The sequence below is a fragment of the Corvus cornix genome, chromosome 1 (assembly GCF_000738735.6).
Source record: "Corvus cornix cornix isolate S_Up_H32 chromosome 1, ASM73873v5, whole genome shotgun sequence".
NCBI lineage: Eukaryota > Metazoa > Chordata > Aves > Passeriformes > Corvidae > Corvus > Corvus cornix.
In genome coordinates, this window is record NC_046332.1 from 28,610,298 (window position 1) to 28,880,500 (window position 270,203).

A 270,203-nucleotide genomic window follows, 5' to 3' on the forward strand; every position below is an offset into this window, starting at 1 on the left:
TTTACCCTACAGCACCCCGTAGCTTCTATTAAATAATTCCTTCTTTTCATCTGCTGCAAGGCTTTCCAAATGAAGAGGTGTATTACTGGTGGGGTAGAAAAGTGAATGTCTTGTCTTAGGATAAACAAGAACAAGTCAAACAGGCAGTGTGTCTACAAGTACCAAAAGAACAAAAAAAGTAATTACAAAAAAGTAGTATTAGACTGCTGAGAAGGAGAAAGCATTTTCTAACTGGATTGTGCATCCAAAAGCAGCTAAATTCAGTGATAGCTAGCAAACACTCAATTAACTGAAGTGAATTTGTGGATTTCTTATTTTCTAGGAGAATAATTTTGCATCACAAACATTCTCTGATGTAGTCAGCTTGAAGACATTTTTAGCAGAGAGGACCAAGGAACATCTAGGAAATACAGATCTACTTCTAATGATCAAAACTTATTAATGATGCCTCTAAGACAGTGAATTTGTTATTATTCCAGCACAGAGAATCTGCAGCTTGTGCCTTTCTTCCCCTTCTCCCTGTAGATTGCTTGTTGCACAGGTAAAATGAATAATTGCTCATTAGATCTGTCAATCATGCCATGACAAAGAGCCTGACCAACACCATGAGGGTGGAAAGAAAGTGCAGTGATGAGCTGTGCAGAGCTGGCCTGCCACAGGCTCCTGGGCTTGAACTGTATTTGGCTAATTTCAAGTGGAGAATGATGATTCTTACATGAAACGTGGCCAACTGTGAAGATGTGTGGTCATAGTTGAAAGGTTTAGGAGGAGGAACTGGCTTGCAAATGAAATTATTTGGGAAAGTTTCGAGGACATGTTTATGGTGTGCTTGAGCTGGAGTTGGTCAAGAAGAAGGAACCATGACTATGGACAGAGTATCTCCAGGAGGCCATGACTAGGATTAGATGTATGCAAGAAAAATTATTTTATTTTCCTGATATATGGTCAACTTTCAAATGCCTGGAAAGTAATTTCTCTAAAGCCCTATGATCTATAGATCTCTATGAAAGAGTGATCACATTACCTAATTTAGGGCACTTGAGGAGCAAACTGGTTGAAAAGGACAGTCCTAATTTTTTGTGTACTGGAACTAGTGATCAAGAAGCTTGATGCAAGGAAAAAAAGTAATTTTCAGCCAGCTCAGGTCTCCATTCCTGCTGATGGATGACCATGTGAATGTCAGTAAAGAAGGGATCAGGAACACACCTAGAAATGAGGAAAGGGACTGTGTTTTCTGATTGCAGCAGAGATATAATCCACCATAAACCTTTTCTCAGCAACACTAGGGTCTTGTTTACATTTCAGACTTTTGTCATGATTAGAGCAAATGCTATGACCTGCTTGCATGAACCATGGTTGCTAAGTACTAGTTGTTGGCAGTGCTGGTTTGTCCCATCCTGTCTCAGATAACTGAGATACAGGATGTCAATAGAAGGGTTGTAGCATAGATGTGTTACCACTACCACTGAAGATTTTTTACATACCTTATTTACCAGGACAGTTATACTAGTAAATCCTGAAAAGTTTTGACTAAGCTTCCTCTTTTCCTTCTCCTTTCCCCATCTAAATGCAAATACCCATACAAAACCACGTAACCCTCCAGCATAGCTGGGGTCTTGCCTGTTTTCCATAAAACAATCCCTGGTGGTAATATGAGATAAAGACTAAGGTAAACAGAGGGAAGATAGTGTTTCTCTTGGCAGCCTGAATAATAAATCCATCACAAATGAGGGCAAAGAAATTCCCCTGCAGCAATAACCTTTGCTGTTATCACTGGCTCCTGATACAGGGATGATAGTGAGAATCAGCATGACATTCACTGGACTCCCTCCCTCTTCTATCAGCCCCTTGCTTTGACTTAGGAAAGTGTTGGGGGAAGGGAAGAAAAATTGCATCAAGCACATGCATCCAGGCTGAAGTACTGGGCCACTCTTTGGCATGAAGACTGCAAAAAGTCTTTTCTCTGTCAAACTTTTTAAACTGCTACACACCTACTAGCAAGAGCCAATTTTGATTGTCACAAGGGAAAAAAGGTGCAAGAAGTACCCCATACCATGAGGGGAAACAATCTCCAGATGCCAAAGAGACAGGTAGCTTAGTATATTAATCCTAGGACAAGATAAAGCAGCAGAAGAAACTGCAGGAAGTTCCCCACGAACGGCATTGTGTCCCAGGGCTGGCATTTAATGTCTGTGCCATCTAAAAATATTAAACCTGGAACAGGAGTCCAGGAAGGGACTGTAGGTCGACGCTGGAAACTATTGACCAAGGACAGGAATGGTGGAGAGAGAATAGGTCAGTGAAAAAGAAGGTGCTGAGAAGAAATGGTAGAAACTATTCTGACTTTCACTTAAGTTGGGAACTGAAATTAGTTATATGAGCTGCTAAACTCAGTCTGTTTATGAGAAATTACAGATTTTTGGATGCTGTGATTGTTCAAGAGCATTGCTCACAGTCCTGCTCTTCCATTATTAGGTGTTCAGAATCAGCAATAATGCCTAGGAGCACTTGTGGTATCTGGTTCAAGCACTGCCCTTGGTCTGGGGTGTATATCAACTTTTTCCTGTCTATAGCAGAGCGAGATTCTATTCCACATTATATCTATAGCATATTTTCACAGGAATGAGTCAGAAAAGAAAAAAAAAAAAAGCAGAGATAGCCTTTGTGAAATATTTCAAATTCCACTCACTCTGATGCTTTTTCTTGCATCAGGAAGAGTGCTGCTCTCTTGCAGGTGCACTGGCTGGGCTGGGGACCTTTACTTAGGAGGAGAAGGACAGAAATGCCCCAGACCACTGGTTTTTGGGCACCATGAGGACCACGAGCTCACACAAGTCTGCAGGCTCCTCAGACCCATCATGCTGAGGGACAAGTTATGCTGCTTGCTGAAGACTCATTGCTCCAAGAAGATGCAGCTGACACTTGCCATGGCAGCTTTCAACCTCATCTTCATCAAGGAGGAAAAGCATGCAAAGGGTGTTGCTTTGGTGCTTCCCTGTACCACAGGGACCACAGCTCTGGCTACAGAACTTGCTGGTAGAAAGCACAGCTGGTACAAGTGCCACTGCCACTGCCACTGCCAGCCAACAGGTTCCTTACCCCCCTTTCTTCTCCCTCTAAATAAAACTGCTCCAAATGCCATAATTAAATCCCATGGGATAGAGTTGAGGTCTCTGTAGGGGCAGAGTATTCTCCTTGCTTTGAGCAGGAGGGTTCTCCGTTGTCTTCCTGCAGGAGATCTTCACCAATCTAACTGTACTTTGTGGTAGGACCACTTGGACAGACGTGTCTATCTGTACAATTTCATATTGAGTTTTGCCACACTGATCTTTACAGTCCTGTCCTCTCTTGACCTATAGTCTTGTATGCTGGGGAACATGATCATTGCCCTGAATCAGCAGCTGAGTATTCAGATCTGCTTAGGAGTACATTAATGTCTTTAATATCTGTGTTCTGATACCAGGTCTGAAATGCCATTTTTATCAAGATGTCTTCCTCTGCAGTCCGCAGTCCACAGGAGGGTCTGGACCCAGCTTTGAATTTTTCTTACAGAGCTGCATTGGAAATAAGAGGCAGATATCATTGAGAAGACAGGAGGTCAGCACTCCTTAAAGGATTCCTGGTACACCCTCCAACCAGATAATAAGTATATCACCTGCATCCTGGCAGAGGACAGCACTCACGTCAAGGATCTGAAGCAGACTAAAGAAGGGCTGAGGCCTTTTTGTGTGGACCTGTTCTCTTTAGATACCAATATGGTGTCCTTCAGTAACCTCCATGTCTTCTGGAAATGTTTCACTTTTTTGGTCACATCTCTTAACAGATTAAAAAGCTTCTTTTTTTTAATGTGGTTTTCCATTTGATCCATTCTAGCGGATGTTTTGACCCTTGTTGCTTCCACGGGAGTATTGACTCCAAGCACATTGTGATCACCATGAAGGAGTGGTTTTAGATAAGATGTTGAATTGTTTAGCATGGTATATCAGGTTCAGCTGATGTATGGTTATGGAATCAGTTGCGTCAGTCTTCCATATCCAGTAGCAAAATGTCATCAGCTGATGATTGTTCATCAGCTTCAGAGATGATCCATTTACTACAGAACCAAACATACTGATCTGGGAAAGTGGAAAGAAGAAGAGAGAAGCCTCCACATATAAAAAAAGAGTTGGGCTGGAAGTGAAAACCACTAAAGGTTCTGAGAGTGAAAAATCTTTGTGGAAGGATTTGGAAAGGGTGTTCCAGAGTCTCTTAGCATGTTCTGTTAATCCACTACATTATTATTACACTACCTATTTGCCACGTAGCATTCAAGCGGTTTCCCACAGTGATGGAACAGTAAAAGTAGAGAATAAAGGTGACATACAGCAACTCAGGGCTAGAACTAATCAGGAGTGAGAAGTCCCATGGGGAAGGACTACTTCTTGTAGATATTCTGACTCTTTCTGAGGGCTTGCATTGAGGGGCTACTAGTCAGGATGGAACAAGATGCTGTACCTGAGCTCTGCATGGAAAAGGCTGCCTGTCACACTGTGCACCCGCCTAATCAAAAGCCAGTGATGCATCAGACCCTGACCTTCTTAGTCTCCCTTGTTCCACATTTCCAGACAAATTGTCAAGTCTGGTCTTTTATCTTTTGGTATAAGGCAATTATAAGAAAAAAAAAAAAGCACTTTCCTGGGGTCATGGCGTAAGAGTACTTGATACTGCTTTTGAAATATAGCTGGGTTAAAGAAGAGAGAACACACAGAAATTCAAGATTTTTCAGCGTTGGTCTGAACCGTCACAGCTGTCCCAAAACTGTGAGTGGCATAATGAAAGGATGGTCATATTCCCTTCCTTGCACCAGCTCTGATATGTCTGTCCTGAGCACTGTGAAAGGTAAACCGATGGAAAACAATCACGTCGTCACGCAGTTAACTGCTCGGAGTCGTGCTTTGAGCGAGTCCACCGCAGGTCAGGGAAGCAGCATTTAAGTACAAAGCTGTTCGTGTGGCTGTCAATAGATCATGTCAGCCACAATGTACATGCTCACATGCAGCACTAAAACACATGTGTAGGCAAGAGATCTTTGCTTAGCCCTTGCTTCATTTTCCCAAGAGTAAGACTTCCATGTGTCTGTGGAATAAAGTTCCTACACCACACTGACTGTTTCTTCTTCACTACCCTGGTGCACAGCTGCCATATGTTTAATCCTGCTTTTGCCTTTACCATTCCTGGAAAGCTTAGGTGAACCTGCAGCTCTTTTGCCCTTTGAGCCTGGAGCATTATGGACTTCAAACTAATGGAAATCAGGTTTCCAACATGCCCTATTTCTATATGGAATTGGAACTAAAAGCAGCCTGCCCTCAGTACCATGTCCTCTATGGCTGATAACAAACTTGGTGCCAAGCAGAATTAATATCAAATACCTCTCTGGTCTGTATAAGGGCTCACAGGCTGTTAGTAAGTTATTCAGAGGAATAAAAACAGACTGACTGAAGAATTCTACAGGGCTTTAACAGGATGATTGAGCAACAAAATTACAGATGAAACAGTCACAATAAATCTGAAGTGATTAAGGAGGAACACGCATTCTAGCTTTGCATACACAAGAACTGTTTAACTATTTAAGCTCCTGGTACATAAGAATAAGATATTGGGGTTACACAGAATGATCATAATGACCTCTTTAGCATTTATTTAGAACTATGATTAAGAAGTAGGAAAATAATACCTAATTAAATAAAAAGTACAAGTACATCTGAGTAATGTTTGCCTTTCTGTTTCCCTAGTCTCAAAAAGAATATAGTAGAACTGGAAGAGTTTCAGAGGATGGTCAAATTATGGAGTAGCTGCTGTATGAGGAACAGTTAAGTGGACTGGAACCTCCCAGGCTGGAAAGGACAATGAGGTCTGGACACAATATTGAGCGATATGAGGAAAATTAACTGAGAAGGTTAACTTGGCTGTATCTCAGCCAGGGTCTTGTTCTATTGAAGTCACAACTCCTTGGAATATAGATGCAGGCAAACAGTTTTAACTTGCTTTTCTGTAATAGAAGCAAATGACAGGTTTGTGTGAGTCATTTAACAACAAGCGTAGATAAGAGAGTTCATTACAGGCAAGTAATTAAAAATACATTCTGTGTCATATTTAGAAGACAATCTTGTAGACTAGTAGGTAATTTGCACTGCTGTTCCTCTGTGTACTTCAGCTAATTACAAAATTTGAGCTTTGGTTGGGACACCTGCTGTCTTGTCCAATACCATGTTCAAGCAGTGTCAGCAGGAGAAAGTTGCCTTAGGCTGTGTCCAGACAGCTTTTGGGTGTCTCCAAGGATGCAACAACCACTCCAGGTAAACCTGTGACAGTGCTCAGTCATGCAAAAGACTCCTTCTTTATGTTCAGACAGAAATTCCTGTATTTCAATTTGTGCCCTTTCAGTCTTGTCCTGTGACTAGGCTCTACTGAGAAGAGAATGGCTCCATCATCTTCAGTCTCTTATCAGATAACAAGACCTCCCCTGAGCCTTTGCTGAACAATCCCAGCTCTTTCAGCCTTTCCTCAGATGTGAGATGCTCCTATTCTGTCATCATCTTTCTGGCCTTTTGCAGAACCCTCTCTGATAGCTCTGTAAATTTTATGAACTGTGGAGCTCAGACCTGGGCATGGGATTCCAGGTATAGCCTTATCAGAGTTAAGCAGAAGGATGTGCTGCTGATCACAACCTTTGGAGCCCTGCAGTTCAGCCAGTTTTCAATCCACTCTGAGGTCCACTTGTCCAGCCTGTACTTAATCAGCTTACTATGAGGATGTGGTAGGAGACAAAAGCATTGCTAAAGTAAAGATAAACGTATTGCACTGTTCTTCCTTCATCCACCAGGCTCTCTCACCTGATCACTGAACTATAGGTTGGTTAAGTGTGATTTTCCCTTAACAATTCCATTCTGGCTACTCCCAATTGTCTTTCTGTCCTTCGTGTGTCTGGAAATGATTGCCAAGATGAGTTGCTCTATCACCTTTATGGGGATTGAGCTGAAGTGGATCAGCCTGCAGTTTGCTGGACTTCTTGCTCCTTTTGAAGATAGGAGTGACATTTGTTTTCTTCCTGTCCTCAGTTACCACTCCAAATCCCAATGACCTTTGAAAGATAATAAAGAGTGGCCTTGCAATGACATTGATGAACTCCCTCACACTGGGGGGTGCATCCCATCAGCTTCCATGGATTTGTGCATGCCCAGTTTGTTTAAATGTTCTCTGACCTCATCCTCCTCTAATGACGGTCCCTGCTCTTCATCATTTTCTTTAGAATCAATGTGCCTTGATTCTTTAGAAGAGGGCCCACATTTTCTATTGCTTTAATTTTGATGCTGATACACCTGTGAAAGCCTTTTTTGTTGCCGTTCCTGTCCCTCACCAGATTAAACTCCAGATGAGCTTTGGCTTTCTTAACCTCATCCTTGCACACGTGGCTGGTGTCCCTAGATTCCTCCCAGGTCACCTGTCTGAGTTTAGTCAGCAGCTCCTTCCTAATTCATGCAGGACTCCTTCTGCCTTTGCTTGATTTCCTGCTCATCAGGATGGATCATTCCTGAGCTTGGAGGAGATGATTCCTGTACCACAACCAGCTCTCTCAGACCCCTCTTCCCTTCAGGGCCATTTCCCGTGGGATTCTTCCAAGAAGATCTCTGAAGAGTCAAGGACTTCTCTCCTGAATTCAAGGATTGAGATCTTATTTTGAGCCCTTCTCCCTCCTCAGATCCAGAGGCTGTCCAGGATGTTCACACCCCTAACCAGTCCTTCCTCTGTAAGTATCAGGTCCAGCAGAGCACCTCCTCCTGCTATCTCCTTGATTATCTTGTTATGAACTTGTTGGCAATGCACTCCAGAAATCTCCTGGATTGTTTGTGCCCTGCTCTAACTGCTGCAGCAGGCTGCTTCCAGGGACTGTGAAATGACCTCTTCCAACTGTCTGAAGAAAGCAACATCTAATTCTGAAATCTGTTTGCAGGACGTGGTCAGTCCTGCAAAGCCTTCCTAGGCTGACCACATACTCAAAAATAGATTCTGTAGCTGTTAAAAGCCATATGTTCCTCCTCACAGTTAAATACTTTGTCAGCTTCTGTGACTGGTCTTCAGGCAAATTCTCTTCTCTTCAGTGTCCCAGTAGAGATTTGGGTAACTCCAGGTCTCAGGATATAGACATCCATAGACACTCCAGCAGTTTACACACAATCAAAGGATGTGTATGCTTGACTATGCACAGATAAGACTAGTTGGACAGCCTTTAATCTGAAAAAAACTTGGAGGTGTCCAAGGTAATGTTTCTTCACAGCACCAAACCAGAAAACAACATACTGCATGTAATTTGTCAGAGTTTTTAGAGATACAGGTATCTGACCTCCTTTGAAAAAGTGTAGGTGCCACTCACTTGCAATAGCACTGTGCAATAGATGAAGGTGCTTTGTATTTTTATGTGCTTTTAGAATCCACTCTCAATGCTGATAGATGATAGGCAAACATTCCTGATGCATGACCATTTACAAATATGTTGTGGAAATGGATGACTGTCAATACCAACAGCCACTTGGTTCCTTTAAGAACAAATAAGAATCAATATCTTCACCAAGAGGCAGGAATTTTTTGTAGACAGAAATGGCTGAGTTTTAAAAACATGAGCAAATCCTTCAACCCTGCCTATGTCCTTATCAAGGTCCAAAAACTGAAGTGTTTGTTGCAGTCACAGCTTGTGGAGGATCTCTTTGCTGCCTCTATGTTCAGTGCTGAGAATTGTATGATTAACAAATACAAAAATATTATATGCCTTCCCATGCAAAGAAACAGCAATGAAATCTGGTCCTCCCAAGAAGTTCTTTGCCACTTCACAGTAAATATGAACACTTAAAATAAGCAGGTTCCAATGAGGTAATGTCCAGCATTATAAAACTAACGTCTGTCCTGCCTCTGCATCAACAACAGTGATCATTGTATCATACAGGTATGTGGAAGCTGTTCCATCAATACTGAGAGCAGCAACTTCCTGCTACTTTGCTAAAGTAAACATTGACAAAATAACTTTTTTTAATGTGGTGTTTACTGCCAGCTTCTCTTCTGCATGCCCAGGTTCTCTGCTGTGATTTTGGGGAGATTCACAACAGTAGTTGACTTTACCTTGAGGATTATTATTTGCTGTACATTTCTGTATTGGTGAATTATTTCTCATCTATCAGACTTTGTATGCCACCTGCTGTACAGCTGGGGCAGTAATCGCTGTACTCCAGTTGCACCTCTACTACCATTGTTGAGAATTATACTAGCAACAGGTCTATCTTTTTTTAATGTCAGGAATTCTGGTCTTTCCACACATATATCCCCTGCCCCAAACTTGCCTGAAATAATTTAATCTGCTATGTTTCCAAAGTAGTACACACCAGATGTCAAAACAATCATGTATTTTCTTTGTGCATGTAAAAAAGCTTATAGCATGCAGCTACCCTATTAGTTTTCACACAAATGTGGGATATCCCCATATGCCATTTACACATGAACAAGTTTTTTTTACTTTTTACAGCACAAGATCAATGGCAAGGTTTAGACTGATTGGCATGCTGCCAACCCTTGGAATTTATTTCTTTGGGCAGGAGGCCTGTACAATTCATGGAAAAGATTAAAACATGTAATTCTGGATACCTTCACAACAGAACCCAATACCTGAATGATGTTGGAAATGGGTGAAGAAAAATACTTTCCTGCAAGTAGCAGAAAAGGTCCCCTTGCATCCTCTATCCAGGGCACGGTGTCTGCAGGCAACCTGCTCCCGTGGGGCTGTAACTGCTCCCATAGTCCAGTACAAGGACAACATGGGCAGCAGCCAGGCAAGGTAAAATCTTTGGTACCGCTTCTGTTGCATGTGCAAAAGTTAAATTAAACCAAACATTCTCCATGAGAAAAGTATTTAAGTCAGGAATGTGCAGCACTTGTGTGCAGCTGTAGGTGCCACCTCAGGAAGTCTTGCCTGGATGATTGATTGGAGAGGCTGAAGGAGCAGGGTTTATTCACCCCAGAGAAGAGGCTGATTTGCAAACAGCAAATGGAAATACTCTCAGAGGGAGGGTGTAGACAAGACAGCGCCAGGCTCTCCTCAGAGCGGCACAAGGAAGATGCAAGAGGCAACAGCCATGACTTAAAACAAGGGAAATTCAGGACCAAGCAGGGGGCTGGACTGGATACTGTCAGTGTTCCCTTCCATTCTAGATACTTTTGTGATTCTTGGATTTTTTGCTTTGATGGCAACAAACCAGAATACTGTCAGGAAAACTTCAATTATTAATAGAACTATGGAGAGCAGGCCTGCTAACAATACAAACTGGAAATGACAAAATTTCCTCAAGAAGCTGCTAGGTCTCACAGCAGAGCTTATGACCACAGCATACTATAGCAAAAATTCCTATCCCCATCTTTTAAACAGGTAAGGCAGCCCTGAACATCTCTCCCATGCAGAGATGGACTGAGGAAAGAATTCCTTTTTTTCTTTTCCATTGTCATTGTCAGCAGCCTACATCTTGCCATGTACAACTTGGCCCCGTGTTCATCTTCATCTTTTGTCCTCTCCAGCTTTGGAAGTGGCAATACAAATCTGCACAAGTGATCTTTCTCATGACCTCAGCTCCCCAGGTCTCTTCTGCCTTCTAACATTACTTTCTGTATGATTGACAACACCTTCAAAAATAAAAAGAGGAGAGGGGAGCTGTGGAGAATCCCCCCTCTGCCTTGGGACAGCGTAGGGAAAGGGTCACATGGGATATTTTTAGAACAGAATCCAATGGCAGTGATGTGAGGAAGGCGCAGAGAAAAACACAGCTGTGAAACCTAACACTTGGCCTCATCTATACTGAGAGCAAGAGCAGCAGAGAAACAAATTGAGGAGACGCAGCAGAACACAAGAGTGAGGAGAAGGTATGTGAGGATAACAAGGGAATGGTAAGAGAGTAAGTGACAAAGAGGCAAGGAACACCTGGGAAAGAAATAGCTAAAAGACATTATTGGAAATGGCAAAAAAAAAAGAAGAGCCAGGAGCAGAAAAAAAATTAATAAAGTGGCCATAGTATATAAACAGAGATACTTCAATCATAGAAGGGATTTAAGGACAAGAAATGGTCAGCTGACTCCTCAGCACTCTCATGTAGATGACCTGTGACCTTGAAGGCTGACCAGCAGCTACCTTATCTACCATCTCTCCTCATCCCAAGGTGTAAGGGTTTCATAAGTGACTTGGCCTGTGGATTGTGACACTGCAATAGATTTTCTAAATCAGAGGAAAATAGCAGTCATTCCTACAGTCTTTGGAGCCAGGCAATGACCTGCTGTCTCTCTTTTTTGACTGACCAGCATTCCCGGAGAGCAGTGGTTGTTTTATGTCTGAAAACTGATGTATGCAGCATTAGTTCAGAAGCGCTCTCTGCTTCTGTTCACTCACTAAACAAGAAAGAGCTAACATGACTGAGTACATGGAGTGAACAGATGTAATGGTGATACTTGAGAGGAGCCTGCTCCTAAAGATAGCATTTTAAGGTGTAAATTGCTAAGATACTCAAGTCCTGAAAGTGTCTGGCAAAAACACTTCAGGCAACAACATCCAGAACTACAGTCCCTTTTTCATTTTCTACATAATCGTCATAAATGTTCTTCATTTTGCTTCTTTGGAGAAATAATTTATCTTCAGTTGAGATGAGTGATTCAGTGCCTTCTTAGCACTAATGCCTGGATTAGATCCAGCAACTAGCTGCTCCAGTAACTAGCTGCTACTCTGCCTATGATCCCCAAGGACTCGAGTATACATGGTCATTTTGTAAGAATTCCTAACTTAAGAGCCATCTCTAATGAAACAGGTCATAGCATGGCTGCCCCCTTATCATAAATCTTATCAGGGATGAGGGTGACTTGAATTCAACAAAGAACTAGTCCTTTGGGGTTTACCTATACAGGTACTTGAAGAATCAAACAGATACCACTTATTACACAATCCTGTCCTGTCCAGAAGCCTAGAAGAGCTCTCAAGAGCAAGTATTTGAGATAAATTTATGAATAAATTAATATAATGCAATACAGTGTATTTCTTTCTCTCACAGATAGCTATTTAGTAATGGACAAATATTTTGTCAAAGATTTCCCTTAGCTCAAGTTATATAAATGACACTCTTTGAACTCAAGAAATATGATACTAGTTGTGTCTTCCCACAAGCATTCAACAAAACTCTCATTAGTCTATTTACTCTGACTAGCCTAGTTCTACACTAAGAACCTAAAAGTGAAAACTGAACATGAGTTTGTCGTAGCTGCAGAAGAAATACAGCCATTTTATCCAAGTAGCACACTTGCTATTTCTGCATCTTGTGCTGTCTCATGCTCTCTTCCCTACCGCTGCTTTTGTTTGGGTTTGTAGTATTTCCTTACAGTTCAGTACCTCATGCAATCATTACTTGTTTGTTTATAGTACAAACAGGTCATGGCAATCCCTTTACATCCCACATAAGGCTCAGTCTCGATGTTTTACTGTTGATGCTACTCACTGCTGACACTGAGGATGCTTCTTTTTTATATTTGATGGCAGAAAGTCAGGCCAAGAGAGATGAAATACATCCTGATCCAGCCCTTCCACTGCAGTGATTGGCTTCTTCAGCAATGTTAATACTTGATACGTGATAGTGTTCTTAATAAAACACTGTCATCTTAAGGACATGTGCTTGTGATGTGCCTACATGGAACACTAAGAAATTTACATTCATTATGTAAGTCTGGATTTGAAACCAAGATTTCAGTCAGAAAGAGCTACATGGTCATTCTAAAGATCATCCAGTCTTCATTCATCTGTAAGGTACTCTGTCATACACATGAGCAGAGTCCAGCAGCAGAAAACTTTGGACTGAAAACCACTCTCCAGTTCTTCACCTCAGCTTACTGCTCCCAAAGACAACCACACCTCCTCCTTACTAAACTGGGTGCTCTAGAAACAGAAACCAGAAAGTGTGGCAAGAGCCTGTACCCAAATACCTATAAAACAATGCAGTGCAAGACCCTACTCAGATGTGCTCAAGAGATGCCAGAGAGCAACATGTAAAAAAGTCTCCATCTTTCTTTGCAGTAGCTCAAAGAAGATGAGATTTCATTTTTTCCTCAGCCCCAACAGTCTTATTTCTCTCTAAACACTGCTACCAAAACTTTGCATGCTCATGTACGAACAGGCCACTATTCATTTTTAAAGGCTGGGATTTCATTCATGCTGTTCCTTAGGGAGTCTGGACTGTATGATGCTAATTCTCACTTCAAAAGTGAAACCAAAGCAAGAGGCTTTTTAGGCACAGGACAAACTGCTACCTCCACTTGTCCAGTAAAGTGTGAGGATTCATGAGATGCAATGAATCTTAGCTCTCCTAGTTGGCAATAACCCTTTAAAATAGTTAAAGCAGAAAGAGGCTCAGCAGTCTGCATCCAAATACCTATAAAACAAAGCAGTGCAAGACCCCACTGGGATGTTCCCAAAGGATGCCATAGAGAAATATGCTGCATGTTCTCACAGCACCTGTGAACACCACTGTGGCAGAATCCTAACCACATCTGGGAGCTGTAACAAGGGGCAGGGAATGGTTTCAGTGCCTTATCTGTGGCTGTCTGGAAAGGAGAAACCCATTCACAACCAGCAGTTGCATTTCTATGCAGCTCTGCAGACTCAGCTCTGACTCAGTCCCACATTTTTTCTAACCTGCCTGGTGATGTAGATTTTTCACCCATGGGGATTAGGAATTCAAGGAGAATATGGTCACATTCTCTCTTGGAGGAAGCCACTATTGGAGCATGTGCTCGGGCAGATCCCTCACAGACTTTGTCTAACACAAACAGGGAAGGATATTTGTTGGCAAAGAAAACATTCAGCCCCTTAAGCAGAGAGGGAAGCCAGCTCCCACGCAGGAAACATTCTGAGCTGCTGCAGGTATCGTACTCACCAGAGTTTCTTGGTATCGGAATGCTTTCGTTGGAGAGGCATCCCCAGTCATATCCCCAGAGACAATGTCCTGTGGAGTAGGGGTTGTTCAGGGCAGTGTCTTCCTGTCTGCCCTCCCCAGCAAAATCATGGAGTGAAACAGGCGCAAGGCTTCAGCTAAAATCCCTGAGCACCCTGAGAGAGAAGGTTGCTGGTGAGGGAAAAACAGAGAGGGAGAGTGTAACCAGAGACTCCCTGCCCCCTCCTGTTCTGTCTGCTTCCCTGCTTTAATCTCTCTCTGCTGTCCTGGCAATGGGACAGCTCAGTAAATTAACAGGAGGAACGTTTCCTCCTCCTCTCTCAGGCAGTGTCATTCTTCACTCCATTTGGAAAGGGTGGGGAACCACAGAAAGCAATGGGTACTGGTGGCAGAGAGAGACTAAGGAAGAAAAGGGTGGAAATGACAAATTACCAAAATTAGAGACAAGAGAACCATCCTGCAACTTGAGGAGGATTATTCCCACAACCTGTTTCAGGGACAATTTTGTGAAGTGTCAGCATCTGAGAGGGGAAGTTCTCTAGTAGGCCTTGGAAGACTATTCCTCATATGAGTTACTGTTATGCTGTCCTCACATTTCACATGGTTTTTCTTCAAGCATACCCATTATTGCTGGTTACCTCACCACAAATAAACAGCCTTCCTTGCAGTCTTCGTACCTTCGTGAACCTTCATTCACTGGCATAACTCTCAGTATCTTGTCCATCCAGAATCACAGAATGGCTGATGTTGGAAGGGAGCTCTGGAAGTCATCGGGCCCATTTTCCCTGCTCAACCAGGGCCTTCTAGAGCCAGTTGCTCAGGACCATATTCAGATGGCTTTTGAGTATCTCCAACCATGGAGACTCTGCAACCTCTCTGGGCAACTGCCTCCAGTTCTCAGGCACCCTCATGGTGAAAAAGTGTTTCCTGATGTTCAGATGGAGCCTCCTGGGTTTCAGTTTGTGCCTTAACCAAATTTCTTATAGCTAAAACGAATTAAAGCTGCTCGACAGCATAGTCAGGAAGGGTTTGTGGGTTGTTGGAGGATCCTGGAACATCTGTAGGGGTGCAAAGTAGGGAGGTGCTGCCTCCTGTCCTGGGTGTCCTGGGCCTTTGCCACAAGAAAAGCAAGGAGCAACTAAGTGTAGAAAGGACAAAATCAGGGTGCTGCTGTGGGTTGCTGCTTTGAGAAACAGAGCACTGAGCAGCTGTGGTAACAGCTACATTCTCAGCTGAGTCACAGCTACTGTCTGCTGTACCCTGAGGCAGCAGCAAGAACAGAAGTTTGTGGGGAATGGAGCAGATAATATAGGCCACAGTCCCTTTCACAGACAACTGCTTTTTTTTTTTTTTTTTAATCATCTGCTATCTGTAAGGATTTTCATTGAGGGATAAAGAAAAATTCTGTATCTAGGAAAGCAGTTACTTAGAGCAATATCATGACTTCCTGAGCTGTTTCTCCCGCTAAATAAAAATTACTTACGTGAGAGCATGTGAAAGGTGAACGTGTCACCTTTATTAAGGCTATCCAGTCAAGGAGCTTTTCAATGCAGAAGATAGGAAGCCAAAAATAAAACTACCCAGAACTTAAAGACAATGGGGAGCAGAGATCATGCAAAAGACCAAATGTCTACAGTCACTATTTGACAGGCCACTAAGAAGGTACATGCACAGCTTTGGAGAGGGCCAGCCTGGAGTTTGTAATTATTACAAAGGGGGAAACAAGGAACGTAAGAATTTGAACTAGGTCTGTGGGACTATGCAAAACTTGTTAAGGAAGATGGTTGGGCAGGAATAAAGAGGGGAATAGATGGAAAAGGACAGCTTTCACGAAAACCAAGGCTGGTCAGTGTCTATCCTATATTCATATTAAATGCTTTCTTAACTATCTTTCCATGAAATCTCATTACCCCACATACACAAGTGCTGTAAGTTTGAAGTGCCAGCAGCTGGTAAGACTGGCATGAGTGAATTTGGGTCAGCAACTGCAGTCAGATCGGGTTTCTGGGGACAGGAGCTGAAGCAAGTGGGGTCTCAGCAACAGTAGCTGGAGCAGCCACGGCACTCTGGTCCAACTCAATGGGAGCCTGGAGTGCTACAGTTCAGACCTGTGTGAGGGGGCTTGGCAGTAGGAACTGGTCACACCATGGGTGCTGGCAGCCCAGGTTTGTGGTCTTAGCAACAGGAGTGGAGGAGTGTCAGCTCCAGCCTCTAGGATGGGACCTGCACACGTCCTGGGTGCAGCTGCTAAGGCACGGAGCCCAGGGTTTCTGGGCTGGGCAGGAGGAATAACCAAGCCAGGCTTGCAAGAGGCAGTGGCAGTTTATAAAATTCCTTAACTGGTTATTTCTGAGTGAATCCATTTAGAAAATTTAAGCCTATGCTCAGTGTGACCTTTTCCTCTCATCCTTTAAGTCACTTTTCAAGTGACTGAATACCAACAGCTAGCAGTTTGTGTTTTTCTTTACCACCTGTACCTAACAAATCCAAATATTTTATCAATACAGCATCAACCTTACCTTTGTCAAAGCACGGTTTCTATGGCAGGTGTTACTGTTGCTCCTTATTTTGCAGCTGCAAATAAAAACTTTTAGGAGTGCCAAAGGAAAATAAAATTTAAAAAAAAAAAATCAGCCTAAACCACAGCAATTCCAGCTACTTTTCTAAGTCAGAGAAATCTGAGTGCGACTCCGAGCTCTTTGAAAGATCTAGTAAATTACACAGATGTCATCTAAAGAATTTCTGCATGCAGGCAAAACAGTTTATGCAAAAATACAGTCTAAAGACCAAGTTATACATAGCAGTTCCCATAAACAAGTAACAAATGCAGATGAATAGAAACAAAAGAATATCAAACTTTAACAGAAAAGAATTCTATGAGAAGCGGCAAAATCAGCAACAGCAGGCCAAATTGCACTGAGCAGGACATAGCACTCATTCCTAGTGAAACAGACCCACCAAGGCTGCTGATCCTGTGACAACAGTTGATTGTAACTTCTCTGGAGATTTCCATTTCATTCCCTTCCTTTTAAAGAAACTGTTCTCTGTATGCATACACTGATGACATAATCTATTACATAACAGTATCTTCCTGCATTTCCTTCTCCTAACTTAATAATTTAGTGTTGTGATGTAGTGAAGAATTCTCATACCCTGAAGGGAAGGGTGAGAGCAAATTATACAACACAGGTACAGTGCATGTTAAGAGTCTCAGCTTGGCATAAATTTTTAAAGATGTTTTATAGATGTTTAGCCAAACTTTTTGATGTTTTGGAGGCATATACTCTCTTTCAGTACCATTCTGTACATCCTAATTTTTAAGGGGACCAATGACTATTTTTACAGAATCAAACCCTTTGACTATGTATTAATTTTAATAATTATAAATAGGGGAAAAAAATCACTTTAGAATTAAAATTGTATTAATTTACTGAATCGTTTTGTTAACGATTCTCATGCAACTCGAGATTTTTAAAATATCTCGTCTACATTGGGTTCACTGTTTTCACTCCCCATCTCAAACAAAACCTTTGATCTTATTCTTCTGGTTTCAAGACAAAATGACAAAATGTGAACTAGTTAACATTGCCCTGCTATCCCAGCTATTAAAAGTAATTCTTTAAACTATGCTAGTAGCTCAAAACTTACCTAGGAAAATACAAACATCTTGTTGACTTCATCTTCTGGACTACTAGAATCATTTTCTGCACAGGTAGATGTTGGTAATTCCAGTGCTAATATCAGTACTAAATTTCCTGTATCAGAATTTGGCATTTTTAATAAACCAATATACTCTTTCACTAAAAAGAGATCTCAGAAGACAGGAAACAACTCTTCAAGGTGTCACGGATGAAACAGGGTAAAGGGCAACCTCTAGTGGATCTGGATACTGGGGATTATTTTGACAACTAACAAGAACACAGCTTTTACCTTCTTATTTCACACTAACTCACTTTCTCCCAGGTGCATTGCTTTGATCTCAGCTTCCCTGCCCAGCAGTAAAATCATGGCTCATTTGTGAAGGTGGAACAGAAAGTTCTGTTGGTTCTATGGTGTACAGCTGCTCCCAGTTACAAGTCTTGGGCATTATGCATCAAGCCTCCAAGCATTCCCTGGCATTTTTTCCCATGCAGCTCTCTGAGCCCCTGGACCTTCCTCCACTTCCAGAATCTTTCTGACAGCTGGTATTTTCACTTTCTTCTTCCTTCCAAGACTCCTTTTTTCCAGAAACCCTTCATTTTGACATCCACTTTTCTATCAAAAACACCAAGCCCAAAATTTTCCTAATGTAAATATTTCATGTGCTGAAGCACAACATCAGCCTCCCACTTGATGGTTCTGTCTCTTATCTCTTTATTAATTTATCAGTCTTTGTTTGGCCCAGGTGTTATCAAAATTTACAAGCAGCTCATAGTGGTTGCAGCTATAAGTAGCAGGCTTCTGCCTGAGAGTTCAAAAGCCCCTCTGGGATGTGCTACCTCAAGAAATTACACAAAATTCTCTTTATATAGAACCTCCATTTCTGCAAAGGTCTAACTCTCCAAATGGAAGACACTTCACCTATTAATCAAACAAAAATTCTTTATTTTGACACCTCAAGGCAGTCAAATACAAGTATACAAAAAGATATACAAAAGTGGCAGTGATCATGCAACTTGATGCAATCCTACAGAAATTTAATCCATCACAATGGACTGCTTCATCAATAAACCTATCTGTAAACTATTGCACCATTTCATAGAGGGAGCACTCAGGAAGACAGTGTTTATACTCCAGGGAGGTACAGGAGCCCCCAGACTGGTATATTAGACTTCAGAGTAAGGCACCAATTGGCAAGTATGATTCTTGTTCTGCTCATCACATTGTGTGTAGGATAAATGCAAGATACATGTTAATGCTGCACCTTTGTCAGCTGGAAGAAACACAGCCTTCATTTTCTAGGCAGAATAATATAAAGAGCACATGCCTAGTTTTCCAGCCTCCCTCCATATCCCTTTGTGCTTCCTATACATAATTCTGTCCTGAAAAATGTATTTTAAGAGCCTACTTACATTAAAAAAAAGCCAGGAACTATGCTAACTTAATGCTACAAAATGGAGAAGATGGAGACTGAAGTGAGCAGCCTGTAGTCCATATGTAATCCAGTATCTCAGGATTTAGGCTCTACCACAAAAAGAGAACAATGCCCATCTCCCATGTCACATCAAGTGGGAGTAACTGCAGTTGGGACACAGCAAGACACAAATTACAGCACGAAGAGACTGTGCAGGAAATTTCCAAAAGAAGTGATTGATTATGCTTTTAAATTATCATGGCTAAGGAAAGAAAACTCACAGAACAAGTTAATAATGTAAAACTCTTCCCTCTCATTTAAAAGGGAAAAACACTGCAGTGATAAATAATCCAAGCACCATGCTTAGACTGTAAAGAGCTGCCTTGAATATTTTTGTTAATTAAAAAGACAGAAGATTCTTTTGTACAAGGCCATAGAGTTTCAGGGCTTCAGTTGTACAGTGCAATTTATAAACTCCTGAGAAGTTGGTGGACTGAATAGACTGAATGTCTATTGTGACATATAAGTACTACAGCAAACGAATTCCTCAAAAGGAATATTCCATGCAGTTGCTCGCTCTTGGGACTAAGGGGAGTTAATCTAGAGTTTCTAGATTCAAAACTATTTCTGGGGCAGTTTATGCAGGCATATTTGTCTGGGTCTCTATATGTTTTGCTGATAATCTGGGATGTCTTGTAGTTCTCTTGGTAACTTGGCTATAGAAGCAATGTAGAAAAATAGACTTTTAAGTGATCAAAATGGAAGGTGTTGAGTACTGAGAACAATAACATTCCATTTTAGAGAAGAGGGGATTCTCCTTCACAAGGGAGCCCTTTTCTAATGTGCACAGGAGTCGACTGTCCTGTATGAAGAGCCATGCAGAAAGTATTTAAAATTTTAAAAGTACAAGCATAAGATAAGTAGCATCTTTTGAATGATTTTCCTTTCAGAAAGGCTTAACTTAGAAATTGTACAAGTAGTCCATTTCCATTTTCACATTCACTTTGTTTACAAATGTCCTTATGTCTCCTTCCAAAGGATGTTCCCATGTCTTTCCAGTTCCGATGCTGATCCTCTTTCCATCAATTTCTATACATACAGAGTTAATTGGGATATTAGAATTTTAAACCCTGAACTGAGTCAGATTACAAGGAGAGTTGCCAGTTTATTTTAGAAAAAGACATAAAGAATTAGACTGGCATTCCTTGCTTGCACATCTGATGTCACAGCTCATGAGAGTGAAAACAGATATCCACAGTCAAAGTTCAGCTTTGGCAGTATCTCTCTTCAAACAGAGCTGGCAAGGTTATTTTCCTGGTAGATAGCCAGGAAACAGGTAAAGGTCCCGACAGAGCGTGCTACAATATTCTGACATTTCCTTGCAGCGGTGAAATTCTGTGCCTGGGGCATAACCTTCTCGTTGCTTGATTTGCCTATTCACCTAGATGTGAGATTAAAAAAAACAATTAAAATAACTGGAAGGATTAGAAGGACAGAAGGAAGAAAAATGTAATTTCTTTCTGTACTCACAGATTATTCTATTTAATGCATTAAGTAGTCCCCTAACTATAAGAAGGATCAAGAACTAGGCTGCAGTTCCACAGCAGCTCAAGCTGCCGTGGTCACACCACGTTTTTCACTCCTTCCTCCATTTTCTCAATCTTTACCTTATATGACTACTGGTGCTTTTGCAGCTGTGTGGTGTGAATGTTCAGGGAATGAATTCACCTGAAAAAAAAGCTATTTCTATAGAAGAAAAGTGATTCTTAGCGAGCAATATTAACTCTTCTTGCAAGTTCACCATGTGACTGCACAAATGAAACAGAAGGAGTCAAAGAAACAGCATCTTTACTTGGGTTAAACTGCTATGCAACTGTATATAAATAAATAAGAATGGGGAAAATTATAATTTTGCTACAAACAAGGCAAGAACAAGTGCTTTAATAGGACTAGATTAATCCTAGTACTTTGAAGCAATGGAAGGCCCTTCAAAAACCAAGTAGAAGTGGGAGAGTAAATGCACTTGTGCTTTACCTTCACCAGCATGTCAGCCACGTGAGTGTGTCGGGAGTCCTCGGCAAACACCGAGGTGAGAGCCTCGATGTACCAGGACCCGCGCTTAGTGTTTCGCATGGCCGCAGTGCCTGGAGAGAGAGACTACCATGAACACTTTTGGGGGACACAGACACATAAAACCTCCTTATGCCCAAACAATTAGGGCCCAGTACCTTTCAGACAAGCGTATCCACAGATCATATCCGAGCATGTTGGCAGACGCAGCTTCAGACTTTCTTCCTTGTTCGCATCACTCTCCTCACAGCCAGGGGAATCTGACCATCCTTTGCCATCTCTTTGGTCCACTCCTCGGTCCAACTCATCTGGGGTGGCAATAAACAAGGAGAGGGAGAAGAGGAGAAGAAATTATCCTGAATTACTGGATTTAGCTTTCCTGTACTTCCTTAGTTGACACTTTACTGTGCCATAAATCAAGTCTCTCCTGATGGGAGAGAATTTGCTGAAAGTCCTTGCAAGGAGTTTGAGAGATAAACTGAGACGTCTCTTTTAGTTTCAATGCTTCCAGAGTCTTATCAGAGGAACAGAGCCACTAGCATGACCCAGGTACAGAATAGAAGGAGGAAAAGTAGGAGTGAGACCAATTACCAAGATTTACATGGCCTTTTAAAGAGATTTTAACCAACAGTTACTAAAAACGTACATTATTTTCACTTTCCTACCAATTATTCAGAAACACAACTAGGAATTGCGGAATTCTCTATCCAATCATCCCAAACCACTTTTACTGCAGAATATGGAGCAGTAGAAGAAGGAGAAGAAGGTCCAGAGAACAACAACAATCCTCCATGTTGATATTTTTTACTCTTATCTATTTACTACAAAGAGAAACCTAAAACTGCTAAATTTTTCACCCTGTGACAATCTTACATAGTAGTCTATCACCTAATTCACACCACTGTATTTTCTAGTTCTTGTCTGACTGTTGGTAATTTTTTCCAAGGTTGGAGGTTAAAACAGTGTTGTTCAGGGGGGTAAGAACCCTTAAAAACAGGCAGAGAAATATTCTAGCACTCTGGGTTCCTACACTTAGTTTTGGGCTCTGGTCAGTGACGCCACAACTACCATCAAGCAGAAAGTTTTTGCACTAACTTTACACTTTTTCAGCTGTTTTAAACTCATCTGAAAGTTCTTCTGCACAAACTAACGCAGATACCAACAACTGCTCCACCTGCTTAACCTAACTTGACTTGGTTTGCATGCTGATTTCTGCTCCCACCCCTTCCTGTGCAGACCGTGGGATAACCACGAAAGCAGGGAAGTTTCTGGTAGTTCTCCACCATTCATGGAAGGATTTGATGCCTAGCCATGAAGTTTTTATTTTCCACTCATAACTACCTTAGAAATATCCAGAAATGTCTAGAGCACTTTGCAATGATAACTATCTATTTACCACAGAACTCAAACAAGGGCTGTAATTTTGGTTGCTAAGGTCTATGTCCAAGACAACTAGAAAACATGGACCAACTATCTCATCTAGTTCTAAAACCTGATTACAATACTGCTTGTTTCAATTAAAAGCATAAATTGTACAGCAGAAAAATGCAAAATAATCTGACCCCAAACATGAGAGAGAACTTTAGTCCATGGAGATTAGTTTAAAACCTGAAGAGCATTTAATGCCCTCTCCAGGATTCATTAGTATGTATTACGCAAGTGTTAATATTCTCAATTGGTTTTCTACATGATGCAGAGTTTCCATTATAATCTCGACTAATTGCTTAGTGGTGGTAACTTTGATAGTCCAGCTGTGTTGCAAGAAAATTCAAATTACATTTTATAGATTTTTTTCATATAATTTTGCCTTTTTGTTTTCTTTTGCTCTAAGATGAGAATCTATTTTTCTCCTTACTTCCTAACAGCACAATCAGAGTCTAGTGTTAGGATGCTTAAGTGTCCACTTCAGAGACCTTCCTCTTAAGATGTTTCTCAATTTTTGTTGCTAGCTCATGCCCTAATAATACATTTGGATTTCTAACCCTTTAACAGGCAGTGGCACAGATGGCATCTCATAATTATGCTCAGAAAGTGGTCAGTTCATAAGTCAGCAACATTGCTCTTTTCCTCCAAAAAGACAACAGCACTTGGAGGGGTGTGATTGTCTGAAACAGCCTAGAATTAAAGTCTCCATAGCTCAAAATTTCCTGATAGCTTCCATTAAGTTCCTTTCTCATCTCTTTAAGGTAGCAATGCAAATTTTTTTCATTTTTAACCACACTTTTTTCACGTCTTTTATCCTTTAATCCTTCCAGTTCTCTATGTTTTAAAAAATTTAGTGTACTGTTCACTGTGCACTTTATTTCAGAAAAGACTCAGGTAATTTTACTGTCAAGCTCTATTATTCACACTGTCATCACCCCATTATGTATAAAGTCAAAACTATTTTGATTAAAGCTTCAGAATTACACATCTTCCTCATACATTTGTCTTCAAACACCACTCCAATCCACTTAACTAAAATGTGTAAAGCACTAACCCTTTGCATACTTAACTACTAACATACTCCTAATTTATAGAAACACTGCCAGCGATTGAGCTAGTCTGTTTCAATTGTATTGAAGCTCCCCGATAGCTGTTTTGCCAATTGATTTAAACAACTGCTAACTAGCCATTTGTCATTACTTAGCCCAGTTTTTCACTCTTTTGGATCTACTACATTGAAGCTGCTTAATATCTGTGTTTAAAGTATCATTTCATGCCACGCTGAAACTTTTCTCATTGTTTTCTGTTGCCACAGGTTTTTGATCCATGACTGTAGGTGGACTACTTCACTTCCTTAGTAGACTCCTGCCAAAAGTTCTCTGGAAATTAAGACTGTACCAACATTTCTTTATCTACATTTTTAAAATGTGTCATTAATAGAAGATAGAGCATGCCTACTATGTAAGGTTAGGAAAGAAGAATAATTTATGCATTTCTCATCTTGTTTCAACTAGTTCCAGCTAATTTGCATGGCACAGATAGATTGACTACTATTTCAATGGTGACAATACAGTCTTTTGAATACTGTTTAAAGAATACACATTTTTGTTGACAGTTCAATTACTCTGTAACTGGCTCTCCCCTCCAACTATTAATCAAGGTTAAAAGAGGTTAGACAACGCAGAGTTTTGCCTTGTTTGATTTTTTTTTTTAACTGAGATTTTCCTTTCAGTTTTTAAAGTACCTCAATCCTTTGTCTATTGCAATATCCTAGTTCTAAAGCATCATGCATAGCAAGCTTTACCACTCTTCCTTAACTGCAACTTTTTGGGGAATACAAAGGCCAAGCTTGATTCTTTAGTCTTAACACACTCATTATGGTAACACTACAGTCAAATAAACCTAATTACCTAATGAGGTCAGCTGACAATTCTGGCTTATTACACTTATTTCTGCACTGAGTTTGCACGCTCATGTTTGTTCAAGAGTGTCTAAATGTTCATTCACATAAGGAAAGCAATCAGATTCAATTCATATTGTAAGCATGCATGTTACAGTGTTCCCAAATGCTTAGAAGGACCAAGTATTTCTGATCGCCGAAATACTTCATGTAGACTTTGGGCTTTTCCCTGAACTGGGATTAAACAAGAGCCTCTAGAGGACAAACTATAAAGCTTGCTAAAACTGAGAAAGAAGGGAGACAACTGCGAGGAACAAGGGAAAAGCAGGGGGGAAAGCATACACACTAGAAAAACTTCTCCATCACAAGGGAAAAATGAAACTATAAGACAGCTTCACTTTGGAATATCAGCAATTTCACAGAGTCCAAACACTTGAGGGAAAAATGTGGTCATTAGCACATCTGAAAGGTAGTTAGTTACAAATGTGTTTGTTTAGTTACAAAAGGAAGGAAAAGGAATAGCAGAGTTGAAAAAAAAAAAGTACATAAAGCACAGAAAAAGAACAAGGCTGTAAGAATCATGAAAAGAGTTCTGTACAACAGCATGTAAGAATTCAACAACAGCATGTGGAAAAGGGTGCAAGGAAAGGTCATTTTGAGGTTGAAAACAGGCTAAGGTAAAGGAAAAAGACAAAACCCGAAAAATAATTGGAACCAACTCAGAGAGCTCAAGAGACAACCACAAGAGACACAACACATCGAGGACCAAGAGAAAGACAGGACCTCAGCAAGACTCCAGTGCTAGTGCACTGCTCCATGCTGTGCTGCAATTTGTGCACCATGTGCCCCACTCCCCCTACTGCAGGCACAGCACGAGGAAGCCCCCAGGTATGAGTGGGATATGACGGAGCTTGATGTCACTAAGGTGCTCTGGGGTCTGCAAGTCAATGCACACACCTCATGCAGAGCTAAAGACACTTACAGAGCAACAGATGCAGTGGCAGCAGCAGGGCAGAGGGAGGTGAATATGGGTCCCACTTACACCTGAGAGAAGCAAAGAGGAGAGTTGACAGCAAGTTGAATGTGAGGGTGTGCATGTGTGCAAAATGAGCCTTAATGGCATGCCAAGTACATGGCTTTTAGAGTTCGGGCACTCACCTCCCCGGCAGGCCTGAATAAAGAACATTTTGGGCTTATTCTGGAGATTTGGGCAGTTTGCATTATCAAAGAGCCGGAAAGCCTCCTGCAACTGAGAGAAGAAAGAAGAGAAATTTCTTTATTGTAGCCTTCTGTAAGCCAAACCCAGTCTCACCTTGCTTCCCTGTATTTTGGTTATTATCCCACCAGTCTTGGTATTTTCTCCTTTATCTGCAAACTCAGTGTGTGACAAACACATCCCTTTCTCCATCCTCTCCCCAGGTTCCTACTTGCTTGGGTGCATGCACTCTACACCTAGTATCTATACAGAGAGATAACTTCCCCTACTTGCCATTTTTCATCTTCCAGACCTCTCACAGACAGCGCCTTGCCCTTTTCTTCCCTCCAGCCCTTATTTTTTTTAATTTTAAAAAACGTGAATCCTCAGCCTTCCATCACTTTTTTTTTTTTTTTGAACACTGTTACTTTCCTAGAGATAACCTGAAACAACAGGTCAGGACTCAGCAATATACCTCTAGTAGTTTGCCATCACTGCCATAAACTCCACCCTCCACACCATGGGAAAGCAGAGCTATAATGCAAGAATCCACATCTTGATGATCTCGCAGCTTGGAGAATCTCTCCAATGCATTCTGCATCTCCTAAACCGGGGGGGGAAAAAAAAAAAAAAAAAGTTCAATGCTTTCTAGACTTCCACAGGGAAAGTGAATCAATATTCTAGGAAAAACACAAATGGCCCTCCTGTTATAAAGAAAACCCCTACATACATCAAATGTACATAGAAAAGATGTGTTCTGGAAAAAAAAAGGCAAAGTATTCTTGTTCTTTTATGCAGCATTCAGTCTGAAGTATAACACTGTGAAGCAGGAATCACTTAAGCCAGCAGGGGAAACCAAGTGATATTTTGAAGAGGTTTTACACTGACACTGGAGTCTGGCTGGGATATTTGAGCAACTTAACAGATACATACTCTGGGACTTGAGGCATTCAGACACTAGTGGTCAATTAAAAATTTAAACTGGAAAACTTTAGGAACTCTGACAACATGGCAGATGCAAAAGTTTTATATCAATGTTGCAAAAGCTCTGTTCTTGAATAAAAGACTCTTTAACAGGTCCTGTATCACTTAGATTCATAGGGATTTAAAAAGACTAAGATCAAATGGTGCTGGAGAAGGCAGCAACTGCATTCCTATGGAGAGTGGCTTGATTAAGTTAGTCATGGAACACAACCAATTTTCCTAAGTGAAGCACAACCACTGTTTTTAGCAAAGACTGGAAGAGTAGAACTGAACTGCACAAATAGTGGAAGACTGATAATTACGTACTGGCAACTGACTTCATCACAGGATGTTTTCATAGGACATGAAAACATCATAATTGCAAAGACTACATCAAATATTTGCAAAGTTTAACTTTTAGGAGAATATTACTCTAGATAGACTTTTCCAGTGTTAACTGGAGACTTTATTCATTTGTGTTTTCAACACACATGCCAAGAGTGGTCTCAAAATTCTTGACCCTTGCACTAGAGTCCAACTAGAGTAGTACCTCTTCTAGTCCTTTGTGATACTACTTTCCATTGGAAGAGCTCAGCCTTCCAAGCTTTCTCACGTTGATCAGTAGGAGAGGAGACATCATCCCATTCCTAAGCGATAATTCACATCTTCAAAGCTTAGCTACATACCAAAGGGAACCTCTTAAGACAATTATGAAACAAACTCTCATCCACACCAGTTGTGAAATACTGGGATCACCCCCTTACCTGTGCAGTTTGATCACGAAGAACAGTGACTCGATAGCCGAGCTGCTTGAAAAGCATCTCCAGGGAGGCACAGTCCACATCTCCCCCTGCGCGATATTCCAGGTCCTTCTCGCTGCTGAAACGGACATTGCTGAGGATAAGTGCTAAGCCTCGGGGCTCTGATGTCAGCTTGTATGCCTGAAAAGTAGATTAAATATGGGTAAATTTAGACTACACAAGGAAATAATGGCGTGTTAGAACAGGACAGCAGTCATTCCACACCAACTTGATACTCCTGTGCTTGCCAGCCCCCACAACTGACAATCCTACAGTACTATTACTAATAGGTTAGACTGGCTTGCCTTATTCTTCATTTTAAAAGAAACACAGCTTATCCATTTCAAACTGTGAATTAGGTATCGCTAAATTTTTTCCCTTTCCCACCCTCACCCCAGCAGGGCCCCATATATCTGGGTCACCTCCATCAAAGGACAACACCACGTAAAATTTAGCTAACATTTCTTAGTTGCTGTTGGGAGCAGACAGATGTAAAATAGCAGTGAGTGTAATTGTAACAGCAGGCGACTGTCAGTCATTGATCTTTAAAATTGTGCAACTGGCAAAAAAGGTTAACAGGAAAAGAACTAATTTAAGAGGGGTGTCTTCAAATTAAGTTCCCTCTCTGTCCCTACCACTCTAACAACAACAAATCAATAGTAATTCACTTACTAACACTCCTGTAAATTGGAAGTAAAATTTAATACCAAAGGACAATATCAAATAAGGTGTATCCATGCACAGATGCAAAAGGAGCCTAGTCAAGCTCACACTGGCACTGCTAATTAATCAGGTCACCCCAACAGACAGTTTCAAAAAAACCCACAACAACAACAAAAAAACCCCCAAAAATGCAAACCCTACCCAAACAAAAACCAACACACAAACAAAAACTCTGTTTTGCTATACACAGAGCCTCTGACATTGTGTAACCCTAATGAAGTGTTTACCCCACAACACAAACTTAACTTTTCCTTAAGCCTACCCCACCACAATCTACGCCTTACAGACAGAATAAGCAAAAAGTAATCAGATTACACACATTACTTCAAGCACTGCAGCAGAAGATTAGAAATTCACATTGCTCTACCCAGCCTAGAATCCTGACCAGGTTCTTAAGCCTAAGGACTCTTGGGTAGAGATGGCAATTAGCCCAACTTATGAGTTGAAAACACAGTTCTACTATCTTACAGTCATTTACAGGGTTTGTCATCTTACAGAAGATGAGGACACAGTCAAATAAATTTGAGGCAATAATACTGACAGCTCACAGAGAGCAATAAAACAGAAGTCATTTCACAAAGCTATTCATGATCAAAGAAACACAGGCAGAGATTTGTACAGTTACAGAACTTCTCAGGATTTCTTGACACTTGTAAATGAGAACCACATCAAATAGAGCACGACTGGTAACACCTTTCAGTTACACAAATAGCACAACCCTGATCTGCATTCCAATTAAGCCTTTCAACTCAATTTTAAGTGGCACACGTTTAGCTGATAGATCCAAACATCTCACATCTCTCACATCTTAACACTTTCTCTGCCAACAACTTACCAAGTGCTGATGATTGTGATAAAATTCAGGAGTGCAATACTTCACTGGAGGAATTGAGGGACCATCTCCGTTATCCAAAGAATGTTCCATTGGTTCTGTGCAAAACCGAATACATCAATAATAATAAAAAATTCCAGACTCTGCATTAAGGTAGTAACTTGCAAATTCTGAACTATATTATCTTATGCATATTTCATACCTCTAAAAATTTTGTTTGATCAGGGACTACTGACACAAAATGAAACACAGAAGAGAAAAAAAACTACTGTAAAGGTATACTTATTTATTTTATTTTAACTGGCAGCTTTTATTTTTGCTTGTATGTGGGTTATCCTTATCTAAGGCCTAGTCTAGAGTATGAAAACAGAATTCTCAACTAATATTAGATCCTTGTGCTTTCTGCTGTTTTGCACAGTATGTTCTTACTTCCAGAGTTTGGCTGACAAAATGCTGCTAAAAAATTTCAAACAGAATAATTCTTTCCTTTCATAAAAGGCCTCCCATGCTGAACACATGCATAAGTGATCAAACGAGACAATTCTAACTTTCACGAAGTGCAAAGCCCTCTTCTTTTTTTATCTGCTTCTGAACACTTTCCTCTGGGTAACAGCAGATGAGGGGAACGATAATCAACTATTTGCCATTTGCAGACAAACACTCACTCCTCTGTACCGAAGGAACTGAGCTAATGACATTCACGATCTCTTCTAAAATCCTCTTTCAGCCTTTTGAGGCATGGCTCTCCTGGTTGGAGGAACATATGCTCTAAAAAAATAAAAACAACCCAACCTAAAACCCTTGCAAATAAATAAAAAGTTTACAAAAATTAGACACTTGTTCTTTAACACCAGAGAGAGCTCCTAGTAACCAGCATACAGATAAACCTGTGGAAAAAGTACTCCAGGCATTACCAGAGGCAACATAGAAAGTACCAAGGAGATTCATTCCAACAACTCGTTATTAGACCAGTCCCCTGGTCTAAGTCACAAATGCATGCTAATGAAAAGCTGATTTGCTGCACCTAACAGAAGCTACAGAAAACCAAGTTGGACCCACATAACACATATAAGGCTTTAAACTAATCTTTTAAGAAGGAAGTCTAAGTTAAGGAATGCCGCCTAAAGTGAGTATCTTATCAGAGTTGTAGCTCAATGAAATTCTATTGCAAATCTTACAGAAAATCTTTGCAAAATGTAGGATTTTACTGACATGTACTGTTTTAAGCAACAAAGTGTCCCATAAGAATAAACGAAGCTGACAAGAAACTGTTTTGGTTGTCTCTTCCCATATGCTATAAATTACCCTCTTTGATCATAATATAGTCAGTTTACTGTCAGGTTTGTATGCCTGGGATGAGCAAAGTGGTGGCAAGCTTATTTCTAGAATTGAAGTAACAGGGCATCAAGAAATTGAAAGGAGCCAACCAGGTAGGAAATCATGTGCAACTCACCAAGCCAACGGGGTCTCTTTGAATTACAGGACTCACTGGCAGGGTATGGAAGATCTGACTCGTGACAGTGCTCAAGCTACAAGACATCAATAAATCCATGAAAAGGAGTAGCAGAGAATAGCTATGTTTTTTCTCTGTAGTACAAAGCTGAAGGTATCATGAAGGAAAAGATACATGCATTTATATACACATAAAAATGGTTGAAATATAAGATTATGGTTCACATCCAAAATAAACATCATGACAAGACAGCAGCAGCACTTTCTCACAATGCAAAACCCCTTCTTTGCTCATCTCTTCTTCTACCCAAACCCTCAGTTTAGAATCTTTACACTGGGGTCATCCTAGCCTCCTTGGTTTTACCAAAAACTTGATTTGTCTGGTGATTCCTATATTTTTGTTTGCTGTCAAGATTTCATAGTTTGTATAATACAGCAAAATCGAAAACAAAAAATTAAAAGCGTAGGCTAATAAATTTTACATTTTAATACAGGAACATCTGTTCAAAAGTATTTGTTCTCCCTTCCTTTGCATAAAATATGTTTACTGAGAGTTTCCATCCTTGCCAATGCACTAAGAACCTTTGCAACATTCTTCCTTTAGTACAACACTAACAACTACATATAGTGAAAAGGTGAAAAAAAATAACAAAAGAAAAATAAAAGTATTTGTTTCATTAAGAGTCTACTCAGACAACCACTGAATATTAAACCAAAAAAATTCAGAGAAAAAATACACTCTTTTCAGGTTTTGGATTATTGATTACACACCCGTTAAGAACACGCTGGATGCAAGAACATTACAGGAACCTTGTACAGTTCAACAAAAAGAAATGCAAAGTCCTGTGCCTGGGGAGGATCACTCCAAAGTACCAATACATCCTGGGGGCCACCCAGCTGGGAAGTGGCTTGGCAGAAAAGGAGTTGGTGTTGCCAAGTCAAACAGGAGCCAGCAATGTATCCCTGGCACAAAAGCAAATGGTACCCTGGGCTGCATTAGGAGGAGCAATGCCAGCAAAAGAGATGAAGGGAGGAGTTCCCCCCTCATGGGGAACTTATCATATGAGCGCCTGGAGAAAGGGTGCAAAGAGGACAGAGCCAGGCTCTTTTCAGTGGTGCCCAGTGACAGACCCAGAGGCCATGGGGACAGAGACACAGGAGGCGCCCTCTGAACATCAGGAAATGCTTTTTTATTGTGAGGGTGCCGGAGCACTGGAAGAGGTTGCCCAGAGAAGTTGCAGTCTCCATCCTTGCAGATATTCAGAAACTGCCTGGATGTGACCCTGGAAGCCTACTGAAGGTAATACTTGAGCAGGGAAGTTAGAAGAGATGACCTCCAGAGGTACCTTCCAGACTCTACCATCTTGTGATTCTTTATGAAAATTCTATTCTTCCCAAGTTTCTCCCTCTCTGCTTTTACTAAGGCTACTGCAAGTTTCAACTTGCAACAAAAACCCATTCTATCCTTTGTAAACAATTGGGTTTTTCCCATTTGATAAAGATCCTTTTGTGCCCAAACCCAATTTGAAATGCAAGCCATCCATCTTATTTTTTTAAAACTGTTGTACCCTTGCAATCTCATGGCTCAGGTTGGACATTGTCTTCAGGATCATTGCCTCCAGATGCTGCTGTTGGGTTTCTCGCAGAGCTTCACAGAAGGCTGAGAACGCATTAGGACCCCTCTTGGGTAGCAAATTGAGGAATTCCACATTTCGGTCAAAGCTCCCAGACTTGGCCTGAACCCAGAGGAAAAAAACCAAAATCCATACTCAAGTTAACACCCAACATAATTAACTTTCAATGAATCACCTGCACAACTATTTTTTTTTAATTTCAGAAAAACATTCCACCACTACGCTTAGCTGTGCTAGATCCTTTATTATACTCTTCCTAGTTGATTTCATTCACACTCCTCTGTTCCTATTTGCCTAAGAGTATATGACAACACAACAAACCAACAATTCATACATGACCACACACAGTAATACACCGTATTTGCTCTAAAATTTTACTTCCAGTTACCGTTGCAATAGTATGTACTTCTCCTCACTGAGTGTACAAAGTCAAAAACATACTTCCACTACTATCCAATAATTTATGGCCTCATGCAGATAGTCAAATTCTCCAAAAAACATGAAGTAAAATTCTTACTATACTCAGTCAATTTCAGAATGGTATTTCGTACATACAGACTAATACTTAGACCAATGAAGCAATATATGCTAGTATATGTGGAAAAGTAACCATCAAAAAATGAAATTCATGTGTTTGCAAAACATTGCCAAGAAGCTCTAATTGTGAGAATATCAACGGATATTTGCCAACAAAATATGTAATTTATACAATAATACCCTTCCCTGTGAAATCTAAACCACACCAAGAATCGCATACCAAAATACTGGGTATCAGAAATAAATTTTGGTTTTTTTTCATTCATCCCATATTTTTTTAATTATTGCTTAGATTTGAGATCTCTCCTTTTGGTGGACAATTGAGAATAGCTGACGAGTTTTACAGAATTAAGGCCTAACAATACAGCAATCACAGGAAAATCAGAAAAAAAAAAAAGAAGCTTTGAGGTAGATGTGTAAATCCTCTGCTACAGAAGATATCACATCATCTGGCTTCATTCATAAAAATTATCAAGCTCAGTGTTAAAAGGAGTTTGGTTTTGCCCCAACACATTGTTTGGGGGATATTGCAAAATCTTGTTGATCCAATGTTTATGAACAAATTTACAGTTTCAGATCTATATTCATTCATGACTGACTAAAAGCATTTTATTTTTTTATCAACAGTATTCCTTGACTTCAGTGTTCTGTCCTTTCCCTTATTTATCAAACTTCTTTCTATAAATTGGCCTTGATTTGCTCCAGTAAACAAGCCACTTTCTTTCATAAATGGCCTCTTTCCCTTAACAGTGTAAGTACCTTTTCCTATTCCCAAAGGATCCTGAATTTTCAGAGTACTGTTGACTAAAAGTTCCTATAATGATGTCTTAGTTGTGTATTCCCAGAAGTATAAAGGTGGCTTTCTCCTGGTAACACTGCAGCACTAGTCCATCGAAAATACAGCAAGATACAAATACATGGAGCTGGTTAAGTTTTATCGTAACTAATAAAGTAACTGAGACTTGATTTCTAAAGTATCTAATGAATTTTTTTTCCTTTCTAGCAGACCTGCAGCTGTTTTGAGACAAGCTAAAGGTCATTCATCTTCTTCACAGTCTATGACTCTAAGCCATAAATGATAGTTACGAACACAGGCTCTGCTTCTTGAGGTGAGCTTAAGTTTTATTGAAAAGTCAAGAAATTTCCATAATGTTCATATTCTGCACTTGGTATGTACAGCAGTCAGCTTTTGGCTGACTTCTTCCTCAGTGCTTCCTTAAATACTCAAAGGGCTGTTACCTCCTGATATGACTTCCTCTTCAACACCACATTTAGGTTACACTAAATAATGTTCAGCAAACATTCAGAAGTAAAATTTTTATAGGACACATTTCTTTCATTTTATTTTCCAATACATCCTTAATTTATTTCTTTCCCCTCACAGATGGGTTTGATAATCTGCATAACAGAAACTAGCTGTAAATAAACTCCGAATTCCTGCCAATTCCATATTAGTCTTATTGAGCCTGAACATACCTGCAGAATCTGTGGAAAAAGCATATATAATTGACAAACATCCTAATCAAATTTGTGTCACTTGTCAAAACCAGTGATCCCTTCATTTCTGTCTAGTGATCAACAGGGTATTTAAATCTCTGCATCTATACAATCTCAGTCTTTTATTACAGTACAGAGTATTCAACCTGTTTAAAAAGCAGGAAAGCTCTTGCTACCATATTTGCAGTTTTAGAAGTCCACCCCAGAGCTCTGGAAAAACATCTGATGCTCTGACAAGAAGCTATTTATGCAAGTAGATTTTGAAGCTTGCCTTAAAAACAGCTGTTTCCCGTGTCCCACTTTATTTCCACCATAACATTCCCCTGTGTTTGAAACCCCCCTCTTCTGCGTTTTCATCTACAGAATTATAACATCATTTTCACTACAAAGGAAACAAAATTGTTTTCTTTACTCTTTATTGAAAGTATATACAGTGGAAAAAAAACCACACACGGTTTAGTATCTTTCTGAATGACCCAATTTAAATTCAATCCTGTCAGATCCTACTATCTTGCCACATTTCAGACATCAAAGGAACCTGCTTCTACTTAATAATTCCTCTCCAAGGTACATCTATAACCCCTTTACTTATCTTCATATTCCTTGTGAGCTCCTCATCCAGTTCAACCACCTTTGTCTTCAGTGGCTCTTCTTGCAACATGCTCCCTCTCCCATATTTTTCTTACTTATGGTAAAGTTTCAGTACTAGTTTGACATCTCACACTTGGAAAAAATGTCATGCCTCATCTCCCTGAGCTCCTTGATTTATTACACTTCCCTTGGATTACAGAAGTTTATTTAAGTGCTCTACTTCCAGAACCATTTTCTTCTTTTGTTTAGCTCAAATCAAGCCAACAGGACCAGTGTAACTGTTGTGTTTTTAAGAAAAGACGATTTAGAACATAACTATTTATCCAGATCTTGATTTCCTGACTTACTGGAGGAGCAGGAGCATAAATATATAGAACCAGTCAGTTATTATATCCAGGAGAATCTATTCTCTTTCATCAGACAATGGCATTTGGCTCCTCCTGTTTCCATTAAGGTACCTGATGATCAGCATCACAATACATTTTCAGTAACAGGCTATTTAACAGCACTTCCGAGACCTGTGCTCACATTTGCCAGAGACAGGAAGAGTATTAAAAATTCACAGACCTACTCGAGGAAAATGAAAGATAAGACAAAGTGTTTTCCACACAAGTCATTTTTTTAAATGCACTTTACTTTTTCTCCATTGCACCATTATGACTATCCAGTAAATGCTCCATTCACTTCTATCCTTCTAGTACAATGCATACTTTGCAGTTCCAGCTGTGAATGCTTTCCTTCTACCTCTGCCATGTTTCTATTTTTGTTGCAATTTCCAGATCAATACCCTGCAACAGTAGTTCAAGTCACTCTGTTCTCTTGCCCAGGCTGCTACTGCTATTTATACACATTTAATCTCTTAGTTATGAGTGTTTATTGTATTAGGCATAATTTTTCCACTAAGTTATTACTCTTTACCTGACTTATCCATCATAACACCTTTCGTCTTACTGACAATCCATTACTAAGTATTGTTGCATTCCCTTTTACTCAATTACATCTGTAGGGGAAGATTCCTTTAGGCTTCTTCCCTTCGGTCTCAGTTTCATACTTTTTAACTACAACAGCATCTTGCCGAGAAGAGTATTTTCTCTGGCACTACTTTAAGTTTGAAAGGATTTTTTTCCCCCCTTTTCTTCCCTTCCCCCTGTTCCCCCTTGAGTGACAAACTGCAGGCCATCAAAAGAACACCCCTACTCACCATCCACACTTCAGCAATGCTGCTGCTTAACCCTTGTGGGCTGCTATGCACCAGATGCTCAGTTGCTTCCTCCCCAAGTGGAATAGTGGGGAGAATCCAAAGAACAGAAGTGAGAAAAGCTGAGACAGAGGTGGTTTAATAGGTAAAGCAAAAGCCACACACCCAAAGCAAAACAAAGAATTCATCCACTTCCTGTTGGCAGACAGGTGTTCAGCCATTCCAAGGACAGTGGGGCTCCATCACTCACAATGGTGACTTAGAATCACAGAATATTCTGAGTGGAAAGGGACCCACAAGGATCGAGTCTTACTGTTAAGTGAATGGCCCATACAGGGATCAAACCCAAGACCTTGGCATCATTAGCACCATGCTCTGACACTCAGTTTGCCCCTTCCTTCTTCTTCCCCTAGCTTTACATGCTGACCATGACACCAAATGGAGCGGGATATCCCTTGGGTCAGCTGTCTTGGAAGTCCCCTCCCACATTCTTGTGCACCTCCAGCATTGCTGGTGGGCTGGGGTGAGAGGAAAAGGCCTTGGCTCTGGGTCAGCACTGCTCAGCAATAAGTAAAACACCTCTACATTAACAAGACTGTTTCCAGCACAAATCCAAGATATAGCCCCCACACCAGCAGCTATGAAGAAATTAACTACTCCAGCCCAAACCAGTACAAGAAGTCCTTGATTCAGCCTCCGGCTTGCACTGTTTCACTGTATCTTTATTCTCTTCCACTAGGGGTTGGAGCTATTTCAGGTGAGACTGCCTGGAGCTCCCACAATTCAGCACTGATATCCTTGACAGGCCCCATGAGGCATCTAATATTACCTTTGTTGCTGAGTCAAAGTATGCAAAGTGATTCACATTATCTTTGACAATGACTCAAAATTAATCAGGAAGTTATTTATTCATTGCTATCAAAACCTTATCAGTCTCAGGTTTACACTTCCTACACTCGTGCTCAGAAGATAGTTCATAATCCTATTTTTCAGCATCTATTCTTATCATGAGACCATGAACTTTGCTAGGGGACGAAGACCTCCCTCAGTTCCTTACTTGAGCTGTGAGATGCACTTGACATGCAGCTTCAGCCACTTCCTTTCCAGTCTGCTTTCTTTGAAGACCTGCATGTCCATCCTGCACAGTGTTCTGTGCATTACCATCCCTCTGGGAGAAATCCCAAGCTATTTCCCATGACTTCTCTCCATAGAATCCACTGCACAAGGTAAGCAACACAAGCCTACAAACAAATAGCATTTGTTATCTGACAGTGAGCCTTGAACCCTGCAAGGCACTTCACACAATTTACAAAAACATATATGAAACACAAATTCTTTATATGGAGGGTGCCACAACAAAGTGGTATATAACATATTCATTTACTTATTTTCACAGTATTTTTTGGGGAAACAGAGCTTATTCCCGCTTCTATGTGTGGAAAAAAAAATAAGATAAGCACAAAATGACAACAAAGGACTGGAAGGTACCACCCGACCCGCAAAGCGCAGCCTGCGGCACCTGCACACCAGAATGCAGGGAATCTTAGAGGAAATGCACTTTTTTTTTCTACAAAAGCACCTTACAGTTCTCCTGCACGCTGCTACCAAACTCCTGCAGGTCCTCTGAATGCAATCACACTGAAATATGCAGGTAGCACACAGGTGAGTTTATTCCATGCTGCCACTGCAAGGAACGACACCGAGCTCAGCCAGAAATAAAGCTCACGGCGCAGGCGACAACCCGCGTACCTGTATCATTTCCACCATCTCCGTGGTGATGATATCCTTCTCCACCATGTGCTCCACCAGCACATTCAACACCAATTGCTTGGCCAGCATCACCCGGTTCTTCTTGAGCGCTTCCTGGTGGCACCGCTGCATGCCGCACGCCGCCAGCATCCTGGGAGGAGCGGGGAACACCAGCGGCGAGCGCCGCGGCAAAGACCCTGCCGTGCCCCCTCCCGACTTTTGGCTCGGGAGGAACGGGCGCGACCCCGCGGGCCGCGGCCGCCGCCTGACGACGGGCGGAAAGAAAGCCCGTCCCGCCTTTTCCCGGCGGCCCCCGCCATTCAAACCGCTTCCCGCCGTCACGTGACCGCCGCTGGAGCGGGAGCGCTTTCCCGCCTCTTCCTGCCCGCGCTCGCGCTCGGGCTGGGGCGCGGCCCCTCAGGGGTGCGGCGGGGCGGAGCCGGGGCAGTGGTCGGGCCTGCCGGGAGGATTAGCGGAGGCGCCGCTTCCCTTGGAAACGTACCGGCTCTGAGTTTGGGTTTTTTTTTTTTTTTTCCTTCCCTAGTTTAGTTTCTTTACCTATGCTGACATGGGTTTCTGCGGAAATCGGCTGCCATCAGAAGCGATAACGTGCTGTAATGAAGAGGGAGGGAGGGAGCACACGGAATGTGCAGAGAAATACGAAGGGAAATACGTAAGGAAAATCAAGTGAGCATCCTAGCAAAAGCAGATTCACAGCTCTCATTACAGAATCACAGAATCAATTGGAAAAATCAGTTGGAAAAGACCTCTGAGATCACCAAGTCCAAACTTACGGACGCCACCATGTCACTTAGACCATAGCACTGAGTGCCACGTCCAGTCTTTCCTTAAACACCTCCAGGGAGGGTTACTTCACCACCTCCCTGGGCAGCCCGTTCCAATGCTTGACAACCCTTCTGTGAAGAAATTCCTCCTGAAACCCAGCCTGAACCTCCCCTGGCACAGCTTGAGGCCAATTCCTTTGGTCCTGTCGCTGGTTGCCTGGGAGAAGAGAGCAAACCCCACCTGGCTATAATCTCCTTTCAGGGAGTTGTAGAGAGCAGTAAGGTCTCCCCTGAGCCTTCTCCAGGCTAAACAACCCCAGCTCCCTCAGCTGCTCCTCATACAACTTACAAAAAGTCACACAAAGCTTCAGATGGCTGCTCCCTGGTGCACAGGAATTCTACTTGCTAAAGCTTAACACAAGTCCAAAGGCTTGACAACCTTTACAAATGTTGAAGACAAAATTGTACTGATCGTAACTGGTGACATTTTTGACCTTTGTTTTGGCTAGTGTTTAGTTTGTGCTGGTCACCTGAATTTCTTCCTGACTCCTGGCAATTTGGTGCACTCAGACAGGTCCTGAGTTGCCCAGTGTAAGACTCAAAGGTTCTATGCCTGCGTCACATACCTGTGATACCTTTTGGTGACCTTTATTTCATTTCTGTTCGCAGACACAGGAGGGAAATATAAGTAGTGATTGCCATTAAAGAAATCATGTTGCCTTTATCAGCAAGTTTGTCTCTCATAATACTTCCATGATAGAGGTATCATAATTGCTCACCAATAATGATAATAAAGTAATTCAGCTGTAGATTCAGAAATTGAACTCCTCTCTTTTTTCTAAGCCAAGATTATCAAATAAGAAGAATGTAAGCAAAATAATGGCTTTGTGGAGTGCTTCTTTTGGGAGGAAAAATTAATGATGCCACCAGGAATTTTTAATGCAGTCCTGTTTATTTATAAACAACATAAAAGATCTTTTTTTTTCTTTGAACTATAAAGAATCAAACAATAAGAAATAATTTATTTGCTTCTAGCCTATGGTTTGATGGTTCCTCATATGAATAAAGATGCAGTCATGTGAGCAAGGCTGTGATGACTGCTGCTCTCCTTCACAGGAGGCTCAGACCACGATTTTTATTTTTAAATTTGGACATTCACCAGACGCAAATGCATCTCTTTTCATGCTGGAGACCACTTTGACACTGCAGAGCTGATCGGTTTAGCTCACCCTTTAAAAAGGCACAGCATCACTGATCAGTGACTGCTAGAACCTGCCTACAGCCTAGAACCGTCATGATGAAGGCCAAATGTGCCTTGGGACTGTTGTCCTCAGGTGCTCTGTGCTGCAGCTGTGACCTCGGCAGACACACTGGACCTTTCCAGAGCCCACAGAGAACTGGAGGAGCTTTGGCCTTTCTGTGCAAGTGCTTGCCATGATGACAATAAAGTGTCTCGTGTTAGAGTACATCTGTAGTACAGCAGAGACATACACCCTGCTGTAGAGCCACGAAGGCTAGTGGTCCAGGCAGAGAATGCTTACATGTGTATGTATCCCATTGCTGGCCTCTCTTGCAGGGGGAAAGCTTATCTCCCTCTTGTCCACCACTGGCTGTGTGGGATGAGATCTTCGTGAACAACCAAAGTCATTTAATGCATACTATCAACCTTTCAACCCTAAGTGACAGGTATCAGGTGGTACCAGCTTCCAGATGCAGTCAGCCACTCTCCTCTCAGTTACAGTCCCATGTAGCACAGTTGAGGATGTGGAGCAGGTGTGGCAGAGGGACAGTAACAAACAGCTTAGACCATAAATTTGTGTTGCTGCAAAACAGCAACTCGAGGACTGCAGGCTTGTTCTCTCTGTAGGGATTTCAGGGTGGCTGATGACCACACAGCACTCAGCAATATTGCTGTTTGCAATGCACAGGCAGGTCCTGCTTAGCGTTGTTTCTATTCCTCGCCTTTTTCAGGCAGATTCTTCTGGCTGCATCCTACAGTCCTTCTTCAGAGGTCTTTTGGCAACCTTTTCTCTTCTCATGATTTACTTCTCCTCTCCCATAAAAGTGCATCTCCAGTTTGAGAATGCTGCCATAGATAACACAACTTTCCTTACAGAGGTTTTAGGTATCTGCCAGGACAAAGCAGTGTGGTATTGCATTGATTTATATTTCGTGCAAAAAGATTCTAGTAACATCAGAAGCTGGGTCTGTAGTTCAACTCTGGTTCAAAGAATGGTGAAACAAACATTTGCATTTTCAGGCAAAGCAATCTCAGCCATTTACCTGCCCTCTAGGAGCATCCTGTATTGGAGTGAGGGTTTGGTTCTGTATGCATAGAAGGTGAAATCAATCCTAATGCAGAGGGCTGGTGAGCATCTTCAAAGACCTCATCACTGATGGCAATCTCATAAGCAGGTGGTGGAGTGAGTGGCTCCACTGGTTCGAACCTGTCTTCAATATCTTTCTCCTCATGGATGTCCGAAACAAACCGCTGCAGTCTTGGAGGCAGCACCAGCTGCAGCTGCATCCTGGAGCCCGTGTCTGTCTCAGGAGTGTGCATTGTGTCTGGTGGCAGTGGCCCCCGGAGAGCCTCCTCCATCATCTCCTGTTGGGCAGAGGATTCAATAACTACATTGTATGGGGGCGGCTCACTCAGCGGCAAGGGCACGGAGCCTGGGTTGGATGTAATTGTCCATATTGCTGGAGCTGACATGGTCATCACCTCCTCGTAGGTGGGCGCTTCGTAGGCAGCGTTCACCCTGTGCCAGAGAGCAAGGCCAGATAGACTCGTTATTTTACTGCTTAGTTTATGTTTATAGTACAGATCATGGACTGTAGGGACCATGCTACAATCAAAAAATGGGACTGAGGATATCTCATGTGGTATTGCTGTGTAGGATATTCTGCCTCTGAACCAGCTCACCTCTCCAGCCAACTTAATATCTTTCTTACTGGTATAGCAAATAGCTCATCCGACCATTTTCCCACACTCCCCAGAGTAAGTGAAGCTACCCATACTGTTCAGTTCAGTGTCCTAGGCTTAACCTGGTGTCCTCCTACCAGTTAAAATTTATTACTAAGAATTGCTAGTTATCTCATGGAATAAAACAGGACCTAATTTTTTTAATACATTAGCTCAATGTTCATCCATTTTTAAGAAGTGAAGAAAATTAAGTACTTTCATTTAGTTTAAACAAGGACTAATTATTCTGTCTTTAAAAGAATTATCTGCAAAGAAAAAATGTTACTTTAGAGACATTTTTCTTTTCCGGTCATATTTTTAAATAAAAAGATACTAGTTTTCTTCAAGTATGCCCCCAAACTAGCAAAGCCCAATATAGACTTTTTTAATATGGTCTTTCTAAAAATAAACACTGTATTTAGGAATATCAAGTCATTTATGCATGTGGATAGTGATTATCTGCATTATACAAGGAAGCAAGGCTACAAATAAAGTCCAACTCTTCAAGGACAATAGGCAAACTGGGGTTAGATTGGGCAATGCTGAGAACCTGCAAATGCACATGAAGCCAAAAAGAAGTGGAAATATTCAGAGCATCTAAAAATCAGGGGGTTTATTACTGCCAAGCTGGGATTTTAAGAGTGAAAACACACCCAGTTGCAGGTTTCTCTTAAAGTTTGCCGAGAAACAGTTGCTCTAGATATAAGGTTTATAGAGCTAAACCCAAATAAGATTTGGTATTGCTTCAGCATTTTTTCTTTTTCCTTGTCTGACTCATTGTTTGGAAAGCCTCAATTACTCAAAGAAAAATAAAATGGGCCTGGATTGGTTTAACATTGGCAAGTTTTAGCAAATCAGTTCCCAGGGGGAAGAAAATATATCATATCATAAAAGGTACAGGACATGTGTGGCATTGACATTTGCAACCTCCACGTCAATAATGAGGGAAAACCACCCGAAAAGAACTTTGGTCTTTGGGACCGGAGTCTGCGTTTGGTGCCTTAGAGGAAGGGCTGCAAAAGGGTGTGTAAAATGGCCAAGAGCAAGGTGAGAAAGAGGAGTAACCAGGTTGCTGCTTACCCTGCTTGGCTTTGCCTGTTTGGAGGTATTTCATTTGCGTCATGCTGGTGTTGATTCCTCAGGTAACACTCGACAAACATACTCAGCAAATAGCCGACCAGGCACACTCCCCCTACCCCGAGGAAGAAATAGCCTACGGGGTTGATGTTAGAGGAAATGGCCAGCATGGTGACCCCGATGAGAAGAGCAGCAGTGAACAGAAGCAGCAAGGTTTGGCGGATGTTCTTCCAGCGTGTCTCTAACCACATGGCAGAAGGGATGGTGGTTGCAGGCACTTGAGAACAGATGGGCACTTAAAGGGACAGACATCTGTGGAAGATGGAACAGTTTTTTCAACATGAAACATGAGCATTTAAATAGATTTATAAGCATTGTGACTGAAGTAAGAACATACACGCTCGAGTACATGCACGTATATCATAAGCCTGGGAAATCTGTGCACACCAATGTAAACATACTAGAATTTCCTGTGTGCGTGCATATTGAATAGCTGGAATACTTGGACACAATTGCAAAACATAAAATGCAGAAATAGACCATCAGCACTTATTACCAGGCATATCTAAAAAGCTCTGGCTTAACAGGGATGCAGATTGAGGTTACTGCAAAAGCAAGACACAGAATAACTTTAAGGGTTAATTCTAGGACATTTGTGCCTTGCATAACGAACATTCAAATACTCATTCAGGTCCCGGAAGAAAAGCAGCATTATTTAATGGGCCTGTCTGCCCTGGTAAATTGAGCATCTAACTTCAGTGTAGCACTAGAGCAGTAATGTAACTTTAGGTTCTGGATATAGCTGGGTATGTGTGCTTTTGTCAAATGTAGGCATTTATTTGAGTATTTGCCTGTATCCTCAGTTCTTTCTCTGCTGATGTGGTTTTTTTTGCTCTGTTCTCAGACAGGAGAGCCTTTCCTGACCCCCATTCCAAACCCCATTTCTGTGAAAGAGACAGCAGTTGCCACTGTGTGCAGGCAATATGGAATGAATACCAGGGATCTGTGGCATTCAAGAACACCATAATTAAGGAGCTGTCTTGCATGTGTTATACTAATCTACATCTATCTGGCTGTTTTGGTGAAGACCTCTTTGAAGGAAAAAGCATGACACAATGGGCATATTTTTTATGAATATGCATCTCCAAACAAATACAGTTTTTTATAGCTCCATGTTACATTGTGTGCTTTCCCCTCACTACAGCAAAAATAGTTAAGTGTATATACACAAAAGAAACACATTTTTTCTACTTACCAGAAAGAGGTTTTGGTAGGTACGAGCAGTCATGTTTTAACTTCTCTCCTCATCACAAGAAAAAAAGTGCACTGCTGCTTCCCGTTCTGACCCGAGAATAGAACACCAGTTAAAACTGTCCCTTCCTTCTTCTGAGTTTTTCGGTAGGGAGAACAATGAAGATTTCTTTGGAAAATAAAAGTCAGAAACTAGTGAATATGGGAAGATACCAACTGATGGGAAGATCTCATTGTATGAGTTTTGTGTGGGAAAGTAGAATCTCCGTTTTCCAGGTTCTGAATCCAAAGCAGTTTCTAGACGATCACATACCTCCTACTCTTTTGCAGCTCTTCTCGGTCTGTCCCACAAAAGCAGGAAACTCATTAGGAAAGAGGGCGGAGTGAGCAGTGGGGGAGTGCTTACCTGTGTCGTATCTGTTTGGTCTGCTTTACTTCAATGAGAGAAACTGCCCTGAAAATTCCGGGTTTTTCCCCACGTAGCAAAGGAATCTTGATCTCTGCCTCACAAAGCAGGAACAACTGCCTGCCCAGCCCACATCATGTGGCCCACGCATAAATCTATTTATGACTTCTGTAAAATGTAAATTCATATGCTTGTCCTGATCAAGTGCTGTTTGTCAAATGTTGTTTTATGCCCTCTTTGATTTTACAACCAAAAGGGAAAAAAACGGGGCAAGAGGTTATTATTTCACAGAAGGCTGAGTTAAAAACATTTTTACTCCCTGATGTATCTGGGAATGAGAGGTAATGATAAGCAGCAGAACTGAATTAGGTACTGAATTACTTCTGTTATCTGAACCTTTCGTGTGTGTCTGAAAATTAGAATAGAATAGAATAGAATAGAATAATTTCAGTTGGAAGGGACCTACATCTACCCCAATTCCCCACCTGCTTCAGGGCTAACCAGAAGCTAAAGCATGTTATTAAGGGCATTGTCCAAATGCCTCTTAAACACTGCCAGGCTTGAAGTATTGACCATCTCTCTAGGAAGCCTGTTCCAGTGTCTGACCACACTCTAGGTAAAGAAATGCTTCCTGATGTCCCCTGACACAGCTTTGAGCCATCTCTACTTGTCCTGTCACTGGATCCCTGGGAGAAGGAATCAGCACCTCCCTCTCCCTTTCCCTTCCTCAGGGAGCTGCAGAGAGCAAGGGGGCCGCCCCTCATCCTCTCTTTTCTCCAAACTGGACAAACCCAGAGCCCTTAGCCACTCCTCACAGGACACACCTTCCAGCCCTTTCACCAGCTTTGTTGCCCTCCTCTGCACACATTCAAAGACTTTCACACCCCTCTGAAGTGGCGGCGTCCAGAACTGTTGCCAGCACTCCGGGTGAGGCTGCACCAATGCTCCCATGAGTCCTTCTCTATTCACAAATAGCAAGTCTAGGAGGGCATCTTTATTAGTTGTCTCACTGAGTATCTGTGACAAGAAGTTATTTCCTGCAAACTTCAGGAATTTCCTAGATATGCTCATCTAAGCAATTTGTTATTCCCAGCTGATGTCTGGGAAGTTGGAATCTTCCATAGGGGTAAGGGCTGCTGATCAAGAGATTTCTCTTAAATGTCCTTAGAACTCATCAGTGTTTACCTCACTGTAAGTTCTTGAACACTACAGGATGAATTATCTCCAGGAGCAGGCTGGAGCTCATGGTTGGGTGTCTGTAACAGGAAGATGCACAACTGCTAAATGTTTATTAATAGTATTTAGTTTGGAAGTTTAGACCAACAAGAATCACATGAGGTTTAACAAAGATAAATGTAAAGTCATGCAGGGACAGAATAATCCCAAGCAGCAGTACAGGCTGGGGCCAGACTGACTGGGATGCAGCTCTGCTGGAATAAACTTGGTGGACATGATGAAAGGGAAGCTCAACAGGAGTCAGCAGTGTGCCCTTGAAGCAATGAAGGTAAACTTGTGTCCTGGGCTGCATCAGTACGAGGGTAATGAACAGATCAAGGGGTGGGATTATTCTACGCAGCACTTGTTAGGACATACCTGAAATATTGTGTACAGTTTTGGTCCCCCCAGTTTGGATGTGATCTGAAAAACTGGATATGATCTGGTGAATGCTTTGAGGGTTGGAGAACTTTGACAACTTAAAGAGGTTGGATTTGTACAGCCAAGAGGAGAGAAGGCTTGGGCAGGTGGTGAGTGTCTACTCAGAGTTTTCTAAGAGTAGTAGGCAGTTGCAGAGAGGAGGGAGGGAGTCTTCATGAGAGTACATGGTGACAGCATAAGAGGCAACAGGAAAAAGGGTAAGTGCCTCTAGATATAATAAAAACAGTCTTTAATGTGAAGACAGCAAAATGCCATTACTTGCCCAGAGAAATGGAGGAATCCTCTTGACTGGAAATACTCAAGACAGAGCTGAGTCCAGGGCCCAGCTTTCAGTAAGAGGTTGGATCAGATCATCTGCCTTTCCAGCCTAGACTTGTCAGTGTTTCTATGTTTTGAATATTTTCTCCTTATAATTGCCTTTTTGGCTGCTGACAGATAAAGGACCTTTAGCTTTGATTGTTGTCCATTCTTTGCTTTCAAGAGAATTCTTTTGAAGAGGGCAGACTTAACACCCACATAAAGGGGAGAAAGTCGGGATTCTGGTGTGTAGCATGTCATTTTGCAAGGCTATTATTTAGATGGAAAATATGATTTCCGTTTTGGGTTGGCTGGTGTTGAGAACACCTTAACTGCTAAGGAAGATTTGAGAAAACTGTTTTGACAGCCTCTTTACACAGGCATCATGACTGACCCATGGTGGAATCTGCACATGTCGGTACAAACAGCAACTACCTTCTAATCAGTGTAGCTGGTGGTTGTTAGAAACATTCCTCAGAGAGAAAAGATTTATATCCTACTGATTTGAGGAGGTAATTAAAGTTATTCCTCCTGCCTGTTCTGTATTTCCTCCTGTCTTCCTTTCAGTGATTCAGTGCTCAGGTGATCTCTTGCTGAACCAGCCCAGCCATCTCAGCTAGTGGGAAAGTACTTACATTTTTCCAAAGTGAATTTACTTGACTTAATCTACTCGTTGTATCATCTAACCATTAGTTCCCCATTAAAGGGAAGCAATAGGAATGCATAGCCAGAGTGGTGGAGGAGAAGGGAGGAAGAGTGGGAATAATTTCCAGGGCTGTAGTGGCTGTCATTTGATTGACTTGACCCGAACCATTGGAGTAGAAGGAAATTCCTCCTTTTTGGATGGAGTAAGCCCACAGAAAGGTGTAGAATCTAAGACTCATTTTTTACTCAGCAAAGCCTGTTAGATGTATCATGGATTACCAGCTCAGCCTGATGACTTTAGACAACTCCTAGCTCTGGTATGTACACTGACTACTGTCCAAAGGCCCCAACAATCTGACCATTGTTGAATCCCCCTTGTTAGTTCCTATAGAAGGCACTTCAGCTGTGTGGAGGGAGCTGAGGCACTTTGCTTGTCTGCACATTCTCCTGTGGGAGTAGGCACTGCTTTGGGGCTGGATCTTTTTGCTAAGTTAATAGAAAGTCAGAAAGGTGAATAAATGCTTCATTATTTGGTGGAAAACTACTTCTGTGATTGGAAAGGCTGTATTTGATTTGTGGATAGATAGAAAGATGTTGGTTTTGCTGACAATCTGTATAGTAGTTTTGATAAGTGCACAATTTTAAAAAATACTCTTAGTTATGAAATATCAGGATGAAAAAGGCTAGAAATGGTAGGTCTTTGTTGAATTGGTTGTTGTTCGTATTGATTGCATCAGTTTATTTCTGTTGAAGTTCAGAGTTCAGTAACTCCTGTAGAGTTTACCCATGCAGTTCATGGATGACTGTGCTGAATCTTTAGGAATTATTTCTATTTATTTACAAGCACGCATGAAACAACAGTACTTTATGATGCAGCTGTGTGTGCATTAGTTGAACATGTTTATAATGTGACACATACTGCTTTATTGGTCTGAGGATACAAAGCAGGATAAATTCCTGTGAACTAACCTTTGCAATATGTTTTCTAGCAGAAAAGTGCTTCTACATGAGGCCTTTTAGCATTTGTGAAGGACTTCGGAAATTTTTATCTGCCTGCTGTTATGGTTCTCTCCATAGTCTGGTTCAGACTGTCACTGGGATCCCTAACAAAGAAAAATTGATCACACAGCTGCATCAAGAAGTCTCTGGTGATTAAAAGGCACAGAAAATGTAGTGGGGCTTGGGTAAGGCCTGAGAGATATCACTCTGCAGGGTTTGTTAAACAAGGTGTTGAAGCCTGGGAGAGTAAACAAGGACATTTATCCTGCCATCCTAAACTGTCTCCCTTTCATGTGCAGTAGAGATTTTTTTTTTTCAGAAAGCTTTCTGTTCTTTGTTGTTTGGTCATACTGTGGGAACCTTCATTTAACAGTATATTTCTTCAGTTAGGATCGTAAATTTATTTTTTTTATTCTTTCTTTGTTTCTTCCAGTATCTTGTTGTCAGCCTCTAGGAAGCATTTCACCTTTCCCCTGTTTCATCTCACTATCTACTCAACCTCCTGCCCCAACTGCTACTAATTAACTTAGTACCTACAGTAAGCTCAGTTATCAGCTTGGTATGCAGAGAAGCTTGCTTTATTCCCAAGGGCTTGTGACGTGCATGATTAATCTGACTGTAATCGCTAAGTCTGTTCTTCCCCATAACCTTGTCCTGAGCAATTTCTGAGAACCTGAGCAAGTACTGGGGACAAAGTGTTACTGAGCCACCTTTTCCAGTCTTGTCTGTCTATTCTTTTGTCCCCCAGGTTTTACATAGTCACTTTTGTGACTAAGCAAATTGCATCACTGCATTTTATCTAGAGAGATCATGGGGCAGTCATAAACTCTGGTTGATGTTTCTGGTCAGTTTAATGTTTTAGGCAGGAGAAAGCAAAACCCCAAGGAAAGCGAAATGCCTATGCTTGGATATTCAAAATATGTATGTAACTTTGGAAAAACTGTTTGTGTTTGACCTGCCAGAGTGTAATGCTCATACACTTCTTGGGAACTGACAATCTCTGTTTCCTTCCAGTTTATTCCAGTTCTTACAGGACAGTGATTGGAAGTTATATGCATAGTCACTGTGTGGTGGGGTTTTTTTGGCATGGCTGTCTTCTACCTGCAGTGGCTTTTCTCTGTAGATCAGGGATGAGATGTGGTCACAGAAGGACTGATATTACACAAAGAGCTTCTACTGCTACTATTAATTCCTCAGCTGTCTTAAGGATGCCTGAAAAGCATAAATGTACAGAGATTTATTACCACCATCCTAGGCCCTAGGGTATATCACTGTGTCCCGCAGCCATGGGGAGGAGGAGGAGAGAAGATCCAGCAGGCAGGAATTGTGCAGCAAGATTGATTTATTTAATTATTTTACAAACTCTTTTATAGACTTTTTTCTTCATAGTCTAATTGGACAAAGGATCAGCCACCCCTTGGGGGTGATTGGCTAAAATCCTAAAACATCCATTGTCAAAATATTTTCCTACTGTACTATAAACAAGACTTTTCAAGGCTGCAGGTGTTTGGTTGTTTACATAACTCTGCTCCTCTTCTGTGTGAGAGAAAAGTCTCTCACGGGCTTAGAAAATAGCAAGAAAATCCTTGCTAGCAGAATTCTTGTATCCACAGAGATTGAGTCAGAGACAATTGTTATGTTGTGCAGAACTAAAGGGTTTCTCTTTTCGGAAAGTGGGGAGTCGCATTTAAGATGTGAAGTGTTTTCAGGGCTGTCTGCACACCTTACATTCCTAAGTATTTAAAATTAACAAAGCAGCACCTCCTTTTCCTGCCGGGAGAGGAACAGAAAAGAAACAAGCATTTACCAAGATGATATGAGGGGTTTTATATCCTCTTATAGACTTTTAAACTCACTCACATCAGGTTTTGCTTTTTCTCTGGGAAAAAAAAAAAAAAGTGAAGTCTAGAAACTTCCTCATCTTTTTGTTCTGAGTTCTCCTTAGGGCAAGCACTTTAAAATTGTGAGGTTTCATTAGCACTGGTAAAACTTTCTGCAGCTGGTTTAGTTTAATAATAGAGCCCAGCCTGGTCTAAATTATTTACTTTTTGCTGGAAGACTTTCTACACTTGTGTAGAATCTGCACACTGCAGTACTTCTACTGAGATGTTACTGTATGTGGGATTTAAATTAGCAGTACGCACTTCTCTGAAGAATTCCACCCTGGTGACTGGAATGCTACTAAATGGAACACTACAGTGACCTCTCCTCTCTTGCTAATCTAGAGATCCTAATGTGGATCAGACAGAGGACAAAATGGCTGTGACTAAATGTCAAGAAGGAGGGCATTTAAAATCCTACTGCCACAATATGGTGAAAGAATCACGTGGAATACTGTGGAAATTTCCATAGTGTGGAAAGAGCAAGTGAGCAGAAAGAAATAGTTGTAAGATGAAACTAATGACTCAATTGAGAATAGTTAAAAGAACACAGAAAGATAATTTGCTGTCATTCTAGACTGTACTAGGTGTCTCTGGAAAGAAGAGAAAATAAAACCTGTGTGTGCTGAGCAGCTTTACTGTGGAACATTCCTTTTCTCCAGACGTAATTTCACCATTCTAAAATAGGAAAGTTTTCAGCCAAAGGACATGAGATGCAGTGAGAAAAGTTAATGTGTAATTGCCGCAGAGTTTCTGTTCCTTATCTTCCTCTCTGGTCCTAGCGACATGTTCTTGCTGCTTATGTTGCCAAACCTGTTATATGCTGGAGCCCTCCCTGACATGTTCGGAATTGCTAACAGGGCATAAACAAGTAAAAAGGGAAAAAATGCTATTTTCTCTTGTGTCAATACACTAACAGTCACAAAAACATGCAGGAAGCACCAGTATGGCCATAGGAGAGGAGAAAGGACCTCATAGCCTATTTCTGTGTTGAAGAAAGGGGGATGCCCTTTTCCTTTCAACAGCATTAGATGGTTTTTGCTAGGGAATCACACACGAAATATTTGGGAATTACCACCCAACAGTAAAATACAGTATACTTGGGTTGGAATTCAGCGACTATGCAACTCACTGTGGACTAAAACATAATAGACATGAGAAGATGAGAAAGAGGTTGAAGTGCCTGTTGCAGAATGTAGATTCCTGAACAGGAATTTGGCATCGTTTCCTGTCACTAGTGGGGCCCACAGTGTCTCTCCATAAGGTGCTCCTACATTCCTATTCTATAATGTTGCACTTTCTTCAGATTTTTTCAGTGAATAGTGGGGTGGGAGAATGGGGAAAGTGTTGCCGGACAGAGAAATCACTTAACTATTTTATTGATGAGTTGTGCTTAGGAGAAGAAGAGTACACTGCTGTTATTGGTACTGGTCCCTCTCTGAGTGCTGTGCTTTGTAGCAAATATAGCACAGAATCCCACATGCTCCTTGATGCCTGTTCTCAGCCTAAGGTGCTCATAGTCTAAAGCAAGTGTGACAAAGCCACAGAATAATTTACCTATGGAAGACCAGACAAAGATTACCTAGTATGAAAAGAAACTCTAAGAAAGAAAAGAAAAATTAATAAAATCTATTTTAATAAAGATAGGTTTTGCCTGAAAACTAGATCTATAACTGGAATCCTTTTTTTTTTTCTTCATTAGATATTCTCCACTCAAAGGCAACACTGTTTCAGCCTAGTTTTACCACTAGCTTTCACTGCACTTCGCTCCAGCCACATACCATAAAGGCAGCACACCTCAGAGAGAGGAAACTCAATCTGGTTCCTTTTTCTGCCTCAGGAAAAATGGGTATTATATTTCAGTTACATCCCTGCAAATAGGCATTCACAGGAGTCAGTGAAAGAGCAAATATGTAATTTTATGAAAGCAAATAGTCACATGAGCTGAAAGGAACATAGTTTTTATCTTGGCATGGTTCCTCATTCTGAGCTGTCAGTTTATTTAGTGATACAGCCAGGTTTTGTCCAGTTCTGGCATGGATTTGCATTCCTAATGAACACTGCCAAATTAGCAAGAGCACATGATAATGCATTTCTGGTATGTGCCATTGTCATGCCTTGTAGTGTTGCAGTTTGTATGGCATCTGCATTGTCACTCTGGTACATTCTAGAATGTCATTGTGACAATGTTTCAGATGTTTGTTCCTGTGGGGGCAAACGACTGTTTCCAAGGTCAACCATCAGCTGCAGGGACAGCATCATAAAAGCAGCACACCACATCACTGCCAGTCCAGCCTGCTCCTTGTAAATTAGCACTGTGAAAGCAAGACACCACCTTTTACTTTCTCCTGAGGCAGCAGCAGTAGTGATCCTGCAACTCCTATTGTTTGTGAAGGGGAACTCTGCATTATCAAGGCTTCTGTTGCTGAGAGATAGCTTTCTAGTTCACTGTAGGCAACAAAAAACCAGGACACTCAATATGCAGAATCAACTGCATATCTGGTTGAAGTGACGGCTTTGAGAATTTATTAATGGTGATGAGTGTGTAAGTCTGCTTGTTCCACACTGTACTGGTTTCATGAGAAAGCGTTGACTGGTTGCAAAGGGTCTTTCTGTGAAAATGAGAAGATTGCCATGGAAGGGAGAATTTCAGGGTGGAGTGATCATAGTTTGTGGACATTTGTGTTGAAGTGAAGTCATATTTGATGCTGAAGATGATCCTTGTGATGGTGCCTCTGTTTCTTGAGCAGAGTTGCTAGTTTACTGGCTATTGGCAACCTCTGATTCATAGAACTATTCTGTGAAATCCCTTGCAGATGAAAGATGTCAGAGTGAGTCATGAGAAGGTGTTAACTATTTGAAAAGCTCTCATTGACACTTGGTGTATGAGAGATCATAGTCTTGGCTGAAGAGATTTCTTTGACTATATTGGCAGTACTGATGAGGTATATATTCTCCTTCACTGCCTGCTCTGTTCCTGCCTGCTTCCTCCAAATATTGTCTTCTTTGATTAAAAATAAAAGGATAATAGTCTTCTATCAGTATCACCATTATATGACCCTTTACTTCTCACATTTGAATGTGTGCCAGTATGTGACACCCAGAGCTCTCACAAGTTTCCAGCCTACACCTGCTTGAGATCCATTGATATTGACAAAATCTCCAGGTTCCCATTAATATTGATGAAGTTTCCAAGTTTCTGATACATGGTGGTGCTCCTTTTACTCAGATTCTCCTCCTGATGAAGCTACTCAGCAACAACTTTCACCATCACCAAGACTTCCTAAATTTGTACTTCAGGCACTGTTACGGCATGGACATTTGGCCATCTGAAGAAAAGATAAAGGGCCTCCATGATGAGAGCTGACTCCTCTGCTTCCTTGGCAATATTATGTTCACCTGCTGTTTTTAAATGATATTTGCAAATTAGGGGACAGGGCAGAATGAGGATTGTATGGAGATGAACTGATTTTCAATTTCCTATGAGCACTGTAAAGGCCAGATGATTTTTATTTATGCAAAATCCCTGACAATTCTTTGCTTGTATTGAGGACTGCATGTCTTGCTTCTGCTTGCTGCTTTCCTCTTGCAATCCTACCCTGAAGTGTCGTTCCATGGCAGCCCAGCTACGGTGAACTTCATTAAGCCTGCCTCACAATTTCTAAAATTCTGAACCTCAGGTACATGAAACTGGCACCATCAGTATCTGCCATGTCAACACACTTCCATTATGGGGCTGGAGAAGGCAGAGATATGTTCATTTCCAAAGAAAGGCTTGGTACAGAGATTATGTTTATGCTCCTATTTTATATTTCGTTGATTTGGAGGGCGAATATTTTTTCTTACAAGTTGTGCTGAAACTAATAGGACAAACAAGCAGTGTGGAATTTGGCTGTAAACATGTTTCAAAACAAAACAAAGACAAAATCAAGGCTTCTTGTGAATTGTGGCTCTCTAAATGGAGAAGTTTTGGCTAGAAATTGCCATAGTAAGAGGTTTTTGTGGTAGGTCAGCAAGAAACAGTGGAAATGGAACAGCTTGAAGAACATATACAAAATGCTGAAAAATCAAACCTGACATTCTCCAGATTAATACTGGATGTATGCTCTTGAATGAGCCAAAGGGAAAAGAAATTACTATTTTGGGGTGATAGATGAGAGACTGGTATTAAAAACAACAAGGCTGTGGTTAGGTGATCTCCCACATTTGACATGCCTATGCAAAACTCTTCAGGATGAGAGAGTTGTTGTTGCTGATCCTAAACTCTCTGGTCTGGCTGTTGACCCTTCCGAGTTATCTCCATAGCATTCACACCAAGCCAGCTGGGCTGGTTAGTTGAGCACTAACAAAGTGTAAATATTTACTGCCTAACAAATCTAACTTCTCTCTTTTTGGTAGAGTCCCACAATTGATTATAGCTCTGCATTTCATTCCACAAATATATTTAGATCAGTATATATAAATATATTTATCAATTCTTAATATTCTTTGAGAAGGAAGGAAACATCTTTCCCTCCTTTCATTATATTTTAGTTTGTGCAGCTCTACTTGCTGTTAAAAGATTGCTGTATTTTCCCTGTTCCCAGTTTTCTGTCACCAAAGCATTGCTGGCATTCTTTATTTCAGGTCTACAATTTATTGAAGACCACTTGCTTGCTGAGAATGCCTGAATGCCTTTTATCCCATGCTCTGCTGGTTTGGGCTGTGGTAGAGTTAATTTTCTTCAAAGTAACCATGACACATGATGGAGCCTGCTGTCCTGGGAATGGTTGAACACCTGCTTGCCCATGGAAAGCAGTGAATTAATTCCTTGTTTTGCTTTGCTTGTGTGTGCAGACTCTTTACCTATTAACTGTCTTTATCTCAACCCATGTGTTTTCTCACTCTTACCCTTTTGATTCTCTCCCCCATCCTGCCACAGGGAAGTAAGTGAGCTGATTTCACTGCAATCTACTAGGATTATTTTTACTGTAGCAGTTCAGCTCCCCGCAGTCTGGGAATTCTACTGGATTCTTACTAACCAAGGTGCTCTATGCAGGCTGATTTTCCAGTGGTGCTTGTCCTCTTAGTGCTATCCAGGCCACTGATGTGCTTAACAAACTGGCCATAGAATATATTTTTTTTTTTTTTGTCATTTAAGTTTGATGTGGAAACACTGTTTTGTGAGACATGTTGTTTGATAGTACTCCTAAATGTTTAGGGGGCACTTGTCTGTAACAAGTAAACTTGAAGCCATAGATTCCATTTTTACTGCTTAGCTGACACACAGAATATATGTATTTGATAAATGCATGTGTACCTATAATGCACAGCCCACACATGCCACATAGAACTGTATCCTAGTGTGATATGTACTGTGCAAACACATTAGGACACATATTTAACCATTCACAGAAGCAAAATGTCCCCCACATTCCTAATTAATAGATTTTCTAAGTATTTAGGGTTAGTGTATGTTCCTAAATGTAGACACTTTCTTACTGCATCTCATGAAGTGATTCTTTTTAAGTTGTTACGTATTCCAAGTATTTGTCAAAGCAAGTATCACCTGTTCTCTGCTGTTGTACATGCTTACACTACTGGACCCTCCTTATTCTCTGTGTGTCCTTATTGATTAAGAAATAAATGATCCATTATTTTGTGTCCTAATGCTCTTCATAAACCACCCTCACTGCTTTCCAGGTGGCTTGTTGATGTGGAATAATTGCTAGGTGCTTTCCAGTGAAATTCTAGTTAGTAATTAATTGTGAACAGTCTGCACTTTGTTTGTTTACTGTCCTGATTCCTGTAAGTAACGATGTCCTTCCCTTGCCCTGACTGGAGAAAGGCACTGTATCGAAGGCTTTTCTTTGATTGTCGAATAGTGGGAAGGAATAGGGAAACAAGGAGATTGTTCCTGTAACTGGCACTGACTTCTGATTTGGGTAACCTCAGATCAAATTCCAGTTGCTACAAAGCCTTCAGCCGTGACTTTATGCAAATCCTTTCATTCATTGCAGGTCTCTCGGAGAATGTACTCTTTTAAAATGGGGACTGACTCTTATTTTGTGCCTTGGAAATAGGGCCAAGATTTTCCTGAGCTAGCTCGCATCCTCCTTCAATGAAAAAAAAAAAAAAAAAAGAGAATAGAAATGTTTCACTGAAGTACAAATGTTTCACTGAAATAGATAATTTCTCGGTATTTCAGGTGTTGATCATGTCTGAGAAATTGTCAGCACGACCCCCGCCTGTATAAATGCGCCGGGGGTGTAAGTCCTGTTGAGCGTCCCTCTTAGGGCACAGCAGCCTGTTGACGGGCGCCCCGCTCCCGCTCCCGCTCCCGCTCCCGCTCCCGCTCCCGCTCCCGCTCCGCAGTGGATCGTGCCGTCCACACTAATCAGCACCGGCTCCCGTTATTAAAGGGGCCGCCGCACCGTTCTCATTTCCCAGAGGAGGGGCCCCGGGTGTTCTGTCCCCGGGGATTCCGCAGCTCGACTTGGTCTGACGGGGCTGCTCCCGCCACCCTTTGTGCTGCAGGCAGCTTTAACCCCTTCTGCGCCCTTCAGAGTTGCAGGAGATGTTTGTGGGGAATAATCCCAGCTGGTCCAGATTATCTGGACAGAGGGAAATTGCACCTTTATCCCTAATTCTGCAAAAGAAGCATATTTGTCTGATTGCCTTTTCATGCAGGCATTCCTCTGTTGTCCTCATCTGCACGGCATCCCGTTCTGACCTCCCTTCCTTTTCATCCTATGTATCTTTCTAACAGTCAGTACCACAAAAAAATCTTTCTCTGTGCTTCCTGTCCTTTTGTTTGGATTAAGCAGCTCTTATTCCCCATGTTTGAATACCATTTCATCACTGCAAATTGTTAAACTTGTTGATCCAACCCAGGCAAGGCCCGTATCTTCACCCTTGTGCTTTCCAGCCTTTCCTCGGTCTAATGACTTGCCTCTCTGCTGTCCATCAATCGGTTTTAACATGACCTTGGCAATTCTTTCACTTCTCTGCCTTGATTTCACATGTAATTCACGGATGTGAACTGTCTTTGTATATTCAGATATCACTGCTTTTGAAGGACTGGGCTTACTGAGAGTGTAGAGAGTTTTCCTTTGTTAAATTTATTAGTTAAAGCCAATTATGAAGTTAATGGTGCAGTAAAGCCTAGAAGTAAGTCCTTTCTCTTAACCATGATTATTATATAGATACTGCAGTACTGTTTGCAAAATATGGTCTTTAATTAGAGTGCGTTCCTCTGCTAGAGCTGTCCTCACATCTTGTGTTTTCCATCTCCCTGAGTTATCCTCTTGTTGCATCCCTGTGATATATGTCCAGGGCAAGACTTGCTGGATGATACAAACTCTGATTATCCAAGTACTTTCACATATGCCAAGAAAGTTTTTACCTGCTGAATGATTAGAGAACTTGATTTCTGGGTGGAAGACATTGGTGAAGAATTTTGACTTGGTTACGATCTGATACACTGAAGAACTTGAAGCTCTTACATATTGCGCTGAAATGATGAACTTTGAGCTTTTGAACACTTTATGCCATGGATTTTCTATCATGCAGTGAATAAAACCATAGAATAAATTAGTATGAAAAGGTCTCATTTAGGTCAATTACTGTGCACAAAATGGTCAACTTCAAAGCTAGAAGGGCCTTGTATATACATTTTCTGAAGATCTCCAAGAATGATATTACTCAGTCTCTCTCAGCACTTCTCAGTTCTGAATCAACCTCATAGGAAGAACAAAAGTTTCCTTGAATACAGCTGAAATTTTCCTTGGTGCAACCTGAATGTTGTCACTTGTCTTTCTGCTGTGCCTACAGTGATGAACGTAGATGTCACTTCTGTGGAGGAGCTGTTTCATCTTTTCTGAATTGTGGCCATTCCAGTCATCTCTGAAATCAGCAAGTAATCCCATAATTTCCTTCCTAATGAATTTTCCCTGTTGATAAATATCCAAAGTTATACTGTCAAAATCCCCCCAATTCATACAGTACTGACTGACAGATAAACTGATAAATATTTCTCATATAATTAAGTTTTACTAGCAGGCAACTTTGCTCAAAGCTTGAAAATAAACTGAGTTGTTATCTAAGGGCTCTGCTGAGAGATTGATGCTGCACTGTCATGGGCCAGTTTAAAATTCAGTTGCTTGCAAAGGAGTCCTGCCATATCCCGTTTCCATCACTGGCCACTTGTTCCAGTCCCCTTAATTGCACCAGCACTGGCATTCAGGATGTCATCTGGATCCACTGGCTGATCAGAGTGGGCCTCTCCTCTGTCAGCATGGCATGCAGGCAGCTCAAGCTGTTTATACAACTGTACTGATGGACTCAGAGCTCTGTTTCCTTTTTCTGACCCTGGGCGATAGTGAGGGTCAGTATCTCTGTGCCAGTTTATTCTTATGGGGAACACTGCTAATAACAGGAACCAATATCAGTAATGTATTGTGAGATACTCAAATAAAGGTGGCAAGGAAATGTGAAGTGTTAGTATTTATATGGAAACAATTTATTCTACAGTCTTTACAGACATATGGGAAGACCCAGTCAGTTTATAATCTAAGGGTGACTTAAAGATTTGTATAAATGGCAGGATGTTATAATTGTATTGATTAGGTTATGAATAATACTAATTTTGAGTATATAATACTAATAATACTAAATCATATATAGTATATAAATTGTATATATATAGTATATAAATTGTATATTGTATATAATACAAATAATACTAAATTGTAAGATACCAAAATAGTCATACAATTAGTCCAAATGTGAGTCTAATATTCAGAAAAAAGTGTGTAAATTTATGTTCCTATATCTGTAGGTAGATGCACAGGTATTGATATTTGCTGCTTACTGAAAAGCCAAAAATGACTGCTTTTCTAATATTTACAATGCTGATTTTCTTTTATTGAGTTTTACCATGTCTTGTTCTTAATCTACTTTTCTGGAAATAAAGCACACTTTAGACAGTCTGTCTGTGCATGTATAACATTATCCCTTTGTAACTTCCAGAATAGTTACCTTCTACCAAAATGAGGGTATCAAGGTCTCAAAGATAATCTGTTGATTTGATTTTTCTTAAAATTATGTTCTGATAATTTGATAATTATCTCTTTGATAATTATATCAAAGAGAATTTTTTTCCTGTTACTTCGGATAAAAGGTTCCTATAAATTTAATTAAAATAGTCAACTGGGAAAAAAGATCCAAAGGAGGTAAAGGTATCAAAGTGAACCTCATCAAAGATTCAGCACAAGAGAAGGGTCTTGTAAGTGCTCCAGCAGACTGAATTAGAGTTCTTGGACCTGGAACAACTGCACAAAACAAATCTTTGGAAAATTTGTTGTTGTTCCATCTGTAGAACTTGGTGGTTCCAATGCTCACATGAAAACAAAAAGGTGATGACTTTATCTAAAATTAAATATTTCCAGCCTGCAGAATTGTGGAGAAATGCTTGACAAAGCTTGATCTGTAGAGTTTCGAAAACAAGAAGATAATTAAACACAATCCCAGTGCCCTCTTAAAAAGAGTTGCTGGTTTTCAGGAGTTTTACTCACAATTGTGGTTGCAATACCAACATTTTCTATTAGGCATTTTATTTTTAATGCAATTTCAGGAAACTCTTTACTACTTCTGGTAAAATTCCTGCAGACATTTTTTTTCAAAAGATGGGAAAAGTTAAATAGGGCAGAAAAGCCTTGATGACCTACTATTTGAGCATCCTAGTGTGGTGGGGGTTTTATTTGTGGTGATTCTGCCACAGCTATGGTCGTGGGAAGAATTGACAGAAAAAATTACTGTGATGTTTGAGATGACACAGCAGGAGGGTGCCCCAGCAGACTCATGGGACCAGGATGATTCAGGGTGAGTTACTCCTGTGCGAAATGGAGTGGTTAATTTGTCCTGGGACTTGAACCTAATTTTGCTGTGAGGCAGATCTAGAACATTCACCCAGTTGTGGGTAGTAGCCCTCTACAAAGGCAAAATGCTTTAAACACCTTGACCTAGGTCTGCCAGAACTCATTTTACCTTTGCCGAAGACTGGTACCACATAAGAATCCTTTAATTATCAACAACAATTGTGACTGAACAATCATTCCAACCCACAGGTCCGTCTCATGACTCATGATTTCCAAAAGCATTTACAGAAAGTACCATGTCATCCTGTCCCCTTAAATTATCCTCTCCCAGTGCCTTTGCTATGGGACTACATCAGTACTACGTAATCAGGTTTCAGATTTTTCCAGTCTTCTACTTTCCCTTCCTACTCTGATCTTATACACATGAATTCGCATAACCCAGTTCACTGTCACCAAATAACTGTCATTATACTTGAGAGGACTAGAAAAATGTGCTTTTCTATGGTAAAAAAAAAGCAAAAACCCTCTCTCATTTGTAAAGGTCATCCCTGCAGGTCTGGGATTAGAAGCACAGGGAGCAGGATGTGGATGTACAGAGCTGCCTGTCTTCCACCTCTGGAGCTGCCAGTCTGTCCCCTTCTGCCAGGGCAAATCTTCTCTGCTTAAGAGCACAGCTGCTCCACAGGCTGGCTGTTCAGTCGACAATGATCTCTAGTTTCAAGTGTGACAGCACCGACCTGCTCGATCTCCATTCAGCTGCAGGTGGGGGCAGCGGAAGAGAAAGGGAGGGAGGGAGGGAGAGGGAGGACACTGCAACCTACGTGAATAATTGATAGGGCAAGGAAAGGAGAGCAGCTGGGTTCCCTGTCTCCATCTGCTCACCAGCTGGGGATGAGAGATCCTTGCTCAGGTAGGGGATGAACAGCTTAGCTGCTTTTATTCTCATCTTGCTTGCAATGCCAATTAAAAATATTTTGCATCTAGAAGGAATGGGAGCAAAGATAGGTGGGGGAGGGTTGATCCAGATCTTCTCTGCTGCTTACGTGGCGTTGTCTAATGGATAGAGTTTGGGGCAGTTTCAGTCTCATTAGGGAAAGTGTCTGTGTGCTTTTTAAAAGACATTGTGCTATTCTGCATTGTGTAGAGAAGCAGTTGCAGAGAGAGAAAGGGAGAGTGGAGGTGGGGAGAGCGGATGTCTGTGTAAGAAATGAAACAAACTAAAGGGATAGAGGGGCATGAAACAGGGTCTGCCCAGACTCAAAGGAATCCCACCCTGATTATGTCAGTCCTGGACATAAAATGAGGAGTCCAAGTGCACTGCGGGAGGTGCTGTCTGTGCACACCCGGTGCTATATTTAGAAGCTGTGTGCACAGATCTGTGGAAACAGCTGATGTGAAAACATGTATGTTTCTGTCTGTGGATGCAGCTATGAGTTTGTGTAATATTGAAATAAAACTTAAAAAATTACAGGTTTTGCCCTGAAGAGTTTACCCTTGAAGGATATACTGCTGTGTTTATGTGGTACTGCGCAGCTTCCATGGAGCTGCTGATGTTCTTACAATGACTCAATTAACAGAATTGCAGGGACCAGTTTCTGTGTTACAGCTAACACAGACTTAAGAGCAAGATAAAATGCTAATAAAATTAAATGCATGGAAAAAATCTGCTAACAAAATTTGGGAAAATACATAGCAAAAGGTATAGACACCAATTACTGTGATACGTATATTAACGTGCCTACAAGGATACCTGAAAGAACAAAAACTTATATGCCAGTCCCTGAAACATGCAATAACTATAAAATGCATCATGATCTATGCAAGTATGGACACATATAGGGATTAAAATCTGAGACTGTGAGTACACTGGATTAGTCATATAAGAATGCAAGTATCAATAGGAGCTGATTCTACTTAGTACAACTCCAGGCTTACATTAGGTGATATTTTTGCATCAGCAGGGTAAATAGTAACAGTCGTTACCTCGATTGTAAGTTGAGGAACAGAAAGGGGTCCTGTGATTTGCTTACATATGATTTATTCATATTGTTATTGCTAAAGGAGGCTAATTAGAGCAGCAATTAGGGTATTTAATAATTGTTTGCTGTTTTGCTTATGCATGTTGAGGGCTTTGTACACAACTGGAGTTAGACAGAAGGTTAGGTAAAGCTGTGAGACAGTTAAATGAAAGCTGAGCTCAGTGTGGTTTTGTATGTGAACAAAGTTGGCTCTTGTCTGTCGTGGCAAGCTGCCGAAGAATAAGAATGGCAGAAAGACCTGAGCCTCTCTGTATGCTTTGATTTCACCATGGCCAGGCTTGATAGTGCTGCTGATAATGACCCTGAGATGGGGGAGCGCAGTAGTTACTGCTGGCAGCTCTCTCTAACAGCAAAAAATAATGTCTCTTCCTCCTTCCTAGATGCAGCAGAAATGGCAAGCTTGGCTCTTTGCCTTGGTCCAGTCACATCTCTGCTCAGAGATTCAGGTGAATGAGTAAGACCTGCTTGCTCAGAGGGCAGCTGCTGTATTCAGTGCCCTGGGCCCATCTGTGAGGCATTTGGGTTGGAGTGAGGATGTATTAATTGGCCCATGCTCCAGCATCAGATCTTCTGGGGAATTAAAAGAGGTAGACAAGAGGAAATTGAGTCACCTGGACTTCATGCAAGTTACTAAAAACAGCAAGCGAGCCCTTTCTTTGTCCATTCAAAGTTGTGACCTATTTTGATTCCTTGCTCCTTATAGTCTCTTTGCCCACCCACAGACCCTTGGAGTCCTCATAATCATTTCTATGCAGGTCTTTCATGAGTACAGTTTATAGGAAGCATTATGATAAAAATGCTGCATTCATCCCTAAAACTTTGATATAACTCCTTGCTCTCTGCATTTTCATTTTCTTCTCCATCTCTATCTGCTATCTCATATTTTCTGTCTGGTCTGTCTGCATACTGTTTGCACTCTTCTTTTGCATCTTTCTAGCTTTCTGGCAAATTCTGTCTCCTGTTCTGTGTTTCCTTATGTCCCCTTCATGAGTTAGAACAAACCCGGTGCGAGGCTGACATTTGGCGTAAGGTTGTAGCTGCTGCTTTTTTAGGTCTTGATGCAAAGAGAAAACATGACATCATCCTGTGGAATGAAACTGACAAGCACAGGAAAAAATACGTGTCCAGAAGAACTCCGTGTTCTCATTTAAACACAGGTACATGCATATTCTTGCTATGACAGACCATCTTCTCATGCTCAGTTTTTTTGTCAGGAATGATGATCTGTTGATGAGTCAATGCAAATACATGTGGTCAAGGGGTTTGTGACCCCTGAAAATTTGAGCTTCCCTAGTTTTCACGTTGGATCAGGGAGCTATTTCATAAGGGGTGCAGAGCCAAATCTCTGTGGTACTTGATGTAGGTCAGCTCCAAATGCCAAGGATTTGGATTTAGTGGGTTTAGTATCTTCCTAGCCTTCCCTTGAAGAGAATGGGGATTTCTGGAGAACTGCTTTGATGCTCACTTTCCTCACTGGACACTGAGAGCCTGGAGATATGATCTTGTTCTACAGCAGAGTTGAACAAGGGACGGCTCTGCTGTCCCTGTCCAGGCTGTGGCTGTGCTACCCTCACGGACAGCCCGGAGAGCAGCGTCCCTGGCCCGGCTGTCCCACCAGCTGCTCCTGCATGCTGTGCGCCATCCATGGGCTCCCAAAACGGGGGGCTCCAGGGGGAACCGCTCTGCCACAGCGGAGGAGGGGCAGAAGTCATCACCCCATCCCCCCTTGTCTCCTCTTCTTCCATCCCTCCTCCTCCTCCTCCTCCTCCTCCCCTCCGTCCTCTCCAGAGCCGCTGCCTGCCGGGCCCGGTCCCGGCCGTGCCGGTCCCTTTCCTGTCTATCCGGTGAATCCCGGCCCGGGAGGAAGAGGAGGGGTGGGGGCGGGAGCCGCGGCTTCGCAGGGGGCCGGCAGGCAGCCTGTGCCCTTCTTCATGGCGAGGCCGGGGGAGAGCAGGCTCCCGAGGAGGGAACCCGGGAGCTGACTCAGCGGAGCAGTCCAGCATGTTTTCCCGGGAGCACGGCTTCCCTGCCGGAGCCAGCGGAGGGTAGGTACCGGGACCGGTGCCGGTGCCGGCGGCCGCGGGGCCTGGGGCCCTGCCTTTCCCGGGCAGCCCGGGGACGGGGGAGGGCAGCGGCTGCCGGCGTTTGGAGCGCAGTGCTGGAGCAGCAGGAAGAGTCCTCGCGGGTTGGCTGGAAGGGCGGAGAGCCGGGGAGGGGAGAAGGCGATGGCCGTACCCAGCCAGCAGGTCCGGCTCTGGCTGTGGGCCCGGCCCTCGCTCCCTCCCTCCGTCCCTCCCGGCCCCGCTCCGGCCGGGGGAGGCGGGCCACGGGGCGGAATCGGGTGCTCCTCTCCCGGGAGGGAATGAGGGAGGCTCGGCGGGCTTTCTTCTGCCGTCGTGGGAGTGGGGGATCTCTCCGACTGGGACTTCTCAATTAAGATTAGTTTCTCTCTGGAGTTCTCCTTTCTCTTGCCCCGTAGGGCAGTACCTGGCAGGCAGGAAGAGCTGGCAGGGTTCTCCAGGCCCTCCCGGTACTCTGCCCACCTCTTTGTGGGTGCACAAAGTCCTTAGCACAGGCTGCCCACGAATGGGAGCGGCGGCCTCCACGGGAGAGAGCCAGAGAGGAGTTCGGGTGGAAGAGAGGTTCCTTACTGGAAGTCAAAGTCTGTGGGCAAAAAGTTTGTGACCAGCTGAGAGCAAAACGCCTTTCATCTGTAGTGGTTGCTTCCTTTTCCTAGCTCTGCTTCAGTAATTAATTCTCTTGAGTTCGAGGAATCTATGTGTAAGCAAAGTTCAAAGCTGTACAGGTGTTCTGAGAGTAGGGCTATTCGTGTCATGTTTTCAGCTGTCTCCACCAAATACCTAACAATTGTATTTGGTAAAGCAAACGCATCTCTCTAAGGCAGGAACAAGGGAGTGAAACAACAGAAGGTGTTGCTCAAGAGAAGTGGTTGTCCAGAATTTTCATTACGAGCATTTCAGGCCTGTTCTTCTCTCACATTACCTTCAGTTCTTTAGAATTGCCTGTCCCTTCTAGTGAAGGATTTAAAAAATGTATTAGTGTCTCCCTGCAAGAAACTCTTATCAGGCTGGGACACCAGTTATTATACTGATTGTTGTTCCATAGATAGCTGCAAATCATGCTGTGGTGTTTCTCCTATTGGAAGGCTACCAGATTAGCAAAAGTATTTACAACAGCTATACACCTGCTTCCCTGTGAACTTTCAGGAAAACACTTACCTGAGGATTTGGGGCACTTGTCTTTTAGAGTTCAGCAAAACCCCGTGTGCTCTGGAATATTTATGAAAGAATGTATGAAATTCTGTCCAATTTGTGTTTTTCTTAGAGCAAATATTTGCATTGACTATGTTATTGAACTGGCTCAGCTACAGCAGATAGCAATGATTTTGGAAGCTGGGTAGAGAGATCCCGTGACTGAAATAGCAGACGATGCTGCAAGACAGGAATAGAAGGCGTGAGAAGAGTTGTAGTGGCTTAGAGATCTGCACAGGTTCTTCTTGTTCCATTTCAGAATTGAGAGTGGAATTTATCAGTGGATCAGCATTGCCTACATTTAGTTTGACTGCCTCATTGAAATTAATGCACTGGCTACTGTCAATAGTAAAATCCCAATTTAGCCTTCTGCATTTTCTAGGCCTTATGCTTCCCCTTGTTGCCGTGTCCTAAGAATAAAGCTTCAGCAAGTATACATTTGCACATAAATATTCCTCTCCCAATCTGCAGAATTTGTTTCCTTTTTCAGAAGGATGATGCTCTTCTTTTCTGGGATCAAAGAGTTTGAAGTCCCAATTTTAAAAGAAGTATGTTCCCTTTCTGTAATACAGTCTAGTGCATTTCGTTCCAGAAATTAAAAATTCCAGAAACTGAATGTGGACTTTAAAGCAATAATTATAATAGCCCCAATTTTTTGTGATATTTTATTAAAGATAATGTGAAATCTAAGGTATTCTCTAGGATTTTTAAAGGCCCGAGGCATATTCCTAATTTGGGATAATTACAGAATTGTGAACATCTCTAAATGTATGGTAAGACTGATGAATTTGGCATCTTCTGGACTCAGCTGGACAATAGAACTGTACTAGGATTCAGTGGTAAGGAACAGTTTCTGCCCAAAGTTTTCCAGTCAGTCCAAAGTGTTGAGATGAATTCATGGTGAGAGGACAGGGGCAGGACTGGCCACACTGACCTCATGTAGGAACCGCCAGATTTCCGTGATGCAGGTGTGTATTTAACTCCTCTGAATGATTCAGCATTCAGCTCAGCGACATGCCAAAGAAAACACTAGCATGCAACAAGGCCCCAGGACATCCAGTTGCACAAAAGGTTCTATTGTTACACTTCTTTCTGAAAACAAGAATTTATCAAATTAAGCTCTTACCTTTTTAGGGCTCACAGAACAGAAACTTAAGAGACAGTGAAAATGTTTCATCTACTGCCTTGGACATAAATTTTGCTCATCCCAAACATTCTTCAAGTAAATGAATAAGATGATAAATAAAGCATGTATTAGTATAGTATTAATATTAATTTAAATTACATTTGCCATCAAACTATTTAAATATTTATTTTAGGTTTTCAAGACTAACTCCTACATCTTCCCTCCCAGGTATTTTATGGCATTAATTTCTAGGTGCATTACACAGATCTCTCTCATTCGAATTTCAGGAGAAAACTGTGGGATGGAAGCATTGTGTTACTTTGTGTGGAGGAGCCTATATGCAAGTTACATGATGCCATTGGGCCACTAGAATGAACTGTGAATTGTCAGAGAACTGGTGAGCGTTATGATTCTAAGAGCTTGTGATAGAGTAGTTTCAAGATTACAGAAATATGTTGTACCTCCGTACAAGAGGGAGTGTAGCCACTGCTTTCAAAGCAAGGGTCTGCATGACCAGTCTCAGCATGGAAGCAGTAGCAGTCGTGCATCTGATAGCTACAGGACAGCAATTCTTGATTGCATTATAGGATTATTATATGTATTGTGTGATGGTTGTATGGCCAGTGATGAATGGTGTCTCTCGAGCTCTGTCTTGGGACTGGTGATCTGTAATATCTCTTATCAATGACATAGACAGTGGGACTGAGTGCACCCTCAGCAAGTCTGCAGATGACACAGAGCTGAGGGGTGTGGTTGACACAACAGAAGAAGGGACCATCCAGAGGGACCTGGACAAGCTTGACGAGTGGTCCTGTGAGAATCTCGTGAAGTTCAACAAGTCCAAGTGCAGTGTGCTGCACCTGGTTCAGAGCAATCCCAGACATGGGCACAGACTGGGAGATTAACTCATTGAGAGCAGCCCTGTGGAGAAGGACTTGGGGGTTCTGGTAGAGGAAAAGCTAGACCTGAGCCTGCAGAGTGTGCTTACAGCCCAGAAAGCCAAACATATGCTGGGCTGCATCAGGAGAGGAGTGGCCAGCAGGTTGAGAGAGGTGATTTTCCCTCTCTACTCTGCTATTGTGAGACCCCACGTGGAATACTTCACCCAGCTCTGGGATCCCCAGCACAAGAGAGATGTGGACCTGTTAGAGTAGGTCTAGAGGAGGCCACAAATATGATCTGAGGGCTGGAGCTCCTCTCCTACAAATACAGGCTGAGAGAGCTGGGGTTGTTCAGCATGGAGAAAAGAAGGACCAGGGCAGACCTTCCTTCTAGTACTTAAGAAGGGCTTATTAAAAAGGAAGAGCGACTTTTTCCCGGGCAGGTAGTGACAGGACAAGGGGGAACAGTTTTAAACTAAAAGAAAAGAGATTTATATTACATGTTAGGAAGAAATTCTTTACTCAGAGGATAGCGACGCGTTGGAACAAGTTGACCAGAGAAGCTGTGGATGGCCCATCTCTGGAAGTGTTCAAGACCAGGTTGGATGGGGCCCTGAGCGATCTGATGTAGTAGGTGACATCTGGCAGAGGGGTTGGAACTAGATGATCTTTAAGTTTGCTTCCAACCCAAACCCTTCTGTGATTCTATGACCACATAAAAATCACATTCATGATTGCATTACAAAGTAAATGAGTCCTGTCTCTTGTAAACCTGTGCTTAGTTCCCAGCCTCACCTATGTGGCCTTCACCATGGCTTAACCTCAGTTTGTGACTGCTAGTAAAAACTGTGAGTGGCATGGAATGTTTATTAAGTAACAGTAGGAGAGGTGCAGCTGGCAGTGAGACTGTCTGTAGTGCCGTGGGCAATGCTATGTATGTCTTCTAAACTACAGCATATTGTTTGTATGGCTTTTTATTTTCTCTTCTTTGAATGTACACACTTCTCTGTTTGTACACACTGCTGCTCCAGCAGGGACCATAGTAATAACATATTTTCCATAGCAGATGTGCAAACAAAAGCTCACCTAATCTCCATGCTGGCTGTACCAGCAGTGGTAACACAAAACTGTGTCTGCCTCTCTGTAGGGTGTTACCAGTTCTGTTCTAGTGCCATCTCTGTTATGCTCCTGTCTTTGAGACTAATACCCAGGCTGTGGCAGCTGGGGCTGTCCTTTAGGAGTTGATTTCAGTGGTGGTTCAGAACTACTTTCATCCTTTTTGATATGGTTCTGTTGTGAGATCTGATTACAAAGCTTCTCGTGAGACATGTCTTTATTGTGCTCCAAATCCATGATGGAAGAGGAACTTGGCAGAGAAAGATCATTCAGCACTTACATGACAGTTGTGAGGAAAATATTGTATGTGAGCAGAGACAGAGCAGTCAGAAGCCAGAAAATTTTTGCTGCTACATCCAGGATGTTTGCAAGTTCAGCCGCCTCTGGGATTCTCACAGGGAATGACAGCTTCCTTACAGGCAAGAAATGGCCTGGGGAGAGGAATGGTAAGCAGAAGGCAAAGGAGACACTGCAGGCAAGCACTGACATGTTGAATTCTCTTAAGAGTTAACTTTTTCTTCTTTTTTTTCCTTTTCTGCCTCTGTCTCTTGCAGGAGGTCTGAGGAGGCAGTGCAGGGTTTCAGTGATGTTATAGACTCTCCCCCTGAAGGCTTTCCATGTGTCCTCACTCCTGCTGTCCCCAACAAGGTAAAAGCAGACCATGTTTGGCCCAGGGTTGGTGTGTGCTTTGAGCAGAAGTTACGTGTGCTGAAGAAATGACTGAAATCAAGCTCGTGTGCATGCATGTCTTACAGCTATAGTTGCCTCCTTCTGTGAGAATCCTAAACTTGCTAATTTGATCAGTTCTTATGCCATACTGTGTCAAGTCAATCTGACCTATTGAAATAGAGAAATTCCTGATACCTAACTGACCGGGCTTCAGGTCAAGCTTTTGCAACACAGACTGAAGACAATTTGGCCACTTGTTTTGTCCATGCTGCCAATTACGGAAGAACAATTCCATCATGTCTTCAGCAAACAAGTAGTTCCTTTGTTATATGGAAGGAACTGTTGGCTTCTTCAGTATCTGAGTCACCAGAAGATAATGTTAGCTTCTGCAAATGTCAAATTACTTTTCCCTGTTGTCTTTCCCTTTTCACAGACTGCGGACTTGTTTGAGATGATTGAAAAAATGCAGGTAAGGAGAAGTAATTCTGTCAAACTTTGGGATCTCTTAATTTTTTGTAGCAAACAAATAATCAGCTACTATTTGTCCTTTCACTTCACTCAGAATACCCGTTGATGCGGGCTTGCAGAATTTTTAGGTCTTCTAGGCTCAATCTCTTCAATGGGATTTCAAAAGCATTTTTCTGTGTTCATTTTTCCAGTCAGCATAATGGAAGCAATAGACACAGGTTATTATAATTCTGTCTGTTCTTTGCAGAAGTGTGATTCTGAGAGAAAGTCAAAGTCGCAATAAGGTATCTCTGGCATCTTCTTCAGGAAACTCTGTTCTGCTGGGTAGCAGGTATAATGACAGGTGATTAATGGGATGTTAACCTAACTGCATTTAGCAAGGTCAGACAGTTTAATAAATAACTACTATAGGTCCTGTCTTTAACTTGTGCAAGAAAGAAGGACTCTGGCTTAATTCTTACACAGAAATACATGCATTTAGCTGCATATATAATGTTATAAACTTAAAATAGGGCCGAGTTGGTTTTTTCCACTTTTCTGTATCAGATAAAGAAATAGTAATATAATAATAGGTTTGTTATATACGTTAAATATCCAACAATAAAGTCTTCAAATTTTTCAGATTATGTGTTCTCAGAGCATCCTTGCCAGGTTACCAATAGTTTCCCTGAGTGGTGCACCTTCTTTAAAGTGCTGTGCTTAACCTTGACCTAACATAACACATAGCGTGGCACATAACTCCTGCCTTTTATTATGTGCAGAAATTAAACTTACCAAAACCATTTAACTTCTTTTCTGGAATTTGGGTAATCAGATTATGAATATGAGGAAAATGCCAGACTTTAGTGAGACTATAAAGGTGAGGAGGTAGAAGGTAGCAGCAAAATGCTGAGTATAGAGTTATGAGGCTGAAGTCCCATTTGGCAGACTGGGCAAGGAGGAGTGTGGGAGGGAGGGGCTGAAGGTGTATCTGCCATGTATTCATGTGTAGACAGACACAGACCTTGCAACCAATTTACTGACATCCAGACTATGTTTGGGATGTATTCTTGCTGCTTTAGAGTAGCAAGCTCTGTAAGTGTGCCTGGCTCATTTAACTCTGTGCAGGAAAGTAAGCTTGAGCATGTAGATCTGCTTCAGTTCAAGCACATATTGAAAGGTTATGACGGTCCTTCCCAGGCCTTTTGAAATATGGATAAGAGAGAGTCACTGCCATGTGTCCCACAGTGGAAGACTGTTGCTTAAGATTGTCAGTGTTTCTCAGCTCCCAGTTTACCATATGGAAAATCTGACTGGATTTGCACCTCTTTAGTTAGAGAGATAACAGGGAGGTGATGAGAATTTCCAAGGCATGCAGACTGCCTAATTTTGCATCTATGATGTTTTCTTAGCTGTCCATTGTTAAGCCTTTATAGCATTTGTTTTTTTCTAGTTAAGCTTGTTTTGTCACCTGACTTGCACTAGGAGAATCAGTAACTGCTGTCTAACAGACTTTTTGAAAGTTAAATGTTTTCCAAAAGAAAAAATTATCGTAATATTTCTTCCTAATATTTTTATTATCTTTTTCAAGATTTTTACTAGTTATTTTTTCTCTTTTGTTTGTTTTTGCTTTCCCTTTCCTTCCATATGACTGTGACTATCCTTTAGATTTGTTGAACCATTCTTGCAAACGAAATATGGGATTTTCATAAGCAATCAAAGTGAGTAAAAGCCAAAGCAGAAGACTTGAACATTTCTCCTATAAAATAATAACAAAAAAGCCTCAGGATAGAATTGATTTTTGAGTACTTTAACAATTGGATTGGAGTATAATTGTTCAACTGAAAACTAGGATAGCCATTTCACATTTTGTGTGATGAATTAACAGGTAATTTAATTTTTTGCACTGAAACCAACCCTGAGATCTGGGAAAGAAGTTTGCCTTTTTTTTTTTCTTTCTCTTTTTTCCTTCTCTTCAATTTTATTATACATTTCTTGGAAATGAATGAGCTACTGGTCACTTTGTTCTGTGCTTACAGACATAGTGCAGTCACAACAAATACTGTGTTAAGGACACTTAGTAATATGTTGTTCCTGGATTGCTTTGCAGTGCAGGCAATTGGAAAACAAGGAAATTTTATTTCATCCAATAAGCTCAGATATTTCAGATCTTCGTATGTTTGCATAGCCAATGCCTCTTCACTTGACTGCTTTTGTTCACTACCTCTGTTCTGCGTTCTTATGGTTTCTTCATATTCTTTGGTCTTGTTTTCTCACAACTACTTTCATTGTTCTTTTTCCTGTATCCCCTTTTGTATCCAAGTTGCCTATTTTGAACTAGGCTCCCTCAAGGCACTGCTCTTTCCCCATAAAATATGTGCATTATCATGTATTGTTACGCCACGTTGGACCCTGACTCTGGGTCTGGACGCTTTTTTCTCTGTCATTCATTCTTCCATCCTGCTCAGGCCAGGTGTTTCCCCTGTACAAGACCTTGGGAATATGAGATTCCCAGACTGGTGCTGTCTCCAGTAAGCTACCCAGGGAAACAGTGAGGGAAAGCCTTTCCTTAAAGGCAGTGCTGCAAGCCAAACCAAATCCAACCAGAAGGATGTCTCAAGGAGTGGCTGAGACTGCTGCAGTTTATTCCTCTCCGTTTTGAGGAATGACAGTGTCCATGAAGCAGTTGTTCTCCCCATGCTTTGACTCTTCCAACAACTTGTGCTGTAAGTTTCCTGTGGTCCTGGTTAGCCTTTAAAATAAAGCTTTGGACTGTACAGCCCAGGGCTGCATTATTCTTAGCTTAAGCTTCACTCCAGAGGAGAGGTTGGTAGATTTGAACTTACATCTTCTGCTTCCAGGCTACCAGGAGCTTCCTTAACAGTGCAGAGTCATGGAATGTGCTGGTACATTCCTGTACTCTCTATAGAGGCTCTGATACAGAGCTCCTTTACAGCAGCCCAGAAAGTTTTCCCTCAGGCCTTGCTGAGATACTGGTCTCCTACCAGGACCTCCTTTGAAACTGGAAAATTCTTGCCATTATCAGATCTGCCAAAAATGCCAAGGAAGGAGAGAGAAATATTAGAAAATTGCAATTTCCCAATCTCCATTTTCAAGTGCAGAAAGCTCATTGTGCACAGCCAGTGTGTCCCTGTACTTCCCACAGTTTGTTGCTGCTTTGTACCTATGTGTCCCTCCTGTCTCAGTCCTGTTTTGACAGTGCACAGGACTTTCTGTCTGTTTTCCACATCCCTGTTTCAGAACCTGGTCTTCCTTGTGAACCTCAACTCAGAAGGTTGACAACTGAAACTCGAGACCACATCAACAAAACACTCTTTAGCACGTACATTCCATGCACTCGACTTTTTCCACCTTCACAACTTCCCTAAATGCAAAATGGTTACTACCTCTGCAAAATATAAAGATCTCTTGTCACCCTGTTTTCCATCTTAATTTCACAACTCACCACGTCCTAATAGTTGGTTGTTCATTTTGTCAGTGCTGTGTACTGACATCACAATTGAAAACATATATTCTAAAGTTTTGCTATGAAGAGTATTTCCAGCCTGGTATTTGTTTAGTCTCCACTGCTGAAAACACAAAAGAAAAACAATTTTTCTGGGGAGGGAGTGTAACTGTCTCAAAGCTCAGCTTTTGTGGTTTGATCTTGTGACACCCTGTAGATAACATGTGAAGCCTCTTTCTCCTATTATAGCTAAGGAAAATAATTTGGTTTTTTGTTATCTGCTCATTGTTCCTTCCTTGCTTTACTGTGTTTCTATATTTAACCAATTGAAATTTGTTGTTACTGCTATTTTTTGTGATTGAACTCAACCTCAGACTTCTGAAGAATAACCTCATGCATCCACAACTAGTCTCCCTTACCCTGGAGTTTAGCCATACTGGTTTAATTCTGATGTTTTTAAGAGTTTTTTAAAGGTGTTAAGCATTTGTTGTGTACTCAAGGTCTTGCTCTTCATGATTTCGTGAAAGTTTAGGTTTTCTTATGGCTTCTTCTTAGGTTTTTTCAATAAACTTTCTCATTTTCCTAAAACCTTGTTTTTATGTGAAGTAGATGTTGGGTTTCTTTCTTTTTTTTTTTTTTCTTTGTTGCTCCTGCAAAGAGCATCCTGATTATTATGAACCCTCAATAGTAAGGTTGCTTTTGCTCAGTGTTAGTGGTGCTATGCTAGCAGTTTTTGCATCCTGTACAGCTGGAACATTGTCCAAAAGTTTTATTCCTGAGCCTCCTAAGTCTCCACTGTAGAGCTCCTCTGAGATTTACCTATTTTTACCAGAATCTAGTTGACAAGCTAGTTCCACTGTAGAATATGTGCACAGGCATGGCTGTTATCAATCCAATCCTGCTTATTTTCACAACAAAGTCAAGAGCTGCTTATCCTGTCTGGAATCCCTGGTTAGCCACTCCATTAAGCAGTCACTGATGGTATATAGAAATGTAGTCTCAGCATCATGTTCCAGTATGAGAGTTCCAAGATTTAGGTGACAGTAGTTGAATACTCATGTACTGTGTGTAAGAGAAACCTACATTTTAAATCCTGGTCCTCACCTTCCTACCTGATGATGCAAATTCTGCTTCTTACTCTTCTGTCTGTGAGGCTCACTTGGACTATGGCCTGTTGACCCTCATATATTTTGGTCTGGGCCTCTGCTCAGTCTGTGTTGGGGCTCTCTTCACTAAAATTGTCCTATTCTTGTGTGATTCTGCTGCAGAGGTGTGGTGGAAGTGAGCTACTTTGCCGTGGTGAGAAGGCAGAGGATGGAATAGCCTTAAGAAGGAAAATCAAGTCTGGATGCCAACTCCTGATTCAGGAAGAAACTAGGGCAGCCTTTTGCCCTGTTGTACCAACCCACCTCGTAGTCATTCAATTTTTTTTTTTTCCCCCCTTGGGATAGGAAGGAAGGTAGCTAGAAGAGATTAGAGAATCAGTTTGGGAGATTGTTTTTAATATCTGCCAGTTGTCTGCTTTTTAAGAGGTGTAAGCTTGGGGGTAGCTTTTCAGTTTTAATGCCAGATTAGGGGACTGGCCAAGTTCTAGCTTCACTTTTCATTTTTATACCGATCTTCCAACTTCACTTAAAATGGAAGATTTTATAGAGGGACAAAATATGTGTATTGAGGATATGAAGAAGGACACAGAGGGTAAGTGAAACAAACTTGCTAAAATACAGGATTCACTGTCTGTGACTTTATGTTTCCAGGGGAGTCGTCTGGATGAACAAAGGTGTTCCCTTCCAGCTCCTCTCAAGGTCAGGCCAAGTCGTTATTGCCTCTTAAATTGCTGAGAATGGCAGATAATTGCTGACCTGGCTTGCAGTATATTTCATACTGGAATGAACAGGGAGTCTACAAACATCCCAAGAACACTTCTACGCTTGCCGTTTTTATTTTCTTTTTTTTTCCTAGTTGCAGCACAGGAGGGTGAAACTATGTAGATGAAGTAGAATTAACACTTCCCTTTTTCTAATTTAAGTGGTTCCAGTAAGAGTTTGTTATTATTAAAAGTGTTAGTTTTGATTAAGTAGTTTCTTAAATTTATTCAATTTAAGAGCTGTAATAATATTTATAAAAACACATAGTACTTATTTCAGTAGTCCGCTGGATGACTCATAGAGATGCTACTAGAAAGTTGACCTGTTTTGCCCAATATTAAGGCAATAAGGACAGATTCCCATCTTAAATCCTCAATGCTTCCTCTCCATTTCTTCAGTCTCAGCTCAGGCCCACTAACCTTAAAATCAAACTTGACTTTGATCTTGGGATGACGTATAAAAAAGTCACAGAGAGAACTGACATAGCTTTATTCTGACAGAGATAGTCAGTGCTCTTTGTGGTGATGGAGGGAGCATCCAACTGGCAGAAATTGGCTCAGATACTGCTTCTGTTCTCTGAGTCACACCTCAGCATTGCTCGGATGCATACCACAGATCAGCCTTGGAGATGACACAGCCTCAATCTCACTGTAAATAACAGCACTTTTTCTACCATTCCTACTGTCATCCCTGTCTGCAGGACAGCAGCTGTCTAACACTGTGTGGAAGGAAAGGAGAGAGGTTGTCACTCCTAACCACATCCAATTTGTCTATGGTTTGCCTGCTTCCTTCTTTTGCATGCCTATATTCTCTGTAGTTTCAAGGAGGAGGGTGGGTAAAATCTGACTCCTAAATTTATTGTTCTCAAAGTTTTCTATGATAATGCTGAGACCTTGGAAATGTAGTCTGACCTTAAGTCCTAAAATAAAACTCTAAGGTTGACCTAGGGGAGAATGGAAGCTGAGGGCACAGCTTGCACAATCATGAGAGCATAATACTTTAAAAGATGTCACATGTTTTTTGCTAATGGCCTGTTCTGATTTCAGACAGAAGAGGAGTATATTCCTTACCCCAGCATCCATGAGGTAGGTTAGTACTGCTCTCTTCTCTCTCTGTCCTTTGACTTCATTGGTTTTTCAGCTTATTGGCTTTCCAGCTTACAGACTTGTCAGTTTTAATGTTTGTTCTCTGTCCTTCTGAATAGGTATTACAGAAAGGGTGGCCATATCCTCTCATTATCCTTCCCCAGTTTGGGGGCTACTGGATTGAAGGGACCAGCCACAACCTCTCCAGCTTGAGTCCAGCTCTGTCTGAGGTACCCTTTTCCTGGAGTGGTAAAGTGAAACTGGAAAGTGACCCTACAGCCAAGCTGTACCGCAAACATTTTCTGGGAAAGGTAAGGGTGACCTTCAGAGCCTTCTTTGCCCACCCAGCCACAAGGCTGAAATGTTTCTCAGACTTTTTCTGGTGGACTTAAAAATGTCTGCACTGCTGCTACATTTCAGTTCCTTATGATGCCTTGAACTGATGTAAATGAGGTGCACGCTACAATATGGTCTGTGGTGTTTTAAATTGGTCATGTCCCATTGTGAAATGTGCATCATCCTGTGCATTAATAGAAAGATTTGCACAGGACATGCTTTTATTTAGTTAAGAAGGTCTTTTGAGGCTCCTATACAGATACCAACCTTGGGATAACAAGTGGAAAAAAGTGTAATAGTATTGGAAATGGTGTTGTTTTTAGAGGGGACTTCAGCACTGACAGTGCAAGCTCCTCACTAGGAAGCAGAACAGTCCATTTGCCTCCGTGTATCGTCATTACGGAATGTATATGATGAAACTGGACCATGTGTTTTATAGCTGTTGATTTAAGTAAGTTTGGTGCTAAATGTTCCATGACTTTAAAAATTCCAATTTTACACATAGGGAAACAGAGCTAGACTTCATAAAGTGAATGTTAAGTGGCCAGCCATTAAGGTCCATCTGGGCAGGCCTGTTTAGGGATTCGGTTGATTACCAGATTGAATCTCAGGATGATATTAGCCATAAAGAATAAGTGAGAAGAACCCATGATCTTTTCTGAGATTTGGTTCATGGCATAAGGAGGTAAGAAAGCCTGACAAGGATGCTCACGCTGCATCTTATTCGGTGATCTCCCTCAGTGACTGCTCAGTAAGTTCAAAACCAGGAATAGGTGGTGCTTTGCACAGTGCTGGAGACCTGTTCTACAGTATTTGGGCTTTTGTCAGAGTGATCTTCTGTAGCAGATCTTGTTCCGCAGCAGTGGAAAATGATATTAATATGATCTATAAATAATTAGGGGAAAAAAAGAAGCCTTCCTGGAGGTTTCCCCTCAAGACTGACAGATCTGCTGTGTAATTTGTTCATGGACATTTATCCTGTAACCTTCTGGAAGCTTTCAGTATGCCACCTGTAATTATTTTTCTGTCATGGTAAATTTAGGGTTGTACTTGAAGGCTTCCAGAGCCAGATAGGATGATAGCCAAATTTGGATATGATTTTTTCAGTCTGATTGTAGGATTCACTGCTGACCTGGTATCACAAAACAGTTGAGGTTGGGTGGGACCTCTGGGGCTCATCTTGTCCATAGTCCTGCTCAAGGAAGGTCATATCATCACTGTTCCTTCTGAGTTAGATCCAGGACTTCCTCTGTCATCGGGCTTCACATTTGCGAAGTGCCCAACCATCGGTGCCTCAGTACTACAGAAAAACTCTTTCTATGTTCTTCCTTTTCTGGTGTCCAGTGTTTTATTCTTTGCCTTAACTGACATGAATGTGTGTCCATATTCAATTAAACATGCAAGTTTTTGAGCAAGCTACTGTCAGAAAAGAACAAGGTGAACAGGACTCTTGTCACAAAAAACTCTACCCATGATGAGAAAACCTTGCCCATGGTTTAAAAGCTTAGTTAAGGTGAGAGCTCAGTGCTTTTCCGCTAGAAGAGTATTTCTTCAGTGCAGAGAGTTAGTGATAGCAGTGATTTTGATGCTGTGTTGGGTCCTTTTTTTGCTGATAACATGGGAAGATTATTTCAGCAATGTCAGGAAAGGTCTCATGCTTTGAATAATGGCAAACAGTTCTTAGCTGAAGAAGAGTCTGAAAGCATCATGTGGTGGGGGAGGCATAGACAATGGTTTAGGGAATATCCTTTAAGCAAGATGGGAGATCAAAGTATTGTGTGGTACTACAGACTTAATATGCATGTCTCTGTTGTGGGTGTGCATGTGTAGATCGCTCAGACTTGGACAATTCTGTGATACTTTTTGCAGAACATCTTACAGCAGACCCTGTAAAACAAGCACCAAAAAAAGTGCTGGAACATTCAAGCCATAGCTCAGTTCCTTTTCTTTACCTCATGTATTTTATATGATGATTACACAGTAATTACACAGTAATTTAGCCTTTAAGGAAGAAGGCTATAAAACCTTATGTCTTATACTGTGAAAATTATTCAATGTCTATGTTGTTTTTGAAGGCTGCAATGAAGAGAAGTAGCCTGAAGCCGTGAAGGATTTAGTAAAGGTACACCATGGAACTGCCAGTCAAATAAACTTAGGGTGCAGTTTCACAAGCACTTGCAGCTCTCAGTGCTGATGAGAGAAGCTTTCTGCTATGCATTCATATGTGATCATGTATTTCTCCTTTATGCTGTCCTCTCTTTGTGCTGGTTAAAGCTGCTGCAGATGGCAGATGTCTTACTGGCTTTAAAACTTCTTGGGCAAACTGTCAGCATTCCTTGCGTGTTCTGTTAGTCTTTTCCCTTGGCCCATGGAAGATACTTAATTGTTTTAACAGAGATCTATTTGAAATCTAGATCTGGCTTTCAGACTATATTAAATGTTACAGAAACTGCTTCTGGGGCTGAACAAATTTGTACTTAATACATAGGTCATCTCAGCTCCAGGGTATCTTGTCATCACTGACTTGCAGTGTTCAGTATCAACTGTAAAGCCTTTTGATGGTTCCTCTCTAACTCCAGGACAGCTAACAATAAAGGCTGCTGTCCACTGAAGGAATCTGAGTCTGACTTCTGTTGCCTGTGTGTTTTTACAGAGAAAGAAAGTCATAAGGAGTACATTATAGGTTTATTCATCCATACAGTTGCTCAGATCTCAGTTTAAACCCCAGGCTTACATTCAGGATCAAGCTACATAGCCAGAGTGACTTTGACAAAAATTCAGTTATTTTAAGACTTCCACTAATTCTGGTGCCCATTCCACAGTGAGGATTGCACCCATTTGTGCAGCTCTGCCTGGCTATGTCAGCTGCAGAGCTGATAGCCCAGTCTCCAAAGCAACGGAGATCCTTCTCTATCAAATCTGCTGGGGTCTGGCTTAGAAATCTCATCAAAAGGCATCTTGATTTCTGGTCTTTGCAACTCAGTGTTACTTTTAGCTGCAGCTAACCTCAGGCTTTGGTTCCTCTTCTTTTGCTTTGCCGTCTAGTTCTGGTTTTTTGTTGGCATTGTGCTATCTTTTTCCTTTACAGCCTGTCTTGGGCATCCAGCCTGGCATTTGACTTCTTTGGTTTATGAATTTTGATTCTAGACTTCAACTCACTGTGGGACATGGTCTTGCTTTGCTCCTTGAATCTGTCTCTATTCCTCAGCTGCTCTGTCTTTCTGCCCTTGGTTACTGCACCTGATTCTCGTTCACATCCCAAAAATCTGTTAGTATCCTGAAAGTCATGGTCAGGAGAAATAAACTGTCCTTTGTGGCTTCCTTTGATTTCAGCTTTTCTTCCCATGTACTATTATTGACCAGTGTGACAGATCACACTGGACTTCTGTGATTTGAACACTGCAGCTAGAGGCCATATTATTCTGTGTGCATCTTGGCTGCTCTTAGACCTTACCTTTTCCAGACTGTCTCGTTTGATCAGCCATGGAACCTCTTGTCCATAAGTCAGTAACAGGGCAGTTCTGGTGTTGGTTTTTTTCTGTCTCAAAGAGGAGGCGAGGACAATGGCATCTTTAATACTTAAAAAAGTTAGATAGCAACATCTTCACATTTTGGTTTAGGATAGTGACTATAGTCTTACTTATTCCTATTTTTTGTTTCAAGGAGAGGATTGGTTTATGTCTGTTAACTTCAAGTTGGCTGTGTCCACATAGATATCAGAGTATTTCACTAGATGTGTCTTTATTTCTGACAGTGAATCAGAACTATGACTAATACAAAAAATTTAGACAGCAAAAGACAATCTTACCAGTGTGTTGAGAGAGGTTGTGATCTATCAGAGCCAGAGCAGACCTTCTAGGCATATATATATATATGTATATTCTATATATTCTAGGCAAAAGACTGAGGAAGGAGCTGACATTTTTTACCAAATTACACTTTGCTCCCAGTGAGTTCTTCACTAATTTATTGTGCCTGGAGTATTCCTTTCACAGAACATATTCCAAATCGTGCAAGTTTTGACTGTACAACTGAATACAACTTACTGTCCCACTTTCGTGTCATGCATGAGGATGCTTTTCCGTTAGGATGGTGGGAGCGATCAAGGCATTTCTGCACGATTTCACCTAAATAGTATTTTTGTTGTGCTGGAGGTTTCCATTCATATCCTGTGTCAAAAGGCTTTAGCCTTTTGAGGTTAGAGATGATATAGCAATATATATGATATAGCAATATAGAAAATACACTGGAACATGGCTGTATACCCAGGAGAAGTGTATGGCCACAGCCACTTATGTATAGAGACTGTGAAAATGTTTGCAGTATGTTTCATTGTTTGACTGAGTGACAGTGTTCCAGGCACACTCCGCTAAAGCTCGGGCAGTGTTAGTGGCACTGTGGAGAACAGTCTTCATCTGCAAAACCTCTTTGCTTACTGACTGTATCCTTCCTGAGATGTGAGCACTCTTGGAGGTCAACCATATACCATATTGATCCTGCAATCATTACTCTTTAGACAGAAAATTCCCACAGCCACATCCAGCTGAATGTGTGGGAGACACTGCTTAGTCATGCAGAATCTGAATGGATACAGGGAAAGTCCACAAAAGATACGATTTTATTTACAAGAAACTCAGTTTCTTCAAAATGTGTTACTGAATGTTCTAATACTCTTCCTTCTCAGAAGCTCTTCTGATGTTGGACAGGTGGGGAGGAACTGAACTGACTGGATGCACTTTGACTGATATGCTCATGCACTGATGATCAAGTGGTCTGGAAGACAACATATGCACATTTTGAAGCATGCTATTGCTAATTAAATTAAAAATTAGCTAATCTTGAGTGACGGGTTGTACGCAAAAAAAATAACCTGGTGAACTTCTCCAGGAAGTGTGTTGGGAATAATACATTTTGGTTTCCTGTTTGCAGGAGCACCAGAACTTTTACTCCAGTGACATGTCCTTGGGGTACCTAGTACTTTCTGTGAAGTATGAACAGATCGAGAAGCAGGAAAATCTACGCCTGTTGCTGAGGTAACAGTGCCTGTTATTGACGTGCACATAACTTGCGCTTCCTCTGCATAGATGTGGGTGTGAGTTTCATGTCTTTCTTCTGGAGAGAAAAGAAACTGCAAAGAAACCTTTGAGCCCTTTTTCCTTGCCTCCTGCTCCTGAGTTGCTCTCAGCAGTTTCCTTAAGGAAGCTGGTGTGGTGCTTACAGGTGCGCCTTTGTAGTACCTGTGTGAAAAATACCTGTTCTTCCCTCAAATGGAAAGTTTTTGTGTTTATTCTGTGTACTTAAGAGACATGTGAGTACTCTCTAGGAGAATATGGATTGCCTAATGGAGGACAGCCTAGCCCAGGCTTTGTACTTGAGATCACCTTGAAGGTGATCTAGAACATTCCCTAGATTCCCAGGGCAGTCTGTGAAGCCATAACCCTTAGAGAGGGTTTTGAAGAGAGATACTACCTAGAGAGAGCTGCTGAATGAACTAGAAGGAGAACAGAGAAGGATCTTGCATAGGTGAGAGGCTGCTGCAGAGAAGCTTTTTACCACACTACAGTCTGGATGCACTCCCAGTAGGCAATATGCTACTGGAACCAAGTGATGTACAGTTGCCACTGACAAGGATTTGTTCAGGACTGAGGGAAAAAAATGGTTGCAATAGTGACACTGAACCATGCCATAAATCAAATCCCTCCTGATGGGAGAGAATTTTCTAAAAGTCCTTGCAAGGAGTTTCAAAGAATAAACTGAGACTTTTCCTGGAGTTTCAATGCTGCTGGATAGTTGTTTATTAAGTCTTATCTGAGGAACAGAGCCACTAGCGTGGCCCAGGCATAACACAGAGCACAGAAAGCAGGAGAGAAGTCCAATTATCAAGATTTACATGGCCTTTTAAAGATAATTTAACCAATACTTACTAAAAACGTATATTATTTTCACTTTCCTACCAATTATTCAGTAACACGGGCAGGAACTGCAGAATTCTCTATCCAGTCATTCCAAACTACTTTTACTGCACAACATGGAGTAGTAGAAGAAGGAGAAGAAGGTTTAGAGAACAACAACAATCCTCCATGTTGATATTTTTTACTCTTATCTATTTACTACAAAGAGAAGCCCAAAAGCTCTAAATTTTTCACCCTGTGACAATCTTACATAGTAGTCTATCACCTAATTCACACCACTGTATTTTCTAGTTCTTGTCTGACTGTTGGTAATTTTTTCCAAGGTTGGAGGTTAAAACAGTGTTGTTCAGGGGGGTAAGAACCCTTAAAAACAGGCAGAGAAATATTCTCAGCACTCTGGGTTCCTACAGCATAGGAATTAGCTATAAGACAATCACTGGTGGGTTTCCTTGAGTGTCTGCAGAGAATGCTCCAGACTGCCAGCAATAATCTGGGAATAAAGAGAGAGCCTGTTTGTGAGCTGTGCCTGGGAATGTTTATCTTCCTATGTGGAAGACACCAGGAAGGAACAAAAGGGTAGTTATTGCTCTATTAAGATATTTTATTATATGCAGTACTTTTTGCTCAATAGCTTGTTTAGAATGGTCTGAAGAGGCTTTTGATAACCCAATATTTCTTCTTCCTTAGAAAGATTATCTCTCCTTAAATACACATATAAAGAGGAAGGCAGCTTTCTCTGTCAGCTTTCTGGAACAATGCTACACCAGTTTCTACCTCCTATACTCTGCTTTCCTAGGCTGTTTCTAACAGACCTTTTAACAATCTTTCAAGCCTTCATTGATCGTGGGAATCCCTTATTATTCTATGACCATGAATTGTATTTTGATATTTAGATTTCTGTGAGTGAAAATGGTGTGTGTGGGAAAGCAAAATATTTCTTCAAGGTAGACAGGAGTGCAAAGGAGCAAAGAGGCTAAGGGCTCCTGTTTTGTCTTCCTCTGCTCAGCACAACAAGTGCTGGGCAGTAAGAACTGAAAATACTTTGCTTTTCCAGTGATTTTATGCACCAGGGTTGAAATTAACTCTCTGGAATTAACTGCTTTAATGATACTCTGAAGAAATGGCTACTCTTTCTTTAAAGAGCCAGTGTTGCTTGTGTCTCCCTTCAGCCATGTCTCTAATGCCTTTTTTGTTTTGTGTCAGGACTCGTACTGGCACCAAACATGACCTAATTCCCATTTCCTGTCTGAATGAGTTTCCCAATGCTGTTCAGATGGCAAAGGTGAGATTCATGCTTGCCTGTTTGTCTTAAGGCCTCATTCTTCAAGTTACTTTCACCCTTGTCTTCCCATTTCCCTCTTCTTCTACTACTCCCCAGTAGAACTATCATATAGTTCCCTTTTATCCTTCCATTTACCTTCTCTTCTTTCTCTTCTAATTTTACCTCAGAATTTTTGCCTGGAGGGGCTCCTGTCAGATAATTATAAACAGTGCCTACACTCTCATGCCTGCAGCAAGCCAGGGCACATGATAATCACACTTCTGTTTCCCTGTCTCTCTCACTCAACAGCTACTGTGTGAGGATGTGAATGTTGAACGCTTCTTCCCTGTCCTCTATCCCAAGGTACAGTGTTCTGATATGTCTGTATATCACTTTTCCATCAAGCTCTGGCTAATGGCATCCAGTTGATAATTTCTGTTTTCATTACCTCAGGCTTCTCAGCTTATTGTTGCATTTGATGAACATGTCATAAGCAATAACTTCAAATTTGGGGTCATCTACCAGAAACCTGGACAGGTAAGATCCATCAGATCCCATGTTACTTGAGGAAAAATGCAGAGTCAGTTTTCTTAGCTTAAAGAATGTAATGGCAAGGTCTGTACTGCCCAGAAGCAGTGGCCTGGAGGCAGCAGTGTTTGTGCAGTGCTGTGGTTCCTTTGGCATGCCTCTTCCACTTGCAATGTCTGTGGCAGTGTAGGCTTTGTGGATCTCTAAACCCTAAGTCTAACCCTAATGACAGCTTGGGGCTGAGGTGGAAGTCCCCAGCATCATAGGTGGGCCAGGTGAAGGTTGTGGAGGCAGTGATGTTGGTCCAGTGCTGTGCTGCCCTTGGCATGCCTCTTCCACCCCCAGGTCCCTGGAGCTGTAGGCTTTGTGGATCTCTGAGCCCTAACTCTAACCCTCATAGCAGCTTGGGGCTGAGGCAGAGGACTCCAGGACCACGGGTGGCCCAGATTGCAAATGTATTCAAGCAGAGATGTTTGTTGGTTGAACTGCCTATAGAAATTACTGCCTGTTCTTTGTACTCCTTGTGTTTCTTACTACTTCTGCTTTTCTTCTGTAGACAACTGAAGAAGAAGTCTTCAGTAACACAGTAGAGAGTCAGGGTTTCCTGGAGTTCCTGGATTTCCTTGGTGACAAGATTCAGCTGCAGGATTTCCGTGGGTGCGTACCCAGTGCAGCTGGAAAGCCAGATTAAGTTAGGGAACATCATGTGTTCTGAGGCTGGGACTCTTGTTACAGCCCAGCTTCTAGAAAAGTGCTGTCTTCTAAATCCCAGTGCAGGTGAAGAAGCCCCGGATGCTTTTGTCAGCCATCATGTCTGGGAACTAGTTGGAGCTTAGGTCTCTGCTGGTATTTTGATTTAAAGGTCTCCTGGTATCTCAATTTGACCCACAGTATCAGCCAAGAATAATTTTATTTGGCAGTGCAAATACAAGATGGTTTCACGGTGGTATGGGGCAGTATTGTTTCAGGCTCTTTCTGTGGGGCAGCCCATGCCTTCTGTAGTTCTAAGATATGGAGTGTGTTTCTCAGAAGAATGCCAGAGAAAGTAGCTACCTTGAGGATCCCTGGTTTAGCTTCATAGCTTTTAGCAAGCTGGTATGTTCACCAGCACAAACATGGTGCGGCTTCAGTCAGTGCATTGGTTTGGGGAAGATTTGTGCCTCTCTATCACTGATTTCCTAAAAAGTACCTTTGATAGTCCTGTTGTACTAGTTACTGATAGTCTGTCTAGTCCTGATGTACTAGTTACTGATACTGTCTGTCTTCTCTCTGCTCTCTCATTTCTCTGCTGCCTGACCTATGGTGTGGATTTGCTCAGGTTCCGGGGAGGCTTGGATGTTACCAGAGGTCAAACAGGCACCGAGTCAGTCTATACAAATTTCCGGGGGAAGGAGATCATGTTTCATGTGTCCACAAAGCTGCCCTTCACAGAGGGAGATTCCCAGCAGGTATCAGAAGGAGGAGTAAGGATTACAACAGCATGGCTGGGAGAGGAGAGGTGTTTGAAGAAGGACTGCATAGAGGGGAGAATGACTAACTGTATAATGTTGGGAATTATGGCTGGAGTAATGGCAAAAGTAGTGACGAGGGGTTTGGTGGAACAGATGGGTTTGAGATGTTAGGCAGACTGGTGCTTGAGGTCCCAGCTCACTGTTCTGCTCTTTTTCACCTGCCTTCTCTCTTCATTATTTCTTTCCTCTCCAGCTTCAGCGGAAGCGTCACATTGGGAATGACATTGTAGCCATTATTTTCCAGGATGAAAGTACACCTTTTGTCCCTGATATGATTGCTTCTAATTTCCTACATGCTTATGTGGTAGTTCAGCTCACTCATAGCACCACTGGGGACACTCTCTACAAGGTAACCAGGATCAATAGATTAACCTGTACTGATTTTGATCCTTGAAGTGGAAACTGGTTCTTGGGCCTTTGGGAGAGGTGCAGGTTCAGCCAGATCTCTTCCTGATTTCTTGAGTATCTACACCTGAAAGCAGAGTGTAGTTGTACACTTTACAAAGCAGCTGATGAATTTCTGAAGCTTAAGGCTTTGGAATTGAAGCAGAAAGAATTGAGATAAAAAATTTTGTTTACATCAAAGAGCACAAGGCACAATTGATCCCATTTTGGGGGTTGTCTTGCTTACATTATATATATATTAGTCAGGTAAAATTCATGTCTGCATTTCTCGTGCTGCGCAGCACAGTGGTTGCAGCTTGCACTGCCTGAGGCTGCAGGTCAGATACAGCTGGTTGGCCTAACTATGGAATCCAAGCCAGCTACACCTGCTTCTGAGCATTCCAGAACTGATGCCCATCTGACAAGGAAGTGTTACCTGTTAGGGCCCTCCAGCTGAAAGGAGCCCTGCTACAGCCCAAATTAATCATCTGCAGCCTTTGGACACAACTCGTTCTCTGTCTGACATGACTCTGTATGGATATCTGTATAACTTTATGTTCAACTTTCAGTCATGCTGAGAGAGCAGAAAATGTAAAGAAACTTGGATTTGTGATGAATTTTCCATTGTAGAAACATTTTAAGCCAAGCGCTATGTGTTGTATTATGTAGGGATTTGATTTGGTGATGGTGAATCCTTATGCCTTGGAGGTCTACAGGAACACCAAGAATATCAAAATTAGGACAGGATCCCCATCTCCTCTTCCACCAGAGGGTGTTGGTGGTGGAGCAGCCACCTTCCCTTGTTCCCTATGCTTTGGGCAGCTGGTTTGTAGTGAAAGCCTTGTGTTGATCAGGCCATGGGGTTCCATTTCTCCTCATGCTCTCTGTTTTATAGGGCACAAAAATTCAGTGGACTTTTTAATGACAGGAAAATAGCTGGGAAAGCTTGCTATTTGTCATGTGTCTTCCTGCCATTGTTTTCATCTTTGCCTGTCTGCAGTACTTTTTTTTTTATTAGTGTAATAGGACTGCTTCATTCCATGAAGAAGAAATCATCCTAGTAGTCACCCTAGAGTCAATGCAGAGTTTTCTGTAAAGGCTTTTCTAAAGGGGCTTTGACTGATGCTGCCTTGAGAGCATTGTAGTACAGAAAAGATTGCCATCTGGAAGATTTCTTTGCCATCCCTTACTTCCATTTACTTAAGCTTTAGTGCCTACTGTTAAATTGGCATATTAATGGAATTTATTTCACAGAATTTATTTTTGCAATCAGAAAATTAAAAATGCAAAGCAGGATTTTAACTGGCAGATATCTATTAGGAGAGAGATGGAGGCTTTGTAATTAGGGGAGGTGGCCTAAAATATGAGAAATCTGAATTAAATCAAGAGGCTATTTCCTCCTTCTTCTCATTAAACTCACACTTCTCAGTGGCTCTGTGACATTTATTTGTTATTTTGAGGCAGTTGTGGTTGTTATGACATAGTTCCCCCTTGTAGGAAACAACAAATAATGGTCTTGTTTCATCTCAAACATGACAAAAAAAACCCCAGTGAAATATTGTGAAGTACTGGATGTATTTGGTAAGATAGCTACAAACAATTATAGGTAGGTGCTGTGAAGAAACAAGTGGCTGGACTGCTTTTCAGTTATGGCTTTAGACATTGGTATGTCAGGTAGGAGCATGCTAAAAATGAAACAAATGAAACTTACCTCTTCCTGGGAAAATGCTTTTGCCTGTTTACCACCTGTGACTCAGAGAAGCAGTGGCACTGAGATACTCCCCTCAAAGTGCAGTGTATCTCCACCAAGGATTCTCTGTAAAAAAATAGGTCAGTACAAGCAAATTGACAGATTCTTCTAGTGGAGGTTAATCTTGCAGGCTGAATAGGACCATTTTTCTGTTCCTAAATGTACTGCTTATACTAATTATTATTAAAAATAATTTTTTAAAAAGCAGTCAGTTCAGGTTTTTTTTATTGCTCTTACCGTGTGCACATCTAGCTGACTAAATTTCTGGGAGATAAATGAGCAAATCCACTGAGTTCAGGAACAGAGGGGGGATGCACAGGACACTGTATAACATCTCTTTTATATGTAAATTATTTAGGAGGAATCATATATATCATAGTAGTTTGATGGTCTCACTTGTGTTCTGATACTCATTTTTTTTGCCTTATATTATTTCAGGTTTCAGTCACCGCCCGAGATGATGTCCCCTTCTTTGGACCCCCGCTGCCAAATCCAGCCATATTTAAAAAGGTTTGTGTCTCTGGTCGAGTGTTAGATGGCAAGGGATGTGGTGCACGTGCTTGTGTTCTTAGTTGCTATTGTCAGTCTGCTATAGAGGGCTTTGGAGGTCCAAACAGTAGTAAACAGAGCTTTTATAATGTGATATTTTTATTAGTGTTTTCATCTCCAGTTTAGTCTAGTCTTCATCTTGTCTTGTAGAGTACAGAGTTTCGTGAATTCCTTCTGGTCAAGCTCATCAATGCCGAGTACAGCTGCTATCGAGCTGAGAAATTTGCTAAATTAGAGGTGGGTCTAATTCCTGGCTGCTTCCATTAAAAATTATAATTATATACATATATAGTAAATATATTATTATCAGATAAAGAAAACACAGTAAAATTTCTGACTTCTAATTTTGTGTTTTGTTTTGATGAAATGTGATTATATATGTTATGGGATACTTCCTTCATATTTCTTAGCAGGTGTGATAGAATATGAACAGGTAGATTTTAATATAAAGATCTAATCCTCAGGTAAGGATGGGAATATGAAACATACATTTTGCTGGAGGAGATTCTGTATTAGCTGAAATTCAGTATTATGCTACAGGATGCATGCTGGTATCACTGATTTTTTGGTTGAAGGTACCAAAATTCTGTTCCAGACTCTGCTGTTGCCTGATCTAGAAAAAAACATGTCCCTGTTTCATCAGCTCTAAAGAACTGTCCTTTATGCCTTGCTTCAGAATGAGTTTAAAAGGGCTGGGTGTTACTGCAATATATTCTGTAACTATGCAGTTAAAACCACTTCATATTGTTTAAAGTAATTTTCATGGGGTTTTGTTGTTGTCATGGTTAGTCCTTTGGTTTTTTGTTTGTTTGTTGGGGTTTTTTTAAAAAACAGGGAAAAAAATATCTCTGCTCCCAATAAAGGCTGTTCTCATTCCCAATGTTGATGCAGGAAAGAACACGGAGTGCCCTCTTGGAGAGCCTTTTTGAGGAGCTGCAGCTTCGCAGCCGCAGCATGATGGGATTACCTGTAGGGGAGGATGACAAGATAGAGAATGGCAGCGGGGGCTTCCTCGAGAACTTCAAGGTGAGCCTTTCTACAGACCTACAGTGTGGTCCAGAATTCCATACTGGCCCTTAGAAGTCAAACACTTTATGCTTTGTGCTGGTGTCAAGTGTCAGATGTGGTTTTATTCCATGACTTACAGAAAAAGGAGTCAGTGTTTTCAAGAGGAACTGTAATAACTAGGAGCAAGGGGCTTTCAGTTCCTACAGCAGATCTCTTTCAATTCATTTTCATTGTAACTGAAAGAATTGCAGGAGCCACTGAAGGAGTTTCCAAGCTATCTGTGAGCGTACTGTCTAGAGAAACTGATGCTTTAATTACCCTCTAAAAGCCAGAGTTAATTTCCCTTTTTCAGTGTAAATGACATGTTTGGGTTTTTTTTTTGTTGTTGATTTTTTGATAAACTAGGTGACAACTTTCTTTTAAAAGTGATCAAGATGATTGAAATGAGAAAGCAAAGCTTTTGTATGAATTGGGAAACTGAGTTTTGAACTGGTTATGTAGAGAGAATCCTATATCCTCTTTCCTATCTTACCTACTTGCCCTTTTCCACTTCTGTGGCAAGTGCCTTGCCACTTGTTTTATATCATGAGTTATCTGTCTGGAAAGAGAGATGTGTTATAAATAGCATTTCTTTAGATGACTTTATGGCTTTATATGGTGGGCTAATTAGACCACCATAATGGTTAAGGTCTGTAAAACTAACCTGTTTGCGTATAGGTTTGGTAGCTGTGTGCGTAGCTTTGGTCAGGTCTGGGTTGCTTTGGTGAGGGGTATTTTTACACACAAACTGCCTTTGCTGCTAACCATGAATTTTAACCCATCCATGTCTTACACTAACTCCCCCAAAATGTCCTTTTCTGACTTCTAGCAGATGCTGTGATTTGCATGTCATGTACACAGATGACATTTGTAAAAGGCTGGAAGAGGCTGAGTTAAGTCAGAAAATGGCTTTTTCAAATGCTGCAGATTTTGATATGGCTGTTTTCTCCTTGAAACCAAAACTCAAGTTCATATGAGACTGAACCTTACAGCCTTGAACAGGAGTTTGATTTTGTGTTTTATAGCCTGTACTGGATAGGAGTGCTCTAGGTGACACTGGTTTATCCAGTATGTAGGGATACTGGGAGGAATTCTCTATTCATTGCAATAGGAGAAGGGAAGCGAAACTAGAGAATATGCTTGAGGAGGAGCTCTTCCCAGAGCTCCATGAATCAGCTAGGACCAAAACTGGGCAGTATCTAAGGTGCTGCCTTCTAGGAGGTAGGATCTGTGTGGTTCTGGTGTCGGTCTGTCACAACTTCCCACTCAATCTGTGGTGCTTCTCATACTACCCTACCATGTGCTTGTCTCTATGTGTATATCTGTGTTTGTCTGTTTCCCTGCCTCCCTCCTGTTCAGCGGGTGATCAGAGGCCGCAGCCAGAGCCTGGATACCATGGGGATATCCATGAGAAAGCAGCAGCCAGCCACCCTGCCCAGCCGCCCAGCTACAGCTGGCCTTGCCCTCAGCCAGAGTGTCGCCGAGGGCCCTAAGGCCATTGCTGCGGTAAGGTATTCGGGTGGGCTGTAAGAAGAGAACCCGGCATACCTTTGTAACCACTCATACATTTTATTTCTCTTTCCCTATTAGTTTGTCCTCTTGTCCCACTGTGAATCTTTTTGTTGTATCATCCCATTTCACAAGTGGTGACAGCATGTGTTGCAGTCTGTTTTGTCTGTGCCCTTCTCTAGCCCGAGTTCATGTGTAAACTAGAGCTGAGATTGATGCAGACTGGGAGAAGAAAGCCAAACATGGTTCTACATCAGACATCTATCTCTGGATTAGATCCTGTATGGTGCCATGTGTTAAAAAGTGCATGCACTGTGGTTTGGCTGGAATGGTACTGTATTGCCATATGGCAAGAGCTGAGGACGTAAGGACACTAGAACTGTTTCATTTTCTTCGATTTCACCAATCAGACTATTTTCTGTAATATAAACAGGTGCATAAGATATGCAAGGTGCTGTTTTGCTGTAAATAGAATTTGCATGTTGAGGACAAACAGCAGAATTAATAAAGTTTAGGGTGAGAAAAAGAATGAATATTTCTAGTCACTATCAAAGCCTTTCTTATTTGATAGGGATACTAAACATATGTGACCAATGAATTAAAAATCTATAACAGATCTTTCCAGAAGAGGATCCATATTTCTGATATTGAAAATATGGTTACCTTCACCAAAATGCATCCAGCTAGTTGTGATCTCTGCACTAGTGATGTCAATACAGGCAAACTACAAAAAAACCATCTCTGAGTAAGCCAAGAAGGTGCCCTTCAGTGTGAAGGTTTCTTGGTGACAGTTTACTTGGTTGCATGTTTATGTCAATACAACAAAGTCACAGAGTACTAATGACTTGGGTTTGCTGCCTACTTTGCTCCTTTAACTTCTGGTTTTCATTACCTTTCTGGTTCTGCCTCTCCTCTCACCATATGGGGATACCTCCCTTCCCAAGCCCATTTCTCTGCATACTGGCTGTGTTCTGCCTTTGTTTCTTTATATCTCTGTACCGTTCTCACACCACCTTTGTAAGCCCTGGCTGCTCTTGCTTGCTGATAGAAAGTACTCCTTGCACAGGTGGAGCTGAGCTCTTGTATTGCAGAGTAAAGGAGAAGATCTGGATCCAGGTTGCAAACTCTTCTCCTGTGCTTTCAGTTCTCCACAGTTTTTCCTGCCTTGTTCCTCTCCTTTCTGTCACGCTTTCCTTTTTTCTAGTCTTTTGCCTTGCCTGGTAGGAGCCCATCACGTACTCGAGCCAGCCGCTTCCATGGGCGACGGAGTAGTGCCATTGGCATTGAAAACATACAGGAGGAAAAGAGGTATGAGCTGTGGGAAGATGAGACAAAGAGGGTAAAAAATCCAAGAGCAGATGAGAAAAGGAACATAGAAAGGCACATACAGGCAGAAGGGGAGCCATCAGGAAAGAGAACTGAAATGGAAATGGTTGGAATAGGAAGAAAAGGGACTGATTACAGACTGATGGAAAAATGGACAAGTAGCAGAAGCAGACAAAATTAAAAGAGGATGTTTGGAATTGGAGAGAATCAGTACTGGAGGAAGAATGGAGGAAATGGGTGGAGGAACATTGTAAGACACTCCTAAATATTATGCAGTATGATCCAGGACTCTTGAGTTTCCTGTTCTTTACTCACCACTTTTAGAAGAGAGTCAGATGAAAGGCTGGTATTTGGGAAGGGGATGCTTGATAGTTTGTTTGTTTTCATGTTAAAGTATTCAAATAGGCAAAAATTCTGGTAACTTAAAGGATTTTTTAAAAAAAGCTTTAAGTCAAAATGACTAGTGTTTAAGTTAGATCATCTGAGAAATAATTATAACTAATGGATACTATACAGCTTCAAGGAGTGATTTGGCATATTTGACAGAATTATAACCATTCAAAAGTTGTCTACTGGTCACAAAAGATTATTTAGTTAAATTATGAATTTCTCTCAGTTCTAGCTGAGACACCTTTTGAAGATTATACGAGTCTCAAAAGTCACATGAATGCTCTGCATCTAATATGCAGTTTTCCCAGTTGCAAGAATTCCAGGAAACAGCTTAAAGACTGGGGGCAAAAGGGGGAAAGTCATCTCTAATGTGGAAACTAGTTATTTTAGGAGAAAATTACTGTATTTTCCCTTCTTTCTTAATGAGGTGCCTATGACCTAATCTGAATAAAAATAGAACTTTTTTTCAGAAAAATTAAATCTTCAGAGACAACTGGCCTGTAACAGTCTAAGCCAACACAGTAGCCACAGTTCCTCACTACTTTAAATACTTTTGTACCTTAGGCAGCTGTGTCCCTCACTCCATTACTTTGTGTACAACAATCTTCTCTATCCGCTTGAAGGATCTGTAAAACTTTCCTACTGCAAGGAAAACCCCTGGATTTCTTTTCTTTTTTTTTTTTTTCCCTGCTCTTTGCTTGGAGGGATCTGATGAACTAATTGGCTTATTTAGCTTTCCTTTTGCTTACTTGTAAACTTAGATGTGAGGAACAGGGAGCCTTAGCTTTTATTTTCTGAAAGACTTCTTGGGTCATTCTTGAAAGTGCAGTTTCAGTAGTGACTGCTTTAACAGTTCATTGTTACTGAAAGTAGATGTTCCCCTCTGTCCCTTTCAACTACCCAGTCCTGACTATTCCTTGTGATGATTGCTCAGATCCCTAGTGGGTCTTTCATGGAACAGAGTCAGCCCATTAATCAAATAGAAAAAGTATCAACTTTCTTTCCCTGATTAATTGTCTGCCAGGTTCTGCCATGAACTGGCTTGTGGAGAAGTTTGATAGGTACTAGGACTGGTGGAAAGTGCACTCAGCAAGAATGAAAGAGGCTGGAGCATGCTCCCTTTCTGGGAGCAGTGAGCTCCAAGTGTCACCTGTGACTTCACCCTGGAGCTGTAACTTAATAATATGCAGGCTTTGCTGACAGAGCTGACCCAGTCCATCCCACTTGTTAGTGTGTCGTAGGAGTTTCAGGGTTGTTTTAATTTTAGAATTACTTTTTGTCAGGGTACTTTCCAATCTCACAAACAATTGTATTAGCATAAGTGAGGGTATCAGAAACTCTGATTTGAGGGGCACAGATAGGATCAACTGACCAAGAGAGCAGAGGAAGAACTTTGTGACAAACTCCATCACTGAAGCCCTAAAAAATACCCCAAAATCCCTTAGTTTTCCTTTCCTTAATTAAATGTACCTTTCATTTCAGTTACTCACACAGCTTTCTTCAGAGGTATCTTGACAAGTCCTAGTAGCAGTAACACTTTTGTAACCATCATATTTAAACTCTCTAGTAAATCCTATAGCTTCTTAAGGCCAGTGAAATGGGGAGGATAGAAAAAAAAGTTAAAAAATTAAAGGTGAATACTAAAACCAATTTAGGCTTTTATATAAATTCAAAAGGAGCTTAATGTTGGCCATTTCTAGATGTCACATGTCACAATCTAAGGAGTCTGCCCTTTTCAGCACAACTGTGTTTGCTTCCCTTTTACATGTATGTAGGAGATACAGCTTTGTACTGTGTCTTACTGTAAGGGAGTGTTAGAATAGATGGTAGTTAACTCTGGCCCTGGAGTATAGCTGCTTTCTCTTTTCTCCCAGCAGAGACACCGCAGAGAGGATACAGAGGGTGTTGGACAGTCCAGGAACTTTCTTTGACTTGAAATCTGATGGATCATCCAGTCCCAGCTCTCCAGAGTTCCCCAGCAGGAAGAGCAAGTGAGTTGAAAATAAATGTCAGTATTTGAAAGATGCTCACTGTCTCTGGTATTGGCTTAAGTGTGGTGCATGTCTCGCTCTGTTGGAGGCTGTACTGAAATTGTCCACATCAGGCATTGTAGCATCTCAAAAGTTGGATGTCTGGCTGTGGCACAGTAATTCAGAGCCTGTCAGGAACTCAGCTTTCTTAAAAAGACTGTGATAAAAGATTGGACCACTTGATTTTGGTTGTATCTTTACTGTAATGTTAGCTTGCATCCAACAGGGTACACAAAGTCCTAGCTGTCCAATTATCCATGTTTACTCATGTGTATGTTTCCTCTATAGTTTGCTGTGGAGTGATTTTGGAGCTTCATGGAGAAGCTTGGACAAGGGTATGTTGGGATGTTGGGTTGTATTCAAGTTATGCCCCTTTAAGCAGGATTCATGCCGCTGCTCCCAACCAGCGTGAACTAACCTGTCTCCAGTCTTCCCAAAGTGTTACAGCAGGATTCCAGCACGGTCCCATGTATTGCACCTATGTTTCATTGCTAAAGCACGCCATACCACACCCAGTGGTATGTGCAAAACACTTCATGCAGTAGTCTGCAAGTTAATTCTCCAGTTTCTGGTTGTCAAAAACGGGAAAAAAGCAATTTCCCGGTAGTGGAGCTTTGCTGCTGCTAATCCATATTATACTGGGATGTGATCATACCTAGAATACTTCAGGGAAACCACCCATTTACATTTACATGACTCCAGAACACCCTGTCTAAATCGAAGGCTGCAGCTGACTTTCTGGAACAGTTTGCCACACCTTATTTTTTTCAAGAGAATTTGGATGAGACCTGTGGCAAAAAAGATACCAAGTTCTTTGTATTAGGGCATTTCTCTTTCTCATGACTGTGGAGACTCCTAATAAAATTTCAGGAGGTGCCCTAGAACCACGTGTCTATGGTTATAGTTGCTACAGGTGCCAAATTTGACAAGGAAGGGCCTCCCTTCCAACTAGACCCAATGCTGCCTAGGAATTACAAGCTGGTGACCATCTGCAGCAGTTCAGGTACCCGGTTGTATGCTGTCCTGAATTTTGTCACAGCTAAGGTGCAGAGTTCTGGTATGTTTTTGTGTGTGTACTAATTTTTGGGTTGGATACGTGCTCAGAATTTTGTTGTGGAGGAGGATGGGAGCACATCTAGGAGATACAGACCATTTATGGTGCTAGCTCTGGCAGCTAAGGACTAGAGGGAATGCAGGACTTGGAACTGCTGATTGGTCAGCACGCCCCATCTTCCAGCATTACCACATCATTCCACCTTCCCTTCCTCATCCTGCCTGGGACCTTGTTAGTGAACTAGAAGTTCCTGACAGGCATGTGCGAGGGACTCTTGCTCTGATTAGACAGCTGATTACCTTGTATAATCACCAAGAACTCTGCTTCCCCCACTTGCCAGCCCCCATTCTCCATCAGCTGAGGAGGTGAGCTGCTGCAGTGGCTGTTTCAATTTGGTATCCACATGCTTTCAGAGAGCAAACACAGCATGGGATTTTACTAACAATACTTGCATGAATATTGTTTATGCACATGAGGCATGACCTGTATGATTTGCCAGTCTGTCTAGTTCTGTCCCCAGGATTCTTTTCCCAGTCATGGACTCAAAACCACTTAGGATCACCAGAAAAAAAAGAAGTATTTTCATAGCTGTGGTGGTTTAGCCCATTCCTGTCAAGTTCATTTACAAGGTGGGATGCAGCATGGAATTTTGCACAATTAGTGATTAGTCAGAGTTGTGATCTCAGAGTTAGGGACTAGCCCATGTGCAGCCATACTTTCTGCATGACATCTGGGACAGGGAATTAAGAACATGTAATTCTACCATGTAAAGCCCACCATTTTCAGCAAGACAGTATTAGCACAATATTGTAGGAAAAGGCTGGGAGTGTAAAATCTGTCTTGGAGACAGTTTACTGGCATTCTGCTGAAATAGCCTACCTGTTGTTCATCAGTTATGAAACCAGGATCAAGGTGTAGGCATATTTCCAATGCAAAAGAGTTCTGCCTGGTTCTAGAATAATTTATGTAGTCCCTATTAGATAACAGAATGGGCTATCCCTGGTAGTGTGTCATCAATCCACTCCTGGTTTTCTCCATAGAGTCACAAGAAATTTCTGTTACACAGAAATGTCCAGCATGTTACTACTGGTCTTAAGTAATCATTTCAGATTCAAGCTTGGAATGATCAACCTCTTCACCTGTGTTCTACTAAAACCAACCTGGAAATAAATGCAAAGGGAACACATTAGTAATAGATTAATTATTTTACAGTAGAGGCAAAGCAGCACTTACTTTCTCGCATGCTGAGTTTAACACACGTTTATGCAGTGATCAGCCAGCAATTCATTAAACTGCATTGTTCACTTGAGCTAACCGTGTCTTCTCTCCCACATACAGGGACAATTGCCCTTAGTTTTTCTGCTTTACTGCCCAGGTAGCCTTCCAAATAATCCTTCTTCCCTCAAAAGAATGAACCCAGCCTATGTAACCAAGTAGTAGAACTCTTGAGGATCAGACGACTTTCTGGGTTGCATCTGATAAATCAAGCACTGTACTGTGTATGTCCATATCCTAGGAAGAGTACATGGGTTTTTTGTATGTGTGTTTTCCCTCCTCAGACACATCTGAGTGGGGACATCAAGCCAATCAGGAGTGGACCGGATGCTACTCAGTCATTGGGTACCTCACTGAAGACACTGGCAAGACTTTTGGGGTGAAATCAGAGTCCTGGCTAAGAGGAGCATGAATGTACTTAGAGGACCTCAAGGACTGTGGAGAGACCGAGTGGCACCAAGTAACGCTCCACTGGCAGTTCCTGGAGTAGGAATTCTGTGAGAGGGAGATGGACAGATAGCTCCTGTTGGAGCATTTTGGCTCTATGCCCTTCCCATTGCCCAATCAGCAGCCACTGAACCAACCTCTACTAATGATGGGGAATGGAGGCCACCTTGAGTGCGACCCCTTCTCTTCCCTTCTCTCCCCTCAGATGAGTGAGAATAGTTTGGCCTGCAGAAGGCAAGAGCAGAAGAACACAATTCCACCTCTGTCTCTAGTGCCTTGACACAGGTCAAGAAATGCAGTGCAGAGAAGGAGGATGGAGAAACCTGCTGAGGAAGGGTGCTGAGGAGGAGATACTTTGTGGAAATCTAGATCCCAGTTCACTTAGGTTCATGTTATTGATTTGCTCTGCTGAGGGAGAAGCATGTTGGCCTTCATTTCCTCCGAAATATATTTCCTAATCTCTTGAGGAAATATCTTTGGCCTAGATTGGCCCTGTCTTTACTGTTCTCCCTGTTGCATGCTGGCATGTAATATGCCTGGGACTTTAGGTTTCATTACTGCTTGTAGGTCAAGACTGGCCACATTTTGCAGTGTTTCTGAAGGAATAAATATATTTAGTATGTTAAAGGTGTCTTATCTTTCTTGCCTCTGTTTTTTTTGTTCCTTAACATTTTTAAGCACTTCATCTCTCTCTTACTAGCTGGTCTCTTACGCAGACAGTGAGTATTTCACCATAAATTTGAGGCTCACATGCACAGTGCACCTTTTACTATACAAGCATGTCAGCCTCATGGACTGCTCTATCTCCTGGATGACTGTAAGCAATGGATCCCAAATTCAGCTGGGAAGAGCTGACCTTAAAGGGTCTTTTCTGATAGATCTGAAACATGCACTAGGCTACCTCAGTGTCTGTTCTATTTGAGAGAGTGGTGGTAAAGTGATCCAATACAGTTTGCTTTGAATGTCCCCTTTAAATGGCCTTGTGGGAGCTAAATTTTAGTGGGATGAACCTACAGGAGTCAGTCTACCAGCAGCTGGGCACATGGAAAATCACTGGGATGGGAACACTGTCCTAGGTGTGTTCCTTTCTGTAAGCAGGAGGAAGGCTCTGACTTGTCTGTGCAAGAGCTTGGCACTTGATCCTAAATAGTTTGACACTGAGACATCCTGCAATAATGCAGATCTCAGTAATGTGTTTCTACCTCCCCATTGCTTCCTTAAACTTTCTTATTTAACTGTTCTATTACACTGCTAATGTCTGTATGCTTTCTTGCCTCCTCTTGTTAACACCTGTACAGAAAACAGCAGTAACAGTTTATAAGCTTTATGACATGAAAAGTATGCTTTTTATGGGCCCTTTGTTCTGTCTGGAATTTCACATAAGACCAAACAGGACAGCCTGAGAGTGGCTGTGGGAATGGGTGGCCCAGACTAGGTTGCACTTGCCCTTTATACTCAGTTTAAAACCTCTTCATACTTTATTTAAGGGTCTTAAAATCTCTGATCTCCAAAATAAGGCATCGGTTGATTTTAATGAATGTCTAGATGTATTTAGTACTTAAATGCAGGTGGTTTGACTCACTCTTCTTTATTACACTTAGGTCTGTGCCTTAAAAATTCATTTAGACTTGTCCTTTCATACAGTTATCTAGAATGGAGACAGAGAACTGGTGTTTCTCCTAAGTGACGTAGCAATTAGAAATTAAGGTATGCCTGCCAGTTCACCTGAATTCTGTTCCTAGGTGGAAAAACAAGCTGTGGATGAATACTTCATTCTTCCTGTTTCTGACTGCTGTATAATAAAGCTATGCCTCAAAAAGTTAAGCCGGTGTGTAACAATAAGCATGATGATGTTGAATGCTTGCATTTCACAGAATGCTCAGGAGTCAGACTTCAGGATACTGTGTGATGCAGCCACTCTCACGTTCATCATCCAGTGTAAGCAGTTGTTGTAGTGGATTGAGGGAAAATGGAACATCTGAGGAAGAGGAGAATGACAGGGTGGGTGTATGATCTCTAACAAACAGAGGCTACCCTCCCTGAGTTTACCAGGTGCATTATTAAAACACGTCTTCTTTGCCCTCTCCAGGAGCTGATGTGCTCACTTAAGGGCCCTCCAAAACAGGATTCAATGGTTCAGAGTATGTGGCTGGATGACAGTGACTGCACACCCAGTACTTCTAGCTCACCAGGTAAAAAAGAAAGAAAAATAGAAAAAACCCTCTACTTATACTTCTAGAAGCATATGAGAGGTTGAGCCAAATCTTTTGTATGCTGTACTTAATATTTTAGAAGCACAGGTAGATGATAGTCCAGGAAAATGGGGAGAGAAGCTGCCATGCAAAGTTTAATGGGGAAAGAATGTTTCAGGGGCATGAATAAATAGCGCTGTACGTACTGCAAAAGGAGTTACAGTAGACTGCAAAGAATTAAAGTGTTTATGTGTTTTCTGTAGAGAGCTGTGGTTGCACTTCTGAATGCAGTTCCCATATAAACTAGATAGTTTGGATATGGGATTATAGGAACTGCTTCCTGAACAAAGCAGTATGCTCCTGAGAAGGTGGGTAATTGGGGAGCTAACCTGCACTGTGAGTTTTTTGCCAAGGCTAGGTTCTTAGTCTAATACTTGATTAAAGCTGATGTAGTTGATTAAAGTCAGCTTGAATCCATTCACAGTGCAGGGATGGTTATAGTCCTTAGCAGTTCTCTTCAGTCCCGTAACAGGGACAGCTGTTGCATTTCCTGCTGTGGAGCTGGATCACCTGCCCTGATCTCAGATTCTGTTTGCAGTTGTGTTTCCCTTTGTTAAAATGAACTGGTTTGAGTTGAAGCACTTCTTGTTGAGCATCAGCCTTAAACTAAAATTAGGGAAGGTTTAAATGAGTTTCAGTCTGTTTCTGAGAATGAGGCTGTGTAAGATTTTGGGAAAGTATGATTGAAAAGACTAATCTTTTGAGTTTGGAGAGTCATTAGAAACTGTGAAAGGCAAAATTTAACATCTGTTGCTGAAAGACTGGAATAGGAGCATGTTGAGGTGGTAAGAGATACTAGGGATTATGTGTATGGCAAGGAAGAGAGTTGGTTGGAAGGAACCGTGAGATCTTTATAGGAATTGTGTGAAAAAGTATTGTTTGTAAAGATTACAAGGGTCAGACAGTGGAGCCAATTTACTTTGAAGAAAGAGTTAGGTCTCAGGCTCCACAGCTGCCACATATGAGATACCAAGAGTGGCCATGAGATAGATCCCTGCTTAAAATTGTCTGTATCTTAGCAACACCACTGAAGATGTGATACTGTCAGATATTTTGCAGAAACTTCTGTTCCTCTTTTGTTGTGGATGCTGGAAGCAGGGATGCTTTCCAGTGGCCTCTGCTACTCTTCACAGATAGTTTGCCTGTTTGCTCACTCCTTATTGTCTCTCAGTATATAAATCATTATTAGGCATCACTGAGAATAATCATTACAGAGAATGCAATGTAAAGTTCAACATAATTTTTAGGTTTTACAAGCCTGGGGACAGAGAGCAGTATCCTGGTGTTTTAGTTTTGCCCTTTATTGAGCTATCCAGGAACTATTCAGCCACAGTTAATGCACTGGGTTAAATCAGTCTGAACTGACTTTTTTTTTAATGGAAGCCCACTGTGAGTCCAGATCCTACACTGAATGATTCAAGCATTCCTAACCCATGCACACATTCTTGGGTTCTCCAATTTGCTTTCAGATTGAGAGGGCAAAGTTACAGGAAAAGGAAAAGAAAATGTCAGCAGTCTGTGGTCATCATGCTCCCAGATCAAGACATAGAGAACTGCCATTGCCAAAATATTTTCTGAGTTGGCTTTGAAGCACCAACATGTCTCATGTGCCAGTGCATATCACATGAGGCAGAGGTGACTTTCCCCCTAGCCTCAAGGGCAGGATAAAAATTCAGCTATAACTCTCCTTAAACCCTTAGATACTTCCAGTAGTGTTAGGTGTGTTTTTATTCAGTTACTTGGCCTATTAGTCACTTCCTACAAAAAGCATGTATCATAATTAAATTTCAGCATAGTGGACCTGGGACATACACAAAATAGAGAAGAACCCTCATACTGTAAATTCATGTTGTTTAAAACCAGAGTTTAGCAACATTTGGCAGTGATTTACCAGTTTAGTTTTTAAATCTCAGTTTTAAATTACATAATGAAACTGGGAAAGGGGATAGTCTGCCTTGGAAAAAATGCTGAAAAAATAGTTGCATCTCATCTGTTTCCTAGAAAATACTGGTGTGACATATAAGTCAAAAAGAAAAAAGTGTTCCTGGGAAAAGCATTTTAGTTTACCATCTTGCTGCAGGAATCCCTCATTTGCTTTCTTCACTTTCCTAATTGAAAGACAGCTAGATATGCCATCAGAGGTATTCACCTGCTCATTCTACCCCTTAGCACATTCCACACTGATATGAATTCTTTAATTTAAACTCTTCCCATTTTCCTCTGATTTAAAGAAAAGAGTTATGATACAGATTTACTGTTGTGACACATTTATGCATAAACTCCCACAAATGTTACTGGTTATGAAATTACCATATTTAGTAGTTTTAACCATAGAATGAATAGAATGGAGAATCACCTAAGAATAAATTTAGAATGGTTTAAGAAGTCTGTTGTGTTATGGTGAATATAAACTGATTACAGAAAACAAAAGAATGCTTGTAATTTGTGAGTTTTGTGGAGTATTTAATCCCTGGTTTTGCCATGGTGTTGATATGTGATGAGAGGCAAATTCCTTAAACCCTGAGGTCAGATGTGGGAATCTCAAGGGAGGGGTCAGAGGGAAAAGGAAGACAAACATCGTGAGAGCGTAAGATTAGAGTCTGCTTCACAAATGTGTCTCCCTGGGAATAAGGCATTCAGATTGTCTGGAACCAGTGGCTGATGGTTTTTTTTTAAATGAAATGAAAGCAGTCACTTTCCTCATGTTTCAAGCTGGAATGATAAATAGGTCAAGGTAACACTAGTCAGTTTGGGCACAGATACATTCCTTTCACTCTTACCTGTGGATGAGCCACAGATCTGTGAAAACTTTGGGGTAAAACCAGCTATGTGTGCAGCTCGTGGGATACCCTCTTGATTATTTCTGTATTGTTCTGTGCTTGGTTCCCTTCTAGGAAGCAGGTTGCTTCCTTCCAGCAGTGTTGCTGGCTCCACTGGAAAAGGAAAAGGCAGCAAAGCAGATGCTCAGCACCATAATCCAGTAAGTGCTTTAATAAAATGTTTCCTTCTCACTTGCACAGAGATAAGGATGGGAGAAAAGAGAGAGACTTTTTTAGGAGTTGCACGCTGGGGGTTGAAAGAGCAGTAGGAAGGCGCTTTCAGGGGGAGGCTAAAGCAGTGCCTTGTTCTGCAGGCCTCCATTTTGTGCTGTGTGTGATGTCAGCGCTGGAGGACTGTCTGCTGCACGCGGGGTGAGGAGCACAGGTAATGGACACAGGGGGTGGAGAGCCACGGGCCCCTGGCCATCCCTGCCTCACTGAAACAGTGCAGCAAATGCTGTACAGCTGCTCAGGAAACAGAGTTAGTCCTTTACCTTCTTCCCCAAGTGATCTTCCTTGGCCAGCCACTCTGGCCTGTCTGATTTACCTAAGCTCTCCCTTCCTTGGTTGCCTCGTCCCTCTCAGGGAACAGCATTTCCCATTGAGATTCTTCTCTTTGCCCTAATCTAGGCACAGGTTTTTTCTCTTCTTTGTCTTTGATCGTTCAGTTTTCTTTGCTCAGATGCAGCCTACCTTTCTCTGTGCCTAACCTCTGCTTTTTATAGTTTCATTACCTTACAGACCCCCTTTCTGTTGCTCATTTTCTGATGATGTGCCTATCTGTACACTTGCTTATTTGCCTTCAGCCTAGCATTGGTGGGACATACTAGTTCATGCCAGTTTCACAGCTTTTCCAGACATGGGAAGTGGGACTTGATTTCCTGGTGAGGTCTGTAACAGAGCAAAGGGGAACACAACTGCAGGTTTGTTCCCTAGAATTCATAGTCCAGTTTTTCCTGTGTTGCTGAGAGTCTCCTTTTGCTCAGTGTCCCTTTCCTTGCCCAGTATCTTCTCTGGCCTGACAGCTAAACAGCTGCCTTGAAAGTGGTGATGTGAGCCTCTCAGGAACTAGTTTGGTATATAACTGAGTAGAAGAGATACTATCTTTATGGAAGAAAATTCTTCCAGCTATTCCTAAATATTCCTAAATAGCTTGTAATTTTTATTATTGCTGTTTAGATCCTCAGTGCTCAAGTTTTAGCTGCCCTGCCACCTTGTGGCATTCAGAGCAGTCAGGTGAACAGTTCAGCTCCATGTGGTGGTGGCCACTGGTGCCACAGCAGTTCAGAGAGGGCAGCTGGTACTCACCACTGAGACTGCTTCAGTGTGTGCTACGACAAAGATCAGAACTGAGCATGACAGTGCAGCTGCCAGCCAGAGTTTACTGGGGTCACCCCCAGAGTGTCTGCCAAGAGCTTGTGCTCACATCGTGTCTGTAACACAGGAGCAGGGTTGTCTAAACAAGGGGCAGAACTCCCTCAAAGTTCTGCTCCCACACAGGCAAATTTTGCTCAAAATAGGTACGGAGTCAGAATTGCAACAACATGCAAACTCACTGATACAAAGACTGTGGTTTTGCATTTACTGGTGGCTATTACATTGCTTATTGCCTGTATCTCAGTAGTGCTTAAATGCCTTAAATGCTTAAGGGTTTTGAGCATTTAATTTCCAGATTTGAAGTAGGTTGAAGAGCATTTAAGATCATTTTGTGAAATATATTTCAGTCTGTAGGATCCATCTCTTTTGGTCCTTCTGCCAGATCAACAACGTTCTGCCACCAAGGCTGTTTATTTTTCAATCGATCTGGTTCAAAGAACAGAGTTTCATGAGACCCTGGTTTTCACTGTGAGATTATTTCCAGATGTTCTTTGAATTTTCCCCAGCTCCTTAACAGAGTTCATTATTTTCATAAAAGGGCATTTTACCCATGTCTGAGACAGCACTACTGGCTTAAAGTGATGTTTTCATCATTCCATTTTATCACAACCTCTGAATCAGTTTGATAGCACAGATTGGAGGCTAGCAAATTTCAGGGGAGAAATGGTAAAAAATTTCTTTAACATGGCTACAAGGGACTCAAAGAAACTTACATACATGGCACCCACATACATGGTAACTTTCCCATCATTCTAACTCCTCTTATCTCTCACAAAGATTTCCTTAAGTTCAGGCTGGATTTGCCCAAAGACTAACGGGTGCACTGGTATAAAGGAGGAAGGACTCCTCCAATCCTAGAGTATTTCCTGAAGAGCTGAAAGAAGTAAAAATTGTGGATGGGGAAACAAATGATACTCCCATGACACTTACAGCTCTAAGAACATGAAGGATACAGATTTTTTTTTCTAATGCTTTGTTCCAGGATTTGCTGTTAAAGTGAAAACACGTGAATATGCTTTACCTTGAAGTTCAGAAAAAGACAAAAAAGGGAATTCCAGCTGCTGCTGTTTCATTCAGTGATGCATCAGAGACAGTGTGGAATCACTGAGAAATTAAACTTCATATGAACCAAATTTCTGTGTCTTATTCCAATTCAGCCAATACAGGGCCAGGCTCAAACTGTTTCCATGTGAAATTTCTTAATTTTACTGTTTGCATACCTTTCCCTCTGCAGACTACATAAGGGCATCCTTGAGGAAACAAAACAGAGTCTAGTTCAGTTACCAGCTGAACCTACAATGGTGCTCACCATCGTCCTCCAAAGACATTACTGTAAAACTTGGATTAATTAAAAACCCCTGCAAGGTTTAGGGTTGGTGCCCAAGAATGCACGTGTGTGATGGTTTCCTCAAATGTCAGTCACTGCAGAGCAAGGTGTATCAAGTATTCTCCAGGATGGGGACAGTTCCTTTTGAAATACTTGATTGGTTCCCTAGACTCTTGTTTGGGCTTGAATTGTGTCCTTTCCAGCTGCCATGATGCAAAGTAAAAGGAAGCATTAATACCTTAGCCTGTGCTTCTTCTGTCTATGTAGTACACTGGACTTAAAATAAAAGCGGAATGTGGCCAGCTTCTCTTAGGTTGTGTGTGTGTGTTTATAAAGGACAAGCAGGAAGACATGAGAAATCCAGAGATTGCCGTCCAGTAACTATGTAATCCTCATGTTTTTAGAGTAAGGGAAAGAAAATCAACCAGGAAAGAAGAATGTTCACTCTGCAAGAAGTTAAATCTTTAATGTTAATCTTCGATCTGTTGAAGGAAAGGAAGCACATTTGTATTGGCAAACACGTCACCTGGCTGGTAATACTGGCGAGCCTTGAAACTCTTCGAAATTAGAGATGCGACCAAGCTGTAAAGTTAACTCTTAAGGATGAGAAAGCCATCTCTCCATAAAATTGAATACATTCAGATAATCGCTGAGGATTGTCATATATATTTTCCTTCCTATATATTTCTCCAGGACTTTTCACAGCTTGGAGCTTGGAACTGGTCCCAGCCATTTTTCACCTGCAAGACAAACCAGCACAAAAGAGACAGTTAAAATGTAATCCATAGAAGTGATTGGCCGGTCATTTTTCTGCAGCAGGATTGCTGTTCCTACTCTTTTGAAGAGTAACTACTGGTGATGGGATACAGATTTATATCTTGTTTGGCATGCTTCAGCCAGCTCCATAAATCTTTAACTGTCTAGTCACAATTGAAACTGTACAGAAGAATTCTTTTCCTCTATGATAGATGAGACATTCTGCAGGTCTGGGGTATTCCATGAGGGTCAAATCAGTTCTTTTTAGGACTCGTTTTTGGGGGGCTGGGAGTTACAAAAAAAGGGTGCAAGGCTGGGGAGTCAGAGAATCGAAAGGAAAATCTGATTAAGTCCTTGGAGTTGAGACGAGAAACCAGGCCACAACATTCCAGTCAGTATTAGTGACTACTGTAGTGGGTGCTGGGTACTCTTCTTCCTCACTCTCATGTTCATCAAGAATATTTTATAGAATCAGAAACTCATCCAGAAGACTAAAAAAAAAAAAAAACCCTCAAAAAATTTCCCTTCTGTTTAAGCCTATGACTAATACTAATTTGCATGAATTAATACTTTCTACTGAATGTTTTCCACAAATGCATCAGAGCTAATTATGTGCGTAATTCTTTCTAGAGACGTACTCTCTCAAGTGCCAGATCTTGAGCTCAATAGTCAAATGTCCTCTAACTCATAAAAACAGGTGACTTTAGTTTTATTATTTATCACAACCTACTTCAATCCCTTAAAGAATTTAGTGTGTATTCTGTTAATAGAAAAATGAAAAGAAGGATGGCCAGTATTTGAATAGCTTTTAAAAAGTTGTGTAGGTAGACACAAGTTATGGATTGGGGAGCTGTAATAATGTACTTTTACTAAGAAGGAACAGCTGTAATGTGAAAATGTTAGAACTACAAAAAAAAAAAAAGAAAAAAAAGAAAAAAGTATCACCAGCCATAGTCTTAATCTTAGCCAAGGCCTATTGTCCAGTACCAAAAGGTTAAGTACAAATATTTTGAGAACTGAAGAGTTTCAGTAGTAGTTTGAGAATGGCACATGGAGCACAAAGCATTGAAACATACCAAGAGAGGATGGAGAACTCAAGTTACTTCTGGTCTGGAAAATCTGGTCACTCTGAGTGTACTGAGACAGATTTCAGTCAGCATTTTCATTCCACGAGAAGAATAACCATATTTAACATTTGAAAGCCCTTAAGAGTGTTTTACTCAGCTGCATTACATATTTCATTACAAGAGGGTGAAAGCATAAAACCAAAGTGATGTTATGAGGTGGACTCACCTATAACACTGCCTAGCAGCTCTAAACGATCGGAGCCAAAAAAGAGATGAGGTTCCCCATCATAATGTGCCACAACAGCAGGCATCCCAAATGCCTATTGACACCATGGAGATGAAACAGAGAATGTTATAATGAGAGAATTTCTTGCAGACACATCATCAATCTCCAGGAATAAATCCCAATAACTTCTACTTTTTCTCCTCCCCTTCTTTTCACCTTCTCATTCTTAAAGATAAGTCTAATGAAGCCATTTGGAAGTAGATGTCTCTCCAGAGCCTGTGTGCCCCTTTTGAAGGAGCATAAGAAACAACCTGATTAATCCACAGTTCTGTTTCAAATAGCAGTAAATGGTATCTCTTAGTACTGGTCCTGTCCTTGCTGTCCAGCTGGAATGAGCTGAGTGGGTCAACCTTGTTTTCCCAGATGACAGCGAGATTAACTACCAACAACAGTGAGGTGGCTTTCACACACTGAAATACAAGGAGCACCCTGAAGGGATTGTCTATATAGTGCTTTCTAATCATCACCCTCATTGTTCCTTGCTTCCCTGTATTCCTAATAGGGAAGGAATGCATAGCTGTGAAGCCCAATGCCATTGGAAGCATCTCACCCCATATTTAATCGCTTCAGCTGTTGTCTCTTTCAGTCGGTCCTTCACTGCAGGGGATGAAATCATTTCAAGTGCCTTCTGGGAGAGCTCTGCTGAGAGCCCAGCCTGTCGGGCAACCTGAGAAAAGATTATATAATTAAGAATACTCTAATAGTAAATACTCTAATTCCTACCCTGGTCTAATTAATTTAATCTTCAGTATTATCACCTAAGGTCTACTGCCAAAAAAATTCAAAATACTCTTGAAGCACTTCTTGCATAATTGTCTTGCTGTATTCCCAACCTATTCATCATTTAACAACTCTCAGATACAAAGCAGAAGAGACATTTTAAACTTCCAAGTCCCAAATCGGCACTTTTTTCCCCAGTAGTTCTGAAATTGAAGAAAAAAAAAAAACCTTTGATACAATGACTCATCAGATAACTTACAAGAAAACTCAAGCTGGTGTTATGAAAAATAAAATCTCACTGTACAAGCTTACCAAGACAAACAGTTCGTGTGACAAATGTGGGATCTGTAAGTGATACTACATGAAGGACACTGTAAATCCCAGAGGTTAAACAGCTGCCGGTGTTACTGCTGTATCTTTTTCACCTCCCCTGTGCCTCTGCCACACAGGAATGAGACTAAGTAGCCAAATTCAAAGGTACAATGTTTATCTGGTAACACAACTATAAGTACCCCTGTTAATAAAGTGTTTCACACACACACAAAAAAAAAAAAGGTAAAAAGAAAAAAAAGAAATACAATATTGCACATGGACAAGTAAGCCTGCACATGCAGGTGTTAATGACTATTTCTTTCTTTCAATCACTTTTTCTGTTTAGCACCCACATTTTCTTGTACCTTCTCCCACTTACACATCAGGGAAATGAGGAGGGCTTTTTGACTGTGCTTGAACAGGAGGTTAAACAAGTGTAGCCCTGGACTAGAACAAAATGCTTGGTAGCCACAGTGTTTAGACTGCAGTATTTATACAGTGATGTAGTATCTGGTCCTCACCATTTCAGGGCAGAAAGAGTGCGTAAGTGGGCTGGGGCAGAATTCAGACTGTACATTGCTGCTATAGCAATTTATGTGAAGCTACTGCTGACTGAATAAAGAAGTAAAAAAAATACTGAGGAATTATTACCAAGTAAAATATGTTCCATTTTCTTGACGGATGTGTAAAATAAATTCACCTATAAAGACTCAGATGATTGGGTTGGGCCCTCTTATCCACCTTTGGATGACAAATTTCCAGAAGAGAGGAAAGTTTAGTACTTGCTGCAGGAGTGAATGAAGACAGACACAAGCAGACAAGGGGACACCTCCCTCTGCCTTGATGAACGGGGGGGATACTCACTGGCTGCCAAACTGTGACTAAATTAGAGATCTTTCTGAGTATGGAGTTTGTGGCACTGAAGTTCTGCATGTCCTTGCTTTATTTAAATAATGATGGATTCAGAGGCTATGTGACAATGTTCTGTATATAATTTTGTGCTGAGTCTAGCTGGGATGGAGCTGCTTTTCTTCACAGCAGCTGCTATGGTTTTGTGTTTCAGATCTGTGACCAAAACAATGCTGATAACATCCTAATTATTTTAGCTATTGATGAATGGTGTTTGCACAGTGTTGAGGAAGTCTCTGGTTCTCACTTTTCCCCCACAGTGAATAAACTGGGGCTTCACCAGAGGCTGGGAGATGACCTGAACTAACCAGAGATATACCATGCTCAACAGTAATTGGTGAGGAGGTGGTTTAGGGAGGTTAACCTTTTTCTTGGGAACTGGCTGAGCATCAGTCTGCATGTAGGAGGTGGTTCTTTGTTTTCTTTCACTCTGCTTCCACTTCTCTTTTGCTTATTAAGCAATTTTATCTCAACCCACAAGTTTTCTGTCTTCTGTTCTTCTTTTCCTCTTCCCCTGTCCTCCTGGGCAGTGGGAGGAAGCAAGTGAGCACCTGTGTGGTGCTTGGCTGCCTACCACAGTGAAAGTGCCACACTTTAATTTTATCCTTCAAATCATGCTTCTTAAAAAAGCAAAATGCAAACATTTGCTGAAATGTTGGTAAAAAAAGCTACATTAAGATGAAGCTGAAGTGCAAGGACTAGACTTGGGGGGAACAGCAAGACTGCAAGTTTCAGATTTCAGCTAGGGACCTTGGATAGGAGAGATTAGTCATGGACAATTCCTCTCTTTTCTTCATATTCCAAGAACTTAAAATGTAGAAAGGAGAGCCCTTCAAGAGGATCTCCTGGTATACTAACTTACCTGCCATCACAGCTTTTACTGTAATAAACAAAATCGAAACAGCAAAAGAAAGTACATCAAGAGTATAATTTCCAGGCATATAAGAGGGAAATACAGCACTGAGCTTAATAGAAAACCTGACTCCATCACTCCAAGGAAAGTCAACTTCCCCAAGTGTTCCATTTCACCTGGAAATTTCATATAGCAGCAATACCTCAATGCATTCTACAGAAACTTTTCATACTTTCATGACTGTTAATGAAATAATATCAACAGATAACTCATTGTCCCGCCTGGGTATCTTGCCACATGAATTAATAAAAAAAAGTGGCTTCTGGTTCTGAGTGTTATACAAAGCATGACAGGAAAAAAAAAACCCCAAAACATTCCAAACAGAGCTGCTAGGGAAATTAAATTAATTTTTTTTCTACCTGAAATTTTCCAATACTCCAAGTGTTCATTTGACTAAGCTGTGTTTCTGTCTATTACTGATCCAAGTCATCAATAAGAGTCTCTATCAAAAATGCAGAAGCACCAAGAAAAAGGAGACACTTACAGCCAAGATGTTCTCTGGCTGACTGATATCTTCATGCTGGTGAAAGAATAAAATAAGTAAATCAGCATTTAAGAAACAAAAGCTCAGCTCTGGACTTAAAAGCAAATTTTCTAAGAAAACAGAAACAAACCCAATACTAGTTGCTGGAGAAATGACCTCAGAAAAGGTCTTAAGTCAGCTAATCTAGGAATGTATTAAAGTGTTTTCTGATATGAACCACTGATCCACACAGCCCATTGGGACTGACCATATAGACCTAAAAGAAGGCACATTAAGCTAACTATAAGCTTGTTCTTTTCATAGTGGCTCCTGAACCATTGTGATTTAAGTTCCTGCTATGACTTTTCATTAAAAGACATTTTCTTCTTCTTGCTGAAATTCCACATTTGAATGATGTGGGACAGGAAAGGTGACAAGAAAAGGTCAAGAAGTTGGCCACATAAAATACTGACCTGTGACCAAAACCGCATCCAGAACTCCCTAGATAAGGGTTCTAGGTACTGTGGGTTTGTCATGTCAATGGCTGTGACAAAGCGCATGGCCGCCAGACTGCCTGGATTCGTGGGGAGACAGAGAACAGAGACAAGGCACAGGATCAGGAGCAGGGGTGGTCTGCACAAGTGCCACCTAAAAACAGCATGATCTCCCCTGTTAACAGTCCTGAGAAACCCACAGTCTGTAGTAGCTCTTGTTGATCCACAGTTATCTCCCACGCTAGTATCATTCACAGCCATATTTCTCCAGAGATTTCTTTCATGGCTTAGAATGCACAGACTTCATACTGCTCACAGGTTCAGGAAAGGGCTGCACACAGGGAATTCATCTCCACCTTTACTGGTAGGGAGAACTCAAACCAGAAGTGCTAGGGATGAGAAATACCAGCTAAGCTAAAACTCTTTCTTACTTGTAGCAAGGATACGCTGGAAGTCATCTCCGGACATGTGTACAGGCACCTGGTAGTATTTTCCCATCCTTTTTAGATCCTTCAGCATGTATTCAGCACGCTTTGGTAACATTGCTGGTGGCTTGTTACCTTTTAGGAAAAAGTTCTGTTGAGATTTCCAACTGTATTATAATAACACTGAACAAATTATGCCTCATGCATATATGTGCCTAAGGAAGAATCTAAGTTCATAGTCAAATTTCATATTGGCTTACTGGAACATACTCAGCTTTTCCAAATATAATGCTATGATTTAAACATGGTTTATTTCAGTTTTGCACTGATCAAACCTTTAAGATAGCTGAATCAGTTTTAAACCAAGGTACAAATGTCCTAGCAGGGATTTATGTTGCTTCAGACAGATTACTTTTACGCTTGAGAACTCCTAATGCATGGGTAAACTGATGCAAAGACTTGTTGATTCATGATTTGTAACTCTTGGTGATCTAATTAAGGCCAGGAGTACTGTTTCAGGACATCCTTGTATTCTTCCTGCATATTACAAAGTGCAAGTGTTCTACAAATTAGTTCTGGTTTAAAAATCTAACTGTAGGAAAACACTCCATATATTATTATTACTATTATTATTATTGTATTTTAGAACTGATGAACTTCGGCACAGACTGTCAGTGTAGTTGCTACAGTGTGAAATTCCTTGTGACTTATTTCTCAATCCCTCTGGAGCTCCACAGTCCTATAGTTAATTAGTTACTGGTGCCGAAAGGTAGTTCAGAGCTGGCTCTATGTGGGCTCTGCACACACCAAGGGCTTGCACACTAGTGCTGTGCTAGTGAAAAAGGTATCTCCCTGCAGTGCTAACCTCCCTATACTCCATACCGGTTTGTTGCATTATGCCACCAAGGAAAGCTGGACGGAAGCGCAAGTCAATATTCCAGATGTGCTGGTACCGGCAGAGAACCTGCAACGTGAAAGAGAAGCGATGGAGTCACAGTCAAGAGACGTCGATAGAGCTGTGTGCAGCTACGGCAGTAACCACTGCAGATAAATCCTTTCCCACTGTATTAGGGCTAGTCCTAAAGCCTTTTCTGGATGCTGCCAGAGAACTCTGATCTCAGAAGAACTGACGAGTCTCTATTCGTGCCACGACTATATAAGTCTAACTAGGGTTAAGTAAGGGCAAGATCAAGCTCATGAATGGAGGCTCGCACTTGTTAAACATGAAAACTATCCCCGAAGCAGAATGTTGAGCACTAACTCCTACACTGCCGTTTGGCTCGGACACGCTTCCCTGGTGTCCCTGGACTTCAACACGCGAGGGAGAAGCCCAGGCACCCCTCAGAGGTGAGAGAAAAAGTAACTGCGGGCCGGGAAGGGCACTGCCTGCAGCCGGCCGGGCGAGCTGCCCTTGAACGGCCCTGCCGAAGGGGAGGCGGCGACGGGACCGGCCGGGCGCCAGAGCCGCTCAGGCACCGCGGAGACCCGGGAGAGGCCTCTCGCCCTCTGCCGCCCCCTCACCTCAAACCCCAGCCAGGAGTACGGGGAGATCACATCGTAAAACAGCTCCACGAGCGTCCGACCCATCCTGGCCCCGTCCCGTGCCGCGCCTCAGCTCCCCAGCACCCAGCGGCCGCGGCACCGCCCCGGGCAGGGAGCGGGGCGGCCCTTCCGCCCCGTGGGATGGATCCTCCCCCGCCGCCCCTCCGGCTCCGCCTCCCCGCAGCTGCTGCTCGCTCGGCCCGGCCGTGCGGCTCACTTCGCTGTGTCTCCGGCGAATCCCGGCCCGGGAGGGCGAGGAGGGCTAGGATCGCAGGGGGACCGGAGGCAGCCTGTGCCCTTGTCCATGGCGAGGCCTGGGGAGAGCAGGCTCCCGAGGAGGGAACCCGGGAGCTGACTCAGCGGAGCAGTCCAGCATGTTTTCCCGGGAGCACGGCTTCCCTGCCGGATCAGCAAGCGATTTACGTGCCCCGGTCCTTTTATCCCCCTACCCTCCATGTTCCCACACTTGTTCCTCCTCCATTCACCTAAGCCCTTCCCTTTCCTCACCTTTGGTCCCTCCCTTGCCCATCCCACAGGAAGTCCTGTGCGATGCGGAGCCGCTCTCCTTCTGCCAGGGTTCCCAGCGCCGCGCAGCAGCCCCTGTAAGTTCTGGATGCGATCTGGAACGTACTCCTGGATCCTTCCTCTGGCTGTAATCTTGGTTTTTTAACAAAGCAGCTTTTTGAATTATGAGTAACTTCAACTCAAGAATGAAAAATATGAACTGCCAACAACAGTTTGTGGCCCGTCACTGAAGTCTTTATTAACACCTGAGTACCGGGCAGTGAGCCAATCGTTAAGAAAAGATTTTGGAGAGAGCCGGGAAGTGTGAAGTCTTTACCAGGCATATTGGTGGCCAAAAAAAAAAAAAAAAGGAATAAGTGACTGAATAAAAATTCTATTTAGGATAATTGGTAGGGCTTCTCCAAAGGGAAATCTTGCCTTACATTTTTCTCAAGTGGTCAGAAATACTGCAGAGTGTGACTTTAAAGAGCTGGTATAAGTCACTGCCTCAGGCATCCTCTGAGGTCTGTGGGCTCCTCTCTTCAGGCCACTGGAGCCTATGGATGTGACTGCTGCTTTCCCAAGTGCTGGTTCAGATAGTAGTGAGGCTGAGTGTGTGTCCCAGAGGGATAAATATGTACACACAGAGATGACTCCAACACAGCCGGCTACACAGACTGCAACAAGCACTGCTGCCTGTAACCCCACTCACACACAATTTCCTTTCCTAGCTGTTTTTTTCAAAAGTTTGAAAGATGGATTTGTGATGAGCTCAGCTGTAGCCGGATTCTCTTGGGTTTCATCCTGTAAGCATCTGTTTTCATCCTGTCTGACAGAAATTTTGCCTGATAGATCCCACAGTTAAGCCATTTTACACCTTTTATTAATCTTGTGCTGTTAATATGCTTTCAATCCAATTCCTCCAATTATCCTAAATATTTCCTTGTGCAGATCCCATTCAGGGGCAGACAGAATGCTGTAAGACTTTGGCTACAAATTTTAACACATTTCCAATATCAGTCCACTTGTCGCATTGAGGATTATATACCCCAGTTACCTGGGAAGCACTCAGCTCAACTGGATCGTTCCAATGACATCAGATGTTGCCATCTCTGAGTCCCCAAGGATCCCTTCTTTGTTGTCACTGCCTGGTGTACCTGGAGAGAACTTCTGTCCTGTGTAGATAGTTCTGACTGGGCAAATAGCCTGCTACACCTTTTTCTGGCATAGAATCCGTTGCCCCTGTCAGTTTCTGCTGCCTTTTCCTGTTCCTTGCAAACACCTTCTACTTTCCCAGTTTTCCTGTTAGTGAGCCAGGAAAAGTAGATTGCATGATGCAATTAAATCCCATGGGTGTATGAGTTTCCCACCTTCTGTGCCTCACAGCATGCCTGCAGCACACCTGTTAGGTCTTGTTGATGTTGCTGCAGAAGCAATCATCAAGAATTTCTTTCTCAAAGACTTGGCTGAAACAGAATTTTGATGATTTTCTTGCAGTTCAGGCTCCATTCCTAATAATCCCCAGAAAGCTGTCCCATGTATCTGGGAGGAAGAGCATAAATTTGAGATCTTCAGACAGCTTCTAATAATAAAACATCATAATTCTAAAAATTAACTCAGTAAAAAAATAATTTAAATGAAAGTATTTAAAAATAAAAGCAAAAAGTGTCCAGTAAATCTTAGCAACAAGAAATTATAAGAGAAATTTGAAAGATTTTCTTAACTGCCATGCTTGTTTATCTTCTAAGCATGTAATCACTTCTTTACAAACTTATGCAAACTAATCCTAAAAGCAGTTTGTTCTGGTTCTACTAGTGCAGGATTAGCATTTTATAAACAGTGGTGTATTTCCAGAAGAAGTCAGTACAGCTCAGCAGTCTCTATCAGTGTCCCAGCTCTTCAATGTCGTCATAGCCTGTATCTTCAGGAGCAGGGGATGAAGGTGTCTCAGCCTCAGAGGTCCTGTTCCTAGGAGTCCAGTCTGAAAACATGAAGGGAATAAGACTGAGAGATATAAATGCACATCCTGTATGTATTACCTCTGTGGTTGTGTAGCTGTCAGTTGTCTCCTCCAGAAATTAGAACCTAAGTTCTATTTTATGAGTGACTGTGAAAGACTTGAGAAATGCTTATGTCACTCTGCCTTCCACTACGTATATGCATATCCAAGGATCAAGCTTTGTACACAGTGTTAAAATGAATATATTCATGGCCTGTTAAAAAAAAATCTCTAATGTCTCTCTAGTTACTTGGAGTCCTATATTTTCATTATTTTCCATGTCCTCAATAGGCCAGAAATATTTATCCCTACCCCAAAAAGTAGAGTTCAGATCAGAAGGTGTTCTGCAGTTATATTAAATGCACAGATAAAGAAAATTCTATCTTAAATATTTTTTTGGTAATTCTTTCTGGATTTGATGGACTGACCTGACAATTTAGTGCTAGGTTAAAAACCTATCTGAATCCATCCTCCAGGCACTATCCACTGTCTTTAAGAACTCACAGAGAACAGGCTCTGAAAGACTGGGAAAACTTGAGCAACACATGCTAATTTTTAAGGTGGCATGTGTGGGAGAAGAAAGAGGATTAGGAGTTACAGAAAGTTCAAGTTCAGAAAGATATGAGAACAAATGAACTACTTGTAAGGAGACAGGAGCAAAAGAACAAACAGGCAGATAACAGATTACATGGGTTTATCAAAAATAATCCCCAGCAGCTGAGTCTGATTTTTCTTTCTGATTGTCTAAGAGTCCTTTTATAAGGGAGTAGAACAAATTGTCATTTAACTCACACACATGAAATTTTTGTACATACTCTAGAGAAATATAGTCTAACCCAAACCTCTGTAGACTGGGTACAAATTCAGTCAAAAGTGGTATACCTGGTGTAGCTCACTGCAGCTGGTAAGATTCTTGGATACCCCTAAATACAACAAAGTACTTTTATTAAATCCTAAGATAAAAGACACATATTCTTGTTATGTTTTCCAGATGATAACCTACTATACTATAATTCAAGTCGTCCTGGCGAAGTTTTGATGAACATAGAACGAGATCTAATAAGGACACATAGAAGGCTACAGATGAAGGGAGAAACACTCAACTGCGTCGTTTGAAAGATCCATGTCTAGTGATAGGTAGTATTCTACAGAGCAGGATTTGAAGCTGCATCAGACATTGAGCATTCTCAAGAGTGTCTTCTTGTTGGAAGGAAGTATCACACTGGCACCCATAAACAGAAGGATATGCTGTAAGAAATAAGAGCTGGTCCTTCTGCTCTACTTGACACTAGTAAGATCTCAGTACCATGCTGTAAAGAAATACTGTAAAATTTTGGTTTTGAAACAATTTTTGAAAGATATGGACTGTCTAACACGGACTGAATGGAGACACATAATGAGCAGAGTGTTGTCAACAAGGCCTAAGTAGAAAGTTGACTAATTTAGGTTGTGGCTGTCTATAGAAACAAAATACAAAACAGAACTGAGGACAGGTTTGTGAACAAACTGTTATCAGTCTTCAAGCACTTAAAAGGCTGTTACAAAGACGGCTGCCACCCTCGGTCCCCATGGTCATTCTAATAAGAAGTAACAGTTTTAACTTGCAGCAGTGAAAACTTAGCTTGGGTTGGCCACAGGCAAGAATTTTATGGCTATAAGGAAAGCAGAGCATGGGTATATATTAGCTGGCTGTAAGAACAGAACTGCACTGCTTTTCTAGCCTCACCTGTCTGTGAATCCTTGTTTCTGTCACTTTCTCCAGGGATCCCAATAATATCCTGTTCATTCTGCCCAGAAAGAGAAGCATCTCCAGGTCTATGAGCTTCAGTTGCATCATCATAACCATCTTCCAGGGCATTTTCAGGCGGTGGAGAGGTCTCTGGAACAGTACGGCTATTAACTATAGCAGGGAGAGATCTTCCACTGGGGAAAGCAGTAGCTGATGATCCAGCAACACAGGGCTGTAATACTGGCATGTCTGTGCTTAACTGGAATCCATCCCTCAGAGAACGTTAGTGTGCACAGTTTTATTGTATGTACATATGCTTACAAATAATACATGTGTAAATATAAGAGTAAATCAAAGCACTCCTGTTTCACTTTTTGCCTAGCAAAAAATATTCAATCTGAATAAGAAAAAGAGACTGTATTTGGAATAATTATCTTCTCTATAAGCACTTCAAAGCAACTAAGGAAAAGCTTTTCATTTATTTTTAACTAGAAAAAGTCTTTAATATAAGAAAGCAATAGAAAATGAAGACATGATGCAGCAGAATCCAGAATATGGGCAGCTGAGGTCCAAAACTGCTTGTGCTTTTAGTAGTTGATCTCTTGGACACCAGGCAATAGTTAAGAGAGCTTTTTGATCAGCTCTAGGAAAATGCAGTTCTTCTCCAAACACTTGCTCTCCCTCAGTTATTTCAAATTAAAAAAAACCACCAACAACCAACCCAAACCACCCCAAAACTCCCACAGCTAGGAATCTGGATTTTCTTCAGAGTGCTTGTATTTTTTTTAGATCACTCGGATTAAAATTCCCAAATTAGCTCAAATTATATGCCAGTGTTCCTATTTCTTCTTATGTCTTTCCTCTGTTTTAATTCTCCTCCTTTTTCTCAGAAATAAAGCAACAGCTTATAAGCTATTACAGTTGCAATATCTCAGAGAAACAGTTGTCAAACTGTTTTACTCATGTGACTGGATCCTGTAAAGTGTGTGCAAAACTACCAACAAACATTTATTTTGAATTTCTAATATAGAAGAGGAAAACTAGCACTTTTATATTAGATTGTATGACACTCTTCCACCACAAGAGTTACACAGAAAATTTTGGCTCACATCAAAACATCACTAGCACATGAAGTGAAAGTTGAATCATTCGTAATGCTTTGGATATTAAAAGTTACCCTGATTTGGGTATCTCTTTCTTTGTACAAACCCTTTCTTTCATCACCTTGGGTTGCTTCAGGACCATTTTCTTCATCACTGACCCCCCTATAGACCTGTTTTGAGCTCTCTGAATAAGAATCTAGACAAATGAGAAAGAGCGTGATATCAGATTAAACTCTCCTGAAGTGCTAAGACTGCACCATGAGAAAAAGAGCAGGCTCCACTAATACCACCCAAGTCCAACAGATTCTTTGGCAGTCAGTATTACTTCTGCAAGGCTTACAATGGAATAACCAAGAATCCCTCAGGGGCCCCATAACATCTCTACTGGATCATGAGGGAGGTAAGTCACAAAGGGAGAAAAGCAATCCACAGGAGGAAACCTACAGGGACCCAGTTGCTGTGAGGGAGATGCAAATTATTCCTTTCTTTGTCCCTGCTTTAAATAATTGCAGCAAAAGGGGGTTTTTTTTAAATTTGCTTGATGTATGATGATCTATGGTCTATGACTGCAGTGAGGACTGCAAAAACCAAATTGTCCCTAGGAGAGGAATTGACAGAGTCCACTGGGCAGGAAACTCCTTTCCTCAAATCCAGGAATTTTTAATTTCCCAGTAGATTTGGGACCTGCAAAGTATCAAACTGGGATCAGAAAGGAGGAGCTTTCCCTTGGGAAGAGCATGACACACACACAGACCTGAGAGGAAAGTCACGCCCTGCTTTTTCCTCATCAGGCTGTAATCAATCTCTTCATAGACAGCCTCGGAGAAGGGATCGTAGGATAGTCCGGAGCCTGAAAGTAAAAGGTAATGATCACTTACACAGTCTCTGCTCATACTCAGGCTGGGGTCATGAAAAGGAGAAGTGCCTTAAAGGGGTCTATGTGGCCTGGTTGGCACCTAGAAAGGCACCAAGAGCTGCTGACTGAGGATAAGCACCTCTGGGCTCTTTCACTGCCAGAAAGTAGTGAAAAAATCTTAGTGTGGCAACAGATGCTGCTCATCTCAGTCACCCACCCCCACTGCCTCCCCAGCAAGGTAAACATTTGGGGCCATGTAAAGGAGGTATTTCTTACCAGTCCTGAGAGACCCACCTCTCTGCTGTGCCCTGGCACGTCGGATCTGCCCAGCAAGAATGGCAAGGACCAGGCAGAGAAGAGTCCCTAGGATAATGGAGAGGATGACAGGCACTGAAAGTCTCGTGCTGCCTGTGGCAGGGCGGCGGGGACGATCTGAATGGAAATGAAGGGTAAACAGGTAGAGAATCAGATGTCCCAAAGGGCTGCTCCTCTGCAGCCTCTTGCTGTGCCCATGCTAGTAGGGTGAGCAGGGCACCTGCTGCTCTGTTATGGGTCCTGCTCAAGCAGATAGAATTCAGCATCTGGAGATGGTGCCATTCAGTTTTCCTTTATGAAAGGCTGTGGGAAGTGCTTTCTGATGAGCTGAAATAAACTGCTGTTTTATCTGCCAAGTATCAGGGACATTAAATTGTCATTTGATGAGAGAAAGAAAGGAGGGGGAAGGAATTTACCTGCTCTCGTGGGTGATGCTGTTGTTTCTGTCACACCTGCAAAAGGAAGGTGAGTCCAGATTAGGGAAGAGGCAAGTGTGAAAAATAGGAAGATCAGCTTCGTATAATTTGTGTGGTTCTTGCAGTCAAAAATATGAAAGGGCTAGTCACTGGGAAATATAGCTGGCATAATTCTCCCCTACCCACCTCCTTCCCAGACCTGTGTAATAAAGGACCAGTCACTAACCAGAGCAATTCACAGCAGCATCTTCCTTATGGTCACAGTTTTTGCCAAACAAAGGCTTGGTAGGACAGTCCCAAAGAGACAGCTCTGTTCCTTTACAGTGCACCTTCTCCAACCAGATGGGACCGGTTCCTTCCCCAAAGGCAGCTTCGCTGAGAGCAGACACAGCAGATCCACAGCCCAGCTGCCTGCATACAACGTTGGCATCTGCCATGTCCCAGGTGTCATCACAGATTGTTCCCCAGGAACCCTGGTGCCAAATCTCCACTCTGCCTGAACATTCATCCTCTCCTCCCATGACTCGCAACTTCTCCCGGTCTGCAAAACACAGAAATCTTCTGTTTTACTGAAACAGCAGGAAGGTCCACAGGGACCAATGAAGAAAAACAAGGAGGTGGAGGTACCTGAACAACTTGTAGAGTTTGGACACTCAGCAAGTGCAGCTGGAGATGTTGCCTCCCTTCTTCCTGCAGAATTTAAATAATTAAGTAAATAATTTTTCTCTGAAAAAAATCAAGGAAGTATAAAATACCTGAAGATTAACCATCAAGTTCATTGTTTCCTGAAATATGTATGGCCTGTTTAGTTCTTGGTGGATGGCTCTTTGGCTGTTGCTGTGAGTAATAATTTTCCTAATGGTTATGCTGTCCTTCTCATGGGGCAGCTGCAATCTCTTTCAGGATATCTGAATGTCATCCAGAGTTCATTTGTATTATAGTGAATGTATATGAATACAGGTATTGATGCCCACAGGTGTGAAATGCTGTCATAAGAGCAGGCATTAGAAAGGGACCTTTAGAACCAAACTGATCTGTACACTTGGCCATGGCTATGTGTATACACTGATATGCCTCCATACATGTAGAAACATAGACTTGCCTCTACACCTCTTGGGAAGTCTCATCCCAACTCAGATCTCACAGACTGACTATGTATCATAGATTTTTGCATTAAAAAATATGCAATGGCACCATCCTGTTAGGGAATTCCTTGGGATTTCACTGGGTGACAGCACTCTGTGATTTTAATTCACTCCTTTGAGTCAAGGATATAGACAAAGAACAATGTTGCTGCCATTTGCATGAAACTAGAAATAATATATACCAGATAACAAGTGAACATAAGGTAGTTACTGCAACGTCCACATGTGCATGCATACGTTAATGTATATGTCTGGCCATATACAAATGCATTTCTAATCACCAGTGCAAGTAATATGGGTCTCTTCTGCTCGGTTATCACACGACTGAGGATTCCAGGGGTCTGACTGACACTGCCAGAGAGAGCTGTGCTGCTCAGTGCACTCAATGTGGTCCAGCCACGTGGGCCCAGACCCTCTGCCATATTTGAAGTCTGTTGCTATTCTTCCTCCCTCTCCACAGCCCAGGTGTTTGCACACAGTTGCTGCGGTGAGCTGGGACATGCGATTGGAACAAACGCTCCCCCACGTCCCGTTGTAGAAAACTTCTACACGCCCAGCACAGTCATTGCCATTCACCAGCCTCAGAGCCAGGAAATCTGGAAGTGAAGACATAAAAATGGAATTAGTGCCACAAACTTCTTGTGACTTGTTTCTTCCCTGCCTGTGTAATAGCACTTCATTTACAGTGCTGACTGCCTGTTTTGGTTCTACCTGTATTGTGGAGCATGGATGCTTCAGAGGCTGCAGTCCTTTTAGGATTGGTACTGGCTCCATAGTGGGCCCTAACAGTCTGCACTCCCTTCAGGGGTCATCAGTATTTTTTTCCACATCTCTTCTATTTCTCCTCTCTCTTGCTGTTGCCATTCTGTCTTAAATATGTGTGAGCAGAGCCACCATAAACTGCTTGGATTGTCTGATGCTTTGGTGCACAGTGGGTTGTTTCCATTGGTTTCAGAGGCAGCTGTAACTGACTAATGAGCACACTGCTCCTTGCAGTGGAAATCTTTACAAACCTGTCCAATTTATCCCCCAAATATCCTACCACACCACAGTCTTTTTTGTATGTATGTGTGTGTTGGTGCTTAATATGGGCTTCTGTAGATCCTGTGTACCCTGGTAGGACCAAGAAGATGTGCTGACCAGCTATGCCTCAAGTAATCAAGACAGCAAGAGGCTGTCCTAGCAAGTCTCCACTGTTCTCTACTTCCTGTTCATGCAGCCCTCCTGTTTGAACCCACAGGCTCAAAAGAGGGTTTTCCAAACACACCTGAGCACAGGACTCCAGCATCCTCTTTGTGTTGGCAGTTGTGCTGGCCCCATGCCCTAGAGGGACATGCCCAGAGATCAGATTCAGCCCCAGTACAATTCACGTCATCCAGCCAGATCTGCCCTGACCCTGCTCCATAGTGAGCAGAGACGAATGCCTCGATGGCATGTCCACATCCAAGCTGTTTGCAAACAACGTTGGCATCTGATAGATCCCAGTTATCATCGCAGATGGTGCCCCAGATGCCATGATGATAAAGCTCTACTCTCCCAGCGCAGCGGTTTGTTCCATTCACCAGCTTCATCTGCCTGCTGCCTGTAGGAAGAAAATCCAGCTGCCAACATGCAACACAACTATAATGCACAGGTCAGCATAATGGCAATGTTTCTGAAGCACTTTTAAGACATCATGTTCTTGTTATATCCCAATTCTTCTGCTATGGTTGCTTGGGCAGAAGTCCTGTGAGGCTAAAATTGCATAAAGGGAAAGGCCTACTCGTGCATCAGGTAGATGTTTGAATAAGTTCTGTGAGATGTTGCAACAAGGAGTGTCTAATCATACTAAGTATACATAGAGGCCACCTTGTCTTAGAAAGCCAGACAACCTGTTTTCTATCTATACTCATTTAGTTAGAGACAGAGACTGTTCCTGTTGCAGATGGGTTACAAAATCAGAGAAGAGTAGAAGCAGTTGTAATATTCTGTAGAAAGGCTGCAGGTATCTATACATATGGAGATGTCACAAAATAAAAGATATTTACTTCTCAGGTGGCAGTAAGAATGCTTGGCAATCATAGCCAAATTAGTGTTCTTATGGCTTCTGTGTTCTAAGAGTTCTTTTTGATTCTGGAAGATAATTCTGTAAGAAATTCAGATGACGAAAGTATTATGTAAATTACACTTGCTTCCTTAACTATCATCAAGCTCAGACTCATACCTACTTAAGATCTGGTGACACCACAAGGTGGGCTGAAGAAACCCTAGGAAACATTCTGTACCTTTCACACAGTGACTCACCCAAACAAATCACACCAACATCTTCAGAAACTCCTGTTGGCACTGTCTGATGATGGGAGGTGTTGCAGAGCATCAGCTGAGTCTCATTTCCAGTACACTGGACACTCCTTAGGCCAACAAGACCCATCCCTCGCTCAGACTTTGGAAGGTAATAGGCTTTCTCGGCAGTTCCACACTGGAGCTGTCTGCACACCACATGAGCATCCTTGATGTCCCAGTCATCATCCAGGACTCTGCTCCACACACCATGGAGGAAGATCTCAACTCGCCCATCACAGCGGCTCTCGCCCCCTGAGAGTCTGAGTGATTCAGCAAGACCTGGGCTCAAGAGAGCTGGAAAACATATTGAGTAACATCTACTGCTCTTACTGCAGTAGGAATAACTTGCAGGAGAGCTATGGAAGACAAATTTCTGTGCTGGTAAAATATTAATTCTCACCACTGATTAAGGAGACTGTCCCTGTTAAGGCTTTGTTTGCTTTCATGCACACAAAAGCCTGTGATGGGAAGCGAGAAAGGCTTCCCCAGCTCATAGTCTAGATCCTGTCAGTGAGATCACCAGCACTGCTTTGGTCTGAAGTTGCACCACCCATAAAAGGCCACTGCTGACTTACCTGAGCAAGTTACAGTGGCTGCTTCTTTGGCTGAACATGTTGGATTCCCCAAAGTCACTTGAGCACAATCCCACAGGCAGGACTCTGTGCCTTCACAGTGAAAAGCATCTCTCCATATAGGCCCATTCCCATCCACAAAACCATCTTCCATCTGGATTGACTTTGCATAGCCACAGTTCAGCTGATGGCAGAGAACACTGGCAGCTTGCAAATTCCAGTGGGAGCGGCAGAGTCTTCCCCACGTGTCTCCATGGCGGATCTCCACTATGCCAGAGCATGTGGTGCCATTCACCAGCCTGCCCCCTGGACACCCTGAATGTAAGAGAAAGGGAGTACTGGAGTGTTACATTTGCAATTGCTCATGGGCATGACCTGGAAGTGACTGGGAAATGGGAATGAGTTTTCCTTATCATTCAGTAGTAAAAATGACTTAACTGGGCCAGACTTGTAACTAGAAACTTCCATACCCATAACAAGACTTCAGTCCATCCTATTTTACTGAGAAGAATGACTAGAAATCAGGATCAGGTCCCATTTGGAAATTTTAAAATCAGGGCACTAGGTTTTGGGGCTCTGGGTCAACCAATAGACCTTAAATGTTCAGACCGGTATCACCAAGGGCCTACAGTTCTGCATCCTTCAACTGCTGGTCCAAGTCCTCACTTAAACCTCGACCAGGAATTCAGTCCTTGCCTCAAGTACCTGACAGGTGTAACTGTCTCCAGTCTTGTCTCATGCTATGCCTGGCTGTCCTCTCCAGCTGGACCCTACATCTCACTGATTGCTTTGACTTCTCTGGGGCTGCACATAGACCTTATTACCAGTACCTTCCTCTGTGCAGGTGCTTTGGATTGTGCCTTGGTGACAAGGGCTCTGTCTGTGCTGTGCTCAGCCTCTGTGCCCTCATCCTGAGCTGTGGAGCTGCCCTGTTCTTGCTGCTGCCTGACACAAGGAGCATTTCAGAGAGAGCAACCTTGTGGTACAGGCGAAGTGCAGCCTTGACTCCTGTTGCAGCAGACAAAAGATGGACTCCACATACGCCCTCCACATACACCCTGACTCCACATACACCCTCTGAATTTTGAGTCCATATTTTTCCTCAAGGAAGGAGTTTTTCAATTTTCTCCTTAGACCTTTCCACTGCTCACCTGAACACACCACACGAGCCTCTTTTCCAGCAGGGCATTCATCATGACTTAGAGCACGCACAGGACAGTCTCTCAGGCGTGAGCCATTCTTCTTGCAGCTGAATGTGCCATTCCAGACAGTCCCATTTCCTTCCCCAAAGGACTGTTCACTTGGTATCTGTAGTGCAACTCCACAGTCTAGCTGCTGGCAGATGATATTGGCAGCTGGTAGATCCCACAGGTAGTCACACAGGGTTCCCCATGTCCCTCCGTGAAGAAGCTCTACTCTCCCTGAGCATGCAGTACTGCCATTTGCCAGCCTGTACCCACCGTAGCCTGCAGAAAGAACAAAGGAGCTTAGCAGTTACTTTTGGTTTTCTGTGCCGTTGCACTGAAAGCTGTAAGAGACCTCGATAAGTGCAAGGAACTAGCACTTATTTATGTGTCAGGTTACTGGAAAGCATGCTGGAACAGGATGCTGATAAGCCAGCTCCAAAAAACCCCTCTATATTTTTTGTGAGGTAGCCTGCACTGTATGACTAAAAATCTTTTGTCTCTTTAAGTTCAGTGTCTCTTCCTTGCTCTGCTCTCTCCTCCCCCCTCAATACTGCTTCTACCTTACAACATCTTCTCTTTCAGAGGCAGTTTCAGTACTACCTCACACATGGTAGAGTAGGAGCAACTGGTGTCACTCTCTTTCCCAGTAGTTGGTCATGTCACATTTCCTGGTAAGTAGAAGCTGCAGTGGGGAATTCTCAGCTTTTCTCCATGCCCCACAGAAAGGCTCTGAACACCACAGGCCATATCCATCAGCATATTCGCAATAAATTAAGGGCAGCATGGGTGGCACTGTGGTGTCCTACTGCCAGCCCCATGCAGTCCCTCTGTCTTCTCACACTGTTACTTTCTACCCTTACCTTGTCCTTGCATTGTACCCCTAATGAGACCAGGATTTCAGCTCTGACTGAAAGACTCTGACTAAGACTCTTGCAAGACAGAAGCAGGAGCCAAGGCCTGTTAGATGCCTTAACTGAGCTATTTGGCTGCCACAGCTCTCCAGCCAGTGGTCCAGGTCACTGTGGTTAGGGGTACAGTGTCCAAGGCAATCTTGAAATAGAATGGAGACCTTTGACTGGACAATGGACATGAAGTGCAATCATTTTCCAGGCTTGTTTTGTGAGAAAGTTGCCAGCAGTTCTGCCCCAGGTTTACTTTACCCTTTAGAACTGTGGCCTCAGGAAAAAAGTTGTGTTTGCTAGGTCTAATCTTCGCTTTTGCAGCGGGTTGCAATACAGAGCCATATTCAGAGCCCCCAGCAGCTGTGACTGTGTGGAGTTTTTAAGTAATGTTACCTGCCAGTCACAATGAAAGTCATCTAGGCCTCTGGAAACCTTTTTATTTATTTATTTTTTTAATAACTTACAGTTGTAGCTTGTGCCTCCTTCAACCTTTTGGCGATAGGGTACCTCTCCCAGTTTTATAATTAACTAAAGAGCCAGGGATTAACATACACACTGGCACCACAGGAAAGAAATTAATGTCTGAATATTCCTGCTTGTCTGCTCTGGCCCTTTTTCCTTTTATTCATAAGAGAAAGACATGTAAAGCATTCTTAGCACTGTTGAGTGCTTATCTCTAATAGCATAAAAGAAATGACAGCCCTTTTGGAGTCTGCCTCTGGTGCAGTAGTGAAGTGGTTAGAACAGCCCATGTTAGATGCAGACTCTGAGTAGAGTGAATGAGTGAGTGGGACTACTCTCTGTTATTTCCTGGTCCCCCTTGAATGGCTCAAGGCATGATGGGGGAAGCATCCAGGGATCCTGAGGACCATAGAAGTGTGCAAAGGCTCTGAACTGTGGTTTAACAGGAAGAAGGCATAGAGGACAGTGGTGAATTACGTCCATCAGCCCAAAGTCTCACCTGAACACACAACAGTGGCATCATGAGAGCACGTGTTAGTGTGGTGTATGTTCCTGGGACAGTCTGCAAGGTGAATCTCATTCCCTACACAGTGAAACTCTTCTTGCCAGATCAGTTCATGTCTGTCTCCAAAGTGAGTTCCTCTCAAGGTATCCACAGCGTGGCCACACTCTAACTCATTACATACAACTGAGGCAGTTTTGAAATCAATGTGTGAAAAACAGACAGTCACCCAAGATTCTTCTTGCTTTACTTCCAAATGTCCTGAGCAGGCAGTGTCCCCTCCAGTCAGACGCAGATCAGAGAAGCCTGGAAAAAACCAAAAACCAAGAAATCCAGCATCAAGGGTTGGTTGTACTAACCTATTTTCATAACTCCTGTACCTCAGTGGGCAAGACACATGTCACTTCTCTGAGGATCACTTATACTTTTAAATTGTGACTGGGGCAATTCCTGTATACCACTGATAAGAAAGAAAATGGTGTATGGGATTGCTCATTTCTCAGTATGTGAAAACACTAAATCTTTGGGAAAGAAGGAGGGAAGCTTTGAACATCTGCCAATGACTGAGAAGTAGCAATCCCCAAGTAGATAAATAGACAAATAGTCATTTACTAGTGTGTGTCCTTGAGACTTCATTATTTCAGTGAGTAGGAAGCTAAAGCACCCTAGGAAGAGGAAACAGGAAATGTTCTACCCAGTTTCAGAAAAGGCTAAGAAGACAGTCTGGAGATCTACAGGCTGACCAGCCTCACTTTGGTACTTGGGAAAAATATGGAGTGAATCTTCCGGGAACACATTTGTGGGCACAAGGAGATGAATGGGAAGAGTCAGCATGATTTTATCAAGTGTGTATTATGCCTGTTAGACTGTATTGCCTTCTCTGATAATAATGGATTTATGGATGAGGGGACAGCAGCACATGTCATTTACCTCACATTTAGCACTGCCATTAACATTGTCTTGCACAATATTCTTATGTCCAAAAAGTAGGATGTTACAGTCTGGGTGGAAGGACAACATGGTTAAGCTAATTGAACAGTCAGGCTCAGTCATTAGTGAGTTAATCTCTACCTGAAGATGGTCAGCAAGTGGAATATCACTTGTTGTGTCTTTCCAGGGGCCTGTTCTCTTCAGTGTCTTCTCTTCATGGACAAGGTGATGGAGTACACTCTTATGATTTTGGGGGGGAGGGAGATAACCACGAGGGCAGAGCTGCCATTCAGGGAGATATAGACAGGCTAGACTAATGGGCTGACGGGAACCTTACAAAAATCAAAACAGGACAAATGTAAAGTCCTGAAGCTGGGAAGGAAAAACCTCTTACAATGGTTTTTCTCCAAAGAGTAAAATCTTGCATAGGGAGCAGCCAGACAGATATTGGACTTTTTTTGCCATTGCAGACTGTCCTGTCTTAGCTAACGTGAAGATCTGGAGAAGAAGGGCAGTTGTAGGACATAACACTGCATTTTCTTGCTTCTCCACCTACGACTGCTTTTTTAGCCCCCATTCCTGGTCATAGACAAGTTCAGTACTGCTCTCCTGTTGCCTGGGAGAGCTGTGGTAGAAACAAATAATGCTTTTTTTTCCCCTGTTCTATGTCACTTAATATGCCCATTCTATGTCATTGCTGTGTCCAGGCAAAGTAGACTTGTACTTGCAGTCAGCAGAAGACTCAATGCTGAAGCAACTTGCTTTGGATGACTAGAGGGAGTACTTGGCTTTATCCAACCCGGACAAAGTTTGATCCCAGGCTCGTATCTTTCTTCCATTATACAAATTTGGATCACTTCTTACCTGAGCAGATCACTCCAATATCAAAGTAATGGGGGCAGGTAAAAGAACCCCATCCTGTGTGTGTGCAGTTCCAGAGAGCAGATTCATCACCACGGCAATCAACTCGGTACAACCACGTCGGTCCAGTTCCTTCTCCAAAAGGAGCTCGATTAAGGGCCTTAACAGCATATCCACAACGTAGTTGCTTACAAACAACCTCAGCATCTTTTATGGTCCAGTCACCATCACACACGGTTCCCCACTGCTCCTCATGTTTTACTTCCACTCTCCCAGAGCAGGGGCCCGTTCCGTTTGACAGCCTCAATTCATCAGCACCTTTAGATAGAACAAGGTTATAGAAAGGACAGAGCCCAATCATGATTATCTATTGCAGATGTTAATGAGATTATTATTACTCTTAATTTACTCTTACATCGGATTTATTTGGTTCACTTTTCTAAATAGTCCAACGTTAAAGGTTTGGGGGCTTTTTGCAAGGAATTATGTGTGTATTTACAAGCATGAGCTAACTGCACTGCTAAAATGTAAGTTATTTCTAATGACAGGCAACCTTTCTCTTATACTGACTTATCAGGGCTGTGAAATGCCGAGTAATGTCCCTGCTTTGTGATTCACAAAGCCTGCCACAATAGACACTGCCAACTGGAGTGGGTGAGGGGACCACACGTCAGTGTGTGATTGCTACGGTAGATGAAGCTTCATTTTCCTGTGAGTTAATTGGCCTGGAAGCCAAGTCTGTGTGTGTGTCTTTGGGAGTGGGATAACTGGAGGAGCTGGCTACTACAGGGACCAGAGGGGCCAGGCCAGCTACTGCAGAGGTGGTAAGGTGAGGGGGTCAGCTGAAAGACCCAACTCAAAGTTGGCTTTCTGGGCTTCAAGGGCACACTGCCGGCTCATGTCCAATTTATCCCCACCAGTATCCCCAAGTTCTTCTCCACGGGGCTGCTCTCAAGCCATGCATCCTGAGCCAGGTACAGGACCTTGCACTTGGCCTTGTTGAACTTCATGGGGTGAGGCTCATTTTTCAAACCTGTCAAGATTCCTCTGGATAGCATTCCTTCCCTCAGTGGCTGCACCACTGAGATTGGTGTCCTCTGGAAACTTGCCAAGGGTGAACTCAATCCCACTACTAATGTCAGTAATAAGGATTTTGAGCAGTTCCCATCCCCCTGAGGGACACCACTTGTCACTGATCTCCATTTGGACATTGAGCCATTGACTGCAACTCTTTGGACGCATCCATCCAGCCAATTTCTTATCCATTGAATAGTCCATCCATCAAACCCACATATGTCCAATTTAATGACAAGACTGTTGTGTGGGACCATGTCTAAGCCTTTACAGAAGCTGATAGATCATTATAAGGCCACTGGCTCTGTGTATGTTTGTGTCACATGTGTCACATGTCGCATGTTTCTGTCTGTGTGGGCAGCCATGTACAGCTGTGGTGTGTGTGGGTATACATTTGTATATGAGTATTACATACGTGTGGCTGTTTGGACTAAAAGTTAGCCTCACTACCAGTTGGAGTCAAAGTCACTGGTGTTTAGAGCATGAAAGGGGATACCCATGAAATAGGTGGAAAATCAAATGGTAGAAAATCACGTGCAGGTCTGCTGTATTCCCAGGTTAAGGACAAACTACAAGCTAAATGTGCAAAGGAAACAGGAAGAAGTTGGCCACTACATCTGAGTTTTGTCCTCAGTTTGGTCAGATTTGCATTTCAGCATGTTATGAAACAGGTAAATCCCTGAAGAGGCCTGGCAACTTCTTTTGGGCCTGGAGGATTACTCAGATTCACCACATCGCTAAAGGAGGTTTACAGGACAGTCACATAAGAAGCCTAATAACTTTGGGCACAAATTTTCACTGTTTCAACACCTGACACACAATGGAATATTAAAGCAAACATTTACCTGGGTTTTCCACCCACATCCTCTGCCCGTGGGCCCATTTAAGCACAGATGTGGACCTTCTCCCATTGCCTGTGCCATGTGGCAGGTGCATCTGTGTTCAGGCACAGCCATGCCTGGCTATGGGCCCTGTTGATCTGCACTCACAGCCACAGTGACCAGGTGCCAAGAGAAACCTGCAGTACTCCTGCAGACCCAGCACTGGGCACTGATGTGAATGGAAAGCAATGCAGCTATGCAAATCCTGAAAATAGTCTGGGAAGATCATCTATCAATGATGGCATTTGATAAGTGACAAAAGATGATTTGCACTAAGAATCTTGGGTTTTCCTGTAAGATTTTTTCAAGACAATCCGTTATGTAAAATATCACCTTCCCTCTCTTCCTCCAAAGAGAGAGGTGTTTCTACGTATCACACATCTTGCTGTGGTCTGACATTGTGAAATGACATTATATAATTTTTCTTTGCATTTGGAAACAAATCTAATTCCTCTCTCTGCTCAGTGCAAGTGTGTCAGTCAGCCCATGAGCTGGTGCTAGTGCAGCCACTTCTTTCCAAAACTAACCATTGTTTCATTTCTTATTGCAGAGTAAACTGCTAGCAGTAGTCAATTGGAAGGCAGTTTTGCCTCCATCTTCATGTGGTTTTTAACTGCTTCATCAGACACAGACAATGTGGCTTTGACACAGGATAGCCTCTTATACACAGCAAAGGCTTTACCTCTTTCCTAACACTGCTGAATTTCCTTGCAATTTCCGGCCTATCATTTAGATTTGGAAACGAAAAAGAAGAAAGGTGGTTATTCAAGTGACAATTGGTAACTTCCAACCCCTTTTTTTTTCTGTAAAGTATTCTGTCTCCTCAAGTTTCCTGAGTTAGAAAGTCACATACATAGCACAACCCTCAGATAACTATGAAACCACTTTGTGCCTGCAACATGTTGTCTCAGAGGGAGCGTAATCTTTCTGTAATAAGTCTTGTAAGTTTCTTGAAAGACATTCTGGAGAACAACCCCCAGGCTATTTGAAAAACATAGTCCAAAAAAAGAGTTTTCTCAGCTAAAACATTTATACATTTAAAAGAGAAATGAATTCTAAGAAAAGTTGAATTCATCATACATTTTTAAAGGAACCAGATAACCTATTTCTATTAGCCATATCCAGGAGCAAAACCAACAGCTCTTCACTCAACTATATAACCTCTCTGCACCTGAATTTTTAAGTAATTGTATATCTGTCATTTTCAACATGTAACAGCATGCAAGACTGCATGCAGAGGTAGGCATAACCCAACTGACAGATTTAAATATTTCCTTAAAAAAGCAATCATTTGCTGTAATCAGTCTTCTCTGAATTTTTTATAATACATACAGGGACAATTTTGTATTTCCTCACACACCACAGCATGTCCCACAAATACCTTCATTGAATTCAGTGGTTGGGTGTTTGGCTTGGCTGAGAAGGCATGAGATTTCTGCTTGCTCCAGCTGAAAACCCAGTTCTTCTTGTAGGCCAAGGATGAGAATGCAGCATGCATTCCTGTCCCCAAGCCCTAAGAGGAGGTTTTCAGCCAAGGCCTGCTGCCTCAGGGGCAGATTGCCAGCTCACTCCCTGAGGGTAGTGGCTCCTGCACTGCTCTGCACAGTGCTCCATGCCTGGGGAACATCAGAACTCCTGTAGTAGCATGGAGAGTGCAAGTGCTACTGGAGCAGAGATGAGGGTTGTAGGTGCTGATGATGTTGTCAAGGTAAAGCTACTCTTGTCTGCATCTTCCAGTCATCTGTTACTGTTCCCTGATGTTAGCAAGGAGTTGGCACAAAACTCACTCTCATTTCTACAGTACGGCTCAGGTGACATGAAAACATCACTACAAAGGTGTCCAGATAAAAATGTTTCGTATTATGAAAATGTATGTCAAGAATGCTTTCTGTTCTCTGCCATGTGAACTCTGACTGCATCCACACAACTGGAGAGAACCTTCAAGACTAGGGCCATGCCATAGCAAAGCATCAACTGTGAAGTCTTTTTCTCCTCATATGGGGATGAACCACCACCACAATGCCATAATGTCACCTCCATGTATAGAGAGAAAAAAATGAGGTTTACAAAATCTGTCTCTCATCACCAACATCAAGCATGTACACATAGGTCTAGAAGAGCAGAGAGGCAAATAGTGATAAGCTTCAGATATGCAGGCACAACTGAGGGGATGTTGTGTTATCCAAACTCCACTGGACACACAGGGCAGAGACACATCATTTTAACTGGTGTTGAACAAAGACCTGGAATTATTAATTCTGTCTACAAAGAGCTCAGCAGGAGAGATAAGACAGTAATAAGAATACCCAACCATGTTTTAGTACAACTCAACAGTTTACAAAATTTGGACTTGAATTCTTATGAGAATAGCCAGTCACTGATGTCTGAGTAAAATACAACATTTTTACAAATGGCTTACCCTTCTTTATCTCAGGATTACCAAGGAGATTAAATCAAAGACAGAAACATACTTGAACACCTTTTTGTCACTTTGCTTTACAGGTTCATAGAATAACAACCTATTTATATTAAATTTGCATACTTTTCTTATCTCACTGCCTTAAGTGAAATAAAGTATGTACTTACCCAGAGAGACTTGAATGGAGAGGAGAAGCAACCACAACACTGGAGTAGAAAGATGTTCTTTTATTGCCATCCTAACCACAGACAGATGAAACTTCACTCTCCAGGTATTCCCTAGATCAAACTCTGCAAGGGCATTCCTGTATTTCGCAAACGACTACAAAGGAGGAAATATATAGATTCACGTGCTAGCACGAACTACGTGAAGGAACCAATAGAAATATTGTTCACCTTTTTAGACGTTATCAGCAGATTAATCTCCAATCTGAAGGAGCCAAAGCCTCCAATAAAATTCAAAAAGTGTGCTTGTGACCTTATATGAAGGACGATTGCGTATCTGATGTCTTCATCAGAATTGTTTTACTATGGGACCAACATTGGTGGCACAAGCAGAGCAGCTCGTAATGTGGTTATTTCTCACCAGACAAAGGAATTTGAAAGTGCAGAACACTGGTCATTTATGAGTCACTTCAGAAGAGAAACAGGCAAAGATTACCCCTAAATTTGAAGCTTGTCCATCTTATTGGGAGAAATTGTACTCCAATCAACAGAAATGGTGTTTATCACTAGAGGTGTTTCGGTGAGTAGAAAACGATACCCTCTCTGTCTTTGGGGCAGTCTCAGGGCTTCCTTATTTTGTCAAAGCTTTGTGGGCAGAAGCTCTTAAAAGACCATCTTCCTTAGGATTTGAATTACAGGCCTTCCTGTTTCTTCTGCTGAATTTCTTTTTGTTTCAGGTGACCACTGCTGGTAGTTCTACCCCCTCTCTCATTCACTCTAGAATGCCAACTTTAGGGAAATAAAAGCTGCTGTTAATTAAACAGTGGCTGCTTGACTCATTCTGACAACTGGAACAAGAGTGCTGTTTACACCAGTCTAAACACATGTTCCTTTTTATGACACTGACAGGATCCCCCTTTTGTCTGATGGCATCTATCTGTTCCTTATCCAGAATCCTAAGTTCAGTAACATCCATGCTATTAGGTCCTTAGAACACCAAGTTCTGCAACCTCTTCCCCTTCTCACTGGGCTTTGCTTGTTCAAGGTCTTTGTAACCTTGCAGCAGGGTAGCCTTGGGTCAGAGTGCTGCAGAAAGAGCTGCATGAGCAAGAACAGAGAATCTGGCCAGGGGCTGCCCGTTCTTTGCTCAGGAGGTCAGATATCTGCAATTGGTCTCTGGTAGAGCTACAGGGCAGCCAGGCACTGGGGTCTGGCCATGAACTTTGCTGCTACTGACCCTAATCTGCTGACTTGACTTTCTGGCTTGATCTTGGACTACCATTTTACTACAGTTTTGTCTGGATTGTCTGGACTACTGGCTTAACCTTGCTGCAGTTGCTGACCTATTCTGGAGGGTTGTTTTAGTTCAGGTACTATGGGACTGCACCTCTTGTGAGGATCTTGCTTAATGCCTGGTTTGCTATCAGATTCAGTTCCTGGCTGGCCTTCCCTTGCAGAGCATCCTGCTTCTGCCACCTGATACAGACCTCTGAAAAACAGAAAGTCACTGCCACTCCATTGGAAATGTGGTCAGGGTAGGGAAAACCCCACTACAGATCGTGCTAATGAGAGACAGGTAAGGTATCCATTATTATGTCTGTTCCTGTACTGAGGTTCAGTGGTTTCACTTAGCACTAATCTTTGCTGATTGATGTCCACCAACTGAATTCTCACTGACATTTTAAACCCAACCCAGGAAGCCTAAGAGTAAGATCTGTGTCTCAGCATACAGGCCCTTGATGACCAGAGCCTCTTTTATGGGCCCTATGTCCATGTAACCAGGTATGTGCCAGTGCCCGTGGATATTAGAAGAGACAGCATGAAAGGAAATTACCTCACATTGTGCTGGAGAAGGCCCAGGTGAGATACTGGGAAAATTTTATTCCCTGAAAGGGTTGTCAAGCACTTGGACAGGCTCCCCAGGGAAGTGGTTGAGTCGCCATCCTTTGATTTATTTCCACGATATGTAGATGAGGCACTTAGGGCCACAGGCCATTAGGTTTAGTGCTAGGTTAATGGTTGGACTTGATGATATTAAATATCTTTTCCAACTAAAATGGTTCTATGATTCTGGGAAAATCAAGCAGAAAATAGCAGAACTACTCTGAGATATTTTGTTTAGAAACTGAACACAATACTTTGCTCAGCAAAATGATGTGCTAGAGTTGGAACAATATGAACAGGGTCTTCAGGGATGATCAGATGAGTACAAAATCCATTTTACAGTCAAAGGGTAATGAAGAGATTTCGAAAAGTTGTCAGCCTAACAAAACAAACTTTTGCTTCTAAGTATTTTGAGACAGGTTAACACTAACTGGAACAAGGACTATATAATGTAAAGAAAAGGATAAAGTTGCTATGAAGACATGTAAGACTGGATGTCACAAGGAGGTTTCTAACAATCAGAAAAATAAGGCCCCGGAATAAGTTCCCAGTCAAAATTGTGACAGAAAGAGCTTTTGCAGTAATGACCAAGGTCATAATCACTGAAAGCACGTTTCATTCGATTAACACAAATGTAGATTTGATGACTGCAACAGTCCCATTAAACCCCTTCTCCATTTTTCGGGAATTACCACAACAGACCTTCAGAATAAATCTTACTTCTGCTGCAGATACAAGAGAAGATTGCCATAGAGCACACAAAAAATGCCTCCTCCATAGTGACCATATAGGATTTTTATCTGGTACTTGACAACCAACTCTGCCCTGAGGATATGCAAAATCTCAGACTTTCCTGATGCACATGATGCAAAGTAGGCAGGTCAGTGAAGGGACAATGAGCAGGATTAGTGGAATATTTACTGGTCAAGTGAGGTACAGATGGGGCTCAGGCAGGCAACCACTAATTAGCCTGTGCTAGTCCTAGGGAGTCAAGAAAGGATAGGGTGATTTCATGAGTAAATTTGCAAATTTTCCTGGTGGGTGTTCAAGTCAGGAGAGAAAAAGATCACAATCAGTGTCTATTAGATCACTTCTTACTAGTTAGACTGTTAGTAGAATCAAGCTGTTACTATTAATAGCAGATAACAATTCACACATTATGCTCAGTTATTGCCTCACACTCAGACACTCACTGACAATTACCTGGTGTCATGACGTGCTTGTGGCCTTGAGAGACTTGAGAATCTTGATGTTCTGAGTTTTTCTGTTCTTGTGAATCCACAGGACTGAGTCTCCAGACCTTATGTATTCTTAGGAGAGTTTTACTTGCTGCCTCTCAGCACCTACCTATTCTTTCTTTGATCTGGTTTCTGGTATCACACACACACACAGGCCCTGCTCATTCATGCAAATTCACCCCATGTGGGCTTTTATGACAGAAATGCAGAGCCAGAGTTGATCCAAAAGCCATCATGTTTCCCACAGAACACTGTCCTGTCCCATGATTTCAGCTTGCAGCAATAATCTTTACCTTCAATCCCTCTGAACGCAGTTCTCTTGTATCTATGTGAAATTTATACCTTTATTGTTACATTATAACATAGAATTTCAAAAGACATCACTCACTGCAAGATAACTAAGAGGCAAACCACTCTTGCCTGATTGTTTCTGTTCAGAGTATGAACCCTTTTGTACAGAAGGCTGTACACATCTCTGAAGGCTTCCTCCAGGTCTCTATGACTGTCAGTCCCATACGCCTGCGACAGTGAGAAAGATAAGCACATCCAAATGCATGTCTTGTGGTCCAGAGTCAGTACAGGCTGCTTCAAAACTTGTTTTGGGGCTGTGTAAGTACATGTGCCTTTGAACAGCCATTATCTTTAAACAAAACACAGATGGAGCTAAGAGATGAAGGTAATACACTAAGTACTAAGGCAAAGATGGGGCTGTCTGAAGGAAAACAAGCAGTTAGGAAGGAAACCACTTTCTTCCTTACTCAGGCTGTGTGGAGGGATTTTGGGTTTCAGAGAAATGAGATGCATCCTGTGGTTAAGATAAACCTGAGCTTCAAGAAGGATTAATCTCTGTATCTCAAACTGACAATGGTTTACACAGACATCTGAAATGAAGTTATCTGGAGTGGTATTTACCTTTGTGTTATCTTTACGAAGGTATTTGTCAAAACCTTCCAAAAGCTAGTTGTATATTTACTGTCTTGTGAGCCCAAATGCTTTTGGACAAGTGTCAGTCAGTTTTTCAGTGAAAGTATGACTTGAAGAAAGTATACTCTGAAGAAATATTAATATTTGACAAAATTTGATTTCAGGGAGACTTCAAGTGCAAGCCAATATGATTTTTATTGTAAAAAAAGATAACATGTTATTCAGTTTCAGAATAAACTGTATTTTGATCTTATGATCCCTTGAATGAAGAGTTAAACAATTTGAAAGCAAAGTTTTAATGACTTCTTTGAATTGTGGTCTAAGGCAGGTGTTTTCAGCACACTTCCTGAAACATTTTAATTTATACATAGGGGTTTTTTGTGACTGTTGTTGCTTTCTGTATTATTTTTCTTAAAACAATAATTAAAAAAATCTTTTTGTATTATTCTCTGTTACTTTTTTTTCCCCCTCAAGTTTTGTTAATTCTAAGTACTCATGAGATCAATATTTCTTCAAACCATGTGTATTAAAATTAACTTGAGGTAACTGTCTAGGATTTCATGGTAAGTATGCAGTCAGCTAACAATGGAACAACTGATCCAATGGCCACTGAAAATTTGCATAAATTATGGCAGATTATGCTCTGACCTTTGCTTTAAAGAATAGTGAGGTCACATCTAGTTTTTAATTAAATGCCAGCATCTCAGTTCTCAAGAGCAAAATCAAGTTTCAATAGGAACCAGGTAACATGTATGTCTGTATTTATCCCTTTTTGTAAGATAAGGTTTCTAAACTTTTCCTCTGAATATTTAAATCTTTCATCCCTGAATCTGAAGGCACAAATTAAAAACAGTGGACCAGGTCTCTCTGGGAGCAGGTCTCCAGACCCACAGTTTCTCCAGCCTAAACCATCACAACACCGCAGTTCTAGCTTAATAAAGGGATTTCAGATGTGCTCTGAGGGATGCAAATCACTCATTAATCAACATTCTACTGCTGCTTGCAATCTTTGCATGTTTTCTTCCTTCAGCACTGGTGAGAGATTATTGCTAATAATTTAAATCTGTTTTCCTTTTGGAATTCCATTACAGGTTGCTATGAGTGTGTGTGCATGTGCATGTGAGACAGAAAGAAAGAGAGAGGGAACTATGCAAGCTAAGTGTATTTGCTTTGTGAATAGCTATTTATTAATTAAAAATGTATTGTAATAAAATAGCCTCTTAAGTAATAAAAGATGTTGAAGTCAATATTTTTTGTGCTCTTTCCCCATGGCATAATCTTCTGTCAAGGAAAATGGAATTTGCAGTAAACCTTATATCACATATCTTGATATATAGAAAGAGAAAATCTGTTCAAGATTTGCAACTTCTGCTATTACGTATGGCTGATTGAATCCTTAAATTTTCATATTTGAAAAATAGAAGAATGACTATATCTTTAGAAGGCAATAATTTCAGCACTGAAAATTTAGGCATCACATATGATTAGTCACTTTTTACTAATATTTGGAGGGTTTTATAATTTTTTTATTATATACAAATATATCAGGCATATTTTCAAGATGCTGTGTTATTTGTCACATTTCACATGTATCATCTGTGTATAGGCAGTAATCAAACTAAAATCAGGATAATAGCATTGCTCTTAAGGTATATACTCAGAAAAAGACAAAGTTGTGGATGTCCAGGAAAGCCTCAAAAATCCAATAGCTTTTCCATTTCACTTAGCTGAGGATAGAATGCTTTGATTGTAAAAGCCCAACCAGTAATCACAAGGATGCAAACTACAGTAAACAGTTCTTTGTATATTCTGTTGGTTGCCTGCATATTCATTTAACTCTTTCTATGTTTAACCTGTGGATCATCTTACTTTAAAATTCCATACTGTGCCCAGAAAGAACAGGCAATAAAAACCCCATGAATTCAGTGCAAGCTGTATTAATTAAACTGCATCTGCTTTGTGACTGCTGTCTGAAGAGACTACAAAAGAAAAATTGAGCATCATACACATAGAATAGAGTCAACCTGAGTAGTATTAATAACCAAGGCTCTGAAGGTTGTATAAAATTGATTCGGTAAAGCAAAGTGATTGGATCCCCTTAGGGATACATAATGTGTCCTTCTGCTTCTGCCGCTGGTCGGAAGGAGTGTGTCAAACACTGAAGACTGATGATCCTGCCTGTCCAGGAGTTGAAAACTGTGGTGGTGTCCAACATAAATGATGAAGAAACATGTAATTGGATGCTGAGGTAAAGCAACAGATAATTAAGGAAAGCTCCACCAATTAATTAATTAATTAATTCCCTTTGTGCTACTGGTCTCTTGCACCCTGTTATACAATAGTCTACTTAGCTCCCTTCAGCTTTTCTCTGACCCTTTTGTTCTCTTGGTCCTGTACCAAGACTGTGTGTCATGTTTATCTTCCCTTGCAACTCTCTTCCCACTTTTGAGAGTGCAAGTTATTTCATGCCTTATTCTTATGCGATGGGATCTTCTTAGCTTTTGTTCAGACAGTGTGGGAAAAGGATTTGGTAGCTCTTTCCTCTTAGATTGTTTAGGCTGATGTCTGTCCCTTCAGCTTTTTATTGGGTGTGGTGGTTCATCTCCCCAGCCCCCTGCCTTTTCAGGCTGCACTGTGATGTGAGAAATGCTCGTTAGGCCTCTGCCTTGATGAGCAGCACTTGGGCCCCGCTTCTCTTGAGCTTATCAGAAGCACTGAGTGCTCCCAGGAGCTTGTACTGCCTAACGAGCTCCTGGCTTTTTTATGAACAGCCCTGGAAACTATTTTTTTTGCCTTAATGGCATAACATCCTTGTTCCCACACTTTGAAAGAAAGTTGCCAACTGCAAGTGCGGCCAGGATGGAACATTGTTATGACTGAGGCCCACTCGCTTGTGGCCTATAAACAGCAGTCCAAATTGAGACCCTTGGAGCTCTCCTGGACCTCAGTGGCTGTGAGCAGCGACCTCCCTCTGAGCGGGGCCTCTCAGAGCCAGCGAACTCTCGTTTGCTGCACTCGGAGATCACCAAAGAACGATGGATCCTGGGCTGGTACCCCCACTCCTCAAGGCTTAACCCTTTGCCCATAGAGGAGATGCAAAGGCATCTGAAGTGAGTATTTCACTACCTTCAAGGGGAATTTTTTCACAGGTACCTTGCACTGACTCTTTATGTCTGTGTGCATACAAGTGTGCTTATGCTATGGCAAAAGGGGAGAAATGCTGCTCTCTTAGGTGTTTAAGCACCTAAGATATCTAAGTAATTTAGGCCTGTAAGCAAGTTTCATTTAAGTTATAAGCTGAGTTAAATGCTGTTGCACGTTATTCCTTTGCAAAATTGTTTAGTTTAAGGTATAAGCTAAATTACGTTAAATGCTGTTAAGTATTTTTCCTTTGCTAAATTGTTACATTTAAGGTACAAGTTAAGTTTAAGTACTGTTAAAATTGAGTACTGTTAAGCTTTTAGACTGTATTCCTTTTTATTCTTGCCCTTTCTATCCTTTTGTCACACACACTTAAACATACACACACACATAGATAGTTCTTGGTTCATTTCTGTTTTGAGTGCATTTCGTTTATTGCTTTTTTACCCTTGTTGTGCCTTAACTGGCTAGTGAGTGAACCTTGCCAATGAACTTTGTCATGCTGTTGCTTAGTATTAAATCTGATTTTTACTGATACTCTTGCTGGTGACTCTTTAGCGAGCTCAACTTCCGTAACACCGAATGATGAGGTTTTCTATTCGGGTCTCTTTTTTTCCCTGTAAAATAAGTGATCTGGGAATCCATGAGTGTAAGATGTACTTGTAGATACACCCTTTCTGTGACTGTGGTAAAAACAGTGATTTGCTGACAACGACCTTAAGCAGAAATTTCCTTCATTTTTCAAGCAACTGATGTTAACTGCTCCTGGGCTTTCACAAACACATATATGCTGTCATAGCTGAACTGAAATTTCTGCCAGTCCTGCATTTTAAATTAATTCAATACGCACATATTTACATATGTGTGCAATTGCTTGAAGATAATAGAATTTTATTTTTTCAACTCTGAGCTTAACATGTGAAATTTATTCAATTTACTGAGCACTTTCAACACTACTACAGTGTTCCAGGTGTCAAAAAAAGGAAAGTAATTCTATTTCAAAGCATAAATGAAAATAATTCAAAGGCTAAGTGCAGGTAGCATCATTTAACTTCCCTTCATAAAAAAAAAGATGCTGTTCTAAGATATTTCACTGCATAAGTAAAAGGTACAAAAAGAGCTCAGTAAATTTGCCTGAATAAACAACAAAATTTGTGTAAGACTCTTGCAACTTGTAGGCAAAAGTAACTCTTGCACTTCCATATCTCAACAAACTAAACTCCACTGAGATGGAAGAAAAGGAATTTTGATGAAGAAACGGTGTCCCTTGAATAGCTGTGTATTTTGGTTTAAGGCACTATCCAGTTAAATGTTCCATTCCTGCCTTTCATTTCAATATGTGCATGCAGAGCTGGTAAAGGACCATCATATAATGTGCCCAGTTGCCAACATGTACATGTGCTATCTATTCTTAAATCGTGTTCTGATGGGTGTTGAAAGCAGAGTCCATCAGATGTCTTCCAGAATTTCCATTATGAAAATTCCAGCTGTGCTTCTGGGAATGCAAATCAGAGAAGGATCCTGTAATGACTTCTCCTATAGTTATTTGCATTTCTTGCCTTGAGCTAACGACTCTAATCAAATTATTGTTTCGCTGCTTGGAAAAGCCTGTGCTTTAGAAAATAAATGGGGACTGCTGTCTTTCTTTGAATTACTCACTGATGATTATTTTATCATTAAATTATAGAAATCCAGAAGAGTATCTTTAATGGGAAAGAGATTTGTTTCAAATGCTGACCTCATTGTTTTATGTTACACGTGAGCAGTTTCCTAGAAAATTTTGTGGGGTTTTTTTCCTGGATGTTCACTGGAAAGAGGTACAAGAGAACATGATTTGCCTGATGTCCTTCTTGCAGTGTTAGAGCAGGATGAGCTCTGAATTTTGTTTGTTTACTGATTTGATTTCCTGTTCCAGGCTTGAATCGAGCTGCCATTGCAGTTATGTGGCACTGGTGTGTGTGGACATAGTTTGGATGTTTTGGAAGGGTCTGAGTCCATGACTTTGAAACTTTCTTCAGGTTGCAAACTGGTAGGTTTAAGGTGGGGGAACCAAACCAACCTTCAGCTTCCAGACAGAAGAGAGAAAAAAGAAGAATGCTTCCTCTGAGACAAGATGCATGACATCAAAGGATCATAATCCTCGTAACTGTCATTTTCCTACTAGTACAGGGGTTGTTATTTTCTTTCCCAGAACAAATCCTGACCAAAGTTATAATTTACCCAACAGAACACAGGGATTTAGTATACAGTTGATAAAATGCATGTTGAAGATATTTTTATTCATATGCCAATAGTTAGTTAGCTGGTCAGGTACAGACAGAAAGGTCTACCAGGAGATTGACCCTATAAGGTGCCTTCCAGTATTTCTGTCAGCTTTCCCTCCTAGATTCCCAAATGCATGTTAATGAACTGGTAAGTGTTTAACTTAATTGCATGCAAAGAAAGCTTTGGAGGGAAGATGTACTGAAAGAGGCAGGAAAGTAGCACAGGGAGCGCTTTCAATTCTCATGGGCATGAGGAATGTGGAATAATGGAAGGTAAACTAAACCGTGTGAGAGCAGCTGTTCAGGGTGTCCCTGCTGAGCAGCCGTGTGCCTCAGAGCTCAGCCAGGAGCAGGACAGCACACACGGTTTGTGGGCTGGGCACAGCCCACGTGTTTTGCCTGTTGGTGTGGTTGGAGAGGTCTGAGGTTTGTTCCTGAAGGCCGGTGAGAGGACAGCAGGGAAGGGCAGAGGATGGACCAACCCCCCCAACATGGGTGTTGCACGGTGCTGAGCTGGGAGCCAGCACGTTTCAGTGGTGCTGACAATGGCATGCTGGGGTGTCATTGCCATGTTCTGAATTTTCAGCAGGTCTGTTAAATGGCATAAAAAACGTTCCTGCAAGCCATTTCTGTCACCTGTGAAACATTTCTGTCATGAGGGGAAGGAAGACTCCAACACAAGACATCCTTTGACTTGGTATTTTTTAATTTTTAAAGTTAAACAATTCTGTCACAAACTCAGGTCAAATTGCTGCAAACAGATTGACAACATCCAAGCCAGCTGTTTTACACCAGGATGGGCTTAGTGAACACAAGGCTCAAGTGATGTATGCTTCAGGGACAGTCAGTTTAAAAGTAAATAAACTCCCACTGCAGCTGGAAAGGGTCCCAAAGCTCCAGTCCTGATGTAACAATAACGCACTGCCACTGATCACTATTTCAGCAAGAGCAGGAGGATCAAAAGGCCTTCTTGTTCTTTCCTGAATAATGCTGGAATCTGATTCATGGCCTTGTTTTCCTGTTGTCTTAGAGAAACCATGATTATTTCCAAGGAAAATACAGCAAATAGGAGACAACTCACACTTCGTAACAAGACTCACATCCAAGTCAAGCAAATTTCCACCTTCTTCATGATTCCAGATCAGGGCTCTAATCTACTCATCCCAGTGTCTATTACTTTATTCATTTGATGACTTCAATTTAATTCATTTGGATCTAAACTAGAAAGCCCAGGCTAAGCCCATGTCTTTTACGTGGATGTGGTTCTGAGTGGACATTTAGTGTGGTGCCAAATCCTAGCTGTCAGCTTTCGAAATTTTGGATTGCTCCAAATTAAGACCAATGTGTGTCCTGTGGGACAGGCAGCCATTATAACCATACATATGGTTTCCCCATCACTTAAAAATGAAAAAGTATTGCTTAAGAGAAGAAGCAAACAAGTAAAATATGTAATGTAGAAGATAAATAAGGAACAGATTGACTTGATAGCACTGGTATGGGCCTCTAAGCTGGGATCCCTGAAGCCACTTGCATTATTTTGCATCTGTCTGGTGTGTACCAACAGAGACCGAATCAGCAGGACACTTGAAACAACAGACAGTATTAAAGGCAAACTTATAGCTGCATTACAGAGATAAATCAATAAAGTCAAGTTGTCTTTCCTTGTGGTTCTCATTGCTGAAGAGTTTGTCATGGGTAAAGGAGCAGTGAAGTTGTTGTGCTCATTGTAGAGATCTAAGGCGAAGGGAATTGCAGCTGCAAAGGAGTGGAGGCATGATGTGAGCAGCATCCAGGGTACCAGCCTGGCAATTCTTTGCTTCATCCAGATGAAGAAAGGCCGTGTAAAACTGGCAACCTTGATGCAATAGAAGACACTAAGCCAGGCACCAAACCAGAGACTGGAGCAGTTCAGAAACATAAAAGCTGTATTGGAAACTATAAATACATTTTCTTCACGATACAAGTGTTCAGAAAATATACTCATGAAAAAATCCAGTATAGTCCCAGAGTGCAAAATGATTCTAGATGAACTCAGAGAGATCATGATCATATCATATGGAGACCATGTTTTGCTCCCAATGCAGCTAGATGCACTGACAGCCAAGATAATTCCATCTCCTAGAATTCCTGCCATGGATTCAATTATGGCAATTGATAGACAAAGGAGAGCAAAAGATGTGGCCATTGCAACTCAAGAGCTTGCAATTATTGCTCAGCTTCTCCTGGGCTCCTGAAAGCCTCAGATCTGCCAGGCACTGCCCCAAGGAGCTGTTATGGGCAATGCTCACCTATTTATCTCAGAGGCAGGAGTATCCTAATGTCATTTAATATTTCTGCTATTTTACATGTTTTTGGAGTTGATAGCTCAGATGATTTGACTAAGCATGCAAATTGGATAAAGGTTCAGTTACAGTGTTTTCAGTTTGGTGAAGGGATTTGCATTGGAAGGGTTGTGCAGCAGCTTAAGTGGAGTTTTTCCATCCTCATGTTTGCACTCCAGTGTCTGATGTCCTGCTTCGCATGCCTAGATTTGTTTTTTTATGTCTGATGCCTTAATCTCTCCATGTCTTGCACTGTTGATGGTTTCCAAGCTGGTATGAAATAATTGCCACAGCCTCTTCTTACCCTGGGTCATCTCCTTTTCTATATCAGATATATTCAAATAGCTGCTGCAAAGAGAATTATCATATTTTTCTTTTGTGTGTGGAGATTTCTAAGCATTATAATTATTTTTGCATGCTCCCTCTGAATGATCCAGAAAAGAACAATAAATTTGCAGAAAGATAAGGACAGAGAAAAGGAAAGTTCTTTTACCAGAGTGCTTCACTTGCCAATTTTTCACCAGCCTCCTGAAAAGATGTGGAATTTACCTAATGAATTTAAGATCTGGCAATATACAGCATTACATACAGGAGCAATGGCACAAGTGTTAATTGAATCCATTTTGCTCCCATATGGAACATCCATGCTTTTAGAATTCTTTGTATGTGCTAAAAGAAGTGAATTCAAACACTTTCCACAGACAACAAGAAACAGGTGAGTGGAGAGGCTTGGGTTTAGTGAAAAGCTTTGGGACTCACATTTTATCTGCAGCCCAGAACACATCAACAGGCTCTTATAAATGCAGTGACACAAGTAGCTGTCAGCAGTACAGTAAGAAGCTTTGGGCAGTGATCAAAGGAGAAATTCTGAGGTGTTTTCAAGGCTGTTTCTTTGAGCAGATTGCATTTCCCAGTGCTTAATGTGATCAATGATTGCCTAGGGCAGTGATCAAACCTTTTTGATCATGCACCTGTAGGAGTAAAAACTTTGTGAGCATCCACCTCAGATATATATATATTTGTTGAGATATTATACATGTACCTCTGTATGTGTTATGTACGTATTATTTACAGATGCTTATTATAAAACACATCAAAATAAAGATCGAAATAATTCAAGATCAAATAAACAATATTGTAAAAATTATTTTACTTTAGTATTGGTACAAACTCTTTTTCTGTTCTCATTAAAAATATTATTAGTAATTGTTTTTGGTGAGAGCAACGTGATTCAACACGCTTCATTACTTTCTTAAACTCTGGGTTTATCACTTTGTGACACAGTGATTCAAAGGCCTGGCTCTGTGTTCAGTTTCTTTTGATACTTGCTCTGAATGGCTTCCCCGCTACCACATCCGCCAAGTTCTTTGCTGAAATTCAGCTGTAAATTACCAACTTCCCTGATGTCAAGATTTTCCAACCAATCAAATATTGTTCTATATTTTATATGTTTAACAAATGGGTCCAAAACGCACAGAAGCTCTTCTTTTGAAAGTTTTAAAATGGGTTTGGAAAGTCTGTTTCCAAATGTTGGAAGTCTACCTGCATGAGAGTTTTTGGATGTGTCACACTTATATAATTTTTGGTGTGAAAATCTTTTGGAAAGCAGTTAGATTGTCAGCCACTGTTAGAATTTCACATTCACCTTGAAGGGATAAAGTAAGTGTGTTTACTTTTCTGACAGGAACTGCTTTCTTGCATGCTATTGACAGACACTGCTTACAGAAAAATATCAGCAAACACAGAGCACTTGCCTTTTAGTAAAAGAAAACTGTGTAGCTGCTCTTTCAGTTCAGCGGCTCTTTTAAGCTCATTGATTGAATCATAGAATCACAGAATGGTTTGGGTTGAAAGAGACCTTAAAGACCGTCTAGTTCCAACCCCCTGCCATTGGCAGGGACACCTTCCAGTAGTCCAGGTTGCCCAAAGCCCCATTCAGAGTTGACCTTAAGCATCTTGCTGTGAGATAACCAGCAAATGTCTGCGTGATATGTGTGGGCGAGGTTTTGGTAGAGAGGAGGCTGCAGGCGTGGTTTGCGTGAGAAGGGACCAGGTGTTGCTGCTGTGTCACACAGAACTGGTCCTGCCAGTTACCCCCAAAAGAGCCCCCGTGCTGGCCAAGGCTCTGGCCATCAGTGATGCTGGTGGCATCTGTGTGACAACTCATTTAAGGAAGGGCAAAGACCAGTGCAGAGCAGGTGTGAGATAGAGGAGTGAGAGAATATGTGAGAGAAGCAGCCTTGCAGACAGCCAGGTCAGTGAAGAAGGAGGGGCACAAGATGCTCCAGGCACCAGAGCAAACATTCCCGTGCTTTCCCTGGAGAAGACCATGCTGATGTAGACTGTGAGCCTGCAGCCCCTGTCACACCCCACTGCAGCAGATATCCACACTGCAGCCTGAGCGGAGCCCCCACGCCAGTGGGTGGTTGCGCCCTGAAGGAAGCTGCATCCTGTGGAGGTCCCACCATGGAGGAGGCTCCTGGCAGGAGCTGCAGCCTGTGGGGATCCCATGCTGAAGCAGTTTGTTCCTGGAAGACTGCACCCTGTGGAGAGGATGCACTCTGCAGTCCCCATTCCCTGTTCCTCTGCCCTGCCCTGCTCAGGGGAACAGGGAGGAGATGGAAGAGTGAAGAGGAGGAGATGGGGGGAAGAGATTTCTGCTTTTGTTGTTTCTTTCTCACTGCCCTACTCTGTTATTGATTGGCAATAAATGCAGTTATTTTCCCCATGTTGAAGGAGTCCCTACAAGGCAAGGCAAAGATGCTGAGGGCACTGTCAGGTGTGCAGTCCCCCCACATATGGGCAAGGATAGCAGAGAAGCTCTGTGATGGTAACCAGGGATTTCCAGATGTCCTATGATTTCCAGATGTGTTCATAATGATAAGACATGTGCAAGATCAAGCCAGTAATTCCAGTCTGCTGGCCAGGATCAGTATCCAGGTCAGCTAAGCAGGTGGAAAGGCCCAGGCAAAGCTGCAGCAGAGCATTGAGCACCCAGCTTAGAAGCAGCTCCTGAAAGGAGAGGGGTCTGAGCCCCACTGAGGCTTGTCCCAGCAGATTGCTTTAAGGTCAGTCAGGTGGACTGTGGATGTTGGCTCCGAGACAGGGCAGGCAAACCCCAAAGGCAAGGCCCTAATTTCACCAGATAGTCCATTCGTGGCTTTTTTGGTCATCCTCTGTCCCAACATACACAGAAAAGCAGTGCAGCCTGGCACTCAGGTTTTGCTCTTCCTTAAAATCCGGTTGTGATGGGCATTGAAAACCGCATTGCATGTAGTTCAGAGTTTCAGTTATGAAAATTCCAGCTGTGCTTCTGGGAATGCAAATCAGAGAAGGATCCTGTAATGACTTCTCCTATAGTTATTTGCATTTCTTGCCTTGAGCTAACGACTCTAATCAAATTATTGTTTCGCTGCTTGGAAAAGCCTGTGCTTTAGAAAATAAATGGGGACTGCTGTCTTTCTTTGAATTACTCACTGATGATTATTTTTATCATTAAATTATAGAAATCCAGAAGAGTATCTTTAATGGGAAAGAGATTTGTTTCAAATGCTGACCTCATTGTTTTATGTTACACGTGAGCAGTTTCCTAGAAAATTTTGTGGTTTTTTTTTCCTGGATGTTCACTGGAAAGAGGTACAAGAGAACATGATTTGCCTGATGTCCTTCTTGCAGTGTTAGAGCAGGATGAGCTCTGAATTTTGTTTGTTTACTGATTTGATTTCCTGTTCCAGGCTTGAATCGAGCTGCCATTGCAGTTATGTGGCACTGGTGTGTGTGGACATAGTTTGGATGTTTTGGAAGGGTCTGAGTCCATGACTTTGAAACTTTCTTCAGGTTGCAAACTGGTAGGTTTAAGGTGGGGGAACCAAACCAACCTTCAGCTTCCAGACAGAAGAGAGAAAAAAGAAGAATGCTTCCTCTGAGACAAGATGCATGACATCAAAGGATCATAATCCTCGTAACTGTCATTTTCCTACTAGTACAGGGGTTGTTATTTTCTTTCCCAGAACAAATCCTGACCAAAGTTATAATTTACCCAACAGAACACAGGGATTTAGTATACAGTCGATAAAATGCATGTTGAAGATATTTTTATTCATATGCCAATAGTTAGTTAGCTGGTCAGGTACAGACAGAAAGGTCTACCAGGAGATTGACCCTATAAGGTGCCTTCCAGTATTTCTGTCAGCTTTCCCTCCTAGATTCCCAAATGCATGTTAATGAACTGGTAAGTGTTTAACTTAATTGTATGCAAAGAAAGCTTTGGAGGGAAGATGTACTGAAAGAGGCAGGAAAGTAGCACAGGGAGAGCTTTCAGTTCTCATGGACATGAGGAATGTGGAATAATGGAAGGTAAACTAAACCGTGTGAGAGCAGCTGTTCAGGGTGTCCCTGCTGAGCAGCCGTGTGCCTCAGAGCTCAGCCAGGAGCAGGACAGCACACACGGTTTCTGGGCTGGGCACAGCCCACGTGTTTTACCTGTTGGTGTGGTTGGAGAGGTCTGAGGTTTGTTCCTGAAGGCCGGTGAGGGGACAGCAGGGAAGGGCAGAGGATGGACCAACCCCCCCAACATGGGTGTTGCACGGTGCTGAGCTGGGAGCCAGCACGTTTCAGTGGTGCTGACAATGGCATGCTGGGGTGTCATTGCCAAGTTCTGAATTTTCAGCAGGTCTGTTTAACGGCATAAAAAACGTTCCTGCAAGCCATTTCTGTCACCTGTGAAGAAATTTCTGTCATGAGGGGAAGGAAGACTCCAACACAAGACATCCTTTGACTTGGTATTTTTTAATTTTTAAAGTTAAACAATTCTGTCACAAACTCAGGTCAAATTGCTTCAAACAGATTGACAACATCCAAGCCAGCTGTTTTACACCAGGATGGGCTTAGTGAACACAAGGCTCAAGTGATGTATGCTTCAGGGACAGTCAGTTTAAAAGTAAATAAACTCCCACTGCAGCTGGAAAGGGTCCCAAAGCTCCAGTCCTGATGTAACAATAACGCACTGCCACTGATCACTATTTCAGCAAGAGCAGGAGGATCAAAAGGCCTTCTTGTTCTTTCCTGAATAATGCTGGAATCTGATTCATGGCCTTGTTTTCCTGTTGTCTTAGAGAAACCATGATTATTTCCAAGGAAAATACAGCAAATAGGTGTTGCAGTGGGGATCCTGCAACATGCATATACCAAACCAGGAGTCACGTGGAAAGGAAATATATATGGACAGACAGATTCTTGATAGCTGTTTCAGAGATGTTTATTTCTCCAGCCGCATGGCCGGAGCTCTGCCGAGGAACTGTTCCAGTCACGGGACCAAGGGTCCTTCTGCCCGCGCAGGGAACACAAACCAACCAATGGGAACGAGGCTGAGCAGGGGCAGGGAAACCCCGTGTCTGTGCCCTCAGGGCCCCTCTCCCAGGGCTCCATGGCAGGGGAGGGACCCAAACAAATAGGAGACAACTCACACTTCGTAACAAGACTCACATCCAAGTCAAGCAAATTTCCACCTTCTTCATGATTCCAGATCAGGGCTCTAATCTACTCATCCCAATGTCTATTACTTTATTTATTTGGTGACTTCAATTTAATTCATTTGGATCTAAACTAGAAAGCCCAGGCTAAGCCCATGTCTTTTACGTGGATGTGGTTCTGAGTGGACATTTAGTGTGGTGCCAAATCCTAGCTGTCAGCTCTCGAAATTTTGGATTGCTCCAAATTAAGACCAATGTGTGTCCTGTGGGACAGGCAGCCATTACAGCTTCACACACTGATTGCGCATCACTTAAAAATGAAAAAGTATTGCTTAAGAGAAGAAGCAAACAAGCAAAATATGTAATGTAGAAGATAAGTAAGGAACAGACTGACTTGATGGCACTGGTATGGGCCTCTAAGCTGGGATCCCTGAAGCCACTTGCATTATTTTGCATCTGTCTGGTGTGTACCAACAGAGACCGAATCAGCAGGACACTTGAAACAACAGACAGTATTAAAGGCAAAGCTGTACTTGCCTCACAAAGATAAATCAATAAAGTCAAGTTGTCTTTCCTTGTGGTTCTCATTGCTGAAGAGTTTGTCATGGGTAAAGGAGCAGTGAAGTTGTTGTGCCCATTGTAGAGATCTAAGGCGAAGGGAATTGCGGCTGTGAAGGAGTGGAGGCATGATGTGAGCAGCATCCAGGGTACCAGCCTGGCAATTCTTTGCTTCATCCAGATGAAGAAAGGCCGTGTAAAACTGGCAACCTTGATGCAATAGAAGACACTAAGCCAGGCACCAAACCAGAGACTGGAGCAGTTCAGAAATATAAAAACTGTGTTGGAAACTACAAATACATTTTCTTCACAATACAAGTGTTCAGAAAATATACTCACGAACAAAACCAGTATAGTCCCAGAGTGCAAAATGATTCTAGATGAACTCAGAGAGATCATGATCATATCATATGGAGACCATGTTTTGCTCCCAATGCAGCTAGATGCACTGACAGCCAAGATAATTCCATCTCCTAGAATTCCTGCCATGGATTCAATTATGGCAATTGATAGACAAAGGAGAGCAAAAGATGTGGCCATTGCAACTCAAGAGCTTGCAATTATTGCTCAGCTTCTCCTGAGCTCCTGAAAGCCTCAGATCTGCCAGGCGCTGCCAGCTCCAAGGAGCTGTTATGGGCAATGCTCACCCATTTATCTCAGAGGCAGGAGTATCCTAATGTCATTTAATATTTCTGCTATTTTACATGTTGTTTTTGGAGTTGATAGCTCAGATGATTTGACTGAGCATGCAAATTGGATAAAGATTCAGTTACAGTGTTTTCAGTTTGGTGAAGGGATTTGCATTGGAAAGGTTGTGCAGCAGCTTAAGTGGAGCTTTTCCATCCTCAAGTTTGCACTCCAGTGTCTGATGTCTAGATTTGTTTTTTATGCTTTGATGCCTAGATTTGTTTTTTTATGTCTGATGCCTTAATCTCTCCATGTCTTGCACTGTTGATGGTTTCCAAGCTGGTATGAAATAATTGCTACAGCCTCTTCTTACCCTGGGTCATCTCCTTTTCTATGCTTTACATGCCTAGATTTGTTTTTTACATGCCTAGATTTGTTTTTTTATGTCTGATGCCTTAATCTCTCCATGTCTTGCACTGTTGATGGTTTCCATTTTGGTATGAAATAATTGCCACAGCCTCTTCTTACCCTGGGTCATCTCCTTTTCTATATCAGATATATTCAAATAGCTGCTGCAAAGAGGATTATCATATTTTTCTCTTGTGTGTGGAGATTTCTAAGCATTATAATTATTTTTGCATGCTCCCTCTGAATGATCCAGAAAAGAACAATAAATTTGCAGAAAGATAAGGACAGAGAAAAGGAAAGTTCTTTTACCAGAGTGCTTCACTTGCCAATTTTTCACCAGCCTCCTGAAAAGATGTGGAATTTACCTAATGAATTTAAGATCTGGCAATATACAGCATTACATACAGGAGCAATGGCACAAGTGTTAATTGAATCAATTTTGCTCCCATATGGAACATCCATGCTTTTAGAATTCTTTGTATGTGCTAAAAGAAGTGAATTCAAACACTTTCCACAGACAACAAGAAACAGGTGAGTGGAGAGGCTTGGGTTTAGTGAAAAGCTTTGGGACTCACATTTTATCTGCAGCCCAGAACACATCAACAGGCTCTTATAAATGCAGTGACACAAGTAGCTGTCAGCAGTACAGTAAGAAGCTTTGGGCAGTGATCAAAGGAGAAATTCTGAGGTGTTTTCAAGGCTGTTTCTTTGAGCAGATTGCATTTCCCAGTGCTTAATGTGATCAATGATTGCCTAGGGCAGTGATCAAACCTTTTTGATCATGCACCTGTAGGAGTAAAACTTTGTGAGCATCCACCTCAGATATATGTATATTTGTTTATATATTTTACATGTATTTCTGTCGGCTTTCCCTCCTAGATTCCCAATGCATGTTAATGAACTGGTAAGTGTTTAACTTAATTGTATGCAAAGAAAGCTTTGGAGGGAAGATGTACTGAAAGAGGCAGGAAAATAGCACAGGGAGCACTTTCAATTCTCATGGACATGAGGAATGTGGAATAATGGAAGTTAAATTAAACCATGTGAGAGCAGCTGTTCAGGGTGTCCCTGCTGAGCAGCCGTGTGCCTCAGAGCTCAGCCAGGAGCAGGACAGCACACACGGTTTGTGGGCTGGGCACAGCCCACATGTTTTGCCTGTTGGTGTGGTTGGAGAGGTCTGAGGTTTGTTCCTGAAGGCCGGTGAGGGGACAGCAGGGAAGGGCAGAGGATGGACCAACCCCCCCAACATGGGTGTTGCACGGTGCTGAGCTGGGAGCCAGCACGTTTCAGTGGTGCTGACAATGGCATGCTGGGGTGTCATTGCCATGTTCTGAATTTTCAGCAGGTCTGTTAAATGGCATAAAAAACGTTCCTGCAAGCCATTTCTGTCACCTGTGAAATATTTCTGTCATGAGGGGAAGGAAGACTCCAACACAAGACATCCTTTGACTTGGTATTTTTTAAAGTCTTAAGGCAGGCACAAACTCAGGTCAAATACAGGTACATTGCTTCAAACAGATTGACAACATCCAAATCAGCTACATTACATCAGAAGGGCCTTTGGGAACATGAGGATGAAGTCATGTGTGTTTCGGTGACTGTCAGTTTAGAAGTAAATAAACTCCCACTGCAGCTGGAAAGGGTCCCAAAGCTCCAGTCCTGATATAACAATAATGCACTGACACTGATCACTACTTCAGCAGGAACACGACGCTTGAAAGGCCATGCCATTCTTTCCTGTACCATACTGGGATGTAATAGACACCTTTAGAATCAACAAATATTTTTCTAGAATTCAACCAGAATTGAAAATTATCAGCAAAATATTCCAAAATTATTTGCAATACCTCAGCATCCTCAATAGGAGCTTGTAGTACGCAGAAACAGCATTCAAGCATAATATTCACAAATAAAATGAGACCATGCCTGGGCTCAAACAAGTCTGTTCTGTTTGTATCATAAATTGTAACTTACATAATTTCAAGTGATTACATCCTAGCCTGAGTCTTGGCCCTGTTTTTCTGTTGTCTTAGAGAAACCGTGATGATTTCCAAGGAAAGTACAGCAAATAGGAGACAACTTACACAATTCTTCATAACAAGACTCACATGCAAGTGAAGCAATTTTCCACCTTCTACATGATTCCAGATCAGGGCTCTGATCTACTCATGCCAGCATCTATTTATGCATCGGATGACTTCAATTGAAATATTTTCAATGTAAATTAGAAAGCCCAGGCTAAGCCCATGTCTTTTACATGGATGTGGTTCTGAGTGGACATTTAGTGTGGTGCCAAATCCTAGCTGTCAGCTTTCGAAATTTTGGATTGCTCCAAATTAAGACCAATGTGTGTCCTGTGGGACAGGCAGCCATTAAAACTATACAGATAGATTCTCCACTGCTTAAAGGTGAAAAATCACTGAATAAGAGGAGAAGCACACACATAAAATATGTAATGTAAAGGATGAGGAAGGAACAGACTGACTTGATGGCACTGGTATGGGCCTCTAAGCTGGGATCCCTGAAGCCACTTGCATTACTTTGCATCTGTCTGGTGTGTACCAACAGAGACCGAATCAGCAGGACACTTGAAACAACAGACAGCATTAAAGGCAAACTTATAGCTGCATTACAGAGATAAATCAATAAAGTCAAGCTGTCTTTCCTTGTGGTTCTCATTGCTGAAGAGTTTGTCATGGGTAAAGGGGCAGTGAAGTTGTTGTGCTCATTGTAGAGATCTAAGGCGAAGGGAATTGCAGCTGCAAAGGAGTAGAGCCATGATGTGAGCAGCATCCAGGGTACCAGCCTGGCAATTCTTTGCTTCATCCAGATGAAGAAAGGCCGTGTAAAACTGGCAACCTTGATGCAATAGAAGACACTAAGCCAGGCACCAAACCAGAGGCTGAAGTAGTTCAGAAATGTAAAAATTACTTCGGAAACTATGAAAATATTTTCTTTATAATAGGAAGTTTCAAAAAATATAGCCATTAAGAAATCCAGTGTATTCCAGCATTGCAAAATGATTCTAGATGAACTCAGAGAGATCATGATCATATCATATGGAGACCATGTTTTGCTCCCAATGCAGCTAGATGCACTGATAGCCAAGATAATTCCATCTCCTAGAATTCCTGCCATGGATTCAATTATGGCAATTGATAGACAAAGGAGAGCAAAAGATGTGGCCATTGCAACTCAAGAGCTTGCAATTATTGCTCAGCTTCTCCTGGGCTCCTGAAAGCCTCAGATCTGCCAGGCACTGCCAGCTCCAAGGAGCTGTTATGGGCAATGCTCACCCATTTATCTCAGAGGCAGGAGTATCCTAATGTCATTTAATATTTCTGCTATTTTACATGTTGTTTTTGGAGTTGATAGCTCAGATGATTTGACTGAGCATGCAAATTGGATAAAGGTTCAGTTACAGTGTTTTCAGTTTGGTGAAGGGATTTGCATTGGAAAGGTTGTGCAGCATCTGAAATGCATTGTTTACAACTGCAGGTTTGCACTCCAGTGTCTGATGTCCTGCTTTACATGCCTAGGTTTGTTTTTTTATGTCTGTTGACTTAATCTCTCCATGTCTTGCACTGTCATGGCTTCTTAGTTTATGAGAGTCATTACTGTGGCCTCTTCTAACACTGGGACAGGTCCTTGTCTTTATCAGTTGTATTCAAATATCTGCTAATAGGCTTGGTGAGCATGTGACAGCAAATCAAGGTCAACTCACCACAGTTATAAAGGATTTTCTTGGTCTTTCCCCTGTCATTGCAAAGTATTGCAAGGGTTCTACCATTTCATGTTTTTATGAAATGAACTAAGTCAATGACATCCTGCAGCACCTTTTGCAGGTCTGGCTCCAATTTCATTGCTGTAATAACTCTTCTATGAGCATTGCAGTGAACGAATTCCAGGTGTAATAGTGGCTATGTAACCTTACCACCCAATCCCTCTCTTATGTCAGTCAAAGGAGCTGTTCCACTGGTCTTTACACTTGCACAGCTCTTCCAGAAAGCAGTTTTATTAAAGAAAGGATTTACTGTTGAGGATACAGCTTCTGTGATAGATCTTCCCTTCAGTAGCTTACAGAAGGTAGCTCTTAATTTATTTCACTACTGGAATTTGTCAAATACCATAGTCTGAGGCATTTTAGAAGCATTTGTACTTTCATCCATCCACTCAGGAATCCTCTTCCACTGTGTAATTTGTACTGATGTTTGTTTCTTCAAACCTTCAGCAGTATTTTCTATGCGTTTGCTAATGGTGTTTGCTGACAAAGGAATGCATTTCAGTTTGCTGCTCTGTTGCTTTCTGTGTATTATCACAGCCATTTTTACCTTTTATGGCAGGAAGAATAAGTGTTTTCCTGGTACCATGTGGCATTTTGTCTTTTGCTGTTTATGACTGAAGTGGCTACCTAAAACCAGAGACTAGACAAGAATAAGGGAATAAAGGTAGGTATTTATTTGAAGGGCCTTCAAAGGTACACCCTGGGGAGTCAGAGGCTACTGCCAAGATGGACCCTGTTACAGTGGGGATTACTGTAACAGGACCCCAAGATGGACCCCAGGTCACGAGTTCTTTACGCTTTCATAACTTTGGTTCATTTGCATATTGGGGTTAATTCTCCAAGTAAAGCTTCAGTAAATGATGTAGATTTCCCAAGCTTGCCCCCCCTTTAGAGGCTTTTGGTTTATACTTTTTGGGCCTAGGGTGGCCTGAGTGTCCTTGGAGAGCAGGCCTGGAGAGACTTTGTTATGTCTACCTAGCATGAGAGAGCAGAAATTAACAGGCCACAAGAAACCTCAGATTTACCCACTAGGCAGTACAGGATTTGAAAAATATGGAAGTTAAAACCTAAGGCATCACTGTGAAGCAAGAAACCTCAAAGGAGGCTTCTACAAATTTGTCATTAAGTTTGGTGAAATTTTGTAAAGTACTGAATTGAATGTCACATGGCTTGAAATAATAGTTGCTGAAAAAATAGTAGACATTTGTCTTTATGCTCTGGATGATTAGATTTTAAATGTCTTGCTAATTCTGATGGCTTCAAAGTGACATTAGCTAGATTTTCAAAGCATTCCCAAAGTAAAATTTTCAAGTACTTCGTGTCCATGTGATCTGCATGGCCAGCTGTGTGTTTGAGTATTCTGACTGTATGCGCTGGACTGTGTCTCTATAGATCATAGAATGATACAATCATAGAATGATTTGGATAGGAAGGGGCCTTAGAGATCATCTAGTTCCAACCTCCCCACCATGGGTGGGAATACCTGCCCAAGGAGTATGTGCTCAGCCTCACTTCTTAGCTTGGCTTCCAGAAAGCAGAGCCGTAGCATCCACGCCTCATCAGGATAATGGATTCATCCACTTGTAGCAATACAGCCCATACTTGACAGAATCTAACTAAGTAGAACAGCAAGTATAGAGACTGCTCTAAGCAAATATCATAAATACCATCTCTGCTGGAGATGTTTCAACAGGGTAGGTTAGACATTTAATGAAATTATGTAACAATGGACTTACATCTGTTAGTAGTTATTAATGTACTGCACTACCCTCCTAATGTTGTACAATAAAAGAATTGGACACAGATAGTGTCAGCAGACTGCTTACAGAAATAATTCCAAATTTAGATTTGGTTGGGTATTGGTAAATTGCAATTCATCCCATATGCAGCAAACTACAGAACTTGCAATTGTTTCATGCAACTTTATATTATCCTGGTAACCCACACCAGGAAAAGACCTTTGTTTCCACAGCTAAGAGAACCAGGGTGACTCACATGCCTCTACTCACTGCAGACCTCAAACGCCAGGCCAAGTCTACCCTGTCTGGCAATGGCCTGACAATCTGAATGACACTGCTGCCATTCCAGCTGCTGGATTTTATTCTGATGCTGTACTCTCAACTATGCTCATGCTCAGGAATTATCTAGAAATTACCGGACCAGTGTTTTTCTCCAGGAATGGTCAAAGTGAGCTGCTGATGAGTAGATAATTCCTCCACACTGTGGAAAATGACTATCCAGTTCCTGGGATCATATTGTGCTATGCACTTGGGTGGAACAGCAGGAAGTGACAAGTTTTGACCTGAAAAGGGTCACTTTAAGGTTCTATATAGTGAACTCATGCCTGTCACTAAGGCCCTCTTCCAGAATGTCTACCCATTAGTCAAAATCAACATCAGAGAGATTGGGTGGGTGCTAGCTGAACCTGAACACCCCATCTTCATGGAGTCAACTAACAAAGTACATATATATCCCCATACACTGTTTATAGAAAGACTATCAGTATATCTATTTCAAAAGCTGCTCAACAACCTGTAAGCCCACAGGGAGAATTATGGCTGAGGCATAAATTATAATGGCCATGTCTGTCAAGGAGCAGGAGGAGGAGCTGTTCCATAAGGAAAGGGGACCTAAAAAGTCAGCATCACAAGGCAGGCAAGGATAGGACTGTCAAGCACACAGTCCCACCTCATATGGGCAAGGGTAGCAAATAAGCTCTGTGATGGGTCAGCATCAGCAGTCCAGACATACTAGATGTGTCCATAGGGATAAGACATGTGCAAGATCAAGCCAGTAATTCCAGTCTGCAGGTCAGGATCAGTATCCAGGTCAGCTAAGCAGGTGGAAAGGCCCAGGCAAAGCTGCAGCAGAGCTCAGGGAGAGTTCAAGCATTGAGCACCCAGCTTAGAAGCAGCTCCTGAAAGGAGAGGGGTCTGAGCCCCACTGAGGCTTCTCCCAGAAATTTGTTTAAAGGTCAGATGGCTGCCCTGTGGAAACTGGCTCTGAAACCCAGCAGCCCAAATCCCAAAAGCAGTGCAGATATTCACCATAGCAACACACATCAAATCAATGAGTCCATGCCAGTACCATCTTTTTATCATTTGGTGGTAAAATGAATTATATCAGCAGTATTCAATGCAAGTAAATTCCAAGGGCTTGACAAAGAAATCAGAATTAATTACTACAATAGATGGGTAGTTAAGTGCATAAAGTAGTTCAGTAAATGCCTAGAGAATAACTACACAGTGTACAGCACTCTAATCTGGTTTAACAGGAGCACAGCCAGTAGATTAAGGAAAGTGATTCTCTTCCTCCATGCTTTTTAAGGCAGTATCTGGAATATTGCATCTAATATTTGGGGGGGCTTTTATTTTCCTAGTGACTGGACACTACTAAATTTACACATAACAGCGGGCTTAGACTGACCACGAAATTTTGGAGGACAGGTTCAGAATTCAAAATCATCTTGGAAAGCTGGAGATGCAGTCTGATAAAATATGGAAAATGCCCACAGATATGAATGAACACATGCATATATAAATTTGTGAAGAAAGCTGTAATAAAAATAAATGCCATGCTGGGAGATGCAGACAGAAATTTTTGTTTGTTGTATAAATGAAGGCACCATACTCTTCCATATAGTTCAAATAAAGTTGTGTTGTGGAACTATAAAAATTGCAAGCAACAGCCTTTTTAGTTTAGAAAGAAGAAATCTGCAAAAGGGCTAATTCATGCAAAAATAACTCTGAAGATACAGGAATAAACTTTTCTTAAAGTGCGTTATGGAGAGGGTAAGGAGTGGCTGGTTTCATAATTACACAGCCAGATCCTTTTTACAATTACAGTGTTAAAACTTAGAGAAAAAAAAGTCACGTATATACTCGCTGCAAACTTTTTAAGAGAGTTTGAACAAGAAGCTGCAGGAATGTCACAGGGAAAGTTGATCCTGCCTTGGAGAAGAGAATGAAAGCAAAGCTTACTCATCCAACTATATAGCGATCTACTAAAAACGTATTTGCTTCCATTTCATCAGTCTGGGCAAAAATTTTTCCCAGCTAGTTAGGCTGTTTGGTGAACCAAAGTTTTTGATACTTAATAATACCTCATAGTCACACAGGAAATTATTCAGTTCAATTCAAAATATGCCACGTTGCTGGGCAGATGCAAACAACTCCTCTTTACAGATGCACTGGCAAGTTACTTGATGACTCAAAACCACATATTGCATCAGAATCAAAGGTAGGAGTGGAACCTGAAATCTCCAGAATCCTGAGTTTAAGCCTTAACTTCTGAAACACAGAGCAATAACTGGAGATATTGAGGAGGATGAAAAGGGTAAGAAGAGGAGACATAAAATGAAACTTTGGTGGAAATACAGAAGAAAGGACTTGAGGGTTCTGCTCAGGAGAGAGGAGGTAATTTTTTTTTTTAATATGTCAGCCTTTGATTTCACAAGCATTACTTTGAGATATTACAAAATATATTAAGAACTTTAGTATCTCAGTTTGATCTACACCACAAATGGGGACAGCAGATTTGGGGGCTGAACAGAAGAGAATTTTTATGAGTGATGACACTTCACTGTCTGGTCCACAGGTGTAACTAATGGTGGAGATTATGGATGTATTTCTAACAAAAAAAGACCCTGAAAAAACAATGTCTTGCTGACACCTTCTAAAGTATTTTGAATGGCCAGGAAGTTCATACAGTTTCAAATGTAGCTGCAAAGGCTATGCTTCCATGTAACTTCTTGTTGTGGCATTACAGTTAAAATACACATTTTGAACAACTCAGACATAAGTCTGAGTTGTGATCTAGTGGCTATTGCATTGTAACAGTCATGATTCAAGTGATTCTGCACCAGAAAGACTTTATCTACATGTGAAATATAATCGATTCCGCTTGATAGCCCCATAATCTCTGGAATTCAAGGCTTTTCTTGCCTCACATTTTAGCACACATCATTTAGGTTATAAGGATTTTTTCTATTTTGCTGTCACCAAGCACCGTAATTAGCCTGAGTTTTCCATAAGTAGGTACAACTCCACATCTCACACAAGGTCATCTATCATCTGAATTATAGCTGTAAGGCTAATACAGTAAAGCACAGGACATAGCTTTTATATTATGAAATTCACCACATTTGATTATGTTGAATATGAAAGGGTATTTTTTGTTGTAGTCATTTTCCAGAATCAGCACTGAATTTTACAGGAAATATCCCTTTAAATCAGCCTGCAAGCAATTGTAAAAAACAAAGCCAATAGCAAGCACTTTAAGGAGCTATGGAAAATGGTTTTCTAGGATGTATTTTGAAAGGTGGTGCACTGTGAAGGAGTGAGAACAGAGCTGATACATACTCAATTCTAAGAGAAGCCCTCTGGCAGTCTGCTGGACTCAGATATTTCATTTGTCTTAGCATGCCTCCTCAATAGAAGATTGTGTGGCTATTTATTCAGTGATTATGCTTTTATTCTTTTTTGCTCTCCTTAATGTTAAATAAAAGTTTCAGAGGCTAGGACTTACTTATCTGAATGGAAAACTATGCCTCTTGGGTGTTTTGGAATGGTTTCACAGTAAATGTCTGAACCCATAAGAAGATGTACAACCACAAAAATCTTTTTTTAACATCAATCTTTACCCTGCTGCAGAGAAAAAAAAAATCAAGTTCTCACTAGAAGAGAAACTACAAAAACTACAAAATCTTTAACAGTAGCCTGAAGTAAAATTCTAATTATGCTATTTATTATTAGAGGTTGTGCCCAATGAAGCAACAAATGAGATATTAAATTAATACAGAAAATAATACAAGACATTAATGTAGGATAGGGTTATGACCAGGGAAACTCATGTACATTCATGTAGGACAGGGAAAAATAAGGTGTTTTTAGTTTCAACATCAGTGTTTTCTGCCATTCTTATTTAAACTGCTTCTCCTGTCTTTCTTGCCTAATCTTCTCTACTCTCCTATCTTCATTCTCTGACTTCCCTTCTCTAGTACCTGAAACCAATCCCTTTTCTTTTCTGTCATCAAGGATACCCTTCCTGCCTACCTCCCAATTCACATACCTTATATCCATTTTCCCACTTGGATCACAGGTTTGAGTATAGTCTTCCTTATGGATGGGCTGATGAATCCTTAGTTTGAAGGACTCACAAATGTCAGGCTATTCCACATTTTTTCCTCATTGTCTTTAACAAATTCTTCCAGGTAACTGAGCTGCCACGTATTGAGCTAATCTGTGGTTACAAACTTTGGTCTTTCCCCTTCCTCCTGCCTCCTCTGAACCTAAAGTCTATTAACCAGTAGCTGTGGTTAGAAGTGTATCAATGACTTTTCTGTCCTTTTTTTCCTGAATAAAGATGTCCCAGAAAGCTGGAAGGACAGGTTGCCCAGGGAAGTGGTGGATGCCCCATCACTAGAAGTGTTCAAGGCCTGGACAGAGTTTAAGCAGCCATGGTGGGGCGGTTGAACTGGATGATTTTTAAAAGGTCTCTTCCAACCAAGCTTTTCTGTGAGTCTGTGTACTGATGGACTGATGCCAGATGAGAGAGCAAGTGATTGGTGGACAAAAGGGCAGTGAAAAGTTGCCATCTGCATATGTGACTGAAGAGTGTCTGAGAGCACTTTTCCCCTGGAAGGGATCTCTGTCACCCACGGGGCAGTTAGAGCACTCTGCTAGATCCTTGACTGACAGCTCCAGTTAGGGGCTGTTGAAATTGAATTTATCCTGTCATCAGTCCTCCAGTCTACAATGGAATATTATGGCTTCCAGACTGTTCTGCCTCCAGTTTTCTGAACTTCTTTAGTGAAGGAACAAGCTTTTCCAGTGCTACAGTGTTCTGATGTTCTCACACCAAATTTGTGCTTTTGATGGTTACTGAAATTATTACTAATGTTTAGCAGACAGTCTTTCATATAAAGGAGATTTCCTTTCATGTTGTTTTATTCCACAAGTTACACTGCTCAGTGGTAGTACCACCAGGGACCATTTGAGGTAGAAGAGCTTGAGTTAAATAAGTTTTTTTAAACCTAAGTGCAGCCTCTTTGTAAGAGATAGCCTTTTCATGAGCTTTCCAGATGGCCAGTGACATTAATATTGCCTCACCACGTTTTTCTAATGCTCTTTTTAAATTTAATTACATAAAGCTGCCAATCTTTGTGCAGTGTGTGATACATACATATTTTGGAACATTGAAGATGGAATATCAATCCATGAAGCAAAATTTCACTCTACTGAACTGTTGCAGTGGAATTTACTATTCACATGATGTAGAAGATCGAAGTCCCAATTCAATTTCACTTTAGGACCGATATTAAGAAAATAATTTGCTGAAATCTGCTTTAGATTCCAAACCATTTGAAATACTAACCATTTAAAATTACCATGAGAAATACTTGCAATGACATCTGTTAAATGCACATCAATGCACTTAATACATTCATCTTTCTTTGAATCATATGTCTATTTAATACTAAGAGGTATCTAAAAGATAATTGCTGTTAACCTTTTTTATGTGTAACAGCTGGAAGGCATGTCCAACATTATTTTCTTTTCAATGTGCTGATCGATGTTAGATTTGGAAAAAGCTAATGCACTGTATAGAGAAGAGAAAGTGTCTATCACAGAGAAAAAAGCCAGAGGTTCTCTCACTAATTCGTGGACTCGAGGGAGCAGACCTGTCATATGTGCCTTAAAGATAAGAAGGGAATGAGTTGATAAGGATTACTTGTGACGTCTTCTCTCTCCCTGCCCTCCCTCCCCCAAGCCCCTCTTCCTGCTTCTGTAATTAGAAAAATTAGGGGAAACTTTTTGTCTTTGCTTTCTGTAGGTGATAAAAGTGTCTTCAAAGAAACCTTCATGCTAGCAGGAAAAACAACAGCACCATTTTCATGTATACGTGAATACTTCACACATTCACCTCTCAAGATCCCCAAAGCTCTGCAGGTTTTATGTTCAAAACCACATCAGAGTGTTTACTGGATATACCCTGCCAGCATGCAATCCCCTCCAAGGCAGAGCTTTTGGAGGCCTAGATATATATACAGGCTGTCATTTTCAGACAGAAAGTGCCACTGTCCTGCAGCACATAACCTGAAAGAGATTTCCATATCCAATTGGTAATGTGGAATATGTAAGCTACGCTTCACCGCCTTATTGCTACCAGATGCAAATATGCTCTGTCCTTACCCTGATAGATTCACGAAACTCTGCTTGAAAACATATATAACTACAGTGTCTGAATTACTTCGCAACCATGGCTGATAACCATGGCCAAACAGATTTTTCTGAAGTGTGGATCATATCATTTAGGATAAAATATGTCTTATACCTGGATATCTCAGACTAAAATCACAGAGGCAGCATCTATGTGAAATAAATACACATTCTTTCTAAAGAAATACAGGAAATTCGGAATAAATAGAAGTTTTAACAGCTTAATTCTCCCCATAACAGCGCAACTTTCCTACTGAATTATTTAACAAACCCAAACCCAAATGTCCACTACTCCTTCTGACACAGCAGAATGCTACTCAGGAGCATACTTTTCTAACAGTATCCAGAATCCAACAGTAGTGTCTGTTAGATCCAATATATAATGTTACTATGGTATGTAATGCCTTTGGAGGAGAAGTATCACCTCCACACTTGATCTTACAAGGCAGCTTTCTCAGCATCACAGCACCACTGAAACATGTACTAATTCAAAGAGCCATGCTCTTCACTGAGAGAGGAGTGCATTTCCTTTCCTGACACATTCCATGCACTCTTGCAATGAAGTTGTGATCCATCTGCTTTTCAGGAGGTGTCCTGATTAGTTTACAAGGTCTTGTAAAAATCATCCATACATGCACATTCTGTGTTTCTAGATAGCATGTGTGGCATAATTCATGCATTGTGGCAATATCAATGTAATTTTTTGCCAAATTATGTGGTAAACTTTCATTTAATCAAGAGGAGATGACAGTGCCTGTTTAAAAGATACTGGTATGTGAAACCACATTAACTGCAATCATATGCTCACAGCATATTGACAAAAGGCTTTTTTTGTCTTCTCAAGTGTCATTTTAAAAGTGAATACTTCAGCCAAGGTTTTATTACTTGCTTTAATTACATTATGTTCAAAATTATCATAACCATTTTATAATCAAAAAAGGCAATAAATTCCTTGCCCAAGCAAATTTTAAAACCTAGATAGTGCTCAAAGAGAAAAGAGAAGTGAAATTTGCTTCATTACATAAAGCTTGGGAGCTGTTAGATGCTGCAATTATGAAGGTAGAAGAGTTCAGATACAGTTAAGACAGATAAATAAACTGGATATTGTGATGAACAAATTTTTCCAGACAGTTTACAAAGGTATCTTCACTGTAAGATCTTACTTGTGGCTAACAAAAGACTGTCTTGTTACTTTCATTAAGTCAAATCTCAACCAATTTATGTGAGAAGTATTTGCAAAACAGATCCTGATGTTAAGCTGAAGGGAAGTGACACACTGCAAGGAAGGAAAGGTCGGTAGGGATCTTTTTGTCAGTATGCAAGGACTTTTTTTACTGTATTTAGAGCTGTTTGGTAAATATAGAAATACACAGTTACCAGTAACCCGAATGCTAAAAACAGCTGGGAGTAAGTAACTGGTTTCAGCTGTATAAGAAATCTGTTGTGATGGTGGAGGGTTAAGAAATTATGCAAGCACTACAGAAATAGGGAAAAAATCAGGTTGATGGGAGCTCTGAACAACTGAGCAGATACCAAATTATCTTCAGACTAGTGAACCAAGATATCATACTCCCCTCAGAGACCAGCAAGATGGGGAGTGAACAGTTCCGTCCTGGTATTCTGCTTGTTTCAAGCACTTTGGAAGCTGACACCAAGCTAGTCCCCACCATCTCTCTCAGCTCACAGCTGCCACTTGAGAAGGTCTCAAATCCCAACATCCACTACTCAGTTTTTAATGTGCCAGAGAAGTGAGCCAGGTTCCCAGTCCTCAAAGCAGAGAAACCTCCCTCCCAAATCTTCTCACTGTGCCTCCTTAAATAAGCAAAGACACACAGGCTGGCCATCACCTGAGAAACAATGAATAACTGTAAATAGAATAAGTAATTAATGATTTTTTTTTTAATGCCTCTTAATGGGAAAGAGAAAGAGTCAGGTGGTGTTCACCCCTCGAATGGACACTAGGGTGCAGATGAGAGAGAGAGAGCAAGTCAGCACCCTGGCTTTTCTTGTGGGAGGAGGAGCGCTGGGATCTGTACCCCACACTATCTAGCAATAGGCAGAAGCCTCCGGGCCCCAGAGCAGCAGCAGGTTGAAACAGGCTAGTGGCAGGGAGAATATCAGACCAAAACAGGCTTGTTGGGTGGGCAGGATAGTGAGGCTGCTGGAGAGAAGAGAAACAGCAAATAGCTGAGAAGAGGCAGAGGGAGATAGAGAATCACATACTTCTGTTCAAAAAGATTTCGGTGGAGCTCCAAGAGACAGAAGGGCAGGTGGGTCACAGAGACACAGAAGGGGAAGAAAAATATTCTTTTATGAGGAGTAGAGGTGTTAAGAAGGTGGGCGGAGAGTTGCAGAAACACCATTTCCCTCCCTCCCATTTTCTCTAAGGGTGTTTTTCTCAGAGCTTTTCCTTTCTCTTCTCCTCCCCACAGCAAACAGCCAAGCTGGGAAGAAGAGATTGTCTCTGAACTTCGCTAAGTGTGTGGGCCCAGAAGACTGATAGCAACCAAGTAAACAGAGTTCACAACTGTGGTAGCCGCAGGAGCAACGCCTGCTCAGTGACAAGGATGAGCAGTCTTCCACAGGTAAGGAAATGGGTCTGTCTTGCAGTCTGCTCAGGGACCTTCATTACTCACCTCTCTTTTCCTTCCCCTTTCATAGCTACACTGCTTATTGCCTTGGAGGACCGCGGTAGTTGAGTTTTTGACTCAGTTTGTATCCAGAAAGGTCTTGTCTGGGTCTCAGAATTAATGATGTGGGATATGGTGCCATGATTTAGGGGTTCTTGCCCTTCCTGTTAGTCACCATAATGGCTGTTCTGAGGACTGTTTGAAGCACCGAACAACAAGTAATAATAGTAAAAGTATTAGTAGTAGTAATAATGAAAACAACAACAATAAAAATAATGACATCTTTTATTCTATCTCCATTTTTTCAGCAAGGTATTATAAGAAAGTACTTACACAGAAACGTGCAGTTCCCCCCCCTCCCCCCCCAATAACTGTGGATAAGCAAGGCATAGTTTTTGGAATGTGAGAATGACATGGTGAGCCTAATTGCTTCCCATGAAGCATGGTATCCTTTTTCTGCTTTGATGTCTTATATAAACAGCTAGCAAAGCCTTAATTGCATATGTACAGACAAATTGCACTGAACTGTTAGCTCAAGGTTGCTAAAAAGTACAGAACATTCAAGGGCAACAGAGATAAGTGTTCTATGTTACTAAGTAATACAAACACAGAAACTTGTATGTGTTGTTACATTGAGATCTGTTCAGTGTGACTGTTGCTGTAATGCAAACGGTCACTTATCTTTATCTTGTCTGCATTTTTACAGCTGAAGAATTTGAAGAAATGTTTGTTTTGTATATCTATTCCCAAATATCTGTGTGATGAAGATCACACCACAATCATAATTTTAGTCGTTGGCCATAGTTCTGGTCTACAATTTTAGTATTCCAGAATATAATTCAGCGATCTTTCTGTCTCATATTTCATGTGAGCAGGTACTCTATTTCAAACATAGGCTAAAATATTTCTCAAATGACATTTAATGGGCTCAATTTATGTGCTTAAATAATTTGCTGACAAAAGATAAATTTAAGAAAATGAAGGTTTTTGTGGTATTGGGGCATTAGTCTGAAAATATGTCATCCATGTGAGCAGTGTGATAAACACAATTTGGGTAACAGCCAAAGTCGGTAATTCATTAATAATCTACTGGCTGAAAAATAATACCTTTAAATTATCTGGTAAATAGTTATGAAAAATAACTCCAATTCTCTCTGCCTTTGATCTCTTTATTTTAATTTACTTTATTTTCATGAAAGCTAGATGCTTTTTTTTCTGTAATGCACTAAACATTGTGAAAATGCAAGGTGAGGAAGAATTAGGCAGAGTAACTTCAACCTCACTTCAGAACTCAGGAATGGCTCACAAACAGAAAGAAGGAGATGCTGAAGGAAAATCAAATTCTTTGGCTGGTTTAGTTGTATCAAACAGTTCTTACTTTAGTGATAACAGTACTTGTCATGATTCTGCTATCCTAAGTCATGCTCACATATGAATCAGACAATACATAGAGTACATTAATTTAAAACTATAATTTTATAATTATAATTATGTTTATAATTATTAATGTTTATAATTTACAAAAATTAAAATTAATCTTTTAACGATTTTACAGCCACTTGTTTTTACTTAGCTACAGTGAGGCCATTTAAATTTGAGCTTTTGCACATGCTTAAAAACATGAAAGAACAGAAGCTGTACTGGAAATTGCATGTATCTTTATGCAAATACTGATTATTCTTCTCATCCATAAGTGAGGCCTATAAGGAAAAGCCCTGTCAGAAACTGAAGTATTTTTATCCTTTTCCACTGTCTTGTTCAACCCATTCACTTGTATCTTTATATGGAGCATGGTGGATGAAGCAACCAGGTCTCAAAACATACCACAATAAAGTGCTGCTGCTTCCTGTAAGCTATGTAATGTTCCTGCAGCCTGTGCCCTGGAAGTGTTGGTATGCCACCTCTGGTTCCATCTAGTTCAATCCACACTCCTGCCTTGGCCAAGAATCACTCGCTTAGGAAGGGGTCTGTATTTCAGTGCGTATGAACCACTTAATCCAGTGTGGCATAAAAGTGAAGTTCATTCTGGATAAAGAGTCTGATGGGGATTTTGCTCAGGTCACCATCTGTATAAGAGTATTGAAAGAGCAGGTATTTGTGTGTCTAGATTTGTTTCAGCTGTTGTCATGAAAAAGACATAAAGGAGAACTAAATATGACTGCCCTCCTCTTTTTTCTCTGTTTATGTAGGTCCACTGTTTCTCTCAAACCCAGTTACAGAGGGAAGATTAGAAAGACATTTATTATGGAAGGTGAAGTGTTTGAAGAACGCCTTTTATGCTTATGGTTCACATAACACCGGCCATAATCCAGTTTCTAAGTACAGGTCCACAGCCCATTTCCACTCCCCTGTCATTTCGTTTGTGCTATGTTATTATTTTGGGCATGCTGCTCTCAGCCAGGTACTTCTCTAGTTGTTTCGCGATGGAGACTTAGGGGGGCAGTGCTGTTTCTCTTAGAGATTTTTAAAAATCTGTTATTTGATGCATTTTGCATTTCAAAATAAACATAATGTATGGGCCTGAAATAGAACTACTGTTAAGCAGAAATTCATAAGAAATTGCATCAACAGTCTTGAAATACCAATTTCTTGTTAGCATCTCCACAGCCATGCCTTTTATTACTCAAAAGAGAGAAACAGGTGTCCTCTGATAACATGAAACCAAATAATTGCAAAATTACTATTATTTCATGGTAGGAATAGGCTGGATTTTCAGTGTGAAAAACAAGGTCTGTTGTAACAGAGAAGCCTGGAGAATTGTGAATGTAAATCATGAATCATTCACTCTTCCTAAATGGTGAGACATGAAGGCTTGCATGCCAAAGAATAGTTTTTCTATTTCCTTTATCAGCTAAGCTAATTTTCTTTCACTCACTTCCCTACCATACTGTTAAGTTGTGACACTTACTCTCTTACTCCGGGACTCAAACAAGTGTTTTGCTACAGGGGCTTATGAAAGGAATTTCTTCCTTTGTAGTTTGTACACTATACCTTGCCAGTATGATCATGTTCTGTATCTAGTACCTTCTAATGTCAGGAGTCACTTGTAAGTACTTGCTCTCCATTTAGTTATTCTGTATCCTGCTGAAGAAGTTAGGAGAATAGGATTTTAAACAAGAAAAGCAGTTAGGCATTCAACTCTTGTTAGCAATTTCCAGGAGCTGAGTAAGCTTTTGAGAGGCTTTTATTCAAGATTGAATAAAATGCACATTTGAAAGATTATAAAATTATGAGGTCTGTTTTTCTATTGCTTATTTTTGTTTTCTGTTCTGTTAATGTTTTTGTGCAGAAGTTGTACCGTAGTATATTAGTCCAGATGATTAACAGCAGACTCCTTCATTTCCTTAATGTTCCCTTAGGTGAAAGGGTATATACTGTGATGTACTTAATTCCTGTAAGATTTTGCTCCATTTCTTGTGATTTTTGTCGAGATCCATGTTTCCGTGTTTTGTGGCAAAGAACATAGATACTGAGTGTGGTGACAAATGCGGTTTAGCTACTGCATGTAAGGGAGCATGAGAAGAGAGATGACAGTCCGGAACCTGAGAGTCATGACTAGGCAGGCAAGAAGCAATGCCTCAAAAAGCATGGGGTGCACGCCAGTATAGGTGTAAGGCAGGCCTGGTGACAGTGCCCAGGGTCAACCAAGAGTGTAGATTGCCAGGCAAGTCCCTTGTGAGGAGACAGGTTCCAGGTCAAACCTGCAGAATCAAGTCTGTAGGTTATGGTCAGGACCCAGATCAGTGGCATGCCTGTCCAGATGAAGGCATGGCTGCCATTGCAGCAGAGCTCAGATGGAGACTGCACAGGAGAAAGGCCAAGTGAAGAAGGGGCATGTTCATTAAGGCTGCCTCTTGCTTTGCCTCAAAGAGTTCCAAGGCCTGACAAGGTTTCTCAAACAGATTTCTTGTATCAGAGGACCAGGATAGAACAGGGAGCTAAACTTGAGCCTGTGGGGACAGTACAGGACAGGCCCTGACGCTGACATGTAGGACTCTCCCAGTAGCACTTCCATCAGCTTTCACAGCTATGAGATTTTCTCCTTGCTACAGCTGAGGTTTTCCATTATCTTCTGGGGTATTTTCCCTCCTTCTGCCTCCCCTTTCTCACTGTTTATTCTTATTTAGTCATTCCACTTTTCATTTTTTTCAGTTCTTTCCCTTTCTTTATATATTACCAGCATGCATTCACATGTCTGTTCTTTTGTAAACTGCTGTTCTCCAGTCTTATGTACGTCAAAGTATGCAGAAGGAGTGAACACCCAGAGAAAATGTCATCTCCTATAACTATATCCAGGTAGATGCTAGGGGTGTATCCTATGATAGTCATCTAGCTTCCTTTGCAATCAACAGAGAAAAGGACAAATAACTCCGGAGAATGCTTCAGCTCATGCTAAAACAGATATCTAAAACAGAAGGTGTACTCATTAGGTGCCTAGGCTGTTCCACTGACTAAAAAGACACACCTAGATTATGAACAAAACTAAATTAGAGTGAGATAAGACCTCTCTGTATATAAGATCTTCTCAGTGATTTACAGCTTACTCCAGTTTGTAGAATAGAACAAATCTTTTCTCTCACTTGAACTGGACTTGAGGGCTTAGGATGCAGTATTTTATTTCTTCAGGAGAGATCTGAAATTAGTGCTCAGGTTGCCAGACTGTAGCAGTATAAAGAACCACCAGTCCTAGCCATCCTGTTACTAGTTTTATAGATGCAAAAAGGCTTTGATATATTCAGGAAGTACATGCAAGGTGATTCCATAAAACAGAATGAACCATGGAGGGACAAATCTCCTCATAGCAAGCTGGATTTTCAATGCATAATTCATAACACTGTGCAACAGTTATAGCTTGAAAAGAAAGGGAAATGAGGAAGTGAGAAAGCCTCTGGGAATACAGTCATGTAGATGACTTGGATAACTATTGTGTTTTGGCAGTAGTCCTGTGAGTGATTTTCTAGTAGATTAGGTGGGAGATGGAGTATATTATCAGTGCTAACCTTAATATGAATTTTTCTTTCTTAATTTTTTCTGTCTCTTCAGACCTGTGACCAGGAGCTGAGAACAGGTGCAAAGAAAGAACGATGCCTTCAGGGGAAAAGCGTACTTCTGTGTGCACTTCTTCTCAGTACTCTCCTTGGGTTTACATTGCTTATCACCTACCTCGTGATGACTTGTGCTCTAGGTATAATATGAGATACCCTTTTCTATTCTTCCTCATCCACCCCATTTTAAGACCCCTTTATCTCTTACCTGCCTCCACTGTTTTAAGCTTAACATCAGTATTAAGAACCAGACTTTCAGAATCTCCAGGAATCATAACACTTTTTGTCAAAAAGGTACATTTTTCTACCTCTTCCTTGGGTCACAGTGGGGAGAGATCCTCCACATCTGTTCTCCTCTGCCTGCCATTTAATATGCCTGAGCCCAGTTTAGAGGGAGAGCAGCGTTTTATTGTCTTGCACCTCATCAGTGTGTTCTGCTCTGTCTATAGTCAGGAAACAGAACTGAATCTGACACTTGGAGCTCCTCCTCTGCACTTTTATCTCTGACTTAAGTTTAGTCCTGGTTTTCTAGTACAGATCAGTGCAGTCATAGAGTAAAAGAAGAAGTTATAGTTTCTTGCTAGTGGAGAAGCTGTGAGTATAGACCAGAAACATTAATTTACCTTCCAAATTTGCTAAAGAACTATCTGCAGAATGGTCCATGTCAATGTCTGTGCATATAGAAAGCTCAATACTGAAGGTGCATTTATATTGGTGGATACAGGTATTCCCTGCTCCAAAATAAGCACTGTTGACTCTTTGCCTAGCTTTTTTCTTTAGCTCTTGTTATGTGTTGGAGACAGTTCACTTCAGAGACCAAGGAAAAACTGTTAGTTTAGATCTAGTCCATTTCTACTCTGCCTACCTTCTCCCATGTCAACTTTGAAACCATAGTATGGGAAGTCTCACCTTGATTTACAAGTGGATTATTTCAGTAAATAATGGATCTGATCTGATGTTGATATAAGATACTGAACTAAAATGAGAACATATACCTGGTGATTTGCAGCAGTTAAGAAAAAGAGAGTTATAGATCGAAGCAAGATATTCTAGAAAGTCCTTGTCCTCTTTTGGCAAATGTCATTGCTGAGAAATGTTTCCCATGCTTGAAAAAAAGTTGTTTTAATCTTATGTCATTACTTTCACTGGGCTATGTCCTTCCCTTTCATCACGTGTTGACACCATCAGTTGTTTCTTGTTTATCATGTGGCCAAATTCGGCTGATCCAGGGGAAGGACACTGAAAATGCAAAACAATCCAACTTGTGGCTGCCTAGATAGTACAAACAGAGGACAATCTCCCTGGGAAGTGAAAGAGAAAACACACTTCATCCATATTCAGCAATACTTTACAAGGAATTCAACACTGCATGCAGAGGAGCTTGTACCAAAAAAAAGTCTTTTGGGGTAAATGTCCCCTAAAAGTGTTTTGTTCAGAGTTGCTCTCACTTTCCGCTGTCACTTCTCAGTTCTCTCTTATTTACCTCCTCTTCAGGATCCTGTGCTGCTGAGTCAGATCTTGGTCTATTGGAAAGACTTCTGAATTCTAGGAATGACACTGTAAACCCCTGTGAGAACTTCTACAAATATGCCTGTGGCAGATGGGAAGGCAAACAGTCAAGCAGAACCAGAGAAGAATCACTAAATGTATTTGATGTGTTGTTGGAAGAAAACCTGTTGATCCTGAAAAGGCTTTTAGGTAGGGACAGATGATTGGTGTGTTACCTTCGGCATCTGCCTCGGTCAGAGCTGACAATAGTAGTAACTGAGAGCACAATCATTCCTAACAGGGACTGAGTCCCCTCTCTTCGTTCTTCTATCATTACAGGCACAGATTTGTTTTTGAGCATGTCATATTACAGTAGCTGCATTTTAAACATTTTAATTCCCCTTGCCAAGTGTAACAGATGAAAGTCACGCTTTAAAATTCTGACAGCAACCCAAACCATTTTCCTGTTGCCTTGTCAAAGCAGGCCATTGTTGCTCTGCTAGTCTGAAAGTGCACTCTGATGATGTGTCCTGTCTCTGTGGGGGACTGAAGCCTAGATATGCACCATCTTCCTGTTGTACTCCTGCTTCCATGCAAAGAAACTCACATATTTGGTCTCAGGAAGAGTCATGGCGCTAGAAAGTCCCTTGCTTTGAGTCACTGTGGGAAATGTGGATGTATTTATTAAAATGTTCTGGATCAAAGTACAGTATTTTCTTAAAACCGTTCTCTGCTCTAATACTGTCCCAACTTCTTTTTAAACTTATTTTTAAATTTTAAATCTACTTTTTTTCTTCAGAAAGTCCACAGTTTGGGATAAGAGGCTCAGCCAAGGAGAAAGCAATGAAATTTTATCGTTCCTGCATGGATACTGAACGAATAGAATCCCAAGGAGCTCAGACGTTGAAGGACCTCCTAAATCAGGTGAATGTTTGTGCTATTTCCTCTCCCTCAGGAAGAGAATTCCTGCACGGAGAAGGAAAACGGGCAGTTAGGGTCATACAGTCCTACATGATGTAATTTTTCTAGAATCTGACCCTAGTCATGGTTCACAGCACAACTTCTAAGTGATAAATCCTGTAGCTTTAAATGCTGTTTCAAGAACTGATTTTCTGACATCAGGTACTTGAATCTTTCCTCATGACCTTATGTATTACTTAAGGATGGCAAAAAAACCAATACTGCAAAGAGGGATCATGTTTAATCTCAGAAATTCAGTTCAATATTCAGGGAACACCTGGAATGGATGAAATTTTTGTGTCTAAAATTAGATGATCATTCAGTAGTCAAGGCTTCCAAGAGAGCTTGTTTAAAGGAGAAAATCCTTCTCTTTCCATTCTGGGAGATTCCTCTCAATGCCAAGGGGAGCTGCACATTCTTCCTTCCAACAAAGAGCATTTAGGCCCTGTGTCAAAAGAGGATGCAGAACCTTCCAGCAGGAGGAACAGTGACTACAGGCCCACCTATGAATCTGCTTGTCAGGGAGGTGGGACCTTTAATCGCTGATCCCTGTTTGTCCTTCTGAATGGCTTCAGAAAAATGAGACCTATTTCCTGTCTCCTGCTTACCCAGTATTTTTTCCTGCACACTTTACTCTGTTGCTAATTACAATTCCTTTTCCTTGTGTCATTTTGCAGTTCATTGCTTTGCTTAGGGGAAAGTGTCAGGTCATTTTAAAGCCAGCAGCATATGTAGAACACTTCATGAGTTTCCCCTGGTGCTTTTTGCTCTGTTGCTTCTCAGTTATCATAGTGGCTAAGCTTATAGGTGTAAAAGAAAAAAAATTAAATACAGATCCAACCCATTTTTCTCACCTGCAGCATTTTTGTCTCTCTCTAGGTTGGTGGATGGCATAACACAGGTGTGGGGGAAACAAAAGATTTTAATGAAACTCTTCAGATTCTCATGGGCAGATACAGCACCTTCCCATTTTTTAGAGTCCTTGTGGGACCTAGTCCTTTTGACCCCAAGACCAATATTATTCAGGTGAGTATGCTAAAGAAAGAGCATTATCAAGGAAGCCCTGTGAGTAAAGAGTCAGACCAAGGCTTGCTCAAGTTAAGCCTTTGTTCTTCTCTGAAGAATTTACAAACATTTTCCAAAAGTAAAAGCAAGTTAATAACATTTCAAATTCCATGATAATTTTTGATTACCAAAAGATCCTCACATTTCCATTCTTTCTGAAAATAATAATAAGTTTTTCCTTTACTCCTTTTTGCAGATTGACCATCCTGAGTTTGAGATTCCACTTGAGAGTGAATTCAAAGAGAAAAATTATCTTAAGGTAACATATCAGAGCCTGAAGCTCTGATATAGCTATTTGATGCAGGGATCTCCTTGAATTACCTCCTGGTTCAGAGTGGTCTGTTTCCATGGGTTATGGTCAGTGACCTCTGAAAATGCATCCAGATGGAATTCTTTACAAAACTCTACTTTTCCAAAGGATAGATTGTAAAATGTAGCCCATTTTAGATCCCAAGTTGAAAACTTCTAGTGTAGAAACAGAATGTTATAATTATAATTTTAATTTCTACTTGCTAAGTAATCTGAATCTGGGCTTCATTTTAGCTTTTGCCTTGCCTGAATGTTTTTTAAAAGATGTTTTTGTCCAAAATAAGGCTTTATAACAAAATTTGTGTGTTGTAGGGAGGGATAGCTAGCATTTTAAGGCGTATTTTAAAAAGTTTGAATATAAGTTGAGGGAACAATAAACAACTTTGATCTTGGGACATTGCAACAAAATAAACCCTGTCATTTCTCCAAATTCATATAAACTGAGTTATTTCAGTTTCTTGTTCTGAGCTTTTCAGAAAAGTCCTCAATAAAACCCCTGAGCCAGCATAAACATTACTCTGAAACCTCATGAAGATAGAAACAAGAAGTTGACATTTTCTCTCCATTGAAAAGCTGGCTCATTATATCACTGAATTTCTCTCCTTTGACTCCAGAGATGACAGGCCTACATCTCTAAAATTATTCAAGTATTTGAAGTAATTGTGAGCTGTAATTGTGAAGTAATTGTGAGAAAAAATAATCTTTTGGGAATTCAGTGTTCTTCACTGAGAGAGGAACTGTACTTGGCAAGGTGTATTCCACATGAATAATTACATAAGGATGTTGCAGAAAGAAGACAGTTTTAGGAATGGGGCGGGCCTGCAGTAGCTTTCAAAGATTGAAGTTTATACGGTCAAGATGGATGGATGGATGGATGGAGTGACTAATTTTCAGTCATGTATCTTCCACTGGTCACATATTCTGTATTGCAGGTTCTCCGTGTGTATCTTTCATATTTGGAGAAACTGGGGGTCCTACTTGGAGGGACAGAGGATGATCCTACTGATTCCTTTTCCAAGACCTTGTCCTTCATCTCTAACCTCCAGCGAGTTGTCACCCCACTGCAGAAAAGACAGCAGAGGGGGATGCTGTTCTTTCGCACTACCATTAGGGAGCTACAGGTATCTGTGCCTTAGAATTTGAGCAACACAATTACACGTGACATTCATGTCTTCATTCTGAAGATCCAGATGAAAAGAGATATCAGACACTCTTATTACATGCCATTGTCTTGCAAATTACACTTGGAGCCTGTTGAGCTTTAAATAACCCTTTAACTTACGGTCTTTAACTGACAATCAGAATTTTTTCAGGCCCACAACTCTCTCCCCTCCCCGGCGCTAATTCCCTTTCAAAAAAGTCAATTCTCCTCTTCAAGATACACATTATAAAAACAATTTAACTTGTCAAAAGTATCTCTTAACAGTATTACGATGACTATCCTAGTTTTCCTGTTATTTCTTGTGAGCCAGTTTAGATTCATAATTCAGCATGTAAGTTTTGTTTACTTGCAGGAAAAGGCACCTGCTATTGACTGGCTGGCATGTCTCCAGGCTGTCTTCCATCCTATGCCAATGAACCTCTCTCAGCCAATTGCAGTGCATGACATGGATTACTTAAGAGAAATGTCACAGCTCATCAAGAAATGGCACGAGGGAAGGTAGGAGTCGACAGCTATGATTGCTCATGCCCCAAGAAATATTTACTTCAAATACTATAGCTTTAATAGGTCTGTCTTAGAGGCTGCTAAATCCAATAGTCTAACAATTGCAAGACTGCTGTGGCTTTATATCCACAGGTTTGGCCAGTGCTATGGCTTAGCATATATTCCCAATAGACTTGCATATGCATGTACCATGTCTGAACACACATATAAAATAATATATTTATGTGTGTCACACAGAGAGGGAACACAGTGTATTGACTGGCACCCATCCACCCATAGCACTCATACAAACATGAACCCAGACTAATCCTATTCCTCAGCTCCAGCTGATCAGGATTGCTCAATACTAGTGAAATATGTGTGCACACACATGATATGGCTCACTCCAATAGCTGGTCTTAGGTATTCAGTCTGTCAAGAAGCTGGCCAAGATCTCCTGGTGTTCACTTGGATATATCACATGGAATATATGAGTCTTGCATGGAATATATGAGAAACTTGCAAGCAACCCTTGCAACTTTGGTTGCTGGTACTCTGGTGTCTTCCTGTTACAAACACTCCTATCAGGTCTTTTCAGTAGCTGGTCCAAACCACTAGTATTTCCAATAGCCAGCTCTCAGACTCCTGCTCTCTCCAGAAGCCAGCTGGATCCAAAGTCCCTCCACTAGTCTCAGGCTCGTTGTCTCTCCAGCATCCAGTTCCATCCCCACACACAGTGAGTAGAATGTTACTTAACAATAGCATTTAATAAGATAGGACGTATCCTGGTGACCATGTGCAGAGCTCAATCAGACAGACGCCCTGGCAAGCACAAGTTTATGCTCAACCATCCCTTTCTACCACCTTTCCTCTCCTTTTTCCCACATATATTCTCCCAATCCACTATGATCCTTTCCTTTCCCTGCCTTTGGTCCTTCCTGTAAACATGCCATCATAAATCTTACAGAATCCCACAGACCTCTCATAATATTCTCTAAGTTTCACCCAGTCCTAAAAGTTATCCTTCTCCAACTTCCTATAAAGAATCCTGTGCCCCAGCAGGCAGTTACCCTTTAAGTCTCCACAGTGTTTTGGGGAGTTTCTTTAGTAGACTCCTGTCAATCATCCTCCTTTGATAGCATCCAGGTGTATTCCATTCAGAGTTCTTTGTTGTCATTGTTCAGGTTCCTAGGATTTCTCTGCCTCAAGTTGCTCCTCTGATGCTTGCCTCACTTGTGTGTTTATGGTGACCAGCCTTCAATCTTCTGCCTACAGGGTCCCTCACATTTATATGATTGTTTGTCTGATTGGGAATCTCTCCCCAGCCCTTGACAGTCGATTCCAAGATGCACGCCTGGAGCTGTATAAGATCCTTTATGGAAAAATGGGATCTAGAATGGTGAGTCAGCCTTTTATCAGCTTCTTCAGCCTCCCTGACAGCTGAACGCTGTAGGTCATACCTTCTGAATGTTCCCTTGATGCCTTAGATGAATGGAGTTTCTTAGATTTGGAGAGAAAAACTACTCTCCCCAAACCATTAAGTGCTTCTTTTTTCTCAAAAGAAATGTGGAAGTAGACATGACACACAAAAGTTTAGAGAGCTGAGTGTACTGTATCATGGAGTAGGAAAAATATATAGATGGTCATCTTTCTTCTATGGATTTTTCTCTGCTAATGTACAAATCTTCATCTTGAGGTAAGTGGAGTAGATCATAAGGAAATAAATGTTTTAGTAGAAATGTTTACTGAGGTAGCTTAAATAGAACTACATTACATATTCACTGCTGTCATTCTTAGTCAGCAGTGCATATGCTACCGACCACACATCTCCATATCATTTTACTGATTTCCTAGTTCTTTGCCCTCACTCTCATGTGTCTCTACTTTGTTCCTACAGATGCTAGCTGAGCGCTGGAGGAAGTGCTTGACTGATACCAGCTCTTTCTTTGAGCCAGTTCTAGGGAAGATGATTGTGCAAGAAATTTTCCCTGAGCAGACCAAGAAATTTGTAGGTATTCATCACCTTAACCCCCAAGCAGAGCTCAGATTCACCTCTTTCTTTTTTTGACATGCCACCTTAAGACCACATCAAGGCAGCAAAATCATGTGTAGGTTTCCTGCCTCTTTATATATTCCTCTGCTTACGCAAGTTCCCTCCTTTTTTTAGAATATGTCAGAACAAGATATTGCTGTCATTCTAGAATGATCAATGCTAAATACCAGCTATTATCTTTGTCCCAACTGTTAGAAAAGTCATATGTGCAGTACCAATAGCTATGACAGCGGTACAAATGCATGCAATCTCTGTGTGCTCCCTGGAATAAGAGTTAGTTAACAGTTAGTTAACACTATTCATCACCAACGTGATATATCTCAACAAGAACACTAAGCATTCAAATGAAAACATTCTGAATGGATCTACAGTAAAAAAGAACACCTGCCTGCAGTGTGGAAAAGATTTCTTTTTTTTCATCCTGTGATGGTCAGAGTTCCTTTCTCTTTTGAGGAAAGTTAGTGTAGCATCAGGTTTTGCAAACAGTTTGAAGTCTATAAGGTGGCAAGAGTAAATAACATCAAGAAAAGCTAATGGGAAAACCAAGACTACATGTAGTGAAGCATAAATTTTGATTAATAAAGCATAATTTTGAGAAGGATTAACTCAGATTGCCATAATTTTCAAAAGGGAGACACCAGCAAGAAATACTTGTGGATACTGAATTTTCATTTTGCTCATGAAGGGGTACAATTATTCATTATTGAATGAGAAGGAATTGTCTCCCTCTAAGTTACTGTGAGAGGCCAGATGAAAAGGTGTGTGGGAGAGAACAGTGAGCCCTGTGAGGAAAAACTGGATGCCAAATAACTTAAGCCTAAATCACTGTAGAAACTGAAATATTTTCTTTCATCACAAAAAGAAAGGAATTTTCCCTCAGTTATTCTGTGGTTGAATTGCTGGAACATGTGAAGATGGTAGCTAAGAGTGAGCAATGTTTTTGTGCAGTTGTGACCATGCCTTCTTTTTTTTATCCACGGCAGGCTGAGCAGATGTTCTCTGCCATCCAAGATGCCCTCTACGACCGCCTGGATCAGGTGGAGTGGATGGATGAACAAACTCGCCGAAACGCTAAAGCCTTGGTGCGTGCACAAGGCAGGAAGTACTGAGGCCTTCCTTTCCCTGAAGCCTTTGGAGAAGGAAGAGAAGAGACCTGCACCTTTATATATTCCTACCTGCTTCTACAGGCACACAATCTTAAATAGATGTCTTATTCATACTAAATATTGAAGGTGGTTTTGTAAGTGCCATAGGTACACATACACTGATGTGTAGGCATAGAGAGGCTCCGTTTTTGTTTGTCCACAGATACTCTGAATTAATTTTATTGAGATACAATTCAATTTTATACATCTAGTAAGGTTAAAAGCTAAAAAGCTGAATGGCAGAAGACAATACAAAGAAAAAGAATAGAACAACATTAGGCCTCAGGTCGTAGAATTGAGAAAGCAGAGCAGCAGGACAAGATATCTTCTTGAAACAGAGTAGCTGTCCTTTTAAAGAGCTGACTCACAGATCTTGCTTACATTGGTTGGAAATAGCCTTTAAAAGGACTTGCAGAATGTAAAGCCTCCTATTGATCAAGTTTCTTTTTGTTTGTTTGTTTGTTTGTTTGTTTATTATTATTTTAGGTTTCCAAACTACAAGTGGAGATTGGTTATCCAGCTCACATACTCCAGACTGACAAAGTGAACCTGGAATACCAGAATGTGAGGCATATAATGTAAACATGCCTGCCTCGTTACTGGCAGTTTACCTGTATCAGCTGCTATCTTGTCTGCTTACAAAAGAGGCTATGACCTCTGGAGCGCATTTCCTACTTATCATTTTTTGGGAACATATGGGGCCAGAGAACCTTAATCTGTTGCTTCTATGCTGTTGCCTATACTGTCTCCTATTTAGAGTGGCTGGCCTGATTGAAGTAATTTTTTACCTGTTTGTATGATCTGTTTGGCCTTCAGATAACATTCCTGTCATATCTTAAATTGAAGGTCTTTAGAACTTGGAGAGAAAAAACCTACAAGTATCCCATTGGTTTCTCTTTTGATAAACCCTTTTTTGATCCATGGGACTTTTTTTTTCTAATTTTTTCTTTTTCTCAATTGTTCAATTCATTCCTTGCTTATGCCCTGTGACAGTCACATTCCCTGTCTTTTCCCTCAGTTGGAGATAAATGAAGACACTTTTTTCCTCAATGTGGTGGCTTGCTTGAAAATATTGAGGGAAAATTCCTACCTGAAGCTCCTTCAGCATCACCCGCAGGATAAGTAAGTAAGATAGTGATCTGAAAAATATAACAGAATCACATACTTATGAACCAACTGAGGTTGGAGATCAACCTGTTGGGATCACCTAGTCCAATCCCCCTTCTCAAGGCAGGATCAACTAGCTCAGGTCACTCAGAACTGTGATAACTGTATGTCTATAGCTCTCTTTTACTGTGGAAGAGGAGGAAGGGCAGGCGGGGGCCAGTGGGCAGAATTGGACTCAGTACTTCTGAATGTGGTTTCACCAGTTCTGAATGTTGCTGCAACTCTGCATTGCTGCATCCTGCTTTAAAAAAACCCTTGCATTTGGCAGCCTGTCCTACATTCAGCCTGAGCAATGCGACCAAAACACCCCATCATTGTGAAGAGACCACCAGACCCCTGAAAAAAACCCACTTTTTTTGACCATACACCCCTGATTAAGAGGGATAGCTGGTTCTCCTGGGCTTCACAACAAAGCAAACAGCAAAGCACTGTGATGACATGAATGCTGGTGGAGTCACCTCAAAGGCAGGACATAGGATGCTTCAGAAGGAAGGCAGCATTGACAGACGTGCTTTGGACCTAAGTCCTCCTGAAGAGTATTCTGTGCAGGACTTCACAGGAGGTTACTAATCCTAATTTACTTGTCAGGAAAATTGTGAGGGAGAATCTCTTTATGTCTATGAAAACTGAGCTATTAGTTCTGGCCATCTGTAAACAACTGAAGATTTATTTCAAACACCTGTAACTCTAGATAATGTGAATTTCATAATTTGCTGGTGCTGTGTGAACAGTTGAACTATTTTTGCAAGCCGGTGCAAGAAAGGATCAAAGTTTGAGATAAGGAGTTAATACATTCTCTGATTTCTCTTTTTATTTTGCTTCTAGCTGGCGTGTGCACCCCTGGAGTGTGCATTCATACTATTCAGTAAGGCACCACATGGTGGTCTTTCCAGCTGGAATGTTCCGCAGTCCGTTTTTCCACATGGAGTTTCCCAGGTATGGAGGGGCTTAAGAGGTTCAAGCTGAATGTAGTCCCTGGGCTGCACCATGCTTCCAGGAGGAATCTTAGTGGGTGGTCTGTCTTTAATCTGTTTTTCTTACTGCATCCCGGGGGGAAACCCAGCTTTTTCTAAAGCTTGATGAATTCTTGGAGTGAGTGATCGTTTACTCTGCTGAAGCAAAATCAGAATCTAGGTGAAACTAAACTAAGACAAAGATACTATTCCAGAGCAAAGAGGCAGAAGTCATGTGTAGGTTAACTGCAAAGAAGACATTTCACCTTTGCCCCTCATTTTCTAGATTCCAAGGATTCCTGAAATCTAACCCAGAGAAAACAGGAGCCTCACAGAGCAACTTCTTGTCAGAAGTCTTTTTCAAATGTATCACAGTTCTTCTCTCATTTTTTTTTAAGAAACCTTTTCTGCCAAGCAAATAGATGTTTCATTCTGAGTCTTCCCCTGCAATAATGACACTTCTCTAGATCATACTCCTCTGGTTGTGTTCTTTGATCACATGGAACAGATCTCTTAAGCAATATTTTTTCTGATAATAAAAGCACTTCAAGCAGTTGATTGTAAACATATCATTCAATGTCCTTTTTGCCTGATAGTGGATAGATACTTGTCCTAATACCATTGTACTGAAAGATAAGCTCACGTTGTGGCAAGAGGCTGAAGTTTGAAAGAAACATGTCTTAAGATTGCTTAAAAGTAATTATTTTCTCAGTAGTGATCTAGAAGTCACCAGTCCTTGCAGTATTTAATTAATTTATTATAGTATGAAGAAAAGGACATCTCAAAAGAATAGTAGAAAATAATTTTTTTTTCCAGTGGTATGGGCTGTCACTGTATTTTTCCTCTGTGAAAAATGTCTATGCCTTCTTATTCCTTTTGTATTCAGTGTTAGTAAAGTACATTCTTTTCACTGTCACCTCAGTTGAATAGATTGATAAGTAAAACTTAATCAGCTTTTGGTGAGTTGGTACAATGGCATTTTCTCAGATGATGCTCTGGAGTTTAAACTTTACTGGCAAAAGCTAATTCAGGTGACTATGAAGATAATTTTTAAAACAAGAACTCAGCAAAGCAGTACAATTGTTACAGTATCATAGAATCATAGAAATAATTGGGTTGGAAGGAACCTTTCTTTAAACATCATCTAGTTCCACCCCCCTGCCATGCACAGGGACACCTTCCACTAGACCAGGTTGCTCAGAGCCGCATCAAACCTGGCCCTGAACACTTCCAGGGATGGGGCATCCACAACTTCTCTGAGTAACATTTATAAATTATCAGCTATAGAACTCTTACTGAGTTCCCAGTGATGAAGTAATGATCCAGTACGATAATTTCATGCTTCAGCTGTGTTAATCAGTGCACGGGAAGACAGAATGAGTCCATAATTTCATATAATGGAAATGCACTTTGAGTGTTCTCTTCCTTTTGAGAGTATCTGTAAATTCATTGCATAGAACCATAGAAATTCCATTTGGAAATAACTACTGGAGGTCTCTAGGACAACCTCATGCTTGTGGCAAGATTGCCAATGCTAGACCAGAGTAATTGCAGTCAAATCATCATGATTTTAATTTGCCTTGCCAGTTTTATGTATTCTTTCTCACTAGACAAAAGTTGCAAGATTGCTTCTCCAAACATCCTGCTTTTGTATGGTTACCATTGTAGCTGCTGTTTGTGCAGCATTTCAGACAGTAGAGGGTCAATAAGGACATACTTCAACAACAATACCTGTCATTACAGCTAATGAAGGCAGAATCTCATTCATAGACTCTTCATTGTTATGATGGCTTATTAGCTACAAATACTTTAAAATAAGCCCATAATACAATTTTAAGCATTGGTAGGATAATTTACACTTGTATTTGCACTTTTACACATCTGAGTGACAACACATACAAAGTGTTTCTGTGGGGTCCCAGAGCAGAATGCTCCTGTGGAGCACACAGTCGTGCTCAGTGGCTATAAAGAATGCTCCTCTGCCCTCTTTTTCTTTCCAAAAGCCCTCTTTTCATCTTTATTTTTCAGCGCTGTGAATTTTGGAGCCATCGGGGTCTTCATGGCGCATGAAATTCTTCACTCATTCTATGGTTATGGTGGGTACTGGCTGTGGTGTCTTTATTTACTCCTCTAGGTCCCACTGGTACTTTCCCTTAGAGGATCTGAAATCCCGGTCCTTATATCAGTGTGTACATATATTATTGAGCTAGATGAACTTAAGGAACACACATTCCAGTCCATGCTGGTTACTAGGAAGAATCAGTGATTAATGTGAGGAACACAGGTGAATGCCATAAATAGTTTTACTTCTAGGACTTTTCCCCCACAGTGTTGCCTCTGGACTGTCCTGCATGCAACAGGAGTGCACTACAAAGATCTACAGACTGCTTGGTTGAACACTATGAAAGCTACAGCTTTAATGTCAATGGCACCTTCACACTATTGGAGAATACAGCTGACACTGGAGGGCTCGCTGTCGCTTACCAGGTATTGTGGTTTTCTTACTTCTGGAATCTCATAGTCTCACTACATAACACACAAGATTGCCCTGCTGCTTCCCTCTCCCACATCCTTCTCCAGTTCCAGGTTTCTTACACCACCTGTGCCAGTGAAGCATGAGCCCAGCATGTCCTCTCTTAGTCCAGAGAGAGGTTCCTCACAAAGCTTTGCTCATAGTCTCTATATGTCCATGTAAGACAGCTTCTCTCCTTCACCACCTTTACTTCCCTGTTTATGTCATGCATACAAAGGCATGCTATTGTATATACGCTTATGTTATACTTGAGGAAGTAAGCTGAGACATGAAACAGAATTTTGTGTGGTGGTGAAATGACTATAACAATGCTTTCAGCAGTACTTTAGAGAGAATTTTTTGTTTCCTCATACAGTACTTTAGCAGTTTAACTGCTGAGGGTAGTGTGAGACCCCTAGGTCTAAGACGGTACTTGTTACATTTTGCATGAAGGACATTGGGAGGTAGAAATTCTTTAATCTATAGTCAAATATTTGTGATTTGTTTTGAAACTAATTTTCATTCTTTTATAGTACAATTACAACATCTTATGACAATGTGTGTGGTAGTATCGGTGTAGTAGCATCTGAAATGGTAAAGAAAGTAATTATATTGTTACTCTCCCACTTTAGATTTTTTAAGGGCATGGCCAGCAGCAGAAAGCCTCAGAGTGAGATAAAAAGTTGCTAATTTATTAAATATTTATCAAATTAATAGATTTCACTGACAGAAGACATGAGCTTGCAATACTGTCTAAAGGAAGCTTTATTATTATCCTTTTTATCTCTCCACAGGCCTATAAGAATTGGATGAAAAAGCACAAAGAAGAGAAGGATTTACCTAAAATTGGACTTTCACATGATCAACTTTTCTACCTCAGTTTTGCTCATGTAATGAATGCTAATCGTGTGTCTTTCTCACTCTCCATTTCTCCCACACTCGTTCTCAATATTCAATCACTTTTCTCCTTCTTCACAGAACTGGGAATGACCAATGATTCTGCGAGATCCAGAATCTTATTTAGAAGCTAAAATTCATATTTACAGCTCCTAACCTGTTATGGATCTCAAAGCTAACAAAAGACCTGTCTGCAAATATATATTTTACAAAGCACTGAAATCCACCACAATTAAGTCATAGCAGACCAACTGTGTCAGGGAAAGCAGGCTTCATAGCCAGCTTCTGACTACTTTCCTTTCTGTTGTGAGTAATCTTACACATGGAAAGAGAAACCTAACTGCAAAAGTAATGTATCTGTCCATCCTTTCCTTCATTCACTTCTCTGTCATGGTGAATGGCTGGATGTCATGTCACGTCACTCTGAGTGACTGATAGTGAAAAAAAGAGTTCAAATGTTATTTAGAGCTCGAGAACTAGAAGTACACGCACACAGAGTTTGTGGTTTTTGTGGGAATCTGCAGTAAGGATTTCTGCAAACTGGAGCTATGCGTAGCTGTGCTGTCAAGTTCCTCATGAGAGATGGTTGGATTTCTGTGCTCAAAAAATCACGTCCTTGTAAGTCAGTGTAACTGCAAAGGGAAAAGTTTTGTGTGTTCATTAAGTCAGAGCACTGTGTAAATAAACAGCTTATTGGGTCTTGGTGGCAAGATTTGCATTTCAGAGGCTGTCTGGCAGCTACTGCGTCGTTTGTTGGTAAATAAAGACTGAAATAATGAGAATGAAGACTTGGATTGCCAGCTTAACACCAGAAAAGTCATATAATCCTCCCCCAAGTCTCTTGAGTAGTAATGGGATTTTGTGCAAGTGCTCCCCTTTGTTGATGAGCACTCATTGATTTCACTTAAGAAGCTGAATCTAGGCACTGAGACATCTTCACCGCTATTTTAGATGGAGTCCAAGGTTGCATGAGCCTAGCCAGGGTGGCCTAAACTCTCTGTGTTCTGGACTATGAAGTATAGAAAAAGTGCAGATGGCTTGTCAGAGAGTGAAATGGGAACAGAGAAGTTTAAGGAAAGGGAAAACAATCAGAAGAAAGATCTGAACATTGTTGGCAGCCACGTAAGCATGTTTCCTTGTTTACTCCAGCACCCTCTGATGTGAGAGGCGTGAGAAGCCGTAAGTCTTGTTCACACGAGGACTTTCGGCCAAACTGACTTTTCTATTTTGCTTCCCTTCAGGCAATGTGTGGACATCAGGATCCAGAGAAACTCCAGTCTTCCCTGAACACAGATCCACATAGTCCCTTGCCACTTCGTGTGTCTGGGCCTGTCAGCAATAGCCAGGACTTTTCCAAGAGCTTCCAATGTCCCAGTGGATCCCCAATGAACCCAGAAAACAAATGTCGCATCTGGTAATGCACATGGAAAAGGAGGAAGAGAGATGTGATCCCAGGGAGAGGAAGGCCTGGCACATTAAAGTATGACCGTCTTCTCAGGGCCTCTAGGGTGACATGGTGCTCTTATTCACTCCTTTGCCTTCGTTTTCTTGTTATCCTTTCCTCAGCACTTGGTGGTAGGGAAATTCTTAAACTGATCTCGTAAGGAGGGGGCCTGCTCCAAGGCTCTCAGCTCTCTGTCCCAGATGTGTGACAATTCTCAGGGCAGCAAGGTGACTGGTCAGTTTCTAGTAGGCAACAGCTTGTGAGGAGTTGTGTACAGAAATACTGTTACATTGTTAGTCCCTCTGTTCAGTGCATTTACCTGTCTGCTCCAGCAGCCTCACTGTCATGTTGAAAGGGCAAGTCAACAACCTGGAGCTGTAAGACTTGTTTGTATCTTACAGTAGCTCTTGGGAAAATCCTGTGGGTTACCGGGCAAACCACACAGAACTTACAAGAGAGGGAAGAATTCTCTTCTGTTCTTTTGCTAATAAATGGAGACAGGTGCTAGGAAAGGCTCAGTGGCTACAATTTGTAGGCTGAAAGGTAAGTCACTTAATAATGAAGTTTACTGAAGGCCTTCTCTGCTCTGTTTTTGTTTCATCAGCAAAACTCAGACATAAGAGGAAAGAGGAAAGCATCCCCATTAATGGTAGGGGGATTGGGGAGCTGAGAACAGATTCTCTTTCCAACAAGACTCTTTTTTTTAGTGTCTAGGGTTGAGGATATGGTAGAGGTTGCAGTATGGGACAGTCACAGGGGTTTCTAGAAGTTTCTGAAGGTTGAACAACTAGAATTCCAAGAGCTTCTCTGGATCCTGAAGCTGGTTCTCTCCTTACATTTGTAAACATTTACCATCCAAGCAGAGGAGTAGAGCTGTTACAGGATTTTACTTTCTACTTGAAATTGAATTTTAGGTATTAATTTGCTTTAGAGCAAAAGCAGAGTAAGAAGCAACATGGTTTGGAGCAGAAGTGCCTAAAGTACATTCTTAAGAGCAGTGTAATAATTACATCTATTTCACATTCTCATAAATAGAAAATTTATACCAATGTTCTAGAATTTACCGACGTTAGTAATTATAAAAAAGACACCTTTTGCATACTCTTCAAACTGTTTTTGTTTATGGGAACATTTTTATTTTACTTATTATATTGACTGCCTGGGGATTGTTTGTGGAATGGGTGATGGCAAGTGGAAACATCCCTTATCAGTGTAAGCATTGTAAAAATAACTGTGTTAATCCTTTTCAAGTACTGACAAACAGAGCAAAATGTTTTCCAAGAATGGACTGTTCAGAGATTTTGTTTTCATTAATTAACAAAAATACTAATAAACTGGTTGCTTCTGAGAAAAAAAAATTACTTTGATTGCAAACTCTCTATCATCAGGCCTGTTTCTTTTTTCTGTATTTGTACTGTTCACAACATGACCGGCACTGTTAGCTGAACTTCACAAGTAATAAATAAGAATACCTCAAAATAGTTTGACTTATTTACCATCATTATAAATAACAAATTTGGGCTTGTGCTTATTGTTACTATTTAAACAGAGTATGCTCTTCCTTCCCTTCACTCCTTCAATTGATTTTCTCCTAGCAGCATGTCCAGACAGTTTTTCTTTTAGATGCTAATAGCAAATAATGTTGCATAACACTTTGTGTGTAATGTAGACATTGTTTCAGTGTTCTGAGACTACTTGGCTTCTGTGTTTATAGTGTTTAGAAAAAGCAAAAGCTACTGACAATATGCATTTTGAGGGGTCTATCTTGTTAAGTGTATGTGGAGGCACAGTTCCCTGGAATATGCTTTATTTTTTTCTTGTTCTTCCAATATATGTTGAATTTAATAATATTCTGTTTAAAAGACAGGTTCACCCCTGAAATTGGTGAGTTGAATCAGTTCTTTTTATTAACTATGACGTTTTTACACAAAGAAAATATGAGAAGTGCAAGCAGGGAAGTCTGGCTTAGAAAAAAGTACTGAGAATTTATTGTGTCTCTCAAGAAGAAAGGAAAACACTTTCAGTATGTGCACAGGGTCCTTGCCCTTATCTTCAGTGTTCTAGTTCAATTCCCTGGGATGTGGTTGGTGAAGATAAGCTGTATTGTCCAGTAGGTGATCATGAAACATAGGTAGATGTTCAAATTGTTATCATCCACGATCACAGAAATTATTTCATGCTCTATGTCATGCATAAAAAAAGGACACTCTCCAGGAGAAGAGCGAGATTCAAGAGTAAAACCTTCACTGCTGAATTGCTCCGTGTCTCTGAGTCCTCAGGCTGCACCATATCGATCACCTCCATTCCTTCCCCAGTTGAGGAGGCCACAAATGCCTCCTCCATTTCCTCCCAACCTGTAAATGAGGTAAAAAGGGAAAAACATAACCTTTCTTCTTGTTCACTTCTTTCATACTTGAATCCTTTTTACCTCTGCTTCCCTCCTGCTTTTTACTCCCTGCTTTCTAAACTTTCAAACCCATTTCATCTTCACTGTATGTGCATTTCCTCCTTCAAAAGCAGCTTTTCATTCATACCTCTCCTCCTTCAAAAGCAGCTTTTCATTCATACCTCTTTCCACTGTCTGCTTCCCTTGTCCTTTTCTTGTTTCTATGATTCTGATTTTGAAATCTTCCCTTTTAGAAATCACTTTTTCCTCATTCTCTCTTGCATCTTCATGTTTTTCTCCTTTCCTGTACTTTTCCATTACAAAAGTCACTCCAGGTTTTCATTTTATCTTTTCAGGGCCTTGTTACAGTACACTGTAACAGCCCTTAAAAGCCTCAGCTGGAGCCTTTACCTGTATCCCATGCATCCAGGAGATGCATTTAAGCTTGGGTCTGGGTCTCAGATCTCTGTTTGTGGTCTGCTGCAAGTATACTTATCTCCAGCTCCATCTCCATCACAGCTGTGCCTGGACCCTTCTGTGCTAGATCCTGACCTACAAACTGACCTCCTGGTTTGACCTTGAACATGCCTTATCACTATGGACTTGTCTGGCAGTCATGGGACTGTGTTTTACTCTACTTTCTTTCATTATTTCACCCTGCTCCCCAGGGGTGTCCTGGACCTTTCCTTTCAGATCTCTGTAGGGTGTCAGGGGACAGCTGAGACAGGAGTCTGCAGTCAGGACTGCAGGCCATCTAAGAGGCCTTGACATCTATGACCAGCCTAAATTTGTGCCTTGCCCACGTCCTCTGCCCCGTGTAAGTGTAGGGTTGGGCAGTCACTGGACGGTGTCTGACCCTGGTCACCGTCACTAGGGTTGGTCTTGACACTGACTGGTATTCCTTCTTGAACTTGGACTTGTCTCAACATCGTGGACCTCCCTGGTGACCTCTTGTCTCACCCTGACTGCCATCTCCAGGCCTGTCCTGCTTGGGCCTGTGGGATGGCCTTGCTATCCCACTCCATTGCAGGCTCCATATTCCTTAGGGATCATCTGGTCTCCGCTTCCCTCTGGCATATATCTTCCCATTCCTCCTCTGATTTTCTCTTTGCAAAACCAAGCTTCTCTGTCCCCACCTAGTCTCATATCCTGCCCTTAGCTGCTCTCCAAGCCCCTTATTTGTCATCATCACACTTCAATCCATCCTCTCACCTGCTGTTGGACTGCTTTCTTCTTGTGGTTCATTCTTGGCAGTGTGAATCGTGCTCTGGATTTTCACCGGTACTGAGCAGTAAGTGACTGGGAACAAACTCGTCAGATAGACGGCAAATCCCAGGAAAATTATCAGGGTTGCATTACTGCCCATCCTATTTTCCTGTCCAGCACAAGATACTTTTGCTCCTTGCTGCTTTTCAGGTAATGGAGTCTGGAGATAAGTACCAGCACAGCTTGGTTTGGGGCGCATTGTGACATCATGACAGCGCCTGACATACAAAGGTGTCGCATGTTGTTCGACAGAAACACTGTGGACTTTCACCCTATGTAGCTAAGAAGATCCCAAAGCAAGAAAAGTGTGTGAAAGTTTTTGGGAATCATTTTTTTTTTTAAAAGTATGTCTCTGCTGAAAGGTAAAAAAGAGAATGAAGGGGATAGGATCACAAAAATAGGATGCTACCTAATGTGAAAAAAATCACACTTAATCCTGAATATTTCTGTAGCTGACAACTGACTGAAAGTGAACAAGAAGTGTTTTATAAGACTGGTACAAGTGGAGTGGAAAATGTAATGAATTTCCCACTTCAGTGCTTAAACAATTATCAGTAATTTGTGTTGTTTGGCTCAAACAGCCTCAGTGAATAGAAATACTTTTTTTTTTAAAAAATTCAGTCTAATGACAAGCATGTGTTTTAAATGACCTCTAGATGGTGATCTAACAACATCAATACAGAAACAGCTCATCTTGCAAAGCACCTATTCTACAGAGAAAAAGCGCATCTTGTGTCTCATTAACCCTTGCCACTGACTTTGCCAGACCAAATTGCCCACTCTAATTAAATCTCTGTCCAGATTGCATTTTAGAACTCTGATGATGGCTTTTCACCATGTAGCCTGGAAGACAATTTTCTGGTTATTTCAAACTCACATTTAAACCCAACTATTATTTGCTGTGCCAAATTTCTTTAACACTCCTGAAATTTACATACAGATTTCTGTTAAGGTCCCTCGGATTTTACTTTCATTTTGTTTGTTTGTTTTTGGTTTTGGCCTGTGTTGATTTTGTTAGAGGGGTTTTTTGGTGGTGTCAGGGGGTGGTTGTCATTTTTTGTTTGTGCTGTTTTTTTCTTTTCTACTATTAGCAATGTCCCTTCATTCAAGATCTTCACATATTTTTCCTAAATGCCCACAAACCTGTCTGGAATTTAGGCAGGTAAGGAAATGAGCTTGTCAAATGAAGAAAATCATTATCCCAGGCCTATGACAGTTACTACAGTCCGTTTGAAGCATATGCAAGGATATATATACTCTGATTTGTAGGCATTGAGATTTCTGCACCAGGTGGTGGTCTTAGGTCAGTTTCAGCTTGCTGTCCAAGACATTCAATGATCTTTTTCCCTGCTAGTCTTGAAAAGATTTTACACTCAGCCCAGAAAGTGCTCATTAGAAATATACTTCAGGAGGTTAGAAGATCAGTTTTTCAGAAATACTCATTGAGTGGAATTGTTGAATGCTACATTCAACAAACAAATAAGGCATTTGGCTCTAAAATAAATTTCTTATCTACTGTCTCCTACTGAATGTTGTAATAACAAGTTCAATACACTGGGTACCAGTAGGTATATGCTCTAACACAGGAGTAGGACAGAAGCTTCAACAGATCTGCATCAGAAAGGATAAGAGGGAGTGGGACTGGAACGTGGAATTTTCAGTCCTGCAGAGCAATTAGTAAAGCAACTTCAAGGGGCATGCTCCCTGCAGAGATGTCTGCATGTAAAGGAATCTGTACCCAAATCAGCATATGATTGTGTTTCAAAAGTGCTCTGCATTCCTCACAGGGAGTGTGGAATACTTTCAAGTCCTCACCCGCACCTCTGAAATTCTTTATTTCACCGAAGTAGGTAAGTAAACAGATGCTAGATGTGAAAACTCTTACTATGGCTGAGGTCATGATGGCATATTCATTCTGGCATAAGCCCATGCTCCTGCCTCAGCAAGGGTTCCTGCCACTGGATGTTCGCTCCTACATCTTTTCCTTTGCTGACACTAGTGTTGGTGTGGCTCAGTTAAGGCGGTGTAGTAGGTGACAAAACCATTTTAAACATAGGTTTTATTAGGTCATTTTTCTATTGGGTGTGTTTTGGATGCAGTTAACTGTGCAGTCACACAAAGGCTGCTCTGCAGCGAGCCAGCAGAAACAAATGATTGGGGCGGGACAGAGGAAGGCTGGACTGCCCTTTACTGAGTGACAGACACTACAAATTCAATAGAGGCCGTGGCCTTAAAAAGAAACAGTGACTACGCAATTCTTCCTCGAGTACAGAGAGTTCTGACTCCTGTTTTCCTTTGTTTGTGGTTATATGTATTCACTGGAAAAGGATGCATAATGAAAATAGGAAAAGGATGTGCTAAGATGAAATGCGAAATGAGAAAGATTTGCTCTCCAAACACAGCTCCATCTCTGAAGAGTTCTTGAAATCAAAACTCCTTTAAAAGAAAAATAAATATGGAGAATCAGACTGTCTGACAAATGTTTTTTTCCTCAGTGTGGCTGACAGTAATAGAATATTTATCTGACCATCTCAGACCTTGTATATATATTTCTTCGGCTGTTCTCTGTTACAGTGTTTTGCATGTGTAAATGCAAGTATGTGTGAAAATTTCAATTTGTATGCATCCAGCACAATAGAGAAAAAAAGGTTGAAAGAATTAAATTAATAATTACCTTTTTCCCCACTTTATCTCTATTCCCAGACTGAAATCACCCTTTGCCAGCACTGCCACCCCATTGACTGTACTATGTTCTTAAAATCTATCCTCAATAAACTGTTCTGTTTTAAAAGTTTTTAGATATTGGGCCTATTGGACATATTTTAAACACCTTTTTTTGCTTTGGCTCTCCTGGTCTGCACATGAGTAGGATAAGCTCCCTTCTTGCTTCTGAAGAGGACTGAGCCCCCTTCAAAAATCTCACTTCACACGGCCTGGTCCTTTTCTGGAATCCTTCATGGTCCTTTCTGTTTATTGTCACACTGACTGATCTGGAAAACAGATTCCTGCCTAAGGCTGTGCTTTTCTAGCCAGACCAAGAGATAGAGGTTCATTTCTGTAGCCAGTGGAGTGGATTCTTAGAGTAGTCCAAAGGACTGCCCTTGGAGTCCTTTGAAGCTGAGGCTCCAAGGTAGAGAACAACAGTGGATATGGATTCCTCTGTCCGTACAAAGGTGGGGAATGAGCAGCCTCTGAGGGAGATGACTACACTGAAACAATTGGATAAACCAGTTAGAGCAATAATTTCTCTCTCTAGGGATTGTGACTCAGTATTTCACGTTTTCCTTCCTTCGCAAATTCTGCAACATGACTCAGTGTGTGGTGCAAAGACGATGAAAATACCCAAGTCAGAACAGCACATGGGCCACTGCTCTCAGGTTGGGCTGGGGGAGGGGGATAAAGCAGACTAGTTAATGTATGCTTTCTCCCTCATCAGGTTGAAAGAGCTGGTGCATGAAATCCAGTAAAAGCAGCTCTCCGGTCCAGTGAAGCACAGGACAATTGGCAGCACCAGGAAGGTTATCACTGTCTGCATCAGATGACTCTCCTATGTGAGGTCAAAACCCCATTGGATTTGTAATGAGGAGGTGGATGAGGCTGTAAAGTCATTCCCAAGATGGAGCAGTGAGGGCCTTGAGGCAAGAAAGAGCCAATGAAGGGAAGAAAGGAAATGGACCGAAAGATCACAATCAGTGAATTTCTGCATCCTACCCCAAGGCTGTATTCCTCAGAGAACAGGATAGTGCCAGGAAATTAAAGGCACACCTACTGGCTGATTTTGATGTCGGGATCAGAAACTGATAGAGATGGAGAATTTGGATATACTGCAGTCTGTAACGGGGAACTCCAGAACATGACTGAAAGCAAATTCCCTTGGGAGTGCCCAGAACTACAAAAGCCAGGCAATAGTGTAGTGGGGAACGGCAAAAGCAGAACTTCGTGAAGATTCTAGAACAGAAATAAGTGGAGACACACAGGACAGGACAGAGGGAACTGGCAGAGGGTTTTATGACTATAGGGTGGGAATGACTTGGCAGCTGCAAGACAGGAATGATGGATGTTAGATTTGAGATCAATCAATGGCTGCAGCTCGGGCCACAGACAGTTGTGAGTAGAGGGCTGGGGTGAAGGGACTGCAGGCACTTCTGTGTTATGGCTACTGCTCTGGTGATGCAGCGAATCATAAAGTGCACCTCAAACTCCCAGAAACTAGTTCCCCTCTAGCAAACCAGGCTTTTCTTTTACCTGTCACACATTATCATCAGAATGCTGACTAATCCGTGGGTGTCTGTTTCTCATGAATATCCCAAAGCAGGTACTCTCACTCTCTGCTTTCTAATGCAGAATTCACAGCTTCTGAGGTCATCAGTGAAAAGAAAATTTAGAAGGAGGGTCAAAAAGAGAAGAAGGGTTTTGAAGTGTGGCCATTTTTCACCACTAATACTGGATTCTGAAAATGGAAATATCTTGCTTCTTCTAAGAGCAGATTGCAGCAGCCAGGTTGTATCATCCCATGCAAGAGATGATACCCCAAATGTTTTGTCTATCTCACCACGACACAGTAACAACAAATAAAAATTCCTGAGTTGGGAGTGATGGATGATTATTTTAAAAAATAGTGCAAATTGGATTTCCACTGAGGCATGGGTTGTACTAGCACTTTCTCTTCTCATTCTCTTCTTGTGCCATTCCTGTTTTCGTTTGCTCTCATTTGGACTGCTATTAATTATCTAAAATAGTAACAGTAGAGTCATATGCAAGATACATAGTATGAATTAAACCTGTATTAAATCTAGTATTAAGAGCAAGAGAAATAGTCACCTCCACAAGGCACTCCTTTCCAACCAGCTCAAACAGCTGTTACTTTTTACACTTACTCAGAGACTTAACTAATTTCTTAAAACATCTAGATTTAAGTGGAAAAAACAACCCTGCCTGTAATTTTGATAAAAGTGAATTTAGATAAAAGAGGAAGTTCACATTTGGAAGCTTCTAAATCAGAACAACTCCACTGATTGCTGGGCCACTTCTTTCAAATACATAAAGCACCCAATTCCTTCACCATCAACACAGGAGTCAGAAGAAGCTTTAATTGTTGAGGCACTGGTCTGTGTGGCCTGTTAAGCCTCACACCATTTATCCAAATATCTTTATGTCTGTCATCAGCCATCTCAATGTACATTCAATAAATATTGAAATCTCCTTTACAACAGCCTTACTATGCTGGTTTTAAAGCAGTTCTATGGGGTTTTTTCTAATTTACTTCTGGCTACCCTGACCAAATTTAGACACAATATAAGACATAAATTACTTGAAAAGAATTTCAGCTTCTTATTATTTCAGAAAGTGAAAGTCATAAAAGCAAGTTCTTAAGAAAATTAATAAACTATCTAAGATCTAAAGAAACACAACATGGCAATATTTTTTGCCTTTTGTTCTGAATAGATGTGCTTAATATTTTCAGGTTTCTCTTTAGCACCGAAATCTAGGAACTAATTTTTAAAAAGCTCAAAAAATCCAGGGACTCAGTCCAACATGCACGGTAGGCTTTTGGTAGAAGGCATTGCAGTGTTTGTACAATGCAAGTTGTATTCATTTCCCATGGAATCTGCATATATCCCTACCTCTCTTTTTTATTCAGCTTTTATTATGTAGATGCTAATTTTTTTTTGTTTGTGAAATGACCCAAGGCCTATCCAGAAAAAGATACAATTGAATGACTATTTAATTAACTTAATAACTATAATTAGTAGTCATTATTTAATGAATTAATGTATATCTAAGTATGGCAATAGAATGGGGCCTCCAAGTGGGTGAAGTCTACATATACCCAGGGTTCTTGCAAATGACAATGTGAGGCAACCCTCCATTTGCTTATTGAAAATACAGAGAAGAGGAATAGTATAACAGCCGTGGGAATGCAAAAGTCATTAGGTGCATTGTCAGGGCCTTGGATCCCTTTCTCCCCAGGCAAAACATCAGTGACATTGTTCTGACATGCTTTCTTTATGAATGGGCAATTATACAAGGTTCTGTCTTAATTTCTCTTGAACCCTTTCCAGAGTTGACCACATGATGTAACTCTTCATCAGATAAGTTACACAAATCACTGCTGCAGTCTCCTTCCAGGCTGTAATTTGGTTTGGGGTAAATGAGGGCAGTACAATGATAAGATGGAGATCCAAGATAATTGGGTAGTTGGTAAGAAAGTCTGTGACAGTTCACTGCTGTCAGAGGTGTTGCTCTGAACTGCCCCTGAAGCTGCACAATCTGTGTCATGCAGTATATCCCAGTCACTCTTACTAGCAAGGAAGAATATATAGTATTCAAAGAACTAAGCAAATAATTCTGTGTTTAAACAATTAAATATGATTATGAAGAAAATTAGTCTCCTTTCATTCTTATTATTCTAATCGTGTTTTCTAAATAGCCACAGAACACTGCTTGTTAACCTGGTGACTTTCTCTTCTGAATTTCCCATGGGATAGATATCATTCCAGTTTCTCTCTTTCTCCAGCTCAGCAGTTTTACTGTTCCAGTCTCACTGTTTCTTTCCTTTGGTATCTATAAGCCTGGCTCTGCAATATTGACTTGCTGTAATGGAATAGGACTATGTAAGAGACTGGATTGTCCCTTTAAATGTAACTACACTCAGATTTGGAAAGAAGTTGGTTGCAAAACTGCAATGTCTTCATCAGAGCCAAGATTTCACTGAAGTAGTACCTGCATGTTTGCTAGCTAAGTGGGAGTATTACAAATAGTCTTCAAGGTGTCTGACATAGGCAGTTACACAATAAACACCCTAAAATTTTAGAGTGTCGGGGATTTTTTGCTTTCAGTTTGCTGAAACAAAACCAGTCAGTCCAAAATTGAATGTTTCAATGTTATTTCCTGGTAAATTATTTGACTTGTGTAAACAGAGTTGTCTGGAGAGAGAGAGAGAAGTGTTTGTGTCCTGTTATGAAGCATTTGGACTGAGAGAACTGTGTCACAGGATGGACTGGACAGGTAACAGCTGCAGCTGCAAAGATATCTTAGATGAATTGTGTTATCTACATCTTCTGTAATGTGTTTGATCTTCTCTTTATCTATTGGATATATGTGAGTCTCCCTTTTAAGATATTTCTTCCAAAATAGGAATACAATAATACTGCCAACAAATGACTTTTCCTGTTTCTAATGCAGGTGAACCTGTTCTAAAAGTGTAGCTGTGACAGAACTATTCCCTAGTATGATAATAATATAATGATTTCTCAAAATTGCAGCAGAGGGCAGAAGCTGCCAGAACGTGCATTCTTCCCATCACACTCTTGATTATGTGTGCCCAATCTGCCATCTGATCTGTAATTTTTGGAATGTGAGCCGTGCCCACTGCTGCAGCACCTGAGCTCAGGTTATTCCTGGGTTTCTTTATGCATGTCTTGCAATCCAGCCCTAGGAAACAAATAGCAGGAGTTGTTTTGAAGATTTTTGTGTTGGTGTTCCTCCTTCATTCCAAATATAGCAGATTCACAAGGGTTTATGTGAAGAAGAACCCCGAAGGTGGGGAAGTTCAAATGCCCTATATGTAGTAACTTATGTGACTGCCTTTGAGATTCTTGTGAAATTACATAGTTGGAAGGTATACTCTTAGGGTTTTCTTCCTATGACTTCCTAGTCATGGCTTGGAAGGTTTGCTGTTTCTACATGACATAAACAATATGCTATTAATATAAAAAGTACTTTATATAGGAAAGGATAATAGTATACTGTGCATATAGTACATAATATTGCATACATAGGCAGTATTAGAGAACTGACACAAAAGATAAAATGCTAAAGATTGTATTTGCTTTCTAGTAGTGAGAATTATTATTAAAATTGCAAAATGATCTTTTATTAGCCCTGTGATAAGTTCCTCTGTTTTCTAAAGTAATCTGTTCACTTGAGTACAGTTTCAATGTATACCACTCACATAGGGTAGATAGCTGTGGAAAAACTGACCATTTAAATTATTCGGTGTTAAATTACCTTATGATATATTATCAGGTTATAATTGCTCTGTTTATTATTACAAAGTTTATCTCCCACAGGTAATGCAACAAAGTAAGAATGATTGCCCCAGTTTATAGTCATCACCAAGATACTTTTAACACTCATTGTATGGCACCATGCAAATTAAAAATGCAGCCAAGAGCTTGTGTTCATCATACCATGGCAAAGGAATCAGGATAGGTAGTTTCAGACATAGCTGCCATACCTGGAGGAATTACTAGTTCAGAGAAGAAATTTAGTAATACAGTTTAAATTCATATTGTCAGTACTTTTGTTTCTTCCAATTTATTGTTTCTAAATTCTCCTTGACAAAAATGTAACCTTTTCAAAGGTACTCTTAACCAGAAATGTTTTGGAACTAAAAGTATCTGTGAAACTGTTGCAGAGCTGCAGAGCACTCATGGGTCTGCAAGCTGGCAGAGGTTTGTGAACTGTGGATATGAGTTGGCAAAGTAAGTCCTACAGGTTTTATAAGCATTAGGGTATCGATGTACGTGCTTCCCACACTCCACGTTCTGATCACATTATTCCTGAAAAAGAAACAGATATCAGAGTTTTGTTATTGGATGAAGATGTGTCAAAAAAATCAGAAAAAGGAAATTTCCAAACGAGGAATGATTTAAAACACTACATAGCCTAAATAAGGAAAAAACAAGAGGTGACATGCCACTTCTTGAAAACTGGAACCAAAACACTAAACTTACGGTCTGGTCTGTAATAGAGATAATCAGTGTTTGGATGAAGTTTGTATGTGGCATCACACGAGAAGTAGATTGGGAGCCAACATTTACAGCTGACGTCAGAAAAAAATTAAGATGCAGTGAAAGCTTTAAGGCATTACTCTTTTCCTTGGTAATTCAAAACAGGAGAAGCCAAACTGAGTAAGTGTATTCGGTTACCTTTTCTTTTTCAATAAACTTGGTGACTCCAAAGGGCAAATTATGGAAAAATGCCGTGGGTGCACAGGAGATGTTCAGGCGGAAAAATACTTTGTGGTCTTTTCCCCAGGGTTTGGATGAAGGTCACCTGGATACAATGTTCTTACAGCAGTTCTAAAGACATGACCTCTGATCTTGCAGGCTTCAGATCAGAAGATGGGCAAGGACTTGAACACTAATCCTTGTTATTCTGCTGTATGAATGGGAAATGGCCCTCTTAAGGGCTTCAGCTGATCTGATTTAGTATTTGTGAAGGTTCTACTCCAAGTGATGCTACCATTTCATTTATTGGGAGAATGATGGCCTTGAACATCCAGCAACTTGACTCTGAAATCAGGAGGAGCAGATGAGACATAGATTCTTCCAAACTATAAACACAAATATTGTAGAAGTTTCAAGAGATGGCAGGTTAAGAAGCAAGCTGGTTCAGAGACGACTCTGGTGTGCAGAACTGGTTCACACAGAAAACCCTGCAGGACAACAGAGTCACATTTTTTGGACAGTTGGTCACCTCCAATAACCGCTTTGGCAAATGTTTGTAGGAGGTGACAATCTCGTAATTTTGATGGCTGTACAGCCCTAGCATGCACTAGCATCAAGTAAATAAGTAATGATTAGATAAAGAACATTCATATCTTAATAAAATACTTTTTAAAGAATTGCCAAATTTTAAGTTCTTAGAAGCACTTCTATAGGTTTATAGCCTTTAAAAAGGCTGTAGTCTCCCCTTGCTCAAAGCAATGCTGACATCAAAACTGGATCAGTTTTCTCAGAGTCCTGTTCAACTGAGTTTTGAAAAGCTCAAAGAACAGAGATGTCACAGCCTCCCTTGACAACCTATTGTATTGCTGAATCACCCTCACTGCAGTGTTTGAAAGTTGTTGCTTTTTTCCTTGGTACCTCTGAGAAGAGTTTGGTTCTATCCCCTCAGTGACCCTACTAAAGGTAGTTGAACACAGCAATCAGTCCTGTACCTTCCCTTCCCTTCTCTTCCCCTCCCCTCCCTTTAAGCTATCTCCATGACAAACAAAAGCAGCTCTCTCAGTGTTGTCCATCTTTGCAACCCTCTGTTTGATGTGCTCCTGTTTGCCAGTGTGGGGAGCCCAGCCCTGGATTCAGCCTCTTATTAAATGCAGCGTAACCCCTCTGAAATGGAAGGGAACAATAATTTCTCTTGACATACTGCCTACAGTATTGCTAATGCAGTCTAGCATGTGGTTGACCTTCATTGCTGCAAGGACACCCTGCTGGCTTATGTTCAACTTGCAGACTCTTTTCTGCAGAGATGGTCCCCAGCCAATCTTCCCCTAGCCTGTAGTTTTCCTACCCTAGATCCAGGACTGAGTATTTGTTTTTGTTGAGCCCCATGAGATCCCTCTTGGCCTCTTACTTCATTTTATCAAGTAGTTTTATTTATCTCTGAATGGCAGCCCTGCCTTCCAGTATAGTGAGCATTCCCCACAGTTTGGGGTCATCAATTTACTGAAGGTGCCCTCTGTATTTGGATTGTATTTGTGATACCATCAACAATGTGAACGAACTCTGATCAATCCAGTAGAGGTCAGTCAGTCTCTCCTAATTAACACACAGGGCTCAGAGACACGTCAAAGCTTCCACACCACTAGGCTCTTGTTGTGTTTCATAGATATATAGGTTAAAACCTAGGACACTCACTATGGAAACTGTTTGGAATAAGTAAGATAAAATATGCATTTATATTTGCTATTCAGTTGTTGGGTGTTACATGGAGCTTGTGTTTAGTGACAGTGGATGTACACTGACCACACTTCCACACTGGGACATAAGGGCTGAATCAAGAAAAAATGGTGTTATTACTGAGTCACCTCCTGATGCTGTTTCATTATACCAAATTTGTGGTGCCTTGTTCTGGTCTTTGTGTCACATCACCTATACTCCCTTCAACAGCATGAGTGATATTTTTGTTGGTAGTTCAAGGGAAAGGTGTCATTTTGGATCATCTAAACAATAAAAAAAATAAATCCTTGGTGGAGATGTAGTTTAAGGAAATTTAAACATATTTAATTTTTGGTCCATGGCCAATGATAGTAAGAGACTTCAGGGAGGATATAAATGAGCCTCTGCCTGGGAAAACTCAGAAGTCATACTTGCAAAGGGAATGGTAACTTTTTATTTCAAATTCTATTCTTAGAATCTCTTATGAAGATAGAACACTTGCTCTAATAGTTTGTTTTCTAAATGTCAGTCCTATTCAGGGCTGTGTAAGTCAATGGAACTTCTTTCTACTTAAGAACGTAGTTGGTTGTCATTGCAAGCATGCACTTCAAAAGCTTCAGGACACTCTTCATAACAGAAAAATTCAGCTGCGTGTGGAGTATGTACAAGTGGCCAAAGACCTGACTTCTCAGAATAATTTTGTTCTGTACTCGGTTTTTAATCAGTGCACATCTGTTTCAGGGGACAGCTTTCTGGTATATTCAACATTCTCAGGGGGAAGAGTGTGATGATTAATTTTGATCATTCATCTGTCTTTAATTATGTGGTTAGAACATACCTCTTTCTGTGGTGGAGTAAAATTTCTCTCAACTTCTTGGAGGGGATGAGGGTAAAAAATTCACTAATGCAAATACAGCTCTTGTAGCTCTTTGGTTGTTGTGGTGCATCGGGTTCAAAATTCATTAGCTGATAAAGTCTAATCAAGTAACACGAATCTGAAGAAGAATCCTCCATTATTAAATAGGGTGAACACAATAGAATCTGAGGAAAAACAAGAATTCAAACAAAAATATCTCAATCGCCAAGTTTTCCAGCAGAAGTAAAGGAAAACATAATAAATTACTAATAAGTAACCAAATAAACAAATTATTTACGTTCTAGTAGTTAAATGAAATCCAACCAATTCCATCTTACAGGAGATTGGTTATTTCCTTTCTCAGTGCTTATAAAATTTTATTTTAAGTTTAGTTCACTGCCATCTCCCTGGATCAGTTTCCCTTTGCGTACAACACTCGTCAGTTTCTGCCATAAAATTTTCCATGAGGTGTATAACAGTCCTTTTCCCAGAAGCTCAGGGCAATGAGTTCTGCAGCCCTTGAGTATCTTTTCTTAACTATTGCAATACCATATCTGTGCACAAAGAGCAGGATTACTCACACAGTAACACAGTAACTTGAGCCTTCCCTGGCTTAGCTAACCAAAGCTGATTAATAGACAAATACTTCTGAATGGGCCATTACCTAACAGTAATTGTTCTTTCCCAGCAACAAGTACCTTGAAGAATATCCTTCAGGATAACCCCTTTGAGAGGAACACATCTAGCTTCTCCTGCTTCACCTCAGAGGAGACCATTTTAAACTCTGTTGACTTGGGATCTAACTGATAAACTCACGTAATCAAATGTTTTCCAATAGTTAATGCAAGAAACCACTGTCTTCTTTGTCACTTGTCTATCAGAAAAATTCTGTAAGCAGGTCTTCAGATAGCACAAGTGGAATCTACCGTTTTCAGTGATTATTCCTTTTCTGGTGTTGAAAACAACAAGTTCATATAAGCAGAAATATTTGTTTCTACTTTAGGACCAATGGATTCTCTAAGTTAATTTTGCAATCAACCAGTCAGATCTGAAATCTGCCCATGATCTCCTGCTACTGCCAAAACTTCCAGAACCAGTCAAGACTTCACTGGGACAATCTTCAAGACTGCAATTAAATGAGTAATAACTGCAGAGGTTTTTATAGGACGTCTTAAATTGTGAGGGAAGTGTTAGGAAGCAGCAAGGGCTGGCTGCACCCTAACAGATGGGAAACAGAGCCTGACTTCACACTGGACAGGACAGGGGCCTCACAGCTGGGGTGTAGTCCCATACTATTTGAGCAAGGTGGGTAGGCAGACCTGGAGATGGCTGCTCAAGCAAGACCCTAAATTGTGAGGCAATTTCGTGGTGGTGAAGCAGGTCTAGGATCAAGCTAGGAGATTAATCCATTGATCAGAGTGATATCCAGTGATGGTGACAAGGTCTGCTTATCACAAGGTATATATCCATGTTGACAAGGCAAGCATGAAGCCAAGCTAGAAGTCAGTGAGCAGGTCAGGGGCCAGATCACTGGAGCCCATGGCCAAACACAAGTACAGCTGCAGGCAGGAGCTGAAGACACAAGACAGACCTTAAACAGGGCTTCTATGCTTCTGGGCAATCACCTGAGTGTGTGTGTGTGTGTGTGCGCGTGTGTGTAGCTTTTTTGAAAGCCCTGGGTTAGACTGTTCAGGGCCATGAAAGCCCATTAGTACATTCAGGAACCTGACAGTAAGTGTCCCGTCCCATCAAGAGAGTCCTCACATCTTCCAGGGTTCTGTGGTCAGAAAGGGCTGTAAGTAGAGTGGATCAGTTGTTGTGGGTTTCCATAGGATGATTTCCGGGGACACAAAGCCAAGGAAAGACTATTGAGAGAAAAAGCATGGGAAAATTTGGTCTGGGTAGCAGAGTTCAAGCTGCCTCTGAGGTCCCTAAAGGCTGGGTGGGCTTCAGAGACGATAGGGGATGAGTCGGGCAGAAATTCACTCCACCCTTGACAAGATTTGGGGATCGGGCAGAGGAGACAGGGAGAAGGAAACCCGAGGAAAGCTGGGAGGAAACTTGGAAACCTAGGAAACATGGGAGACTGTACAGACTTTGAGGTGATGAGTATGAGGGTGGAGGTAGCAGATGAGGCTTTTAGTACACTCAGGGACCTGACCAAGGTGGGGCAGAGGAATAAAAAGAAGGATTTTTACTCTGCTCTGGGATTTCACAGGTTGCAGCTATTTGTAGCAAGCCCTGTAATCTGAGATGTACAGTTGAATGACTCTACCAGGAATTGCTCTCAGGATGCAATATTCTTAAAGACAAGTGTTTAAAAGGGCCCAGATTTCCTCTGTTTGTCAGGACTAAAGTTTAAGCTTTGTCATCAGCAGTTACCTTCAAAATTCTTCCTCTTCCACCAAAGCATATATTCAGGAATTCCCCTAATGCTGCTTTGGACAACAGCATATCTCAGAGCTGTGTGTTCCAAGTACTGAGTGGTGTCACCTGTTGTCACAAAAAAAACCTCAGTCACAGTCCAAGTTTTATTTCCTGTCTGCTATCCTGGCTTATTAATACAGTCACTATTGGCTAAGACTCAAAAAACTCAGAGTCAAATCAGGATGTATTCATACTTCAGAGGTTTCAGAGGATCTTTTAAGCCTGATGCCAGCTATGAAATTGGGAGTCAGTGAACTCACATCCAGTCTCAAATCAATGCTATAAGGCATGAAAACCAAGCAGCTGTTGCACCAACTTCTTTCTTTCTTCAAACTGCAGAAATGTTGCTGGCCACAGATTTGGGGGTTAGCCTTGCCATGGATGGGTCCCAGAACTATTCCTTCATGTTTTTATGTACTTTTAGGAGCAAGGACAACTTCTACTGAAAAGCAGGGCCTACCCACTCTTACACAGAGCTTTACCGTTACTGAATGAAAGACGTAGCAATTCTTGTGGCACTCCTGGCCACAAAATAAAACTAATTAGTGAGGTGGTCTTTTTTGCTAATGGTTTTTCCCACTCTGCTGGAAGCTGGTTTAGAGATTCCTGGTAACACCCTTGGGATACCTTAAAATCCTAGACCTCCTTTGAGGAAATCTGAATGAGAAGGCTCTCATGACTTGATTTCAGTATCTTATAACCCTACTGCCACAATTTTTATGTTAGTTTACAGTCCAGATGAGGTTCCAAGCCCATTTTTTTTCTTTTTCTGTATTTTTGTGTTAGGACCCACTACCAGTTTCCTATCTGCAGGAGTAGATTATTGGTTTCACATTTACTCAATCCTCCTTTTATAAAGGAATATGCTTCTGCTTCTCTTGAGTACATGAGTCCCTGGGACATCCTTCCTTGACAGGAGGCTGGGGGATTGGTCTCTATGTAAACCACCAGTAAATAAGCTTCCCAATTCACTAACAGAAAGCTTTCTCACTGTAGCTAGTACTTTAAATTGTAACAGTAGAAAACCATCAAGGATCCTTGCCTGGGCTTCCCCAGTGAGGTAAAATCCCATGGACTCCCTCATTCAAGGTTTTTTATGAATCATTAATACTCTTGGTGATCCTATTTCACTAAGAGATCTCCTTCACATCGCCGATATGACTGCAGTCCTCAGAGGTCTTCAAATCTCTTTTGGCTTTTCCTGGAAATGCTACGAAGTCTGCGGCAAATGTTGGCAGGGTAGGTTTGACAAAATCTAGTGATCTTTGTGCTGCTGTTCTGTAACAGACAATGGAGCTATCACTGATCCCTCATCCAACTGATGAGGTCCTTGGGAATGCATCTTTCAAAGGAGTCTGTGCCTCTGCTGCCATTTCTCACCACAAGTAGTTGTCCTTGCTTCTGCTAATTTGAGTCAAGAAGTAGAGACCACTTCACTTTAATTCTCTGAACCAGGCTTACTACACACACGTTCACATACAACAAGCCCATGCTATTAATTAAGGGAATTCAGTGTAATACTTTATTTACAGCCAGCTGCCCTCTAGCCTTTTGCACTCCTCCAGGCCAGGAGATGGATTCATGGAATTACACATCAGGACTAGTTGCATCATATAGAGTAGATTCTTCAAGGACACTTATGCCATGATAGAGTTTATAATGCATTGTTAAGTTACGTCTGTTGCTGGGTTACCTGTGATTTACTGGTGGTGAAGTAATTCATATTTACACAGCAGATGAGATCTTGTGAAGATAAGAGTTTCTCAAGACTGGTGGAGATAACACCACTAGTATTCTGCCTCTGGAATATCTAGTTATTTTCCTCTGTTACTTTGTTTTGGTTTTTGATAGGTGTCACCACTCAGCTGTGTGATATCAAACTGTACAGAACAGTGTGCATTTCCATACAGTCATCCACAGCTTTGTTTTCCTATGCTACCCAAGTAAGATATATAACTTGAACAACTGGAAATATCACAGTCCAACAGGATTCCCTAACATATCTGTAATACATCAAGAAGTTGCTGCCTAGTTATTATTACAATCTTCTCAGATGGAAGATTATCCATTATAGACATGGAGAAACTACATCACTGTTTACCGCTGACTTGGTGAATTCCTGACTTTCTGTTCTGTGTTCTCTTGGTACTTAGAAACTCTTATTTGTCATTGCTTTTTCCTGTACTTCTGCTGCTCTCATTCTTTTCTCTCACAAATCACATCTTTAGATCTTTTATTAGACATTGAGATTTCAAACAAAGAAGTGCAGTACAACCAGAAATGTACAGGGGAAGTGTTGAAAGACTGGTCTGGTTGTAGGTTGCACTTCCATTCTTGCTCTTAAGATGGTAGTCTAAACATGGGAATGCAATCCATGCGCTTTGTTTTGCTGTGGCTGAAATGACAGAATTTCTCTTGAGATTTCTGAAGTGGCAATTTTTAAGAGCTAATTTTTATAGTGGTTTGTTGGTTTTTTTTTTTTTGTCAATTTGAGAAAAAATGTATTTTTATTTTTAAGATTTGAGCATACATGTGATTCAGAGAGATTATATGCGAAAAAGACATGGGGAAATAAGTGGAAGAATAAGAGTTTCTGAATTGACTTGTCAGTCTGTGGCTCTGGCAAAACAGGCAAATCTTTGTGTGGAAATTTGTCCAGCAGATGGTTTGAAGTAATACTTATCTCTGACAGATAAAACTTGGGTTGTCTGTACTCTAGCCAAGATAACTTGGCTACTCAGTGGCTCTGAATGTGTTAAGCATCTAATTATGCTGCTTTATTCGTCTACCAGATGCTTAACATGGATGTGGGGGGGAAATTTAGAAGGTAAATGAAGAAGGGAATTTCAATTCATCATAATAAATGAGTTGACTTCCCTTTCTTTCCTTTCTCTTCAAAAGCCACCTCGTGTGAGTTCTCCTGATACCACTCATTACATAATCTTCTGTGTTTAACAGAAACCTTAAAAAACTTTTCAGAAGATCAAAATGGGGGATATCTACCATGTCTAGCTAATTTTGTTTTGCCTTTAGGTTCAATAGGTTTCCTTACTTTTACAGTGCCTTTTATCTTTTCCATTTCCTGCTACTCAGAGCTTGCATTCCTGTGGATTTTGTGAAAGACCAGGATTACACTTACATCTTTATAGTAACTTCAAAATATCATGCAGCTCTTGCAATTCCCCCTCCCCCTAAAAAATCTGTAAGATAAAACCAGAAAGATTAAAAAAAAAGCACTCCCATCCTGATTTGTCACCAGATAAGCACATTGGATTTAATCTTACATACCTCCAGTACTCAAAATTTCCAGGAAGGTTAACAGGAGTTTTGTAAGAACATGGAATGTAGGGGTCAGGAGCATTCAGAAGGAAAGGAATCCATGTACTGTGCAAATTACATCTGTCTCTACATTAGCACTGAAATTACTTTTATAGTAGCCCAGGTAATAGCTGTGTTGATTTATTTTTGAAAAGAAAGAAGGGACTGAAAAGGTGGCTGGGATAAAAACAAAACTGGAGATTATATGAAAAATTTCCTACAGTGTTTTCCTATCATTCTCCTGTAATAATTTTCCTTTTCAAGTATGTTGCTGAAAAATGCTAGCTTGAGTTTCAGGTTCACCAAGAGTCACCTCATTCACACTCAACTCTTCAGATTTGCTTTAAAAAAAAAAAAAAAATTAAAAATTCAAGGCTGACCTGAAAGAAATGCATTGCACTCTAAAAAGTGCAGAGTATTGTCTCTGGCAAGATCACAATCCCCAAGAGTGGTTTTTTTGTTCCCTTGTATTTATAGCAGGTATGGGAAAATAGGAATTGGTTGTCACTGAAGCATTTCCACACACTGGCTTATTTGCACAGTTTCTGTAGCCCTGCAAAGGGCAGCACATCCTAACTGTGCCATATGTGATATTGATAGATACCCTAGAGCCACGGGGTGACTGAACTGCACAGAACCAACATCACTCCATCATTGCTGGTCTGTTCTAATTTTGTGTTGTTAGACACTGTGGTGTGAGAAACACATTTGGACAGGTTGTGTTCTGCATTTCTTTGTGCCTACATTGCCATGGATGGCCTATGGATATAGAAGGGAATTTGTGTGTAAGGAGATTTTGACATCAGCTGTCATATTTGTTAGATGGGGTCATGCTGGAATCAAGAGAGTCCAAGAATTGGGTCAATCAGAATTCCCCCATTTCAGAAAGAAGTCAAGACATACACCAGTAAAGGGCATCACTGGCAGCCAGGATAAAGACACGGTTTGCAGTAGGAGCTTGGAACAAGAAACAAGTAGAGCTAGAATAATATCAGGAGATAAAGGGCTAGGAGCCAGTCACAACATGACTCAGGAGGTGAGGAAAGGGATTCAAAGACCTAAGAGCACCTATCAGGTATTTGGAAAACCACATGCACCAAAACTGTGTAGACCTACAATCCACACCTCAACTACAAAGCCTTATCAGGTCCTTAGTTTTTGAAAAAAACTATTTACAGCCTCCTGCTAGGCTGAAAGCCCAGCAGTGCTTAAGTGGTATGGTCATGATCTGCTAAAGAGGCTTCAGTCTGTACCATACACTGACATATTTCATCCACCTTTCATCCCCTATTCTACTGCCACTGAAAATGACCACTACCATGAATTACAAGAAAACTCTCTTTTGTAGTATTGGACTTTATGTTCATACAAGTGGGTAAGGGAAGACTATTGAGCCAGCTTTACTGCAGTCTGAAGCCATAATGAGAGCCCTAAGGAGCCGCCCATGACTGTGTGGTGAGTCCACCCGACACTGGTTTGCAGCTGCTGCGACTGCGCTGGCTGCTGCAGCTGTTGCCTCCATGGTGAGCTAGCAATGCCCTCCTCAACCTGCTGTCTGACTGTTCTTCATCTCTTGTGCCTTAGAGCTGCTGTCAGGGTGGCAGTGCTGCCCAGAGGAAGCAGGAATAAGTCACTGCTTTCCTGCCCTGCTGATACCCCTCTTCTAGGGCTTGTACTGCTTGGAGAGACAGTAGAAAGTATTCTCTGCTTGGCAGAAATAGAGATTGTGTTCGTCTGTCAGAGGCACTTAACACTTCAGTGTCTAAATATCTTTCTCAACTTCGAGAGGAGTTGCTTCCCTCCCACCCCTCATAGTTTTAGGAGGGATTCATTATTGATATTCTTAAAAAAATACATTAAAAACACAATATATACTCAAAACACCTGGCTGGTATAAATTCTAACCTCTCAATGAAGCAAGTAATATATTCTTCCCATTCTGACAGCTTAACTTGACATTTCTTCCTAGAACTCGTCAACTCAGTGAATCTTATATTTTAGGATATGATTCCTCACGTTTGCCATAAAGCATTGTTTTTTTCTGTGTGGCAATCTATGTTTTTATTGAATAGGATACATCATGAGTTCACAGACATTTGGATATTAATCCTGGTTTTGTAACCTCTAAATAAACCAGGAGTTTCAAAGAGATGACTCAGTCCTATAATTTTACACACTTTTCTCCCTTACCTACTGATTCTGCTTAGGTCCACGCACCCTGAACAGAATTGTTTTCCACTACAGCAGGAGTAGGAATGAAGGGCTATTTCTTTTGATTCAAGGTGCAAGAATATTAGGACAAGTCTTTAGGGAAAGAAGATTAGAAATTAGGAGCTTTCTGCTTCTCTTCTCTTCTCTTCTCTTCTCTCTTCTCTTCTCTTCTCTTCTCTTCTCTCTTTCTTACTTCTTGTTTTTTCTTTTCTCCCTCATAGCTTTCAGCTTCTTCACACAAAGAAGGATATCTTGTCTCTTCATTTTGATATTTGGTCTATTGCTTTGCAGACAAATACCCCCTGACTATGAATATGGTTTTTTGTACCAAAATCAAGTTTTTGTTAAATAAGAAAAAAGTTTTTGTCAAATAGAAATTTTCATCCCTTTCCTAAATGCTGGTTTTCTGGAGGAAATGTGAAGAAATAATGAGAGTTTTTAGAACATTAAATGAAAATGGAATATTGTAAAGATTACATATTAATCTACATAAACTCTTCTTCCAGCTTGTGGAGTAAAGTGGTTTTGTTTTACGTGGAGAAGGTGGAGTCTGTAACGTAATTTCTTTAATGGGATTTGCAGACAGCTGAGGTGGGAGGTGCGTCCTCCTCTCTGCTACCTTCCTAGAGCCCTGTGTCTTTTAGGGCACGTTCCCACATGTTCACTCACCTTAAAGGTGTTTTGCCTGACTTGCTCAGCTGTCTATTTCAAAATTGCTTACATGTTGCTTTCCAGAGGAATTCAGAGATACAGAAGGAGAATGATTGCTTCTAACTTCTAGATTTCAAAATCAAAATAGTAGAAGCTTAGGACTTTGATTGTGTATGACTTCTTCTGTGCTGTACAGGGTCTTTTTGAGGGGTAGGCTGCTGGCAAGATACTTCTAAATCAGACACACCTTTGGGTTGGGCTATTTTGGAAACTAAGTGATTAATGAGGCTCAAGTATGGTCTGCTAGGAACAAGTGATTTTATTTTGTGTTTTTACATGTACTTTGATCAGCTGATGCAGCTGACTGACAGTCTCCTCTGTAAGTAACTGAGGGTGGAGGAGTGGTGACCTGCAGTGAGCCTTTCCTGACTTCTTTCCAAAGTGGGGATTGCAGGCTTTCAGGCAGCTAGACAAGAGAGCAAAAGGGACGTGATATGGGGGTACCTTTATTTGGGGAGAGCAATCCCTTCTATTCCCGGATCTGGAATGGACTAAGTCAGAAGCTGCAAGGCAAAAAATCCTGGGATAAACATCTGGATGAAATCTACTTACTCCAGCAGAAAAGGTACAGTGAATTCAGCCTTCTTGTCTTCCCTTTCTTCTGCTGCTCTCCCTGTAGCTGATTCTCACTCTTTCCCCTTAGGCTTTTCTGCCAGTAGATAAACTTTAAACAACCCTGGAGCACTCTTGTCTATCAGATTTCTTCTTTCAAGGTGGAATGCTTCTGAGTTCCAATCTTATCTGCTTTCACAGGTAGATTTACCAGGTTGCAATTGAATTACATTGAGTGCAGGACTTCAGTCACAGATTAATAATGTATTCTCTTGTCTTTCCTGCTTCATTGGTAAAGCTCACAGGAAAATGCATGAAGGTTTGTTTGTAATTATTATTATTATCATTATCATTATTACTGTCATCATTATCATTAACATTATTACTATTATTATTATTATTAGGAGTGTGTGTGAGGTATAGGCTGCAGTCAGCTGAAATAGTGGCGCTTTTTTGTGAGGATTTTGCTTTCTGTTTCTCTAAAGTTTGCTCTAACTGTGGGATAGAGTAGGCTTAATGTTGTTGAACGTTTTGGGGGTCAGTCATCTCCTGGGTCAGACTGTGGTTGCTCAGCCCTATGACCTGGCTGTCAACAAGTACAGTGACTCCTATTAGACCTTAGGTTATCCAGAAGATGCCTGTGTCTTCCCAAGCGAACACTGAATCAAGGCTGTTTGTTACTGCTGTCCAGAGTTGCTCCTTCCACACACAGAAATGTAGGACTATTCATGGAAATACAGCTGGATCTGGTTTTCATTGTCATTTCTGCATGCACAAGTGCTGCAGTACTCAAATAACAAATTGCTTCCAGTTGCTTGTAAAATCTGTTTTTTCTTTCGACACATAACTCTGAACATCTTTGGGGACAAAATCTATCTATACATATGTATATGTATATACACATATATGTATAGAAATATGCAAGGAAGCATCTTAAGAGGGACAAAAGTACATCTTTAGGGAAAGAACTATATAATGATCTAACTTCTGACTTAGTAACAAAGCCTGTTCCAGTTTGCTTCAGAGCAGTGGGACTTAAATACACTTAAAATGGGAGGGACAATGGGAACAATAGTATTTCTGTGGAATGCTGAAGTGTTTACATTTTGGTGTGTTCATGAAAAGCATCACAGGTAACTGAAAAATAAGTTCTCAGCAGATTCTGTAAGATCCAAGTGAGCAGAAAATAGAAGTCCAAATATATTAATATATTAAATTAATTATATTGATTATATACTAATAATTAATACCAATAAGCAGTAAATTGTACTATGATGATTTTTTATTATTATAACAGTATCTTCATATTTTTAAGCCAAACACATGTGGAAAGAAGCTCTGCTGATCTCTATCTAACCTCCCACTTGAAGCTGAACTATTGCCAGCAATAGATCACATTGCTTAAGCTCAGTCTTGAAAGTTTCCCAGGACAGAAACTCCACCACAGCTTTAGGTACCTGTTACAGTGCTGTAGTAACCTCCTAGTGAAAAACGTTTTTTTTCTTTTCCTAAATATTCAACCTGAACCTCCAAAATCATACATTTCGATGATGTTCCAGTCCCTTGTTTACCATCTCCTGTTGCCAAGAAGGGTTTGGCCCCTTCCTTTTGGTTGCTCCCTTTCACATTGGCCATTTGATTGCCATTGGACCTTCTCTTTGCTCATTAGTCCTCATTAGTCATGGTGCTACAGGCCCATGAACATCTCGGTTCTACTTGGTTCCATGTTGGTTCCATGTTGCTACTGACAGAGGAAAGCAGAAAAATTGTTAGTCATATAAACCCTTCTGCATAATCTTCTCTTAGATCACTATAGTGCAATCCCACTGGCCCCAAAGTTAACTTTTCTGTGTTTCTTTACAAAATTCTCTGTAAAACACATGTAGTGGGTACAATATTCACTGTCTGTGAAATCAGGGTTGCACTGGGACACAATTTTCCCTACCATTTTAGGTCTATATGTTTCCCACATGTTTCAGCTAACACAAATTAGCCTTTTCCTATTTGGTCACAAATTACATGGTGCCAATATGTGAAAACTCTTTTCCTAAAGGGGGCAGTTCTTCCTCTTATTATCCTACTCTTTCCTTTCTTGTCCCCGGAGATGCTTAGAGTTTGAGGAGAAAAGAAATGAACATTTTGCAGAGGACTGGGATGAGTTTAATTGCTTTCACATTTTTAGTTATGTACAGATAGAAAAACACAACAAGAAGACCTTCTCTGGGGACTTGTGTATGGGAACTCTTCTCATGAAACCTCTGCTTTTGTGGAAAAACTGTTGTAAACCAAAAGGGCTTTTGCTGCATCCTGTCATTTTGTGGTATAGAACTGCAGTGTTGTGGCTTCAGCTTGAGTTCTTCTTAGTGAAAATGGTGTTGGAATACATACAGTAATTAGTAGTGACTAAATTCTACTATTGTCTTACTGAAAGCCAGTGGTAAACATGTTACTATTTAGCTGGTGTTCTCTAATTGCACAAAGAAAGTCTTCGAGAGAAGAACAAGGCTTTTTTTCTGTCTGACAACTGGTGATAATACCTGAAAACTGACTCATTTGGTAGTTGTCACCACCTGGCATTGATATTCATTCTCTTTCTTTGTGTGAAACAGTTATTTGAATCTTACTAGCACTAGATCTCAGCATTATTCACAGAGAGGGATTAATACTGCACTGCATAATATTCCCCCAGGGGAATCCAGGTTCAGAAAATGCCATATAATCTCCTAACCTTATAGAGGATTTTGAGTTTATTTGGCCTTAATCTTCTGGTTTCTCTCTATTGATGACTCTCCTTTTTAAACAGCCTGTAGCTCAATGTGGAACCCCAGGGACAGAGGTCACATCTCATATGTCCTCTCTAGAATCATCTTTGGAAGCAAGATCTGGGATCTACACAGCCTGAAGCATATGAACATAAATCCTCGACATAATTCATAAAGACAGAGAACAGAGAGATAAATACTTATAAAAATTTGGGCCTGATAGAGGTGAAGAAGAATCACAGGTCTGTCACTGTGTAATAGATCTTCCAGAAATTATTTTCAGTGCAAGAGTTTCTAAGGAAACACGAACAAATTCCTCCTAGAATGTGGTTTTAGAAATTCCACCCTATGAGAATTGCACTATTCATAAAAAATAAGCAATATATAAATTAGAGCGAGTATATGGTTCCAGTACCTGTAAAATTATAACAATTATGTAGTATTTTTCCTCCTGTTATTGCCTGTATCGATAACTCTGATTGATAAATAGTAAGTAACACATTAGAGGTGCCTGGAACAATTTGCCTAACTTGCAGAGAGCTATGGTCATTCCAAAGATGCCACAATAAAACCTTTAGTTTCCAAATTCTTTGGTGGCTCTTTAGTGTCCCAGACATATTAGTGAGGTGCTTTGCTTACCCTGAAAACAAATGTGGCACAAATAAAAAAGCAGCTCAGCCTAATGCTGGTAAACTGGATTGTTGAAGAGTTGTACAGGGACACAGAGAGCCTCCAGCTTCTACATAAATCTTTCTCAAGCTGGTAGTGAATGAGATGTCCCCATTTGGCTGTTCATTTGTCTAAAAAACATGACTGGGTTTTCAGCCCAGAATTTGACATAGGATTGTGCTGTCTTAAAGCCCACAATGCCTGTAAGTACTAATTAGTTCCTTTGCACCCAAAGGTGACAGTGAAATAAAGATGCCAGCTTCCAATTCCACTTAATTTATAGCTTGTTGCAACAACAGTGCTTCTGAGTAGTCAAGATGCACAGAAAAATTGGCTGAAAAATCTGCTGCTGCATGTAACATAAAATCAAAAGCATCAATAGCAGCATTTCTGATCTTTTCTTCTGCTGATCCACCTTCATCCCAGTGGAAGTTTTGAGACTAATAATGGTAAATGATCTCCCTAATTTCACAAGTGCAAATGTCCTTCAGAATCCGTGTTTCCCCAGCAATGCACAGACATACACACACCCAACCTCAGCCTAAAATGCATCTCAGGCTCATAGATTTAGGAAGTTATTTGACTTCCTAAACTTGGCTATAGGTTTCCTTTTGAAGAAGAAAACATGAAATTTGTACCCTGAAAAAAACCCACCCCACATTAAAAAGCCATTAGAAAAAAATGATTAGACACGGGGTAAGGAACAGAACCTGGAATAAAACTGCAAGAAAATCCCTGTTGAGGAGGGCTGGAAGTTTTGATGCAGAATGAGGTTATACATCAGAGAACAAATTTGTTTTATGAGAAATTCAGTGATAATATATAACAACTAACAACTTCTGAACAATTAAAACAGTTCTAGCATGAGATTATTCTTATGATGGTCTCAGGTGCAGAATTAGGAAAAAAAAGAAGTTAAAGCAAGGATAATGCCCTGCTGGAAATAACTGATAAAGATTTCTACTGCTTTGTGTGGTAGATAGCTAAATATCTGAAGGGATAAGAATTCCCTATCAGTTTCTTGTCTAGTAACATTGGCAATTATTAACCTGTTTAATTTATTTTCAGAGAAGCTCTGTTTACTCTCAGCTGAAGGAGCTTTGACATACATGAGCAAGGGGTTCCAGTTAATTTGCTGAGTCTTGCTGGTGCTGAAGAAATTTGCTGACCCTGTTGATTGTCCAAGCCCCTATTATCTGTCTCCTTTTCACTTCATGCAATTATTCCCTAACTCCTTCTTTGGCATCTTGCTAGGTGATTGCTTTGATCATCTTTCAGCTGGTTAGCTTCCTCTGAGCAGCCCTCTGCTCTCCTGAAGGCTTTCATACATTTACATGCACGTGCTAGCAGAAGGAAGGGAGAAGACGAATCTCCCCTGGCAATTTCATGATGCATTCTGGACCACGGATATTCTGAGCACAACAGGGAAAGAGGAGAAAGCTAAAATAATATCCTGCTGATGAATTTATAGCTAAGGTTAAAATAATTGCTTTAGTACCTCAGTAACTGACTCTCTATGAGAATAAAGCTTGAAGCTGGAAGCAAGCTTAAATTAAAGCAAACAATAGGGAAATTCCATATAGTGAATGATGGAAGTTGTAGAATCTGAAAAGGGAAGAATAGAAAGAGATGTTTCTTTGCATTCCTGGTGAGTTCAGTCTTGAAATAGAAGCTTCAGATTGGTTGTTGTCCAGACAGTTCACATATTTAATAAATTTCTCTGTTTTGAAAGAATAACCATAGCAATCCAAATTCTTCTTTTTATAACAGAGTTAAGACTTATTTACTAGTCTTTGCATTCTCTACCTCTCCATAAGTGAAACGAGCAGGCTGCACTCCAAAGTGCTTAAGAAGCTGTAAACCTAAAAGCATACATATAACCAGCAGAAAGTGCTTGTGAAATCTTTAACCTTGTTTAGAACTACATTTTACATGACTCCCTCAGTCAGAATCTGACCTACATTTTATCTTCTCTTTGTTTCACAATGGATTTTCAAGTGTTCCTGGTTTTGCCCTCACCTATATTGGAAAAACAGCTCACGGCTTCCCGAGCACGTCATTGAATCACCTCTGAAGAAAACTGTCCGATAGTAACGCATGATGAAGGCTCACTAAATGCCTCCACTCAGACACATGCCTTAGCTCAGTGAGAAGAACTCAGGAGCACATCCAGGTGGATACTGTTGTGGTTCTCATTGCCCATCAGAATTACTGGTTTGCTGTGCAGCTGTGCTTATCCTAAACTGATCCTCTAAGGCAACATCCAGTCTGCGTAGTGTTACAAACTTAACTTAGCTGGGTAAATCAGGAGCTTAGTATTCCTTGATTCCGTAACTGTTGAAGGGGATGAACAGGATTAGAACAGGAGCTTAACTTAGATGTGCTGAATTATCTTCTCAAGGTGTCTAGATATGTTTGCTGAATCATTTTCTGAAAGCCAGCCTCACCATTCAGTGACATAATGGTACTTTACAGAAGCTAAGCATCTACTGTAGGCAGTTCTGTTAAGACACTTCAGTTGCAGATTTTGCCAGCTGCTGCTTTGACACAAAAAGGGGCCCAAGTAGTAAAATGCAAAATTCGTGCTGTGTTTGATCTGTCAGGAAGAAAGTTGGTTAAATATGCAGAAGTTAAATAATTGAAAATGTTTTGAAGGTTCTAAATTCAGGTGACTTCATTTAATCTTTTATATTAGTAAATTTGGTTCCCGTCGTTTTTGATATTTATATGCTGAGTACATTGCTGTAATGTATTAAAAATTAGCTGATAATTAGAACGGTATGTTTTAAATGAGAGTAAAATGTTTCCCCAATTATGAGACAGAAAATTAAACAAGAGCAAAAGCATATGCTAGAAGCATGTAACTCATGAAGCTTTGAGACATCGCAGGCAGTGTGCCATGACATTTGCCAACATTTCTGGGTTCCTCTTCTGGCTTGCTCTTTGGCCTGAGATCTCTGGCACTTAAAGCCCAGTTGGAGGTTGCTACAATAAGAAGAAATGTTTGACAATTTTGCCCTCAGTTTCCAAAAGCTGAGCATAGTATTTTTAGGTGCCTTCCTTGTAGCACTAATGTGATTTAATTAGTTTACAAAAACTTTGGTAATTTTTGAGAAAAAGGTACTGTGTTTGTGTCCTCCCATGTCATCTCTTGCCCAATCCTTCTTTCTCTCTGAGGTCATTTGAGGGACAAAGGCCTACCCAGTAAAGCATCAACATACTAATTGTAGCATTGTTTATACTATTGAAACCCCACCTCTTTCCCACTTCCTGCCTCTGAAACTTATATTTTCCAGGAACACAAAGTCTTTCTCAGCCAAAATAGTGGCAGAGGTGGCAAGCTGACTTTACTAACACTGAATCTTATGACTTTTGCTTGGAGTGCCTCTTTATTTAGTTCCTGTTTGTTTGATCCTAGATGCAATCTCCTCATCAAATCATCTTGTCATTAGTTACTAATGAAACTGACGCATGAGTAAGCTATAGAAGGAATACTTCCCTAACTAGGAGTGTGAAGGACACATAAAAATATCTCAGAATGGCTCCCTGATTTGTTGAGGATGGTTCTTTTTATCCTGAGTGTTTTTATTTCTCCTCTGCTCTTCACGGGTTTTCTAGTTTAGTTTCTAGTAACTTAGATAATGGGGTGTTTTTGGTGACAGGAAGTGCTCATTTTGTGGAATGATAAACATGATGTTCAGTTATGCTTCTATTACTTGTAGCCCATGTCCATTAATTTACACTTACACAAATGACTTCTACTGATCTGTGTCATTCTGATATTTTTTGTTTTGCTTTCTCCCCCAAGATTTCTCAAGTGCCTAAAGTGTCTTTCCATTACAAACTAGAGCAGAAATCTCACATTTCAAGTGGGTTAAGTCCTGAATAATGGCATATCATTTTTTTTTAATTCAAGATCCTGTTGTCCATAAAAGAATAATTTAAAGCACAAAATGAATATTCCTGTAAGGCACAGAAATCATGTTGCCTATTTTCCTATTGTTTTATTGTTAAACTGTCCTGCACTTACGATGCATGAGTTGTAAGAAAACATTTTTTGCAATGGGCCATTTAAATTCTCTGTGTCTCTGATGTGGGTTTTATTGTGGCTTATAATAGCGTTATATTCCCAGGTAATATATTCTCACATCAGTGTTGCCATTTAATGCAAAGCACCTATTGCTTTATGGAGTATTTATCCCCAAAATCTTGTAACTCAATAATACCAGAATACATGGAACATCACCAGGAGGAAGCATTTACTGTATCTGCAGGTAGATGGTTTGACTAATGTGTTTGTCCCACATGTTTTTTGGGGGGTGTGTGCTTAAGACAACTATTGGCAGTTGTTAGATTGTAGTAAAGGGATAGACAGAGGCTGGTAGGAAAATGAGGGCTGGTGTTATCCTTGCTCATATCAGCTTGAATTTGTCATTTTCTACTGTAATCCTTTGACTTATTCCACATCACGTGCTACAGCTTGACCTGAGCCATGCTAGATAATTAACATCAAATTAAACATCTTTACTAGAAAACAGCAGGGGTGAGATAAAAGCACAAAATTTTAATTTAAACAAAGACCTAAAATTGAAATCTTCCTGTTGGGAGAGAGGAGTCTCTTTCTATTTCATACTGAAAACTCATGAGACATAAATTTTTTTGTTTGGTTTGAGTGTCTTTCCTCCCCTTTTATCTTTATCTCCTGACTATGGGGTACTTACAATTCTTTATTTGTATAAAATCAAAAAATCAAAAAGCCCACCCCAAACCACTTTTTAATTTATGAATTACAAGACAAACCTGAAAATATTTAAGGATAACAGAAATATTTACCTCCATTTTGTAGATTTTTTTTTTTTTTTTTTTTTACTTTTGTGTGGCCAACTCATGATTTTGAGCATTGGCAAAGCTTGTTTGGATGCTGAACAAACATTGCAGGTAACTGTCTTCAGGTGTTTATGCAAACTGATAGGAACATCACCCGAGCCTTCTCTTCTCCAGGCTAAACAGTCACAGTTCTCTCAGCCTTTCCTCATCTGAGAGATGTTCTATTCTCATAACCATCTTTGTGGCCTTTTGCTGAACTCTCTCCAGTTGCTCCATATGTGTTTTGTACTGAAGATCTTAAGACCTGGATGCAGGACTCTAGGTACGGCCTCACCAGAGCTGAGTAGAGAGCGAGGATCACCTCCCTTGACCTGTTGTTTGCTTCCAAAGACCTTGCTGTAGTGAAGTTTGGTGGCTGTACTTATAAATTCTTCATCAAGCCCGAAGGATATACTCAAATAATGCAGATCCTCATGGAAGACTCAAGGACATGCTTCAGCTATAAGTGAACCACTCTGTCTGGAACTTGTTTGAGTGTGTGCTCTTTCCCAGGGCATGAACACATTTCAGTTCTTAAAAATTTCCTCAATTCTCTCAGCACTAGAGAAAAAATAGTATAACTAAGCTGTCAAATTTTTCTCCATAACTTTGTATATGGAAGAACGACATTTCAGAGCTTAGTCTCTTAATTATAGAAAGTGTTGCCGGAACACAGATGGAATTCTTGTTTGCCCTTTTCTTTCCACTATGGGAGCAATTCAGATGATGACCTTTTCTTAATTTACTGTGCTGTGTGAAGAAACAACTGTTTTTTTCTGGCTCCTGAGATAACTGCCTGCTTGCAGGAGGGCTTCAGTGACCCATCATTCACTATTTCTGTGCCTCGTAATGTGAGCTATAAAAACAAGAAACATTTTGGTTGTTTCCCTGTCTTTCCCTCTGCTGCCACCGTACGGTTCAGTGTCATTAAGCCCAGAGATGATGAACCTCAGTGTGTTTTTAGAATAGCACTGCTCTGCTTTTTCCTGTTCTTTTTTTGTGCCTTCAGAGAATACTTCAGATGGCACATGTGCATTGCTGATTTTTCAGTGAAAATGTTCAAGATAAAAACTATCTCGAGCAAAGGACACGCTAGCTCTGGTGAGAGGCACAATGTGTTTGACTTTCTTCCTTATCAGACGCTTTTTCTTGACTACAGGATCTGGGAATCCCCACTCCTCCAGGCTGCCAAAGAGAATGACCTTGCTGCCATTAGGAAACTTCTCACTGACGGAACATGTGATATCTATCAGAGAGGTAACTGGGATTACTCGAGAAAAATGGTTTTCCGTGCAAGGCAAGAGCTTCCTACGATGAGTAGCTTGTAAGTTCGCTAAAACATTAGCATCAGCAGAGTCAGATGATGACTTAAATTGGTGTCAGCAACTTTGCAACCAAGTGAGTTTTCTGACTTGGTTGTGCTCATTTGCTTCGTGCCTGAGGTCGGCCATCAACTTACAACACCTGAAGTTTCTGCTCAGTTTTCAGATTTTGTTGAAGTGAAGGACAGAGACTGTGCAGTTTTGTGACTGTACCAGGCACTACTGAAGGGAGGTCATAGCACTCCCATAATTTCCCACCTCAATAAATCTATTTCTGCTTTTGTCCCGTACAGTTGAATGTCTTGACAATTCACATACTTCTACTCTTTTTAGGTGCTGTGGGAGAGACTGCCCTTCATGTAGCTGCCATGTATGATAACTTGGAGGCAGCAGTGGCTTTGATGGAAGCAGCTCCTGAGCTTATCAATGAGAGGATGACATCAGAACTTTATGAAGGTAATATCACTGGGGAAGAGGATGGGCAGGATTCCCTGAAGGGGGGGAGAGGAAGTACTACCTGCACTTTTAGGAAATTGGCTTATACTGCTCCTGGTTCAATATGTTGCTAAACTGTTACACAGCTAAACCAACATACAAATGGCTTCTGACCTTTCTTGGAAGGTGGAATTATATTAAACTTGAGTACACACATGTGCAAACATGCAAAGGCCTCGACCAGGGAATTGCAAGGGATTGGAAAGGCACTGCAAGGATATGTACAGTTTGCTTTCTGACATACTCGTTGGTAAAAAAAGGGATATCTGCCTAACCTCCCCTGGAAGGAGAAAAAGTAGTTATTTGGTTGAGAAAACGAGGAATGTGGCCACTGCTTTTGAGGCTAAACTCCTATCCAGATTTTAAAAGAATGCTTCTGGTTGAGTACACAGAAATTCCAGTCTGAATCTCAAAGCCACTAAAATAATAATGATGGGGTTTTAAAAATTCTAAAGCCTAGTTTGAAGGATTAGAGGAAATCTTTGGGAGTTTTTTCTTGACCTTATCTTCATTTCTTATGAAGGGAAGTGTAGTCAATCTCATAACTTTCTGTTTGCTTCCCAGAAGAATGTGGCAAGTCTTGATTTTCAAAAGGAAAAAAAATCTATAAAGTGCACTCTGTTGGGGTTTTTTGGCAATTTGTAAAGTCAGTTTTAATAAATTCATGAACAGATTTAAGTAGAGTGGAACCTCTGGAAAATCTCTAGGACAACGCTTTGCACAAAACAGGGATAACTTCAAAGCTAACTCCTTTAGCTGCTGTCCATTTACCATGACTGACATGTGAACTGGGGGCTGCCGATCAGCCTGCAGTTGCTTTCTTGGGAGACAAGGTTTTGTTTCTGTCTCTTGCAGGGCAGACAGCTCTCCACATTGCAGCAGCCAACCAGAACACCACGTTGGTGAAGGCTTTGCTTAAGAGAGGAGCCAATGCCAGCACAGCAAGGGCCACTGGGCACTTCTTCAGGCGCAGCTCCCAGAACCTTTTCTATTTTGGTACAGCCTTAACTTGTTCCCTTGCTGCCCTAGGAGGAAACCAGCAGAGTAGTGAGGGGGAATGGGGAGGCTTACTGTAGTCTCCATGTAAAGTGGATAAACAGGGGCTCCTACCTCCAAGTGTCGTCAGACACGCACCTTTTAGCAGACAGTAAGACTTCCTCTGAGTATGTAAATGTTATGTAAATATAAATAGTACACATTTTATAGATTTGCATGTATGCAAATAAATGCATATATTGTATAAAAATTGTAATTTAGTGTCTTCCTAGCAGCAAATTACTTGTCAACCTTCTTATGGAGGTAAACCCCTGAGAAGAACATTTCTTCATATTAGTGTTTTGCGGGACAGGTCTTTTTAACCTTTTTAACCTTTCTGAGTACTATGAGGAGAGGGGCAGGAAACTGATAAGTTCCCTAAAGTAAGTCCTCCTTTCATCTCCTAAGGCTTCATAGCATGGATAGCTTTCCCTCAGCATCATTCAACCTCTTCTACCTCCTGGGTTCTTAACGTTATTTCTCCCCATTCCTTTCATTTCAGGAGAGCATGTTTTATCATTTGCTGCCTGTGTGGGAAATGAGGAAATTGTGCAGCTGCTCATTGAAAATGGAGCTGACATTAGAGCTCAAGATTCTCTGGGTATGTGCTGTGGGGCTCAGTGAATTGCATAGAGTGGATCTGGACATTTTAATTCAGACTGTTGTCTGTGCATGCAAATATTCTTCTCTCACTAGAAACAGCTGTGGGATGAGGGATATGAGGAAAATAGAAGCCATCAGTCAATTCTCAATCTTGGCACAGGGCTGGGCTATTCCAGATACTTTATCCAGTCTGCTTCCTTCATAGGTAACACTGTTCTTCACATCCTGGCTCTCCAGCCTAATAAGACGTTTGCCTGCCACATGTACAGCCTGATACTTTCCTATGACAGGAACAAAGAGGGACCAGGGTCACTTGAACTGATTCCTAACAATGCGGGACTCACTCCATTCAAATTGGCTGGAGTTGAGGGCAACACTGTGGTGAGTTTGTGTGACACCGGTACCTCGGTACAAAAGAGAAATGGAGACCTTGAAATAACATCATTCAGAGCAAGGGAGTTTGTGCATGTTCTTAGTGGGTAGAAGATACATAACAAGATTTTTTTCCAGAAGTCTTATGTAGGTCCCAAAAACCCTTTATAAGAAATTTCTTTATCTTAATGAAAGAAATTAGTGCTTAAAGAATAGATATTTTCCCCCAATTTTTGAGGCATTTGAGTTAAAGAGGTATTAACAGACAGATTTAGCCAAAGCAATTTTTTGAAAGGCTCACTGAAATTATTGTCTTGGTTGTCTAGATTTCATTATTCTAAAGGTGACACATGGGAAACCTCTTCAGGTATCCACAGGCATTTATTAATAGACAAAATCTTAGCATTTAATGTAAACCCTCATCCTTCCACTCAATGAAAAGCAAGGGTGGTGTTTCTTCTTTAGATTCACAAGGGACAGGATCATTTCCCTTGTCACACGTCTCTTTCGAGAACTTGTAGAAGAGTATTAAAACATTTTTTTTTCTAATCAACATGTAATTCCATCTGAAGTCTATTGTCAGGAGGTATAACTGTGTCAAGTAACTTTAGCAGTTTGATTAGAATTTAGAGTAAAAAGCACTCATCCTTTACGTCAAGCATGAGCTAATAATCAAAGAGGAGTCAGAAAAATACCTTCCACTTCTTAACCTGCTGTAATTGTTCCTGAGAGATACGGGAACCTCAACAGCTACCAAGTTCAAGGAAAATATGTCATAATTAAGGGTTTTTAAGAACTTTTTTTGTTCTCATTGCAAAGACATGATATACTGGAAAGCTTCTGATATCCTTGTCTCCCTTCTTTTCTCCTCAGATGTTTCAATACCTTATGCAGAAGCGGAAGCAGAATCTCTGGTCCTTTGGCCCCTTGACCACTGTGCTGTATGATATCACAGAGATTGACTCCTGGGCTGAAGATCAGTCCTTCCTTGAGCTCATTGTATCCACCAAGAAGAGAGAGGTACCGTGGGCACCTTATGCTTTCTGTGTGCAAACCGTGGGGATCATCAATGGAGAGGAATGATGAGTTCGAAGGTTTGAGCTCACTGATATAATCCATAGAGCAAGGACCTTGTACCACGAGCTGCAGAGAATACATGAAGTGTAGGGGTTTATTAATGATCTGGCTACATCTGATGCTTTATATACAGTTTCTTCTGAGGTGTGAAAATTACAAGTTATTGAAAGAACAAGTATGAACAAACTGCAGAAAAGGGTTTTCTCTCACTAGGCTCAAAGATACACTAAGAACCTGTAGAGTAGCTCTAGCAAGTATCTTCCTGTAGCTATGGTACTGATAAACTCTCACAATGTCCCTGTGAGACAGGAGTGCATTCAGAAATCCTAAACTGGAGTGCGTTTTGGAACCACTCATTGTTATTATTCCCTTCATTTAATGACAGGTTATGACTCAAAACAAAGTGGGCAAATTACCTCTGCTGTAGGGTCAAAAGCCCTATAAAGGGATTAATAAGACAAAAATAGCAGAGTGTAATGGCAAGCTTTGACAGATCTCCGTAGGACTTTCAAGGTACACAACCCTATCAGTGGTAATGACCTTAAATAATCCTAACAGGACAGGAAATGAATCAGAAGACACTTCAATTAGCACAGTTCTGCCCATCCTGTATTATTTCCATCTATCAAAATTTTGTCAAACCTTTCTAACAAAAGTTTGAGCTTCTGGAGAGCTTTGCTATGGAGCTGCTGTCTGTGGAGCTCTCATTTGCTCTTACGTGAAATCCTCTAAATTTCTGTAAGTGGTGATACATATGGAAATCCAGAGAAAAGCAGTCCATGTCAAAAAATAGAACCAGCTTAAAAGTTGTCCACTTTAGAAGACTAAACCATAATTCTAAAAAAAAAGCAGAATATTGTGCCTCACTCTTATCCCAAAACGTTCATATAGTGCATGCAGATCCAAGAATCCTAATTTCAGAAGATACGGTGTGCCCAAATATCAAGAGGTGTAGCAGTCCATTTTCCAGAATGCTCTTACATATGTGCATTTTCACTTTTTTAATGCATAACTAGTAATTCGTTTTTGCATTTGATATGTTTGGCCCAAAATGTTTGCTGTCTCCTCTAGAAGAATGCTGTGTGTGACCCCATCCCATCATGCCCTCCCTGTTCAATATTGGACTAGAGGAGCATCTTTAACCCCCAGTCAGAAGTGGGTTCCTCTTGTATTAAGGGGAATGCATATACTCAGAGGTATTAAGATGTATTTTATGATCTTGAAGTGGAAGAAAAGTAAAAGAAATAGAAGGGAACTAAGCTACAGGAAGATTATAGTAAGCTTCAAACTTGTATCATCCCTATGAAAATGAAATTTACTCTCCTATGCAAAGAATTCGAGAATACTGGCTCCTATAGAAACCAGGACACCTATAGGTGGATTCTCTCTCATGCAGTTTTAATCCTTTAGGATATTTCATAGGCCATTCAAGAGTTTTGTTAGAGTCATGTCCATTTATGGAAACATTTCTTGCACTTTGCTCACTCAGCAATTTTTGGCTGACTTAGAGGAAACAGGGCATTGTAGCAATAGAAGAAAAACATCCAGAGTGCAGTAAGAAGTTTTTCTTTAAAGTAACCCAGTCACAAAAATTTGACTTACTTTACTTTCTTGCTTATTGCAATAGTCCCCTAAACAAACAATAGAAAGTAAGTCTAGAAATATTTAATAAAATGTGTGGCTCAGATTCATAAGTAAGTTATAAAGTACACCTGTCTCTTCTACTTATGCTCTGTCAGTCTTCTAGTATAAGCTGAAGGCTTGATATAGATGATTCAGTTAATTATCACCCAGATAATAAGGCAGAAACTTAAAAGGTAGTATTTTTACATAAGCCATAGAGCATTAGACAAGTACAAATATCTTTTAGAAAAATGTTTCTGTTTTCTTATTTTAAAACATCTGATAAAAAAAACTTGTGTTGTTTTACTAACAGGAATATTCTGTCCTACACAGAGGACAAATTTATTCCAGTATCTAACATGCTTTTCTTGTACTTCTCACTGGTACTCAAAAGCTGTTCTCTGCAGGATATATTTCTTTTTTCCAAAGCTCTTTATTGTCAAACTGAGCAAATCCAATGCCCACTAGAGCATTCCACTTTTGCAAAGTAAATTCAGTTTTCTAATGCCGAATAGGGTAGATGAGAATAGTTTGTTAACACCCTCTCAGGAAAATTTGTGAACGATGTTTATAAAAAATGCACTTTTGGCAAGTAATTCCTTCTCTTGCTCTTTCTCAGGCACGCCAGATCTTGGACCTAACACCTGTGAAGGAGCTGGTGAGCCTGAAGTGGAACATGTATGGTCGTCCCTATTTCTGTTTCCTGGCCTTATTCTACATCCTCTACATGGTCTGCTTCACCATGTGCTGCGTCTACCGGCCTCTGAAACCCCGAACAGGCAACAGAACCAGCAGCAGGGACAACACAGTCTATGTCCAGAAAATGCTTCAGGTACTGTGACTGTAGGGAGTCAGAGCCCCATTGGGCAATTCCCATTTAACCTACTCAACTGGAAAGTCCAAGCCTTCCCCAGTCCCCAGCTATTGCAGCTGTCCTCCTCCCCTCTTTCGGCCAGCTGACCTTTGTCAGGGAGGAATAGGAGGTGGGCTCTGTTCTCCACTGCTGGGGCTGGGGCTGGTTCCTCTGGCATTGCCAGGACTACTCATGTTTATTATAGTAAAAATACGTTTTCTTCTCCCCCATCCTCTTTTTAAATTAACTTTCACTTTCTTTAAATTCTAATTGTAACTTCCATTAACTTTTCTTCAGGAGTCATACGTGGCATATGAGGATGAGCTGAGGCTGGTGGGGGAGCTGATCACAGTCATTGGAGCTGTAGTAATTTTGGTTCTCGAGGTAAGAGAAACAGTGAGCTATACAGTTTCAAGTTTCATCAAGGCAGATTTTACTTACAGACAAACATGAATTTGTGCTCACTACTTGGTAGGGCTTATTTGCTTAGGCTGAGTACTTCGACACTTCAACACAATAGATATTGCCAACAGTGTCTATTAGATGAGACAGAGAATGTGACAATGTCCTAGTAAGACTCCAGGTGCGGAAGAAGCAATTAGAAGGATTGGTCGCACTCTCAAATACTGTCTGCAGGGTAATCCACAGTTCCTGTTAGCACCATCCATGGTCCAGCTGACTCCCAGAGTTGCTTCACCCAGTACCCATAAATATCCCTCTGTTTAGGGGTGCTGGGTGAAGTGATTTCTGTGCATAAACAGAAAAGTTTATATTTAATTAGAGATCAGTTACACTTACGGACTTGTAACAGGAGCCTTTCTCCACCATCCCCCACTTGATTTTATTATAATAGGAAATAGATTTGTGAGAAAACTAAAAACACGATGACAGGAAGAACTGAAAATAAAACAGGGCTTGTAAAGAGCTTTCTGCCTGTGTGGCGTACATCAGGCACAGTATCACCAGCTGGTCAAAGGAGGTGGTTGTCCCCTCTGTGCTCTGCACTGATGTGACCTCAGCTTGAGTGCAGTGTGGAGTATGATATGTTCCAGAGGACAAGTCCTTCTTCCTGTGCTTAGTCAGGACTCTGGGGCTAAGGCTACAACTAGCACAGTGTGAATTATAACAAACTCCTTTGATTCACCAGGAAGGTCTTTTTTTCTTTTTTACTGAGGCACCTCTCTGCGACGTGTCTCTCAATCTGCCCAAGCATTCTTAGATTTTCCAGCAATCTCTGTCTCATCCCAAAAAGGGCCCACCTGACTCAACCATTCTGATTTTAAAGTAATGTAGAAGTTGATCCATCAAAGGAGATGTGGCTGACTCTAAGAACTTGTGAATGTTGGTGGTTGCCATGACATTTAGTAATATGATGGAAACTCTGTGAGTCCTCAAGTTAATAGGATGTCTTTCTTAGATTCCAGATATCCTTAGAGTTGGAGCAGCGAAATACTTTGGGCAAACAATCCTAGGAGGGCCTTTCCACATAATTGTGTAAGTACAGAACACTAAGTCTAATAAATATATTGTCTCTCGTTTTCCCCACTGCTCTCTTTTGCCAGATGAGTTGCTTTCTCCATGTTTTTAAAGTATTCCTTCTCTGGATTTCTTTCTCTTAATGACTTGACTGATACTTCCTTTACTGAACATTTTTTCACTGTCTCTTTTTCTTTGCAGCATCACATATGCCTGCATGATTCTGGTGACCATGGTGATGCGTCTCACCAGCACGACTGGGGAGGTGGTGCCCATGTCCTTCGCCCTGGTGCTGGGATGGTGCAATGTCATGTACTTCGCACGAGGCTTCCAGATGCTCGGACCTTTCACCATCATGATCCAGAAGGTGTGAGACACAAACAAATATGGGCTATTCACACACATCCTGACACCTCTTTGCAAATGGGGAGAACTGTAAGAATACTTTTTTCTCCCTCAGGACTATTTGCTTAATTTTGCGTTAATGTCAAATGAACAAGTTCTTGTCTGCACAGAGCATTTTAGAACTTTCACATTCTCTCCTTACTGCAAAAGTTTCCTTTAGTCCACTCATGGTCTTAAAATCTGGAAAAAGATTTACATAGGGTGGCACTGTGACTTGGTGGAGCACTTGGGCCTTATGGCGGCTCTGTCTTTGCTCTACAGATGATATTTGGAGATCTTATGCGCTTTTGCTGGCTCATGGCTGTGGTGATATTGGGCTTTGCATCAGGTGAGTCTACAAAGAGAAAATAATAATATGTTACCCCTGCCAGCTGCTTCGGTATGAATTAAGAGTGTGGGTTTTGATTTAATCTCTGATTGCCCTCTGAATATCTGGAAAAGCTGGTGATGATGTTTAGCTTCTATTTCTCTGAGCATGGTCACTTTCCCAGTACTGATTTCTGTTCTCATGAGTTTGGTTTTCAATTCTTGCTCTTTCTAGGGTAATAGAAATGAAGATAATTCAGATAATTCCATATATTTTTAAGTCAAGGTCTAAAAACATACTGCATTTATGATATTTGTCTGTAGAAAATTAGATTAACACACATAGTTTTATCATATCCTTGAGGATGAAAAGATCACTACTTTGAGAAATAAATAAACAATCAAAGTAATTTTGGGTCATTTTATCATGGAGACCAGTGATTCTAATCAGGGATTTGTCCTTGCATAGAAACACGTGCATGTCCTGCCCGGACTAATTTTTTTTTTGTCAGAATCTCTTACAGGATTCTGTTATTCCTCCTGGAATGTGATTCCTGTTGTTAAACTCTCTCTTTTTCTCCCAATTCCTCTCCTCCAGCTTTTTACATCATCTTCCAGACAGAGAACCCTGAAAACCTTGGGCAGTTCTACAACTATCCCATGTCCTTGTTCACCACCTTTGAGCTGTTCCTCACTATCATTGATGGCCCTGCAAACTACGATGTGGACCTGCCCTTTATGTACAGCGTGGTGTACTTTGCTTTCGCCATCATTGCCACCCTCCTTATGCTCAACTTGTTAATTGCCATGATGGGTGACACCCACTGGAGGGTGGCCCACGAGCAGGATGAGCTCTGGAGAGCCCAGGTAATCTAGCTCAAGTGGGCATTCCTACATTATTTCAAATAGCAGCTAGAAGCCCATCAGTCTTTCTTGTCCAGCCTGTGTCTCCCTAGATGTTTGTTCCCTACGCGGGGAATCTCTTGTTAAACAGAATTGAAGTTGCATCTTGTTTTTGCAAATCCCATTTCTGTATAACTGAGAGTTAAATTATAATTATAGGGATTGACTGAGGGGGTAATGTTCATAGGAAGGCCAGGAGTGTCCATTGAAAGAAGTTGGCCTGACTGTCTTGGTCAAAAGGCAAAGAAATGCAACCAGTTCTATAGCTAATCAACAGGAAATCCATCTCCTATACTTTTCTGTGAGAAAGCAGTCAGACAAATGGTTAAACATAGTCATGTGGCCACAGTGGTAAGTTCTGATGATAATTAAAGTGGGTGTAGATATTCTCTTCTCTAGCTTGCAATTAATTACCCTACTCATTGCCTTGAGGTATAAAAGGAAAGAAATTGAACAGTGTTTTAAGATCACCACTACTTCTTCAAAACATGTCACAGTTAGACCTAAATTAGTGACTGCCCAATAAGAAATGGAATACAGACTCTATAATTTTTTTTAATTACATGAGGAGCTGTAATAAAGTATGGTATGGGTTGGTGTTCATGAAACTAATATTTTTGAAAGAGAGTCTCGTTATTTTTCTAATTCATCTGAGTTTTCTCTTTTTTCTCATTCCAAAGGTTGTTGCTACTACTGTCATGTTGGAGCGGAAACTGCCACGGTGCCTCTGGCCCCGCTCAGGAATCTGTGGGCGGGAATTTGGGCTGGGGGAGCGATGGTACCTCAGGTGAGTTCTCTTGGCATGTGTATGTAAGGATCCAACAAGAAGAACCCAATGTATGGATGTTAATAACGAGCCTTTTCAGTGGTCTAGGGAGTGTTTGAAGTGCTTTCCTTACAGAATACAGACCCCAGTCTCTTTTCTGTCTCTGACTGATAGATAGACGAGCACTGCCCCCCTCAGAAAGCTCTGCTGTGCATTTCCTTGTGAAATCAACTGATGCATTCTCATCCAGTAGTCACATTGGGCAGACCCCAGAAACTGCACAGGTTATAAGACCTGAATTTTTCTTTCAAACTTCTTATAATGACTATCACTGAACTTCACTGCTTTGCTTGGTTGGCTGTCCCTGTCCCTGGGATGCATGAAATGGCAGAGGCAGTATTGATCTATCAGGCATTCAGAAGCAATGAGTTGCCCTGTGAATGACTCAAAATCAGAACAGGAATAATTGAAGTCAAAATTTCTTTCTCGTGTGAACCTAGTAAATATGTTATACTTCGCGATGACTGTGTCAGGTGGCAAAGGCACAGGTCCAGGATTTCAGTTTATGCATTGAACTAAAAAACTGTCTGTAGTCAAGATAACACAAAATTCATCATTATTTCTGATTTTAATCAATATTTATGCCAGGTGAGAAAAGATTTAACTTTTGGGTATTTGCATTTTCTAACTGTGCCATCTTTTGCTGATAGAGCCAGAAGGGGGAGTGGTGGCTATATGAATCATAGAATCATAGAATATCCTGAGTTGGAAGGGACCCACTAGGATCATCAAAGTCCTGGTCCTGCATAGGACCTTCTGCAGTTTTTGCAGACAATTGATCCTCGTGGATTTTCAGATTTACTGGGCAGGACAAGCAGACCTAAAGTGGTGCCAATATGCAACACTTTCAGTCCAAGGCATGGAATATAACAATATACTGCAAGAGCAATGTCCCAGAAATTCACTGGGAATAACTGGGAATGCCAATTATTCACTGGATGCTGTGAGAAAAGAGTGTTGCTGTGATTTAGTTCTGTCAAATCACATGGATGTTCATTATGTATTTGTGGGATAGCAATTCAGAAGACAATCAATAAGTAATGTAGAGGAGGATTGGTGGAAGTGGAGCAGTTAAGTAAAAGTTCAGCCAGAGATGAGTGACATCCTGAGGCTAGCAGCCATAGAGTATCAGAGGAGGAAAGTCAAAAACAGATAGAATAAATGAATATATGCATATATGCAAGGTCTGCAAATTGCTTATGGCTGGCAAAATGGAATGGGCAAATCACGACCAGGAAATGAGTTAAAGGACAAGAAACCACGGGCAGACATTGGTACTGAAGTCGATGGGGATGAAGGTCTAGGAGATAACTGTGCTAGTAGCCCCTAGCATCCTGCCTATAATCAGTTACCTGTGCAGATTTTTCTGGAATGTCTGTGTCAGTAGGCCTGTTTTTTGGATGGGTTTGTTGATAAGCTGGTGCTTTCCTACTTCGTTCAGTTTATATTTTTTAATCCTCTTACAGAATTGAAGACAGGGTTGATCCCAACAAACACAAGATGATGCGTTACACAGAGGCATTTAAGGCTCAGGATAGGGATAACTATGAAAAAGGGTCAGAAAAGCTGGAAACCAATGGCGACACCCTGTGCAAGAAGGATCTGTCTGCTCTGTCACTGTCACGGAGCACATCCAGAACTAGTTCTCACCGTGGCTGGGAGATCCTGAGGCGCAACACCTTCCGCCAGCTTTGTGGAGAGGTGGGGCCTGCCGTGGACGAGGAGGTCTATGATGTCTAAGAAGCCTCTATTTTCACGCCACCAGATGGATCCCTTTTGCCACGACGACAGTTGTCTTTTACAGCTGCTCATACACTCCCCATCATGCCACACACATTCATCAGCCTTGAAGAACCCTGCTGGTGAAGATTTTGTGAGCAGTTCATGGCATCTGTGCTATGATAAAAGAATGCAGTTTTTTCTCTCCTAAGTGTCTCTGCAATTGCACTGATTGCACCGAGCTGGTGGGCTTGTTGAGCTGTGTAATGCAAATGATCAAAAGAAGCCTGAAATGGGATTTCATCCATTTACGAAGAAGTGATCAGTAAGCCCTCTTCCAGACTGTTACATAATCTTTCCCCCCAGTTTCACAAAATTGCAATGCTCTCATAGCAAAGAATGACTGAAGTTCTGATTTATGATTTGGTACAGAAGAGAAAAAAGCCCCAAACCCTCAAAAACCCCACAAACCCTGTAACTGATCTCAGGAATGAAGGTAGTTGTTGACACTGTGATGATTAAAAAGGACTGTAACTACTGAGCTGGCATTCAGGGCCTGACAGATGTTGCCCTCTGAAGAAAGGCGGTCTCCATTAACTGCAGTTTCAGCATTTCTGGCTTAGCAGGACTGTTTTGGTTTGGTTTGCTTGTTTGGATTTTTTATTGGTGATGGATGTTTTTGTTTGTTTGTTTTAATTTTTTGTCACATGAATGCACTTTAAGCTTTTGAGAAGAAGTGATTGCTACTCCTGTGAGGATTCTGAAGTGGGAACTTCTTTTCAGATTGAGAGTGTATGAGCTGGTTAGGTGACTTCCAGCAGTGTGAAATTTCAGCAGAGATATTTATCTCCAAAGTAAGCTAAAGCTGGTCTTTTGTTTTCTGTGGAAGAATAGGTTTCTGGACCACAGTTCCCTGACTTATAACTGAGCCATCAAGGTTGAGTAGTGAGCTCCTATGTAACACAGAAAGAAATGGTGAGGAGATGTTGGATAGATGAGTAAGAGCTATTGCAGAGACAGTTCAGAAACTGGTATTCTCTCTCTCTGTCTCTCTCTGAAAGTCTAAAACTATCCAGTAAACAACTGAGGCACCCACACAGATCCCTTCCAGGCATGATGCTGTGCCAGTCTGTCAGATTACCATCTGCCTCAGGCCACTTTAAGAAAAATGAAGGAATATTCAGAGAAATGGGCAGTCATTTCAGGTTTTATTTGTATCCTCAGGAGTGTGGAGTTTCATTCCAGTAGCAGAAGTTAAGCAGAAAGCAATCCACGGTCTTAACATTTCCTTCCAACAGGACTAATAACAGCAACTTTGTTCTTTAAGAAATTAAAGACTATTATCTAGTGCTAGACTTTGAGCCAAATCACCCTGTGATAATCAAAGCAGACAATGAAAAAGCTGACCCCAGTGGACTTCTGATTGTATTGAAATATCACTGCAAACCTCTCCCACACCTTCTCACTTGCAGGTGCTGTAATGAGTATCATGATCGTTGCAATCGTATGTATTTATTTAAATGGCCACTTTCTCTTACTTGAATGTATATTTTTTTTGTGCTCCAGTGGAAGACAGACAGAGGGCTGTCACTCTGGAATTCAACTGTATGCTTTTGAGTTGACTCATGTTATTGAATTGAAGGTGTTGCCTGGTCTCAGTCATTGAAGTGCTGTCCGTCCTTCCCAAAACCTTTGGCCTTCATACTGGTGATCTTTGGAAATGGGGGCAATGTGATATGTTAACCAGAACTGTGAAATGTTGCTCTGATTGTAGATGAATTTTATTTCATAGCGAATAGGAAATAGGAAGAAGGGGAGAACTGATGATTTCCCCATTTCCCCATCCTATCCTTGGCCCCAAATACAGTAGAATTTTTTGAAAACCACTGAAACACAATTATGATGGAACCATGTACTGTCATTTCTACAGAAGAAATCCCCCATGTGACAAAATAATAATAATAATAATAATAATAATAATAGTAATAAAATTAAAGGTAGTTTGAAGTACAAGCTGTGTAAGCCCTGGTTCTGATTTTGCGTTCTTCTTCGTTGCTATAAATACTGAGAAATTTGATCTTGCAAATTAAAGCAATACTTTGACATTGCAGGAGGCAGAACATAACTAATTTACCAGTGCCAGGCCTTTTTTGATTTTGGTACCTGTTCTCCATAAAAAGAAAAGAAAAAAAGCCAGGAGCAGGTTTTCTTAAGGAAGTGCCTTCTTTCATAAAATTGCATCCTGTGATAGTTAGCTTTCAAACTCCCTGCACAGAACCCCTGCATACAGCAGCATCAGAACTGTGTAATTGATTTTCTGACTTTGGAATTGCATAATATAAATAGGATAGACAATCATAGAATCATAGAAGGAAGGGGCTTTTAAAGGTCATGTAACCCAGAAACTGAGCAGGCACATCTTCAACTGGATCAGGTTGCGAAAGCCCTGTCCAACCAGATCTTGAATGTTTCCAGAGATGGGGCATCTATCACCTTTCTGGGAAAACAGTTCCAGTACTTCACCACCCTTGTTGTTAAAAAATTTCTTACTGGCTCCTATTGGAATTTGACTTCCAGTTTCCTAAAACAACTTGCATATTAAAAAAAAATCCTGGAAAAAGACCTTGTGCGAAAGTGGACAGAATATTTTACCAATAGTAAATTGATCCCCCAGTCTTCTGTTGATGATCAGTAATGGAGACCATTTTATAATAATTTTATATATTTATATAATTTATAATAGCAGCTACAGAAGAAAATTAGAAGTGTGAAAATTCAGCAGATGTAATGGGCACACCAGTTGTTGGAAATACTAAATTTAATATGTCATTGTGGAATACTTAGCCTCTTTCATTAGGACATATATACATGAAGTGTATAATCATGTAAATCTCAGGTGATGAAGTAATGGGAGGCACTGGAATAACTTTTGAGCTGTTTCAATGCAGTCTGGCTCTGACTCAGCAATAGCAGTGACTGCCGTCACACAGAGGCAAAGCACTTTCACTGTAATATTCTGCATGAATGTGCTGCTTCAAGATTTGCTTCAAGTTTTGTGCTTTTTGATGTACTTATATCCTAAAATTCTGAAACAGTATTGCTATTCCTTGCTGTTGCAAGGTGTCTTTCCTCTCCCTCCTAACAATATTGCAATGATTTCAAAGCAGACATTCCTCCCCTCCCTGAAAGTGCTAACCTCAAACTGTCCTCTACGTTACTGAAGTTTATGATAATGTGATGAGAATGAATGTTTTGATCCAGTTGCTTGTAGTTAAATGAGGTCTATTTTGCCGACAATAAAAATATGAAGTATCTTGACTGCTTCTTTGTGTCTAAAATAAATATCAGGAGCCAATGTTTGTGTTTTCTTCTCTAGTAGCAATCATAGACATTAGCTGGCAATTTGTTTGTGTTGTCCACACTAAATTTTTTTGATTAAATCTGTTGTTCCACAGCAATCCACTTCAGATATTTCTTTATACAAAGTTCGTATAGAGTTCCAAATGCTGATTTCTGGTTCAAACTATGAACTATCAAGACTGCCTTTTTCTCCGGCAAAGTATAACTTAGTAACAGGAGAGGAAAGAAGGCCCTGTTTTTTAAAGTCATTGAGAGTTTAGCGAAAACTGCAGGACAGGCTCTTCAGATTAGAAGCTGTATTTTCATGTTCGTGGAATGATGTATGTTGGGCAGTGAGGCAACTGTCCTTGCTGTAGCTGCTTGCAATAAAATGCACATATATACAGTTTTCTCAGTAATGCACATGCAAAACAGATACAGATAACCCAATTTTATAATGCGCTGGTGTATAATCATGGTTCACTGAATTTGATGTTTACACCATTTCTTAAATTATTACTGTGATTCAAGTGGAGTTTTTGAAAGCTTCCTAAATGGGAATAAACCAATTCAACAAACACTTGGTTCATAGAGGGTTAGGGTAACACTTAGTGCCATTAACCATTGATTTTAAGAATAAGGTTATCTTTATCTCTGAAATTATAGCTTTTTAATCAAGCTCTCAGCTGTACACAAAGAACTCTTTGGCAAGAGTTCTGTCCTGCCTTGAGAAATCTGCAAGCCAAGACAAGAAACTAGTGAAGATGCAAGCAAGCATCTCTGAGATGGGACATATGAAAACCCTCTGGTCTTGCTACTGTTTTATGCTTAGTTGATAATTGCAAATTTTTTTCTCTCTGCTGCTCCAAAAGAAGCATGCTCTACCATCATCCCTCTGCATACATGAGAACCTTGTCCTTGGAACACCTTCCTACTCATTAATCAAATGCATTGGTTGGCTGAAGTTCTCCTTTTATTGCGAAGAATTAACTGAGACTGTTTGTTGGAAAGAATCAGTACTAGGAAAGAAAACACTGCTCCCGAAGCCCAACCAGCCTATAGTATCAGAATAAATTATTCTTTATAATCCTTGAGAAGTTCTAAGTTAATCTAAAAATAAAAACATCAATAAATTCAAGCTTCTAGGGGGCCAATATCTGCAACGCATACTAATGAACTCTCTTATTGGTGTAGTCAAGCCGCTCTGACAGCCACTTGGCAACACCATCCTATGCATTGTTCTGTCTGGGTCATGGATGGAAAACTGAAGAGAAAGTGCTTGCTTCCTAGAATTCCCCAGGAAATAGCTGGGCAAATAATGAATTTTTTTGCATTTCAACTAAAAGACAGTAAAATGACAGAAAGAGGTTTTAAGGAGGTACAAGGCAGATGCAGCTCCATCTATGCTGCTTCTGCACATAAATGTCCATAGTGCTTCCTCATATTATCTCTTATGACAGACATGAAACAGAATCCAATGGATTCAGGTAAGAGTTGGTTCTTTTTTCAAGCTTATGGTCCTGTTAATTTGCTTGATCTCCTGGGGAAAGTGCTCTGGACTGTTAAAGTAATAGAAACTGGCTCATTCTAATGTGATACTCTGGAAATACTGCTGAGATGCTTGAGAATACTGGCATGCTGGTTCCTCCTGTGTCTCGGTGTTTGGGATGGGCCTCACCCACTCCCACTGGTAAGACTGCATGATATCTCACATATGAAATAATCAGGAATGGATCATAAATGTCAATGTGCAAAAGGTCAGCTTCAAAACATTGTGTCAACAGCTGGCACTGTCTGTGGACAGCCTGGACACACATATCTGGGTGTCAATCTTCATTCTAAAGCAGCTGACCTTTAACAAATACTGATCTCACTGGGGCAGGGCTGATGGAAGGAGTGGCTCACCAAATAGCAGATGGTGATCCTAGCTGCTCTCTTGAGCTTAAAGCATTATAGTTTCAACAGACTCATGGTCTAGTGGAACCTATGCTGAAAGAAGACATGTAGTCATTCCAGGATTTTCAGTTGTGCTAAGATCTTTAGCCACCACCTTTTCACAACCAACCTCAATGCTCTCCTCCTATTCTCTGTGTAGGGCAAGGATAGGATATTTTGAAATGCTTTTTACATAAGGTAGCAATGTGTTTCCACCTCTTCATCACTTCAAAAAGGAGTTACCATTTATGTCTTCATTTAACATTTTTCCTTCAAGATTATTTGACGTGTAGCCTTGAACAATGTTCAGGTAAAGCAAGAATCACTGGAAGTGAATTTTGAGTGTTTTTAAGATGACTTTCCAATATCAGTAGTTGGTGAACTGGGTGCTAGGAGAACCTGAAGGAATATTACCTTGGAAAGCTACAAAAGCAACCACCATGGTGCTTCTCTTTAATCAATCAATACAGACAAAGATCTCATGTCAGAACTACCTCCTCATAATAAACAATGGGTGACCTATTTAAAGTCAAATATATATGAATGCTGAAAAGTGAGACATCTTTGAACTACAGCACAATTCGTCACCAATAAAGAAAAAGTGTAAAGTAATATAGTCAGAAACTCAGTATCTTTTTGGGAAGATCTATTCTAAAACCTTACCTCTCCAGTATTTTCCAAAGATTTGAGTCCAAAGATTCAGGCATATAACTGAATACTAAAGTAATAAAATCTTTATATTTAATTGTGTCTGCTTATGAGACATCAGCTCTCCTATTGATTGGTCAGAGGATATTGCTAATATCCTATTAAATAGATCCTTTAGTTTACAACAGTTGTGTCTGTGTTGTTGGTCATAAGTGGTTCTGACAGCTCTTCTGATGATCTATGCTATACAATGCTTCCTCTAGTTGTAAATTTGTCTTCATATTTTAAACTCCTCTATACCTCGATTTTCTTTAGTAGGAAGGAAGAAGTTATTTTTCTGTTTCTGTCCTTCTCTTTCTTTATTACTTCAGCTGCTCCTTCCCTAAATACTTTCATATAGTTGTTTGAGTATAATTTGCCAATTTGTCTTTTAAAACTCTTTAGTTTGGGGCCACTCCCTGACAGGAAAAATACTATCAAAACTTTCCCTAGTTTTATTGTATGATAGACTTGCACACTGCTTTTGGGAGTTTTGCAGCTCTGCAACAAATAATTTCCCTTCTTAGCATCACATTGCAACCTCATACAGAAACTAATGTTCTTAGCCTGTTAGAAAATGAGACTTTACAGAAAGATACTTTCCTGGGGCTAAAATACAGAAAAAAAATTCTCAAACTTCTGAGACATTCCTCATAGCTTCCAATTCAAAGAAGGCTAGAATTTACTTGTCTGTGAGGCACCTCCACTCATGCCCTGAGCCTTGTGCAAAAGGTATGAAAACTAACACAATCAGTATAGGCCCGTAACAAAAAGTAGAGGAATCCAATTAAAAACCTGTGAAATTAAGACAGACGTAACCTCACCTGCTGTAGTACAGACTGTGTATAGTAATATGCTAAAATGGTGGTGCCAATGAGAACAAAGGCATAGTCATTTTTTTCCACAATAATGGGAAAAAAGCTGCATCTCCCTCCTCATAATAGACTTGTTATTCAGAGAGAGACATTGCTGAAGGTCAGAAATTAGACAAATTGTCAATTTACAATGCAGCTTTTCATTATCATTTTTGCAGACTCCTAATCACTGAAATCCATTTAAAACTCTGTGTACATATGATCACTTTTTCAAGACACCTGTACCCAAGTTCTCCTCTATTTGTGCAAAGCATATTTGCTTTTTTTTTAAAACTCAGGAACTTCAGGGTTTTACTCCTGAACTTAACATTCATGGTGAAACAAAATGCTACATTATTATTAGAATCTTTGTTTTTAATGGTAATTGCATAGCAGATTCAAAAGCATTTTAAGAACTACAGAGTAACATCAGACTTACAAAAAAGGTCAGACAACTTCCAGACTATTTTCTGTAGGCATGCATGAAGAGTATGCAAACGAGATACAGAAGGACATAAGATAATTGGGTACTTAATGCAGGTTGCTTTAAATCCTTCTCCCAGAGTTTCACCTTATTTCATTGGGCATCTGTGCTGAGTTTGGAAGTTTGGGAGCTGGACTCTTTTTTTATATTATTACTGTGCCAACTATTTGGGAATTTCTTCCATACTGATGTCTTCTGCTGTCATTTAGCCATCTAGGCTTCCTGCACAATAATATGCAAAGAAAATTAATTTAATATGATGGTTTTGGTTGGGATAAAGTTAGTTTTCTTCACAATAGCTTGTATGGTGGTGTTTTAAAATTGTGATTAAAGGAGTGTTGACAACACAGGGCTGTTCTGGTTGTTGCTGAACAGTGCTTGTACAGTGTCAAGTTCTTTTCTGCTTCTCACAATGCCCTGCCAGCAAGTAGGTTGGGGGTGCATGAGAAGCTGGGCAAGGATGCAGCTGGGACAGCTGATGCCAGCTGATGGAAAGGATATTCCATACAATATGATGTTGTGCTCAGCAATAAAAGCTAGGGGCTGAAGTAGGAAGAGGGGCAGACATTTGTCTTCCCAAAAAAACCCTGTTACATGTGGTTAGTCTATTTCTATTCATTTTGGTCCCATCAAACACACACCCAACATACACAGAAGTGGGAATTGCTTGTTTGTAACCTCTGAGCATTTTCTTCACTTACCAACTTCAGTATGCACACAAGTCACCCTTCTCTGTTTGTTTTATGCCACCTGCGTGCATATTTCACCTTTGAGACTTGGGAAAAACCCTGTGATGAATAAAAAAATAGTCAGCAATGGTGGGAGTCCTGTTTGACTAGTTTGACATGCCAATAAATAAACAAAAACTATCAAGGACAGGAGAGTTTTTAAAAAGTTATTATAAGGAAAGCAAATGTATGAAACAAATCCAGAAGTGACTAACCATTATTAACTCCTCTGCAAGCAATGTTTCATCCATGGTTTTGGCATTGAAAATTTAGAAGAAAAGAAAAAAGTTAGAGGTTTTTAGTGTGGAATAGCTCCCCATTCCGTGATGTAGAACAGAAAGCTACAAGAGAAGAGATTACTTAGTTTTCAAAGAGGACAAATCTAGTTCAACTTTTGTTTCCTTGTTGCTGTATGAGCTCAAAAAGAGTTAGGGAAGCCAGTGGACAGAACTGAGAATCTTCTCTCTAGCCATCTTTTTCTGTGTGTTTAGGAGGTGATACAGAGCATGGGTAGAGGAAGTTAAAATCCATTTTGTTTGACATGGTCTCTGTGATGAGAGAACTAGGACCTTAAGGGCATGAAATATTTCAAGTTGGAGGGGACATCCGGAGGTTATTTTGTCCATGATCCTGCTCAAAGCAGGGTTTTCTATGAGGTCTGACAAGGTTGCTCTGGGATTTCTCCATCCTCATCTTGAAAGATTCTGAGGAAAGAAACTTCACGAGCCCTCTGAAATCTGTTCCAGTTTTGAATGGTCCTCATAATGAAAACCTTTTCCTCATGTTCAGTTGGAACCTTTCTTGTTCTAACTTTGTCTCTTGCCTCTTGATGTCCCACCATGCACTCCTGAGTAGACTGTCTGCAGATATAACACTGTGCTGAACATCCACAGGCAAATTAAAGCAGTGAGAACCTCACCGAAAGTAAGTATTTTTCCAAATGGCTTGAAGAAAGTTCAGGGGTTTTCCACATATTGCTCAGTGCAGAAAACATAAACACAGGCAGTGCAGTGAGTTACTGTGGCTTCATACTAACTCGATTTTACACATACCTGGAACAGAGCCCGTGATGACTTCAGATCCTATTAATGGAGATGGTTTTACAGGGGGAAACAACACACACTTCTGTAATAAATATTTCTTAACAATGAACAGGAAGATGTCCAGGTCCTGTTACACTTGAGGCTGAAAAAGAACATGAAACAGATATTATGACATGTAGCTCTGCTGGAGAACGTAAAAAAGAAGTGTTATATGGCAGTTATATGGCAAAGGGAGCAATGGAAATGGTGATCTGTCATGTTAGGAACCAAACCCTTTTTGCTTTATTCACGCAGATGCCAGGAAAATCTCCAAGTATAACATCAAAGTTACACTCCACTTATATTTAATTGACATAAAGTCTTGTCAGATCAATTCCTAAGTATCACTCAAAAGAAGAAACAAAGGAATTTAAAATTTATGAAGAAAATAGTATGAAGATAACGATTTATTTAGATCTGAAAATATTAATAAAGAATTTGCCTATTCTTCTGGCTGAATCATTTGCAGAGGTGTTGTCTAATATTGAAGACTCTTTTGACCCTATGTTTCTGCCCATGAGACGCCTTGATCTCTGTCATTCTTCAATAAGACATGCATGCAACTATCCAAAATCTGTTAGCACAGATTTTTAAAATATTTTAAACCAGGAGGGATTCTTAGATTCCCCTGGAAATCTCATGTGCAAGACATGATTGCCTAGGTATATTCTTGGGTTGTATTAATGGCCTTCACTTTGGGAGAGGGGCGGAGGAGCAGTGCTACAGCTCTTAGTTTCCATGTCCTGTTTCAATTTCAAGCTATATTTTCTATACTGGCACATAACTGAGAAGCTCTGAATTATTAAAGCTTTTCTACTAAAAGAATCCCTTTGTGACTCTCTCTCGAAACATAATAAAGAGGTCAGACTCTGGGCCTCTAACATTACCCTTCCTCTTCATTACGCCAGTTCAGTAAATCAAGACATTTGCCTCTAGAAATTAGGAACTTATGCAAAATGGTTTTTTCCAAGTCTCATAATTTTGTTACATTTTTACATTTCAGCCAACTAGAAAAGTGTTTGGGAAAAAAAACCAAAACAAGCCGGAATGTGTTGGGGAAGATGAAACAGGAAAGCTTTATAAATATGATTGCCTCACAAAAGATTTTGGGAATATGAAAACTACAGGCGACATCGAAATGAAAGCCACTTTTGAAATACCAAGTCTTAGTTACTGAACAACTGGAAAACAATGGTATGGCCAACTGAAGGTAATCCCCTCTTGATTGAACAATGCCCTCTGCTTGCAGGCAGGTCCAAGGGTCAGAGCAGACCCTACTAGCTCAGCAGAAGGGGTCCAAAGAGTAGTTTTTAGAAGTTAAGATGTAACACTCTATGGTAATAGAAGAACTCTTATAGGCTGTATGTAAATGCTATAGGATTTGTATCTTGTATTAGATTGGTTAGTGACAATTAGAATATTCAGTACAGAAGATGACTTATTGTATTGTAACCAGGACTTCACCATTCCATTCTATTCTCATCACTTCTTCTTCACTCTCATTCCTCTCGCTCTCTCTTACCCGCTTACTCTCTTGCTCTCTTGGGCCTGCTCAGAGCTGCCAGCTGCAGCTCTAAGCAGTGCCCCTATACCTACCTACGCCCTTTGCAATAAACCGCATGTTCCAAGATCTGACTTCAGAGATCTCTCGTCTCGGTCCGTCCCGACCGTCCGACCCACCCAGCACCCGCAGGAATGATGAGAAAAAAGTAGTTAGAAATAATTTTTAGCAAATAAATAAGGGACACTTTTTCTCATAAAAACGTCACACAGTTGCCAGACTCTCCTCCAGTTCACTTTTGTTCACTTAGTAAAAATGCAGTTTAAAATTTGGCCTCATGGTGCAGTTGCTTCATTCAGGCACTGCTATATTTGAAAACTACCTTGTTCTCTGCAGTTTTAGTACTACCTGGGTATTTTCAGAAGGCTTTGTGAGTTTGAAACTGGAAATGCAAAAATTTTCATTGTAAAGGAAAATTTTCTGCTGAGTTCAAACCTAGACTTGAGAAGACAAATTTGAGACAATCAATAAATTCTTTTTTAATCTAGTTCATTTCAGTGCATTTCATCAAGGTTGGTTTATGAAGTTAGAGTTAAACTTAAGTAAACTTTTTGAAGTTATCTTTTTCTAAAATCTATAAAGACGTCCAAAAAGTAGACTCCCAAATACCTTAAGATAAGTCACTTTTTCCAGGAATTTTGATAACATTCAGGAAAACTGGAAGATTGATCTCCAATCCTTGAGCCTAGAAACTGGGCTCCAAATTGGAGGGTTAGGTGCAAGACAGCAGAAATGCAATTTTTAACTGTAAGAGAACAATTGCAGGTTCAGAGAACTGTCTGACTAGAACAACCAGACTTTCTCCATTCCATATTTCTATTTTCTTGCATTCCACATTTCTAATAAACATGTTACTTCACGTGGGAGAAGATGAAGGGAAGGAAAAGAAAAGATGATCAGGCTAGAAATAGATATATCAAAGACAGACAGAAATAAAGGAGATAAAAAAAAGAGAAAGTGATTCCCAAAAAGTTTAGATCATGTCTGTATTTTTTGCCAACAGGAAAATAAGGAAAAGTTTGTGTGCCATCATCGCAGGTGGTGGTGAATGCTCCCTCTAAAACAGCTCCATGGTCCATGATCCATTTTGCCTTAATCTTGCATTGAGCAAGCGGGCTGTATCATGGATGTGGAGTTGTATTAGCCTTGGAGGAGTCATGGCTTTCATAGGATATTTATGCATGAGCAAGTGAAGGTCTGTTCCACATCAGTGGTTGAACTGTCATTGGAATGGTGATGAAGGACTTGAGTTCATACAGCCTTGCCTTGACTATCACAACAAGGGAAACAACTTCTGTAGATATGCCAACAGAGGCAGGATGAGTTCCTGCTGCAGACAACAGAGCATTGCTAACTCCCAGCATTCATTCTTTCTCATCAAAGCAATAAAAAACATCTGAAATATTTTCTTTGTGAAAGGACAGCTTGGAGGAATCTGTTTAGAGTCCCTCAAGCTTGCTCCAGAGCTGTGTGCATGATTTATTTTTCATTTGAGAAAACATGAGAATCTGAAGATGTGGTTTCAATTATTCCTGTTCTTCTACTGCTATGTGGATTCGTCTTTGCCAATTTTGCTTTCCAGAAATGGTTTCTTCTTCTGTTTGTCAGACAATACACAAGACAATAGATATTGTTTCACATTGTCTATTGTGTAATAGAACAATGTTGGGGGGCTTCCAGGCATTATCAAAAGTAGCCAGTATTAAAAAATAAAGGCAGTGGTTACTCTTTCAAGCTACAACTCAATATAAGTAGGTGGAAAAGAAAGGAAAGAATCAATGATTTGTTAGGTCCAACATTTCCCATATTTGCTAGAATAGGAGTGCAAATTATTTTCATTAATATATACTGAAATCCTGGCACAGCAGAGATCCAAGTGAATGGGATTAAGAGACATTCTGAATTTTCCATTTGTGGCTCAGTTTTTCCTGATCAGCATCCTTGGCCAGCCCATGGCTAAAATGAGCAGTGAAAGCTGAATCTCATGATTCTCTCCCAGCTCAGAGACTGCCAGTACATATGTGAGAAAGAGATGTTTCCCAGAGACATGTAGCAAATGTGACAGGAAACCCTAAAACATTGTGACATGAGGATGGATCCAATACATTGCACACACTAGATTTTGCCAGGTCTTTTCCTTTATGTTTTCTGCTTAAGGCGTAAATAGAAGAAAACAACAGTCCTCAGTAACTGGTCTGCCAGACACGGTGTGAAGTATTGCTTTGGCTTAACCTTAAAAAGTCTTAAAAGAAGAAGATAGCAGAGGATCAGAGGGGTTAAAGGCAGATACACTATTAATGTTTCTCCCTATGAACTCAGTGACTCCAAAGAATGCAGTGATGAAAAAATCCTGCACAAGCTGAAGAAGGTAGAAGAAAAAAATAGCTCTGATTTGTCATTTCAGACAAAGAAGTGGCCATGAGGACATGGAATGAAACAGAGAAATGCAAGGTAGAAAAACAATTGACAATTGAGGGGGGACAATGACAACTGGCTATTCCCACACTGCTTACTAGGGACAGCAATTACCTTACAGAAGATTACAAAAATAAATGTTGTCCTCTAGATCAGTATATAAAGGACTCTGAGCTTTGGCCTCATTCATATCTGTGTGCCTGTCACTCCGTGAATATTTATGCGTGCACACTCATGTGTGAATTCACTTCCAGCTTCTGTAATAGTATTTTCCTTTCAGTACTGGTGAAAGGTGAATATCAGTCTGGTGGCAGTCTTTTAGGGATACCTTTATATCTTGATGACACTTTTAGCTGAGAGGTGTCACATTAGAAGCTTTTTCTCCTAATAGCTGCTTAATTTACTTCATAAGCTGTCAAATTATAGTTGACATTTCCAGTACCTGTTCATGTTGGGCCATGTTAGTATTCAGATCTCCCTGCTTCAAAGAGAAACAACATATGAATCAAGCTTTTACTCTGAGGAAAATATAAACGCTGTAGAATAATAATGAATAATTTGAACTGAAAAAAAAAAGAAGAAATTAAGTGCATTTAGTAAATTCAATAAATTAGGACTCAGAACAGCAAAGTTAACTTTGAAGTTAAGTGTGGGAAGAAAGAGAGAACAGAACTTGTGTTTATGTATATATATATATATATATATGTATATATATATAGGTGGCTGCTGACTCTGCTCAGCTATTAGAGGGGTAGTAGAAGAATGGAACAGAGAAGACAATGGGCTTACATTCCTCCTTAATTCCTGTCTTTAATATCTTTGATAGAAGTTGCTTTGTTAGTGTAAAACATCTTGAAAACATTGAGCTTTTTCTCTTAACACACGATTCTTCTGCAGCATTTGTCTCTAAAAAAACAATGTCACAATTGATACTTTTAGGCAAAAGATGAAGCTCATCAAAATCCTGTGCTGTAGAGCTCCTATTCCCTGGCTGTTCTGGTAAAAGCTTTCTTTAATAAGTGGAAGCATATGCAGATGTACAGTGCCGGACATATGCTCCCAATTTGTGATTTCATCTTGGTCTATAAGACCATAACCTGTGGTCAGTTCAGCTGAAAACCTTCCTCAAGTTTGGTTTCAGGAGTGTGTAATATATAGCAGGCTTTCATCTAGTTTCCTGTCAATTTATCTTGACTGTTGCCATTAATATTTTACATTTCTATATCCTCTATATGCAAAGATGTCAAAACACTTGACATATCCTATGGAGTGGGACAAAATTGTTCATCCTAGCAATAGCCAAATTCAAGGAGTTGAAAGGAAGACTCATTTAAAATTCCCATGGTTTAGAGGGAGCCTACTTTCAAATTAGGCACACAAGATTTGAAGACTCATGGCTGTTCAAACTAAACGCCATCCAAAATTGCACAAGAAAATACTACTGGACCTCAACACAGAAATTTGCACTTCCCTTTGTTCTTATGTGTTCCAGCCACAGAACTGTCTTCCCATCATGACCTTCTACAGCAATGTCGTGAGGTTCAGTTTTACTGAGATTTTTAATTTGTCTGTTTGTGGAGAGTTAGCTGATCTAGAATAAGACTGACTAGTGCACTCATTAGAAATGAGCATTTCCTGCACCACGGCATCTGACTTAACACTGAATGTTGGCACCTTCCAGGAGCAGCAGGGAGGGTTAAGGTTGTTTGATGGCAATTTTCTGTGTTGACAATGCTCTCTTCAGTCCATAAATATCCCAGTAATTTACAACTGCCTCTTACTCAAGATTGATTTTCCCATTGGACATAGAAGCAACTGTTAGTGGTGCTGTGCATGTAACAATCTAAACCTGTTTCTCATACAGACAACAACTCTGCCTATATGGAATCTCCAAGCAATATGTCTTCCATTGTTTTCTATAGCCAGATCTTAACTTTTAATAACAGCAAAATTACAGACACCACTGATGGCAATCATCTTCCAGATGTACGAGGCAAATGATGCTAATGATGCGTAGCTAAGGGAATAAATTTCTCTATTTAGACCAGAGATGTCCTAACAATGTGCTCAAGTGGGGCTGTTTCTTCCAACAGACCCTTTGTGTTTGCCTTGTCTAAAGCCTCTTTGTTCAGGAAAGTGATGCAACTGAAGAACACATTAAAAGGCTTTTCTTTCATTCCTTATATATAGGTGATGTCAGTGTTTGTTCATATTGTTGTATTTAGAGCTTGTTTTCAAGCTGGGAGGTATGTTAGCCTTTTCTTTTGTTAGAGTAGAGAGGTGAAAGAGTCAGTGGTGCTAAATTATATGTACTGTGTGCCAGGAAGGGTCATGGAGGTTGATGCCTTGATAGACTATACTATCATGTAGTCCTATTCACAAACTTACCAAACTCTAAATTAATCACACAAAGAGTAAAAAATAAAGAAATCTAATAAAAAAATGCAGGATCATGAAAAACATACAAAAAATTACAATGGAAACCAGGCATTTTTCTGTACATGAGGCCATCTGCTTGATTCCAGCTAAAACTGCTCAGTTAATTTCTGACATCAGGAAGTGGATTTCCCCTAACTTTAATCATGTAAGTATTAGGCAGCTGCTCAAGGTCAGGTTTTCTCAGTGGTCCATAGTGGGAGACTGCTCCAGGTAGGAATTCAGTGTGCTTTGAGTGTCTCTCTCAGTTACAGAGTGAACTTGTTTGTTCTCTGACTAGTAACATACAGATGTCTGCCACTTACATAGGATGCCTGCCCCTGCAGTGTTATGCTTCAAGGAAATTTCTTTCCTTAGCACTCGCTTAGCAGGATGTCCCTGTGATAAGATACCTCTTACTTTTTAAAACATGCATGTGTGAGTAGTCTAAATTAACAATGACTGCAGGTTAGTGATTTTTATGACCTCTGAAAGCAGAAATACTTAGAGCTGCACGTTTCAACTCTGATTTCTCTGCAAGTAATCTACTTTTTAACAGCAATTTCATCCACTTGGAACCCTTTTCTATATTATGATAAATATTTAGACAGCTGCATTTGAATCAGAACTACAACAGCATTGAGATACTGCATAAAACTCCACATTTCGTGGTTTTCCTTTCAATTTCTGTTTAAGGGAGGTTTATTGTATTTGCCCTTTTTAAATGGAAGCACAACACATCTAGACAGGTGACATCTTTGGATTCCAGTGAAAGTGCCCATTTATTTCATATTTGTACTTCAGATAAATTGTAGTTGTAGAAAACAAAAGTAATTCAACTCTACTGCTTGCCTCAGTATCACTTTGGAGATGTGCCATCTGCTTTGACCTCAGCAGTGTCATTTGCAGTATGAACTGAATGCTTTCAGATCTCAAAGTTAGGGCTGCTTTTCTATCAGAAATACAGAAGGGATTTTTAACATGTCAAGAACACTTACTGGAAACTGCTGGACATGTGGTAGCTCAGTTCTAATGCAGAACATTATTCCACAAGTATGAGGTTATTATTTACTGTAAGTAACCCCCTTCCAAATGAGATCAAAATTTCTAATACTTTAATACCAGCTCCCTGAAAACTAGATGAGAGACTGTAGTTACACTGATTTTCAGGATTTTTTCCTCTTAATATTCTTGTTTTGGAGGTGGTTTTTTTGTTGGTTTTTTTTTTTTAAGGTAGTTTGTTTGTTTGTTTTGTTGTTGTTTTGGGGTTTTTTTTTCATTTCTTCAGAATTTTGGGGTCCTTTTACTTTTGATTTTTTTCTGGTCTGTGTCTTCAGTTCTGTTTACTCGCTAAATATTATCCCCATTTTGAGAGTCTTTTACTTTCTTTCTTCCATCAAAATCCCTCCATTACCCATGAAGTTATCATCAGCTCAGCTTTCTCTCTTTATCCTCAACTCACTATGAGAACGTTACTTTAGCTTGTTCTCCCCATCTTCTACTTCAGAAAACAGGAAGAGCCTCAAAGGTAACCAGAGTGATCTGTATGGTCAGGACTTCACACCTTTTGGGAACCTGGCCATATTGACCTTCAGTGATGTTATCGAGCTGTTGAATATGGTGTCTAGAGATAGTGTTTGAATCCTCCAGAGGATTTGTGAATAACACCTTCCTCACTCCATTGTTATTCCTGGAATACTCTTTCTCATCAAGAAGTGTTTGCTTATTTGAGGTATTTCCATGCTTTAAAAATGTCAGTAAGCCTGTCAGGGAGGAGGTCCATTATTACGTAATTTTGAAAACTACCACCATTTAGTATATTTAATTGTTTTCATGTCTGTCATACTTTACAAGGCTTTATTTTATAGGATGAAGAACATGAGGAAAGATTTCTTGCCTCTTAGACCTCAGGTTAAATTTGTCAAATAACATTTAATGTGGAGCTAGACATTTTTAATTTTCAAATAAAAATGTTGAGTCAGAGATGGTTCTACCAAAGAGTGGATTATAAGGAAGAAGTTCTGTGTATGCTCCATATGTAGGGTTCACTTCCCAAAGCTGAATTACACTTGAAAATGTCTGAACAAGAAAATAATAAAATCTGTATCCTCAAATCTTGTTAAAAGGATGTGGGAGGAGGGCCACAAAGATGATCAGAGGGATGGAGCACCTCTCCTATGAGGATGGGTTGAGAGACTCAGGGTTGTTCAGCCTGGAAAAAAGAAAGCTCCAGGGAGACCTCATTACAGCCTTTTAGTACTTAAAGCTTATAAAAAAGAGCATGAGTCACCTTCTACGCAGGCAGATAATGACAGGACAGGGGGAATGGTTTTGAATTAAAAAAAGAGACTTAGGTTAAACATTAGGAAGAAATTCTTTACTGTGAGGTTGTTGAGACATGGGAACAGGTTTCCCAGAGAGGTTGTGAATGCCCCATCCCTGGAAGCACTCAAAACCAGGCTGGATTTTGAGCACCCTGGTCTAGTGGAAGGTGTCCCTGCCCATGGCAGGGGGGCTGGAACCAGATGACCTTTGAGGTCTCTTCCAACCCAAGACAACTTTATGATTCTATGAAATATCAAATTTTTTTGCTCTTGGCTGTGTTTATTAAGGGAGGAGAGAAAATGGAAATGCAGGAACAAATTTTCATGTCAAGTTAGCTAACTCATGATAAAATCCCGATTGAAAGTTCTTGTTAGTGTAAGTGAACCATAGCCCACCTAGGCTTAACATGCATTGCTAACTACAGGGCAAAGTGTAGTCTTCCTACACCCTGCAATAGTTCATCAGCACAGCAAATTCCATATGTAATTAATTCTCTTTCTTTGCCATGCACAATAACTCTTTAGCATTTCCTACCTCTCTTGCCTACGGAGAGTTGCAAATAATAAGAACATAAAGGTGATTTACCATAGTGGTATTTGTGATTATCATTGAAGATTGGGAGCTAATTGGTCACACTAAGACAAATAAAATTTAGTGTTATTGCTCCCATTTTGTGTAAGATAGAGTTGAGATATAGAGCTGAGCTGCCCAAGGAAATAGCAGTACTTGGCAGCACAGCTGCTGTCATGTTAATGTCACTTTAGTACATGCCTGAGATAAATACAATGGTGTGGTAAGAAAAAGAAACTTTCTCTCCTCAATCCATACTACTGGATATGTACAGTACGCTCTGGGTGGCCTCAGACCACCTTCAGGACATGTAGCCAGCCAGAGGCACCTCAGCAGGGCAGAGAAAAAGGCTGACAGGACTCTTCATAAAGTTCGACAAGGGGAAGTCCTGCACCTGGGGAGGAGCAATCCCATGCACCAATATATCCTGGGAGCCACCCAGCAGGGAAGCAGCTTTGCAGAAAAGGACCTTGGGGCTCTGTTTGACACCAGGCTGACCTTGAGCCAGCAGTGTGCCCTTGCCAAAAAAAAAGGTTGCATTAGGCAAAGTATTGCCAGCAGGTCAAGGGAGATCATCTTTCCCCTCTATTCAGCTCTGGTGAGGCCACACTTGGAGTTCTGTGTCCAGTTTTGGACTCCCCAGTACAAAATAGACATGGACATGCTGGAGAGAGTCCAACAAAGGGACAAGAAAATGATAAAGGGACAGGAGTATCCCTTGTATGAAGAGAGACTGAGATAGCTGGGACTTAGGGCTGGAGAAGTGAAGGCTGTGGAGGGGGTCCATTAATCTGCACAAATATCCAAGGAAAGGATGCAAAGAGGACAGACTCAAGCTCATTTCAGTAGCGCCCAGCAACAGAACAAGAGACAGGAGGCACAATCTGGAACCCAGGAGGCTCTGACTGAACTTCAGGAAATGAACATTTCTGAGTAAAGATAATGAGCCAACTCTTTCAAAGCACCTAAAGGATTGACACAGTGTGTGAGAGAGCTTGTTCTGAGTGAGCAGGACAGGATTTTACCACTTCTAGGCCTTTTTCTTGTCAAAAGTCAGACCCTTGACATTTAATAACTTTTCAAAGGACTGTTCTTCAGCTAAGAGGACTAAAACAAATTGTGTTTGTCTGATATTTCTCTTAAGTGGTCCTGAGAACACAAGCATTGCTTCCCTAAAGGAAAGGCTGGTCACAGCCATCTGCAGAGAAGTAAAACATAAATTAGGTTTGCTGGTGTGAGCACATGTTTCTATCTAACCTGAACCTGAGCTTATAAAGGCCCTCATGTGAGAGTCATGACAGGCAGCTGTACAATACTGAGTTACATAAGTTCCTCTTGCCCCTTTATTCATCTGTTTGGACAAAGACAGATCCCTCATCCTGACTGTCCCAGATGCAAGGAGGCAATAGAGGTTTATGTTCCCAGTCACTGAGGTTCTCACACTTGTTCATATCCATCTTCCTTCCACCAGGCAATTCCTTTGAGAGCAAAGAACCAGTCTGATGTCCACAGGGCTAGTGAGACTCTCTGAGTTCATTGGGTTTATCCTCATGCACTTCAGCAGACAGACTGTACCCAGAGACCTCTCTCAAGCCAGCCTGCTAAACCTGCAGCAGATTACAATCATTCCAACCCATGCTTTACAAATCTAAGCGAGTTTTCTTTGATTTCTGGTCATGATTAGAGAATGAAGCTGCCATCCTTGGTTTATGATGACAGCTAGATGATATTGTGGCTTTGTTATGTCTTTTTAGCAAGAGACCTGTAACCGAACTGGTCTCACACATCAGTTTTGGGTTGGTGTGCTTTTCATGCTCATTCAGTTGAGTTGTGTGAGAGACATGAAACAACAGCCTGATTCCTGGGCCCTCAGGTTTTTGTATTGCCAATCTAGCATGATCAAATTTTCATTCAGGGATAGCAAGTACCTGCAGGGTTTATTAAGTAGGTGTAACAGAAATCTGTATTCAAGAGACCCTACGGAGATGAATCCTTTTCAGTCCCTCTGCTGATATACTTTTGTTTTAATGACTCCAACAAGGGAAAGGAGCATCTTAAGATAGCTGAAGGGCATGGGCAGCTGTTACTCAGGACTGGGTTTTAAGCATGTGCATGTGGGGTTGCCATTGTCAAAAAGAGACACAAGAGAGAAGTTTGCCTGAACTTAAAGCAGAAGAGCTTCAAGCAAACCTTCACATTCTCCTGTCATAATATTGTTCCTGCTTCTGCAGACAGGGACAAAATATACCTGAAAAGGAAAGAAAGTGGAAAGAAGTGGAGGTAAATTGGAGCCCCTGACAATATTTTGTACTTCACTTATAAATCTACTGTTTATCTTTGAAATCTACTGTCACAAATACATTCCGGAAGTCCTGTGTGGAGTATAAATAAGACTATGGGGAGCACAGTAGATTTCTTACAGCCTCTGAAGAAAGCTGCCTCTCTTTAAAAGAGGAAGTAGATTGGTAGAGAGGTGTGTGCTTGCTGTCTTTCACTCAGCAGCTCTCCATCAGGCCGTCTGACCCTGAAGCTCAGCCGGGTTGCATCCTTAGCCAAGTGTTGCAATTCCCTGCCACTCTTCTGCACTGACATTTCCTGCAGAAGCATGTTTCCCACTTGGGCAGTCTTATCCCAGATGGGGTAGTCTTATCCCAGGTGGAGCAGGGGAGTGCCATTTACACATGAGAGGGAAAAAGAGATGGAGGTGATGGTTTGAGTTCAGCTGAGGAGGGCACAGAACCATGGAGATGGTCCTGCCTACGTATCATGGGTTTCTCTGGAGCTCTTTTTTGTACACCTTACAGGGTGACAGGACTCAGGGCAGGTGTCTGGATGAAATCAACCTACTGCAGCAAAAAATGTATGTCCAAGGCTTGCTGTACCTTTCTGCATTTTGCATCAACTTTTTGTGGGTTTTTGTGGTTTTTCTGGTATGCTATCCCCACCTGATGTTTACCTGTTTTCTGCCCTAAACTTGCTGTTTCCAGACAGCTTGGAAAAAGTTCTTCCTTTCATATACCAGGGGGTGTTTAGAAAGGGGCATTCTGAAGATGCTAAAAACAGACTAAAGGGCACTACAGCTCAATGGCATAGGTGATTTGACAACTGAGAATTCAGCAGCTCCAAGTGGTGAGGGAAAGCACAACAGAGCTTATAGGAATCTCTTGCCATCATTAATAGTTTGCAGTCTTGAGGGAGCCATACTCTGAACTTTGGCCCAATTGCAACCAGAAATTTGGTGTGTCACACCCATGATCATCACCTATCATCTCTGTCTCTTCTCTGCTGAAATGTTTGTTGAAAGGAACAAGTTTTTAAAGTATTTTAAAACTGTGTGACTGTGGAGAAGAGTAAAATAGAGATTACAGCAGTGTTCCATCATCCCCATGTAGGGTCCTAGGGGAAGAAAGTCAGCCAATGAAAAGCTGTATAGGCCTTTCAGTGAGGCTGAATTTATGTGGCCGTAGTAAGATGAGGTTATGTGCTTTGGCTGCCACTGAGAGCAGAAGTCTTCTCCCTGTGTCCAAACCCACCTACATTTACTCTATCACCTTCCTTCTGCCAGCACTAACACTAATGTTGCTGTGCTACCAGCTGAAGAAGGGATGTGACCTTGTTGCAGAAAAGAAATCTGAGAAAAAGGTCTGTTTTCAGCTGGATGGGCTCTCAATGTACTGTTGTGAGCTGAACACAGCTCTCAGCACAAGGAGGTGCAGGTGACTGCATGCCTGGGGCACAGACCAGGGTGAGGCTGAGCCCTCCTGGTCTGCCCACCCCACCCCGGTGGTGTGCTGTTGCATCCCAAGACACAACATACCAACCAATTGGTGATCCACCTCACTCTGCTGCCGTGCTTTTGGCATCCTTCTCTTCTGGCAGTGGTGTGGGGAATAGTCAAACAGTCTGAAGTTAGGCTGGCAAAGGGACTACCACTGCAGTCTGCTTGGTGAATGGGCACCAAACATGTTCCTCTGAGTTTTAGCTATCTGAGAAATATATCACCCTTAATTGCAGGGAGCTACACATAACTACCATCATTGTGACTAATTTTCAGGATCCAGAGCATAGGGACCATAGCATCAATGTTTCTGAACATTTAAGAAAGAGAGGGGATGATCAAGGTGAGCTGCTGGTCTATAGTTGAGTGCTCAGAATACAACCAGAGGGAAAAAAACCTCAACTATTGTCAGGATAAAAAAAATTCACAATGCTAACATCATACCTGCTGTGGACCCTGCTCTTGCAAGGTATTTGGGGAAACTGAGTACTGCAATGTGGGTGATTATTTCCTGTGGGTGGCCAAATAGGTGAATCACAGGACTGGCTCGATCAGCTATTTATTCTATTAAGTCTTGGGGTGTGCATACTGTAATTGTATCTGGCTTAATCATGATTAAGGCTTGCACCAGAGTAGCCCATGAACAGGGAGGCAGTAAAATTTGGCTTGAGAACTGAAGTCCAGAGGGCCAGTAATTGTACAGTAACTAGAAGGTTAGCAACTGGAAACCTTTCCTCTAAGCCCTCCTACTCTATTACCAATTAATGCCACTGAATTAATGAACTGTTCAGAGCAAATAATGAAATTATTGGAATGTGTCTGAAAAGTGGAAAGGGGTGAGATGTTAGAATACTTTCATGGTTAGCAACTTCATTTTTGTAACTTTGGCCTATTTAAGGGTAGGAAGAATATAACAATGGGAATATTGTAATGCTTAGGGCTGGAAGCAGCCACAAGATGAATGAGAGAAGTGAACAGTTACAGAGCCAACATCCTCCAGAAAATTTTCTCCTGTCCCAGTCTGTAAATGAGTTCATTCAGCTTTGGTTATCGTATCTCAATAAATGAGGTAAATGTAAGAAAGGATACAAAAAATTATTCAAAGCATAAAGAAAATGCGACATGACACAGCATTTAAATTATTTGGTTTAGGAATATTAGAAAATGGGAGGGTGTGTACATATAGGGAAGATTTGCTAAAACAATGAATGAGAGAGAAGAGGATGATCCTGTCCTTCATACAGTGAAAGAAATCAGAGAAGTTGTCAACAGAAACAAAATTTGCTTTAGATAGGAAATACAATTTGCTTCTAGAACAGTAAGTTTTCTACAATGAAAAAATTAAAGCGCAGAAAATCCAGACCTCGGGTTTTTTCTTTGTTTTGTTCAGGGTTGTTTTTTTTTTTTTTTTGGTAAGGTAAATTACATTCATGCCAACGTCCAGCAGCATGAATCTCTTGTATGCAGTGGGAGATGCAAGAGACCTGTTGAACAACATTCTCCAGGTGAAGCTCTGCCTGGAAAGGGACAGTTAAATGTCCTGGAGATTCACCCATCATCAGTGCTGTTATGTGCTGGTTCACAGGACACCACCCCCCAACAGGCACACTTAACTGCCTTATATACTTGAGTGTATATGTAAGTTGTATGAGTGGATCTGATCCTGATATTGACATTTAAGAAGCCTCTGTCATCTTTCTGCATTGTACATGTCACTGGTCATTCTCTGACAGGGGACTGAGTGAGCTGCCATTGTGTCACAGTACGGCCAAGGCTATGTTACCCTAATTTCACAAAATAAAAAAGGAAATCATTAAAAGCATCTTGTAACCCTGAAATTTAATTGTGGTGAATGGCCTTGGATAACTTGTACTACCTGTCCTTATTTTCAACCTTATAACCTGCAGGGCAGAGCTTCCCTTTTGGTTATCTCAGTCCCCCCATTAGGTCTATGTTGATTTAAAACTTTGACTATATTTTAAGGGGTAATATATTGTAATACTTGTTTGCATTAAAATAGGACTCGGTTGACATTCCTCAGGATTTTATTCATTTAAATTATCATATATATTTTGATCATTCATTTTCAAATTATTAGGTACCATTAGATTATGCATATAGCATTAGAAAATGCTTAATATTTTTTTCAACAATACATGCATTCCTGATGTAGGAAAGGCCAAGCTCTGTCAGTTCATGCTTCATGTTACACCAAAGTTGTTTATTCAGATATCTAAAAAGCACCCCACTGCCTAGCAGGAACTGGAATTTCATGTAGAACTGTCTGGGACATTCTTCTAGATGATTACATAGATAACATGCCAAGGAATGCAGCACTGCTAATAGAGTATTAGGAAAGTAGTCATTACCATAAATGACTGTATTTTTAAGAGTGACTTTTTCTAACAGGTTTATCTAAAGGGTTATTATGTAACACAAACAGCCCACAGCCGTTGCATTTTTATGAGGTAAATCCTACTCTCAGTGACACTGTCCAAACTCATTGACCTCAGTTAGCCCATTCAAGTGGGTCCAAGAACAGATGACCTTTTGACCAGCATTCACCTCCTCTTCTGTTTTCTCATGAGGCTACATAAATAGTTGAGAGTTTTTCTCATGTTTGAAATACAGTTTGATTTTCTTTTAAAATTAGAACAGAATAATTCTTGTTGGAAGGTCATTTTGGCAATCATCTAGTCCAACTGACCAAGAAGTTCAAGCGGGTTATTAAGGACATTGTCCAAATGCCTCTCAAACTGACAGGCTTGTGGCATTCTTCCCCTCTCTGGGAAGCCTGTCCAGAAGGATGCTGTGAGAAATAGCATTGAAAGCCTTACTAAAATCCAGAAAACCTTCACTGACTTTGCTTCACCCACCAGGCAGGTGATGTTACAGGAGAAAGACATCAGATTAGACAGGACTTTCCCTTTGTGAACACATTGACTGTGCCTGATGAATTCATTGCTTCATTGCTCTCTAAATGCCTTTCAATAGCACCCAGTATGATCTTCTCCATAATTTTCCAGGTACTGAGGTTAGAGTAACAGGTCTGTAGCTTCTTGGATCTTTACTCACACCTTTCTTGTAAATTGGGATAATGTAGGCTAGTTTTCAGCTTCCAGTCAGGAATGAATTCCCCAGACCCTGAAGGCCTTTCATAGATTATTTCACCAGGCAATGGACATTCATATTAAGTTCAGTACTATCTGTATTTTGGCAGAGAACTCTGGTCTAGTAAGGAAAGGTCATGAGTATTATTTGGAACTCTGCAAGATTTAAATTTTCATGACCATAGTAGAAGGGTACTTGGAATTGTTCCCTAAAATTGTTTTAATCAAAGAGATCTAAAATTATGTACAATGATTTTCATGATTTTAAACTTAGACTGATTGTAGGCTTTTCTAACCCAGTATACCATCTCTGCTGATACCACATGCTACATGGTTCTGAAGAATGTAAAAGAGCACTCGCAGTTAATACCTTGGGAAATAATTTATTCACTGTTAGCTTTTATTTTGAAACAAGGGCTGTGTTTTCAAGGTTTACTTGATTGTCCCTAAAGTATTGCCCCAGATTTATTATTTTCAATAGTACACTGAATATAACAGGTTGACAATTCTGATTCTGTTAAAAAGCAAGCAGATATGATCTGCCTTGTTACTTGTTCTGTAGGAGATGAAAGGATGAAGTAACAAGTTGTCCATGAAGTAAATTTGCCTAAAATAGCCACTATAGGATGCTCTGCTTGGCACTTATCCCTGAAAGGCTCCTGGTGGTGTAATGCTACCTTTTCCTGCAAAAGTGTGTACACTTCCAAAGCAATATTTATTTATATCTTGCAAAAGGTCCCTGCTTTTCTGGGATGGAATAATTCCTACATAAGAGTTTACTAAGACAGTAGTTCTAATCAATGTACTTCCCAAATTACATGTAAGTATGGAGAAGCAAGAGAAAGAAAGCAGCAAGAGTAGAAAGGCTGTAGAGAGGTTTGCTCATTTTCATGCCAACTGAGTTCCCACAGCATATTCAGAATGATGAACAGAAAGGCTAAGGAGACATTAATACATAAAGAGATTATGTGTTTTGATCAGAAACAGATGTGCAGAAATGAGACTTGAAAGCGTTGCTAGCATCAACATCTTGTGTAAGATACATTAACATGAGTCAGTATATGTATGTTGGAATTGCTCCTGATTAGAAACTGTATAGACTTGGCAGGATCCCTTTCCAGAGAACACTTCCTACTGCAAACAATGGCAGTGTTAGAGAGCCACTTCTAGTCGTTTCTGTTGTGAAAATGGTAAATGTCATTGTAAATGCAAGAACTATAAGGAAGTTTCTTTATCTAGACCAACAGAACAATTTTTGATGGAGGTCATCATTTCACGTACAGGAAACTTTGGGCATGTATTTAAACCATTTAAAAAATTGAGTATATCTTACCTGTGTATTACTGTTTTTCATATTGTAAACTTTGCAATTTTTATAAAGATCTGTTCTCTGAAGGAAAGCATAAATATACAATTTTCTGTAATATAGACTTCTGTCTTCCTACTTTTGTTTTTGTTTTGTTGTGATTTTCCATATGGAACACTGTAACTTCCAGGACAGTTGCAACTAGCTTGACATCTATGAGCAAACTATTTTGTGAATTCTTAAAAGTATTCACAGAAATTCCATTTGAGTGGAGCTGGGATGCATCCAAGGATTCTCTGTTAAAGCCCCTGGTGTTTTGGGAATTAGGTTACCAAGGAGTCGTGGCGTCACCAATGATCTCAGCGGAGCACAGAACATTCCCCAGCAGCAGAAATATCTGATAGTGTGGCGCTGCTGGTATGTTTAAGTATCCAGTAAGTTCTCTGAGGTAAGAGCCACATGATCCAGTGAAATTGCTCTTGAACCCTGTGACTGGCCTGGTGACCATGAGGAGCACAGCAGGTGTGCCTGCAGCACCCTAGAAATTGAGTTCCTTTCTGTGTGCAAGGCTAGACACAAACTGGAGGCTGTGGCTATTTGTGTCATCATTCTGTTCCTGATACAAGATTACTGTCAGAGAGACATTTGAAAAGAGAACACATTACCTTCACACTGCTTGTCATGGCAAGTTCCCAGGGTCCTTTTCAAGGGTTACCTGGGTATGTCAGACATAAAAGGACATATTCTTTCCAGAGCTACAGAGCCCTATAACTGGTTCAGGTCTTCTCCAAATTCAGTGTGTTGTGGGAAGTACCAAGTCTTTTCTCAAGGACCTTGCTGGGTGAAATGTTGGAGGATGAAAATGATTGTGAGTAGGTTAATGATGTGACTTAGTCCCATTCCAGGATACCTGGTCATTTTTAGACTCCACTGTTCTTCACTGGGGATTCTCCTTTTAGATGGAACAATAGCAGGATTGTGCTATCCCAGAGAAGAAAGTGTAGGGGAAAAATTCTCTTGGAGAGGCACAATCTACACTTGACTGAAAGCAGTGTTGATATTTAGACATGCTTATTTTCAAATAGGTGCAATGGATATCTCCATAGCTTTAGTCACATCAAGTGCCTTTTTCTGTATGAGTTCCCCCATCTCTGATCTCTGATGTTGTATAGAAGGGATGTATGTTCTACTTTGTCACAATTATATAACAAACATACCACCAAAGCAGTGCCTATTCTAATGACCTCTTTCCTGTCTTCTGTCCTCCTTTCTCCCTTTCTTTTTCTAAAGAAGTTTCGCCACAGGCCTATGTAAATATTTTTTTACTGGCTACCCAAAAGGGCATCAATAAACAAAACTTCAGACACATCAGTTCCATTGGTTGCCATTTGCCTTGGGTGCAATTAAATAACTGAAATTACTCAAGCTCAGTAAATGACACTGGGTTTGTGTGTGTTTAAACTTTTTTCAGACTCTGTTTCAAAATCTTTGTAAAGGGGGAAGAAAAAAACTTAAGATACAGCTTAGTCTATAGTGACCTACCTAAAGTGGAAGGAATTAATCCTTTGGATTAATACAATAATTGACCACATATACACACAAATTACAGGGCTACAAATCAAGAGCAAACACTGCTGGTTTTTAGAATTAATTATTTTATTCCAAAGGGACACAGAACCATTTCTACTCTGGTTTCAGACAGTGCAGAGTGATGAAGAGGTGATGTGGGAAAACAGAAAATTCTAGGCCCATGCTTGCTTGTAGCAGGACACAAGGTGAGAAGGCAGCAGATAGTATCTGGGGATAAACCTTTTAGGACCAGAGCATTGCTCCTGTTATTGTTTAGTCATTCTGTTGGGAAGATGGGAGAATGGAAAATTAGCCCATATTCTTTTGCTCCTGGACTCTCTTTCAGGTTTCACCATGATCTTAGTGTAAAACTGGATGACTTAAAGATTAATGAAAAGAGACAAGAAGCACATTACTGCTGTTCACTATGTCATCACTGCTGCAATAATAAACAAAATAAAGATTAAACTAGAGGAGTTTCACAGGACACTGGGTTTTTTTGGCAGTCTGGATCCATACATAGAGATGTAAATCTTGAGCAGGTTGGTTTTCTGTTTCTAATAATACAGCTAAATAAACTGAGATTATTAAAGAAGAACGCTATCTATAACAATGGACTGGGTGTGAGGGGGACATGGACACTGAAAACCATTTTGGGGTAGTAGAGGACAAAGAAATCAACGTGACAGTGTGAAACTCTTGGCATGCATGTTGAAAGTACTATGCAAGAGAAAGAATGTAAAATGTTAATTAATATATAAATTGTTAAAGCATCTGAGAAGTTAAAAGTCTTGTTGATGGGAACCCTAACAATGAATTAATAATTGGGGAAATATGCCTGATACTGAAAAGCTTAAACAGTACAGTCCATACAAGTATTAAAATAAATAAAAATTAGAAGTGGCAAGTTACAGGTGTTAAGCATCTCCACAAGGAGAAAATGCCAGCCTGGCAACAGCTCTGTAAAGTACCTGAGAATGATGTAAAGTATGAAGAAACAGTGACTTGGAGCTTAAGCCAATGTTAATTTTAAACAAAAGAAGTGATACTATCTGTAACAGCAGCATTGATTAACTGGGGAACAAAATTCTGCAACAAATGGTAAATTTTTAATCCTCAATAATTTCTTGAAGGCAAGCTCCATCTAGACAACTTTACCCAGATCCCTGGTATGTGGAGAGTTGTAAACATCTAAGACGTTTGGAAGGTCAGACTATGTGATTTTAGGCTTGCTTCTGGCCTTAAATTCTAATAATCCCCTTTATTTCAAAGAAGTAGTGAGCACAAACTCAGTACACGTGAGAACAGGGGTGGAGAGGAAGAGTAATGGGAAAAAAGGTAGGAACAGCTACACATAACCAAGTTCAGAACTTATGTACAAGCATAATGCCAAAATGGTGATAAAGCACATTTTGTCTTTGACCTTGTACTTGTCCTTCTACCCTGGCTAAAGCCAGGTAGACAACACTGTGTATTCTGAGGAGGCTGTCAGTGCTGTGCTAGTCAGCTTGAGAACTACTCAGTCAGTAGGAAAAATGCCTGTGCCTCGTTAAACTGTTCCTTGTATGTTGCAGCTGAAATTGTTTTGCTCTTTGTGCTACCATTGCATTCTGTGTCCTCCCGTTTTATAAAATGGAGCAGAATTCATAGAATCACAGAAAGTTAAGGGGTTGGAAGGGACCTTAAAGATCATCTAGTCCCAACCTCACCCACCACTTGCAGGGCCATCTCCCACTAGACCAGGTTACTCAAAGCCCCATCCAGCCTGCCTTTGGACATAGCCAGGGTTGAGACATCCACAACTTCTCTGGGCAACCTGTTCCAGTGCCTCATCACCCTCACAGTAGAAAGTTTCTTCCTGAAACCTAACCTCTGCTATGACCAGGGGTTGTCAGTCACATGAGGGGTTTTGCTTATACTTTGACTCTTTGAAATACTTGTGTGCACCTTGCTGGGTTAATCATTCCATATGAAGTTACTTCTTTTAAGATTGCATCAAATACTGATAACCTACATATTTGAAACATAATAAATCTAGTGAAGAATTTCCAGTCTCTGTTTAGATAGCATATTGTGTGAGAAGTGTTGCACAGTGCACAACCAGCTGAAATACACATCATCACAGGCTTCTGTCCTGTTTCTGGATACTGGCTAGTATTATAATCCAGTCTTGAGTTTTAGTGACTGGGGATAAGGCAAATATGCTGTCTCATAACTCTTACATGCTTCTTTACCACACACGTTAAAGGTACTTGCCTTGAAAGCTGCAATTTAGGATTCTAGGCACACCTCTGTGTGACAGAGACCATCCTGTATTTTATGGAGAGTAGACTGACTATAGCAAGACCCACGCATGAATTAAGTGTTATTCAGGATAAAGTGAAAGCTAATTTTAGATAAGATTTCTAATTTCTGATACATAATGTTTGATGATCTTCCCTTTTCTGGCAGTTGTTCTGATGTTATCTGTGCTGTGACTGGGAATGGGGTTCCATACCTATAGAGCACAAACCAAAAGAAGGTTGCTGCAATGCCAGAGCCCTGTGCTCTCTTTTGAGCATGAGCCCATACACTCATGCATTCAGCTGGTCAGTAATCACTCTTTCCTGAGAGAAATTGTGCAAATATATTAATAACAGCACTGGTATAAGGAAAAACGGACTATAGACAGACAGATATTCTTTTGTGTTGCTGTAGAATTTCTCAACAGCATATTTTTCTCAGTATTTTAAAATCCTTCAAACTGTTTTCTCATTTGCAAAGGTAAAATGTCATCTTTTCCTTCCTGTATTTTAGGGTATATGTGCTGGCTTTCTGAGTGGTTATCTGATTCAGGGATTTTTTTAAGCAAAGGACTAAGTGCTGCAGCCTCGAGTGCAGTAGATCAAAAATTAGGAAGGCAATAGAACAAGAAAGTGTGAAGAAACTCCCAGTGGGGAAGATTTTATGTAGGAATGTTCATGGTAGGTTAGTTGCCTGGGATTCACTCAGCTTTTTGAGCAGGTTTTCTCACCTGTAGTGATGTCTGTGCTGCCTTGTATTGCATTCAAAACTTGCTCAGGTAAATAAGCTGGACGACACAGTTGTGCCATCTGTTTAAAATCCCCAAGTAGGATAACATTTTCAGCTACTCAGAGAGAAGAACAGCTGTATTTACTCTCAGCTTAATAGTTCAGCTGTTTGGAAGTGCAGCACACAGAGATCAGAGATGTGGAAGTCTTAGGACTATGCAGCCTGTATTCAGAACCATGATGCATTTTGAAAATTGTTTGGTTTGTATCCCCACTGAGAGGCAGAATGCAGTGGGTGTCAAGTTCTTGGTTAACTCTGTATCAGAAACACAACTCTGATTAAGTAAATGTAAACTCTCTTATGGGGGTCTCAGACAACTGATTTGAGCAGAGTAGTTTTTATTACAGAATTGCTGGAATTTTTCTACTTGTCATTATTCAGAATAAATTGCCACAATTATTAAAGAAAGTGTCTAAAAAACCAGCAAAGCTTTATATTCATTAACATGGAGCCATCTCGGGTTAAGAAAATAAAAAACAGTTTATGTTTTGCTGTTATGGCTTCTGAGCCAGAACAATTTCAAGGGAAAATTTCATTTCAGCAGGTATGTAGGACACAGATATCAGAACTCTTCTATGTCCAAGTAGAGATTAAACATATTTCTGTTCGACTGAGCATTTTCAGCAATGATTATCTTCATATTCAGCTGATCTGGTTTTCAGAAAAGCTGAACTCCTATGAATTCTGATGGAGAGTTAATCCACAGAGCAATAGATATCACCCATATAGATATTAGATATCCCCCTTTTTGCTATTTACAAGGGGTGCATGTCTGCTAACCCCACTCACCGTGTTGTGAGTCAGTGAAGAGAAATTATGCAGCAGCTGATGCTTATCATGATTAGATTGAATCACCTCTATCATTCCCTTCTGTTGCTGCCTGGAAAGTTCTATTGTGGCTTCGGAATCTTGAGAACAAGCCCAAATCATCTGCTCATCTATGTACAAGAATTTTTTTAGTTACAAAATAATGTAACATGTTTTATTCAAAGGTGGCAGGATTTTTGTGGGGAGAGAGGAAAACTCTCTTCAAGGGGTCCTTCAGTGTCTCAGAATGCAAATCATTATGTCCAGCAGGATATTCTTTTCTTCTAAAATATCTTTTGGGCAAAACTTGTTCTATAGCTACCAGCCCTCCTTTCGTGCAAATGGCTTCACTCTCAGCAGCGTGCAGGAGCTTGTACTGAGGGGCTCAGGACCCCAAAATGGGGCACAGCTCAAGAAAATGTAATTAAATCAGGCAGACAAAGAATGTTACCTTTAAAAAGAAATCAATTATTTGTATTACAAGAGCTCTGTTAGCTGATACAGCATTTTCAAATGAACCAAGTGAGGAGACTCATTGTCTGAGCCAGGGTGCAGTCAAGCCTGGGAATGAGAACCAGGTGTAGAGTTTTATGGACAAACTCCCTGACATTTAGAGGTAGCAGCTGCATTCCAAGGTTGTAAATCTGGCCTCATAAAGCCTGTGGACTTTTTATATATGGGGTCTGATATACCCCCAGGTGTCAATGGTTTAGCTAAATAATAGAGTTTAGGGGGGGTTAGGTTGATGTTTGTAGCCACTTGAACTAAAACCTAGTTCAACTGGCTTGTATTTAATTGGAGTTGGCACATACATGCCTTCTCCAAACAGAGATATGCTGAGCAAGTCTTTATATGTCAAGTTCAGGCAGACATGAATTTCCTTAAGCCCTCCCTGTTCTCCACTCAAATCTCTGCTGCTGCCTTGTGTTCATTTATTTTCACTGCAGCAGAATGGCTACATCCTCACCACGGGCTGCCTGCGGTCCTAGAGTGACCAGCAAGAGTGAGAGTTTGAGATTTCAATAAACATTTGAGGTAGTCATTTGAGGTAGGCCTTTTTGTGCTGAGTAGGGCAAGGCAGCTCAGTGAATTTTTCTTTAATGTTAGAAAAATAAAGTAGACTGTTTTTCCTGTCTCAGACCAAATTCATTACATTTACTTTCAAAAACATAATTCATCACCAAATGCCATCAGATCTGGTGTCATTTCAATGCTGGGCTTGTTTTCTCAAGGACAGTATCACTAAGTCTTCGGGGGAGGGAGAGGAGAGGAGAGGAGAGGAGAGGAGAGGAGAGGAGAGGAGAGGAGAGGAGGAGAGGAGAGGGGAGGGGAGGGGAGGGGAGGGGAGGGGAGAGGAGAGAAAAGAGAAGGGAAGAGAAGGGAAGGGAAGGGAAGGGAAGGGAAGAGAAGAGAAGAGAAGAGAAGAGAAGAGAAGAGAAGAGAAGAGAAGAGAAGAGAAGAGAAGAGAAGAGAAGAGAAGAGAAGAGAAGAGAAGAGAAGAGAAGAGAAGAGAAGAGAAGAGAAGAGAAGAGAAGAGAAGAGAAGAGAAGAGAGCCTCTCCAAAGTAAAGCACTGCAAAAATAAACAGGTCAATATACATATCCTGCTGTTCTCCTTGAAAAATCCATGTTGCTCAGCTCAGTGTCCTGGACAAAATTATATGTTTATCTTTTGCAGGCCACTAACACACCTGTCAGAACTGCTGTTACCCAAACTATCAGCCAAGCCAATTCTTGCTGGATATCACAAGGCAGCTACCAAAGGGAGCAGATGCTCTGTTCAAATAAAAGCAAGTGAAGTTCTGCCCTTGCTTAAATACTGTTACACTAGTACAGTATTTAAACAAACATAAATGGAATGACAGCCTCAAAATCTGGAAAGGCTATCTGACAGTCAAACTGAAATCATAATTAGTGACCCACCATCAGGCTTTAAGGATTACATTAAGGATTAATAATTAAACAATAAAAAGATTTCATAATAGTATGAACTTCCAAGAAAAGTGACAGAATCGCATTGCTTGAGTCATCTTAATATGAATAATCAGTGAGCAACACAATCAAACATGTCAGGGAAGAATAAATCTACTGAGGCATGAGGGGAGATTAATTCCTCTATTGAAAGGTAAGAAGGACAAAAACGCTGGGAGCTTTTCCTTTTTCTCTTCCTTTGCTGAGTGGGACTTCATTACAGACTAGCAATAACATTTCAGAGCATGGAACTACCAGTCAAGTGGTATTTTGATACTCTTCAATATAATTTTAATCAAAATATATTTAATGTTTCTTTACTAAAATTGTTGGGCTTTCGCCATTCTCAAAATTCAACTTTAGCTACCTGGAAAAAAAAATTCTGGAACAAAAGAATGTAGTTTCTTGATTCCTGAATTACAGGTAGCACATTAACACACACACTTCTTCCACAGCCCTATTACAAAAGTTCATGAGATCTGTACAACCATCCAGTCTTATGTGGATACACCTATCCAATCAGGTGATGAGCACCTACATTAAAAATCATTCTGAATAATATATAATACATTTGACAGAAGTTTGATTAAATTTTTAATTAAGGGGTATTGCATTTACTGCATCTTCACAAAATTTTAATGGTAGACTTTAAACATTCATTTTAGGCATTTTAGCATAATGAAAATCCTGCTGAGAATAAAGACAGAGAAAATTAGGCACAGATGCAGAAAATTTTAAGGCAAAGGTAGAATTACACAGACAGTGATCTTATCCTTAAAGATAAAGCAATAAAATTGGTTAGAGTGGCTCAAAAGAACACAGGGAACGAAAGAAAATAATTAGGCAAACCCAGAAGATTCAGGTAGAATGATAAGAGATCCTTCTGCACAAACACAACTCTGTAAACCTGCAAAACAGTTCCCTCAAGAACAGAGGCCCAAGCATTTGTAATCTAAAAGGTTCAGACTTCAGCAGTGGCAAAAAATGTGATTTTGGGACTGCCCAGGGTAGATCACAATGAAATGACATTCCAGACTTTCACGTATATTTCCTTATGACAAAAAATATTACCTTTAGCTTGACTTTTGTCCATTTTTAAAATTTCCTGCAACGTCATGTTCAAAATTTTAATTATTCTGTAATCAGCTGCTGGTGAGGGGGCTGGGGGGGTGGTTAACTTATCAATAGTTCAGACTTAATCTGAGTTAATGCTTGACTCCCTCTAGGAGTAACAACTGACAGGAAGACCTCGTCAATTTTCCTGAGGAACCTGCTAAACTGAGGGACATCTACATTGCTGCCATCTACATTACAGCCTGTTCTTAACTCTGAGGATATCACAGTCTGCGTGGATAGAGAGAACCTGTAAAGACTTCAGAACAGCCCCCTTTTCTATGAAGTGCTCAGAAACCATGGAGAAACACATGAAGGGAACTTAAAAGACTTGGTAGAAGGATTTCTCACATCTTTTTGTGGGATACTAATGGAGGATCTGGACCTACTTTCCGCAATGGGTTTAGGGTAAATGATGAGCCCTGTATCTTCTTTCAGTGTTTCACTGAGACTGACACCCAAATATATGTGTGATACCTCTGTTTCCTTGTGCTGAAAGGCAGCAAAACAGAGGTCCTGGATAGTGACTGCAGATGTTTATATTACCCACTGAACCATTGGGGAACTATGACAACCATTTATCTTATCTATCTATTTAATAAACCAGGTATTGCGGTGCTGGTAAAGAGTAGCTGACAGCACTACCTAGTGTTGTGCAGAGCCAGTGAATGCTGGACAAGTGCTGACTCTACATGCAAGCGTACTCCAGTCTCTTCATCCTTTTCAGCTCTTTCTTCTTCAGTTTCTGAATGGCATTGTGCAGATGCAAGTCAGAGAGACACAGACCTCTTGCTAATTTGGTTCTCCGGCCTTGTATGTCTGTGGTGTGGCACCTGTTGGCAAGATCTGCTGTTACCCCAATCTTGCCCTTTCAGCATGTTTGTCAGTAACTGCAGGCTTGACTTCTCAATTTCTTAAGCACAGCCTACCCCATGAAAAGCAGGCAGGAGGGTTTTCATTCCTGCCTTATGAAAAGCATGATGCTGCATGTTGTTAGTGCACTTTCTTACGGTATCACCTTATTTTACTTAAGTTAATGAACTGATGAAGAAGCAGCTTCTTTTTTTATTTTGATTTTTTTTTTCATTTTGGCAGATTAAGCTGGCTGGGTCCTTACAGGCAGAACCCCTGTGGCTCTCAGTATCAGAGATAATTACAATGGGCATGAAGCCAACCTTTATGCTACTTAAAAATTATTTATTTCTCTTAACAATGACATCTTTATTTTCAAACTTTCCAGAGGGGTCATTATGTATTGTATTGAGCTGGAGCTCCCATGCTGGGATGGAGCAAGATGAAAGGTTTGAATCTTTAATTAGGATTCTTTTTTTACCCGAATTTCCTGGTTAGAGCAGAAGGATGAGAATCAAAGCGACAGCTTTGTGTTCTGGCTGTGTATTTCCATCTGTCAGAAAGAAAGGATTTGGTTACTGAATTTTGTACTGTGACAAGAATCAATGATCCCATCTACTTGAGACTGGTTGACAAACTTGAAATGGGAACAGTAACCCACAAATAATGCCAGGAATATGTGCAATTTGTGCATGGATCTCAGATGTCTCACGCTGGAAAATGCTGAGGCCTGGCCGTGTAAGATTGGAAGGTAATTTGACACTTTGTACAAAGTCTAGTCAAGTACAGTAAATGTGCAATAACCCCAGAATGCTGAATTACCACCTGAGTCAAAATTATATTTCCTTTGTGACATCTTCACCAGCTCCCATGTCATGTAAAAGCTGAATTATAGATCTTCTGGTTATGCAAAATGTCTGATCTATAAAAGGTGGATCATTTTTATGCATGTCTTGAGAGTTCTCGAAGTGTTTGCTGCCTTGAGAACAAAAACCTCTAATCAACTCTGGTTTGCTGATGCAGCAAAACTCATTTCCTGTAACAAATGTATTTATTTTAAGACCATGAATGGGCAATTTTTATTGTTCCAGGCTTTGGGAATCTCCCATGCTCCAGGCCTTGGAGAATAACAAACTATTCAGAAACTTCTTGCTTGTAAAATCTGTGGTACTCAGGAGAGAGGTAATGCCCCTTCTTGTACTAGTCTAGGCTGCAATACTTTTTTAGAAGAAAAGTACTGGGGCCTGCATGTTTGGACAATGGCTACAAGACTGTAGCTGTAGCAGAAAATAAACTTGCCAGGGTGGAGGGGAAATGGCTGAATGGCTGGGGATTCAGCACCAAGATGTTTAATTTATTAAAATGTCTCTAGGCGCAGGGAGGGATGCAGCCCCTCATGTGACTGCCTTGTAGGACAGTGTGGGTGTCACTCAGTTGCGATGGACACAGCCCCAGAGCTTGTCAATGAAACGGTGACATCTGAGCCGTAAGCAGGTATAAATAAATGAAAGGACAGTATCAGGACATCCAAGTGATCAAAAATGGTCCAGTAGTGGTCCAGAACTGCATTAGAGATTCACTCAGGATCCCAAAGAGCTAGTGAAAATTACCTACTCAAGGATATTCTATTTACCCATGACTCAGTTTCTTGATACCTCT

The 270,203-nt window shown here is 40.9% G+C and overlaps 10 protein-coding genes across 42 annotated transcripts; 3 read left to right on the plus strand and 7 right to left on the minus strand.

Moving 5' to 3' along the window:
* Positions 1-18,558: 18,558 nt before the first annotated feature.
* Positions 18,559-37,938, minus strand: CASP2 (caspase 2). 2 transcript variants are annotated; one of them, XM_010396150.4, is made up of 10 exons: positions 37,617-37,932; positions 31,979-32,146; positions 30,412-30,487; positions 28,962-29,056; positions 27,368-27,544; positions 26,116-26,244; positions 25,604-25,694; positions 21,279-21,428; positions 21,085-21,194; positions 18,559-20,491 (listed from the first exon to the last, which is right to left on the minus strand). In XM_010396150.4, exons 1-10 carry the CDS (start codon positions 37,764-37,766, stop codon positions 20,357-20,359), a joined length of 1,281 nt encoding a protein of 426 aa, XP_010394452.1. In that variant the 5' UTR covers positions 37,767-37,932; the 3' UTR covers positions 18,559-20,356. The 2 variants fall into 2 exon arrangements, 1 of the variants encoding a protein (XP_010394452.1); XR_751468.3 differs by lacking the exon at positions 18,559-20,491 and adding an exon at positions 25,428-25,489 and having other exon boundaries at positions 21,103-21,194; positions 37,617-37,938.
* Positions 37,939-39,332: 1,394 nt separating this feature from the next.
* On the minus strand, positions 39,333-44,206 carry TMEM139 (transmembrane protein 139). 2 transcript variants are annotated; one of them, XM_010396152.4, is made up of 4 exons: positions 44,098-44,206; positions 43,696-43,860; positions 42,444-42,752; positions 39,333-41,160 (listed from the first exon to the last, which is right to left on the minus strand). In XM_010396152.4, the coding sequence occupies exons 3-4, from the start codon at positions 42,689-42,691 to the stop codon at positions 40,692-40,694; spliced, it is 717 nt and encodes a 238-aa protein (XP_010394454.1). In that variant the 5' UTR covers positions 42,692-42,752; positions 43,696-43,860; positions 44,098-44,206; the 3' UTR covers positions 39,333-40,691. The 2 variants fall into 2 exon arrangements, with proteins under 2 accessions (XP_010394454.1, XP_019139246.1); XM_019283701.3 differs by lacking the exon at positions 44,098-44,206 and adding an exon at positions 44,005-44,073.
* A 15,841-nt stretch (positions 44,207-60,047) lies between these two features.
* Positions 60,048-117,672, plus strand: LOC104687152 (rap1 GTPase-activating protein 1). 25 transcript variants are annotated; one of them, XM_019283825.2, is made up of 24 exons: positions 60,267-60,341; positions 66,156-66,265; positions 68,420-68,513; positions 68,968-69,003; positions 74,205-74,252; positions 75,362-75,400; positions 75,520-75,711; positions 80,666-80,769; positions 82,852-82,930; positions 83,219-83,272; positions 83,363-83,446; positions 83,994-84,094; positions 84,756-84,885; positions 85,142-85,297; positions 87,521-87,592; positions 87,782-87,868; positions 88,523-88,657; positions 90,038-90,184; positions 91,392-91,495; positions 93,778-93,894; positions 98,584-98,710; positions 98,799-98,901; positions 101,856-101,941; positions 115,866-117,628. In XM_019283825.2, the coding sequence occupies exons 2-24, from the start codon at positions 66,240-66,242 to the stop codon at positions 115,911-115,913; spliced, it is 2,169 nt and encodes a 722-aa protein (XP_019139370.1). In that variant the 5' UTR covers positions 60,267-60,341; positions 66,156-66,239; the 3' UTR covers positions 115,914-117,628. The 25 variants fall into 25 exon arrangements, 18 of the variants coding, with proteins under 18 accessions (XP_019139377.1, XP_019139376.1, XP_010394470.1 ...); XM_039560703.1 differs by lacking the exons at positions 60,267-60,341; positions 66,156-66,265; positions 115,866-117,628 and adding exons at positions 63,245-63,515; positions 102,095-102,165; positions 104,889-105,114; XM_039560694.1 differs by lacking the exons at positions 60,267-60,341; positions 66,156-66,265 and adding exons at positions 63,246-63,515; positions 102,095-102,165 and having other exon boundaries at positions 115,866-117,630.
* On the minus strand, positions 104,925-112,494 carry GSTK1 (glutathione S-transferase kappa 1). The gene is made up of 8 exons (XM_010396153.4): positions 112,351-112,494; positions 111,712-111,793; positions 110,836-110,964; positions 110,384-110,484; positions 109,932-109,967; positions 107,144-107,260; positions 106,534-106,627; positions 104,925-105,224 (listed from the first exon to the last, which is right to left on the minus strand). Exons 1-8 carry the CDS (start codon positions 112,414-112,416, stop codon positions 105,184-105,186), a joined length of 666 nt encoding a protein of 221 aa, XP_010394455.1. The 5' UTR covers positions 112,417-112,494; the 3' UTR covers positions 104,925-105,183.
* On the minus strand, positions 116,527-132,787 carry LOC104687230 (antigen WC1.1). The gene is made up of 16 exons (XM_019283824.3): positions 132,718-132,787; positions 128,180-128,494; positions 126,383-126,691; positions 124,484-124,798; positions 123,336-123,647; positions 122,722-123,039; positions 121,706-122,020; positions 120,720-121,034; positions 119,921-119,983; positions 119,520-119,834; positions 119,294-119,329; positions 118,857-118,994; positions 118,455-118,556; positions 118,151-118,163; positions 117,828-117,886; positions 116,527-116,753 (listed from the first exon to the last, which is right to left on the minus strand). The coding sequence occupies exons 1-16, from the start codon at positions 132,785-132,787 to the stop codon at positions 116,527-116,529; spliced, it is 3,222 nt and encodes a 1,073-aa protein (XP_019139369.2).
* Positions 132,788-143,414: 10,627 nt separating this feature from the next.
* Positions 143,415-144,350, minus strand: LOC104687231 (taste receptor type 2 member 40-like). Its single transcript, XM_020584370.2, has one exon. The coding sequence runs from the start codon at positions 144,348-144,350 to the stop codon at positions 143,415-143,417; it is 936 nt and encodes a 311-aa protein (XP_020439959.2).
* A 5,769-nt stretch (positions 144,351-150,119) lies between these two features.
* Positions 150,120-151,055, minus strand: LOC120410833 (taste receptor type 2 member 40-like). Its single transcript, XM_039561001.1, has one exon. It carries the CDS (start codon positions 151,053-151,055, stop codon positions 150,120-150,122), a length of 936 nt encoding a protein of 311 aa, XP_039416935.1.
* Positions 151,056-153,803: 2,748 nt separating this feature from the next.
* On the minus strand, positions 153,804-154,739 carry LOC120410832 (taste receptor type 2 member 40-like). Its single transcript, XM_039560992.1, has one exon. It carries the CDS (start codon positions 154,737-154,739, stop codon positions 153,804-153,806), a length of 936 nt encoding a protein of 311 aa, XP_039416926.1.
* Positions 154,740-159,654: 4,915 nt separating this feature from the next.
* Positions 159,655-188,347, plus strand: KEL (Kell metallo-endopeptidase (Kell blood group)). Of its 6 annotated transcripts, XM_039560834.1 has the most exons (20): positions 165,568-165,823; positions 165,986-166,138; positions 168,373-168,434; positions 171,227-171,368; positions 172,723-172,926; positions 173,516-173,640; positions 174,556-174,702; positions 174,938-175,000; positions 175,983-176,171; positions 176,565-176,710; positions 177,971-178,094; positions 178,593-178,703; positions 179,732-179,830; positions 180,380-180,457; positions 180,912-181,015; positions 181,886-181,996; positions 184,042-184,109; positions 184,343-184,500; positions 185,320-185,415; positions 186,664-188,347. In XM_039560834.1, exons 4-20 carry the CDS (start codon positions 171,353-171,355, stop codon positions 186,838-186,840), a joined length of 2,016 nt encoding a protein of 671 aa, XP_039416768.1. In that variant the 5' UTR covers positions 165,568-165,823; positions 165,986-166,138; positions 168,373-168,434; positions 171,227-171,352; the 3' UTR covers positions 186,841-188,347. The 6 variants fall into 6 exon arrangements, with proteins under 6 accessions (XP_019139512.3, XP_019139514.3, XP_039416768.1 ...); XM_019283967.3 differs by lacking the exons at positions 165,568-165,823; positions 168,373-168,434 and adding an exon at positions 159,655-159,749; XM_019283966.3 differs by lacking the exon at positions 168,373-168,434 and having other exon boundaries at positions 165,568-165,889.
* A 22,315-nt stretch (positions 188,348-210,662) lies between these two features.
* Positions 210,663-235,890, plus strand: LOC104687155 (transient receptor potential cation channel subfamily V member 6-like). 2 transcript variants are annotated; one of them, XM_010396170.4, is made up of 15 exons: positions 210,663-211,273; positions 220,717-220,814; positions 221,213-221,335; positions 222,230-222,370; positions 222,912-223,010; positions 223,218-223,393; positions 224,258-224,404; positions 226,704-226,916; positions 227,235-227,321; positions 228,355-228,431; positions 228,615-228,780; positions 229,080-229,146; positions 229,723-229,991; positions 230,708-230,814; positions 232,320-235,890. In XM_010396170.4, the coding sequence occupies exons 1-15, from the start codon at positions 211,143-211,145 to the stop codon at positions 232,591-232,593; spliced, it is 2,175 nt and encodes a 724-aa protein (XP_010394472.2). In that variant the 5' UTR covers positions 210,663-211,142; the 3' UTR covers positions 232,594-235,890. The 2 variants fall into 2 exon arrangements, with proteins under 2 accessions (XP_010394472.2, XP_019139247.2); XM_019283702.3 differs by lacking the exon at positions 210,663-211,273 and having other exon boundaries at positions 220,726-220,881.
* Positions 235,891-270,203: the final 34,313 nt, after the last annotated feature.

What these genes read in the sequence shown, in the direction of transcription:
- TMEM139 (XM_010396152.4), bottom strand. Translation starts at nt 42,691, where the DNA reads ATGTGGTTAGAGACACGCTGGAAGAACATCCGCCAAACCTTGCTGCTT. An exon ending in AACAGGCAAAGCCAAGCAGG is followed by an intron (nt 41,161 to 42,443) that starts GTAAGCAGCAAC and finishes TCTCTGGCACAG; the next exon opens with GGTGAACGCTGCCTACGAAG.
- LOC104687231 (XM_020584370.2), bottom strand. Translation starts at nt 144,350, where the DNA reads ATGGCCACATCTTTTGCTCTCCTTTGTCTATCAATTGCCATAATTGAA.
- LOC120410832 (XM_039560992.1), bottom strand. Translation starts at nt 154,739, where the DNA reads ATGGCCACATCTTTTGCTCTCCTTTGTCTATCAATTGCCATAATTGAA.
- GSTK1 (XM_010396153.4), bottom strand. Translation starts at nt 112,416, where the DNA reads ATGGGTCGGACGCTCGTGGAGCTGTTTTACGATGTGATCTCCCCGTAC. An exon ending in ACTCCTGGCTGGGGTTTGAG is followed by an intron (nt 111,794 to 112,350) that starts GTGAGGGGGCGG and finishes TTCACGTTGCAG; the next exon opens with GTTCTCTGCCGGTACCAGCA. An exon ending in GCTGCTAGGCAGTGTTATAG is followed by an intron (nt 105,225 to 106,533) that starts GTGAGTCCACCT and finishes TTTGTCTTGCAG; the next exon opens with GTGAAAAATGGCTGGGACCA.
- LOC104687230 (XM_019283824.3), bottom strand. Translation starts at nt 132,787, where the DNA reads ATGGCAATAAAAGAACATCTTTCTACTCCAGTGTTGTGGTTGCTTCTC. An exon ending in TGCCAGGGCACAGCAGAGAG is followed by an intron (nt 118,557 to 118,856) that starts GTGGGTCTCTCA and finishes TTTTACTTTCAG; the next exon opens with GCTCCGGACTATCCTACGAT. An exon ending in TGGTCCTGAAGCAACCCAAG is followed by an intron (nt 116,754 to 117,827) that starts GTGATGAAAGAA and finishes GTACTGTTCCAG; the next exon opens with AGACCTCTCCACCGCCTGAA.
- LOC104687152 (XM_039560674.1), top strand. Translation starts at nt 63,472, where the DNA reads ATGTTTTCCCGGGAGCACGGCTTCCCTGCCGGAGCCAGCGGAGG. An exon ending in TTCCCCAGCAGGAAGAGCAA is followed by an intron (nt 93,895 to 98,583) that starts GTGAGTTGAAAA and finishes TGCATTTCACAG; the next exon opens with AATGCTCAGGAGTCAGACTT. An exon ending in ATGCTCAGCACCATAATCCA is followed by an intron (nt 101,942 to 115,865) that starts GTAAGTGCTTTA and finishes TATGTTTTCCAG; the next exon opens with ATGATAACCTACTATACTAT.
- LOC104687155 (XM_010396170.4), top strand. Translation starts at nt 211,143, where the DNA reads ATGGGGGTACCTTTATTTGGGGAGAGCAATCCCTTCTATTCCCGGATC. An exon ending in GGGCCTTTCCACATAATTGT is followed by an intron (nt 228,432 to 228,614) that starts GTAAGTACAGAA and finishes TTTTCTTTGCAG; the next exon opens with CATCACATATGCCTGCATGA. An exon ending in TCACCATCATGATCCAGAAG is followed by an intron (nt 228,781 to 229,079) that starts GTGTGAGACACA and finishes TTTGCTCTACAG; the next exon opens with ATGATATTTGGAGATCTTAT.
- LOC120410833 (XM_039561001.1), bottom strand. Translation starts at nt 151,055, where the DNA reads ATGGCCACATCTTTTGCTCTCCTTTGTCTATCAATTGCCATAATTGAA.
- KEL (XM_019283967.3), top strand. An exon ending in CCAAGACCAATATTATTCAG is followed by an intron (nt 174,703 to 174,937) that starts GTGAGTATGCTA and finishes TCCTTTTTGCAG; the next exon opens with ATTGACCATCCTGAGTTTGA. An exon ending in AAGAAATGGCACGAGGGAAG is followed by an intron (nt 176,711 to 177,970) that starts GTAGGAGTCGAC and finishes TTCTGCCTACAG; the next exon opens with GGTCCCTCACATTTATATGA.
- CASP2 (XM_010396150.4), bottom strand. Translation starts at nt 37,766, where the DNA reads ATGCTGGCGGCGTGCGGCATGCAGCGGTGCCACCAGGAAGCGCTCAAG. An exon ending in AAAGAGACCCCGTTGGCTTG is followed by an intron (nt 29,057 to 30,411) that starts GTGAGTTGCACA and finishes GGTTTTGCACAG; the next exon opens with AACCAATGGAACATTCTTTG. An exon ending in TATTCAGGCCTGCCGGGGAG is followed by an intron (nt 21,429 to 25,603) that starts GTGAGTGCCCGA and finishes TTGCCACCCCAG; the next exon opens with ATGAGTTGGACCGAGGAGTG.